General features: G+C 41.5%; 11 protein-coding genes and 5 non-coding genes across 21 annotated transcripts; 14 read left to right on the top strand and 2 right to left on the bottom strand.

Moving 5' to 3' along the window:
• Positions 1 to 1,573: 1,573 nt before the first annotated feature.
• On the top strand, positions 1,574 to 8,196 carry LOC125019074 (troponin C, skeletal muscle-like). 2 transcript variants are annotated; one of them, XM_047603591.1, is made up of 6 exons: positions 1,574 to 1,688; positions 2,643 to 2,697; positions 2,812 to 2,955; positions 4,173 to 4,287; positions 5,486 to 5,622; positions 8,114 to 8,196. In XM_047603591.1, the coding sequence occupies exons 1-6, from the start codon at positions 1,686 to 1,688 to the stop codon at positions 8,143 to 8,145; spliced, it is 486 nt and encodes a 161-aa protein (XP_047459547.1). In that variant the 5' UTR covers positions 1,574 to 1,685; the 3' UTR covers positions 8,146 to 8,196. The 2 variants fall into 2 exon arrangements, with proteins under 2 accessions (XP_047459547.1, XP_047459538.1); XM_047603582.1 differs by lacking the exon at positions 1,574 to 1,688 and adding an exon at positions 2,206 to 2,288.
• A 1,629-nt stretch (positions 8,197 to 9,825) lies between these two features.
• On the top strand, positions 9,826 to 12,891 carry tnnc2.2 (troponin C2, fast skeletal type, tandem duplicate 2). Its single transcript, XM_047603600.1, has 6 exons — positions 9,826 to 9,945; positions 10,770 to 10,821; positions 11,143 to 11,286; positions 11,554 to 11,668; positions 11,796 to 11,932; positions 12,275 to 12,891. The coding sequence occupies exons 1-6, from the start codon at positions 9,943 to 9,945 to the stop codon at positions 12,304 to 12,306; spliced, it is 483 nt and encodes a 160-aa protein (XP_047459556.1). The 5' UTR covers positions 9,826 to 9,942; the 3' UTR covers positions 12,307 to 12,891.
• An 831-nt stretch (positions 12,892 to 13,722) lies between these two features.
• On the bottom strand, positions 13,723 to 14,522 carry taf13 (TATA-box binding protein associated factor 13). Of its 2 annotated transcripts, none has more exons than XM_047603611.1 (2): positions 14,388 to 14,522; positions 13,723 to 14,292 (listed from the first exon to the last, which is right to left on the bottom strand). In XM_047603611.1, exon 2 carries the CDS (start codon positions 14,284 to 14,286, stop codon positions 13,912 to 13,914), a length of 375 nt encoding a protein of 124 aa, XP_047459567.1. In that variant the 5' UTR covers positions 14,287 to 14,292; positions 14,388 to 14,522; the 3' UTR covers positions 13,723 to 13,911. The 2 variants fall into 2 exon arrangements, with proteins under 2 accessions (XP_047459567.1, XP_047459573.1); XM_047603617.1 differs by having other exon boundaries at positions 13,723 to 14,287; positions 14,388 to 14,457.
• On the top strand, positions 14,472 to 23,279 carry slc35c2 (solute carrier family 35 member C2). Its single transcript, XM_047603511.1, has 10 exons — positions 14,472 to 14,599; positions 15,346 to 15,550; positions 15,913 to 16,063; positions 16,448 to 16,511; positions 16,733 to 16,805; positions 17,107 to 17,275; positions 19,262 to 19,345; positions 20,697 to 20,872; positions 20,982 to 21,108; positions 22,063 to 23,279. The coding sequence occupies exons 2-10, from the start codon at positions 15,440 to 15,442 to the stop codon at positions 22,194 to 22,196; spliced, it is 1,089 nt and encodes a 362-aa protein (XP_047459467.1). The 5' UTR covers positions 14,472 to 14,599; positions 15,346 to 15,439; the 3' UTR covers positions 22,197 to 23,279.
• A 1,676-nt stretch (positions 23,280 to 24,955) lies between these two features.
• Positions 24,956 to 72,075, top strand: LOC125018927 (collagen alpha-1(XIV) chain). 2 transcript variants are annotated; one of them, XM_047603389.1, is made up of 42 exons: positions 24,956 to 25,131; positions 29,603 to 29,726; positions 32,307 to 32,411; positions 39,108 to 39,251; positions 42,087 to 42,266; positions 43,038 to 43,235; positions 43,678 to 43,845; positions 44,429 to 44,548; positions 45,368 to 45,532; positions 46,699 to 46,857; positions 46,962 to 47,134; positions 47,227 to 47,356; positions 49,612 to 49,757; positions 49,834 to 49,963; positions 52,871 to 53,010; positions 54,544 to 54,670; positions 55,061 to 55,200; positions 55,355 to 55,487; positions 55,891 to 56,036; positions 56,116 to 56,245; positions 56,426 to 56,542; positions 59,134 to 59,280; positions 59,689 to 59,745; positions 59,989 to 60,027; positions 60,121 to 60,259; positions 61,398 to 61,540; positions 61,867 to 61,976; positions 63,096 to 63,254; positions 65,351 to 65,428; positions 65,574 to 65,660; positions 65,750 to 65,803; positions 66,859 to 66,954; positions 67,554 to 67,607; positions 67,695 to 67,748; positions 67,831 to 67,884; positions 68,036 to 68,107; positions 68,200 to 68,235; positions 68,317 to 68,383; positions 68,858 to 69,046; positions 69,134 to 69,211; positions 69,295 to 69,456; positions 71,347 to 72,075. In XM_047603389.1, the coding sequence occupies exons 2-42, from the start codon at positions 29,612 to 29,614 to the stop codon at positions 71,364 to 71,366; spliced, it is 4,761 nt and encodes a 1,586-aa protein (XP_047459345.1). In that variant the 5' UTR covers positions 24,956 to 25,131; positions 29,603 to 29,611; the 3' UTR covers positions 71,367 to 72,075. The 2 variants fall into 2 exon arrangements, with proteins under 2 accessions (XP_047459345.1, XP_047459337.1); XM_047603381.1 differs by having other exon boundaries at positions 71,344 to 72,075.
• trnap-agg lies at positions 64,278 to 64,349 on the top strand. Its single transcript has one exon. It is a non-coding gene; the product is annotated as a tRNA-Pro (tRNA).
• trnap-agg lies at positions 64,886 to 64,957 on the top strand. Its single transcript has one exon. It is a non-coding gene; the product is annotated as a tRNA-Pro (tRNA).
• Positions 70,247 to 70,318, top strand: trnap-agg. The gene has a single exon. It is a non-coding gene; the product is annotated as a tRNA-Pro (tRNA).
• On the top strand, positions 70,845 to 70,916 carry trnap-agg. Its single transcript has one exon. It is a non-coding gene; the product is annotated as a tRNA-Pro (tRNA).
• An 841-nt stretch (positions 72,076 to 72,916) lies between the features above and the next one.
• dpm1 (dolichyl-phosphate mannosyltransferase subunit 1, catalytic) lies at positions 72,917 to 77,400 on the top strand. Its single transcript, XM_047603538.1, has 9 exons — positions 72,917 to 73,088; positions 73,304 to 73,403; positions 74,079 to 74,112; positions 74,202 to 74,278; positions 74,993 to 75,018; positions 75,150 to 75,245; positions 75,371 to 75,439; positions 75,537 to 75,651; positions 76,932 to 77,400. Exons 1-9 carry the CDS (start codon positions 72,955 to 72,957, stop codon positions 77,034 to 77,036), a joined length of 756 nt encoding a protein of 251 aa, XP_047459494.1. The 5' UTR covers positions 72,917 to 72,954; the 3' UTR covers positions 77,037 to 77,400.
• A 2,261-nt stretch (positions 77,401 to 79,661) lies between these two features.
• Positions 79,662 to 88,962, top strand: adnpb (activity-dependent neuroprotector homeobox b). The gene is made up of 4 exons (XM_047603456.1): positions 79,662 to 80,158; positions 83,902 to 84,018; positions 84,658 to 84,750; positions 84,849 to 88,962. Exons 2-4 carry the CDS (start codon positions 83,911 to 83,913, stop codon positions 87,960 to 87,962), a joined length of 3,315 nt encoding a protein of 1,104 aa, XP_047459412.1. The 5' UTR covers positions 79,662 to 80,158; positions 83,902 to 83,910; the 3' UTR covers positions 87,963 to 88,962.
• Positions 88,963 to 97,348: 8,386 nt separating this feature from the next.
• pard6b (par-6 partitioning defective 6 homolog beta (C. elegans)) lies at positions 97,349 to 116,072 on the top strand. The gene is made up of 3 exons (XM_047603500.1): positions 97,349 to 97,720; positions 100,037 to 100,259; positions 112,169 to 116,072. The coding sequence occupies exons 1-3, from the start codon at positions 97,658 to 97,660 to the stop codon at positions 113,137 to 113,139; spliced, it is 1,257 nt and encodes a 418-aa protein (XP_047459456.1). The 5' UTR covers positions 97,349 to 97,657; the 3' UTR covers positions 113,140 to 116,072.
• A 927-nt stretch (positions 116,073 to 116,999) lies between these two features.
• arfgef2 (ADP-ribosylation factor guanine nucleotide-exchange factor 2 (brefeldin A-inhibited)) lies at positions 117,000 to 154,348 on the top strand. Its single transcript, XM_047603342.1, has 39 exons — positions 117,000 to 117,348; positions 123,520 to 123,550; positions 123,850 to 123,973; positions 125,245 to 125,391; positions 126,758 to 126,937; positions 128,142 to 128,451; positions 128,539 to 128,688; positions 129,613 to 129,743; positions 130,363 to 130,496; positions 132,336 to 132,570; positions 132,674 to 132,773; positions 133,554 to 133,693; positions 134,767 to 134,875; positions 134,964 to 135,153; positions 135,288 to 135,399; positions 135,501 to 135,706; positions 136,519 to 136,603; positions 138,173 to 138,344; positions 138,501 to 138,652; positions 139,676 to 139,804; positions 139,895 to 140,053; positions 140,161 to 140,308; positions 140,876 to 140,972; positions 141,055 to 141,095; positions 141,185 to 141,354; positions 142,553 to 142,704; positions 142,803 to 142,975; positions 144,478 to 144,638; positions 144,721 to 144,851; positions 146,019 to 146,148; positions 146,461 to 146,596; positions 147,374 to 147,512; positions 148,147 to 148,204; positions 148,536 to 148,644; positions 148,737 to 148,876; positions 148,965 to 149,142; positions 150,031 to 150,169; positions 151,115 to 151,232; positions 152,882 to 154,348. Exons 1-39 carry the CDS (start codon positions 117,150 to 117,152, stop codon positions 153,053 to 153,055), a joined length of 5,589 nt encoding a protein of 1,862 aa, XP_047459298.1. The 5' UTR covers positions 117,000 to 117,149; the 3' UTR covers positions 153,056 to 154,348.
• Positions 154,349 to 158,133: 3,785 nt separating this feature from the next.
• Positions 158,134 to 192,776, top strand: bcl2l1 (BCL2 like 1). Of its 3 annotated transcripts, XM_047603548.1 has the most exons (4): positions 158,152 to 158,246; positions 159,617 to 159,711; positions 161,884 to 162,703; positions 190,452 to 192,776. In XM_047603548.1, the coding sequence occupies exons 3-4, from the start codon at positions 162,140 to 162,142 to the stop codon at positions 190,593 to 190,595; spliced, it is 708 nt and encodes a 235-aa protein (XP_047459504.1). In that variant the 5' UTR covers positions 158,152 to 158,246; positions 159,617 to 159,711; positions 161,884 to 162,139; the 3' UTR covers positions 190,596 to 192,776. The 3 variants fall into 3 exon arrangements, with proteins under 3 accessions (XP_047459519.1, XP_047459504.1, XP_047459511.1); XM_047603563.1 differs by lacking the exon at positions 159,617 to 159,711 and having other exon boundaries at positions 158,134 to 158,246; XM_047603555.1 differs by lacking the exon at positions 158,152 to 158,246 and having other exon boundaries at positions 159,595 to 159,711.
• A 177-nt stretch (positions 192,777 to 192,953) lies between these two features.
• Positions 192,954 to 201,602, bottom strand: LOC125019066. The gene is made up of 5 exons (XM_047603573.1): positions 201,445 to 201,602; positions 197,702 to 197,786; positions 197,395 to 197,559; positions 196,242 to 196,373; positions 192,954 to 196,101 (listed from the first exon to the last, which is right to left on the bottom strand). The coding sequence occupies exons 2-5, from the start codon at positions 197,784 to 197,786 to the stop codon at positions 195,968 to 195,970; spliced, it is 516 nt and encodes a 171-aa protein (XP_047459529.1). The 5' UTR covers positions 201,445 to 201,602; the 3' UTR covers positions 192,954 to 195,967.
• trnap-agg lies at positions 199,643 to 199,714 on the top strand. The gene has a single exon. It is a non-coding gene; the product is annotated as a tRNA-Pro (tRNA).
• Positions 201,603 to 219,744: the final 18,142 nt, after the last annotated feature.

The following is a 219,744-nucleotide window of genomic DNA, read 5'->3' as shown; positions in this document are numbered from 1 at the left end:
GAGCAGGCACCATTTTTTTCCTGCCATTGGCTGCATCAACAAACCGTAACAATTACCCTTACAGTTAGCGGAAGCTAGCATTAGCTACATGGTAGTAACTGTAACAACACATACAAACGAACTAAGTGAAACATCCAGACACAATATTTTTAACTGATCACTTGGAAACATCTCTCCTTCTGGGTCAGATTATGGTTCAAACTAGAAAACATTAGGGTGGTAACACCATGGTAATGCCAGTAAAAGCCGCATCCTCTCCCTGAGAGGGGCGTGGAGTGGGCGTGGACAGACGCAGCTCATTAGCATTTAAAGGTACAGACACAGAAGCAGCCTGTTCTCTTTTTTTTGACTGGTTGAAATTCATTTGGGGTAATGAAACAATGATGTTGGACCTCTGACACCTATAATGAAATTGTTGAATTAAATGTATAATATGGGACCTTTAAGGGCCTTTAGTCGATTAGAAGTGAATCTGAATAAGCAAAAGAAACAGAAATGTTGTGTTTGTGTTTACTTTCAGTAGGGAAATCTGCAGATGTGATGTTCTTTCCACTTCTGGATTCTGGCCCCAGCAGTTCTCACCGGAACGTTCAGAAGTTTAGAAATCCTTCTCTAGCCAGAACGTTTTGCAACAATAAGCTTATGACGGTCTTGAGAGAGTTCTTTGCTTCCGTCCATCCTGAGATGTTCCTTGTGGGACACCTTGGTAGTGACACACCTTTTTATAGGCCGTCAGTTTGGACCGAACCAGCTGATATTCATTTGCACTGACAAGGAGCAGGATGGTTTTCTGATCACTGACAGATTTCAGCTGGTGTCTTGGCTTTCCGCGCCTTTTTGCACCTTGTCTTCAATACTTTTCCCCTCTACATGCTGTATATATATATAGTCTATTAAGAAAGACTCTATTTTAGTTATAGTGTAGTTTCATATTTCAGTGGGATTTGGAGTGAGGCCTTCCTGCTTCTGGAAGAGCAACTAGAAACTTCTCCACTGCTGCATGAGTTAAGGCCTGTTTGTGGCTATTTCAGATGCCTTTGTTTGTGTACTTGTTGATGGCATAAGACACCAATTGTCAAGCTGGTTAAAGACAAGAGGCACAAGAGCTGTGTGTGTGTGTGGTGGTGGGGGGTTACAGATGACATCTTATGTTACAGATGTCATAGGTGCAAGGGCAAGTCAGCGGCAGTGAGGACAGCGGAACAGGCAGATGGATGGGTCAGCGGACACTGTGGAGGGGAGGTGTTAATCTGTGTGTGTTTGTGTGTGTGTGTGTGTGTGTGTGTGCACTCTGGTTGTTGCTCAGTATGTGAAATCAAGTGTCCATCCACACTGAGGTGCCCAGTTGATCCCCGGCCAAAATAACTTCCAGCTGCCTGATGCCTGTGCAGTGTTTTCTTTTTTCTTTTTTTGATAAATGTCATTGAGCTTGTCTGTTATCTAAATATGGGGGATTGGACAGTGCCGCAACACAAGGGGATGTCCGTCAGGAGATTGTGAGTTTGATTTGATTGGACGGCTCTTGTTTGAGGAGTGGGTCTGTTGCCCAATCCTGATCAATTTTCGTAAAATGGTAGCCCGGGGAGAGGGTACTTATGGGGTAGAGTAGAGGCGCAGCTGCACCTGAGGAGTGTAGAAGGAAGACTTTTGTTTGTGTTGGTCGTCCAGCGTGACCCGTCGCCACCATGGTAAGAAACCGAAAACCAAAGAGGAGGTAAAGGGCGACAAAGAGGAGGCGGTTTAGTTTTATGGGACCTCCGAGGATTTGGTTTTCAGCTGATGAGGATGTAAGCCAGATGACAGAGGAGGACTTATAATTATCTGAAAACAGCCGAGCAGGCGGGATCTGATCTGCAGCACCACTGGATTCCCACGCAAGTTTGGATTCCCTCAAATTCACGGGAGATCATTTGCAAACGTTTCAGCTGTTTACGACGCCCGCCCGCAGACCAAGAGACGCGGCTTCTCTGACTGACGCCGCCGTCGACGCGTCCTCCTCGCCGCCGTCGCTTTTTCAGGCTGCTTTTACGTTCCACCTCTTTGTAACTAAACTCAACATGTTTGATATTTAGATTTGACACAGCGATACTAAAGATAGAAAGCAAACAGCTGAGTAAAGTGAGAGGACACGCAGCCTTTCCCCAATGTCCTAACTTGGAATACTCACCTTGAGAAAAAATCCCTCTCAAATCCTCTCCCGGGTCTCGCCTATAAAAATAGCCCTAAAGTGAACCGGTGGATTTGCGTGATACGATATTATGGAGGTTGCCGAGGGACCTAGGATGGAGGTGGGGGAAAAGTAGTGCTAAAAGCCGTAGTATTTTAGAGAAAACTGGGGAGCAGGTTTATGGACGCTTCAGATGGGATCACCAGATGAGATTACAACCAGTTCCTTTATAAAACTCCAGTCGGTTGAAAGATAGTCACCTGACAGAAAGAAAAAGACACAAGTGTAGCGCTGTAAAAGCTTTCAACGTAGCTCAGCTGTGATTGATGTTGCCTGCCGTGAGAAGCCTGTTATCATGCTGTCATAAACCTTTCTTCTGGACTGCCTCGGCGATAGAATGAAATGTCACAATGAAATCCGCATTTGACGATGTCTCATTTTAATTTTTCCTTTCGCCTTCTCCGCTCTCTTAAAGCCCACCGATGCCCAAAGCGATGCACGCTCCTTCCTGACGGAGGAGATGATTTCAGGTACGTCTTCTTCTGTCAGTTTCATTTCCTTTGTCCACGTGTGTTTAGCTCTGTTTTGCATCGCCTCCAAAGTGAATTTAAACTATGCTATGCCCCCCCCTCCCACCCTCTCAGAGTTCAAGGCCGCCTTCGACATGTTCGACACGGACGGCGGCGGTGACATCAGCACCAAGGAGCTGGGCACCGTGATGAGGATGCTGGGCCAGAACCCGTCGAGGGAGGAGTTGGACGCCATCATTGAGGAAGTCGATGAGGACGGTGAGACCGCAGTGGACGCTGGAATTAAATTCCGTTATGCTGACTCTCAACAGCAGCTGTACACAGAAGCAAATAAATAAATGAAATAATTATCTACAGATATCTGAAGGAAAACCTGTGGACATTTAAGGATTTTTATCATCAGTAATTGTATTTTGAAGATATGAAAGCTGTTTCTCTCACCTTAAAATAACCTGATAAGATATAAAATAAGCTCCCGGCGAGAAGGTCGGGGTTCGAGTCCAGTTCAGGTCTTTCTTGGTGGAGTTTGCATGTTCTCCCTGTGTCTGCGTGGGTTTTCTCCAGGTACTCCGGGTTCCTCCCACCTCCAGGGACATGCTCGTTAGGCTGATTGGTGACTCTAAATTGACCCTAGGTGTGAGTGTGAATGGTTGTATGTCTCAGCGTTAGCCCTGCGATAGGCCGGAGACCTGTCCAGGGTGGACCCCGCCTCTCGCCCAATGACAGCTGGGATAGGTTCCAGCAACCCCCCGGGACCCTAGTAAGGATTAAGTGGTAGTAGAAGATGAGATGAGATATAAAATAAGAAAATGAAATAGAAATACAGGGTGGTGATGGTTAGTGCCGATGCCTCTGGGTTCAAATCCGATAAAACACAGTATATGAAATCAACTGTGCAACCGAGTACATGAAGGACAGTGGTAGTAGTAGTGTGAGTATTTTATGTGCAAAAATAGGTATAAGAAACTGAGGTATAAGTCCTTGTAATGGTTGTGTTACACGTGGACAAACCAGCTTTCAGGCTCCAGTGTCAGAAACATATTTTTAGGGGGAGGTGCTCTCCTCATCCTGAGGGACCGGGTCAGACCGTCAGTCATCTGCACTTTCAGGAACTCGGTGCTTTTCACGGATTCGACGGCTGTGTCGGTTTAACCTGACGATGATCACCTTTGTCTTTTCGACATTCAGAAGTAAACCAGAAACAATCCTGGTGACATTTTCAGGCTTCAAAAAAAAGCTCCTGATGGGATTACGCAGCCGTGTTCACGATCGATTCTGATGAGTCGACTGACTTTAATGTGTAAAAACTATTTCTGGTCCCTTAGACCGATTGATGCACTGAGGAAAATCAGAAAGAAGACAGGATAGGAAAAGAAAAAGAAATACTCATCATCCCAAAAAGCTGTAGTTTAAATTAATTTTATTTATCTTTTTTATGGCACAGCTCTCATTTATCGACCTGTTTTTCTCCGCAGGCAGCGGGACCATTGACTTCGAGGAGTTCTTGGTCATGATGGTGCAACAGTTAAAGGAGGATCAGGCTGGAAAGAGCGAAGAAGAGCTTTCAGAATGCTTCCGTATTTTTGACAAGTACGACACTCAATACCACACACACAAACTTGAATATGAACACAACATGTCACTACATTAAATCCTTTGACTGTAAGAATGTGGTTCGAAAAAAAACCCTGAAGTGAAACTGACCTTTGTCTTCAAGAGGCAGGAAAAGCTGAATCCCACTTTTATTAAAAACTAAAAACAATAGTCTTTCTTAAAATTATATTGCAGTGCAGTTTGTAATTTTTGCCATTTCTCTATAAAAATGGCTCAAAATATCAACAGACTCATTTTACTATATTCACTCATCCATCCACATACTTGAATCCAGGCGTTGTAATCACGTCCACAGCCACAGGTGTAGAAAATAAAGAACTTCTACAAACATCTGTGCAAGAATGAGAATGTGAATTCCAGCGTGTGCACCTGTGCAACAAGTCCAGTTCTGAAGTTTTCTCACTACATAATATTCCACAGTCAACTGTCAATGGTTTTATAACGAAGTGTCAGGCCACGTGAAATGACAGAGTGAGGTCAGTGGATGCTGAGGCGCATAGTGGACAGAGGTCACCAACTTCCTGCAGAGTCAATGGCTACCGACCTCCAGACTTAATGTGGCCTTCACATTAGATCAAGAACAGAGCGTAGAGAGCTTCATGGACGAGCAGCTTCATCCAAGCCAGATATCAACAAATGTTGGATGCAGTGGTGTAAAGCAACAGCACTGGACTCTAGAGCAGCGGAGACCTGTTTTCTGGAGGGATGAATCACACTTCTCCATCTGAGAATCTGATGGACTGATCTGGGTTTGGAGGTTTCCAGGAGAACGGTACTGACGACATCTGCAGCAACTGTGTGATGCTATTATGTCAACATGGACCAAAACCTCTGAGGAATGTTTCCAACACTGTACTGAAATTAATTAAGGCAGTTCTGAATGTAAAAGAGGATCCAACCTTTTACTAACAAGGTGTACCTAATAAAGTGGCTGGTGAGTGTGTGTATAGTTAATAAAAAAGCTACCAATAACTACACATTTGTTTCCACTTTTGGAATCAAACTTGTAATCCTGTTAGATTGACAGCAGGTCACAGTCGGTACAAAGCAGTATTGATCAAAACTGCCCTGAACTTTAAAGTAAAGCAGACTTTATAATGAACAGCTAGAGCATGTGTGTGTGTGTGGTTCTGCATTTAATAAAGTTGTGTTGTTTTGCTTTTTATTTTGTCAGAAATGCAGATGGTTTCGTCGACCGGGAGGAATTTGGAGACATCCTCCATCAAACTGGAGAATCGGTGGCAGAGGAAGATATTGACGAGATGTTCGGAGAAGCCGACACAAACAAAGATGGAAAGATCGATTTTGATGGTAAGACTGAGCAACGTAAAGAAAGACGTTCTTCACTCCTACTAACGCCCGTATCTACCTCAGAGTTTTGTTTTATTGTTAGTGGAGTATAAAAGTAAGTAAACTTCCATATCCACCAAGAAAGTTCTTAGTGTTGAAGGCAGATGTGAAGGATGTAAATTTAGTTTGCACTTCATAAAGCAACAATGACGAGTCAAGAAATGAACCGACACAGTCAAAAGCTGCAAAAGCGAACATTTCATCCATGTGTCTGTGAAGGTTCTCAGTCATTCAGGTCATCATTGCTTCATCCAAGTAGCTCCTTCACTTCTAATGGACCGGCGGTCCATAAGTGGGTGTAGCCCATCGTGCATGAGTCTGTAACATCCAGATACTGTTAAGCTCCTGTTTTGCTTCTCTATAAATGTTACTCTAATGAGCCATTATCAGCCAGAGGCTTCTAGGTGTCGTCTGGAAAGACTTCACACCATGTGGATGAAGCAGGACACGAGATTAAATCAGAGACGCGTGCACGTTCTTTTGACTGTTGACATGTTACGGTGGAGTAGATGTGAATGTGAGTGTGTTCTGAATGTATTTTATATTGGTAAGTACCAGTACTTATTCTAGTATTAAATTAGTTTTGTTATATTATTTTATTTTGTTTTCTCGAGCTCTTGATTTCAAGAGAGTCATATGTCTTACATGACCTACCAAGCTGACTGACGGATGAGCTTAAGCCCAATAATACTACTAATAATACTAATAACAACAACAATAGTCTAATTCATAGGTCTTCAACGTTTTTCAGGCCAAGGACCAGGCTAAGTAGAGACCCCCTACCTACTATATATGTTCTATAATAAACTCTGCTTAGTGCTATTTATAAATATACATTATTATTATAATTTTGCATTCAGTAGCAGTTTATTATTTCAATCTAAGCCTTCTGTACACAGGAGGCCCTGCCCCTATCGCTACTGTGCCAATCACAACGCTGCATATTACACTCTGTCTGGTTCCTTTAATGACAAAACATTTAGCTACGTTTAAAGTTAAAACTGTCAGTTTGTCAATTTATACACACATATATATGAAATAATTTTCTTGACACTTTTAACTTTAAACACTAACATACTGAAATACGTTGGATTTTTGTTAATGTGTATTGAAAGAAATGTAAATTTGTGGGGCAAAAATTAAAAAATATAAAAAATGTCTAATCAACCAAAGATTTTGCGACCCCCCTGGCAATAGGCCTACTGCGAGGTGAGCTTTAAGGATGAACGTGTGGCTGCTTAGGACTTCCATAATATTTCTTGTGGTGGTTCTCTACAGACTAGGCTGGTTCTGGTCCTGTCTCAAAGAAACGGTTAACCTTTCCCCATAGTTTCTATCTAACACCTCGATGCTAAGCTAATCTCACCAGTTGTTAGCTCCAGCTCTTAGCCATCAGTCACGTCACCCATTTGTTGTTTGCACCAGAGCCTTGAGACCTTGGATTTATCAGTCAAGCTAGTGATGCCCTCAAACAAACCTCGAGAGAAGTCGATGCTTTTTCAGCCGGTGGTACTGTACTTATGGTCACATATACATGTGATATGCACCGATCAGCCTGGGTTCACAACATTTTCTGGGTGAGAGAGGAATTAATGCAGTAGATTGACTAAGGATGGAATATTTTACTGTAATGATGAGTAAATATTGTAGAATAATCCCACACTAGTGATAAAAACAGGTTTGCATGGCCCCTGGGGACATTGACAGCTCAGAAATATTAATAATTAAACGGTTCAATTTAATTTGACATATTTAAACATATTTAAAGTGCTATGTCTGTAATATCAATAGCAGAGCGACCGGCTACCGTAATAACATTTTGTTTTCTTGTCCATAAAAAGCTAAAATTGGGGACATTTTCAGGGACAGCTGTATCCGGGGGACAGCTCATCCAAAACGGGGACTGTCAACCAACACTGCACCTTTTTCTTGGCTAGGAAGGTGGTCATAATGTTGTGCCTGATCGGTGTAGACCTACTAACTAGTGGTGAATGCAGATGAGCATATTTCATATGCCTTCACCAAAGTCACTGCAAATGAAATATTTGTTAACTGACTTAGAAGTAGTGAGGGCCACGTGGAAGGGAGACAACTAACCTGTGGTTTTTGTCAAAATGTAGAACAATTATTTGTCTTTTTTTTTATTAACCTGATAATTTCCATATGAGGATCCATGTGACGCTCGTTACACTGAGCCACGAGGTCCTTATTTTAAGACACAAGTCTATTTTTCTCTTTCTGGTTATTACCGTAGAATCAAGGAGACGTGGAGTGACAGGATTAAAAGTCTGATCAGAATATCCAATCTCATATTCCCTGTAATTAGTTTCCTACTTTATCTGCACGCTGCGGCCGGAGCCTGAACTGACTAATGTGTTCATTAGTCCGTGGTCGGTGGAGCTGATCAACATAATTGACCTCTTTTCTTTTTCTTTTTTTCTTTTTGCTACAGAGTTTCTGAAGATGATGGAGAACGTCCAGTAACGACATGCGGCTCTACGTTCAGCGGGTGATCCTTCCCCCAGAGAGAGGAAATAAAAAAACTGAGCGCGCAAGCGAGCGAGCGACGGAAATCCGCTCGGAGCGCGCTTCTTCGAGACGTCAAAATGGATAGAAACGGAACACCTCGACTCTCACCCCGTCACCCCCGTTCCCCCTCCTCGCATTATAAAACCCGGGGGGGCTTGCAAGAGGCTGTCTATAAATATCCATTCAAACCTTTTAAGACGAAGGCTCTTTCTCCTGGCCACTCAGCTGTCCCCGTGGCAGCTGCTGTTTCTCCAGAAATGCTACACCTCCTAGCTTTGACCTCCCCCGCCCCTTCCTCCTGCTCAAAACTGAAACTCCAGCCTTATCTGTGCTTTCTAAATAAACCTTCTTCCTCCACTCATTATTTGATCTCCAGCAGTTATTCTGAAACGCGTGCCTGACGTGTTTTGTCTTCGTGTTTTTTTTTTGCATGTTTCGCTTGTTTCGCTGGTCTTTCAGAGACCTTTCTGTGACTTTTAGATCACCTGTCTCTGTTGCTTGCTACGTCGCTTTGCATGAACACTACACCCGTAGTAACAATGTCAACCCCAGCCTCCCCGGCCTCACATAGGTCAGACCGACTCCCCGTCTCATTCATGAAGAAACTATCAGGTTCAAATTCATCTCTTCCGATTCCTAAACCTGTATCTGTATCGGCCGCTTATTGATCTTCCCGAAGCAAGTCTCTCCCCCCAGCAAAGAAATCGCCCTCGAGAGCCGAAGCCACTGATCGGACGAGTCAACCGCTCCTTCCCTTTGGAAAGCGCAGGTCTCCCTCCGGGTATATAGCTCGCAGGCCCCCCGCCGCCCCTTAAAAAGCGACATCCCTCCCTCCTCTCCCCTCAGTGTCCACCCCTCATGCCCGGACCCCCTCCCTGCAGGAACCGCCTGCCTTATAAGGAGCAGCAGGTCGAGCTCACCGGGGCGACGGGGCACCAGGATGCGCTGGAATCGCGTCCCCCTCCGGTCTGAAATCTGCCTGCTATTCAGGGCATGGTTTAGGAGGGAGGAGGGAGGAGGGAGGAGGGAGGGTGGGGGGGGTGTAGGGTGGCATATTTCTCCTAGTTTTGAGTTTCACACCCAGATTGAAACACCATCATCACAAAACCCGCTTAGGAATATTTGGCTCCCCCCTTCTTGTTCACTGTCTTATGTTGACAAGGCCCAATAGAAATCGGTTGTGTGGACGGATCTGAGCTGGATTTTTTTATTTTTTATATTTGAGTTATTTTGGGACGTCACCACCTGAAAGCTGTTACGGGGTCACTTCTACAAAGCGTGTCACTGCATCAACTACATATTTAAATTGTGTTTTGCTTCCCTGACACGAGACTTTAAAGTCCCGATAATCTGAGATTTAACAAATCCTTTGGCAGACAGTGAAATATCTGCCTCCCGCTCTTCTGGCACCTCCTCACACTTCTTCTTCTTTTCCCCCTTAAATCGCAAAAGTGCTAAAAAACCTCTCGCTTTGCTTCTTTTACAGCTCTTAACCCTGTAACTTCCAGAAACTAGAGCATTGCTCTGCAAAGTGTGATTGGCTTGCCCTGGCCCCAGAACCCTAAAAGTTCAGGATACTAAATCTGGAGGCCTGTGAGAGGCGGGGGGCGGGACCTGGCTGTGCAGTTTAAAGTGTGTCTGAACCCTCACTTGACGTCTAGTCTCTCTGTTGAGGTGCACACGGATTGACCACTCCTTTTGGCTTGTCTTTTTTTCCTTGGATATTTGGGGGGGAAAGGCTAATCCACAAACATGGTAAGACCAGGCAGTTGTGCAAATGACCCAATTAAACTATTCCAAGTTAAACCAGTCGGTCGTTGCTAAACCCAGATTAAGAGCTTGTGTTAATGATCAATTAATAATAAAAAGAAATGTGTGAAGGGTAAAAATCTTTTTGTTGAGCTGCTCAGGAACGTGTTCTGTTTCTTCTGCTCGGGACGTTTAGATATTCATCCTTCACAAAAGCTATTTTTTATTATTATTTTCTAATGGCAGCATTTAAAACAAATTTCGGTTTTTAGAGTTTAATTGAATTCTTCCATTAATTGATATGTAGGTCATTCATCTATTGCAAATACTTCGGATCCTTATAAAAAAAGGTAGCACTGGGTGTCCGGGGGGGTGGGAGCAGGATGGGTGTCAGCTGGGAAGGTGCAGATTCTGCTTAGGCGACAGATTCCGGGGGATTGGATGTCTGCAGGCCATATACAGAGAGGATAATGTGTTGAGCCTGAAATAGCCGGACTCATTTTCACCATGCTTCAGAATCCTCTTGAGATGCGGCCATTGTTTCCTGGGGTTTATGAAAGCATGTTATTAGTTGTTATCCTATATATATATATTTTAAATAATATATATATTTCATTTATCCTCTGTACAGTGGGTAAAAGCATTTGCTCTCAGGGAGCTTTACAATTTGCATTTGAAGATGCTGATAATAATGAGGGCTGTCAGGAGGCCTAGGAAACAGACAGTTTGGTTTGGGTCTGGCTTTGATTTAGCGAGTTTAATTGTAATAAACTCTGGAGCCTCGATGATTAGTGCTGATTAGTAACACAGTGGCCCCTGTTTTCTTCCAGACTGACGCGCAACAAGAGGCCCGCTCCTATCTGAGCGAGGAAATGCTGGCTGGTGAGTAAGGTGACTCCTTGGTTAGGTATCACTGTCAGAAGTCATTTCTTTCACTAATGAACCACATTGCTGATGAAAAATGAAAAGGCCTAATTGGATACTATTTAAAGAAAAACCTATGATTTGCCATGAGGGCTGTTTCACACTTCTCTCACAGCGTGAGCTCACATTAAAAGTCCAAAGTGGTGGTCATAATTGCGAACCATTTCAGTCTATTGAGAAAGACTTACTTTCATACATAAGTGCAGTGATTAGACCCCACACTAGGCCTGTATAGTTCAGACCAGTAAGGGCAGTTCCTCTCCACCTTCGTCTCCGCAGAGTTCAAAGCCGCCTTCGACATGTTCGACACCGACGGTGGCGGTGATATCAGCACCAAGGAGTTGGGTACCGTGATGAGGATGCTGGGCCAGAACCCGACAAGAGAGGAGTTGGATGAGATCATCGAGGAGGTCGATGAGGACGGTGAGCTACGGGAAACAGCGTGTTTTACGCACTCACTTTACGCACACGCAGTTTCTAGACACAGGCACTTAATTGGAATGATGAGCGTGTCATCTGTTAGGAAACGAGTTTTGACAAATGACACGACACAAAGAAAGATGATTTAACTTTTAATTGTCAGGCCATTCTACCGTACACATGAGGTGGCGTGGGTAAGACGTGCGTAAATCTGTGCGCAAAGACACCATCCACCTACAATCAATTATGTGGATCCTCGTTAACCCTCAGGTAGCGGTACCATCGACTTCGAGGAGTTCTTGGTCATGATGGTGAGGCTGCTAAAGGAGGACCAGGCCGGCAAGAGCGAGGAAGAGTTGGCGGAATGCTTCCGTGTGTTCGACAAGTACGTTGACGCGACGTGGTTAATGTCGAGGCCCACGCTGACGGCGATATTCTGTTTACATATTTAACAATCGTAACGTGTTGTTTGTTTGTTTGTTTTTTTAAAAATACCTACGTCTTCTCTACAGGAACGGCGACGGCTACATCGACAGAGAGGAGTTCGCCCTCATCATCCGCAGCACCGGCGAGTCCATCTCAGAGGATGAGATTGATGAGCTGCTGAAGGACGGAGACAAGAACGCCGACGGCATGCTGGACTTTGACGGTACATGCACAATAATAAGGGGGATTGTTAAATGTTTTGGGTCAATTATTTATCTCAATTAACGATACCCAATAAAGAATTTGGAGCAATATGGTAAAATTCAGTAACTCAAAAGTTCTCAGAGTTTTAGTTCCCTAAACTTTGTTTTTTTTGCAAATTTCAATTTGACAGTTTCATCCTCTTTTTCACACATTAGAATCAAATGGACTTTTAACAAAGCCGATTATTTATAGAAAACAGTGCTTTTCGTTGATGCTGCACAGATTTTTGGGGTAATTTACTTTGCAGCTGATAAAACAACAATTTAACACCGCTCTCCGATGTCCTTCCTTTTTTTTCCAGAATTCCTCAAGATGATGGAGAATGTGCAGTAAAACATGAAAGACTCATGGACATTCCTCCACCATCCTGTGAACCCTCCTTCTCAGTACATCTCAACCACCCCCCCCTTTCTCATCCCCTCCACGCCACTGAAACTCCCCCTTCCTGTCCACTTGGCCTCATGCATCTCTTCTCCATCCTTAGACATCCTCAACAGACAGCTAGGGCACCCGGTGGGGGTCGCTGGCTGGGCTACGATCTTCGCCAGCTCGCTTGTGATTGCAGACAGCCCGCGGATGCCGCGCTGCAGCCCGTAACAGGGCGGCAAGGCTCCAATCGGGAAATTCAGTGCACGATGCCGTTTGCAGTTTGCATAGCCTAACATGTCATTGGTGACCCACCCGACCCTTCACCCCTGCTGGTAAAGCTCTTGTCTAGATATAGTCTAGATAGATTGGGCAGCCTGTCACCTGCTGCTTAGACCAATTCATTCAACCACTTCACTGTACAAAGAAGTAATTTGCTTGAACAGAATAAATGAAGTAACACATGCTCACTGGTAGTTGGTCTAATTATATTTATAGTCAGTGTAATTTTTTTTTGTTTTGAGGAATATCAATAAAAACTATTTGTTTCTTCTTTTTGTCCACTTTGTTTGAAGTGCAGCCAGTTTTGTTTTATCGCCAGACTGCGTGATGAACATTTAAGACTCGTGAATTAAGTTTAAGTGTTGGTCGAGAGCCAAAAAAATTCCCTTTACTCAATGTGTGGCCACTCCTGTCCAGTATTCCTGGCTGCGACTGCATTTTAATTAATGGCCTTGCTTTCAAAAATGATGATTTTGTGTATTTATTTCTTCTATGGTAGTTGGCAAACCAGCTTAGAATGGACTGGGTTGTGAAATGAAATTAAATGGAAAGCAAAGGGGGGAAAAAACAACCCCCTCTAATGATCATTTATCTAAATTAGATTATTTTTAAAATGTAACTTTATGTTCTGCCAGATAATGAAAAATCGCCGTTTAATCAAAGATGATTTCTCTTTTAACTGTATTTAATGCATCTTGTGTTTAAAATGAGAACAGTTAAAAACAAAAAAAAGCCTCCATAAACTAAGTCTAAGATATCGTCAAATGTCTTGTTCTGTCTGTTGCAACCATAAACAAATGAATCCACAGACTATTAACAGTGGATAAGCAAATAATCATGGAGCTGAACCTCTTTTCTTCTGGACTAAGGATCGTGCTAAATTTTCTCCAAGTTGCTGCAGACGACTGATCAGCAGTTACCAGAAATATTAGGTTGCAGATACTGCATCATATGGGGGTCACACCAAATACTGAAAACAATGGTTTACATGTAAAACTCCACTGATGTTTTGGGACATTTTTATGCAGAAGCTTCATCTCTGTACGTGACCGTCCACAGCAAACAAACTATGTCTCCTGCAGCTTAAATGAGCCCAGGTGATGTATTAAAACAACATGCATGTTACTTTATTTCAAACTGAACCAGACGTATCTGAACAACACTTTGACATTGTTTGGATTTATCTACAAAGTTTGGTTAAGTGTGAACCCACCTTGACACAACACATTAAAAGAAATAAACCGTAAAAGTAGATGTATGACAAAAAAAAAAAGGTGTCCCAGGCTGAGTTTAAGAGCCATAATTCGCTTCGTCGAAGGCTTTTCGGGCTCTCTTCAGCTCCTCGTTCATGGTCAGCAGGTCTTTGACTCTGGCAAACTTCCTCGGGTCTTTGCGAATGAGGAAAACGATGTCCTCCACCTGGACGCGGCCCTGGCGGCCGATGGACATCGCTTTGTGGGTCATTTCCGTGATGAACTCGATCACCAGGTCCTCCAGAATGTCCACGGACTCCGTGTACGGGTTCTGGTCGTCTCCGAAGCCGTACATCATGCACCGGAGCTCCTTGGAGAAGAGCCTCTTCCTCTTGCCGTGGCCCACGTCCACACCGCCGGAGCCGTCATCCAATTCCTCGTCGTAACCAGTCTCGTCCTCCTCGTCCGCCATTCTGCTCTAAGACACCCAAACACATTATTTTAATTTACAATGTCGTATATTAAAACGATAAAGTGTGCAGTTAGGCATAATATCGCGGTAAAAACCGTTACCTTTTACTTCTATGCGGGATCACAACAAAAGCCAATTTGTTTTAGTTCACTTCCGCATCTGTGACCGTTGAACCCGGAAGTTGTCTCGGAGATAAAACCATAGCAACTAAAAGCACTGCCCCCTAGCGACCATCTTCCTTTTAGACCTGGCCGACACTTAACACCAGAAAGTTTACCATCGCCACTCAGCCGTATAGTCAACAACACTGACGGTGAGTTTATTTTTACAGGACAATAAATCTGCCGTTTTCTCTTCCAAGCTCAATTTAAAAAGATGACAATTTAAGAAATGGTTGTGTATATGTGTGTGTGTTTAAATCACCACCTAGCTCGTTAGCACTGCAGATTAGCAACATCACCACGAGTTTGAACCTATTTAACACACGTTATATTAGTTTTTTTTTGCGTACTGTGTGAAATATCTTACAAGGAAACGGCAGCCTGATTCGAAATATATACAGTTTTTCAAGTCGTACTTTTCCTGGAATCGATACGTGGATACCGGCTGTTACAGAATTCAGCAAAGGACACTTGACAAATATTCAAAGAGGTTTAAATTACAGTGTAACTCGTGGGATTTAAATGAACATGTTGCCAAACGAAAGGGTCACTTTGTATTCGTGTCATCAGTTGCAAATTGCCAAATGTTGGCAGCTGTCCACGTCATTAGTCGTTGACTCTGGCTAACTCACTTAGCCTATGTAAACAGTGTAATGTAGGTCTACATTAGCAAGCTCACTTCCACTAAAGGCGTGGTAGCATAGCTGTCAAATTCAGCCGAATAACCACCCAGGTACTAATGGGTCCACAAGCCGAAGATGATCTGATTTACGGTTATTAAACTGTCTCAGTAATAATTTTAAGCTAAATGTGGTTAATATTAGTTGGACCTCTTAATAGTGGTTTAGCTGACCTGTGTACCTGTGTGCTAACCTTGTTTCTCCCCCTTCCCTGACAGATAAACTCTTTGAGTGCCAGCCATGGGCTTCAGTCTGGAGATGAGCGTCCTACAGTAGCTGTCTCCAGTGGACAGCTGCTCTGACGGGTCCTGCATGGCGGTCCCGGTCCAGTTCCTGTGCCGGGGACTTCGCACAGTTGGACTAGTTCTCCTCTACTATGTCTTCTCCATAGGCATCACGTTCTACAACAAATGGCTGATGAAGGTGAGTTGAAGATGTGGTAAAACAGGACACGTGTGGTGCCCTACTGCAGACGTCGTGTGTGTGGATTTGACAGTGCTGGGCTCCCACTATTTTTTTTGAAAGTCTGAAATTAAAGTCAAGAAAAACAAACTCTTAAAACATCTTAGAATATCCAGTAGTGACTTATGATGTGGTCACATGGGACGCTAGAGAGCACCAATCTAATAAACGGCATGGCATAAAAATTAAAGAAAATGTAATAAAACTGGAGTCTTTGAGACTAGATTAGATTAGATTAGATGCGATTAGATTAGATGAGATTAGGTCCAATAGCAATTTCACTTATAGGACAACCACCCTGTCTGTTTCCCTCTTTCTCCCAGGGCTTCCATTATCCCCTCTTCATGACATTAGTTCACCTCACCATCAACTTCTGCCTGTCCGCTGTGACGCGGCGGTCCATGCAGTGGTGGACAGGAAAACCCCGCATCGTTCTGAGCTGGAACGATTACATCAAGAAAGTGGCTCCCACAGGTGAGCTTTGGTTTAGTGTTCAGAAAATTAGAAACGAGACGAACGGTCAACTCTTATCACGGTCGCTGATTGTCTTAAACCAAAGTCCATAAGGACGGGAATGCCACATCACACTTGAGGAGATTGTGGAGGATTAAAAAAACGAAACAAAACAAATGCATTAGATTTTCTTTTACTGTGCAGAAACTTTGAGTTGCACCAGTTTTCTCTTTATGCTTTAAATCTGTACCGACAAACACAGGCCAGTCAGCTGTTTATGAATGAAAATACCACGTCAGCCTGGAGCAATCATATGCAGTTTGTGGCATCGTCACTCTTGGCGTGAATGTGGCTTTAAACAGTGATGGCTGCAGACGTCCTAAATTCTGTCTGTCTCACCCACAGCCATTGCAACAGCGCTGGACATTGGACTTTCCAACTGGAGCTTCCTCTTCATCACCATTAGCTTGTAAGTTTATGGTCAAGACGATGCTACTTAAACATCATCAGTGGTGATTGTAGCGAGTTGTTGATATGCTCCATGTTGTAGCTGCACTTTATGAACATTACATTATTTTTTTCTTCTAAGAATGTTCATATTTTTCATAAGCATTTTACTTCTGTCTTTAATCTTAAACACCCTTGATTCTTGATTCTGATATTGTGGCTTTTTTTTTTGTCTCATTCCAGGTACACCATGACCAAATCCTCGGCGGTGCTCTTCATCCTCTTCTTCTCCTTGATCTTTAAACTAGAGGAGCCAGTGAGTCACAGTTTCAGCTACACTTCCGTGAATAGTCGTGCTTTAGAATTGGAGAATTAAATGTAATTATTGTATCGATAATGTCTAGATGACACTAAATGCTTTTATTGGATTGTACTGCTGTGCAGAAAGAGGGAAGCAGAGTCAGGGAAGGTGCGTTCACCGTCACCCAACGAGTCACATTTCTCATCAGAGAAATCCAAGAATATATTCAGTAGCTATTTTAATCTGTTTGCACGTGACAATCTTGTGCCTTTTCCCACCCACCCACCGCCTCTTCTCTTCTCCCATTTCCACCCAGAACCCATTCCTGATCCTGGTGGTCCTGTTGATCTCCAGCGGCCTGTTCATGTTTACGTTCCAGTCGACCCAGTTCAACTTGGAGGGCTTCATCATGGTGCTGCTGGCGTCCTTCATAGGGGGGATCCGCTGGACCCTCACTCAGGTCCTCCTGCAGAAAGCAGAGCTGGGTAAGAACATGATATATATATATATATATATATATATATACAGTGGGGGAAATAAGTATTTGATCCCCTGCTGAATTTGTAAGTTTGCCCACTTCCATAGAAATGATCAGACTCTGGTTTTTATGGTTGTTTACTGGTTATGGGTATAGACAGAATATCAGTCGAAAATGCATAAAAAACACACAATCTAAAAGTTATAAATTGTTATGTATTTTATTAAGGGAAATAAGTATTTGATCCCCAAGCACAACACAAGTCAGTACTTTGTAGAGAAACCTTTGTTGGCAAGCACAGCGATGAGACGTTTCTTGTAGTTGGTCACCAGGTTTGCACACAGCGCAGGAGGGATTTTGGCCCATTCATCTTTACAGACAGTCTCTAAATCCTTCAAGTTTCTTGGCTGCCTCTTGGAAACTCGGAGCTTCAGCTCCCTCCACAGGTTTTCGATCGGGTTAAGGTCTGGAGACTGACTAGGCCACTCCATGACCTTAATATGCTTCTTCTTGAGCCACTCCTTTGTTGTCCTGGCAGTATGTTTTTGGGTCATTGTCATGTTGGAAAACCCACCCACGAGGCATCTTCAGTGTTCTTGCTGAGGAAAGAAGGTTTTTGTCCAAGATGTTACAGTACATGGCTGCATTCATTGGCCCCATAATGCGGTGAAGTTGCCCTGTACCCTTTGCTGAAAAACAGCCCCAAAACATGATGTTTCCACCTCCATGCTTAACTGTGGGTATGGTGTTCTTTGGGTCATACTCACGTTTTTTCGTCCTCCAAACACGGCGGGTCGAGTTAATGCCAAATAGCTCAACTTTGGTTTCGTCAGACCACAGCACTTTCTCCCAAGCCTTCTCTGAGTCATTTAGATGTTCACTGGCAAACTTAAGGCGGGCCTGTACATGTGCCTTCTTGAGCAGGGGACCTTGCGGGCACTGCAAGAGTTCAATCCACAACGGCGCAGTGTGTTGCCAACTGTTTTTCTTGGTGACGGAGGTCCCAACTGCTTCCAGATCATTAACAAGCTCCTGCCGTGTTGTTTTAGGCTGCTCCCTCACCTTTCTCATCATCATCCTCACTCCATGAGGCGAGATTTTGCTGGAGCTCCAGACCGAGGACAGTTGATGGTCCTTTTATGGGTCTTCCACTTGCGAATAATGGCACCAATAGTTGTCACCTTCTCACCAAGCCTTTTGCTGATGGTTTTGTAACCTATACCAGCCTTGTGCAGGTCTACAATCTTGTCCCTGACATCTTTTGACAGCTCTTTGGTCTTGCCCATGGTGCTGTAGAAGTTGGAATGTAAGAAACTGATTCTTAGAGCAGGTGTGCTTTATATACATGACGAGTTAAGATCAGGAGTATTGGTAATTAGTTGACTGAGCACAGCTGTGTGCCACATGCGCACCAGCCAATCTGTAGGAGCCTGAATTCTAAGTGAATTGTTGGGGATCAAATACTTATTTCCCTTAATAAAATACATAACAATTTATAACTTTTAGATTGTGTGTTTTTTTATGCATTTTCGACTGATATTCTGTCTATACCCATAACCAGTAAACAACCATAAAAACCAGAGTCTGATCATTTCTATGGAAGTGGGCAAACTTACAAATTCAGCAGGGGATCAAATACTTATTTCCCCCACTGTATATATATATATATATATACTGTATATAAAAGTTTATTTTTCTTCTTTGATAAAGCCTCTTTTTTAATCTTACGAGAGTTTCAGCTCTGATTGCAAATGAAAGACGACGAATATATGCGATTTAACCGGCACCTGAGTTCAGCTGTGAAACATAAGAGGCGCCGCAGGAACGTCAGCTCAATCAAAACCATGTATTCACTGTGCATCTCCTATAATTAGAAGAGGACCTCTAACACCAGCGCCATTCAGTAGCTTAAATGTATTCCTCACCAGCGGAGAGTAATTGACTTTAAAGTCGGAAATACGTGCACAGCTTTTTGTTGCTTTCTTTCCTTCAGGCCTTCAGAATCCAGTGGACACCATGTACCACCTACAGCCCCTCATGTTCCTCGGCCTCTTCCCCCTCTTCCTGTTCAACGAAGGTAAGCACAGTCTCAAGCTGTGAGCGTTTTCTCGCTCATCTCTCCTCTCAGCGGTAATGCCATCGCCTGCAGCCCCAAGATATTAATAGTCGGGTTTTTATTTTTTATAGCCTTTATAGCTCCCAATGATTCACATAGGCTTGAGCTGCTTGAGCTGCTTGAGCTGAGAATTGCTGAAAGCTGCAGCATGCGGAGAACCATCACAGCTCAGTAGCAAATAAGTGAACGACATTATACCTCTATTATATTTAATTTTTATTTTTTATTTTTTTTCTAGTTTAACTTCCTGAGACCTGGGCTTGGTCTGCATTTTTAATTTCTCCAGTGTATTTGTGATTAGTAGGGCTTAACTATAAAAACTACGCATCATCTTTGAACAGGAAGTAGCAGTTGTGGAGGCAGTTGTCCTCATATGTGGACACTGGGTTTATTATTTCATTATTTATATTATAATTAAGTCTCCCAATGTGTGACAGAATGTAAAACTGTGTATTTTAATACTTGAACATGGCAGTGCAAAGACAGAATTGTGAACAATTAAAATCCCAACGTCCTCAGGCGAGTACTTGCTAATTAGTGACGTTGTAGCTTAAAATTTTTAATGTTTCACATCAAACTGGAAACTTTTATAATCATAAATGAATAAGTTTTAACCTTTGCTACCACTATATAGCAGAGTAAAGTGTCCACTAACGAGGACAACGGGTTTAAATGAAGCAGAACAAGCTGCAATAAGACCTAGAGCTTAATGTCCCCATATGAGGACGCAGGGTCTCAGGAGGTTAATGTTTCATTCATACACATGTAGCTTAGCTCAGCTTAGCTACATGTCTGTCTACACTGATACATGTAATACAGAATCATCGTGAAGTTGACCTTTTTGGATCATTTATACATATCTTGTCATAGTTACAGAATGATTATTACCTAATTTAAACGTAATTTGTTAGTTATCTGTGAGCATTTGGGACAAATTTAAAGAAATCCCATCATGCCGTGCTTGAGATGTTTCTGCATTTATGAGAATGTGTCGGACTTTATATATATATATTGTGCAGAAAAATGCATAAAACATCCAGTTCCAGCCGCTCAAATGGGTTTGAAAAAGTGAAAAGGCTTGAGTCATTAAAAAACCAGCTACACGTTTCGGCTTCTGTCTTCTTCAGGCTGTGGGGAAGCGTGTGGACGGTGAAACAGAGTAACTGTAGTTGACTTTTTAGACTGTTCTTTCCAGCCTGATGAGCAGCAACAACTCTTTTCCTAAACGCTCCTTCGTCCGGGCCGTCATACACTTCCACAAACATGTGGTCCCCCCTGCATGTCGCCCTCATTATTTCCTCTCCACCTTCAGGGCTCAGCCTCAGTACCTCAGACAAATTATTCCGGGTGACGGAGCTCACTCCTCTCCTCTCCATGGTCTTCATGCTGAGTATCGGCGGCGTGCTGGCCTTTGGTTTGGGCTTCTCAGAGTTCCTGCTGGTCTCCCGAACCTCCAGCCTCACTTTGTCCATAGCAGGGATCTTTAAGGTACTTTTAAATGACCTCAGCGAAGCTAGAGACGTGGCTGTGTTTATTTTACTGGTATGTGATGTGTGTGTAATTGACTCCGTGTCTCGTCCTTGTCCTGGTCCTGTAGGAGGTTTGCACTCTGGTTTTAGCTGCGTCTACAGGAGATAAGATGAGCCTGCTGAACTGGCTCGGCTTCGCTATGTGTGTGTGCGGCATCTCGCTGCACGTAGGACTCAAGACATATTACTCCAAAAGTAAGTTGCTGTTGTTGTTGTTTGTTTGTTGTACTGCCTACATCATTGGTGACAGCTTTGAACGACGAAATATAAATGAAAATATAAATGTTCCCACTAAAGAACAAACGAGTCTTAACAGATACGAGTTTATATAGAGATTATAGGACGTGTTTAGTCTGAATCTGGATGTTTTAGATCCAACCAGAGTAATTTTCTTCATGTAAATAAATTAAACTCCACAGAGCTCAGATGTCAATCAGCAAATGAAGCCCCGCCCAAATGATTTGATTGGCCCAGAGCACAATGAGGGGAATCCAGACCCTTTCTTCTTCTTTCTTTTTGTCATTCTTCCTCATCTTCCTCTTCATCCCCATGTTCTTCTTCTTCTGTTTCCTCCTCCTCCTCTTCTTCTTCTTCTTTCTCTTCTTCTTTTTGTCATTCTTCCTCATCTTCCTCTTCATCCCCATGTTCTTCTTCTTCTGTTTCCTCCTCCTCTTCTTCTTCTTCTTCTTCTTCTTCTTTCTCTTCTTTTTGTCATTCTTCCTCATCTTCCTCTTCATCCCCATGTTCTTCTTCTTCTGTTTCCTCCTCCTCCTCCTCTTCTTCTTCTTCTTTCTCTTCTTCTTTTTGTCATTCTTCCTCATCTTCCTCTTCATCCCCTTGTTCTTCTTCTTCTGTTTTCTCCTCTTCTTCCTTCTCTTGTCGTCCTCTTCTTCTTCCTCTTGTTCATCATCATCACCGTTTTCCTCTTCTTCAAAATTTTCTTTTCTTGTCCTAATTCTTTGTCTTCCTCTTATTATTCATCGTCTTCTATCATAACCCCTGTGGTACATCCGTGTCTTAAGATATAAAATAAACATAGAGAAAAATGTCCTCTTTAAAATCCAGCTGAATTAATAAACCCCAGATCTGTTTTTTTTTTGTTTTAAGACCTTTAAGATGCTGATGATTTTTTTTTTTTCTTCCATCCAGATAAAGGTCCTTCTTTAAGGCAGCTTCCCGCTAAGAGCCCAGAGCTGGAGCTGCCTTTACTGTGGCAGAACGGAGATAAAGGCGAGGACTCGGCGGCCGACGAAGACGAGGAGGAGGAGGTCACTCTGCACTGACCAGGTCCCTCGCGGCGCTCGCTCCGCCACAACCCTCCCCCTGCAGAGGGTCCCACGACGAAGAAGCGTAAATGTGTGAATGTGTCGGGTTCCAGAGACGCTGCACTTCCACAGGCGTGGGGGGCCTCCTTATCGGCCCGTACGAGAGCTGTGGACTTTGAACGTGACACAAATTATGATGTTTCAGCCTCAGGGGAGGTTCAAGATGTAGCGAATACATGGTACATGATATATGGAGACGGGGAGAAAGAGACGGCTTTTAAAGGGACACTTTGACACCTCGGATTGCGGCGCGTCATATTTTTCTCTGGAAGGAACCGTGGGATCTCGCGGAAGATTTATGACGTGTGGGAAAAAATCCTCTCCTGGTATCCAGGCGGAGAATATTTCCTCTCTAAATAATGTTTGGAAGAGGAAATCCTTAATTTATTCTGCGTTCACTGATGCCTCAGATTCCTTCAGGTTGTGGACTGAGTCACCAAAGCTACAAGGAGACGTCTGTAGAGCTACAACAAAAGCTTCTTATCACAGTTAAATCTGCAAATGACTTTTCTGGATTCATTAATTAACAGTTTTCTTTTAAAATGTGAGTTTCCTAAAGCTTTAAAATGTCTTTTTAAAGTAAATTTCCTGATGGCCTGTGTTCGTTATTTCCGCTATAGAAGACGTTTTTAATGTTCTTCACGGCTTTTAAGAGTCAAGTTTAATGGAAAAAAAAACATTTCAGTGGGTTTTATCCTCCTACGTCCGAACACATTTTCAATAATAACAATTTTCAACAATAATCTTTAGCCGTGCCAGCGGGAAAAGAATCAAACATTCCTTTTGTGCGTTTAATGGGTTTCCCGGGTTGGACACTATCGACTGAATAAGTGTTTAATGTTTTGCAGCCTTTTGAGTCTTGGTTTGAAGAAATGTGAGTGGACATTAATGTGCCTTAAACAGCAGCGGCAGCAAACAAGGAATCAAAGGAGTCGTTTAAAAACTGATCAGCGCAGCCGAATTACTTGAGTTTAAAGCCATTTGTTAAAGGTTTTCTGTAAAATTAACTATTGTTGCAAATAAAAGGGATGAAGAAAGAAATTGAATGTCCTTTTTCATTTATTTTTCATTTACAAATCAAGAATTGAGTCAAACAGCCACAAAGGCACAAAGGACGAGTCAATCAATCCAGATTCCAGAAGAAGTAAGAACTAAAGCTTTCCTCAAAATACAGCCTAAATTAATTATACATTTGATTACGCTGTAAAGCCATGAGTGAATTATAGTTATTACATTATAGTTCATTCATAAAAACCTGGTGTCTGGTTCAGCTCGCTCTCTTTTTTTTATGTCCAGTCCTGTTTTTATCGTCTTAGGAACTAACAAAATCCATTATTTTAGTTTATTTATTTTAGATTATTAGAACAGATTTTTATTACCATGACGTAAAACGGTACAAAATTCAGCTTTTAAACCAGGAGAAACGATCATATCAAGTCAGGGAAAAGTCAACGTGAAGTCAGAAGTCTGGAGAAAAATTAAAAGTTAGAGATTAAAGTCAGAATAGACAGAAATCTGTGAAGAAGATCCAAATTCTTGACTATAACTTCAGAGCTTTTTTCTTTTATTCTAGTCAGAGTGGACGTAGATGTAGGAAATCTGAGACAAAAAAGTCAGTGTTTGGAGATTAAAGTGAGAATAGTGAGAACGAAATAAGAGGAAAAAGAATCAGAATCAGTCTGATGTTAATCTTATACTAACTTTTTTTCAGAATTCTTTCAGAAAATTTTACAATTTGGAAATTTCACAATAATTTCAGAAACATTAGAATAGTAATAAAGTCTCTGTTATGTTTTAGAGTAGATTTTAAGATTTGACTTATTGCTTTTAAACCTTTGACTTCCACACTAAGAAATACGATTAATCACGATTAAATATCTGAAGCTGTGTGATGTATATTTTCAAGTTGTGGTCATCTGTTCCAAAACGTTATATCTCAAAAGTCACAGCTTTGATATTTGAATATATAATGTGTTCACGCATGGGCCAATTTGTGCATCTTACAAATTGTGTGACTAGTAACAGTTAGAAAACGGGTACAAAATGAGAAATTAAGCATTTTATTGTCTATTACTACAAAAAAAGATCAACTGTGTGGTTACAATGCCAGTCAAAGGGTTAAAACTCTCCACGGTCTTTCTTGGCTTTAATTGAGTTTAAAAAAAGAAAAGAGCTGCAGAATAAAAATATAGAATTATTAATTGTTAATTAAATAATTAACATTATTATTCAAACTTGATTAACTGGGACTCCAATTTATGGCCGAGAGAGCAATGAAAGACGGTTAATCTTAGTTCTCCTGTAAAATGCTTACATCCTAAATGTGTTGTGTTGTGTTGTGTTGTGTGTTGTGTTGTGTTGTGTTGTGTTGTGTTGTGTTGCACATGACTGACTTCCTGAAATTTAGCCTCAGAGTCTGATCAGGTTCCAACACAGATGTTTGGAAATTACTTTCGCTGACTTGCCCCCTTCAAACCTTCTCTTTCCATCCACCAATGACTGAGGGTTATTAAACCCTAATTATTATTATTATTATTATTTATTTATTATTTATTTTAAATGCAAATATCTAAATATCTGTGAATAAACGCAGTGGAGCAGCTCCCAGGTGGAGGGCAGGTACTGCTCTCTGGCCTTCCTTGCGCCGTGTCGGAGGGCTTTTAAAGCATTCCTTGGAGCACCACGCCCATGCTGGAGAAGCAGGAGGTCCCTGAGTCTCACATTTCACCCAGAAGAGTTCGCATAAAGACCAGATGAGGAGAGCTGGTCTACGCAGTTTTAGCGGAACTTGGCGCTAGTTGTCGACATCCCACCTCTGGAATGCTGTGTGCGCTCTGCGGGAAGGGAAGGAATAAAACCTGGAAGGAATAACCCGGACTCGCCGAACCGCCAGGTAAGACCTCACCTGGATATGCTAAGCAGCTTCTCCCACAGCGGAGGTCCTGGACGACCTGACAAGGGCGCACAGGGGAAGTGTAGCGGACGCCCATTGTTTGAAACGTTAAAAGAAAGCGCACCTGAAGAAGAAGGAGGAACACCTGCGAGCCCAGCACACAGAAAAAAAAAAAAATACAGCTAAACTTTAAAATAATTCTCAGTGTTTTCTCTTCTATTTATTCATTTACACTGATTAAAATTTACTGGGTCATAAACAACGGGCCGATGGGACCTGCGCAGGTATTGGTGCAGCGATGCGTCAATCAAACCACCTCCAGCCTTTAAAGGAGTCATTATTTTTGTGCAACTCAAAATATGTCTGCGTTGTATGGCTGGCAGCTAAAGTTTTGAGCTTCGAAATATATATAGGAAAAAAAAAAGATTTAATTGTTAAGGTTTTTGTGTTTCTTCATTGGTGAAATGAAGGTAAAAATCTGTGACTTTTTCCCTCTAGAATTCTAAGAAAAGAAGATATATATATATATATATATATATATATATATATATTTGCCTATTTCATATTTCACATGAATTCTTAAAAGTCAGAATAGTTAAAGGTTGTAAATTTGAGAAGAATCCCAACTTTAATCTCAGAATAATACGAAAAAAAGTCAGAAACGTTGGAATTCTGTGACTTTAATCTCAGAAAGAAAGTCAGAAATTTGAGAAAAAACTGCAAATTCTCAAATTAAAGTGACTCTCTTTCTCAGATTTTGTCATAATACAAAAAAAAGTCAGAGTTCAGACACAGATTTTTCCAAAATTTCAACTTTTTTTTACTCAGAATTCTTGAAGTTCAAGTAAAAGTCAGAAATCAGACTGACTTTCAAATAACTTTCTTGCAATTCTGGTCTTAACAATTAGTTCTGTGTCTATTCAGTCACATTTTCTCAGTTTTCCTGAAGTCAGAATAGTAAAAGTCAGAAACCTGAATAAAAAGTCATAAAAAAATTCAAGGTGTGAATCATCTTCCGTAGTAAACCACCCGGCTACGTAACAGGTTAACTGGAGTTCAAGTTGTTACCGTGAGGTCGCTCCAAGGGCAGTGAAGGCATCATGAAATGAGAAATGTTGGTACTGACTCCAGACCAGCTGGATGGGATCGTACATTTAAAGATGTACAGAGGAGAGAATCACATCAGCTTTAGATAAAGACGGCAGATTCATTCACGTTACATATTATAGTAGGATCTCGAATCGTCGAGGAAAAGCTTTTATTGAGAAAATACTGTATGATTTTTACATTTTGTTAAAAAACGCCTTCATAGCACTGTGATGCTGAGGTGTTCAGTATGTTTGAATTTGAACCCTGTGTCCTCATATGGGGACGTTAGTTTTAGGTTTTGTGGCAACTTATTCACAACTGTTTTTGCACACTGTCATATTTTGTTACATACTGGCGACTTTATTATAACATACAGTGAAATAATCCCCGTGTCCACACACATAATGTTTTTCCAAAAACTTCCTCCTTTTCAAAGATAATGCGTAGTTTTTATACGTCTTAGGTCCGACTGATCCCAAACACCATGGAGACATTAAAAATACCTCCCAAACTAAAGCTCAGGAGTCAGGAGGTTAAATTTGAATTATATTCATGATTGTAAACCAAAAATAAAATGAAACGGTTTAATTTATTTTGACCTATTTATTCATATTTAAACATGTTTAAACTGCTATGTCTTTGATGTCAATAGCAGCATGACCGTCTACCGTAATGACTGTAGTCTGTGCACAACATTTTTTTCTCATTCATAAAAAAATAAAATTGTGGACATTTTCGGGGACAACTTTAGGACAGTTATGAGCCCTTTTCAACTATATTTATATATATAATCATGCAATTTTAAATGTACTACATACTTATCCATGTAAATATAGTGTGAAGTATCTATCTATCTCTCTACCTGTTACATTTTTAGACATTACATAGACGTTCCCATCCATTTGTCTCCTGTGTGACGTTAGACATTAGACTCGAGCATGAACTCACACATGGCAACGTTCAGGCAAGCAGCTACATGTGAAAGATGAGAAAACGCACAAAGAGAGGAGCACAGTCACGTCATGAGCTTCATGTGGTTCATGTGATGACGGTCGTGTTATCAGTTTGGTCGGAAAAGGCCTTCGGGCAAGAGGGAAACTTCTCCTCAACTCTGCGGTGGTGGCCTGACCTCCCTTTGACTGACAAGACACATGTCATGTTCATGTTTTTTAAACTGGACGGGTTTGCCAGTTCATTAAGTACACTAGTGGAGATAAACTGAGTTGATGGTGAAACAGCTTCAGGTAGGTGGTGATTCTGCTGGACGATCATTTCTGGAGGATGGAGTTTGTGTTTCTGTTATTTGGCCCGACACATGAGGTTGTCAAAATAATAGGAACTTGTGCAGTACCACCACGGCCTCCGAAATAAAAGTTGAATCAGCAGCTCTGTCAAGGCTGAGCACCATAACACTATAATATATTTCTATGAGAAATCAGATCTTTAAACGTCCTTTAGTCTTTGATGAGAAAAATGGAAAGTTTATCTGCATGTATGTGTGTTTACTTTAAAAAAAAAATTGTATTTGATTATAATTTATTGCTTCTTTTATCTCTTGTGGCTACTGTCCTGTCTTGTCTTGTCTTGTCTTGTCTTGTCTTATTCTGTCTTGTCTTGTCTTGTCTCATATATTATCTTATCTTTTCCTCTGTCATATCTTATCTCATCTCATCTCGTCTCGTCTCCTGTCAGTGTACCTAATAAACTGGCAAGTGCGCATACAAAGGACTCATTCAATCAATTCAATCTGGTTCGTCTCTGCTCCTCAATGAAGACGTCAAATCTGTCAAACTGTCCCTGACTTCTTCTTTTCTGTCTATCTGAGCCGTGGAGGACTGTGTTGTTGTTGTTGTTGTTGTTGTTGTTGTTGTAATTCTCTCATTGTCCAGCTCCAGCTGTGCCACCAGACAGTTAAGTGTAGCTTTGTTTGGCCTGGGTCTGTCCAACAATGTTCTCATTGAGGAAGACAAATGGGACGGAGTCTTTGCCCTGGTTTTCTAAAGATCAACCACCCACTCCACTCACAATTACTTTCATACAATTTGCTTTATTTTCTCAGCGCTGTCATATAAATAAATTCTACTTGTGTTCGGTAAACAGTTCAGTAAATGTTGGTCCCCTGTGTGCGTTAGCTTAACGGCCTCTTAAAGTGCAGTTAATATTACGGTCCTGTGTGTCTTCAGACTGTGAGAAGTTTTTAGAGTCTGTAATGGGGACAAGCACCATCTGTAGTCTGAGTCAGCCGTAAACGTGGGTTTCCCGTGGGAAAATGCGACAAGGAGGCCACTTTACTGGTGGCCCGAAAGATATTCTAAATCGACTCAACAGTTTTTTGAAAAAAATAAGATAAGATACGATACGATACGATACGATACGATATGATATGATACGATAACATATGATAACATATGATAACATACGATAAGATAAGATATGATACAATATGATACAATAAGATACAATACAATACGCTAAGATACAATATGATACGATATTATACGATGCGATGCGATGCGATGCGATACGATATGATATGATATGATATGATATGATATGATGGGATGCGATGCGATGCGACCATACATCATAGATATCATAGATATAACTCTAAGATAAGATCAGATAAGATGCGATGCGATACGATACGATACGATACGATACGATACGATACAATAACATATGATAAGATACGATAACATACGATATGATACAATATGATACAATACGATACGATACGATATGATATGATACGATAACATATGATAACATACGATAAGATAAGATATGATACAATATGATACAATAAGATACAATACAATACGCTAAGATATTATACGATGCGATGCGATACGATACGATACGATACGATACGATACGATACGATATGATATGATATGATATGATGGGATGCGATGCGATGTGACCATACATCATAGATATCATAGATATAACTCTAAGATAAGATCAGATAACATACGATAAGATACGATAAGATGCGATGCGATACAATACGATACGATGCGATACGATACGATACAATAACATATGATAAGATACGATAAGATGCGATGCAATACGATACGATACGATACGATACGATACGATAACATAACATATGAAAAGATACGATAAGATACGATATGATACAATATGATACAATACAATACGCTAAGATACAATATGATAAGATACAATACGCTAAGATACGATGCGATGCGACCATACATCATAGATTTCATAGCTATTTCTCTTTTTACTGTGTGTTAATTTTTCTTTAAACTTTGATTTAATGTAAATTCATACCTTCAAATCAGTGAAAAACCTTTATGTGAAATTAATGAGTTTAACAAAATATTAGTGTCATTGTGTTTCATGTTTCCAGGCTCCACTCATGTCGTCTTCCCTCCTTTCCTCTTCGTCATCGTCGTCGTCATCATCTCTCTGGCTGATGCTGTATTTGCCGCTGAGTGTCGTCCTGCTGCTGTCGTCAGGGGTCCATGGCCAAGGTAGTGGTTTTCCTTACAATATAATCTATAAATCTGATTACTACCGGTGGGGAGTGTGTCACAGAGTCGTCTCACTGTCAAGAAAACATTTTTTGAGTGCTGTCGTTAACTTTTAGCTTGATTAAATTACATAAGGCTGCACGTGCATATGTTTATCTCTGTGCTGCCTCATGCTAACCTGGTATAGCCACAGTCGTATAGCAGAGACTCAAACATCATGGCCACCATGTTTGCTACATCGGAGGGATGATTCTGCAGTGTGACTAAGAAGTAGTGACGCAGGACTGACCCATCCAGGCACAACTAGACAGATGTGCACTTGCTTCCCCAGCCAGCACTTGAGATCTGATCTCAGTGTCTGCATGCAAATAAACCTCAACATGCAGTAGCATATTTTAACAGCTGCTCCCTCTGCCCACCTACAGAACCATGAACAGCTTTTCTTTGTGCTTCATGGTTTCGGGAGATGATACGTATTTTGGAACGAGCCGTGAAAAAGCACCAAAAGCACACGCATTGATTAACTGATTACAAATGGAGCTACGAAAGCCGTCGTTTCACCGCTGAAGCCGTTTGAAGCAGTGTCAGAAACATTGCCTTTAATAAAGGTAAATAAAGAACATCTTTCACAGCAGATTTGGTCCTATTTATTAATATCATATCATATATTTGGGGTATTGTGCGTGCTGTCTGCTTTAATTTAATGGTTTCTTTAGTCTGTGTTTAATAAACGATATAATGAGCGAGACCCGGAGGGGCTTATTATTTCAATGCATGACTAAAAAAAATTTAAAAAATGACAATTTCAGGCAGCTGCTCCTCGCCCACGTTTCTCCGAGTACAATACAGACACTGTATTTATCTGCTTGTGTGCCAGCCTGGTAAAGTTGTTGTTGTTCGTGGGGCTGTTGGACCTTGACCCTGTCTCTCTAAATCCCCGTCGGACCCTCCAGAGGCCCAACACATATAGACACATACCGACCTACATGCATGCTAGCCAGTAAAGGATCTGTTGAGTGCTGAGGGTCATATACCCATAGAAGTGATTCATGCTGTTCTCTTCAACACTCCTCTGTCTTCTTTGCTTCCGTTTCCCCCCTCGACCCCCGTTTTCTTCTCCATCTATTACCCCCCTGCACAGCACATAAAAAAAAAGAAAAAAAAAACCCTGTCACACTGTAACTCAGCGATGTTCCTCTGACATGACCTCGGACCCCGCGCTCCCCGACCGGCGTCCTGTTCCTGTTTCTATACCAGTCAAGAGGACAGGGGACGCTTTGACGGGCAGCTGGAGAGATGGACGGATGGAGGGTGGAGGGTGGGGGCGGTGGGAACATGAAAGACGTCGCTTGTTGGGAATCTCCTGCTGGAAATTATGTAGATGAAGTCGAAACAAGAGACGGATTTGAGTTGCAGAGTAGGAAGTGCGAAGGGTCGGACCCGCCTCGGAGAGGAGAAGGAATGAAGCCTTTTCAATGTCTTTGATCTTTGAAAATCCTGCAGCTGTCATGTTCTGCCGTTGTCTCGCACCGAGTCGCACAACTGTATATCCTCTTGTCATTCCAGCCTTTTTGCAAAAAAGCCTATTTAGGACAATGAATTGAATGCGGTTCATGAACATTTTGGAGCTCATGCATCGTCTTGGTCTCACGTTTCTATGACAAAAGTCAGAATCACTCTTCAAAGTTGCTACACAGTTTAAAAAAAAAAAAAAAAAATTAAAAAATGTATTCATTTTTTTTTCAAAAAGTGCCAACAAATTCAAACGTAAAGCGCCCAGAATCAAATAATTACATATGACGACTTAAATATTATGATAAATTCGTCTGTTTCCCTTCACTTAAGCCCCTTCATGCGTCCTTATCCAATCCATTCCACTTGTTTATATAGAGTGTCCAAAAATCCAGTCCACATTTTCCCTGCAACCTTGCTTGCACTCTGTATTTAATTCAATTCACATAATTAATTTTTTTCAGGGCTTGAAATTGCAACTATTTTAATCACATATCTAAACTGCGCAATTTCAGAATATTTGGAAGCAAGACAATTATTGTGTTGTGAGTGAAAGTCGTGGCATTAGCCTCTACGTTGATCAGTTATTAATCGTTACTGTTGGAACCTGTGTTTATTGTTGCAGTGTGTTTAAAAACAGACTGAATAATATAATATTAATGAATAAATTCTCAGTCTTTGTTAGCTGTTTGTGAAAGTTCCTGTTTTCGTGCTACATTCACTTACATTCTGTGCATCTCCTGGGGGCTAAGCCTCCCCCGTCCTTAAAACCTAGTGACGCCCCTGGTTGGTTTTAGCAATGAAATTTCATGCAGCATTTACTCAAACACAACTCGTGTGCAGATTGGTTCAAAAAGCTACTGCTCTCTCATCTACGACCCAGCAGAATGTTAAAGGGTTGTGTTCACTGTACTGGATTGTAGAATAAGTCTAATTATTCTAGTGGGGTAGAGTTATTTTCCTTGTATGTACAGACAGATTTGGCCAACAAATCCGATTCTGATTCCGATCATTTGAACATTTTAAGAATGATGTATTATTTTTTTCTTCTTCTTTCTCCCCATTAAGGTCGTCTGAAGCTCACGGTCCTGTCTGAAGACAGACTGCAGATGAAATGGAAGGAGGCTGATGGGCCGGTTCAGGGCTACAAGGTCCGAGTGAGATCAAACTCAGGTGAGACCTTCAGGACTCAGGGTGGATGGAATTAAACCCATAAAACCAAAAAGGATAAAAGTAAAATCTGAAACGGGAACACATACATTTTTCCAGTTTTTAAATATTGTTACTATAGTATTTAATCAAAGCAGTGCATCACCAAGAGCAACCACATAAAAGTGGCAAATTCATTTTATTGCTGGTTAATATTAGATTTTCCCAAGCTTTAATTCCATTACACTCACTTGGCCAATCTTTCTATCATAAATTAGCTATTCTCAAATGTTTCCACTGCTAAAATTTCTGGTTTAAAGCATGCTGACGTCATACTTTATCTGACATGTAAACATCGTCATGTCGTCACTAACGCTTTGTTGCTGAATGAGAACTCATTAGCGTTGGTAGAATTAAAATAAAAAGCCAGCACACTTAATATTTCCTACGTGGCTGTTTTATTTTGCTCCGTGACGCTGGACACTGTTCTAGGCTGAGTTTATTGTTTGTGGGTTTGTTGCAGAATTACTGGTTTAGACAACAAAGACAAGTATGATCATTAAAATCCAGTTTGGTGAAAAGTGTGGTGCTTTTAATGTCTTATCAGTAGGACAACCTCAGAAATAGCTAAGAAAAGCCAACACAGCAGACTGCTCGTTGATGTTTGTGGCCACAAAAGCTGTGCATCATTGGAGTAGCAATAAAATGGAAAGTGCTTTTGCGATGTGAACTTTTAAATATTTAGAAGTACAACACTGCTTAAAAGTCTTTGCATTCCTCAGAATTTTCTACAGTTTTGCTCAAAAATAACTCAAAACATCACAGATTTTCACACAAGTCTTGAAAGCAGACAAGGAGAACTCAGACAAACCAATGGCATTACCAGTATTACATATCTGTTAATTGCAAAAATAAATGCACCACAAGGATAACAAGTTAATTTCAAGGTCAAATTAGAGTCCATCTGTTTTATAAATGTTTCCAGTCAGTGTGATGAGACTCAGGTGTCATTCAGTTCCTTGTTTTGTTTAAAATGCAGGGGGTTTTGTCACTGTCTGATCGTAAGAAACTTTCTGAGAAGCTCAGAAAAAGAGCAATTGTTGTTGCTCATCAGGCTGGAAAATGTTACAAAACCATTTCTAAAGGGTTTTAAGATGCATGTTTGCGTCCACAGGAGTGGTCCACCAACAAAGATCACTCCATAATAGTCTGAGAGGTGTCAAAGGAACCCAGGGGAACTTCTAAGCAGTTAAAGGCCTCTCTGATGTTCATGTTCGTGAATCCACTGAACAAACATGGTGTGATGGACAAAGACCCTGATCTCTTTCCAAAAAGAACATTTCTGCTCATCCGCAGTTTGATCAACATCATGTGGACGAGCCAGAAGATTTATGGGACAATCTTATTTCAGTAGAAATGTTGTGGAACGACCTGAAGCATCAGTTCTTTGGAGGAAACCCACCAACATCTGAGAACAGAAGTGGTTCTGTTGTGAGGCTAAAATTCCTCCAAGCTGCCGTAGACACTGAGCAGCTGTTACCAGAAACATGTAGTTGGTGTTATTGCTACTCAAGGAAGACAAATACCTTTGCATGTTGATGTTTTGAGTCATTTTTATGCATAAAAAAAACATTGGATGTTGTTCATTTAGCAGGTAAAGGTCTGTAGATGTTGTATTTCAATTCGGAAGTCATAGAAAGACCAGAAACTGGAAGAACTTCGAGAACCATCTTATGCGTGGCTCGTTGGTCTAGGGGTATGATTCTCACTTAGGGTGCGAGAGGTCCTGGGTTCACGTCCCGGACGGGCCCGCAGTTAGATAGTTAGTTCATCTGAAGTGATCAACAAGTGGTTCTACAAACGAAAAAAACAGTTTAAGAAAAACAAGATTTTGGAACCGCCACTGATCAGCACTTACCAGAAACATTTAGTTACAAGGTGCTCACAGCAGATACCAGAAACAAACAAAAAAGATATAAGCAAATTATCAATTTTCTGAAATAAACAAATACCAATGTATAATATTTCAGTTTATTTCATTGGATTGGTTTCTCTTGGTGCTCTTTTTAAGTTTTGAGTCATTTTTGGGCAGAAATGTAGAAAGATCTGAAGGAGGTAGAAACTTTTTAAGTGACACTGTATAGCTACTGTATATTTATAGACTCACTGTGAAGCAACGTCAGAGACCTTTGGTGCTTCGGATTTTTAGGGACGTGTGAAAAATAAAATGAGAAAGAGCAGCATGAAAGTCTTAATACAAACCACTGAAAGCAGTAAGTGAACAACAGTGAATGACTAATACGATGTCACTTCTCCCCGTGATTGTTTGAAAGTTAGAGGTGTTATTTCATTTCCTCAAAAAGGTGGAATCAAATATACAATGACTGCAAGTTTCCATCAAACGTAGGTTTCTAACTTATTAAAGTAAAACTGATGTCTTTGAAGTAGTATGTGCAGCAGATACATGTAAAAGTAAAATGACAAGGACTGTTTCGTTTGGAAATAATGGACGTACACCGATCAGCCACAACATTATGACCACCGATAGGAGAAGTGAATAACATTGAACCATCTAGTGACAATTACATTTTTTCATATCCATTTATGTACATCTACACAGATCAGCCACAACATTATGACTGGAGAAGTAAATAAACATCGACCACCTTGTGATAACACAATGTTCTGTTTGGAAACTTTTGGACCTGGAATTCATGTGGATGTTACTCAGGCATGTAGCACCCCTACACAATATTAGGAAGGTGGTCATAATCTTATGCCTGATCGGTGTAGATTGCCCATACACTTTACTTTGATTGCCCTGCTCTAGCTTGTGAAACTGTGTATACATACAGTGAGAATGTTCAGTATCTTTCACATCCCCACCCTCCGTCTCTCTCTTATCTCCCATTCCACACTGTGAAGCTAAGCCCAGACAGGTCTAATGGAGAGACAAGGGAGGGGGGCTTTTAGCAGAAAGAATCCAGTTGAATGCAAGAATAGCCGTGCCTTAAGGTGTAGTGTTTGGCAAGGGGTGGCAATAAGAGGATGAAACGGTGGCTTTGACGAGATCAAGGGAAGGTAAATGCGGGAGAAATAATTGCACACGGCTGCAACATACATCTGCAGTTTGAGGAGCGGATTAGGAGGCAGCGCAGCGATTGTAGCAAGGGAAAAGTTGTTGAGGTTTTTGATCAAGGGTTCATTTTGCTGTACTTGAACAGTGGGTGTAATCTAGTAGGTGTGATTTACACTGTCGCCCACACATCAAAGGATCAAACCCACCGGCTGTCTCGTTTGGTTGGGTTCATTTAATTAAAATTGTTGTGTCACAGGAGATAAGATGAGATAATTAAAATGTTGCAGCCATAAGTCAAAACTACAAGTAACATACATTAACCAGGCATAACATTATGACCACCTTCGTAATATTGTGTAGGTCTCCCTTGTGCCTCCAAAACAGCTGTGGTCCATCAGAGAATGGACATGGACCTTCTGAGGGTGTTGAATGTTATTAGTGGGGGGGTTGAGGGGAGGGTCCTCTGTAGATCATCCCACAGATACTTGATCAGTTTTGGATCTAGTAAGTTTGGAGGCCAGGTCAACACCTCCTGGTTTGGTTTGGTCTAGTTGAACTTTGGTTTGATTGAACTTTGCAGTTTGACCTTGTGTGGTTCTCCTTTCTAGCATTCACAAGATTCATGTGTGGTCCAAAAGGTTTTTTTTTAATAAAAAGCAACTGGATTGATGTGAAAGGGGTATCAGAAACTTGCTTGACTTGTTTCTCTAATAAGCAGAAACTGGTGCCACTAATTGCCCACCAGTCTCTTAGAACTGAAGAAGCTTCTTGGAAGAGTAGCGAAACGTCTTCTCAAAACTCTGCAAATCCATTTGGCTTTTTAAACCCTTTTGTATATAAACCTTGACCTGGATGACTGAGAACCTTTCCACAGACATTCCTTCCTTTGAGCCAGGATGTGACACATTCATGAATGTCATGAATAATAATAATCCAGTACAGTGCTTCTGTAATATTATTAGGAAGCGCGACAAAAACTTACACTGCTACGCAGATGACATCCAGTTATATTTATACCCATAAAACCCGATGTTAACTAATCAGCTAGTTTAAACTCCAAGCATGCCTGAGACACTCTTAAACTCAGACAAGACAGAAATCATTGTATTTGGCCCTAAACATGTCAGAGGTTCATCATCTAATCAACTGGTTTCTTTGAATGGTGAATTTGATTACCTTGGGCTCAAGTACTACTGTGGAAAACCTTGGTGTTATATTTGTTCTCACATAAACTAATTCATGCATTTGTGTCTTCCAGGCTGAATTATTGTAACTCACCACTGTCTGGCTCCAAATAGCTCTTTAAAAAGCCTCCAATTGATTCAAAATGTTGCAGCAAGAGCACTGACAGGAGTTAGCGCGAGAGATTTTTAGCTTTTCTTCATTAGCTCCCTATAAAATCTAGAATTAAATTTAAAATCCTGCTCATTGCATACAAGGCCCTTAAAGGCCTAGCTCCATCATATCTGAAAGACCTCATTGTTGGTACACTGTCATGCTCAGCTCCCAGTTTGGGTTCGAGAGGCAGACACCGTCTCTACCTTTAAGGTCAGGCTTAAGACTTTCCTTTTTGATAAAGCTTATAGTTAAGGCTGGACTCAACCATCCCGTAGTTATGCTGCTATAGGCCTAGCCATCTCTCGCACCAAGGTCGTTTTTGGGTCATGGTTCGGTCCCGTATCCTCATTGGCTACAGAAGTTTGTACTCTATGTGTTTCTACCTGGCTGTCCTTGGGCAGATGGAGTTTATGGAGAATAGTTCTTGAAGGAAATTGAGCAATGTGAAAGTACCTGGAATATGGGTATTGTACTTGAGAAACAGAATTACACAGAAGGAAGTATAAAAATGGTAAATAGGTATAAACATATAATGACTGTGTCCTTCGGTTGTGGAGGAACAATTGCTGATGTTGAAGAGTCTGACACATTCCTTCTTCCGCCTTGGGTACAGTAATCTCTGCCTGAAGGAGCTATCTGATTTCCCAACAGTCTTGTACGGGGGATGAGAGGAGTTGTTAAGGATGTTTGTCCAACAAGGTCGACAAGAAGATGTTTTATCCAAGTAGCTGCTTCAGGTCTATAATGCTGTTGGTGGAGTTTATTTATTTATTCATTGTTTATTTAACAGAGACAATATATATGACAATGCCGCAGACAACTGGGAAAATGTAATGTATGTAAGACTTCTGGCTTCTGATAATTTGCAATTTTCATCTGTGGCCAAGCTTTTGAATACAACAAGACAATTACAACAGTACAGAAAAGCTATTTACACACGTGACACAAAACAAAGATTAAAAACACTTTGATGAGATTTGCATTAAAACAGGTTAAAACATCTGTTGGTACAGAAGCGTACATTCACTTGAAAAAAAAAACAGTTTTTTTAAAAAAAAATTGTTATTATTTTACTTTTCTGGCTAATTATTTCTGTTTTGAGTAATATATTTCTTTGGTTTCTGTTTTTCAAAGAAATAACTTTTTTCTTTGGTTTGTTTTTCTGATATTTTTTTTCTAATACTTCCTCAATTTTTTTGTGGTCATTTTTTTTAATGCATTTCAAATGTGTCATCTTACCACATACCGTGTATGATGCATTTAAAATGCATTCCAGCTGGCTACGTGTTGAGTCATGAGACAATCAGGGGATCAGGAGGTTCTTGTGGGGAGTTTGAAGTATCTCGATAGTTCAGGGGAAAAAATCTGCCGAAAATTCACTCAAACAAACAAACCAGAAATAAATTAATTAATTACTAGAAATTATTCCTAAAAACAAACCAAAGAAATATATTGCTCAGAAAACAGAAATAACTAGCCCCCCCAAAAATAAAACAAAAAATTAATTACTTAGAAAAAATATTTGTATTTATTTATTTTTTTCAAGTGTATGCAATACGCTTCCTTCAACCAGCTAATGATGAAGTAAAAATATTAATGTTCACATCTCTGCTGCTGCTTAAACCAAAGTTTAACTCGCTCACTAAGTTTCTCCAGCTCTGTGTTGGATATAATTTCTGGTGGTAAAGGATGGTTGCTCAAATGTTGTTCTGCTTTTTGGTATTTTACAGTTCTGCTTAGTGACTATTTTCTGTCTTTTTGAGGAACAGAGACATCACTTCTTTAAAACGCCATTCAAAACAACATTGAAAAGGGGGAAGTTTATAAAACTGTAGAAACTCAACAGATAATACTTTTGAATAATTTTGCAGTCGTACCATGTTTGTGGTTTCTGATCTAAAATTTCCAGGGTTTGTCTGTGAAGTGAGGACAGAACCATAGAGACAGAATCAAGGCATGTAGATATAAATATAAATGGAGCTGAAACAGGAACATCTGTGGACGTTGCTCATCAAAAACTTAGGCTGTTATAGACCAGATTCTTACCAGATCCTTTTCAGGTGATGCTTTACAATAACGGTTGTGTATTTATTTGTTTATTTGATAAATAAATGACGATAAAACAGTGCTTACAGGTGAGTTAAGTGGTCTTTAATGTGTTCATGCTACTAAAGGAACAAGTTCAAATGTGTCTCCACCTCCAGATTATTATCGTTCAGATCAGTGTAAAATTTAACAGAGGAAACGCGATTATTTTCACGCCAACGCAGTCCATACTCACCGCGGACGCTTGTCTTTTGCAGACGTGCCGCAGCCAGAGCTGATGTTGACGACCACGCGGGGACGGGCCACTGTGGCGGGACTGGACTCCAGTCAGGAATATACCCTCCAGGTCCTTGTGCTCAATGGGACGACAGAGAAACTTCTGGCAAAGAGGAGATTCACCAGTAAGAAACACAAGAGTGGTGGATGGGAGAACACAACACGTCACAACTAAGTGTTACTAATTAAAATGTGAAAAGGACACAAATCAAGTTTTTGTCAAGCACTTTTCAGTGCATAGTTAAAACACAGCTTGCAAGATAAAATAAAAACAAGTATAAAACAATAATACTTTAAAATGTTTTTATGGAAAAGTAAGTTATCTTATTGAACTGTAGTCTATAGAATTGTACCTGAAAAATAACCCAGAGCTTGAAGGAAGAAACATGAAGCTCTGAAAAAAAAAGAAAATGGTATGTGGGTGTGGAACGATTAAGATTAATTTTATTGACATTGCTAGAAGCATGCAATAATAGTTCAGGTGCGCCACCTGAAGCGCTGCATGTAACACACATGTAGCTCTAGTGCAGCTTAAAGGTCTTTTTTTTTTTTTTTTATTTCTGCTTAAATTAAATCAAAACATCAGCAGATCCTGCAAGCAGGCGAAGAAGTTGCAAAAGGGTTGCAGGTCACAGCAGATACTGAAAACAATGGTTCATTTACTTGTGCAACTCGCAGATACGTATAAATGATTCATTCTCCTGAATAAACAAATGCACGAGGATAATATTTCTGTCTGTTGATGTTTTGAGTCATTTTTGTGCAGAAATGTAGAAAATCCTGAGGAGTGCAGTAGCCTTGGCAGCTGTGTGTTGGTGATATAATGTACTTATATATGAGCGAGGGTCAACAGCAGTGAGAACATAAAAATCCACGGGCATGTTGAGATGATCAGAAAAAGGAGGAGATGACACTCGCAGGAGGAAGTGGTGCATTTTTGACATTCTTAACACTTTGCGAGTGCAGAATCACCTCTGAAGCAGATGCACACACACCGCAAACAGATTACAGGCTGAAAGTGGGTTGTGTTACCTCGTGTACTTACGCGGAGTAGCAGTAAAATTACACCCACACTGTGCGACTGTGTTTAAGGGCGAGCAGCGTGCAGAGAGGAAAGGAGCTGCCTCAAATTGCGGGTCTTAAAAGGAGGATGAGGACATTTTTTTCCCCAACATTAGATGGTCTCTCCTTCCTGTGAGGCTCCACAACGAACATAATGTAATATGTGCGATATTGGAAGTAATGGGATATGTGACTACATTTCAGTCAACACTTGTGCCAAGATCCAAAGCAAAACACGTAATAATGACACATAATCTGGTGCTAAATGTTAACATGCTGTGCAGGATGAGGACATTTTAATGATGTGTGTTGGGAGGATTCGTGCATCCTCTGCATAATAAACACATTGTGCATCCTTTCAGTCTGTTTCCCTGCAGCACAGACGCTGTTGAACCCCCTCCCTCCTTTCACTTGTGACATCTTGTTGTTTGCACTGTGACTGATTCTCTCCTGGGGCTCAAAGTGGATTGTATAGAATTGTATAACGTGCGGACAGAACCTGTGGTTGCTTGCAAACGGCACTGGTGGTAGTAGGTTACTGTGTCGAGCCGAGCGTGTGCAGACAGGTCAGAGACAAAAAAAAAAGAAAAAAAGAAAAACACCTTGACACCGGCTGTCATGCTGGAATGATTGCAGTCTGGGAATTCCTTCCTGGTGTGTCTTCGTCTTTCCCATTTGTCTCAACCCCCCCAGGGCCCTGTACTTATCTCAAGCCATGACTGCTACGTCGGGGCAATTCTTACTCCTCAGGAAATGTCACGCTCAATTTGTTTGAATTGACCTTGTCTCTTAAGATATGGATTTGCTAACGGGATCCGGTGATGCACACGTATATGTCAAGTTATGCTGATATTTCTTAAGCATTCAAATAGAGCTGGGCGGTGTGATCAAAAATGTGTATCATGGTAATTTTTATTTGTGTTTCATGCATAATTACATATTCTCAACACGTTTTGAAATGAAATCTGGGGACATTTACAGCTCGGAGAAGAGAAGAAAGAATTAAGATGAAATGAAGAAACAGGGATAATTACAGCTTCATTTATTTTGACATTTTTATTCATATTTAAACATATTTAAACTGCTTTGTCAATAGCAGCACGACCAGCTACCGTAATAACTGTAGTCTGCGTGCAGACCAGAAATCGGGGACGTCTGGTCACCCCAAACAAAAAAAAACACACAACCGACACCACACATTTTTTAGAACGAGTTTGTGTCTTCATGGTCTTCACGTTCTGCTGCTTCATTTTTCAGACCTTTCCATCTTCACCCATCGTGACGTCACCCATTGGATTCTAAACCTTGAAAATGAAGCCTAAAGTGGGCGGAGCCTGTGGTTGCCATGTTGGATGGGATTAACTCCGCCCACACTCAGGCTACTGCCAGTGACTCACAGCGAGAACGGCCTTAATTAGCCAGAATTTTAAACCTCAATAAAAAAATAAACAAATGAGTTAGAAAGAAGTTCACTCTCGTACAGTTGTCATGAATAGTGGAATAAACTACTGGAACAAAAATCCCTTTTGGAGCCTCTAGTGGCCACTCGATAAACTGCAGTTTTTTGCACTTCATTGCTGATTAGTTGCGTGTTTAGAAGTGCTGCATTGAAAATATAAAGTTAAAATGCATATCATAACGTAAGAATGATATTCGGTATGAACCGGTGTAACACCCAGCCCTACGTTCAAGCAGAATTGCATTCATTTTAAAAACACATTCCAACACTTTTAACTAGAACAGCAGTTGTTTTTATGCAACTATCCTTACCTGTCATCAGTGCTCACTTAATATATTAGTGCAGTATTTATACAATAGACAGTAATGGAAATGTCATCGGTTCCTTTTACTGAGAAGATTATAATATTACTGACGCATAAATTAATCTCGCTTTTCAGTGGAGGCTCTGAGGGAGGAGGAGATGATCCGCAGCGGCAGTCGAGAGCAGAGGAAGAAGCTGTTGCCGGGCGGCTCGGGGTCAGGAGACCTGGACGATGCAGCGGAGACCCTGCTGGGCGCGCCCACGGTTCTGTATCCAGAGTCGACAACCACCACGGCCGCAGCTGCCACTCCCACAGGTAGTGCATGCCAGTAGATAATGACGCTACATCTGCAGTCCTCTACAAAAGTGTTTTTAGAGGATTCTGTGTCTTTATAGCTTGAGGGCATGTTGTAGATTTAGTAGTGAGACAACAGTGACTAGGATGATGCTTAAAATACAGTTTGGTGACAGTTTAACGGTTGTTAGGACACCCACCAAGATTTGTAATGTTGGACTAAAGTTTTGCTGTAGGACGAAGCCCTGACCAACTATACCAGAGGATACTGGTGCTGTTCTAAAAGTTTTTCTGAAATTTAGTGTGTGTGTGTTGCAAAAGTTAATGCGCTTTTAAAGATTGCAAGTAAATTTAAGGCCAAAATAGTCCATCTGTTCCAGATGTTGATCCTTTTTGAGCTCATACTCCTCCAAGCTGCTGTATGACGACTGATCAGCAGTTACCGGAAACATTTAGCATTTCTTTTTAGTTTGTTTTACAGGGTGCTGTTTGTCGACTTTCAGGACTTACTGTACGTGATGCTACGAGTCATTTCCACACAGCGATGTAGTCAGCACAAAGACTTTACTGTACCCAGAGATGCCTTTTCTTAGATTAACATGCTCATATTGTTATGATCAAAGAGCTTTGATGCAAACAATAAAGACATCACAGCAAGCTGGAAATAAAAGCGAGGACAAGAAGATAAGGATGAAGGAAACAAAGATAAACCATCTGTTTTCCCTCCCTTACCCTTTAAACAATCTTTCCATATCTTACCTAAATCCCTTGATGCTACCCTCTCCCCTCCAGAGCCCCCAGCTACAGAAATTCCCCCCCAGCCTCCTGGCGAAGCTCCAGAGAAAACCACCAAAGAGAAGAGGAAGAGAAAGAAAGAAAAAGAGCGCGATCGCTCTAAGGTGGAGGATAAAGAGGAGCAGGGAACGACGCAGGGTAAACCGGCCGAGGAGAAACCCCGGAAGACACCCTTCACTACGCAGCCGGTTACGGGTAACTGCTGCTCACCACTGTTACATATTCATGAAAACAAAACACTGATAAGCGGTGGAGCTTAAGCTTAAAGTACGTCTGGTCACCACCACCGTCCTCCGCTCTCTGCTTCTTGTGAGTTAATGAATATGAGGCTTCAGTGCAATAAGTGTTGGTTTGAAACGTGATCACAGTGTTTACACCAGGGAGGGACGGGTTGAGGATAATGACAGACCGTTCCGTTCGGCCTGCAGGGTACATGTGTCCTCTCTCTTCCTCATAATAACCCAGGGAAAAAGATATTCAAGTCCATGGAAACTTCACGTATGCACCGTGTCGGTACATGCATTTTACTACGTTTTAACGCTAATGCACCTGTTTCCTTTCGTTTGTAGCCTCTGCGCCCAGTTGATGAAGAACAGCTTGAGTGTTCTTTGATCACTTCTTCTGTCCTTCTATTAAGGTGCGTCTCCAAGGAAACCATTCCAGTGCGAGAGCAACGCAGCGGCCGATATCATGCTGCTGGTGGACGGCTCCTGGAGCATTGGACGCACCAACTTTAGACGGGTCAGAGATTTCTTGGAGGGGCTGGTGATGCCCTTCCACATTGGGCCAAACCACATTCAAATCGGTGAGGATCAGATTGTGTTTATGTTTATACTGAACATCACATAGATGCAGACTGTACCGGGGATATTACGTCTTCCTCATAAGGGACAAAATATATGAAAATGTTGTTTGAAACACTAAAAAAGGAATAAGTAAAATAATAAGACCATTAAAATAAATGATTCCGTTCCCACATTACCTCTAATGACTGTGGTATCGAAAGTATCGATATTTTGATTTGAGTATCAACTTTAGAGCATAAAGATCTGGTATCAGAAGTATCGATATTTCGGTATCAAACTGCACATCACTTCTGTCGATATGAACTTAGTTGTGAACTGAAGAGCTCAGATGTTAAAAAGAGCAACACTTTTAATAGCATAATTACCTCGTTACACAACAATAACCCAGTGTAAAAGTGTGCACCTAGTCTGAAATATTACCCCAAAACCTGCGACAAATGAGGATTTCAGAATTTCCAGGTACTGTCGTTTTAATTAGATCTGTCGTAGCAACAAAATTTATGAAGAGTTATTTTATCTTTCCTAACGTTTATTTACCCCAGATGACATAATCTCATTTAACGCGACCATTTTCTGACCCAGGTCTGACTCAGTACAGTGGAGACCCCCGCACAGAGTGGCACCTCAACAACTTCACGACCAAAGAGCAGCTGTTGGAGGCAGTGAGGAATTTCAGATACAAGGGAGGGAACACGTTTACAGGTAAACACATGCAAAAAAAGCAAAAAAAAAAAAAAGAGCAACTGGACCTGTAAAGTTTCTTGAAGACGTTTCATCCAAGCATCAAGATAATTACCTTTAGTTTGAGTGTCGTCATTAAAAGACTAATAACGAGAGAAAACCAACAGATGTTCAAACTTCCTGCTGGTCTCTTAGAATTAAAGAAGCAACTTGGATGAAACATCTTTAAAAAACTCTACAAGTCCAGTTGTTCTTGTTCCAGCTTGTTTTCTTTTAATACACCAGATAAACTTTTTGATACTGCACCTATATCGTATGTTCATCATAGTCAGTGGTGTGAAAATGCACGTTTATCACACCTAAATGTTTCAGATCATCAAACTAATTTAATTATAAGTCAAAGGTAACACATGTAAACACAAAATGCAGTTTTTTTTAAATGGAGGTTGTTATTATTAAGGGAAACAAACCTGCACCACGTGAGTTCGTGCATTTCCTTGGATGTTGTTGTGTGTTGTGTCTGTTGTGACTCCTCGGGGTAAGTTTGTTTGGAAGGTTTCACCACTGTTCCATGTTTTCACCATTTGTGGATAATGACTCTCGCTGTGATTAACTGGAGTCCCAAAGCTTTAGAAATGACTTTATAACCTTTTCCAGACTCATAGATGTCAAGTACTTTCTTCATCTTTCTCTGTATATTTGAATTTCTTTGATGACCTGAAACATTTAGGTGTGATAAACATGCAACAAAATAAGAAATCAGGAACAGGAACAAATATATATATAAACAAAAATATATATGTGTGTGTGTGTGTGTGTAATTGTGCGTCCGTCTCTCAGGTCAAGCACTGCTCCACGTCATGGAGGAGAACATGAGGGCCGAGGCAGGAGCCAGGTCTGAGGCGCCGTTTTTCTTGGTCTTGTTGACCGACGGGAAATCTCAGGACGACGCCATCGCTGCGGCAAACCGTCTGAAGAGCGCGGGCGTGGAAATCATCGCTGTGGGTGAGACTGGAAACTGTTGAGAAGTTTTTCAGTTTTCACGTCCATGCAGCTGTAGATCCCAAACTCTGGGACAGTTCATCTCTGACCATGAAGCTTGTCATTTAATGCAGATATATAGATTTTTTTACAATTATAGTCTATAAAAGCGATTTATATGTATTAATTGCATTCAGTTTAAACATATTTTTGAATTTAGAGACAGATGTACTTGAATTTACTCCTTTAACTGTGATACACCTACTTCAAAAACAAGTCCTTATAATTTTAAACATCTTAGTTCCCCCTAAGTTCATATCGGTTTACTCTGGTTGAGAACGTTGTCTGAATGCAGCAGGGAATATTATAAGAGTGGTTCGATATTGCAATATATCGCGATACTTGTTCTTCTGATACAATGTCGAAGTTGAAAGAGAAAGTCATGTTTACGATGTAAAAATATAAAGGTCGTTTTTCTGCTACTCTGAGCCAGAAATCTCCACTTCAGTAGCTCTTACACAAACCAAACTAACCACATTCTGCAGGTATTTACTGAGGGGGGGGGGGTCATGTATCATTCAGAGCCTGATTTATAGAACATTTTACTCCTAAAAATATGGCAAAAATAGATTTTTTTGGACTGTAGACAGTATTTTGTGATTTATGGAGTGATAAAAACAGATATATATAAATACCTGCAAATCTAATATGTTAACAAAAATGAAATAAGAATTTTGAACCTCACTTTAGCCATTATTCAGATTTCTGTTAATCGAAATTAGTGCATGTTTAAGAAGATAACTCTATATTTGCATATTTAAATATAAATTCACAGAAAACTTGTAATACAAAAAAATATTGTATTTATGTAACTAATCAGCTAGAGACGTTTCATGGTGATATCTGTTTACCCTATTCACCTGTAGTGTCTCGCCTTAATAAAAACTGGTTTGTTGAGTCACGGTATTTTGAATGATTTACAATTCTTATGGCCTTCTTTTATCAGATCGATGTTTGCAGAATAAATTAACAGTAAAGTAGATTTTTTCAGTTCTCTGGTTTTGAATATTTTAGATTTAATATTGTTCATTTGTTTCAACGTTATCAGTTTTGAGCTTCAGTCTATTTGTCGATGACCAAATAAAGTTTTAATCTAGCGCCGTTAACGCTGCATGGATTTTGTTCTCCAGGCGTGAAGAATGCAGATGAAGCTGAGCTGAGGCAGGTGGCGTCTGAACCGGTGGATCTGAACGTCTACAACGTCAACGACTTCCCGCTGCTCAGCAAACTGGTGGCGCGCCTGGTGCACATCCTGTGTGGGAGGATAGAGGACCGCGGCGTCACCAAGCGTAAATAAACTCCACATTAACCGTTTAACCGAGGTGGATTAAAGGGGTTTTAATTTATGCCTCTGGAGCTGTTGAGGTCTGACATGCTGCTGCTGTGTCTCCAGGTTTTGAGGCCGGGCCCACAGCCGACCCTGCCCTCTCATACCCGAGTCCCACCGACCTCCGGTTTTCTGATCTCGGGTCCAGAGACGTGAAGCTTCACTGGATCAATCCCACCAAGCCGGTCCAGCAGTACAGAGTGGTTTACCACAGCGCTGAGGGTCAGAGCCCACAGGAGGTCAGATATGCAGTTACTATATATAAAAGTGTTGTGGAAATAAATCTAAAATGTCCTGGAGGTTTTTTATCTGACTGATGCTGTGTTTCCAGGTGGTGCTGCCTGGCTCTGAGTCCACGGTGCTGCTGGAAGGCCTCTCCTCTCAGACGTTGTACCACGTGTCCATCTTCCCCGTGTACGAAGACAACGTCGGCCTGGCGCTAAGAGGGACGGTCACCACTCGTAAGGCCGACATTGCTGCTAAATACTGAGCTGCCCCTAGGCGACCCCTAGAGGCTCCATGGAAGTACTGCAGCACCTCGCAAAATCTTTGGTTGATTAGACATTTTTTTGCATATTTTTTTTTAAATTGTCCCCCACAAATTCAAATTTCTTTAAAAACACATTAACACGAATCCAACATATTTAAGTAAAGGGATAAATGGAGGCAGTTATCTTACATACATTGATACAGGAGCTGTCTCAGCGCCACATATATACATACAGTGGGGGAAATAAGTATTTGATCCCCTGCTGAATTTGTAAGTTTGCCCACTTTCATAGAAATGATCAGACTCTGGTTTTTATGGTTGTTTACTGGTTATGGGTATAGACAGAATATCAGTCGAAAATGCATAAAAAACACACAATCTAAAAGTTATAAATTGTTATGTATTTTATTAAGGGAAATAAGTATTTGATCCCCAAGCACAACACAAGTCAGTACTTTGTAGAGAAACCTTTGTTGGCAAGCACAGCGATGAGACGTTTCTTGTAGTTGGTCACCAGGTTTGCACACAGCGCAGGAGGGATTTTGGCCCATTCATCTTTACAGACAGTCTCTAAATCCTTCAAGTTTCTTGGCTGCCTCTTGGAAACTCGGAGCTTCAGCTCCCTCCACAGGTTTTCGATCGGGTTAAGGTCTGGAGACTGACTAGGCCACTCCATGACCTTAATATGCTTCTTCTTGAGCCACTCCTTTGTTGTCCTGGCAGTATGTTTTGGGTCATTGTCATGTTGGAAAACCCACCCACGAGGCATCTTCAGTGTTCTTGCTGAGGAAAGAAGGTTTTTGTCCAAGATGTTACAGTACATGGCTGCATTCATTGGCCCCATAATGCAGTGAAGTTGCCCTGTACCCTTTGCTGAAAAACAGCCCCAAAACATGATGTTTCCACCTCCATGCTTAACCGTGGGTATGGTGTTCTTTGGGTCATACTCACGTTTTTTCATCCTCCAAACACGGCGGGTCGAGTTAATGCCAAATAGCTCAACTTTGGTTTCGTCAGACCACAGCACTTTCTCCCAAGCCTTCTCTGAGTCATTTAGATGTTCACTGGCAAACTTAAGGCGGGCCTGTACATGTGCCTTCTTGAGCAGGGGGACCTTGCGGGCACTGCAAGAGTTCAATCCATAACGGCGCAGTGTGTTGCCAACTGTTTTCTTGGTGACGGAGGTCCCAACTGCTTCCAGATCATTAACGAGCTCCTGCCGTGTTGTTTTAGGCTGCTCCCTCACCTTTCTCATCATCATCCTCACTCCATGAGGCGAGATTTTGCGGGGAGCTCCAGACCGAGGACAGTTGATGGTCCTTTTATGGGTCTTCCACTTGCGAATAATGGCACCAATAGTTGTCACCTTCTCACCAAGCCTTTTGCTGATGGTTTTGTAACCTATACCAGCCTTGTGCAGGTCTACAATCTTGTCCCTGACATCTTTTGACAGCTCTTTGGTCTTGCCCATGGTGCTGTAGAAGTTGGAATGTAAGAAACTGATTCTTAGAGCAGGTGTGCTTTATATACATGACGAGTTAAGATCAGGAGTATTGGTAATTAGTTGACTGAGCACAGCTCCGTGCCACATGCGCACCAGCCAATCTATAGGAGCCTGAATTCTAAGTGAATTGTTGGGGATCAAATACTTATTTCCCTTAATAAAATACATAACAATTTATAACTTTTAGATTGTGTGTTTTTTATGCATTTTCGATTGATATTCTGTCTATACCCATAACCAGTAAACAACCATAAAAACCAGAGTCTGATCATTTCTATGGAAGTGGGCAAACTTACAAATTCAGCAGGGGATCAAATACTTATTTCCCCCACTGTATACCTGTCAATCTAAGCCTCCTGTGCACAGTAAGCCCCGCCCCTATCGCTGCTGAGCCAATCACGAGGCCCCATATTACACACTGACTCTGATGGCTTTGGATATATATACATATATATACACACACAGATATTTATATGAATATTTGAACCTGTGTATTATTTGAATATCTTAATATTAAATACAAAATGATAATAATGTATATTTATAAATTTATCTCCATCAGTTTGAGGTCTTTGGTCTATAAAAAAAATGCTATAACCTGCTGCTGTAAAGGGTTAAAGCGTCATGCCACAAACCGACAACTAGTCTGTGAACAGAAAATAACTCCTGAGTCACATTAAATAGAAAATTAGAGCTGCTGTCTCTGTGTCCCTGTCCCTCAGTGTCCCTGGCGATGCCTGACGACTTAAAGGTGACTCCTTCCTCGTTCAGCTCCCTGCGGGTGAGTTGGGGCGCAGCACCCGGTGCGACGCAGTACATGATCCTGTACTCGGCGCTGAGCCACGGAGAACCTGACGACGCCAAGGAGGTGAGTCTCTGAGTCTCTGCGTCAAGAATATGAGGATGAAATGAAGCTGCAACACTTTGTGTCTGCGTCTCTGCAGGAGAAGTTCGGTGCAGATCAGACGGTGGTGGAGCTGGCGGGGTTACTACCGGCGACGGACTACTCCATCACGCTGTACGCCCTCTATGACGAGGAGCCCAGTGACCCCGTTACTGCGGTCGCCACCACATGTAAGATGGTTTCCATGTTTTCATTCATTATCTGTAGCATTCTGTTATAATCAGGAAAAAACAGGTGTCAAACATACGGCCCGCGGGCTAAAAGCGGCCTGACCTGCTGGAGGGTCTAATCTGGTGAAAAAGTGACAAAATTACATGGAAGAAGGCAATTTATCAGTGAAAATAACAGTTTTAGAAAGAACTCAGACCAAACGAGATGAAATTACACTTATTTTCTCAGTTATATGAGTCAGAAAAGCAATTGAGTCACTCTGCATCAGATAATAAGGTGGTTTTCTCCTCCCGTGTTTCCATAAAAGACTTGATTTCAACCAGCAAGAAAAGAATGTGCTGCAGTTTCTTAGCCCGACTTAGCTTATGTGACGTCTACCTTCTTTTATCACACAAATTAACCCTCATACCTGATTTTAAAATTGTTACGTTGTTTCTATTAAGGGACAAAAGTGTTCTCTATTTTCAATAATCTAAACATACTGATCTAAAAGTTGATTTATTACAGCCTTGGACATGTCAATGATTAATAGCAACGCTGATTTAGGTTTTTGTTTTTATTATTATTTACAAAAATTATTATGTTGCTACCGTTGAGGGACAAAAGTGTCCTTTTCAAAAACACTCTAAATAAAGGTTATATTAATATTTTTCTACTTTTTTACATAAATCTTTTAATCCACTTCAGTACTGATCACAAATACTAAAAATATGATTAATTTCTGACTTTTAACCCTTTATATTCCAGTGTTTGTGATGGCATCGATTTAAAAAAATATATATATATAATAAATATATTTTCAATAATATGAATGCAAAGTGCTACTAATCATTGACATGTCCAAGGCTCTAATAATCCCCCCAAGAAAAATACACTTTGCATTTAGATTAATGAAAATATTTAAATTTTTGTGTGTTTTTTTTTAAACATCATGACATCACATTACAAACACTGGCACATAAAGGGTTAAAAGTCAGAAATTAATCAAATTTTTGGTATTTGTGATTAGTACTGAAGGGGATTAAAAGATTTATGTAAAAAAGTAGTAAAATGTATCAACGCATTCTATTTTTTAGGGCATTTTTGAAGACGACACTTTTGTCCTTTAATGGTAACAACGTAACAATTTAGTGTAAAAATGGAGCATTATGGGATTTGAGTCTGAAACATTAAAAAACGTGCTTAAAAATACACACCTTTGCCAAATATGACTATATGAAGGCGCATGTGTCATCTTGTCTTGTCAATCAGATCTTCTAACTGGGTTCTTCTCATTTAAATTGAGTTTTTTCTTTCCGTTCGTCTCTACTTCTAAGGTTACGTGTAAAACTGGCTCAGCTAACCTTGAACTATGGTTTTGCTTCTATGTTAAACGGTCTTGTTTTTATATAGTGATTTTCTACCTATTGTTACTCAAAGCACTTTACAGTCACAGATGCGTTCACACATCAGTGCCTCACACTGGGAGAAATTAGGGCTCTGAGCACATATACTCTAATTTCATTTGTCATACAAAGGAGATTATATAGAGGAAACAGAGGCGTGTGTGTGTCGTTTGCCACCCATCTTGTTGTTACCATATGAGTGGCTCAAGTTTCTTCCTCATTAAACGGAGCTTTACACCGACTCTACTTTTAAGCTGAAAACGTTCCTGATGAAGCTTTAGCCCCATAGTTTTGCTGCTCTAGGTCCAGTCTGCAGGGGGACTTCCCATGATGCACTGAGCATCTGTTTGCTCTAATTCTACTATATAATTAAACGTGTAGGACAGATGTTTGTATCATTTTGTTCCTCCTGCTGCTTCCTTCTTCTTTTTTTCTGTCTCTACCCAGGCTCTAGATTCAGTGTGAAGGAGGTGGAGATTAGGGCCGACCAAAAATCTATATCAGAGTATTTTTACAAAATTCTGACGGTATCACAGTATTTTTGTTTCATGCATAATCACGTGTTGACAACATTTTCTACTGGTTGCGAGAAGAATTACTGCAGTAGATTGACTAAGGATGAGTGAATATTGTAGAATGATCTCTCACTAGTAGTAAAACAGGTTTTCATGGCTCCGTGTTAGCACTGATGTGGAAATCTGGGGACATTTACATTTAAAAAGAATTAAATGTTATCAAGATGAAATGAAGAAACGTGGACAATTACGGTTTAATTTATTTGGACATATTTGTTCATATTTAAACTGATTTGTCTGTTACATTAATAGCAGTGTGACAAGCTACCGTAATAACTGTAGTCTGCATGCAACCTTTTTTTTTCTCATTCATAAAAAGATAAAATCGGGGACATTTTAAGGGGACAGCTGTAGCAGGGGGACAGGAACCTTTTTTTTGTTTTGGCACAATCGTCTCGTTCTGACGCTTAATTTTCTGGGACCTTTCCATCTTCACCACATCTCACAGTGACACAGTCGCACCATGTGTGTTTAGAAGCGCTACGTCGAAAATGGTCCGGACTGAAACTGTCTTGTGGTGCAGCGTTACGAACGCTGTGTAATCAAATACACGATATATTAAAAATTCATATCATAATGTAAAAAAAAAATTACTGGTATTTGGTATGAACTGGTACAGCACTCAGCCGCCAAAGGCAATGAGGTTGATCGGTGATACTAGTGTAGTGACCCTAGTAATGATCCTAGTAATGAGGGCGGAGCACACAAGGAGACAACAAGGGGAGTAACACAAAACAGGAAACCAAGGGACTTGCCAAAATAAAACAGGAAACCAAGGGACTTACCAAAATAAAACAGGAAACTCAAAACATCAAACGCCTCTCATCTTGAGACAATTTGTCCCGTCTTTAACACGATTTAAATAAAAATGAATTGAGTACTTCAGTACCTGTTCATGTTCTTCCTCCCCCTCTTCCTCCCCCTCCTCCCCCTCCTCCCCCTGCAGTCCCTCTCCCACCGCCACTGAGTATTCAGTTCCCGATGGTCACCCACAGCATGCTGAGGGTGAGCTGGGCGCCCGGCGCCGTGGACGTTCCCGGCCACAGGATCATCTACAGCACCAACCACGGCAGTGACGTCAAGAAGGTATCGGACCCAACACCCTGACTTCACATCAGAAAACCAAAGCCTCTCAGTTAAGAGCGACTGTATCAGACTCCATAACCATCTCAGGAACAAGTTTAAAATACATAAATGTGGGTTTTGCGGGTGTTTTATGATTAAGGAGCAATTTCAGTCAACATTGTGCAGTTTAGCGTTGTCAAATCACTGAGTGCATGGTTGCACATTCACCCCACGTTGTGTTGAGAGGCAGCGTTTGGTTTTGTTATTAATCAGAACAAGTGTTTGATTAGAGGGTAACTGTCTGTTGTAAACACTCTAAGCTGCAGGGGCTCATTGTTTTGAGTATGAACACAAGGTTTTTGCTCCAATCTTCTTTCTTCTGAGGGGTACTTTAACAAAATGAAAAGGACAAAATGTTGATGTGCACGCATTTCTCTCTAGTTGTAACCTTGTAGGTGCACCAGGATGCAGTCAGTGTCTCTGAGACAGAGGGGGGACGCTGAAGCCTTTTGTTGATGCACTGATTATATCAGACATGTTTTTATCTTTGTCTTGTGGCTGTTGTAGGTTTCAGGTGGTTAATTTTCTCAGTTAAATCAGTCAGAAAGCTAAAGTAGACACTCTGCATCCTTGATTTCACCCAGCGAGGAAAGGAAGCGCCGCAGTCTCTGCAGAGCATTCCTCCAGGAACAACTCTTTTTGTGCATATAGTTGATGAATAATGCAATGATAGTTCAGAGTAACACACACATAAATGGATGCCAGGTCCAAAAGTTTCCCAGCAGAACACTGTGTTGTGTCAAGACGGTTGATATTTATTTACTTCTTCTGTCAGTGGTCATAATGTTATGGCTGATCGGTGTACAAATCTCACTTTTTTATAGGTTTTTCAGGCCAACGACCCCAAACTGATGGAGAGATGAATATATACATATACATGTTCTGTATTAAACTCAGCCTGGTGCTATTTATAAATATACATTATTATTATTATCAGTGTGCATTCAATATTGAGCTATTCAAATGATGCACAGGTTCAAATATATATATTTTTTTTATTTCAAACACATGTAACAGTCAGTCATGCAGCATAAACATACCTGACTGACTGAGTGTGTAATATGCTGCCTTGTGATTGGCTCAGCAGCGATAGGGGCGGGGCCTACTGTGCACAGGAAGCTTAGACTGACAGGTCTCGCTAAATGAGTGAAGTGCTGACTGAAAGATGACGTCTTCTCCCTCCATTTATCCCTTCACTAAAATGTGTTAATGTGTATTTAAAGACATTTAAGTTTAGTTGGGGAAAATGAAAAAATATATATATAAAAAATGTCTAATCAACCAAAGATTTTGCAACCTGCAGACTCCCTGATGAAGACCTATGATTTAAACCCTCGTCGTTTTCATGTTCACATATTAAAATGCCTTAATGGGCCTATAAACAGAAAGCTTCCTTCCCGTACAATCATTTCAGACTCACTACACTCTAATCACAGTGTTGCCTTCTATGCTTCGAGGAACTCCAGCCACATTCCTGTCGGTCTGTCTTTCCAGGTGGAGGTAACCGGCCTGAACTCAGTGCTGGTGCAGAACCTGTCCTCTCTGTCCAGGTACCTGGTGTCTGTCCAGTCTCTCTACCCACAAGGCCTGTCTGCAGCACTCACCAGTAACGTCACCACACGTAAGACACACTCACATCCAGAGTGTTTTAAGCTCAAAGTCATCATACAGAGGTTGAAATTAACAGCTAACAGCTAAAAGTGTTTTTATTTTTACTAAAATTCCTCCAAGCTGCTGTAGACCACTGGTCAGCAGTTACCAGAAACATTTAGTTGACGTTAATGCTGCATAAGGAGGTCAAAGCAGATACTGGAAACAGGTTTTTCATACTTTTCAAACTCACAGATATGAACTAATGATTCGTTTTCTTCAGTTTCATTTGTTTGATTGGGTTTTATTTGTCTGCTTTCAGCTCTATTTTTTTTTTGCAGAAATGTTGAAAATTGAGCAGGACGCAAGAACTTTGCAGATGTATCGTTATTCCATATCATTTTTTTTTCCGTGTCTCCAGTGAAGGTTCCCTCCCCGTCAAACCTCAGGGTGACTAACTTCTCGGGCAGCGACATAACGGTGCGCTGGGAGGCTGCAGCTGACGACGTTGTGTCTTATCTCATCAAGTGGATCTCCCTGAGTGGAGGAGACCTGAGACAGGTGTGTGATAACTGATACAGTAAAATACTTAGCTACATCTGTTTTTATCTTGTTATTGTTTTCATTTGGGTTTATAATCTGAATATTATGTGACAGAGAAAAGTTTTCTGCATGCCTCGGATCTTGACTAAAACGCCGCTGTGTGTTTTTTTAGCTGAGGGTGAGCGGGGACAGCGAGGGGGCGATCCTGGAGGGCGTGGAGGACGATAAGGAGTACCAGGTGTCTCTGTCTGCTCTGTACGGAGACGGAGCTCAGAGCGAAGCCGTGGCCATACGCTACAGCACCCGTGAGTCTCATTCGTTTGCACCAATCCTGCCTTAAACACTGCAGCATGTCACATTTATGTGCACATGTTTGGTGAAGTTGGTGGAGTTGATTGATTATAATGCATTTTGCATATTAAATCCTTTCATTACATAGAGGGACATGCAACACTGTGATGAATCATAGGGTGATGAGGGGGTAGGAGTTAAAAAACTCAAACTCATCTTTGCATATTCTTTTTTTTTTTACTTTTTATTTTCATTTTTGTTTGAAATAAACATCTGTGGAAAGGCCACGAGGGGAGGTATTGTGAGGCGTTGCCATGGAAGCGGAGGTGGATGATGAGAGCAGTATTATATTTATCTGCAAAGATAACTTAAGATTTAACTTGAGCCTGCTTGTCTTTTGTGTTCTGGTGTTCGTAGTGTCCGGAGGAGGTCCATCCGGCGTGACTGTTTCCGAGGAGACTGCGGTCAGCTTGCTGGTCAGCTGGGTTCCCCCCAACGCTCACGTCCTCCAGTATCGTGTTTCCTACACGCCGCTGACCGGAGCTGAGACCCAGGACAGCACGGTGAGTGTCCCGTCATCAAAAGTGCGGCTTTGGGAGCGTTTCTAGCCTGAGTGCGTTGCCTGGTTTTTGCCGTCTGCAGGTGGTGGTCGCGGGCGGCGATAAGCGGGTGGTGCTGGAGTCCCTGCAGCCAGACACGCGTTACAGCATCTTAGTCACCGCCGAGTATCGCAACAGGGAGGGAGGCAGCGCGTCGGCTCAGGGCAAAACCAGTGAGTCAAGCACAACTCTGAGGACTAAAAGAGAATAAAAACACAGCACGTCCTATTAAAACTGACTAAAGGTTCATTACTGATGAGTTGGTGTCGGTGTATAAGGAGCATGTCTCAAGTCTCTCCAGCTTTCTGTCTTTAACGCCCTCCTCGTCCCCGTTTCGTCCCTCGTGTCTCCAGCCAGTCTGAGAGTCAGCAGCGTGAGCGTGGTCCGGTCAGACCACTCCAGCATCTGTGTGTCCTGGAGGCCCGTGTCCGCCGTGGACGGATATCGCATCGTCATCCAGTCTGTGAAAGGTAAACGTGACGTCTGAGGAGGTGAAGTTACTGGTGGATCAGTGTAAGGAAGGGTTGGTATTTTCTCCTCGTCATTGGGTTATTTTCAACCATAAAGATGGTGTTTCTGTTTGGGTTATTATTATCGCCTTCTTCTTGATTTACTGGACAGGAAAAGGAGACACTGCCTCAGTGTTTGGCGTCACAAAAGGAGGCCGGTTTGCATGTTTTGGTCATTGGGGTTTTTTCCGTTCAGAAAAGGTTTTATTTGATTTTTGTTTTAAAATTTTAAATTCAAGGTATTTTTCTTTATCAGGGTCGAGAATGGACACACAAGTTTTTAATGCACCTCACCTTAGGGGTCCACCCAGGATCGGTCAGGGTCAGGGCAGGCTGCAGGACAGTAGTGTGCTGCAGTCCTCTGACCCTCCTGTTTGCCTCCTGTTTGCCCCCTGTCTTAATGCACCACACCACATCCAGGGTCACGGGTCACGGTGTAGGGGCTTGCTTCCTCATCAGGGACTGAGGAAGCACAGTAATAGGGACACTGTCACTTTTCATTATCCCTTGGCATGGCTTGGGGGGCCTGGTCCTCCGCTAGCAGGAGCATCTTGGGCTGGCGGTCTGTGGCCCCACGGCGGTTGGTAGGGGTACCTACCTAGGTTCTCTGGTGTCCTCTTGGCCTGGCTTTGTCTCCCGTGCTGCGTGGCGACGGGTTCGTGGCGGCTCCCTTGGTGCCCGGTTGTTCCGGTAATCGATGGTTCGGGTTTTGTGCTTGGACTGACTCCCCTGTCCTTACGAGGGGGGGCATGGGGTCGCTCCCTGCGGATGGTGGAGCATCTCCAGGTGTCTCCTGCCTGGGGCGGAGCTCAGGGGCGAAGCGTGGCCACGCGCACCTGGCACCTCATCGATTGCACCATCCTGCCTTAACACTGCAGCTGTCCACTCTAGTGCCTTTGGTGGGTCTGGGGGTTTACTGGATAGAGTTTTGCATTCCACATCATAGGACATGCACCGTGGCTGGGATGGGGGGTGGAGTCTTTTGGCTATCGTTTTTTTTAGCGTTTCAGTTGGTTTTGAACTCTTGCAAGGCCACGGGGGAGGTATGTGGGGTATGGGAAGCTGGTGATGGGCAGTTCATAACCAAGATACTTGTTAACTTGCTTGCTGTGTCTTTGGTGTTTGGTTCGTAGTGTCTAGGAGGCCATCTCGCGGGTGTGTTCCCGAGGATACGTGGTCACTTGCTGTCACCCATGCGCCCCCAACTCAGTCTCGTAGGTTCCTCCGGCGCTGCATCCGGAGCTGGACCCATGGCGCCTGGTAGTGGCCCTCGTCATCAAATGGTTTGGGAGCCCACTAGTGCGTTGTGGTTTTGTCCGCTGCCAGGTGCTGGATCCTCCATAAGATTGTGAGTCCCGCTAGCCAAGGCTGGTTTACAGCTCTTACACTCGTCCATACCGCCAACAGGAGTGTGCAGCTCGTCGCTCCATGGGCAACAACCAGCTGATCACACATACTCTCCTAGAGATAAAAACACCTGTTAACCTAAGGTTCATACTGATGAGTGGTTCGGGAATAAGAGCCTGTTATCTCCCAGTTTCGTTTAAGCCCATCCTCTCCCCGTCGCCTCTGTCTCAATCTTTACCTTTGTGTCCGTCACCCTCTACATCTGAGTGTGCCTGGCCCGTGCCGCCGACATATCGATCGTCATCACTGTAAAGATAAACAGGACAGTCTCAGGGGGGTGGTTGATGGTGCATCAGTCAAGGAAGTATGAATTTCTCCTGTCATGATAAAACTCATTAACCATAAGATGGTTGGAGCACCCTGTCAGTGTTTGCATCATCAACAAAGCCGCCTGCATTTAGGATTAATAGTAATTTTGTTTAAAAATTTATATCAAAAATACTTACGGAGGAATGGAACACAAAACTTTAAAAACCAAAAGTCAGAAACAAAAAAAGTGCACATTTTTTCATATTGTGCAACCGTAAGTTGTGATTATTGTTTTTTCTGAATAGTTATGCTCATCTTCATGAAACTAGCCAGTCTCATGACAAACTCTGTTTTTGTGAACACTATAAGAGTCAGATGTTTTGTTGCTGTGCCTTTGAGATCCACCCGGCCACTTTGTGTGTTGGGTCTCCTACTGTAATTAAAACACAAATACATTAAACCAGTGGTTCTCAACCTTTTTTCAGTGAAATACCCTCTAACCCTGTAGCAACAGTGTCTTATTTATTAGACTAAACTGTAACTGAACTAAACATTGTTCATCTGTAGTAGTTTCTTTTGAACTGTTTCAGGGACAAGGAGGTTTTGAGGAAGATGAAATTTAATAACCTGAAAATAAATTATTTTCTATGAACTTACAACTGGAATATTTATTAAATAACCATTTTAAAGTCATTTTTGAATTGATATTATATTTTTATTTATTAATATTATTTTAAATCTCACGTACCCCCTGCAGTGCCTTCAAGTACCACCAGGGGGACCGCACCCCCCAGTTTGAGAACTACTGCTTTAAACCTTTTTAGTTGTGTTGTCTCGTTTGGTGTCTTCTCAGGAACTGTTAATGTTAACGTGTTTTTCTCTCTGCGTTTGCACAGACAAGCAAACGAAACAAGAAACCGTGGACGAGTCCAGCAGCAGCCACTGCTTCACGGACCTGGAGCCGGAGACGTTGTATCGCATCGGCGTGCACTCCCTCCTCGGCTCGGCGGAGGGCGCCGCCGTCTCCATTCTCCACCCGACAGGTGTGAACAGATCTCAGTGACTAACATCAGACCAGGGGAGTCAAAGCTGGTTTAATTCAGGCTTTTTAGTTCGATTTGATCTGAACGGGGGGCAGGACATAATAACCTGTAAATAACAAGTTTCCCTTTGGTTTAGAAGAAATGTTAAACTTTAATGAAATATCCTTTTACAAAACACTTTAGGAACAACTTGAAATTTCTTAAGAACAATAAGTTTCGTCTCATTATGTTTCCGTCTGTCTGTCAGTGGATAAATTAGAAGTAACTTTTATTTTATTATTATTCTAGTGAACCACATACGTTTCCTCATTAAATCAGGACAAAATGTGTCTTTCTGCAGATTAAATCACCTTTTTTTCTTGTTGTTGCTGCTTATTGCATCATACTTGTTGTTTTTTACTTTTCCAGCCACAGCTCCAGTCAGGATACCCATCCATCCCCGGATGTACCCGATCCACAACGAAGGTGACTTCTCTTCTGAAGGTTTCACACAGGAATTCGGTTTTTTGTTTTTTATTAGGGCGTCATTTGAGTTCACATCGATCAGAAAGTTCAACTGTGACATTTCTTTAGTTCCAGGAATGAAAGCTGCTTGTACGAGACTGTGTGTCATTTCCTAACAACTTTATTTCAGACTGAATTTTATGCAACATGTGTGTGTGTTCTGTGTTTTTATGCCTGTAACAACGCTGCCCTCTGGTGTTACAGTCTGTCCTGAAGTCAACATCAGAAACAACATCGTTAAAGGTGAGACTACAGTTAATGAGTCATATTAATGAGATTCAAGGTGAAAATAAAAACAAACCAGACCGAGTTCCTGTTGTGTTTGTGTTGCCTCAGGCTTCGACATGATGGAAGCGTTCGGTCTCACTCAGAGAGCTCACTCGTCCGTGGAGGGGGTGGCAGCCGAGCCCTTCGTCTTCAACACCCTCCCCACCTACACCCTGTACAGAGACGTCCAGCTGACTCAGAGCACCAGGTGAGACGCTCTCATCCTCCACCTCATCTCTTCTTCTTGCTCCGTAAACACCGCGACTAAACCACAGAACAAACGTCTGGAAGCAGCGCGAAGTTTCTGTTCACTTTCTTAAAACCACTTCTGTGTATTTTAATGTTGCTGAACCACTGTTGTCAGCAAAAAAAAGTGCAAACTAATCACAGTTTGCATTATTAACTTTAACTCTTTGGACACCGATCAGCCACAAGATTAAAACCACAGACAGGAGAAGTTAATAACAGTGAATTCATATCTTGTGACAGATTAATGTTCTGCTGGGAGACATTTGGACCTGGATGTTACTTAGACAGCAGAAATACAATGTCCCCCAAGGGATTAATGTAGTATGAAGTATTATTATTATTATTATTATTGTTATTATTATTATTATTATTATTATTATTATTATTATTATTATTATTATTAGTGAGGGAGACCTACTCGATATTAGGAAGGTGGTTGTGATGTTATGCCTGTGAAAGAATGAGAAGTTTATTTCAAATATGTAAATAAGGAAAATAAACGTTCAAGAAATAATAGAAAATGCAAATATATCAAAATTTAAGACTATAACACAAGCATACGTAGTGGTAGCAAATAATAAGAAAAATGCAAAATATAATATTTCAACAATTTATAATTTAATTTACAGACTTGAAAAAGACTGTAAATTAATAAACATATTAAATCCTACTCTTTTCCTTAAATCATTTATTGATGGTTAACACATACTCACATACATAGATATATAAACATACATGAACACATATTCAGGGCCAACAGGGATGAATAATAAATAAATATGTAAATACTGTATCATGAACTGGTGGATGTTTGGACGTTGCTTTAACTCTACTTTCATAATCTTACACCACAGATGGAAATGCAACATCTCTTCCTGTTTGTTGTGATAAATGATCTTTGTGTGTGTTGCACTTGAGAAAAGACCAAATATTTCTGCACAGAACGACATGAATCCGTCACAGTTTGACCAACATCTTCCTCCTTAGTCCAGGGTGGAAACTTCCTCGTCTTTTCTTGTTCCTGATGCAACCGCCGTGTCGTAACGCGTTCTCGGTGGTGCCCTGAACGCCTCAAAAGGCCTGTTCTCTCCTTCCAGGTTCATCCACCCTGCAGGCTTCTCCCCGGAGCACACCATCAGCATCGCTTTCCGCATGTTGCAGGACACGCCCAGGGAGCCCTTCGCTCTCTGGCAGCTCACGGACAATGACTTCCAGCCGAAGATGGGAGTGGTGATCGACCGTGAGTGACCCCGTCCAGACCTATTCTTTAAGACCAGGACATGCATGCAACAAATCCAGCAGATTTGACAGCAGATATTATAATATTCTACTTGTCATGCATTTTTCTCTTAAAGAGGAACACGAGTCACAGTTAATTTCAACTGTGTGTGTGTTTATGACAATGAACAAATCTATTATTGTCTTTTTTAAGTGTATTTGAAAATGCACGCTGCAAGAGCTCATTTATAAAAGGCAGCGATGGGAGGAAAAACACAGGAAAAAGTCACGAGAGTACAAGAAACGTCTTTGTCTTGTTGGAAAGACTTAAAATTGTGTTTCCAACAGCTGTTTCCAAGCATCTGCTGTACTTCAGCCTGGACTACAGGGGAGAGGTGCAGGAACTGACCTTCGACCAGCCTCAGGTCCACAAGCTGTTCTATGGCAGCTTCCACAAGGTGAGATTAAACGCTCAAAACACCTTCATTTTCATTTAGCCCCAAGATTAAATTAAAAAAAAAAAGATGTGTATTGATCTGCATAGAAACTATAAAGTGTAATCTTGAAGTTTGTGATTTCCTGAGAATATTCACATTACACAACATGTCACAACCTGGCTCTTGAGACAACACACTCTTGGAAGATATGAACGAATTTGTTGGATTGTGTTCTTCTTCTCTACTTTTAAAGACAAAGGAGACCTACACAGTATTAGGAAGGCGGTCATAATGTTATGCCTGATTGGTGTACATGAAGAAATTTAGATGTTATAGCTGCAGAGTAAGACCGTGCACAAAAAAAAAAAAAAATACAGAAAAAATAGGGTAGAGAAATAAAATCTGCTGAAGTACATTGAATCCTGAATATGAACTATGGCCGTAAATATGAATGAATATCATGAATATCATGAATATCATGAATACTGACTACTCCATTAGGAGGATTGTTCTGAAGACAAATATTCCACTGAAATGACGTGATGTAAAATACTAGAGATCATGTGAGACCGTATGAATGCCGTAAAACGTTTATGACATTTCTGTTTATATAACACAAAATCATCACAACATGAGAAGAAGAGGAGCAGATGGATGGGGAGGAAATTGATTCTGTGTTGTTTTGTGTGTGTCCTTCATTGAAAACCTTTTAACTAAGCGGTAACTCCCAGGTCTGAGGGATGAAGCCCATGTGAAAGTGCAAAAAAGATGCAGTTCATCGAGTGGCCACTAGAGGCTCCAAAAGGGAATAAATCCCCATAGACCTGCGTGTTAAAATTCTTTAAACTTTACAGCATCATTAAACATGTTTATAGTTTGGTTAAAAAAAAAAACTTTTTACAGTTTTTGAGTGTGGGCAGAGTAAAGCTCATCCAACATGCCGACCGCAGGCTTCATTTTCCAATTTCATTTTGCAAATGAAACTTAACGAACGATGGATGAGATTTGGAGAATTTGGCTTTATGGAATACTGCATAATTATCCCCCAAAACAAAGTAGACTATGTGGACCTGAGTCTGAAACCCCAGGCCTGATTATTCTGACGTCCTGGATAAAGACTATTGTTCTCCTGATTGCCAGGTTCACCTGTCCATCAGCCAGGTGAGTGTTTCTCTGTCCGTGGACTGTCAGCGTGTGGGTGAGAGACCGGCCCGTCCTCTAGGAAACCTGCCCACCGACGGATTCGAGATGCTGGGGAAGCTGGTGAAGACGCGAGGACCCAATAGTGGATCTGCCCCGGTAATTTATTTATTTAAATATATTATATATATATTTCCTCTGTGATATTAATCCAGACTCAGTTTTTAACAGACTGTGGTGCTGCTTCAAATGCATAAAAAGGACTCAAAAAATCAGAAAGAGAAACCAAAAGAATCTGAGCTTATATTACATGTCTGTGAGTTGCAAACGTATGTGCACCTCTAGGATCATAAGTTTAGGTTATTAAGGCCAAATTAGAGTCTATCTATTGAGGAGTGTTTCCAATCAGTGTTGTCCAGGCTGGAAAAATGTTACAAAACCATTTCTGAAAAGTTTGAAACCCACAATCAGACTGAACAAATGGAGGAGATTTGAGACGACTGTTCCCCTCCACAGCAGTGGTCCAAAAACAAAGATCTTTCCATAATAGTCCCAGGGGAACTTCTAAGAAACTAAAGGCCTCTCTCACATTGAATAAAGTTACTGTTGATGAATCCACCACCAGGAGAACAATGAACATCTACACTGGTCTCCGAAAGTAGAACATTTCTGCTAGTCTGCAGTTTGATCATCATTGTGTGGACAAGCCAGAAGACTATTAGTGGACAACGTTTAGTGGACAGACGAGACCAAAGTAGATCAGAACTTCATCCCTCCATGAAACATGAAGGTGGTAATAAAGTCCTGGTTTGAGCCTGTTTTGATGCATCTGGACCAGGACGACTTGTCCATCATTGATGGACCAATGAATTCTGGATTATACCAATGAACTCTTATAGAAGACGTCAGGACATGTGTCCCTGAGCTGGGTCACACAGGAAGACAATGAGCCCGAGAACACAAGTTGTTCTACAGAAGTTCATGAGAGGAAACTGAAGTGGTTCTGTTCTCAGGCACCAAGCTGCTGTAGACACTGATCAGCTGTTACCAGAAACATTTAGTTGATGTTATTACTGCACAAGGAGGGCAAATATTTTAGCATGTTGATATCATGACTCATCAATAAACCTCAAGAATAGAAAGCCCAGAACGTGGAACAGCATCGAGAAGTGGCTCAGACGTGGCTCGTTGGTCTAGGGGTATGATTCTCGCTTAGGGTGCGAGAGGTCCCGGGTTCAAATCCCGGACGAGCCCAGATTTAGTCATCTGAGGAGAAACTGGGTCATGCATTAAGAATACAAGCCCAAGAATACAAGTGGTTCTACAAAATAACGGTGAAACAAGCACAAGATGAAGCAAAAGAAATGTTCAGGAAGGACCTGAGAGGAAACTCACCAACATCTCAGAACTGAAGTGTCTCTGTTCTGAGGAATGGGATCAAATTCTTCTGACTGATCAGCAGTTACCAGAAATATTTAGTTGGAGGAGGATGAGTATTTTTGCATGTTGATGGTTTGACTAATTTTGGATGTGGTTCATGAGTTCAGCAGGTAAAAAGGTTCGTAGATGTTTTAAAGGGTTGTATTTCAATCTGGAAGTCGTGTTTGCACAGGAGACAACTGGTGAATGATCTCAGCCAAGTGAAGAACGCTCTATGGGAGGTAGAGACATCAGTGTCCAAGTCTACCATGAACAAAGGACGAGGGTTTATGACAAGCTGCAAACCATCGATAAACCTCAAGAATAGAAAGACCAGAAGATGGAACAGCATCGAGAACTTGCTCAGATGTGGCTCGTTGGTCTAGGGGTATGATTCTCGCTTAGGGTGCGAGAGGTCCCGGGTTCAAATCCCGGACGAGCCCAAGTTTAGTTGTTTAGTTCATCTGAGGAGAAACTGGGTCATGCATCAAGACAATGAGCCCAAGAACAAGCTGAATGCAATGGTATCCAACAGTAGAAAGACCTGAAACATCAGTTCATGGGAGGAAATGCACCAACATCTCACAACTGACTGAACCACTGATCAGCAGTTACCAGAAATGTTTAGTTGAAGTTATTGCAGCATGTGGAGGTCACAGCTGATGCTAAAAAGTTTCTCATGCTTTTGCAACTCTCAGATCCAAACAAATGAGTTGGGTTGTGTCTACTTCCAGGACTTGTGTGACAATGTTTTTGACTTATTTTTATGCATAAATGTAAAAAAAAAAAAAAAAAACTTGCACAACTGTTTCCTTCCTGTTCTTCGTTGCTTCCAGTTCCAGCTGCAGTCCTTTGAGATTGTCTGTAACATCACGTGGGCGTCAGAGGACACCTGCTGTGACCTGCCTGGAGTGGTCAGTGTGTTGCTTTTTATAAGCGCCTTTCGTTTTCATTGCTCATCATGTTGTTACATAAAATCCACCTTTTCCCAGTAGTTTTGCAATATCAACACCAAGGTCTGACTTAATGTGTTTATTGTGAATGTCCTGTGTGTCTCAGAGAGACGAAGAGAGCTGTCCTGCCCCTGTGTACTCCTGTACCTGTTCCTCTGACGTCCCTGGAGCTCCTGGTTCTCCAGGACCGACGGTAAGTCACCTAAAAAAAGACCCAGAGTACTGAATAAGTTCGTCATTTTTGTTTTTTATTATTAAATTATTAAATGTCTTGTTTTTCAGGGGAAGCCAGGTCCACGTGGTGAGAAAGGTGACAAGGGAGATCAAGGCCAAAAGGTGAAATAATACAAATATTTAACGACAGTGCAAATAAAGTTTCGCCAGTTAACACAAAAAACCTTTAGGTGTCAGTGTCAAAACTAAAATTAGACTCAAAAATCTGGAAAATGTAATATCTGGATCCAGAACAACTATGACTGAAGCTGAACATTAACTTCTTTGTATCAAAATCTGTTCTCACGTCTATGTACGGTATGATCTGACTTCAACTTCTGGTTAATTACATATAATATTTCCTCAGTCAACAGTGTCTTTACTTCATTATAGAAGATTCCCAAGGTTTGATTCAATCTGATCTTTATTGTTCTTGAACCATGAACACATAAAAGCAAGTACAAGTTGCATCAATTTCCAACAACATATTAAACAATTCTGTAAAGACAAAAAATAAATAAACAGTAATAATAACAATCTAGTTCGACAAGGGACAGAATGAAGCTTTTCTAGTTCTGTCCCCTCATCTATATCAGGTTATTATGAACAAAAACAAACAAACAAAACAAAAATCATTCATAATTCATATTTTTTTGTGTAAAAGAGTCTACAATTGTTTTAAAAATTATTTAGCTCCAAATACTTATTTAGGGGATGAAACCTATATTCATTTTTAAAATGTGTGATGTTATTGCACATTTTTATTTCTTCCCCCGTATCATTCCACATTTACAGTAGCTGTACATAAAAACAAACAAAAACAAAACATAAAGTCTTGAAAAGAGAGAAAGAAGAAAGGAAAAAATAGGTGTAAGACATTTTTAGAAGTAAAAATGCAATAAAAAAATTATAATAAAAAATAATATACAAGATTTGCTTATGCAACTATGCAAAAAAAGGTACGACGCACACACAACAAACCATGTTTGTGTTTTTTTATTTGTCATTTCTTAGTGTAGTGTACAAGAGAAACAAACTAGTGTTCTAGGTCAAAAGCAGTGCAAGAACAGGGCATACAATTAAATATAATATAATATAATATAATAAATCCCACACAGTAATAATACTACTACTAATAATAATAACACTAACCTCACATCTTTGTGTTGATGTATCAGGGCGAGGCTGGTCCTCCAGGGAAACCCGGGTTTGAGGGAGGACTTGGACCCGTGGGTGGAGCCGGGCCCCGAGGCATCGCTGTGCAGGGCAAAATGGTGAGTGACTTTCTGAGCCTGATTTATCATTTATCATTTATTTTGATCTCCACTTAAAAAGTGTCACTTGATCCATGTACTGTAGCATTTTTTGGGGGGGTTTGCTTTTAAAAATGCTAAAACAATCTCACAAACTTACCTTTCAACTTTTAATATTTGAAAAAAAATATAAAGCAGAAAGAAAACTGAAAAAACAGCTGTTATTTGATCGAGAACAGGACATTTTTGTGGCTAGTTTGCTGTTGGTCCAGTGGCTTTGGAGCTAGATTCAGATGTAATTTTAGACTTTATGACACGAGGAGTGTCGTCTGAATTTATCTCTGAGCGTTTTTCTTCTGGATCTGGAGAAGAGCCCAGAAACATCCAGTCGTAATGATCCGTGCCAGTCAGAAAACCATTCAGAGCCGTTTTGTTGTGAACAAATTAAATTCCACGGCGCTCAGATGAAGCCGTTACGCTTCTATAAAACCTCCCAAACGATGTGATTTTCTGCCTCAGACGTGTCGTGAGTGGGTGATGTCGTGGCTGATTTTCAGACCAGTGACAGTTCATGTGTTTCTAAGCCATCTCTAGATTGTTGTATTTTTCTTTCTTTTTAGGGTCCACCTGGAGCCACGGGAGAAAAGGGAGATCCTGGGCGACCTGGAGTTCAGGTGAGGTTAAAGTGAAACAGTGAAGTTACCGAATCCATCTGCCTCCAGCTGCTCTAAGCTCAACCTCCTCCTCCTCCTCCTCTCCAGGGTTTACCAGGGCCTCCGGGTCCAAAAGGAGAAGAAGGGATCCCAGGCCCCAAGGTGAGACCTCAGCTAAGACAGATAAGCGAACGTCAGCCGTTCTGTTTGTCCTCATCTCTCTGTCATACGTTCATTGTAACAGGGCATTAGAGGTGTCGAAGGTAACATGGGACCACCGGGCCTCACTGGACCGAGGGTAAGACATGATTTGATGAACTTAATCTACAAAATAATTGTGTTGATGGAGATTAAATGAAAAATGAGAATGAACCGTTTCAGACACCGTTTCCCCTCTAATTATGTGAATTATAATAATATCAAAAAAAAAAAACCTCTGTATTTCACAGGGTTTCCAGGGAATGCCAGGATATCCAGGTCCTGCAGGAGATCGTGGTCCCTCGGGACCTGTTGGACCTACGGTAAGCCCAGAGGGACACATGGCAACATATATATATATATATATCTGCCCTCACATTCGTGCACTTGTCTCTAATATGTTTTGACTTTATAGGGGCTGTCTGGAAATAAAGGGGAGCGAGGAGAAAAGGTGAGCTCATAAAACTCCCCTAACGTTATGATACTTTGGTTTTCATTACGCTGGACGGTGTAACTGTGGGTGTTTTCACAGGGCGAACCTCAGTCTATGGCCATGATCTATCAGCTGGTCACACAGGCCTGTGAGCAACTAATACACAGTAAGTAACATGTAAAATTAACTAAAAGTCTTTCGCAATGTCCTCAAATGGGGATTGTTAAGTTTTAGGTTTGTGGCAGCTTATTCTGCTTCATTTTGACCTGTTGTCCTCATAAGTGGACGCTTTTGTCTGCCATCTAGTGGTAGAGAAATGTCAGTACAGTGGTCGGCGGTGTAGTAAAATGACAGTAAACTTGTTGATTTATGCTTATTTGCTTTTCTAGTTTGATGTGATGTGCACATTAAACAAATTTTGTCAATAGTAACAAGCTACGATAATTAGCAAGTAAGTACTCGTTTGAGGACGTTGGGACTCCGTTGTTTGCAATCCTGTCTTAAAAATAAATAGTTTCATGATTTGTCACATCTTGGTGACTTTATTTTAATATACAGTGAAATAATCACGTATGAATATGACAATTTACAGTATTTTAAAGCAGGAGGTTAGTTTCGTTTTCCTGTTCTTTTATTGCAGAAGAGGTGATGAAGCTCGACAGTTTCATGAACGAGGTGAATCGTAAGCCAGCTCCTATTGAGGAGCCGGTGGGGCCTCCGGGGGAACCTGGCATACCAGGGCCCAGGGGCCCACCGGGCACCAGAGGCTCCCAGGGGAACATTGGTTCAAGAGGGAGACCTGGCAGGCCTGGATATCCAGGAGAACAGGGTGAGACCTCCTCTAGTGGTGGACGGCTTGTGCTTGTGCACAAACGTGTCACACACAAGTACTTATTTGTGTCATCTCTCTCTCCAGGAAGGAGGGGTGTGCAGGGCGCGAAAGGTGATTCAGGAGCCAATGTCCATGGACCCTCTGGGATTAAAGGATTCCCAGGTCTGCATCTGTTATGTAACTCATATATGAACCAAACAGCTCTGCACCGAGGTCAGGTTATGATGTTTGTGTGTCGTCTGCAGGTCCTGCAGGTGAGTCTGTGCTGGGACCCCCAGGTCCCACTGGAGATGGCGGTACATTAGGACCATCGGGTGTCCCCGGACCTCCGGGTCAGCCAGGAGAGATCGGACCACCGGGCGTGTGTGACAGTAGTGGAGGCTGCCACCAGGTTCCCCAGCAAACAGGTGAATTTCTGCAGTGAAGAAGACAAAGAGAAGTTTGTGCATTTGTTTATTCAGGAAAATGAGCCAATATTACATATCTGTTCGGGAGTGTTTCCAACCAATGAGACTCAAGTGTTGTTCAGTTCTCCGTTTCGTTTAAAAAAAAATCTTCAAAAAGATCTTCACAACATGTGTTGGTAGAAGTGTATGATGGCACAGACTGAGGAGCTCAGAAAAAGAGTCGCTGTTACGCTGGAAAAGTTTAGAAAACTGTCTATAAAGAGTTTGGAATCCACAAATAATCAGCAGTAAGTTAGATTGAGAACAAATGGAGGAGATTTAAAAGGAGCTGTCCACCAACAAAGATCACTCTGTAATGGTCTGAGAGGTCACAAAGGAAGCCAGGGTAACTTCTTAAAGCCTCTCTGTCATGGGCTGAGAAAGACACCGCTCAACAATAAGAACATTTATGCCCATCTGCAGTTTAAAAATGTGGACAAATGAAGAAGACTATTGGGAAAATGTTTAGTGGACAGATGAGACCAGAATAGAATAAGTTGCTTTAAACAAGAGGCATCATATTTGGGGACTAAACAACATCGCATTCCAGCATCAGAACCTCATCTCGTCTGTGAAACATGGGAGCTGTAATAATATCCTTGTTTGGGCCTGTTTTGATGCATCTGGTTCCAGGACGATTTGTCGTCACTGATGGAGCAATGAATTCTGAGTTCTACCAGTGAACTTTTAAAGACGAGGGTTTATGACAAGCTGCAAAACCTCAAACAGCATCGAGGACTAGCTCAGCCGTGGCTCGTTGGTCTAGGGGTATGATTCTCGCTTAGGGTGCGAGAGGTCCCGGGTTCAAATCCCGGACGAGCCCAAGTTTAGTCATTTAGTTCATCTGAAGAGAAACTGAGTCATGCATCAAGACAACGAGCCCAAGAACACAAGTGGTTCTACAAAAGAACAAGAAGAGAAACAAGATGCGTGTTTAGGAACAGCCAAGTCCAAGAAGGACCTGAGAAGAAACACACCAACATCTCAGAACTGAAGTGGTTCTCTTCTGACTGATCAGCAGATACCAGAAATATTTAGTTGGAGGAGGACGGATGTTTTTGCATGTTGATGGTTTGAGTAATTTTGGATGTGGTTCATGAGTTCAGCAAGTAAAAAGGTTCGTAGATGTTTTAAAGGGTCGTATTTCAATCTGAAAGTCGTGTTTGCACAGGAGACAACTGGTGAATGATCTCAGCCAAGTGAAGAACACTTTATGGGAGGTAGAGATATCAGTGTCCAAGTCTGCCATGAACAAAGGACGAGGGTTTATGACAAGCTGCAAACCACCGATAAACATCAAGAATAGAAAGACCAGAATCCAGAACAGCATCCAGAATACGCTCACATGTGGCTCGTTGGTCTAGGGGTATGATTCTCGCTTAGGGTGCGAGAGGTCCCGGGTTCAAATCCCGGACGAGCCCAAATTTAGTCAGTTAGTTCATCTGAGGAGAAACTGGGTCATGCATCAAGACAACGAGCCCAAGAAGAACACAAGTGGCTCTACAAAAGAACGGGTAAAGAGGAACAAGATGCATCTTTAGGAATGTCAAAGTCCTGACCTTAATCCAATAGAAATGTTGAGGAAGGACCTGAGGCATCAGTTCATGAGAGGAATCACACCAACATCTCAGAACTGCACCTCTGATTGGATCAGCAGTTACCAAAAATGTTTAGTTGATGTTATTGCTGCAACAATTAAGAAGTTATAGATCACAGTCGGTGGGGCAATTATTGGCAGCACCCTGTGTTTGCAAGAAAATACCAATTTCCTTTTATTTCTAAGAACAGTTTGCCAGTTCTACCAAATTCAGTGTTGACTCTGCGTGTGTTTTCTCTCTCTCCATCCAGAAGACTATGGCTATGAGCCCTGAGTGGAGATTAACAAGCAGCCGCGGTGGAAATGACTACTGTTGGAGCTGAACAACAGACGGAACAATAAGAGCTCCAACCAAGAGGATTCGCTTGTTGAACTCGCCACTCAGGGGTGTGGGAAAGGAAACAACGCAGGAAGGATTTCCCTCCTCTATGTCCGGAGAAACAAATTTTGGAGCTTCCTAACACATAATAGCGTCATAAAGGAGAATCTTTTCCCTCACAGCGGGATCAAAGTAAAGTTCTGTCTTATGCGCCGCATTCGCACTGAAACCTTTCGTTGCTATGTCTATGTATCCATGCACTGTATCGTTGCCAAATAGTTTATCCACCTGTGTTTACCATTCTCTGTCTTTCAATTGCCATTTTAACCTTAACTGCCTCAAGGACAATGAAAAAAAGATGCATAATCCATGGTCTACAAGCTTCTTTTTTTGTTCCATGGTACAAATGATACTGTGATATTGCCTGATGTCATCATATGTATGATACTCTGTATATTTTTTTATTGTATCTACTCTATTTGATTATTCATGTACATAAACTGTATGAGTTCTACATGATAATACGTGTTTACATTTTCTAATTTTCTAGGGTTTGGGTGCTCAGTATTAGCTTGAGTATGTGAGAAAGAGTGAATGTTTTTCTTTGGATCCCTATTTTTTTGTTTATTTTAAAAAATCTTTTTAATAAAACAAATTCTATAAATAAGTGTCTTATGAAATGTGTGTGTGTTTCGCCCCAAATTATTTAGTTTCAATTGAAACAAATCTTCCAAGTTTGCAACATTTTGAAAATAAAATATCTGAGGAAACAAACATGAGCTTATTAACAGATGAAGTTTAAAAATAAATAAATAAAATGAAAGGACTCAAGTACCTAACAAGGAACAAAAATAAATAATTGGCATAAAAGTCTAGGTTAACATAGTACTCCTAAACGGAACCTTGCAAGTGGAATTATTTCCAGTAGGACTTATTTTGAAGAGCACAAAGAAAGTTCCCACCAACAATCAAGGGACTTTTCATTTTTCAAAATCAAGGCTTATTAGCCTATAGTTTTATATTAAAATAAAATCATAGACTGTATATATTTTTAATGTAAATATTTTCATTTTAATATTGCCTTTTAAACGTGGAGACTGCCGCTAGGATTTCTTAGTTGCAAGTATAAGAGAGTATGTAATGGCATCATATTTAAGGTAATTCATACTGATATTGAACTACAAATAGAATTTTAAAATAATTTTAATCCACTGCAGATTTTAAAGTTATATTATATGAGATAAGATACCATGAATAGGCATGAATTAATACAGATATGAGTTTGAGGTGAAGACATATAATAAATAAACATGCATATATCACGCTTCTGACAAAGCTTAAAGTATGTATTTATGTTTCGCAGAGTATTTCTACGCTGTGATTTTACTGCTTTTTTTGTTTTTGTTTTTTAGCTTCGCAAAACATCTGACCGCTTTTGTGATACGTTATTTTGAAAACAACAAACAGGAAGTAGTGTGGAATAATTTCCCTAAGCCTCGTCCCCGACTTCCTGCTGCGTCATCGCGTCGCCAGTCACGTCGCCATGGCGAGCCGGAAAACTTCTCAACCAAAGCGAAGCAGCAACGGAGACAAATACTCCGTGCTGCTGCCGACCTACAACGAAAGAGAAAACCTGCCTTTGATAGTTTGGCTTTTGGTGAAATATTTCGGCGAGAGGTGAGTTTCCCGGGGACGGAGAAAACCTGCGTTACCTCTGCGTTAATACCACAGACAGTGATGAGCTGTCACTAAACCGGGCTCAACATGCAGCTCTGCTCGGTCCGCTTAGCTACAGATATATTTAAACCTGTCAGTGAGTGTTTATATGTGAGAGAGATGAGATCAAACCCGAAGCAAACCGCTGCCATGTGTTGAACTTATTGTGCTTACAGCGGATTCAACTACGAAATAATTGTCATTGATGACGGAAGCCCAGATGGGACACTGGAGGTGGCGGAGCAGTTGCAGAAAATCTATGGGAAGGACAAAATAGTAAGTTGAGAATCATCAATAATCAATAATATAATCAAATTTTTTTTTCTTTTTCATGCAATATTCCATTTCAAAGCTGAATTTTCTATATTTCTACATGCAAGACAATTCAAGCATCTGCGTTTTATCACACAAGTCCTGAAATCGGACAAAAAGAATCAAACAAACAAATGAAACAGGAATGTTTTATTAGGGTATTTGTAAATGCAGGACAATGAGCCAGTATGACCAGTCTCTGAGCTGGAAAAATAAGTGACATATCCATCTATCCACAGTCCATCTGTTCAGAAGTGTTTCCATTCAGCGTAATGAAACTGATGTGAGGAAACCCACCAAAATCTCAGAACTGAAACGATTCTGTTCTGAGAAATCGACTAAAATTCCTCCAAAATGCTGTACACGACTGATCAGTAGTTAAAGCAAACATTCAGCTGCTGTTATTCCTGCACAAGGAAGTCGCAACATATCACAAATGAACACAAACGATTAAATTTGTTGAATAAATAAATGCGCAAGTTTAATATTTCTGTTTTATTTGTCTGATTCTTTGTCTGCTTTCAGGACTTGTGGTGAAAATCCACTGATGTTTTGAGTTATTTTTGTGCGGAAATGTACATTATAAAGGGCATAAATAGAGGATTTTGTAAAACCATTAAACTCTTTTCTACGTTTCAGCTCCTACGGCCGAGGGAGAAAAAACTAGGCCTGGGTAAGTTGTGCGCTGCTTTAGAAAATGTCGTTTTAGAGGTAGAAACTTTCACTACCCGCCCACTGATGTCCTCCCGTTTCCCTTCGAAGGCACCGCCTACATCCACGGCATGAAGCACGCTACTGGGAACTTCATCATCATAATGGACGCAGATCTTTCTCATCATGTGAGTGGAGCTTAACTAAAATCTTAGATTCAGTCTCTTTTTTTTCCCTGATACGTTCGGACGATGTGGGAAGCGTAGGGGGAGATTAAATTTGCTGTGTGTGAGGAAGCAGGGTGTTTTTGATTGGGGAAAAAAAAAGTGGGTTTCATTTAATCAACAAATGCAGAAACAATCAAAGTGGGAGCTTGAGTAGGCCGATAAATAAACGAAGACTCGACATAATCTGCTTACTCCGAAACAAAGAAACGGACCAAGCAATTCAACTAATTTGCCAGTAATCTTGTAATATTTACAAGTGCACTCCATATAATTTAAGCTTGTTAAATGACTTGGTGGCTTGTTGGCTGGCCGCCATGAACTTAGAAGAAGACAAAGAAGAAGCCTGTGATTGAATCTGTCAGCTGTGTGGAAGAACTTTACTCTGGAAAATGAAATTTGTTGCTTATGCAACGTGGTTGTTTGGCCATTTGGCTGCAGGAGATGGTCATTCAATACGACCAGCTTGATTTATTCATTGAACTTGCAGGGTGCAAACCTGATCTTATACCAGGAAGATAAGAAAAACCTTGAGGAGGAAAATTTGTTCATTTGAGGATGGATCTGGATTTGGATCGACCAGTTTTAAATATTCAATGATTTGGGAGCAGGAAAAAAAAAAACGTATCAACCTTAAATAGGTTGTTGTGTGATATTTATTTATTTTTTTCATTTCAGCCCAAGTTTATCCCGGAATTCATCCAGTAAGTGTCTCAGAATATCTGTTTTATTGTGATTTAGTTTTTCCTCACGGCTAAAATAAACATACTTAAGCGACATGAAGCTACATCTTTTTTTTTTTTAGTTAAAATATTGTTTTGAACGATTTTGTCAGGAAGCAGAAGGAAGGTAACTACGACCTGGTGTCTGGAACTCGATACAGTGGAAACGGAGGCGTCTATGGCTGGGACCTGCGCAGGAAACTCATCAGGTAGCCGCTCAGTCACCGCTGCCTTCGTCTCCATTTTCTGCTCCTCGTTTTATTACGAGGAAGCTGAGGTTTAATTTTATTTTCTCTCTTCCATCTCCTGTCATTTCTTTATCTCTGCCTCTCAGCCGGGGTGCCAACTTTTTGACTCAGGTGCTGCTGAGACCCGGCGCCTCAGACCTCACAGGCAGCTTCAGGTGAGCGCGAGGAGCGTTGTTGTAAATTAAGTGCCGCTGACTTTTTAAACCGTGAAGTGTTTTCTTCCTAAAACTTCTTCTCTTTTACCGACGTCAGGTTGTACAAGAAAGAGGTGTTGGAGAGTCTGATGCAGCGCTGCGTGTCCAAAGGATACGTCTTTCAGATGGAGATGATTGTTCGGGCCAGGCAGCTCAATTTCACAATCGGAGAGGTGAGGTCACGACTCATGTTTTTTTCCCCTGTGGTGTTGGTTTTAATTCACTTTATGATTTAGTTTTTTTCATAACCAACTAAGGATGGAAATCCCTACTGATAAGTCAGTTGCAAAACTATTTTATTTACAGCTAGGGCTTTTCTGATTCATATCAACATCGGTCTTTGGATAGTTTCCTGGTCTGTTTAGGAAAGGATATTAAAAAACTAAAAATTAGTGGTTATTTGATTTTCATTTTAAAAGTCAAAAATTTAAATTGAAATTCAAGGCATTTTTCTTTATCTGGGTTGAGAATGGATGAACTTTAAAAACCGGTCTATTTTAATTTTCTGTTTCTAAAAACAAAAGTAAAATCGTTGAAAGACAGAAAAAAAGCAAGCTTTTCAGAATAAGAACACGTATGTAGTTATTTGTAGTTTTTACCTGAAATCTGTGGCTTAGTGTTTCTGCAGTCGATGTCGTCTTCACTGAGACTCTTTTATTGGTTCAAAAACAGCGTACTGATCCACGTTCGTCAACTTCTGTTACACAGGGCCGTACTCATACATGCTCTTACTTTGAAAACGACAACTTACGATCTCATAATATGAATAAAAAAATTGATTTTTATTGTTTCTGTCTTCTAATGATTAAATTTTTTGTTTTTAGAACCAGAAAATTAAAAGTTTAAAGCCAAAGAACAATGCCTTGAATTCCAGTTTTAATTTTTGAATTTATAATGAAGATAAACACTCATTTCTTTGTTTTTTATTATCCTTTTCTCAATGGAAAATTCAATGGCCAACACACACACGGACCTTTCCTGCATCCTCTTGTTGGAAATCTTCCTGTCCGCAAGGAGGAATTTTTCGTCTGGCACGTGTATGAACATGTAACATTTAAGCACATTCAGCACATATGACATATAACAACCAGCACAAATCACAATATCACAAATATCACCAATAGTATCTTGAGATATATGACGATAAAAAAACCCTCTACCTCCTGCTGAGGTTGCTGTGGGGATGAAGCTCTTGGCGAACTGTAGTTATTTGTCTGTATCTGATACCAGGAGGGAGGAATGTGAAACACGCAACAAGATTAGATCTTAAACGTGACAGAAGCTACAACTCTGAGAGCAACAATTTGGATATAAAAACTCAGAGAAGGAGCAGAAGACATGAGCAAAATGTGGATCTACACATCTCTGAAACCAGTGACGACATTAGATTATATTTTAAGTAAATAGTTTCTTTTTTTTTTATTATTTTATTCTCTCTTCTTCCCAACAACAGGTTCCCATTTCCTTCGTGGATCGAGTTTACGGAGAGTCCAAACTGGGAGGCAACGAGATCGTGTCATTCGCCAAAGGACTGATCACACTCTTCGCCACGACATGATCAGACGAAGCGCTGCGTTCGGACGTCCCACAGCCGTGTGGGTCTTTGTCCCGCTCTTAAATTCACTGTCTTTAATCCAGTAGTTAATGAGGCGGAGAAAGAAAAAAGCTCCATGTGATCAGACGGTGACGCGACTCTGTTAGCAGTAAATATAAAATACGTTCAGAATAACGAAAGGAACTCTGACTGCGCTTTACGCTCGTCCATCCGTCATCGTCGTGTTTAATCTTTTTGAAGCGAAGCGCAGCGTCTCATCGTTCCCGGCGCAGACAGCTGACTGAACTCTGCATTAACGAGATGGGTTTAAGTACTGAACTGCTACACCTGCACTTGTCTGTATAGAATTAAACTGATTTGTATTGTTGCTTGTGTTTTGTTTGTTTATTCATTTTATCTTTTTAGAATGAGACAAACCCTAAAATAGGTTACGGTGCCTTACTTAAACACATTACTCCAAATGAAAATAATTACATTACATTTACTTTCAAGGGTTTCATATCAAAGTTAGTGTATAAGGATGACATCAAGATCAGTCTGGAGGATTAGGGATTATGATGATGATAAAATAAGATAAAATGAGCCTTTATTTGTCCCACTGTGGGGAAATTCTCACTGTTAAAAGACATTCAGTGCTCATATGGGTGAACTGTATGAAAACAATAACAATAAGAACATAAAAAAATATATATAATAAAACAGGTAAGAAATATAGTATAATAGTTTGCATGTTCTCCCTGTGTCTGTGTGGGTTCTCTCCAGTTACTCCGGTTTCCTCACACCTCCAAAGACTTGCTCGTTAGGTTAATTGGTGATTCTTAATTGACCCTAATTGAGTGTGAGTGTGAATGGTTGTTTGTCTCTGTGTTAGCCCTGCGATAGACTGGAGACCTGTCCAGGTACTGTACCCTGCCTGGGATAGACTCCAGCAAACTCCCACCACCCTAGTGAGGATATGTGGAAGTAGAAGATGAGATGGAAAAACATATGGAAAATTCGTATGCATAAATATATTTATACACACTCAACAATTTAGGAGAAAGCTTCTTCCCTCGTGAAATTTCATTCTTGACTTTGGAAGCAGTGGTGATATTGGGAAATGCTTTGGATAAAGATTAATATTTCAGTTTAGATGATTGTATCCCAGCATCAGATTCTCATCCCTCCATGAATCATGGGGGTGGTGATAAGGTCCTAGTTCGGGGTCGGCTCTGCTGCATCTGGACCAGGGTGCTGGAACATCATTTCACCAGTGAACTCTAAAAGAAAATGTCAGGACATGTGTCATTGAGCTGAATGTGAAGAGAAACTGGGTCATGGGTCACGAGGAGGCCACAGCAGACACCAAGAACAAGGTTCACATATCTCTGCAGCTCCCATACATGAAGAAATGATTAATTTTCTTCAATAAATAAAGCCAGTAGTGCAATAGTTTAGTTTTATTTATTTGAATGGGTTCTCCTTGACTACTTTCAGGACTTATGTGAAAACCTGCTGATAATATAGAATTATCTTCAGATTAATACTGATAAAAATATGAAGAAACACGTATGGGACTGTGTAGCTAATAAAAGAAAAAGCAAACTAATAATAATTGCATAGTTGCATCAGTGTTAATCAGCAATGGATTAATAGTCATAAGTAATAATAGGTAGCCATGGCCAAAGCCATGAGGGAAAAGAAAGAGACACAAGCAAAGAAAAGACATAAATAAGCAAGATGTTGTTTATTAGTATTAGAAAATACTAATAAACTTCTGGGACCATTCGTTTTCTGAAAATTTCCATTATTACTAACTAAAACAGTTGAAAATGAAATATCTGTAAATGAATTAATATCAGGGCTGGGTAATGCTACAGATTTCCATTAATTTATTTGCACATTATATCCTCTCTAGTTTCACATCTTCCACAGAGGAGCTGCTTTGGTGCCTTTTAAATCAAATCAGCTTCCAGGCCTGATGGAGCTACTTCTCCTGTTTACGTTCATCTATTTAGACTTAGCTGCTCATAAATGAAACTCCAGCTTAAAATGTAGAGTTATTAATCGTGTGAATGATCTCACACTATGTGACTGCTCAGCCCAGGGTGAGAAACTGAGGATGAGAATGAGAAATAAAATAGAATAAAACCAAATCAAAACTAAATGAAATATAAGCAATATATCTAGTTTACCCCTGTTTTTCAGTGTTTTTAACTTTTTTTAGGGGGTATATTCCTGTCAAGTCTGCTCAATTAAATAGAAATGGTGAAATGTAAGTAGTCAGGGAAAGATTTAGGCCCATTAGAGCCCCCTACAGCGCCACCTATCGCCGGTTAGGCGCCTTATCCCATACTCTGCAGGTGGGGCAGGGGGTCGCCAGATGTAGCCTGCTGACCAGCGCATGCGCCTCAGCCAATCCGGAAGGACGCCCCACAGAGGCGGGACACAAACAAAAAAAAAAAAAAAAAAAACGACGTATGTATTTAAATATTTATTTTTAACGGAGATTTTTTTATTACTTAATTGGCCAGGTTGAACGACGAACCAATCACGCTTTTGTAATGACGATCTGACAATGAGATTATCTATGCTAATAACCGAGGCGACGTCACTTCCGCCCCCTTTTATTTGCGCCATTTTGGAGAGGGCAGTTTCTCAGGCTGGATGTGTATTGTCTGTCAGGGAGACAGGAGAATGGGAAAAGCGATATATATATATATATATTATATATATATATATACATATGTATCAGGTAAACAGTTAAAGTAATTCATCAGATCAGAGGAAGAGGCAACGAGGGGATGCGTCCAACCTCGCGTCGCTTCGGGGGAGTGGAAGTTTTAATTGTCTAATGAAGCTCGGAGGCTTTTCGTCGCCGTTTCCCGACCAGAGGGAAGAGGACAGCCGGGTTTGGAGGGTACACCAGCGGCCGGGTTAGGGTGGGTGTACCTCCCCTCTCCTCTCCTCTCTCCTCTCTCCTCCTCCTCCCCACTCTCTCCTCACCAAAGCGACTTGTTACCCGAACACGGACACATATACCCACCACCAAAATAATAAGCCGGACCCAGTGAAAGTAACACCGCCTCAGTCATCCTGGGGGTGACACATTTCACTAAGACGGGAGCCGCTGACGTGAAGGAAAGGTAAACTTGTTTTTTTTTTATACTGTTAATTTCATACATAATGTGTTATGATGAGTTTTTGCTGCTACCTGCCGGGTTGAGGATGGGTGGCAGTGGAAGAACAGCTAAGGTAACTTGGGTAACGTTTCTGTAAGTAGTGGGTGGTATAGTGAGGAGGAGGAGGAGGTGGGGGGAGGAGGAGGAGGTGGGGGAGTAACCTCAAGTTTAATCACTTCCCCGATAGTAGTAGTAGTAGTACAACAACACCTTTAAAATCCATGGAGGAATAATTAGGGTAATGTCACATCCAGGCAAGTTTGTTGTTGTTGTTGTTGTTGTTGTTGTTGTGTCCTCGGCTAAAGCTACTATGACAGATCTTCAATAGGCTGTAAGCTAAATATCATTATATATATATATATATATTTATTTAAAATAAAACGGTGTATATGAGTTGTGATTTGAATTCCCCACCGTGCAAAAGGTTGATCGCCACGTGAAAAGGAAAGGAAAGCACAGGCCCCAGGTGATGGAGTCGTACCTGGTGTTGGATCCAAGAGGAGGAGGAAGGAGGAGGAGGAGGAAGGAGGAGGAGGAGGAGGAGGAGGAAGGTTGTCACATGTTCTGGGACGAGTGCTCACATGCAGACTTTTTTTTTTATTTCACAAACAAACAACAAAAACAAAACACAGGTGTTTAAAGGAGTGACACAACCGAAAACCCATCATCTCAAACTTTCTGTGTAAATCTGTGGCCTCGCTTGTTTTCTTCTTCTTCTTCTTCTTCTTCTTCTTCTTCTTCTTCTTCTCCTTCTCTACACCACCATAGAAGGAGGAAACCTGTTTTCTGCCAGCAGAGCAGAGCAGAGCAGAGCAGCCTCCTATTGCCTTTCCTCCCTCTCCTCTTCCTTCTCTCCCTCCCTCCCTTTTTCTCTCTCCCCTCGCTCCTATCCACACCCCCCACCTCTGTCTCACCCTCTCTCCCATTTTCTCCCTCCTCCCCTCCCCTCCCCGAGCCTGTCTGTCTGTCCGACCTCCCTGCCTCCCCATCCCATCCCCCCCCTCATCTCTCCACTTCCGTAGCTCAGCCTCTGTCCTCTCCCCTTTCCTCTCATCTCTCCCCTCACACTCCTTCTTCCACCCTCACCCCTCCCTCCTCCCACTCCTCCTCCTCCTCATCCTCTCTCACCCTCCCCCTTCCCTTATCCCCCCCCCCCTTCTCTCTAGCTCCTTCTGTCCCTCCCCTTCCTCCCTTCCTCCCTCCCTCCCAACATCCCTCCCCTCCCCTCCCCTCCCCTCTCCTCCCTTCCTTCCCCCTCTCCCCCTCCGCCACTGCAGACATATTGTAGAGGCTGCTGCTGACTCAATAGGAGGCGCCATTCTGTGATGGTATTGCGAGGAGGCAGGGAGAGGAAAAAAAAAAAAAAAAGAAAAGGGGGCAGGCAGGAATATGGGGAGGCTTACATAATGGACGTCCTCTCTAGCGCCATCTACTAGTAATGGGAGCAGCAGGAGAAGGAGGAGGAGGAGGAGGAGGAGGAGGAGAAAAAAAAAAGCGAGGGAAAGTGAGGCCCTTTGCACATTACCCCCCCCAAACACAAAACAAGACAGGCAAGCAGGACAAGGAGATGGACAGAAATGTCTCTGAACTGGTCCGACCTCACACTGTTGTCCATGTGCCGCCTCCTCCTCCTCCTCCTCTTCTTCCTCCTCCTCCTCTTCTTCCTCCTCCTCCTCCTGTGTGTTTTCCAGAAGCTGAGGTGTTCACATTAATTTGTGAGGCCGTTCCGTGTTTGTCGTCGCTGCCTCTTTACGTCCTTGCGTGTCAGTGACCTTTGACCTCACTACACTAGAGCTTTGATTGGGACATAACATAACGCTGGGACCAGGCAGCGTGAACTGTGATTTCCTTGAATCAGTTTAATTAATTACGATTCAGATTTGCTTCATATATATATGTGTGTGTGTACACACACGTGTGTGCGCCAGTTCCCTCGTCCTGTTGTTAGAAATCCTGCCAACGAGTTTATTCTACCTGTGAGGGAGATCCAAAACCAGGAGAGTAGCTCCAACCATGACAGCACCATCAGGCCTGAGAACTGACTGGAGTTTAAAAAAAAAAAGATAAGAAAGAGAGAAAGTACGACAACAAAGAGGAGCTGCACAACAGCAAAGACGTGATGAGCCACTTCAGGAAATCTGTAGCAGCACTAAGCCCTGATATTAATTCATGTAGACATTGTTTTTAATTTAAAAACCTTTTATTATGAAGGAGGTTTTCACAAAACTGAGGCCGCGTACCAAAACAATCGTTTTTCTTTGGCGTCATTTTGCAGAATTAGCTCGTGTGTTGGTTCTTTAATTAAGACATGAGAATGTGTATGAATACAAACATATTATTTAAAATCTTACCTATTCCTCTTGTCCTAATAAACACTATTATTGTTTCGAGAATTTCTCTGTGAAGATGGATCCATTGCAAATCTGCATCTAGTTGTAGAAACTCTGTAGTACGTGTCCCAGACCAATGCATGACACTGTTTCTGGTACAGAACTCAAACAAAAAAAAAAAGCATAAAGTCCGGATTACAGTCCATAATCCTTTTTAGCTCATTGTAGTGGCTGTATATTAACCCAGTCACCCAACAAGGGTCCAAATCTGATGTAGCACCATCACCAGCCTGTGGTCCACCACTGATGTTGTTGTTGTTGTTGTTGTTGTTGTTGTTGTTGTTGTTGTTATGAGACGTCGGGAGTTAGAGGGGTGAGAGGCGCACGGTCTCCATATTGGTCTTTTTCGCCCTGGGATCTGGATTTAAAAAGGTGCGGGAATCCGGATCTGTCATGATGGTCAGTGTAAACGTGCATGACTTATGCGGTTTCACCCAAATATCGATTCATGTGGACGTGGCCTAACGCTGTTGTTCGTTCCACGGGTTTATTTGGTATTTCCCCTCTAGTTTCACATCATGTCCCCGTCCTCATACCTGCTTTCTGGCCGGATGGTTTTCTCAGGGTTGTAGCTTCACGAGAATCACGACTTCAAACCAGAAGATGCAGGAAATGTTGTGTTTTTATGAAGAAATATCGGATCTTTGTTTATGTAATACACATTCGGTGGTAGTCACATTGACATTTCTTTATCGATGTCAGTCTGTGAAATGGTGTGGACCATTGGTAGAGATGTGTATTATGTCCTTATGACAGGAAACTAATTTGTCGTGTTGTTACGTAAACATTTATAACCGAATATCTAAATGAATCCGTATTGAATCAGATTGTTGCTTTGGTTTCACGGCCCTTTTTTTGTTATTGTTCATTGTTCCTCACTGTTATGTCCTACTTCTTAGGATCGGAGAGGGGCTGCTAATGTTTTCCTAACACATTTACTTTCCCTTCTTAGACAAGTCATGATGTATTTAGCCGGCTGGCAGTTATTTCTTCTAAATGTTCTTTTCTAAATAAGCGGTTTTGAAAAACTATTGTGGAATAAACGTCTGACCCGGGGAGTCCTTGCTATGAGTTTGAAAATGTCTGTGATTGTGCCTCAATAAAACCATAACAAACATGTCTGAATGCCAGGAAGCCGGCGCTTTAACAGATAAATTAAAGTTTCGCTGTTTTTGAACTCGATTTGATGAGTCGAGCCAGGTAAAAGTTTTCAATAAACTGTTTAACCGGGCGACCTTTTCGTTCGGTTATAAAGCGGTTTTGTCCAGACTTTAACCCAACAACCTCTTGTTTGTGCCTTTTTCTTTTCTTCCTCAGGCCGGCAGAATGTTCCAGCTCCCCGTCAATAACCTGGGCAGTCTGCGGAAAGCGAGAAAAAATGTCAAGAAGGTCCTTGGAGACATCGGCCTGGAGTTCTGCAGAGATCATCTGGAGGTGAGCGCGTCCGAACTTCAGTATTTTTATAATTACGGCTCCAGATTTCTACGCTTCAATGTCACAATTTTAATCTTTCTATTTCTGAAAAGGGAACAATCCATCAAAGTTAACTCACACTTAATGGCAGAGTGAATAACATTTACTATGAAAACTTCTGTTCTACTTTGTTTATTTTCAAATATTCAATTTCCAATTAAATGTAATTAGAGAAATAGAAAACGTAGAGAAATAAGAAAAAGAAAACCAAGTAAAACTGACATAAAGAGCTAATTGTATGAATGCCCTCCATGGAAACACTATCCTGTGTACATTCTGTTGTATTTTAACCAAAAGGTTAATCGACTGCTCAGAACATCGTTGATACACTAATTGAAAAACAGTCGTTCAGCTTTGTTGCTGCTAGCAATTAGAATCGCAATTAACGTTGACTCTACAGTCGTCTTCTTGTGGTTAGTGTCATGGTCAAATTTAATTTACTTTTTACGAAATATTGTGACGGGTCAACATATTTGTCATCAGTGGTGTTGATGAGTCGTTACCCCCCTAGTAACTGGCCGATATTCTCCTGAGGGTTTTGCATTTTTGTTGCATCGTGATCATGTACTAAGCTTGAACCCCTTGACCTGTGTTTGTTAGGACTACAAAGACTTTACTCCACCAGATGTGTACATGAAGCACACGAGCTGGGAAGATGTGTGCATGTGGGAACCATCGCATACCAAAGTCCAGGTACGTTCCCTCACGCTGCGTTTTGCAGCTCATTATCGTACCAGTTTTTTAGTTTTGTAAACAAAAGAGTCATTCGTGTCCCTTTTGTGTGTGTGCAGGACTACAGATCAAAACCTTTCTGCTGCTCCGGCTGCCTCTTCTCATCCAAGTACTTCTCCGCGTACAAGAGCCACTTCCGTAACGTACACAGCGAGGACTTTGAGAACAACATCCTGCTCAACTGCCCCTACTGCACTTACAATGGCAACAAAAAGACTCTGGAGACGCACATCAAACTCTTCCACATGCCAAACAACGCCGTGCGGCCGGGCCCCGGTGGCATGGTGGCGGGCGCCGGCGGCGGCGGCGTGGTGATGAAAGACGGGGTGTTGAAGAGGACCGGCGACAGCGTGGAGCAGGCGGTGTACTACTGCAAGAAGTGCACCTACAGGGACCCTTTGTACAATGTGGTGCGAAAGCACATCTACCGGGAACATTTTCAGCAAGTGGCCCAGCCCTATATTGTGAAACCGGGGGAGAAGGCGAACGCTCAGAACGGCGGAACGGCACAGAGTAACAACAACACAAACGCCGTCAGCAACAACCAGATCCACTGCAAGAAGTGTTTGTTTGTCCCGCGCAACTACGAGGCGCTGGTGCAGCACGTCATCGAGGACCACGAGAGGATCGGCTACCAGGTGACCGCCATGATCGGGCACACCAGCGTCATAGTCCCCCGGCCCAAACCGATCATCATGATGCCCCCCAAAACCCAGGGGGACAAGACCATCATCGGAATGGGTCCCAAAGGCGCGGTGATGGCCACGACCAGGTCTCCCGGCTCGCAGCAGCTGAGTCGCGTCGTCGTCACGTCCAAGGCCGGCTACGCCGCCCACGGGCTCCTGTCCGGGATGAAACACGACACGATTGGACTAAAGGCCGGCTCCGCGCAGTCGTTCTCCATCGGCAGCCAGCAGGTTCGGGTTTCTCTGCCGGGGAACGCCCAGGTTTCCGTGCCCCAGCAGTCGCACGCGGCGAAGCAGCTCATTTCCGGAGCGAGCCTGCGGAGCCCGGTGGTGGTCAGCACCTCCTCCTCGCTGAAATCCAACCCCCTCGGCTCACGGGTTCAGGCCGCGGCTACGACTGTGGCCTCCGTCACATCCAAGAAAGGCGGCTCCTCTGTCCTCGGCACATCCTACACCCAGAAGTGGAAAATCTGCACTATTTGCAACGAGCTTTTCCCGGAGAACGTTTACAGTTCGCATTTCGAGAAGGAGCACAAGGCGGAGAAGGTGCCCGCCGTGGCCAACTACATCATGAAGATCCACAACTTCACCAGCAAGTGTCTCTACTGCAACCGCTATCTCCCCAGCGACACCCTGCTGAACCACATGCTGATCCACGGCCTGTCCTGCCCGCACTGCCGCGCGACCTTCAACGACGTCGAGAAGATGGTGGCGCACATGCGGCTGTCGCACCCGGACGAGAAGGTCGGCCCGCGCACGGACTCCCCCCTGACCTTTGACCTCACTCTGCAGCAGGGAAACCCCAAAAACGTTCAGCTGATCGTCACTACGTACAACATGCGAGACGCGCCCGAGGAGTCGGTGGCGTTTCACGCCCAGAACAACAACAACAACAACATGTCGTCGGCGCTGTCCGCGTCTCTAATATCAGGCAAGAGGTTAATGCCTCAGCACCCGCCCAAAACTCCCTCAGGGTCCTCTGACGGCGCACCGGTCAAGAGCGTCCCGCAGGCGTCCGTCCCCTACAAGAGGGACGTGGGAAAAACCCTGTGTCCCCTCTGCTTCTCGATCCTCAAGGGCCCGATATCGGACTCGTTGGCCCACCACCTGAGAGAGAGGCACCAGGTGATTCAGACAGTCCACCCCGTAGAAAAGAAACTGACCTATAAGTGCATTCACTGTTTGGGGGTTTACACAAGTAACATGACGGCCTCCACCATCACACTACACTTGGTGCACTGTCGAGGCGTGGGGAAGTCCCAGAACGGGCAGGACAGCCGGGCGACTTCTCACTCGTCTTCTCGGGTCGGCCAGGCCCAGAGCGGCGCCCTCAAGCGGCCCGGCTTCGACGGCTTGGACACCAGCGCGCCGAAACGGAGGAGGCCGGGGCCGCCCGGGGAAAGGGCCCACCCGCGGGATCGGAACGGCCCGTCCACGTTCGTGGAAAACCCCGACGAGCCCGTCGTCCTCGCCCTCGACCCCAAAGGGCACGAGAACCAGTCGTACGAGTCGAGGAAGGGTTTCCTGACGCAGTACTTCAACCGGGCGCCGTACCCGACGCAGCGGGAGGTGGAGAAGCTGGCGGCGAGCCTGTGGCTGTGGAAGTCGGACATCTCCAGCCACTTCGTCAACCGGCGGAGGAGGTGCGTGCAGGAGTGCGAGACGCAGGGCGCCAGCGTGCTGCTCGGCTTCAGCATGCACGAGCTCTGCAAGGTGAGCCACGAGCTGGCGTTCGCCGGGGACGGCGCGGCGTACGAGGGCCGGCGCGGCAAGCGGCGGACGTCCGGGACGCGCATGGGGGTGTCGGAGCGGGCTCTCCGGAGACACAGGGAGCTCGTGGCTGCTAACGGGAAAGGACGGGAGCGTAGGCCGACCAGGAACGAGGAAGGCGCTACGGCGGCGGTGGCGGTGGCGGTGGCGGCGACGGCGACGGCTCCTCCTCCCACCACCACCACCACCACCAGAGACCAAACCAAGACAATCAACCGCACCTTACCACAGAAAATGCCTCTGGATCTCTCGGAGCCCATCGCCATAGACTCTGACAGTGATGAGGAAGAGCAGCAGCAGCAGCAGCAGCAGCAGCAGCAGCGACGGCAGCAGCAGCAGAAGGATAACGAGGAAGAGGAGGGAGAGGTACGTCTCCATGGTAACCAGCAGCTTACTGGTACTAAGGAGAGAATGGAGCCAAGGACAGAGGCCAGGACTGTTTCAGATCTGGATGATATGTCGGACGACGACGACGAGGACGACGACGACGACGATGATGAGGAGGACGACGACGACGACGATGACGATGAGGACGACGACGATGAGGACGAGGACGACAGGGCGCACGTAGAGAACGGCTTCGGGCCCCCGGAGGGCTCGGACAGGAGACAGGCCGCTAAAGGAAGAGACGCTCTGCCCATCATTATTCCCAAGTTCGTACCGTCGTCGGCGCGGAGCGGCAGAGACGGGGCCCAGCTCGGCAAGCAGCAGGTCTGAACGTCAAAATAAAAAAAAAAAACTACAGCTAAAGAGATCTCAAAAAATAACAAAGCCATCCAAGGACATGTTACCGGGACGGGACTCATCGAGCAGCTAGAGACTGATTTGTAAAAAAAAAAACGAGGAGGGCGAGAGGCGCAAAAGACGAGTGAAGTTACACCAAACTACACAGGCCGAGAGATTTTTTTTTTTTTTTTTGTTGTTAACGCCGAGACGAGGACGAGTTATTAACTTTTAATTTAGCCACCGAGCTTGTGAAGAGTGGCTCAAACGGTCGAGTTGTTTTTTTTTCGAGGTGACCAGATAATCCATGGTTTCTTTTTTTTTTTTTTCCACGTAGTTCATACTGAGATAGTTAGTGTAAATTTGTACAGTCTTTTAGACATGTTTGGACAGACGTTTGCCGTACATGTTCCCTTAAATATTTGCTATTACCTGTGTGTAAAGGTTAGCTTCATATGTTCTACATCAGTATGCTTAACAATAGGTGTCGCTTTGGTGGCTGGTATTTTCTCGTATGTTTATTTTTTAACGGAAAAACTAGTTTCTTTGCAAAATAATATATCTATATATAAATGAATTTACTTTTTTTTGTTTGTTTGTTGCTTTTATCCCGATTTAGATTTATTTTTTTAAGTTTGACTTTTTTTTTTTTTTCCCGGTTCAGAAAGAATCTAAGCTGCTCTTTCTCTTTCGTAAAAGTACAAAGGAGCTTTTTATTGACGTTTTTCGCAGCCCTTTTGCTCTCTGACTTGTACTGTACCTGCTTTCTGTTTTTCACCATTTTAACCTCTTTTTTTGCACCACGAGACCGGACGGCGACGACCGCGCCGACGTACACAGAAGTGAAACCAATACTTTATTTTACGTTCCCCCGAAAAAAAGATAGTTGTGTTTTAATATGTGTTCTTTGAATTGTGTGTATTTGTTATGTTCTTCATTTTTCACTTTAAGCATTTATGAACAATAAAGTGCTGTAATTGTGCTTCTCACAGAACCAGTGGCCCAACGCCAGGTTTCTTTGTTCTGTGGTAAAGAACAGAGGGATTGTTCGTATTGAGGAGTCAGTTATAAAAGCTGTGAACGAGCTTTTTAAATCTGCTTTTTTTTTTTTTGTTGTCGTCTAAATCTTATTTCTAAAAAACTTTCTGTGAAGGTTCTCTGTCATGGGTTTTCTCGTATTTTTTTTTTTTTTTTTCAAGAAACCTTCCAAAAAAAAAAGTCCAGTTGCTTTTTGTTGTAGCGTTCTTAAAAACTTCAGTCTGTGTCATGACAAACATTTATTTTGTGGCGCAGAAGACGTTAAACTTTGAGTTGGTCCCGGTTGATTTGTAGTTTGTATAGTAAATGGTGCGTTCATGGTCTTGTCATGAATCTCTACCTACCGACTGGTGGTGTGTGCGATACCGCTAGATTTGGTATTGATCCGATATCAAGTCGATACAGGGCCAGAACCGCCGATATTGATACCTCGATACTTTTTAGTACTTAAATTAAATAATTAAAGTTGTTAAAGATTCTTAAATCAATCTGCTGGATCTGAATGAATTTTCTTTAAGTATTTTTTGGGGGGGTTGCCTTTTGGATTATTAATCAGTTAAAATCCAGTACAGACTTTAGGCAAAGTTTATAAGTAAATAGAAAATACTTCTTTATCACAATAAAAGTTTTTGTCTGGTTCAAAAACTATGATACACAAGCTGAAAATGTTACAAGAGCGATAGTCAAACTTAAGTATCGACCTCATTGCATTGGTATCGACTGCTACTACCTGCTGATATCATCCCCTGTTGTATATAAACAGAGGCTGCATTTCTAGTTGCGTAACTTGTTTCAACAGAGGTTTCATCTGTTGAGCATTGAGCGTTTGGTGGTTAAATGTCCCTAAAATGGAAAACAAGACGCGAAGATAACTTCTTTTCCTCCCGTCCTGAGTGACTCAAACAGCTCAACGAGGCGTCCTCGTTTTCAGCTGTAGTTTGTATAGTTAATGGTGCATTGATGATCTTTACCCCAAGATAAATGTAAGAGGCTACCAGGTCCCTAAATAGATACACAGCATAGTTTTTTTTTAAAGTCTTCTTTTAGCACACAAGTGTTTTAATGTCCTTAAAATTAAATCCAGATCCTCTTCTGATCAGTATAAAATAAACGGTGTATCGCACATTTACTTCCCTACCTACTGTTCTATACAAAAAGATTTCAGTGCACATTTCAGTACAGCCTTTAATGTCCTCAAAATGAAATTCAAGACAAAAAAACCTGTAACCTCCATAGTTGTTTGGTCCTAATTGACTCGAACAAGTCAATGAAGCGTCGTCGTTTTGAGCTGAAAAGTGGCGTCTAGTTTGTATAGTTAATGGTGCATTGATGATCTTTTCCCCAAGATAAATCTATAAGGTTATCAGATCTGTGAGTAGATACACAGACTTGTTTATTTTGTATTTTTTCTTGCAGTAAATCAGGTCCTTAAAAGCCCCTCTCCCTCCCTTTATTACTTACTATTTCATACAAAAGGAAAGCCACATTTATAGTTCTCTGTAGAAGGTTTAACTTCTCTTTTAAGTCGTAGATAATTTGCTATGTTGGCTCTGAGTGAGTGTGACACAGAAATCATTTATTTTTGGTGGTGGTGGGGGGTGAAATAGTTTCACTACTCATCTGAGTGTCGTCTTCTGTCCATCTCAGAGAAACCAAACGTGTCTACGTGGCTTCGTCCTGATCAATATATCTGATCGACCTCTCCCCCTGATATCACTGCCCGTCCTAAATTCAAAAAGAAAAGCAGCGTTTCAACAACAGACTGTTTTACAACACATTTAACGTTTTAGTGGAGGAGAATTTAACTCCAGCGGCGTTTAACTCTCGCCCACTTCAGGCCCTTAAATGTCCCTCAAAACGAAACTTCGGGACAGTAAAAAGAGTAGTTTGCTCCATTTTTTTTTTCTAAAAATCAAATGTTAAAGATGTTTTATTCTGCCTTTAAAATAGAGCACTGGACTGGAAAGGAGGCTGCTGTCTCTTTATATTGAATAGACCGTGATGTAGGTAGGAAGCGCAGGACAGTTATTGGATAATGACCTGAAATGCAGGAGCACAACAATTCAAATTGTTTTCCAAAGGATATTTAAAAAAGAAACAGTCATCCAGGTCATTGTGTATCTACCTGGATACCTGGAAACTATTTTTATAAGACATATTCTCAGTTTCCTTTTGTTGGAGTTTTCTTAAATCTCCACTTTCTGTGTCACGATCACTCGACGTCCATTTTTGAAGTTTTGCAAGAAAGAAAGTGCAGCCTCCAGGTTTGACAACATCCCTCCTTCCTCCCTTCGCTCCCTCTTCACCTAAATGAAGTGTTAATTAAAGAGTTATAATTAGGCAGATGAATATTTTATCCCCCCCCTCACCCCCCCCCCATCATGTCTGAAGCATCATGTCACACGTCTTCCGTCGAGAGGTTTTCACTTTTTGTTATTTTTCTTCTTTGTCGCGTCGTAAGTTTCAGATCAGAGCTGCTGCAGGAATATCCGGCATTGCTTGGTAACCGTGGGAAAAGAAAAAAATAAAATAAATAAATAAAATAAAAAAAACTGCTGCCCACCGATTTAGCCTCGCAGCATCTGAGAGTAATAGATTCACTGCGAGATAAAGAATTTAAAGAAAAGTAGATGGAGGAGCCTTCTTTAAATATGTGTGTGAAGGAAATAATGAAACAGAATATATCAATGTGTTTGGTTTTTTTTATTCATTATACGTCCCCCCAAACGTGGACTAGTCTTTGAGAGAGTCGCCCCTCTCGACCGGGCCCAGGTAAAGTGAAGATCAGATGCACGTTTGCAGTTTTTCATTAAGATCCCATCCCTCCCGACGCCCCTGGGACCAGGAAGCTAAAATGGAGGGAAATTACCCCAGTGCAAGAGGGAGACGGAGAGAGAGAGAGAGAGAGGGAAGAGTCTCCTTGGCTGGAGACTCAGTGTTGCTATGCTGTTGCAAGGAAGGAGGGAGGGAGGAAGGGAAGGGAGGGAGGGAGGGAGGTAGGGAAGGAGTGGTGGGGGAGTCTGAAGGAGAGAGCGAGAGAAAGGCCTGCCAGACTGTGGGGGAGGCGGAGGCCTCATCTGCAGTGCTGTGTGCAGAAGGAGCGCTTAACAGCCTTTCAAAGGGGGGGGGGGGGGTTGAGGGAGGCGAGGGTGAGAGGGTGGGAAGGGGGGAGGAGAGGGGAAAAGGGGGGAGTAAGAGGAGGGTGGGGCGCGAGGAGGAGGAGAAGGTAGAAAGAGGGTAGGGGGGCAGGGAAGAGGAGGAGGAGGAGGAGATAGAAAGAGGTGGGGGGTGGGGGTGGGGGGGTTGGAGGGGGGAGACGGCAGTGGTGTTGAGGACTAGCGCCCCCCTTAGGTGGAGGAGGGAGTGGGAGAAAAATAAAATGGGCCCTTATATGTGTGTGTGTGTGCCAGACACAAAGAGGGACAGAAACCACAAAAAAAAAAAAAAAAAAAAAAAGACAGCTAACAGGAAAAGGGTGAGAGATGGATTATTTATTAAGGATAAATAAATGGGGTGAGAGGGGGCGAGAGAGGTGGCGCCCCCCTGTGGCGGAGTGGCGTGAATTTAAGGAGGAGGGACAGTCGCAAGATTCGAAAAAAAAAAATTAAAAAATTGCACCAGTTCGTTTGTGAATATGGCTAGAGGTCTTCTTCTAGATCAGGGTGCTAACTGGGACAATAACGGCAGCAGAAAGACAGAGGGAGGGAGGGAGGGAGGGGAGACAGAGGGAGAGAGAGGGAGGGGGGGGTGGATACGAGGAGGTGGGGGTGAGTCTAAAGAAAGGCCTTGCAGACTGCAGGGGAGACAAGAGGCCTCTTCTGCAGTGCTGGGTGATGGAGGTTGGGGAGGGAGGGGAGGTTGGGTGGGTGGATGGGTGGATGGTGGGGGGGCACGCTGAGAGGGGAGGATAGGGGGTGTGGGTGGGGGGGGGAGGCAGACTGAGAGAGAGAGACAGAGAAACAGAGAGAGAGATGGTTGCAGGAGTATCCCACTACCAGCGCCTCCTGCAGTCAGAGCAGCCCTGGTGCACGAGTTGCCCAATGATTCATGGGCAGAATATGGTGGAATTGAATCATCCAGGAGGACTGACACAAAAAAAAAAACCAATATGATAAGACCAGAAGGGGGAGGGAGGCGAGAGAAGTCAGTCGTGATGATGGGGTGAGGCCGGGTGGGAGAAGAAGGTGGCCGAAGAATAAGGACAGGAAGTCACGAGAAGGTGGACGAGTATTTTAGGAAACGTCCTGGTTACGACCGATGCTGCGTTTCCGTTTTTAACTAGAAATGGGCAAAAACTTAAATATCGCAATAAAAAACTAGTAATTACGCTCTCATTAGGTGTTTTTTTTCCAGACGTGTTGATACAAAAGTGCAGTGGAAACACTTTTCTTCACATTTTCGGTGACGGTCATGTGACCAGTTCGTTTGATCTTCCTCATATTCCTCAATTTCCTCAAATTGCACTTTATTATTTTGTGAAAAAGTGTAATGGAAACGCAGCTAGTGTAGAGGTTGAATAGGCTTTTGGCCAATTGTGGGGAACCTGACAGAGTCAACGCGTAATACGTGGCATCATGATTGGCTCAGCAGCGATAGGGGCGTGGCCTACTGTGTACAGGAGCCTTTGATTGACAGGTCTGAGTGAATGAGTGAAGTTCCATTTATCCCTTTACTAAAATATGTTGGATTCTTGTTAATGTGTATTTAAAGAAATTTAAAATTGTGTGGAAAAATACAAATATATATATAAAAAAAATGTCTAATCAACCAAAGATTTTGTGACCCCCCCTCCCTCCTGCAGTACCTCCACAGACCACTAGGGGTCAGGGGAGGATAAATAATTTAAAAGTCCTGTATTCATTTGGTACAACGTCAATATTCTTGTCAAAGTTTAAAAGTAAACTCTCGGACTGAAGAAGAATTATTTTAATGTACACTTAAATGTTTTTTGCACCTTTCAGTATTTTCTACGTGTATAAACAGAAACATCATCAGGGCGGAAGAACGAACTGAAGTGGTTCTGTTCTGAACAATGGGCTAAAGTTTCCCCAGTAGACGACTGATCAGCGGTTACCAGAAATGTTTAGTTACTGTAAAGGAACTGAAAACATCTGAACTTAGCTCATTTGAGGCCTTTTGCTCTTTTCTAAAAGAACAGAGCGAATTTTATGAGTTTGCATGTCTATTTTAATGTTTAGTTTGTGATGTTATTGTTATTTGTGTGTTATCTGTGAGTGTATGCTGTTGCCTTTCTTGGCCAGGTCACCCTTGATCTCAATGGTAAAAAAAAAAAAAAAAAGGACCCCAAAAAGAGTCATACAAATATCTGTATCTCCAAACCTCCTCAATTAACATTTACGACTCTTAATTGATCCGAAAAACAATCAATTCCAAATTTCCGGAGATGGAGAAGCAGCTGGAAATACTAAAGCCAACCAAGAACCAAGCAAACCAACCACGTTCACCCATTATTGCTGCACAAAGTGTTCACAGCTGACACTGAAAACAAGCGCTCACCTACTTCCTCAGCTCACAGATATGTAATATTGGCTCATTTTCTTGCACAAATATAATATTTGTGTTTCACTTTTGTCTAGTCTCAGGACACCTGCTGATGTTTTGATGCATTTTTTATCCATCCTGGGAAATCCAAGCACCAGTGTCCAGCTTTAAGTACCTTTGTTCACACCTGACATTAAAACACCTCTCCATGCTGATCTCAGTTTCCGGCTCTGTATGCAAATGACATAATTTGGGTAGCAGTAGAATATTTTAACAGCTGTTGTCTCTAATAGATCATAACTCTTCTTCCACAGATCACCCCTGTTTAATAAGGTGGCGTTTAACGTGACCCTCACACTAATAAAGGAATTGGGTCCAATTCGTCCCAGACCACCGTATATAAATATGGACAACACGTCACCACTTCCTTGCTTTCGCCCAAGTGATGTTATTTTCCTGAAGATACGGGGCAGCGCCATATTGTTTAAGGGTGTTCAAGTTGAAAAAAAAACTTTTTAAAAATGTTTGTCTATGATAAAATAACAAAAAGAATCAGCACATTCATAGAAAGTATGAGGTTTTAACATCTTGCCTTGCACTGATATGATCTGCTGCATCTTTATTGACCTACATGTCCTTAAGTTTGAGGGGTGGGGGTCTGACCCTAGAATCGCCCCTGACATTTTAAATTTAATTAATTACTACACTCTGCTCTACCTCCACCAGATACAAGGAAATGTGGGATTATGCAGTGAATGTATTTTTAAGAAATGTTTTTTATTTTTTTACAACTCTCACGGCCGGCAACTGGCCGTGTCACATCCTGTTTCCATAGCGTGAAATAACTATAACTAAAACTGAAATATATACAGGAACATGCATCAACATTATATTAACTACCTAAAATGACAGAAATCATCCTTGAAAATATTTGACGTGTATTTTATTGTTTAAGTTTGGCCCAAGTCCCATCCACTTACATGGAGGAGGCGGAGCTTATGATCTATACTGCAGCCAGACACCAGGGGGAGCTCTACTTGCTTTGGCTTCACTTTTTTAGGAGCTATTCTGCCTTTATACAGTGTGTGGTTTATACTTATACTTTAAAATGGACACTTATGATCCGATTGTCCAGGATTGATGTTAATGAGACGCCTGAATGGGACATAACTCGTATTTTATCCATATAAGGGAAGGAGGAAGTGCTCTGCAGAGGACAGCTAACCAAATCATATCTCAGCCCTAACAAAGTCAACACATGCTGCAAACAGCCTCCAATTTGCCTGTCAAAACGCAACTCCAGGATGTTGCCTGAATGAGGAGGGATGACTGTCTACTTGTAGGTCAACCCCGTCTACACAACAGGAGGAGGAGAAAAAGGAAAATATTACAGAAAATTTCTGCTAATTATAAAAAATATATATATTTATTTCTAGGCTTTACCATTGGAATCATCAGAGGTTGTTGATACGTGTCCATGTGGAAGAAAGTCACTCTGAACTGACTCCTCCTTCTTATCTTAAGACACAGGAACCGTGATTAAGCCTTAGACTATTACTAAGTCTTAAAGGAACATCATTAAATATGCAGCACTTGGTTAGTGATGATAATATTTTAGTGCCTTAATAAAAAAAACATTTCAAATTAATAGCCACTCATTGTTTTCTTTATGTGAATTGGCTTCTAAGATGATTGATCTTTAACTGTGGTTCACATGTGTTTCCATCTATTTTTCTTTCCTCTCACCATCTCACCACTTTAATTATTCTGCATTTATTTTTTATTTATTTTTCTTCAGGTTGCTGTTGATTATTGGCAATTTTTCATGATTTTAGAAAATGCTGAAATACAAAAACTGAACTTGTCCTGAACTCACTTTGCATTTTTTCTTGAGAATAAATGAACAACAATTAACATTTCACTGCTTTAATTTAAGTTTTCCACTGCACAGCAGCAGCAGCAGCAGAAGGTCAATACGACTCATGACCAGAAGAGGTCACTACACAACAAGATACCAGACGCTGTCGGTGTTTGGGACGTTTCACATGCTGTGTTCATCTAATTGTTTGCGTTTTTTTTTGGATATTGATATTTAAAGAGCATAATGCAACACATTTCCATGCAACTTCCCAGATTATTAGCGTTTGAAGAAGAAGAAGAAGAAGAAGAAGAAGAAGAAGAAGAAGAAGAAGAAATAACACTGTCTTGTTCTTATGAATAAAAACTACGAAACTAAACTAGCAGCAACACAGAGAAATAGCACAGTATACGAAAAAGTAATATAATTAAAGCAATAAATAATAAATAAATATTTTTCAGGTATCTGTCCTGTGTTTTGTACCAAATATTTTGTCTCTGTCTCTGTGTAAGTGTTTTTTGTAGTTTGTCTTCAGTTAAAATAACAAAAACAAAAACTATAATCAGATGGGACAACAAATAATAACACAGCAGCGAAAAATATCAATAATAATAATAATAATAATAATAATAATAATAATAATATATTAAAATATAATATGATAATAAATTAAAATACAATATAATAATAAATATATTTACATGTCGTTTCCCATATTGACATTGTATCTAAACACGTAAATGCTCTTTAAATAATAAATAACACAGCAGAGGATATAAAAAATAAAACAAAAATAATTTAATAGAAAATCATTTACAAGTACCTGTCTGATTCACAGACGTCATGGTGTTAATATATATATATGTATATATATTTGGGAGCAAGTATACCTGGGGTCGGAAGACTGCTTTTATTTTGAAGTCCAGGGGAAAGACGAGGGATTGAGGCTTTATTTTGAAATATCCAGCTCTCTAGGCACAGAGAGATAGAGAGAGAGGAGAGAGAGAGAGAGAAGGTGAAGCGACGCTGGCAACGGTAACTATGAGAGGAGACAAGTTCACGAGCCGAGCCAGGCTGCTCTGACAGCCGTTTGCCGTTCTGGAGAGAGCGCGAGACGGGACGACGTAAATAACCGTTGGACATACGTTTTTTTTTTGTTTTTTTTTTTTCTCCTGGTTGGATCCAACTGCTTCGCCTGGAGGAGGAGGAGGAGGAAGAGGAAGAGGAGACTGAGACAGGGCGACCGGACGAGTGGCTCCTCCAGCGGCGACGGTCCCGCTGCTAGCGAAACATGAACAAATACAACCGAGCGCCGAGCAGCCGTTCTCTGAGTGCCGTGGAGGTTAAGAGCAAGGTGGATATATTGGACGCTTCTTTGTCTAGTTTTAAACCTAGTGAGTCCCCCTCTTAGCTGGTAGCCGCTGTTAACTTGCTAATTTAGCCTGCTAAGTGGCTTTGACGGCGGTTTGTACGGTGTCGCACGTATCAGAAATAGGTATAAGCTAAACGTTATTTATTTTTGTTAGCCGTCTTTTACTAGCTTGTTTTGTTTTTTTTAAAAAAAAAAATCTAGCTTAATTATTTAAAACTTTATATGGGGCCGTAATTTGTGGTTAAGTTTTAGCTGGTTTAAGTTTGAAGGTGGAGGGTGACTGCTGTCACCTGTCACAGCCTCCTCCGCCGATCCTCTCCTTCCCTCACACACCAAATATTTGCCTCTTTAAGGCGGAATAAAGATCTCATCTTAGCTTATTAACGTTACTCGGGGAAAGGGGGGGCGTTTACACGTGTTAAATAGTGTTTACCCTTTAATTTAGGTCGGAAGATATGTATATTTTTTGTTATTTATTTATTTATTTATTTTTTTGTACCTGTGTGTGGACAGGTGTGATACGGTCAGCGGCACGTCTCCCTCCGCAGCAGGTTATTAGTGACAAACATGTTGAGGAATGAGACCCTAGGAATGTTATTACTTTTTATAACCAGTTTTATAGGCTTATTTAAATGTTATGACTCAATCTGATCACGTTGCTCAATAGATACAAGAGCGACAACAGACACCTTTCTACCGCCAATTTACAGAGTCTTTGTTTCATGCCCTGTTATTAGACCCAAAGAACCTAATCAAACTATCAACAGAAACATACGTGTGCATTTATATATTCAGGAAAATGAATCATTCGTACATATCAGTTAGTGGAAAGAGTACCTCCGTAATGGCTGATCAGTTGTCGACAGTGGCTTTAAAATAATTTGTCTAGAACCGCTTCATTTCTGAGATGTTTGTGGGGTTTTCCCACATGAACTGTTGAACATTTCTATTGTGGTCTGAAGCATTGATTTTGTTTTTCTTTAACTACTCATTTGTATGACAACTTGCATGCTTTGTGTCATTGTCTTTGTAGTATTGTCTTTGCAGCGTTTCTTAAGATTCACGTCACAGACAGATGTGTGTTTCCTTTCTTTTAGGATTTTCTGGTGAGACAGTGGTATTAGTAGCGCTCCCCTCAGATTATCTGCATTAAAGTGACTGAAAGTAGACGAAGAGAAAGCAGTCACACAAGCGGAACAGAGAGACTATATGTGTACATTTATTTTTGAGTAGGGAAGTTAATCATTTGTTCATATCTGTGAGTTGTAAAAGGATCTGGTGTGACTGCCTTGTGCAGCAATAATTAAATGTTTTCGGTAACTGTTGATCAGTCATCTTCAGTGTTTTGGTAGAATTTTAGCTCATTCCTCAGCGAAGAACTACTGCGTGACCCAGTTTCTTCTCAGTTTCAGCTCGTGGACAGATGTCCTGATGTTTTCTTATGGAATTAACTGGTATAATTCAGAGTTCACTCGTTATTCAATTATGACAAGTTGTCCCAAACAAGGACGTTATCACCTCCCATGTTTCATGGAAGGGAAGAAAGTTCTGATGCTGGAATGTGGTGTTGTTTCATCTCCAAACACCATCTTCTACTTTGGTCTCATTTGTCCACAAAACATTTTACACAGTCGTCTTCTTGCTTGTCCACATGATGTCTTAACAAACTGCAGACAGGTAGCAACTTAGCTTGGTAGCGAGGCAGGCTAACAGGTGTCCAAGGTTGACAGAGAATCGTAGATCATCAGCACTCTGCAACAGTAACCACAACAACTGGTACTTCTCTTCAACATCGGCAACTGCGCAGTTGGCGCTTCCGCCACCGCCTGAAGATTAGGCATCTGCAGCCATTGATCCAGTCAAACCACACTCATTACTCATAAGCCATCGAGATGTTCTGTGGGAAGGCGGTGAAAACACACAATCCCCTTTTTTTTTTTTTTAATATAAGCTGCATACAAACCTGCTGTCAGGCAGCCTCAATGAAGCTGTGCTTGAATGTTCTGTATCCTCAAACGTAGAGATACACTCATCACAAAGAGTCCATTAATAATTCATCACATGTGGCGGTGTGTTTCTACACATTGGATGAAAGACTCTTGACATGCAGACTACAAAGCTTTAGACATTATCTGGGCTGCCAGAACATTGTATGTTTATCAGTGAAAGCTCCAAATCTCCAACCCGTTACTTAATTTTCTTTTAGCACATGTCCGTTATGTCACGGTTGCAATTTTCCTTATGTTTATGTGTGTTTTAGTTTGCGTGTTTGTGCTCATGTGTGATTGCCTGTCCCAGTTTGGTGCAGAGTTTCGTCGGTTCTCTCTGGATCGGTCGAAGCCGGGCCGCTTCGATGAGTTCTACGGCCTGTTACAGCACGTGCACCGCATCCCCAACGTGGAGTTGCTGGTGGGCTACGCCGACGTGCACGGCGACCTTCTGCCCATCAACAACGATGACAACTACCACAAGGCCATCTCCATGGCCAGCCCTCTGCTCAGGCTGTTCCTGCAAAGGAAAGGTAAGAGAAAAGACCTAGTTTCCATCTGTTTGTCAGACAAAGCATTGAGCTAAGAAACAATTGGGGCTTTATGTATTTTGTAGAGATGCTTAAAAAAAAAATCAAATAGAATTCTGAAATGCTACAGTGTTAGTTTTTTCATGTTTTGCCCACATTGTGCTGTGATTGTAAACAAACTACTAAACGTTTGTCCTCTAGCTTTGTCCTTTGGTGTCCCACTTCTCACCCACATGGCTGAACATCAGCAGTGGGCAGTCAACATTTCACTGTACAGCTGGACAAAAGAAAGTTGCAGAATATTTGCTGTTTTATTGTTTTTTAATCTGTGCCCACAGGGCATAACTCGTCTAGTTTGAATGTCATTGAAGCGCGGCAGTCTGCTGTGGAAATAAGGCTTTCAACTTCAGCAAAGACACTTTTCATTTGTTACTTCCTCACTGGCTCCAGTGAAATCTTCCCCACTGGTTCCAGTAATCATTGCGCTAATAGTGCTGCTGTTACAGAGAACATGGTATCATAGATTATTTCCTTATCTTTTCAGCAAATGGAGGACAATGTGTCTGACAACAAACAAACGTGTTTAGTTTGTTTCACTTGTCCAAGAAAATGCACAAACCCGTAAAATGTTAGCTACTTCTTTGATTTTGAGTTGCTAAACATCACCTGTTGAATACTAGGAGGACCCCAGGGTGAGCTTGCCCCTCGGGGGCAGACGGGGCTGTGCGCTCTGTTGTGTTTAAGCTGTCTCGATGTGCCATATGACCCTATAGAAGCTAAGCCACTTTGTCAGGAGGAGATTAGTGGGGTCACTGTGCAGCGCTGCATGGGACCATGTTTCAATTACACGCTCCAGACGCCCACCCCCCCACGCTGGGCTCACTTCTGCTCAAAATGCACCAAAACAAAATGTGGACATGCAGGCAAAGCAGGTGTCACGCGTCGGTCATCCACACTTGAAGATAAATTTGTACTCAGCCTTACACAGCCACAGCCCCCTGATTTGTCTACGCCTCCCGACTTCACCTTAATGCTGAGCAGTTTGCTGCCGGCTTAAAAGCCTCTGCAGCGTGCGGATGTAGCAAATTGGCAGCTTATATGGTTTGATATGGATCTGCAGACACCAGTTATTATCTGTAATGATGGCTCTAGTCTAGCAAAAGGTAATGGCTTCTCAGTGTTGGCGCCAAGTCAGAAACATTTTAACACTAAACTCTAAACGCAGGTTGTTTATCTGGAAAGTTTCGACCATAGATATCTAACATGATGTCGGATTGGCCCTTATTGTCTTGGCTTTCTGATTGGTTTGTTGACCACCAACCAGCGGCTTCCTGCCTCTTGTCATATCGCGACTTTAGATAAAATGTTATGGAAATTACATAAATCTCCAAAACCAATGACAGTTTTAGTTTTACGTAAGATTGTTTTGAAACTGAAATATGTATCCAACCTGCAGGTTACACAGGTGCAAGACAGCTGGTCACAGTTTTCAGCTCTTGGCTGTTGAGTTATTCCACTAAACCAGTTTGTGTTCAGTGCACCACATCAGTCCATAGTCTGTACTCTAATGTAGGCCTACTAGTTTGTCCGTTAAGATGGTGAGGTAATTATATAAAATGTCTCTCTGGTGGTCAATAGTCAGATGTGACCAGATTTCTCACTGTTGCATAAGAGCAGGACTTCAGACAAAGCGGTAGTGTGGGCCAAGGTTTATTCCTCCATGGCCTTCATGGAATAGCACAATGAAATCTTGGTACGCGGATCTCGGCACAGTTCAGTTTCATGAAGGTTATTTTTAGCTCTTCACTTTATTTGTCTGGAAGACTTAAAAATCCAGACTGAACACAGGCTGCGCTGCTCCGTGGTTTTTTTGTTCATTCATTGTTGTGCAGATGGGTCTGTGGAGGGATACGGGGTCGGATGTTGGGACTCCGAGTGTATGTTGTTGTATTGTTGCAGTCTGGTTCCAGAATAATGCCCACATTGTTGTTGTTGTTTCTGAATTGGCGCTTGCATCGGCAGCCATTAGTATCTTATTGTTCCCTGCTGAGAAACGGGGTGAGTGCTTGTGCCAGTCATTTTTTTTTTTTTTTTTTTAATTGCTTCAACACACACCAGCTCAACGGAGCAGCACCGGGCATCCCCTACACCCACACCCCCCATCTGTGGACAATGTGTTCACGACTGTGGGGCTGGCAGACGTGTCCAGTGTTTACTGGTTGCTATAGCACCACTGAAGAGGCCTGTTCATGGGTGGATTAACAGTGGTGGATCCTCCTTAAGGCTGATAGGAGCTACACAGCATCCTAGGAGTTCTGCTGTTAGCATCTGAACAGCATAAACCATCTAAATTAAATTTTACAAGATAATTTGTGACTTAGACATATCTGTCACTGATACTGTCATGAAGAGTACAACCTTAATAATTATCTACATTCTGCATAAAAATGACTCAATCGCAACTGGTTTCTTGAATTATGATTGATAGTTTCACGTCTTGCATATAGTTTTTCTTTTTTTGTTTTTACAGTGGATCTTTCCGATCTTCGTGGCTCTAGTTTGAGTTGACATTTTAAACGTAAATACTACACTATTTTATTGTTTTACTGAGGTTCAAAAACTTGCAACCTGCTCGTTTAAAATGACAAATTGACTGCTCGTGTTGTCAGCTCGGGGGAAACTGTGCGACACGCCCAGATTCTGTTTGATTGGCTGTAAATACAGTTGCATAAGAGGTGTTTTCCAGGGTTTGACACTGTTTGCCTTTATCAGTCATCCAGGACACATTTTGTGTCTTCGGGAACATTGCAGCTTGTCATCCATGTAGTGGTGGCAGCTTTTTAACGCAGTCCCTTCTGAGTGTATTTGTTTGTTTGGTCACGTTGTGCACTGATCACGCGGGTTGAACGGCTTATAACTTTTAACCTGTAAGGCACCGGGGGAAGAGAGGGACAGGAATTGCTTGGATTTGCGTATACCAGCAGGGACTGCCTCAGTAATGAGTAACCAGCACATGAGTCATCAGTCCATAGAAATGGAAATGTACACTGAGAAAGTACATGTTCCAATACAAAGTCTACCCACCCTATAACGAAGGAAACAGCTCCGAGTGTGATAAGCAATGTGCTTAATCTGTTAAGGAATGAAGGGGAGTGACCACGTAGGTGCAAAAGTGATAAAGATAGACATTATAATAATCACAGAGAACCACATGAAACAAAGAAGATGATCTGGAGTAGGGATGTCCCGATCAAGTTTTGTCACCCCGATCTTTTGACACTTTTTAATCATCAGTATCGGCTGATCCAAGTTTCGATTTGGACCTTAAATAAACATAATCTCCTCCCTTGGAAATTCATTAAGGCTTTTCTTATCTTATTTATTCTGCTAGATCACGTGTGCACTTTGCGGCTGGATTATATCCAATAAGTCTATATATAGAGTTGTCAAATTTCAAGATCAAGTTGGTTGTATAGAAAAATCTGAACATTTTATTTAAGAAAAAAAAGGAAAGATGAAACTAGAGGTAAAATACTGTTTTATAAATATCAAATTAAATCAGGAAAATAGTGGCGATAACTAGTTTAAAGCAAGAGCGATGTGCCAAACGGGCGTAAAGGACGTGAGGATAACAACCGAGTATGAATTATTCCTCAGGATGCCTCTGTGCGACGAGCGAAGGAATGATAGACTCTCCGCACTTAAGGTGGTTTGCCTGGAGGAGGAACGTAACTCGGGCCTGATAAGAGCGATGGAAGGATGAAAGGGAGAGAGAGTAAACAGTACCAAAGAGGGGAGTAATGTATAAGGCATTGTTAAGGCAGAGGCATGTAATTAGAGATGTAAGGGGGGGGGGGAGTAGTGTAAGTGTGATAGGAATGCAACTAGGAGGTAGAGAGCGAGGGAGGAGGATAGTGGGAATAGTATTAGCGAGGGAGGAATGCAGAGTGAGGCCCAAGCCGGGGAGGGTGAGAGAGAGAGAAAGAGAAAGAAAGAAAGACGTGAAGAGAGGGGGAGAGATGGAGAAAGAAAGAAGGGAGGAAGGGACAGAGGGGGGGCATTTTTGCGTGGAATGCAGCCAAGCTCTGATCACGTCTGCTGGCTAGATTAGACAGGACAGCGGGCCAGACTGGACGCTGGGCTCCAGAGCCAGACTCAGTCAACGCGGGGGTATAGATGGAGAACAAGGGAAAGAAAAGCAGGGAGAACATTTAAAGATGGGAGAGTGGAGAGAAACGGGCCAAAAACCCCCGACCGTATCCCTTTTTAAACCTGACTGAATGAGACTCTGTGCAGGCTGCTAAAGGATGGAGGGAGGGAGGGAGGAAAGGGGGGAGGGAGGATGGATGGCTTGGATGGAGGACGAGTAAAGTCGACGGGACTCCAGCCTCTGAACTCCAGAGTCCAGTCAGAATTTCTTCGCTCAAAGTTGGTTCACAAAGATGATTGAATAGAGGAGTAGGGAAGGAAACGGTCGGAGCTCCGAGGGGGGAAGGAAAAAAAAAATGTCTGGATGAGAAATGTGGAAGGAGGGGTGAAATATGCACCGGGAGGAGTGAGGTGAGGTGAGGGAAGGGTGAGGGTGAGTCAGTGGGCAAAGTGACCTGTTGACTACTGAACTAATATGGATAAACTGAGAAACAATGGAGGGACGGACTGAGGAATGCAGCTGAGGAACAAGAGTTAAAAAAGGAGACTGTATTTGTTTTGCTATATAAACGAGAAGTCTGTGTGATAAGTTATTACTACTTTATGAATGAACATTTTGAGCTGAGAGTTAGAGAGCTTCTGAGATTCTGGCCCGTGAGCACAGATGTGCTGTACTTCTTGCATTTTTTAATTAAAACACATTCCTTTCCCGTTCCCTGTGCTCGGCGCGGCTGCTGCAGCGGCGATATCGATATGAATCACGATAGCTGATACGCTTATCTGTTGGTTTTCTTTCAGCGCACCATTCCAACATTATTTACCCTGGCTGGCTGAGCACCAGTCAGTCCGCAGGCTCCGACACGCAGCTCCCCCAACACTGTTGCCTAACTACTGTCACTGTTTGCACTTCATTCGCTTTTAATCCCCTTACTCTCAAGAGTTGTTACACATTTACAAACTGATCATTTTTTTCCCCCGTGGCTGTAAAGAAAATATTTTTAGCGTCTCTCTGAATGTGCTCAGTCCTTACACCCTGCCATGAGTGAAAGGACCGAGCCAATTTTGCCTCTCTTGAGAGAATTTCTCCTTTGTGCCACCTTCCCGCTTTCGCAGCTCAGCGTGATGTGTTGTCATTAGAACCACAAAGAGGAAATTTCTCTGTAGCTTTTGTAAGTTGTTTACCTGCACAGCTGGATCCCCATGATCTACTGCATCTACTGGAACAGCATCCACCAGGGACCCTTTAAACACACCTACAGTCAAATGAGTGTTATTATAATAAATTATTAAGAAAGAGCCCTAAAATGAAACATGTATCATGCACATTTAAGCTAAGATTAGGATGTGTTGGTGAGTGTGCGCTGATAGGCCGTGTGTGCTTTCTGCTGTTTTCTTAGTAGAAAAAGAACAGGTGTTACTTCAGGAGTCATGAACGGTACCAGCCTCCTGAAACTGGATCCGCTAAATGGAATTCAGCCATTATTCAATTCATTATTTCATCATTCACACCTCTGCTTTCCCCGTTAGTGAAAGTTCAAAGTTCTGGTTAATGTGATTTACGTGTCTCATAGATGCTTTCAGGCTTGTTGCAGTCTGCTAAAAGCCCATCTTGCCCATTGAAAGTTTGTCTTATGTCCAGGACTTTAAACTGGATGCGTTCAATCAGATTGGATGTTAACGCAAGGTCTGAACGTGCTAATAACATTAGCAACCACATCTAACTGTTGACCGACTGTCTTCTCTTCCAGAGGCAGATGCCGTAGTCAGGAAAGAGTCAGAACCGCAGAGTCCTCGTCCCTGTCGCTCTCCAGTAAAGTCCTTACTCAGATGCATCAGCGGCAGGCTTGTAAAACTAGTCTCGGGTTCCCCCGTGGGTCCACGTGGCTGCTCCGTTCCCCCGTCTTCTAGTCCTCCGTGGAGGAAGGCAGGGTCAGACTTGGATCTTGCCACCTCACCGCAGACTCCCCCCCTTTCCTGTAACCTAGTCCTGAAACCAGCATTCCCAAGTAGCCTTCCCCTGTCCTGTCCCACCCTCCGTCCCCCCCCTGTCCCTGCTCTCTGCTACTCTGAGCCCCAGCTCTGCTCCAATTACCACCAGCTCAGTCCACACTGTGACTTATACTGGTCCGGAGAAGGAAGATGGAGGCAGAACTAGGGACAGAAAAAGGAGCATAGTGACTAAGGAACAAGTTGAGTGAAGTTGGAGGACAGGAGCTATTATAGGAAGCAGAAAATCCACCTGTGTCAGCACAAAATAGATTGATGGAATTGCTTCATGTTGCAGTTTTCCAGAGTGAAGCACACGGACACAGAGAAAAACCTGAGTGAAAACTGTCAAATAAAAATGCATTCAGTCTGGATTAAAGCGGATAATGACTTAATGCGTTATTTTACATCATGCCGTGCTATATTAAGTTGGTTTCCTCAAGTGTGTGGATTTGAGTCGGGTTCTTTTTTTGACAGATGGCTCCTGTCAGGACAAAGTAATAAAACGGGACTGATGAGATTATATGATGAGGCCCAGACGCAGGCTAATATTCTCTAGTCGGAGTCTTTTGAATAATGGATTTAATTAGTAATAATCCTTCAAGTTGTCAGTTCAGTTACACGTCGAGGCTTCCTTTGCTTGAGCTCGCCTCACACTTCTTTTAAATCTCTGCAGCGTGTTGCTTTCCCAAAAACACCTCGCTCCTATCAGGGGTTAAAAAAAAAAAAATCAATAAAATCCTTGCATCGATTTGCAAATTTACAACTTTCTTCCTCATTCTCTTAAAGCTGGATCTTTAAAGTTTGACAGCAGAGAGGAGCTGCACAAAAGCAAAGACACATATACAAGTTGCAATACTTAGAATATCGTGGAAATATCACCAATATCTGGAACCAATGACAAAACTACTTCCATCAACGTCTCTATGATGAATGATTGAAAGGAACTGAAACATGCTGAAATATCTCTAAATGAATTGTTAAAGAATTGAGTCAGTATATAAGCAGCGATAGCCGGCTCTAATCAGCTCTCGTTCTTGCCCCTGTTTGTCCTCTCCTCTCAGCGCTCTCTCTCTCTTCGACCTCCCTCCTTCCATTTCTTTCTCCCTCCCCTTATCAGCAGCATTAAGGAACTTTTATCTGGGCTGTGCCAGGGAGGTATGCTCACCACACCAGGAATAGCAACCCTCCGGGAATTTACTCCTTTTGAAAAGTATTTTCTTATCACCTTTCTCCGCTCTTTTTAGTTTCTGCTCTATCCCTCTTTCCCACCTTGCTGCACCTCTGCTGTATTTCTGCAAGGTTTCTGTGGAGGCTTAAAAAGTCTAAGATTTGATAATCCCAAATTTAAGGACTTAAAAAGTCTTAAATACGAGCATATTTTCCATTGTAAGTCTTAAATCCTTACATCCATTTATTACCTCTTCGTTTGCAGTTTCATTTTTCCTTATTTAACCCACAATGGTGGTAAAAAAAAAAATCTTAAATTTCACTTAGAAACCATGTCCTCGAATTCCTTTCCTTTAGTTTAATACCACTCCTGCTTTCTCTCATCCACACCAGTGCACACTGACGCCCCCCCCCCCCGTTTCCTCCCCCTCTCGTATCGTTCGGTGTCAGGAACAGCGCGGCACCAGCTGTGGTGAACATCCAGGCTCAGTCGTCAACAAACTTGACTGTTTCCAGATCGCTGCAACCTTCAGCCGATCCTCATCTTGTTTTTTTTTCTCCGTCTCGATCCTTGAGACGCGTTGTTATGAATTTTTTTGTCGCATTTTAGGAGTGCGAGCAGGAAGCTCGCCCCTGAAAATTTAGTAGGGAAAGAGAATTCAATCAAACAAATGAACAGAAATATTCAAAATTTTCATTTATTCATTTTAAAAGAAGTATTATTTGCAGACCTTTGAGCTGCAACGGTATGTGAACCCTTGATTTCAGCATCTGGTGTGAACCCCTTGTGTAGAAATAACATAAATAGCAACGAAACGTTTCTGGTACCTGCTGATGATGTTCCTGCAGAAGCTTTTACCTCCCAGCCCATTCAGAGTTGGATCGTGATACATTCAGACTCTTTAGAGATGGTTTTGTAGCCTTTTCAAGATGATTTTGGCTTTGAAATGAACTTGTTATCCTGGAGGAGAAGTGCACTTGTAATTGCAACTCATTTTAGCTCTTTTTTTCCTGACTAAACAAATGTTATTTGTGTTTTATTTGTTTGATTGGCTTCTCTTTACATTACAGCATAATTCACCATAGATTCAAATGTCTGTGAACTGTTCCCAAGGCCTCTATCTGTAACTGTGCTGGTCTGTTTGTAAGTAGCTGCTGTAAGATTCACGTTACATTCATTGCTTCAGTGTTTGGTGGAAGCAACAGTGATCGTGGTGATAATGTGCTTACGTAGCCGTCATGTACGTCCTTCCTCAAAATGATGTATCACCTGGACGCTGTCTCAGGTTTCCCTGATGCACGGTTACCAGGAAGTAATGGATTGTTGTGTGGTTGTGGAGGGTGTTGAATAAGGGTGCGTAATGCGAGTGCTGTTAGCAGGTGCACGCTCGAATGCTCTCGCTGCAAGGAAGTGTGTTGATGTCATTATTCTAGGTTTTGTTACGGTTTTTATAGCGCGTAGAATCTGTCTTCTCTAAAATTAGAAGTTGATAGGTGTGGCACGTTGTAAATGCCTGTGCTTTCCACTCACTCTGTGTCATTAAGTCTGGCGCTTTCTAAAGCCAGTGTTCAGAGTGTGTGGATAATAAAGCGTCGGGTGAAATGATGTGTCCAGCCATGAAGGGCTTTCCTCTCCTCGTCACAGGCCTTTTTTTTTCTCAGCGTCAGGGTGGAGGCGCATTAGTTCACCCCGTCTGTGTTTGTGTGTGTTACGCTACAGGGAGGAGTGACAAAGCGTCGCTGTGTGTGTCCTTTTCTTCCAACGTCGTGTCGCTGGCTTTTCATTTTCTCCTCCGCTGCTCTGCTTCCTTCGCTGCTCGCTAACTCCATTCAAAGTGTGGGAAATCAGAGCAGCCGGCGCATATTTGAAATACCTCGGAGACATGTGCAGGGATGCGGCGAGTGTGTGTGCGGCTAATGATTGTGATGCTGCGCAGGTGTATCTCAGGTTTAGTGTTACACTTCAACAAAGTTAATGGTGATTAAAGCGTAGAAGTAAAAAAAATCTTCTCGCTTTGTCTGTGCCCGTGAGATTAAAATAATCGGATCCACACGAACCAAATCCCTGTTGACAAGTTTCAAATTATACCATCATAGAGCTTTTCTGTCTCCTCCCCTCATAGTTCACATCTGACTGTTTCCACAGTGGAAACCTTCAAGTGTTTACATCACAACAACTTTTAAATGAAACTTTTAAATAAAGGACAAGATGTGCAGGTTGACATCTTGAAGCAGGTGTCGTCTTGGTTCAAGACTTAAAGTTAAAGTCTCCAGATGAAACTTACTGTAACAGGCTGAAATAAATCATTAATAAAGTTTATCACATTGGAGAATAATTCACTTGCATTAGTTACTCTTTAAGTATTTATTTATTATTGCATCATAGTGATAAAAATAGTAACAAAAAAACAAAGCGACCTTTATTGTTGCTGAGTCACGGTCCTTTTAAAGATGATTCGGTTAAACATCAGCCAGCGAGTTATTTGGAGTATGGGTGTAAAAATATTTTTTAACCGTGTGTGTATATAGAAACAAAGAAGAACGAGAAGGTCATTTGTGTAAGTGAGGTTCTGTGTGTACAGTGTGAGTGCGTATTGACTCGCCTGAAGGTTCTCGTAGCCAATTAGACCGAGAGCGTGCGCGCTCCGATAATAATGTAGTTATAGTTCGTCAGGGCGTCACGTTTCTCACCACAGCATCATCGCTAACTACAGATAAAACATCTAAATGTTGTTTACGCGTATTTGCAGGTCGTCGTAGGCTCATTAACCGCGTCTCTTTGCTGCTCTGTGCGTTTTTAGTGTGCGAGCACCTGAGTGTGCAGCTCTTCTTGAGTGGCCCTCGAGGGACCGTCCCTTTCTCCTTCCTCAGCTCCGACTCCGACTGTCGGGTCGGGTCTTTTGTATGTTGGGGGTGGAGGTTGGATGGTTTAGATGAGAAGAGAAGTTCAGACAAGAGCCAGATCTTTGTATGACGGCTGTGCTGCAAAGAAACAACGACAAAGGAGAAGCTATAGCTAAAAAAAAAAAAGCTGTGGGAAGTTTTGTTTCTGCATTTATTGTTGGTCCTTAATGCCGAGTCCTGCTGCAGATACGTTAAATGTGTGTACGCTAAACTCGTGGCAACTCATGGGAACCGAAACACGAGACCGTCGCTCTTTCCAGGGACAATCGATCCTTTTGTTTTGGTTGTAGGATGCAGAGGGGAGTGGTGGTGGTGGTGGTGGTGGTGGGGGGGGCATGTACCTGTCAGAACCTGAGAGCCTGAATGTTTATCAGCCACCGGGGGTGGTTTATTTTCCCAGATAGGAGTGTTCAGTGTAAGAGCGCCTGGGCTTTATTTATAGAGCTCTTTCATCTAAAAACAGACTTTAAGGAAAAAAAAAAAAACGGCAAACTGAGAGGGATTTGGAAAAAGGTGAACGAGCTGACGTAACTAAAAAGACAGATATAAAAATAGCTTAAAAACTGACACAAACACGGACTGTGGTCCTGCAAAAACAAAAAAGAATGATGTTAATGTTTAGCTGCTTGTATTATGTTGGTTAACTATTACAGAGCCAAGGTCCAGCTTTTCACTCTGTTACCTGGTCGGCCTCAGACGTATCAGCTGTGTTAGGTTAAAGTCTATAACGTCATGATAATGTTGTGTTTTCCTGCTTAAAATGCGCAAAAATATTCTTGCATCTAATGTGACTTTTAGAACCAATTATTCAAAGAGGAGTAAAATAAGAACAATGACACATTAAACACTTACAGGATGTGGCTCAGTAGGTAGAGGCAGTTGTTCACGACCCAGAGTTATAGATGTTATATAGTTAAAGAGGAAAGTGGCCTGACCCCCCCACTCCTTCTCAATGCTTTCCACTCTCAGTGGGGGCCCCACAGTGACCTGCATCCAAATACACAGTCATGGAAATAGTACAAAGTTCCACCGTTTGATTCGCTGTCGTCTTTCAGGACTGAAAATCTCTTGTTTTCAGTCATTTTTAAGCAGAAACGTAGAAGTTCCTGAATCGTGCAGCTGCTTTTAAACAGCACAGAGTCTCTCACTCAGATATTCGATGCTTTCATACGTTTTGTTTCAGCGTGTTGCCCCTGCCCTCCTATCAAATCATTTTCTTTAAAGCATATCCCAGACTTAGAGTAGAGGATTAGTTGGGGCAACGTCTCTAACACCAGGCGTATGCTCATTAGAACGATAACGCAGCTCACCACCATATGGACGTGCGAGGCTGTAAGCGGCAGATGTAGGATGATTCGGGTCCACAGAAGGAGTGGGAGAAGGAGCTGAGGACCCAGTTAGTTGGCTGGTGCGTTATTCTGTATCAGACCTGAGGGGTGAACAGCGGGGATGAACGTGTGCTCAGCACCGACGCCCTGCAGCGACGCCTCAAGCTGCCGAGAGCAAAGCGTTATTCATTCCCCTAAATGACATGATGCAAGAGGACGTCAGCCTCAGTAACAGTCTGATGTGTAACGAGCTCAGCACGGTATCAATGGAGAAATCAACCAGCTTTTGTTAACATCCCCCTTCTTCTCTTTTCCGCCTCCACCTTTGTCCTCCACTTCTGCTTCTCCACTTCCTCTGTCTCTTTTTTTTTGCAGAAGAGGCTGATTACTCGACGTTCGGTACAGATTCGCTGACCAGGAAGAAGAACAACGTCCTTTCAGCGGTTCTCCTGCGGCCGGACGCCAACAGGAAAAAGCCGCCGGTGATCATCAGCCTCCCCAGAGACTTCCGTCCCGTGTCGTCCATCATCGACGTGGACATCCTCCCGGAGACGCACCGGCGCGTGCGGCTCTACAAGCACGGCCAGGAGAAGCCGCTGGGTTTCTACATCCGCGACGGCTCCAGCGTCCGCGTCACCCCGCAGGGGCTGGAGAAGGTGCCCGGGATATTCATCTCCCGCATGGTCCCCGGGGGCCTGGCGGAGAGCACGGGCCTGCTCGCCGTCAACGACGAGGTCCTGGAGGTGAACGGCATCGAGGTGGCCGGGAAGTCCCTGGACCAGGTGACGGACATGATGATCGCCAACAGCCACAACCTCATCATCACCGTGAAGCCCGCCAACCAGCGGAACAACGTCGTCCGCAGCGGAGGGGGCGCGGCGTCCGGTAGCTCGGGCCGCTCGTCGGACAGCGGCGCCAGCTACTACGGCGGCGGCGGCGGCGGCTACTCCTCGCAAGGCGGCGGCACCACCGGCGCTGCGGCCTCCGTGCCGACGCACATCATCCAGAACTTCCCCGTCGACGAGATGGACAGCGACGAGGAAGACGACGAGGACCTGGTGATCGAGGCGGGCGGCGAGGCCGAGCCCATCAGGCGAGCCTCCTCCAACTACAGCATGCCGTCGCTGCTTCGCTACGAGCCGCACCTCAACCTCCGCTCCGCCGCCGCGTCCGCCTCCGCCTCCGCCTCCGCCTCCGACGTCTCCATCAACGCCAACGGGACCCTGCCCACCAGCGGCGGCAGCAGCAGCGGCTCTTTAGGCAACGCCGCCTCGACCACGCCCTCCCCGGACAGAGCGATGGAGAGACGGAATCTGGAGGAGGACGGCACGATTATAACGCTGTAGGGTCTGGAAACACTGGAAACACTGGAGGAGAGAGACGAACCACTCGAGATACTTCCACAGATGCTGTGTGTGGGTGGTGGGTGGTGGTGGTGGGGGCCTTTACGGACCAACAAAAAAATCAAACACGGGAACATCACACTTGTGTCAAAACGGTGATCGTACCTGTGAAGCACATATGAAACATGACACTAATGCCTACGCGTTTGTACATCCTGACATTTACACACTTTCTTCACCTACATGCCAATGACCACGCGTGTGTGCCATAGAGGTGGTGACCCCCCCTAACCCCAACCCCCCAACCCCCCGTCTCGGCTCTACAGGCACAAATCTGTCCAAATCAAAGTGTCATTCAAGGTCCTGCTGCCCTCAGTAAAAATGTCTGAACCACTTGAAGCGCTTCTTCTTAACCTCCTGACGGTTGTTTGTGCTGGAGGGCAGAAGATTAACCCCCCCTCCCCCTCCATCCTCCCTCTCTCCATTTCAACTCAAACTCACTGAAGCAGAATTTGAGCTCGAGCTTTCAATCGACAATCGACAAGACTTTGCACGAAAGGCAGCAGCACCGCGGCCGTCAACCCTGAGCGCTGAGATCTGCAATAATACTGTAGTTTTTATTCAAAAAGAGATAAAAAAAACAAGTCTGGGCTCTTTGTTCGGCCTCAGGCGCTTTTATTAGCCGCTCTTATTAGGTATTTCTCCTCCGTTTACCTACTGTGGTAACGACTGACTGCTAATGAAAAGCTTTTGATCATTCTTTGGGACAACTTCCTCTACAATTAAGCCTGTGTTTTATATTATTTCACCTTTCTTTTTGTTTCCTTTTCCTCATCTTTGTCATTGTTCTTCTTATTGCTAATAATACCGGGGGAACGAGACGCGTTATCGTTTCATTTCCCCTTCACGTTTTGCTCATATTGCACTCATCTCCTTTCCACGACTAAGGGCTATTTCCCCAGCTGCAGGTGTACAAATGACAAAATGTGAATGTGATATTAATTCTGTTTGTTTTCGTCCCCCTGGACCAATATGGCGTAAAAAGCTTAAAGGTTTTCGTGCTCTTTGGGATTTTCTATATTTCTGCGTAAAAAAATGAATTAAAACATCACTGGATTTTCACACATCTCATTAGTCCCTCACAGATCTATAATATTTACTCACTTTCTGGTATAAACAAATGCACAAGTGTAATATTTTCTCATTGTCTACCATCAGGACTTGTGTGAGAATCCGCCGATGCTTTGATTTACGTTCACGCAGAGCGGAAAAAACTTGTGTCTCATCTCTGTGCTGCTCAGTTCATTCATCTCTGTGTTTTCTCATATGAAAACTATTCCCTCCAGTATTTCTGCAATATTTTGTCGTTCACGTGTAACGCTATTCGCAAACAACACGTCAGAAATGAGTCGACTTGTACAGTCACTAGAGGGAAACTGCCCCGGTTTCAAAGTGACGTACGGATCCGACTGAGTCACACTGAAAACATCACGCTGGACACAAGCTGATTCACACTCTTTATTTGGGGAAGGTGAGGCAGGTCTGCCCAGTGTGCACAGTGAGCTGTACTTTAATTGCTTTCATTGTGTGTGACGAACTTTGCTCGCAGCACGGACCCGACAGACTAAGAATCATTTTAAAAACCTTTAAAACCTCTTTTTTTTCACATTTTAAAACCTGTTTGAGGCAAGTTTGTAACGAGACGGCTTAAAAAATCAAGTTGTTTTACAGAGTTTAGGATATTTTAAGATAAAAAACTCAAGAAATATGTGTTTCAGGTCACAAGATGAAGTCACAGTTTTTGTTTGTGATCATGAGCCGCTTCAGGCTGATTTGTAATGAGGCCATTAAAAACTCTTCATAAGATGAATCCTGATAGTTTCAGGATAAAAAACTATACAAACTGTTTGTTTCAGGCCACGAAAAAAGTAATTATCACAGCTCATGTTACAGATCATGAAGCCATTAGAGGCGAATTTTTAAGGAGGGCTTTAAAAATCCAAGAGAAATATGTGTTTCTGTTTTTTTTTAAAGTGATTCTTAGAGGTTTTGTTCCTGATGCTGTAGATCAGTAACACTTATTGGAAACATCCAGTACAATTAAATTCTGCCGCTTAGTTCTTCCCCAGAGTGAGAGCGGACATCGATTATTTCAGCATTTACTCTCCTGTTAGGATTTCACACTAATCACCATCACACACACTAATGTTCATCATTCAAAGCTCCGTCTTTATTCTTTGGTATTTAACGTCTGTTTAATAATCAAGCTTTTCTGTTTAAGGTACTTTAAGGTACAGAAAAAACACAGCGATGACTCTGAATGGAAGACTTTTAAAAACCTTTTTTTTTTTTTTATTTATTGTCTTTACCACAGGACTCCGGGATTGTAACCATGGAAACGTTTTTTTTTTTTTTTTTTTAATATATATTTATTCTCTCTAATCATGTATCTGCAAATTTCCTTTCTTTTTACACATTTTAAGACTTTATTTTTTATAACTATGATGTTTTTTGTTATTGCTTCGGTCATAAATCTCATGGTACAGTCCATTTTTTCATTATTATAATTGTCTGTGCAAGACGTGACACTATTGCTTTTTTTTTTCATACTGTGAATTATTGTTTTGAGGGAAAAGAAACGAATTTAGCACTTCAAAACAGGCTAAATGTTTTTTTTTTTTGTTTGTTTTTTAATGATTGAGCAATGATTCTTGTTTGCCAGATAAATCCCGTGGTATAGATTTGTAATGAAGATTGTCAGTATTTTCATATCGATGCTATATAAATATATATCTATATATATATATATAATGTACAATTTTATCACATTAATTGAAAATGTTTTAAGATTCAACTGGAGATGTACGAATAAATAGATGTACACCTGTAACTGCTGATTGGAGGAGCTGGATAAAATAAACTAATATGTAGCAATACTCAATGTTTTTGTGAGGTTATTGTCATTATATTAAATTATATTATATTATATTATATTATATTAAATTATATTATATTATATTATATTATATTATATTACATTATATTATATTATATAGGGTGGGATTATACAAGAATATATACATAAAAAAATGATAACACTGAAAAATATATAGAGGAAAACAGAAACACAGGAATGGTAGTTAACATTTCTAAAATTGGTTAATAAATAAGGATTAATTTATTTATTATTGGAATAAATAAAAGGACAATCTTATATATTCTCATGGAAATAGATGTACACCTGTAACTGCTGGTTGGAGGAGCTGGATAAAATAAACTAATATGTAGAAATTTGGTGTCTCTTAGCTTTAGATGTAGAAGTAATTGTTATATTATATGATATTATAATAGATAAGTAGATAAATAAGTATACTTTAATAACAATGAAAGAGAAATGGTTGTGTTACAGCTGCTGAATACAATAAATTTGTACAAATCATTATAAATAAATAAGCACTAAATAATTATTATTATTCATCCACTGTGAAATAAATAAAATGATGATCTTATTTTATCTTATATTGTCTTAATGGAAAAACCCGAATAGGAAATAATTGAAATACGTTGTGGTGTTTTAGCGCCATCTGTTGGACATTCCAGGAAGTGCTTCGTTTCCATGGGAGCACTTGATTTGCCAGAGCGGCGTAAAGCGGTTGCTCATCGTCGCAAAATGCCAGCGCTCCTTAACGACATTTAACCCGGCAACTCTACTATATGGGCGTAACGATCTTTCTTTCTATTCTAATAATTGATAATAAGATTTTTTATGATTTCCGTTTCGGAGGTTAGGGGCGACTGGCGCGAATCGGGAGAGGTGGAGCGGGTGGTCCGGGGGGGTCCCAGACAGCTGAGAATCACGTGACGTGACGTGTAACCAACATGGCGGCGCCGTGCTGAGGTAGCAGCAGCTCTAGCCTGGCTTTCGTTAGCTTCCATCCGTCATCCTGCTTAACATTTGCGGGGCCAGGCCGGAGATGACGGCCTGAGAGAGGATCGTTGACCAGACCCGAGAGATGCAGCAGCAACAACAACAACAACAGCAACAACCGCAGCAACATCAGCGGCTCCCGACGCCACAGCAGCAGTCCAAGGCAGAAAAGGGGAAAACTAAGAGCATGTTTCTGTCCAGGGCGCTGGAGAAAATCCTCTCGGATAAGGAGGTGAAGAGGAGCCAGCACAGCCAGCTGCGCATTGCCTGTCAGGTGGCACTCGGTGAGTGTGTGTGTGTTTTTTTGTTTCTCTTATTTTTCTTTTTGGCTTTACGTTCTCGTTTGCTTAATTGAGACGTGTCTGTTTTATGAGGGGAGGCGAGGCTAACTGGCTATTTGACGTTAGCATCTGAATGGCCTCCGTGATCTGTTGTAGATGTCGGTTTGCTTTACAGCAAAGGGGGGGTCCAGCTCATTTTTAGGATAGAATAGAATAAATATTTATTGTCATTGTGCAGGTACGATGAAATTAAGGAAAATCAAATGTGTCCCGACCGGTAAGACAACAGAATAATAACCTACAAGTAACGACAACTCCAGACTTTCTCCATTTGTTTTAGTGCAAAGAAGAACAAGTAAATCAAGAGAACGTGTACGTTTAATTAATTATTTAACGTTTAACGAGAATTAGTGCTATATATATGTATATATGTATGTATATATATATATATATATTAGCTCTGTTGTTTTTGACACCCTGTCTCTGTTATGGGTACCAACGTCTCCCGGCTAACAAGCTAACAGCTAGCTGTCAAAAAACTAGCCGCTGTGGCTAGGCTAGCTAGTTAGCTCTTCTAGAGTAGTAACCGCAAATGAGACACGTCCTCGTCCACATGTCCGTCCCTCTGCCCGTCCCCCTACCTGTCCCTGTCCCCCCTAACGTCAGGGACTGGATCTGTCTCCCTAACGTCCCACCTCCTGTCACCTACCTGTCACCTACCTGTCTCCCTACCTGTCTCCCTACCACCCCCACACCTGTCTACCTGACAGGTGTGGAGATGTCTGTCTCTGTCCCCCTAACATCCCTCTACCTGTCCCTCTACCTGTCCCCCTACCTGTCCTCTCACCTGTCCCCATCCAGCTCCAGGACACTCTACTCCTATACTCTATGTCCGTACTTTTCCATTCAACACAACCCGTGGATCTTGTTACAACGACGACAACAACAATAACAACTGAGTCCAGTCAAAGTTTATTTCTTCACCTCAGTTGAAACTAAGTGCTACTAAGTTCAGAGGGACAAAAATAATCACGATCAGTAATAAATTAAAACAGTGATGGATTAAAAATGAGCACAACCTCCACACGAAACCAGGCGTGTGTGTTCGTTGTGTTGCTGCTGCTGCTGTTTGTGTTTCAGCTCAAGCTGCCCTCACTTGTTTGTGTGAAACCCACCTCCCTCCTCTTTGTACATGCAGAGACTGATTGAACAACACCCAGAACGAGCAGGTTTGCTGTTGTGGTTTTAGAGTGTCAGCTTTTTTTTTTTTTTTTTATCTTTAATGACGTAAATTGAAGGTTTTTAGTCGTCCAGGTCATCGTAGACCTCGTGGAGTTTAGAGAAGACGTTTCCCCCCGAGAGACTGGTGGCAAGTTTGAGGTTTAAGCCGTGAACTCGCTTGACCAGAAAACCGGTGCAACTCATTTCCATTAACGTCTGGATACTTTGTCCCCAAAAAAAGCACAGGAATGAAACACTATATACCAGTTTATTTGAAACCTGGTAATACACAAAAAACTGATCCACCTTAAAGACAAAAAAAAAAAAACCCAGACAGAAGCTAAGATAAGATAAGCCTCCATTCATCCCACAATGGGGGAAATTCTCATTGTTAGCATCAGTTGGGAGGGATGCAGACAGTGCAAAACATCAGGTATAAAAAAAAAATATGTGTATATGTGTGTATAGTTAGGAGGAATATTGCGCATAATGTTGTTGTGGGTCCGCTGGGAGCAGAGCTGGTTGTAGAGTCTGACAGCAGAGATGAGGAAGGACTTGCGGTAGCGCTGCTTCACACAGCGTTGGGTGAAAGAAGCCTGACGCTGATGGAGGTTTCCGGGGCTCTGACCGTCTAGTGCATTCGCCAATATCCTCCCGCCCCCCCCCATCCCCGACCACCTCCACGGGCTCAAGGCTGCAGCCCAGGACAGAGCCGGGTTTCTACACCAGTCTTCTTGAGTCTCACACCATAAAAGATGGCCGACGCCACCACAGAGTCATACAAAGTCCTCAGGAGGATGCCCTGCGCTCCGAAGGACCTCAGCCTCCGCAGCAGATGGATTCTGCCCTTTTTTTTAAAAAATTGAACGGCGCTACGTTCGGCTAGTTTTGATTAGCCGTGTGCAAACATTAACCCTTGGGGCAGAAGTTTAATTCTTTTATGGCGACTCCCGTTGGCTTCTCAAGTAACATGTGGATAATAAATTTACTGGAGTCATTTCAAACAACAACAAGACGGATAATAGTCCAGCCTGACCACCTTCAGCGTTACTCTTTGAGATCTGTTGGGCCGGTCCAAATAGATCCTTGGGGAAAGTGGACTGACCATGTGCACTTTCCATTTGGTTTCCTGGACTAACTCATGGAAGACAGTGAGGTGTGTCTCCTTACAGGTTTTTGCAAAGACGCCTAAGAGTGCGTCCGTCCTCGGTGTGATTGATACGACCTCGTCGGTGTTCAGCTTCAGGAATTAAGGTCGTGGTTTGCGAATCTCGTACCTGTGGTCTCTGCTCAGGTCGTTCTTCTACCGGCTCTGGTTACCACCTTCTTCTGCGACCGGCCATCTTGGATGGCGCGGTCATTGTTGAGCATGCGTACACACATGTTGTCCAGTTTAACTCCAATTAAGGCGTATAGATGCCGTAAGAAATCAATTTCCAGTCACATTATCTGAGTGTCTTAGTTGGATGAGGAGAACTCTGATGTTAGTCAGTGTGATGTGTTTACGTTGTCCAGTTAAAGGCGGATTAAGGCAGTAATTCATTTTTTTCTCTTTTTAACGTCCATGTAAACGTATTTACTGACAAAATCTTAGCCAGAGAAGCCAGATGGTTTGAAAGAGAGAGTAAAGGAAGACATCTGTGGACTGAGATATATATTAGTCTTAACTTCTGTCCCCAATAAGTTGAGACTGGAGCCTATGACTGACAGTGGCTTCGTTAGGGCACCATTCATGATGTTCATAACCCTCAATGACAGATAAACATCTAGACCTTAATGGAAATTATCCAAACAGTGTTTTAAAAAAAAAAGCAAGCAAGCTTGTTGAGTTTAGAGAAGAAGTTTCATCCAAGTAGCTTCTTCAGTTCTAAAAGACTGGAAGGAATTTTTTTTACTGGAGGTTTAAATGCAAATTAGTTTGCACCAGTTTCTGGTCAAGCAAGTTTCTGATGGGTTTTCACCCCCAGAGTTTCCTATTTGAAACCTCAAATTCCCAATGAAACAGATGAAGCGTCTTCTCTGAACTCAACAGGTCAAGTTTCTTTATGAAAATCTTCTTGGATATGACTGAGAAACATATTTGCAGCAGGAAATGTTTTTTTTTTGAGGGTGAACAGGTGTGTGAGATTGTTTTGTGTCTGCCAGGGATCCTCGCTTATTATTCATGATACCGGTCGAACACAACACTCTCCAGCTTCACACACGACGACGACGCAGGCTGATTTTTATTTGCAGCTTGAAAGCTCCTTGTCTCTCTGTTTGGACGTCTTTAGTTGTTCCCTCTATGATTAATTAGCCACCCAGCAGAGAGCTAAGAGTGTTTCAGATAAACAATAGAGCTCAGCCAGGTGACTAACTAAAACACAAAGTGAATAATGTTAATCCCAGGTCAAGTCTCTGCCCAAACTAAAGAAATTTCACACTGAAAATGACACATTATACTTGTGCATAGAGAAGTGTTTCTGGTGAATGTAAATAGCTCAGAACAATAGTTGTTGTTGCTCATCAGGCTGGAAAAAAGGTGACAAACCCAACTCTAAAGAGTTTGATACACAGATTTATGAACAAATGGACGAGATTTAACCTCTTATCATTCCAGCCTTTTTTGCAAAAAAAAAATTTAGGGCATACTCAAAGTAAATTGAATTCTGTTCATGAACATTTTGGAGCTCATTCATTTTTCTTGGTCTCTTTTAAAAGCCAAGACTCTGAAGTTTCACACTAAGTGTTTTTGTTCTTGAGTAATTAAAGCACAGATCTCTGATTGGTTCAAAAAAAAACTACTACTGTCCCATATACGACCCAGTGGAATGTGAAAGATCCCGCTAAAATCAACATCGGTGTTCCAGTCCGATATTGATATCGACCTGATATCAGGCAAAAAAAATAAAACAAGTGTCGGACAATATCGGCCTGTATCTAAAACCTCCATTCCAGACTCCGCTCCAGTATTTATATCCAGCAGAGATCGGATTCAGCATTTACAACAGCGTGGGCTAAGGTGCTAACAAAGAAGCTAACAGCTAGCTAACAGTATTTTTTCCATTAAAGTCTGAAAAAGATGTTGCGGCTGAGTTCATTTTTGTTTTTTATTGGATTTATTGAGGTTATTTTTCAGGGTCTTTTAATTTATCTTTTTTTTTTATTTTGTTCAGTTGTAGAATATTCATGCGTCTAAGGTTAAAATTTAACTAATATAATAATAAATGAGTTTTTCTCATACCTTCTGTGACTGATTGAGGCTTTTCTAACACTCCACACTACAAAATAACTACAAAATATGTAATAAAAGTATGTACGATTCCTGCTGATATCGTATCGTATCGACATCAGTATCGGTATCGACCAATACTTATCGTATCGTATCGGTCAGTGAGGTCACAAAAAGAACATTTCTGCAGTTTTTCTGTTTAATCTGAACAGAAACTCACGTCTCACAGATATAAAAATATTGATTTTCTAGAATGAACAAATGCATTTTGTCTACTTTCAATACTATTTTTAAGCACAACTGTAACTAAACCTCATGCAAGAACAGCTCATTCATTCCTGTTACCAACTTAAAATGACTCATAGCTGTGACCGGGGTTGTGACATTTTTGGTGACTATTACACAATCCTCGTTTCCCCCCTGTGCAGTATAAATTTCTTTGCGTGTGATTCTAATCGATCTGTTTGGCCACGTCTGGCTGAAACGCACACTCACACCATTACCGACCATCACAGCGAAGCCGAGGCTGCAGCACCGAGCGGCTCAGGGGGGAATCGGGTCCAATCGATGTGGAATCAAAAAAATGATGAAGAAATTGATTTCGGCTCAGTTAACACAAACACGCGGAGGAGAAGAGGGGAAAAGGCCGAAGCTCTGCAGGAAGCTGTTTCGAGATAAAGATGTAGTTTGAAGTCAAACGCACTAGGGGTGGTTTAAGGTTGAATGTGGGGACGGTGATAACGATAAAAGTCTCTGGTTAACTTCGCTAAAGAACAGTTTTAAGTCTAAAACTGGTTTTAAGTGAAATGAGTGGCGAAAACAAACAAATTAATTGTCATTGTGAATATAATAAATTAGATCTCTTTGTGTACTCTGCGAATAAAAATCTAACTTCCTGACTATTAAGTTTGTACTCAGAAATCCAAAGTTTCTAATTGATATACCAAAATTCATTAAGCTGCTAAATCACTAATTAACAATCTAGTGAATTTAAATAGAATAAAATGGTTAGGCGAATAACATAAAACTATAACTGCATATCAAATTAGTACTTGAAAAAAAAAGAATTCAATCCTTTGTCTATTCGTCGCTGCTTCTTCTCGGGACTTTTAGACTGAGAAAAAGAATAAATATACAAGTGAATGAAGAAAGCCATTAGGTTTCTTATTTGATAATTAAAAATATAAAAAAATAAAAACGTTAACTCGTCTGTAACATACACGTGAGCATTACCGTATATGTAGTCTACGCACATTTTTTTTTTCCTCATTCATAAAAGCTATATGGACAGGTCATAGACACGGAAAGGCACCTAATTATCAGGGCAGCGCTTTCCTAACTTCTGCTCAGTCTACTCGCTGTGTTGATCGTAAACGTCGTACTTTCCTTCGACATGCTTTTTTGCACTTACATTGGACCAGTTCGTCACGTTACTAGATATCAAAAAGTTCATTATTGTAGACTTTATACGTATCCTTTCCATCATCGTAAATTCAGCTGGTATCGCGATACCGATCGATACTTGGTACACCGTTTCATTATTGTGACACCGTTTCTCTTCAAACTCAGTATTAGTACTTTCCGCAGTTCACGTACCTCCATGATGAAGTACAATATCGTTAGAGCTAAGCTGTTAGCAAATATCGTATTTCCGTATCGAGCCACCGCTGTGTAGAGTCTTGTCTGAAGCTGCAAAGGTCAAAGTTGAGTTACATTTAATCTTCTGTTTCTTCATTTAATAGATGAAATCAAAGAAGAGCTGGAGAAACAAAAGTAAGTTTTCTTCTATTTTATTTTTATTTTATTTTAATTTTATTTTTTAATGAATGGATGAACGATGGCGCCGTAGTATGTTTGTTCTTCTTGTTGTTGTTGTGACGCCGTGATTTTGTGGCTCAGGTCATTTCCAGTTTTTTATGAGTCTTCAGCTGAAATACGTGCTAGAGTAAAAAGCTTCCACGTTATTTATTAACACCGCCGCTCAGCGCCCACAGACTCTCGCTGCAGCTTTTCCCGGTTGTTCACCTTGTTCGGATGTTTGCTTCCTCTTCCTGTGTCTCTCTTCCCTCCAGGGACGGTACAGTCGTCCCGCCCAGAGCCAACTACATCGAGGCCGACAAATATGTGCTGCCGTTTGAGTTGGCCTGTCACTCCAAGTCCCCCCGGATAGTTAGCACCTCTCTGGATTGTCTGCAGGTTAATATTCAACATACACACACACACACACACACACACACACACACAGAGTCAAACACAGTTAATATAAATAAACTCAGGTTTCACCTGCTTCCACAGCAGGAAATACTTTACTTGTCTTGGCCTCCTGGATGTTTCAGGGTGGTGCATCTCGCTACACCTGTTCCACGTGTTTGACCTAGAACAAGTGACGCCACACGCACACACACATGCACACACGCACACACACACACACACACACGCACACACACACACACAAAGTCATTCATTCATCCAGCTTCATTTATATGGTTACGTTTGATGTGACTGTGGTTTTTTAATCGTAACTTTACCCAAATGTTGTTGTTAGTTTTCATGTTGTCAATGATCAGGATCCATTTATTCTTTTCCCAGCTGATGACATCATCACCGTTGTTGTTGATATCATTTAATGATTGTTCGACTGTTAAAATCTGATCTCTGCGCCCCTTGTTTTTTCGTTTTTTTTTGACGTAATTTAGTGTTTTAATCATAATTTTACCCAAATGTTGTTGTTAGTATTTTTTTTTCAATTGTTTTTCATCTATAATCACGTGTTCGCAACATTTTCTACCGGTTGAGAGAGGAATTAATGCAGTAGATTGACTAAGGAGGTTCTATTTTACTGGGATGGTGAGTAAATATTGTAGTAGTGGAACAGGTTTGCGTGGCCCCGTGTGTTAGCGCTGATGTGGAAATCTGGGGATATTTAGAGCTCAGAAATTAAAAAAAAATGTTATCAAGATGAGATGAAGAAACGGGGACAATAACGGTTTCATTTATTTTGACATATTTATTCATATTTAAACATATTGGCTACCGTAATAATTGTAGACTACGCGCAACATTTTTTTTCTCATTCATAAAAACCTAAAATCAGGCAAAGCCAAAAAAAAAAAAAAAACAAAACAAAAAAAACACGGTACCTTTTTGTTGTGTAATCAAATACACCGGTCTGCTGGTACTGTATATTAAAAATTTATATCATAACAGGAAAAAATACCAGTATTCAGTATAAATACTATGTTTTTAAATGAATGAATTAAAAAAAAAAGGTAAACAATGTGACTTAATCACACATTCATTGACTTACGTTCTCATTATCCAATTAATTATTAATTAATTTGAACCCAGTCTCAATAGTCTGAGCTTTAGAGTTTAGGCCTTTTCCTGTTTTTCTCTGTTATATTCTCCAAACAGTGTGTTTGTTGTGTTGTACATGACCTTGTGTCCAAACCTTTCCTCCCCCGTAGAAGCTGATCGCGTACGGCCACATCACAGGAAACGCCCCTGACGGCAGAACTCCGGGCAAGAGGCTGATCGACCGGCTGGTGGAAACCATCTGCGCCTGCTTCCAGGGCCCGCAGACCGACGAGGGAGTCCAGCTCCAGATCATCAAGGTCTGGCAGCCTTCACATCCTCCAGCCGTCTCTCTTCTTCTTCTTCTTCTTCTTCTTCTTGTTTATCTGAGATCCAGTTTGATCCGTTACCACTGAGACGCTCGTCACAGGAGCAGAGATCATCAGTTTCTACAAGTTTTATTTGTTTCTTAATGAAGATTGAAGACATTTTTAGACACTTATTCAAATTTTAATCTCGATTTCGACTGCCACGATTAAATTAATCTGATCGTCGGTGATATTTACATTTGAAACGCCGGCCCTGCTGCGTATCTAATCGAGCAGTTTCTGAGCCAGTAGTCGGGTTAAGGCTTCATTAAGCTGCCTGAATAACAGGCGGACACACCTTGGAGCTTCCGCCTCGAGTTTCCCCGGTGAACTGACGACAGCGAGTCATCGTGGACTTTTTGTTTTTTGGGGTTTAGGGCGAGTGACTCGGAACAAGAAGAAGTTACATGCAAAGAATGCAGCAGAGTTGTGTCTAATCTGAACTAATCTGTTGGTGCGTGAAGGCACGAAGGCCAAAGCTGCTTCGCTACATCCACGTCTGTGTCCAGCGTCAACATGTGTCAATTTTAAGCATTTATTCTAATTTAAAGTTTGATTTTGCAAATATAGTACAAATAAGTAGTGCAATAAAAATACAGAAGTTTTCCCTCGATGATTAATAATCGTGGTAGATTAAAATAATCTTAGTTATTATTTTGTGCAGCCCTGTTTCAGACCGAAGTTAACGTTTTATTAAAGCTACCTGCATTTTTTTGTTTGTCTTCATAACATTTTCATACTTTTAATATTAGATCCTCACGATGACAAAAAAATTCAAGTCAAGGCATTTTTTAGAGCCAGAAACACTGTTAAGATGAATTTAATACTTTCTCCTCTGTTATATTTAAAAGTGAAACCATTTCTGCACGTGTACAGTACTTCATTTGTGTTAGACGCTTGATTTCTGCACGTTCATTCACAAGGCATTAGTTATAATTACTATTATTTTTAGCTTTATCTGCTGCTTGTTCAGGTTCCTTAAAGCGACTGAAATGCACATCCTTGTTGGCTCTTAAGGTCAAAGTTTGTCCTGCAGGAAGCACACGGTTTTTATCATTGTTGACATAAGATTTATAGCTTATCAACATCTGTTTGGATTGTGTTTCGCCGCTGAAGGAGACCTGAATGTGAGCACAGGCTCTTTTACATGGATCGACACAAACCGGTTGCGAGTGAACTCTGCCCTCGTGTGAAAGCGTTCACGGCTGCAGAAGTAGGGAAGTAGGGCGGTGATTCAGCAGGTGCAGCGACCAGGCGTCCCGCCCGATAACTCTTGACTTCCTCTTCTGTCTGTCTTTCTGTCCGTCTTTTCGTCCAGGCCCTGCTGACGGCGGTGACCTCCCCGCACATAGAGATTCACGAGGGAACGGTTCTCCTCACCGTCAGGACCTGCTACAACATCTACCTGGCCAGTCGCAACCTCATCAACCAGACCACCGCCAAGGCCACGCTCACGCAGATGCTCAATGTGATCTTCACACGCATGGAAAACCAGGCTGTTAGTGAAACCACGTCATGTCTCCATGTTATATTGATATTTTCATTTTTGTTTTTCACACATTTCTGCATAAAAAAATGCTCAGAACATCAGCAGAAGTCCTGAAAGTAGAACACAGCCAAACAAATGACATAAATATAATATATGTGTGTTTGTTTATTCAAGAAAATCAGCCAATTTTATAATATATAACAGTGAGTTGATCTTCCAGGAGTTAGAGTCCAGAATCGAGTCCATCTGTTCAGAAGTGTTTTCAGTTAATGTAACGAGACCCGGGTGTTGTTCAGTCCCTGTTTTGTTTTGTTTTTTTTTTAAAAAAAAAATTGATTTAAGACAACAAAGATCGCTCCAAAATAGTCTGAGAGATCCTGAATTCTGAATTGAAGAATGGGTTTAAATTCCTCCGAGCTGCTGGAGACGACTGATCAGCAGTTACCAGAAACATTTAGTTGATCTTATTGAGGCGTCACAGCAGATACTGAAAACAAGATTTCACATAATCTCGCAGTTCACAGATGATAATTCCTCTTCAATTAATAAATGCACAAGTATAATATAATATAATATAATAATAAGTTTATTTCTGAAGTTCTTACCTTAAAGTGCTGTACACGTTGAATATCAAAGACATAAAAACGAAACAAAAAAAGTCGTAAAAAAATAAAAATAGGTTGACAAAATATTAGTGCAACACAACATGTCTTTAAGACAAGACATCAATTTAAATTGAGATATTTAAAGAAATTTAAAGGATTTAAATGAGCTTGAAAAGATTTAAAAGACATGTAGATAATTAAATATAGCTTTAAAAGATTCAAAAGAGATGTAAAAGATATAAAGAAGATTTTAAAGAGATGTGCAAGATTTAAATGAGATGTACAAGATATAAAAGAACTTTAAAACATATAAAAAACATATAAAAGAGCTTTAAAAAAAGATGTAAAAGATATAAAACAAATTTAAAAAAAGATGTACGAGATTTAAAAGAGATGCACATGGTTTAAAAGAGCTTCAAAAGATTTGTTGGCTTGGTTTCTCTTTAGCTACTTTCATGTTTTGAGTCATTTTAATGCTTTTAAGTAGCACAGAGGAATTATTTACCGTTTGAATTTTAATCTTAGTTATAATACAACATAGTTTCTGTTGATAATACATTAAAAACTTCATAAACAGAAGCAGTAACGATGCGAATCCTGCGTCACAGGCTCTGGAGGCTCAGGAGCAGGAGAAGGACCGACTCCGTCTGCCTCAACAGAACCCGTCCCCGGTCCCGAGCAGCCGGAGGTCCGGCGGCTCGCCCCGGTCCGACCGAACGCCTACTCCGGACCCCCAGAGCTCCCCGTCCCCGGCGGCCAGTACACCAGACCTCACCAACGCCACCAGCTCCACGCCCCCACCACCGGCTCCAGACCAGGACCAGGACCAGGACCAGGACCAGGACCAGGACCCGGACCAGGCACCGGACGCATCATCAATGAACGGAGAAGCCGAGGGCAGCAACACACCAACGAGAGGTGCGGGTCGTCCACTTTGTGTCTCTGTATTTTAAGTTTGAAGCAAATAAAGGGACACTTGTCAAGTCTTTTGGTTATTTTTATCAGATTCAGTTTTTGAAGACGAGGCTGCAGAGACGTGTCACACAGCAGCGCAGCAAACTGAAGAAGGCGACAAACCAGAGACCAGTTCAAACCCAGCACAGACTGAAGCAGAGGACACAGAACAACAGCCGGCGCAAACTCACAGTGGAACAGGTCAGACTTTGACTCGTTTTCTTATTTGCATCTCCTGCCTCTTTCTTTTGTTCGCCTGAAAGTCGTACAGTTGTGTGTATTAAATAAGAAATGACTCCAGAATTATCAGGTTTATATACATGAGCCTGGTCTCTGTGGGTAAGTAAGAGTTCAGACAGGCAACAGGAGCGAAAATAAACAAGCGTACGTCTGCTCCAAGCTGTGTAGAATAGGCTAACGCCATAGTGCTAGCTAGCTAGTTAACGTCGAGCTAGCAAGACGCTCATATATACAAAACTGTGCATCAGTTATGGTTACTATTGGCGAATATTAGCGATATTAGTGCCCAGCTAACATTAGCATTTGACTTAATGTCAGCTAGCTACTTAGGTCAAATACCATTAGCTAGCTAGCGAGTTCACGTTTGCTAGTAGTAGCAATGATATCGTACACGAAGATGGCAAAGAACTCATTCAGCAACCACTAGCTTGTAACTGTTCAAATGTTTATAGAAATGCGACAAAGCACATATATTTTACAAATTTATTCGTAAAAATAATACAAGGCTCAGAAGTATTGTGTTTATACGTCTTAAAATGGGCTTCAAAATACGACTGATTGCCACTACAGGAGGAAATGTGCAAACAATTCAACCTTTGGCCTCTTTATTTAGCCTGTAAATCATTAAATTCCACCAGTGTGCACATTGTAGAATCCATGAAAACACTATTATTTCTTTTATTTTACTATTATTCAGGCATGATATCAGTGCAAAGGCAACTTTCAATACAAGATGACTGTATTGTGATGTATTACCACCGCTAACCCACTAATTAAAGGCCCACGTATTAAAACTCAAATCACAAGGCTTTAGCTTTAGTCACTTAGTAGATAATGGATTTTTCCTCAACCTTAAACCTGAAAACGTTCACCGTGCCTCTTCAGGAGGCGAGCCCCCGGTCCACCCTGTTACCGAGCAGACAGAAGTAGCCCCCCCGCGAGCCAGGACGGAGGGGGGTCAGCAGTTGAACGGCATCATCGAGGACCGCTCTTCTGTTTCCTCCAGCGACATGCTGGTGAGTAAAGTTACTAGCATCAGTTATTTATGAGCAGCAGGGTGCCGAGCGGGAGATCGCAGCCTCCTTAAGCCTCATTAAAAAAGCTGAGCTCAAAGTAGCTTGTAGTTGCGTTTCCATTACAGTTTTTCACAAAATAAAAGCGATATTTCTTAAATTTTGATTAATTACAATTGCATTTTGTGCGCGTTTCTGTTGAAAGGTGTTTTCAATGGTGACGCCGGTGACAGGGGAAATGCAAAAAAACAGTTTCCATTGCACTTTTGTGATAAATTTTATATGGATACGTCTGAAAAATCACCTCATGAAAGCATAACAGTGTTTTTAGAGTTTTTTTTTACCAATATAGACATTTTCATTACCTCTCTTTATTGCGATATTTAGGTTTTACACATTTCTAGGTCAGTTTGATTGGTAAATGTGTGTGTAGCCTTTCTGGTTTAGTGTCTATCTTACCTTATTCCACCTGAAACAGGAACAACAGGAGCAGTGAGATCTTTTGTCTCTACACCTTAATCCGTTTGGACGTGTCAGGACAAGAAAACCGTCTACGGCGAGACAAATCTAAGGGCAGATGTGTTGTGTAGAGTTGTATTTAGTTTCTTTTTTTTTGTGGTAGGATGCCGAGGCCCTGCAGGGACCCCACAACGCTGCCCGGTTCTCTCACATCCTGCAGAAAGACGCCTTCTTGGTTTTCCGCTCTCTGTGCAAACTCTCCATGAAGCCACTCGCCGATGGACCTCCAGACCCGAAGTAAGGGTTTGTTTTTGGTCATCGCACCTTAGTTGCATCACATCACAAAGTTCATTCTGAAAAAAGTTTTCCATGACCTTCTGAATCATCGGCTCAAACCTGCCTTGATGAGTTTTCGTCTTTTTTTTTTTTTTGGTGTGTCCTTTTGTTGTCACGCTATTGTTGGCTATTTATAGCTGCTTTTTGGCTTACGCACAGTGCTTCATCTTGGTCTCCACAGGTTAACTTACCCTTTCCATCCTGGTGTGGCCCTGTCGTCTCTGCTTACCGTAATGTTAGACCATGAGCCCAGCCAATGTGAATAGACCGAAGTAAAATGAGCCTGGCAAGAGGCTCACATTGGAGGCTGTGATACCCTGTGAATCACTATTACATCCATTTATATTATACTCTGTTGCCTTCAGCTTAGATGGACTTGTGTGCCAAATTGCCAAATTGGGTTTTTAGCTCCTGAAATATAATCTGGCTTCAAAATATTACCAATTCCCAGTACTGTAGGCAAAGTACATCATCATATTCTACCATTGTGCACTAGAGATGTACAGTAACTTCCACTTTTACTTCACTACATATTTTCGATCAGTAAAATACTTTTACTCGGATACTTATTTTATGTGCTGCATGTTACACGTTGTAATTGACGTTTCGCAAAACCCCGCCCCCCAAACGGTCATTGTCCAATCATGCATCCTAGCAACCGTTACTATGTAAACAAGGTCCCTCAATCTGCCGTCACAAGTTAAATGGTGAAGCCGAAAACACAACAGGAGTGAAAATAAACAAGCATACGTCTGCTCCACGGTGGCTAGAAAAGGCTAAAGCTATAGTGCTAGCTAGCTAGTCGAGCTAGCAATACGTTCATAAATACAAAACTGTGTATCAGTTGTGGCTGCTATCGGCGAATATTAATGATATTAGTGCCCAGTTAACGATAAGCTAGTCAAGTCAAATAACATTAGCTAGCTAGCGAGTTCACGTTCCCTAGATAGCTAGCTAGCTAACGTTGAAGCCAACTAAAGTTAGCTAGCTAGCGAATTCACGTTCGCTGGATAGCTAGCTAGCTAACGTTAAGTCAACTATGAAGTCGACTAAAGTTAGCTAGCTAGCCAGTTCACGTTCGTTTGATAGCTAGCTAGCTAACGTTAAGTCAAATAACGTTAGCTAGCTGACGTTGAAGCAAACTAAAGTTAGCTAGCTAGCGAATTTACGTTCGCTGGATAGCTAGCTAGCTAACGTTAAGGCAACAAACGTTAGCTAGCTACCGATTTCACGTTTGATGGCTAACTGTAGCTGTTGCATTGAGTGTCAATGTTGGGAAGTCTCTCTAACGTCACGTTTCGTAATTGTACATCAAAGTTGAACATAACTTCATGTAGCATTTTGTGAATCGACAGCCTACTCCTGAGGCTAGTGACTACATGTACAGTCACTAGCCTTTAGCTGCTGCTACAGCCAAAGGAATTGTGAATGAATGAACAATGATATTAAAACTTGTGACCACTTTCTTTAATAACTATATAACACTTTCAGTACTTGAGTAGTAAATGTTGAACGCTTTATTACTTCCACTTAAGTGTGGTGCTTAAAGAACACTTGAACTTCTACTCAAGTCACATTTTTGATAGAGTACTTGTACTTTTACTCAAGTCTGCGTATGTAGTACTTTACACATGTCCATAAAAATACTATTTCCTCCTCATTGCTGTTGTGCACACATGTAACTCCCCAGAGAAGCAAGTCAGGACGTCAAGTTACATATTTTCTAGATATTAAATCAATGCCAATAAATGTACACTGAGATAATAAACCTCCTTTATTTCTTCCTCCTCACATGTGCAGATCTCACGAGTTGCGGTCAAAGATCGTCTCTCTGCAGCTGCTGCTCTCCGTGCTGCAGGGTGCAGGGCCGGTGTTTCGCACCCACGAGATGTTTGTGAACGCCATCAAGCAGTATCTGTGCGTGGCCTTGTCCAAAAACGGGGTCTCCTCTGTGCCTGAGGTCTTTGAGCTCTCGCTGGCCATTTTCCTCACGCTGCTCTCCCACTTCAAGGTCCACCTGAAGATGCAGATTGAGGTGAGTCACTTGGATTAAACGGGACACGTGTACTGATATCCGCACTGATGTGAGTCACACTGACCTTTTTATTTTTTCCTTTATCTTCCTCCCTCTACGTCAGGTGTTTTTCCGGGAGATCTTTTTGACCATCCTGGAGACGTCGACGAGCTCCTTTGAGCACAAATGGATGGTTATCCAGACACTGACACGCATTTGTGCAGGTACTGATTCACTGATTCCTTATAACACTCACCCGTAGAGCATCTGTAGTATTCTGCTGACATACACTGTGTTAGGCCCATTTTAAAACTCCCTGGATCCAGCTCCCGTCCCTTCATCAGTGTTTTTTTTTTATAAAGCTGTCACCACGGAGAGTACATTTCTACCTAAAGTGCTGCATTGCAGTGGCTCGGCTGCTGTTATTTCATTTGGCAGTGGTACATTTAACACAAACTTTTATTGCTTGGTCAGAATTTAAATTCCCTTTAAGCTCTTAGGTAAGAAAAACCTGAGCATGAGTCTGTATGAGGCCCTGTTCTGGCTGTGGTCACGCTTCACATGTCACAGTGCTTCCTGGTATTATCACCACACATTAACCCTCCTATTACGTTCGAATGTACTAACATTTTAATTCTTGGGGTCGATTTAAACCCCCCAATCAAAAAAAGATGACCAAGTTCATGTTTCAGGTGTTTTGTTTGTTTGTTGACTACCTGAATAGCTCGTTAAATAAACCACACCCCCTGAGTCTGGCCAACTCAAATCACGGGCGCCATGTTTGCTACATTGGAGGGAAGATAGGGAGAAATCAGTCGACATCCAGTTCTTCCTTTTAATCTTCTGCCCCATAACTTTCTCTGTTTTTATTCACTGGGGAAACGGTGGAGTTTCCACCGTGTTTTCCTGAATTAGGAAAAGTCAGCAAAAAAATAAAAAATAAAAATGATATTAATCTAAGAGGGTTAAACTTATTGACCTGTTGTTTTTCTACCTTTCCCCAGATGCCCAATGTGTGGTTGACATCTACGTAAACTACGACTGTGACCTAAATGCCGCCAACATTTTTGAGCGCCTCGTCAATGACCTGTCTAAGATCGCTCAGGGCCGGAGCGGCCAGGAGCTCGGGATGACTCCTCTGCAGGTACATGTGAATTCGGAGCATCGCCGTGTTGCACAAACGAAGGGAGTTGTTTCGTTTCTGGTACAAGTGCAAGCAGCAACTTGCATCTTCCGTCTTTAAGCTCTTCAGTCAACAGATTTCTGAAAGTAGAGAAAGAGAAGCCAATATTATACGTGTGCAATTTGTTTATTTAGGAAAATGAGCCAATATTACGTATTTATGAGATGCTCAAACAAGTGCATCTGTAGGATTAGAAGTTAATATCAGGGCCATCTGTTCACAAGTGTTTCCAATCAGTGTAATAAACTTTATTGATCTTAATGGAAATTACCAACAGCTGCCAACAAATACAAACAGAAAAACATTAAAACCAAGTATAAAATGAGCCGATGAATAAGTATAAAAGTGTAAGTGTCCTTGTTTGGGCCTGTTCTGCTGCATCTGGGCCAGGACGTCTTGTTCGACAATGAATCCAAAAAGGAAAATGTCAGGACATGTGTAGCATGAGCTGAATCTGAAGAGAAACTGAGTCACGCAGCAGCAACAATGAGCCCAAAAACAGAAGATGGAAACCCCCCAGCTTCTCAGAACTGAAGCGGTTCTGTTCAGAGGAATCGCCTAAAATTCCTCCGAAGCTGCCGTAGACCACTTATCAGCAGTTACTGGGAAAGTTTAGTTGTTATGTTATTACTGCACAAGGACGTCACAGCAGATATCGAAAAACAAGGGTTCACTTAACGTTTGCAACTCACAGATATGTTCAAATGATTACAACTTTCTGAATGTGGTATTTGTCCCAACGAAGAAATTGACGGGAACATGTGCTCCTCCTTCTCCTCCACACTAGGTGGCGATATGTGTCTTTTTAGCGGTTTTACCTAATGGGTCATATAATAAACGAGTGGTTGACTGGCAACAAAATCCAGATAGATAATAGTTCAGCCTTTTTTAATCTCGTACGTAAGAGAACTCCAATTTTAGTCGGAGTAAAATGTTTACATGCGCTTTAGTTGTCCAGTTAAAGTCGGATTAAGTCAATAATTCTACCACCGTTCTACTGGCTGTACATTCATTATTTTTCGGGATACAAACAGGAGCTGAGTCTGCGCAAAAAGGGTTTGGAGTGTCTGGTGTCCATCCTCAAATGTATGGTGGAGTGGAGCAAAGACATGTACGTCAATCCGAACCTTCAAGCGAACCTGGGTAAGTTTTCGGTGAATTCACGAGTAATGATGCGCTGAGAAACTGAGGCGTAAGCTGTTAGTTAGTTAGTTCGTTGTTTTGCGTGCAGGCCAGGAGCATCCTTCGGACAATGAGGGAGCGGAGCTGAAGCTCCCGGAGCCGATGTCCGGACGTCGAGACAGCGTCAGCTCCCTGGACTCCACCGTGTCCTCCAGCGTCCCACCGTCCCAGGCAGATCACCCGGAGCAGTACGAGGTCATCAAACAGCAGAAGGACATCATTGAGCACGGCATTGAACTGTGAGCTCCTTTATTTATTTATTTTTTTACGTTGGGATTAGTTAGGGTCCGTGTCTGGGTGTGGAATATTTGAGCTTCTCACATGTTTGTTCTTGCGTACAGATCACAGATTTGTCCCTCTGCTCTCTCCGTAGCTTCAACAAGAAGCCGAAGCGCGGCATCCAGTACCTGCAGGACCAGGGGATGCTGGGCGCCTCGGTGGAGGATATCGCTCAGTTCCTGCACCAGGAGGACAGACTTGACACAGTGAGGGGGTTTTACACAAAAAAAAATAAATAAATCAGAGCTACACTCTTTAAAAATATCATTTTTAAAGGTAGTAAACCCTACAAATGTTTCATCCACAGACGCAGGTCGGCGAGTACCTGGGCGAGAACCTCAAGTTCAACAAGGAGGTGATGTACAGCTACGTGGACCAGCTGGACTTTTGCGGGAGGGACTTTGTCTCGGCTCTGAGGGCGTTCCTGGAGGGCTTCAGGCTTCCTGGGGAGGCCCAGAAGATCGACAGGCTGATGGAGAAGTTTGCTGCTCGGTACCTGGAGTGCAACCAGGGGTAAGATGAAGGGGACGTCTTTTCATTTTTTTTTATTTTGGTTGTTATTTTCACTTCTTTGATTCAGTACACAGCATAACATCTCAATCATTAACCAAAAAAAAAGTGTTTAGGCCTGAAACTTATAGCATATGTCTATTATATATAATCAATCCAACTGTATAGTCTAATAAATTATACAAATATAGTAAAAATGATAAAACAAAATCAACAATTTCAGACGTTATGTCTCTCTGAACTCAATCTTTTTCTTATAATCTTTAATCATCTCACATTTAAGGACTTTTTTGGAACATAACTTCAGTTCAGGTCCATAGGTTTTCAACAGGGGGTCAGCCACCCCCCTAGAGGCTCCACAGAGGTACTGCAGGGGGTGGGGGGCGCAAAATCTTTGGTTGATTAGACATTTTTTATACATATCGTTTTAATTTTCCGCCACAATTTTCCCCCTCAAACAGCCAAAACATTCTATACTTTTACACCAAAAACTTAAACACATCTGTATTTTACCTTTGTTCTCGCTTTACATATTTCAAAAATAAAGAGGCCTCTTAAAGTATATTTTTACCTCTCTTAATTTGAAAAAAAAAAATAGTTTTATTCCTCAATCGAAAACTTATTTCTAATATTTTTAACTGGACTATTTCCAAAAATTTTAATGCACCACATTCAGTCAATTAGTTCTAAGGCTCTAAATAACCCACTTTATTTTTATTTTTTTTGTAGTTTAAGTATGGGATCATGCACAGCATTATCAGATACATGGAGTCCTGTTAATGTTCTGACTGTTGCCCTTAAAATGTGTTTTGCAGACAGACGTTGTTTGCTAGCGCAGACACTGCCTACGTGCTGGCGTACTCCATCATCATGCTCACCACAGACCTGCACAGTCCTCAGGTGAGAACCTCTCTGCTCTGTCGTCATGTGAGGGTTGGTGTCTCATTCCAGATACAGAGTAAAAGGAAGAAGAAGAAAAGTAAAAAAGAATGAGAGAAAAGCCTTAATGAATCACCAGGGGAGGAATGTTTGTTTATTTAAAGTCGGATCAGACGCTGCTCAGTAGTGAATGGGACTTTATCCCAAGGTTGTTGGTATAAATTAAAATACAAAATCATGCTTTTACACAGGTAACATGAGACAAAACTTAGAATAGAATAAGAATAAGAATAGAATAGAATAGAATAGAATAGAATAGAATAGAATAGAGGGTGTGCACTGAAGTCACTGCTGCCTGTGGCCACGCCCCCTGAGTGTCAAAAACGCAGTGAAATGTATCAGTAAATGCAGCGAGACCATGAAAAATGTGGATTATCAAATCAAAATAAGACTCGACAATGATCCACACAAACTATTGTGGATTTAGAAAAGTGGATTATCCTCAGTTTCAGGTAGTTTTAGATCATTTCAGTTCTGATAAATGTAGCTAAATAAAAGATGCTAACGCTAAAAGCTTTACTGAGAAGTAACGTTAGCCACATAATACTGTAGCGTCCGATTACGACGTTGAAAAGATGAAGAGGAGTGATCACAAATATCCCGAATATTTTTTTATTATTATTTAGTAGTTAGAACTGGAATAGTTACAGTCGACGCCAAAACAACAACAACATCCACAAACTTATCTGTAACTTAATGTCTGACCTCATCAAAAGAATACAGCATAAATTAATAATTTAGACGCTGTTAAAGCCTATGATTCAAACTAATGCTGCTAATCTCCGTGATCAGCTGTCACTTTCTACCACTTAGCGGCCGTAACCATGGAGACTTAATCTCGCTGTGACATCACTTACATATACCCTCTATACAGTGTATTATCCTTGCAGACACAAAGTATATACAAAACACTACAAAAAGATACTATTTACAGAGAATTGGAAATAAAAAATGTAATAAAAAAGAAGAGAGAGTGTAAAAATACCAGTATAGCACAATAAAAATGTGTTTCATCTCAGTCCTGGGAGTGGTTTTTAAGATCCTGGAGGTTCACTTTTAATGACTTAATCAGAAAGCCTTTTACGCGGCGGTGCAGGGCAGAGCCCTCTGCGTTGGCTGCATCGGTGCAGTGGCTTCATTCAAAATAACTGTGGGAGCTGCACAAGCCAGAATCTGTCCTTCTGTAAATAGCGGTTACCTCTGATTTATCTCTGCTGACAAAGGTAGTTGAGTCTCGAATTTTAAAGCCTGGAAAAAGCAGGTGTGAAATATGGTGACACACACACACACACAGGGATGGATGGTAAAACAATGTCAGACAGTGCAAACATTTTGAGAGCAGTAAAGGTCGTGTGGTAAATTAAACGACCGTGCTCACTATATAGCAACGCAAGAAAGACATAGGAACTCTGTCCACTGTCTGTCCACTACATCAGCCTCAGTGAAAGCAGAATACTCACGAAGAAGAAGAAGCTAATACCTGATTAAATCCCTCGACTGTTTCCTCTTGACCCTCTTTCGTTGACGTAGGTGAAGAACAAAATGACGAAGGAGCAGTACATCAAGATGAACCGCGGCATCAACGACAGCAAGGACCTGCCCGAGGAGTATCTGTCCTCGATATACGACGAGATCGCGGGCAAGAAGATCGCCATGAAGGAGAGCAAAGAGTTTTCTATCACCCCGAAGTCCTCCAAGCAGAGTGAGTGCTCACAGCTACGATTTAACCTTTTTTAATGCTGTTCAACACACACACACAGTAGCACGTAACCCTTCACTACTACTCATACTAGTAGATGTTGGTGAGTTTCCCGTCTCTAAATGCTCAGGAGCGTTTTTGGTCCTTTTCTTCCTGCAGATGTAGCCAGCGAGAAGCAGCGTCGCCTCTTGTACAACGTGGAAATGGAGCAGATGGCGAAGACGGCCAAAGCTCTGATGGAGGCGGTGAGCCACGCTCAGGCGCCCTTCTTCAGCGCCACGCACCTGGAGCACGTCAGGCCCATGTTCAAGGTATCGCTCTTTTTTTCACTTCTCACATCGTTTCATATGAAGACACTGATAAGTCAACACGTAGATGAACTATGTGGAAATGAAGTTGCTCTGTGGCAACTTTACCAAGTGTGAAAGGACAGAAAACCTCTTCAGTTTCATTAATGTCTTAATAAAAGTGACGGCTACTGTCTGTCTCATTTTTAAAGCGTTTTTAAATGCTGCTGAATGAACTCAACCAGAGAAAAAACACATTGAAGGACGAAGAAGGAAAACTCTAACTAGAGGTGACCTGTAATCCACCGAGGCGAAACTGCAACAGCTACGTTCTTTATAAAAACATCACAAACGTTGGTTAAAAATAAACCAGACGTACACTCACGTAACCTGAATAGTTTTCTTATTCTAATGCATCTTTTTGGGTCTTTTTTGGTTTGTTTCAACGTTGTTTATCTGGTTCTTTTATTGTCTATTGTGTGATTGTTCTTTTAAAGTCGCCTGTGTTCTGTAACTACGGCTGCAGTTTCAATATTTATTAGTGTGCATTGTCCCAATTAAATAAACTAATAATGGAAATAAATTAGCGTGGATTGTTAACGTATTTGTTCCTGAATGTACAGTCGTGGTTTGGACCAAGATACAAGTTTATCAGGGATTTCATTTCAAGATCATTTCTGAGTAGAACAAATCCAACAACAACTGAAAACATGACGTAGTTTTTGAAATCTTCTGTAGCTACTGATGGTGCTACATATTATAAACTCATTACATCTTACACTGATGTCCAACATGCACAGTGGTACAGAGGTTCATCGTTTATACTCTGCTCACAACATGAATCTATTTGCAATTGTATGATGTCACACTAAGCACTTTTTTCTTTATTTAGATGATATTACACATCACATTTTATGACCAGTTAATGCACGGTTCACTCGCTGTACTTATCTTTCCCTGATTAGCCTGAAATGCATATTTGAACAGTGGTAGGAGGACGTATTGGAAATGTCCACAGGCTGATAGTTTGTCTCTGTACGTTAACAGCTGGCGTGGACTCCACTGCTGGCAGCGTTCAGCGTGGGGCTGCAGGACTGCGACGACCCGGAGGTGGCCTCGCTGTGTCTGGAGGGCATTCGATGCGCCATCAGGATCGCCTGCATCTTCAGCATGCAGGTCTCTGCTGCCCATGTTTTTTTACTCTGCTTTCATTGAATTTTAGCATGTGTCTGTGACTGGGTAGTGACTCTGGTTTTCTGCCTGTAGCTGGAGCGAGATGCGTATGTTCAAGCTCTGGCGCGGTTCACCCTCCTGACGGCCAGTTCCAGCATCACGGAGATGAAGCAGAAGAACATCGACACCATTAAGACCCTCATCACTGTGGCCCACACTGATGGAAACTACCTGGGCAACTCCTGGCACGAGGTGAACATAATGAATTACATCAAAACTCTGAATCCCTGAAGTAAAACATTGCTTCCAGTGTACATCACCTCTGAGTCATTCATGCTTTATGCTTGTGTGTGTTGTAGATCCTGAGGTGCATCAGTCAGCTGGAGCTCGCCCAGTTGATCGGCACCGGTGTGAAGACACGCTACATCTCAGGGGTGGTCCGGGACAGGGACACGGGCATCAGAGGTTTACCCTCCGGCACAGAGGAGTTCATGCCCCTGGGACTCGGTAGGATCTAAATACTTTAAACTTTAAAGCAGTGTCTTTGTGTGTGACGTCTCTGAAAGGTCAAGCATCACGTCGTTGGAGCTAACCAGCTAGCCTGAGCTAAACTAACGTCAAACACCCACGTCAAACACGTGTCAGTATTTCGTCAAATCCTTTAACAGTTCACAGCAAAAGCAGTTGTTTTTATTGTCTTTTTTTAACCCTATCCACACATTTCTCCATTAAATATCCTTGTGCCTCAGTCTAGTCGACTAATGATGAGACTACAGGTAACAAACACTATATATAGCCACCTTGTACAGAGGGTTAACTTTGCAGAGATGTCTAACATGCCTCAGTGACTCCTACGTAGTTACAAATATTGTTGTAAAATAATATTTTTACGGATTCTATAATGTGCACAACGGTAGAATTTGTGTGGTGGGAACCTGCTGATAACATTTATTACAGTTGTTTACATTCTGCATTAATAACGTGTCTGTAGTGCTTTTATAACTCATGCTTATTAGTTTTACGTGTCTGATTTTGTAGCTGATGCTTAAAGTTGTGTTTTTTTTTTTATTGCAGGTAACCTGGTGGGAAGTCAGGACAAGAGGCAGATGGCTCATATCCAGGAGTCGGTGGGAGAAACCAGCTCTCAGAGTGTGGTGGTAGCTGTGGACAGGTGAGCGTGATTTCTTTTTAAATGCTTAGTGATGAATAAATGGTTAATTTCCCCTTCAAATCCTACTTTTGTGCATTTGCAGGATCTTCACCGGTTCCACCAGACTAGACGGAAACGCAATCGGTGAGTGCGTCGTCCTTCGCGGTCGCTATTTTTTGTGCACGTTACAAAGTGAGATGCGTCGCTCACGTTGTGTGTTTCGTCGTCTTCAGTGGACTTTGTGCGCTTGCTGTGCGCGGTGTCCATGGACGAGCTGGCCTCGACGCACCAGCCGAGGATGTTCAGCCTGCAGAAGATCGTGGAAATATCCTATTACAACATGAACCGCATCAGGCTGCAGTGGTCTCGCATCTGGCAGGTCATAGGAGACCACTTCAACAAGGTCAGTGGAGCAAATGACCCACAAAAGGTTTTGTTTTTAGGTCTTCAACCCCATTAGGGAGTCCGTGGATCAAATTTAAATGTCTTTAAATACACATTTTAGTAAAAGGAAAGCTTAATATTGAATGCAAAATGATGATAATAATATATATTTATAAATAACACTAGGTTGACTTTAATATAGAACACATATAGTAGGTAGAGGGTTCCTACTTAATCTCTCTTTTAGTCTGTCTGCACCATACTATGCACCAAATATTGCACTAGTTAACTACGTCTTACCGGCTGCTGTTGGCTAAGGCTAGTTAGCTTTGGGTGTTTTACTTCCGTTCTTAGGCAGAGGGGGGGAAGTGTTGGTTTGAAGTGTAGTTGCATGTCCTGCTGCTGCTGGCTAGGCTAGTTAGCTGGTGTCTTCTTGTTGGTTGCTAGCTGGTAGCTGACTGTTAGCGTTTTTGCCTCTGACCATGGCACAAGGGATTATAACATCTCATCCTTTGTATTAATTAATTATTTCTGCACTGTTTGATGCTCGCGTTATCTGTAGTTGTCATCTGCTCACTTCCTCTTAGTATAAATGATATAGTTCCTCAATCAATCATCGTGTTTAATTTGCTCACCTCACCTGAACATAGTTTTCCATCTGTAAATATTGTCCATATACTATAAAAACAACATGTATCATACCACTCATGTACTAAACTTTTTATGCTACATGCACTTGCTGCTCATTCTGGTCAGATGCTAAACTGCGTTTCGTTGCTCTGTTCCGGGACACATGTGTAAATGGCCATAAAGTTGAATCTAATATAATCTATTTCCCCCCCTCGAAGAGTGTGTTACCGCTTAAGTACCTTTAAATGGTTATTTAATTACAAGTCTACAGCATCCGAGTGTGTCTAAAATTATTTATTGATTCTCAAACTCCATAGAAGTAAGATACTGGTGATATTCTACATAGTTCACTGACAGATTTTAAATGCAGCTTAAAATACACATTGTATATATGTGCATCAGATGACAGTGATAATATTGGAGTCAATTAAACAATATTAATCCAAATGGTCCATTTCCAATTTATTGCACTTGTGCAGAAAACGTGGTTCGAGGTGTAGAAGTTGCCCAAAACATGTGTTTTTCTTTTAAAATCGATATTGTATTGTATCGTATTGACTCTCTGCTCCCCCATCACCTGCATGCAGGTGGGCTGTAACCCCAACGAGGACGTCGCCATCTTCGCCGTGGATTCGCTGAGGCAGCTCTCCATGAAGTTCCTGGAGAAAGGGGAGCTGGCCAACTTCCGCTTCCAGAAAGACTTCCTGCGGCCCTTTGAACACATCATGAAGAAGAACAGGTAGAGACCGAGATGTTCAGCAGATCTGCTGGAGGAGGAGGAGTCGTCGTCGAGTAGCTAACTTCCTGTAACGTCTCGCCCCCCCCCACCCTCTCCAGGTCGCCCACTATCAGAGACATGGTGATCAGGTGCGTGGCTCAGATGGTGAACTCCCAGGCGGCCAACATCCGCTCGGGCTGGAAGAACATCTTCTCGGTGTTTCACCAGGCCGCCTCCGACCACGATGAGACCATAGTGGAGCTGGCCTTCCAGACCACGGGGCACATAGTCAGTGAGTACGACTTCAGACTTTTACCCCCAACAACGGAGTCACTGAACCTCCTGAGGCCTGAGCTTTGGTTTAGTTTCTCCACGATATTTGGGATAAAAACCAAGCATCATCTTGGTACAGGAAGTAGTTTTTGGAAATAAAAGCAATGTCACTAATATGTAATTAAATATAAAACTATATATTTCAATGCTGGCTGCAGGATTGCAAACAATAAAGTCCCAATGTCCTCAAATGAGTACATGGTAATAAGTTATGTTATAGCTACTGATAGAATTTGTTCTTAGTTTTGTCTCGTTATCAGCTGTAGAACAAATAACATTCTTACACGACTACTAGTGCATTAACCCTTGGCTGCCACTAGATGGCAGACTAAAGCGTCCACTTATAAGGACAACAGGTCTAAATGAAGCAGAAGAGTTTACCACAAAACCAAAACCTAATGTCCCCACATGAGGACACAGGGTGTCAGGAGGATTTTTTTTTTCTTAGCCTTTTTAGTAATATTTTTGTCCTCGTATCTTTTCTTCACATAAGTTACATAGATACCAGATTGCGAATCATTTTCCAAAGTAGTTTGTTTTTGTTTGTTTTTGTTGTTTTTTGCGACTTTTCCAAAAAAACATGTGAGAGGTCTGCATCCATTACTCCACATCCTCTCCAACAAGACATATTTTCATTTAATTGTTTACTCTTGACCTTTACAAGAGAACTCCCTCCAGACCCGCGAGTTAGTGGACGTGACGTTTAGCCAATATTCATCTTGATTTCTGATTCCCATTTTTCTTTATTTATTTAGTTGAGTGTCTATTTGATTTCAGTTTTTATTTATATGTGGCATGAATATAATTCTAACTATGGTTTCTTTGCATTCATTGATTATGACAAGTTTGATTTTATGGGTTTATTTCAGTCAAGTACACACATCAGTAAACATTAATTATGTATGAATGTAAATAAACACACAAAAAAACAGTAATTCTTTCTTTTTTCTGTTAAATTATAATTTACAAAAACTGCCCAAATTAAGATTTAGACAGAACAAAGCGTTTAAATCCTACATCCAGTAAACAGGTTATGAGCACACTAGTGTTTATAATTCAGTTTTATATTTATTAATGATATTGTTTTTGAATTTTAGATCTTTTAAATGTGTCTAATTCTGAATGATTCCACAGATTGACGCCTTTCATTAATTTAGATCTTTGTTTTACATCCAGTTAGTTCATATCCACTGGATCAAGTCTGAAATATCATCTGGAAGCAGATTTTTATTTACTTTATACATAATTTGGGTAGTTTTATAGTTCAATTTTAATTTTAAGGTCTTTGAGTTTATAAGTAATTTGTTCTTAATATGATTCATATATGATTTCCAGCTTAGTTTAATCCTAACATGTATTTGCATTAACTCTTTTTAAATATTATCTACCACAGTTTGTTCCTTTAATATCTACCAGAGAGAAAGAGTTAAAATGAATGTTGTATCCCCTTCTTTCCACCAGTGAACACCTTCAAGGAGCACTTTGCGGCCGCTATCGATTCCTTCCAGGACGCCGTCAAGTGTCTGTCGGAGTTCGTGTGCAACGCAGCTTTTCCCGACACCAGCATGGAGGCGATCAGGCTCATCCGACACTGCGCGAAATACGTCTCTGAAAGGCCCCAGGTGACAGTGACGCCTTTGTTAGACACATTTAGTTTCTTGCCAAAGGATTTTTTATAATATTGGACTTTGTGTCTGTGTCCAGGCTCTGAGGGAATACACCAGCGACGACATGAATGTTGCCCCCGGCGATCGGGTTTGGGTCCGCGGCTGGTTTCCCATCCTGTTCGAGCTTTCCTGTATCATCAACCGCTGCAAACTGGACGTCCGCACCAGGTAGAGAAACCCGTCAGCCTGGAGTTTGACTCAAGAGAATCATACACACTACGTTTTAGAACACGCCAGGATTTATTTCTTCCTGTTTTTATTGAAATGTATGAAGTTTAGTGTCTCATTTTAATCTGAAATCTGAAAATCAGTATTTAAACCAAAACATATTCTTAACTTTGAACTCATCAAAGTGACCATTTTAACAGGTGAACACACTTCTGACATGATTTCTTTATAAAATGGAAATTAAATATTTTTATTCCCAATTTTGTTGCAGAAGTTTCCAGAAATGTGTGTCACTTACAGGGAGCTTTGCTTCCACTCTTTTGTCCAGTTCATCACAAACCAGTCTTAGAGACTGGACCATGTTTCCATCCTGTTTTTATCCTGAGGTAGTTCTGGTTTAGCTTGGACTAAAGTTTTGGGTCATTTTCTTGCTGTAGGATGAAGCTCTGACCAACTATACCAGAGGAAACTGATGCTGGTTTATTAGTAGTGTTTATATATAAGCTTAAAAGCTTGATGGCAGCAGTCATCTACACACAAAAACTCTTCAACGTGGTTCAGACCAAGGACCTGAAACTGATGGAGAGATTAAGTAGGAACCCCCTACCTACTATATGTGTCCTATATTAAACTAGTGCTATTTATAAATAATAAGAAATATATTAAGAAATAATAAGAAATTAATTAAAGAAATTAAACAGGACAACAGGCAACAAAATATGTTGGATTCACTTGTATTTAAAGAAATTTAAATAAAAAAAAGCCTAATCGAGCAAAGATTATGCGACCCCCCCCCCCCACAGTGTGATGTTAATGTCGTGGCTGATCGGTGTCTGTAGTAGTTGCTACGGTAACGTGACTTTTCCTGCTTCGAACGTGTGAGACTGTAAACACACACGGAGGCTAAAAATAAAGGTTCGTGGCAGCATCGTGTCCTCCCACCGACTATTCCACAAAGCTCAGAGCACAAGCTCCTCTATGAATATTTGTTCTTTTTACACCCGAGGCTCGAAATAACCAAAATAATATCGCTCATTACTCCTCCTTTTATCTTTTAACTTTTGAAATATCAAACCACGACGTCGTTGTCTCAACTTCCCACTTTACAAACGTCCACCGTCTCCAGGTCTGATGTCTTTAACCGTCTCTGTCTCTGTCCCCACACAGAGGTCTCACCGTCATGTTCGAGATCATGAAGAGTTACGGCCACACCTTCGAGAAGCACTGGTGGCACGACCTCTTCAGGATCGTCTTCCGCATCTTCGACAACATGAAGCTCCCTGAGCAGCAGACGGAGGTCAGAGTTCACCGGCCGCTTCAGAAACACTTTAAACATTTACTGATCGTGCTTTAAAACCGTGGAGGCCGCATCTGGACCGTCTGTTTATTCCAGGGATCCTAGTTATAGTCTAAATAATTCAGTTTTTGCATATTTTTGCTCAAGAATTACATCTAATTTTAAATAAACTGGATAAAAAGGATGTTGCAGAATATGTTGATGAGCTTAAATGAACTCAGCTAAAACGACGTGGCACAGATTTGGGACTCAAAGGTCGGGAAAAGGTTGTTGACATCCGCCCGTGTTTGTTTTGTGTTTGTTTGCCTCCAGAAAACCGAGTGGATGACGACGACGTGCAACCACGCGCTTTACGCCATCTGTGACGTGTTCACCCAGTTTTATGAGCCCCTCAGTGAGATACTGCTGGCCGACATCTTCACACAGCTACAGTGGTGTGTCAGGCAAGGTGGGTGCACGAGTCCCTCCGCTCATAAACACTACGACACCCTGTGATACATTATTAGACGATTTCCAACATTTTCTACTGGTAGAGAGAGGAATTAATGCAGTAGATTGACTAAGGATGGACAATCATTCTGTAGAATAATCTCACACTAGTAGTAAAACTGGTTTTATTGTCCTGTGTTAGAACGGACTAAGTAAACTTTATTTATGTAGCATCTTTCTCAGGTAAAAAGTTCTTCACAATAACAAATTGAAATAAGACAATGAAACAAAGTATATTCAATAAAGTTGAATGACTTCGTCAGTATTTTTCCTCAGAATTATGCAGGAAAATGTTCCCAAGTAAATATCTTGTCACAAGACAAAAGCAAAAATATAAAATGGAAACTACACAGTAATTTAGATAAGTAACTTTAATCTGATAACTGGTTTGGAAATGGAAACGCGTTAGATTACTCATTACAGGGGAAAGAAATGTTCAGATTACAGTAACTGGTATCAGTGATAGTATTAGTTGTGAACTTACTGTGAGTTTTCTGCTGTTATTTTGAGTGTAAATCATCTCCCGAAAGAGAAAAAAACAACATAAATACAAATAAATTTCCTGGATTTTGCCGTTTCTGTTGATATCGTGATAATATTATGAAGAGATAATCTGATGCCAGTATTCAGTATGAACCAGTACAGCCCTGGCATATCGTCAGCATCTCCTTTATTCGTTCATTCTTTCTTGTAAGTGGTTCAGTTTTGCACTGGTCTGATCTCGTTCTCCCTGCAGATAACGAACAGCTGGCTCGGTCGGGGACCAACTGCCTGGAGAACCTGGTGATTCTGAACAGGGAGAAGTTCAGCCCCGACGTCTGGAACATCACCTGCTCCTGCATGCTGGAGATCTTCCAAAACACCAGCCCTCACGCGTGAGTTACCGAGCCCCAACCCCACCGCGTAGCTGCATTCAGACCTCACGTTAACGTATTGGGGGAGGGGAGTCCAGCTTTAAGGACGGGGCTGTAAACAAACTGACCACATGTGAAGACGGTCTGGGACCAATTTGACCTCATTCCTTTGTCGTGGTCCTTGGACACATAACTATTTCCTTCATGAATAAAAAAAATATATATAATCACTGTTATTCTATCATTCTACTCTGTTCTATGCATTATTATTATTATTGTTCCCTAAGTTTACCAAAGTATTTCTATAGATCGATACATATGTCGTCTGGAAGGCCAACTAACAGAGCACAGATCGATGTATATGGATCATAGGAATATGAATCGATGTAGTTTATGGTTCTGCTACAGAATCAGTCGAGCTGTTATAAAATCGTCCCACGCTCCAGATGATGTGATGATTTAATCCGGATATTAACGTGAGGTCTGAACGGATTATTTTATTTCATTGTTTTTTGAAGGCAAACACTCAGGAGGTTACGCCTTTTTTTTTTTTTTTTTGTGTGTGTTGGTGCAGCTCGGTGCTGTGACAGGATGTGAGTTTTTTTTTTACGACACCTGATTATCAATCTACCGTTGTGTTTGCTTTTCACATCAGTTTGTTGACTTGGCGACCGGCTGGACAGGATGAGGAAGCTGCTGATGGCAAGCATTTTGTAAGAAAATAAATTTTACTGCTTTTCTTTTCTTTTTTACCACTTTCTCTTGAATTTGCTTTTGTTGCGCTGCACAGTCAGCTTTTCTGTTGTGGCTTTGCCTTTGTGATTATTATCCAGCTTTCTGTCCTTTAAGCTCCAAGTACTTTTTTTTATTTCCTGCAGCTCCTGCAGATATTTTCTACCTGCTCTGGTGCATGATAAGCTGCTTTTTAAGCGCCGATAAAGAGCGTGTGATTTCCCACTAATCTCTCCGCTGTGTCACATTAATTAACCTGTGAATGCTCACGGTGTGTGTTTGGTTTTTATTTATTTTTATTTTTTCTTCCAGGATGCTGATTTCGACAGCCAGTCCCAGAGCAGCTACGACAGAGCTTTATCCGAGAGAGGACACAGTCAGATGTCCAGCGATGACACCTGGAAGGGAAAGTCTAATGCTAGTGAGTGCACAAGCAGATAATATGAATAATATTTGCTGTTTTTCACTGTAAAACCAGACTAAATCTTTCCATATTTTTTCCGTGTGCTGCAGGAGTTTCAGATCAGAAGCTGTTTGCGGGTCTGCTCATTAAATGCGTGGTGCAGCTGGAGCTGATCCAGACCGTAGACAACATCGTCTTCTTTCCATCGACCAGCAAGAAGGAGGACGCCGAGAACATGGCGGCAGCACAGGTGCACTCGGGTTTTTAATTTCAACACTTGTATTTATTTATTTTGAGGCCCTATATGGAACTAAATGCTTTCGAAACTGCCCCACCAGCGAGACGCTCTGGAGGAGTCGGAGGCGGACGGGGGCGACTCCGGTCCGGACCAGGGGATGTACAGGAACATGACGTCGGCGCATCTCTTCAAGCTGCTCGACTGTCTCCTGGAGTCCCACACCTTCGCCAAGGACTTCAACTCCAACAACGAGCAGAGGACGGCGCTCTGGAGGGCAGGTCAGTAGGGAAGAGGAAATCCTTTTTTATTTCATTTAAAAAAAAAATGGTTACGGCCACTGAGTGACAGAAAGTCACAGTTGATCATGGAGCATTAGCAGCATTAGCTTGAATTATAGGCTTTAATAGAGTCTAAACTGTAAAATGAATTTATTTTTAAAATGGAGAAGAGCTTTTTTGCGTTTGACTGAACCAACAGGTTCGAAAAGCAGTCGAGATATATTTTTACAGATGTGAATGTATCACTGCATTAGAAGAAACAGCTGGAATCCAGACACAGAATCCTGGTGTTGTGGTTCGTATTTAGTGTCAGATAATATTAATTTATGCTGTATTTTTTGATGAAGTCGAACCTTTTTAACGTCCGGTCAGATGCTACAATATTGTATGGTTCTCAGTAAAGCTCTTAGCGTTAGCATCTTTTATTTAGCTACATTTATTATGACTGAAATGACCTAAAACTGAATGAAACTAACTGAAAATGAGGCTAATCCACTTTCCCAATTAATACTAGTTCTTATGGATCATTGTTGAGTCCAATTGTCCTTAATTTCATCTGATAATCCACATTTTTCCTGGTCTCACTGTATTTACTGATACATACCCTCCATAAATAGAACATGTACAGGTTCAAATAACCTACTATTTCTAAGATTAGTTGTATTCACGAGGTAATTTAAAGATGAATTTATCAGAAAAGTTGAGTTGTTCGAGAAGACGTCTCTATTGTTGATTTTATTCCATTACTTGCTGTACTTTATCTTATGTTGGAGCACATAACTGGTAGAGAGAGAAATAAAAGGAAGTGCCAAAAGAAAAGGAAACGTGTTGAAGCCACCAAAACCCTCTGTTGTCATTGTTATTGTAACCGTTTCCTTTTGCACTCAGGATTTAAAGGGAAGTCCAAGCCCAACCTGCTGAAGCAGGAGACCAGCAGCCTGGCCTGCAGCCTGAGGATCCTGTTCAGGATGTACTCGGACCCGAAGCTGCAGGACTCGTGGCCTGACATCCAGACACGCCTGCTGCTGTGAGTCCTCACAACATTTCTGCATTAAAAAAACGTCACACAAAAAGGGCCTGGAAGTGGACAAAGAGAACCCAGTCAAGCAGAAGAAACAGAAATATTACACTTGTGTTCTTGTTTATTCAGGGAAAATTAGTCAGTATTACATATCTGTGAGGTGCACATCTAGGATTACAAGTTAATTATAGTTATATGTGTTCAGAAGTGTCTCCTGTCAATGTGAAGAGGCTCAGGTGTCACCAGGTGCCTTGTTTCGTTTTGAATAATCGGGGATTTGTCTCGGTCTGATCTTTACAACTCGTGTTTGTGGAAGTGTCGCAGACAAAAGAGGTGTTGTTGCTCATCAGGCTGGAAAAGAAAAAAGGTGTTTCCCACAGTTTGTAAACAGCGTGATGTATTTCGAGGGGCGGGGCTTAGCTGGAGGCAAAACATCTCAAACAACTATAGCCTCTAAACGCCGGTTAGCACATTACAATGGGCTGGTTTGTCAAGAATGGACGAGGAAAACACATATTTTAAAGAATATACTAATAGTTAATACACTAATAGGAACAATACATGTTAAATTTATGTACTTTTATTTTAAACTTTTAAATAAAACAAAATCTCATATAAAAAGTCTCTAAAATTTGCGAAAAAATTGAGAATGAACCACTAAGTGATATTTATTCATAAGCATTACACTAGATAAAACCCCGTTACTTGCTAATTATATGAGATGAGTTGTTTAAACTACCTTTACTTTTATTATGTTTTATTCACCAGATTAAACACGTTTTCTGACGTCCTACAAAAACACTCTAGGGTTGAAATGGAGAATTTCCAAGTATTTAAACGAGGGTTATGGGGTTTGTTTTTTTATTAAATACCTGCCGGGATGTGTAACATTCATCTGCTTTTTCTTTAATAAGTCGTGGCTAATGCTGCGCGTCTGTCTCTTTTTTTCAGGGTTTGCAGTGAAGCTCTGGGCTACTTCATCGGTCTGACCTCAGAAAGTCACCGAGAGGCTTGGAACAGCCTCCTGATGCTGCTGCTCACCAGGACACTACGGCTGCCCGACGACAAGGCACGAACACACAAACACACAAACACACACACATGAACTCTTTACCTTTAGCAACACATGAGCAGCAATAAACTGTAGAAAATCACGCAAAGGGCACGAGTTTGCGTCAGACCTTGTAAATCACCTGGAGTTTAATCATAGGAATACGAAGAGGCTAAATAAGATTTGCCTTTATTCATGCCACAATGGGGAAACATTGGGGAAATCTGCTAATGCTAATGCTAATGCTAATGCTATCGAGCGACCAGCAGCCAACAGGAAGGCGTCTGGGGCTGGTCTTGGTGTTGTTGTACCAACTTTAGTAATGTCAGGTAAATTATTTGTTTAGGTCAAAGGGCAGAGTCATCATCGCGTTTCATACGTTTATCGTTAATGGTATCAGGATCGGTGATAGATATCGGTATCGGTTTGGAGAAGCAGGAAGTTATCGGATATCAGTTATCGATATTGGTATCGGTTTGGAGAAGCGGGAAGGCATCAGATATCGGTTATAGATATCGGTATCGGTTTGGAGAAACAGGAAGTTATCGGATATTGGTTATAGATATCGGTAACGGTTTGGAGAAGCAGGAAGTTATCGATATCAGTTTTGGTTTGGAGAAGCAGGAAGTTATCAGTTATCGATATTGGTATCGGTTTGGAGAAGCAGGAAGTTATCGGATATTGGTTATAGATATCGGTATAGGTTTGGAGAAGCAGGTAGTTATCAGTTATCAATATTGGTATCGGTTTGGAGAAGCAGGAAGTCATCGGATATTGGTTATAGATATCGGTATCGGTTTGGAGAAGGAGGAAGTTATCGGATATCGGTTATAGATGTCGGTATCGGTTTGGAGAAGCAGGAAGTTATCACTTATCGATATTGGTATCGGTTTGGAGAAGCAGGAAGTCATCGGACATCGGTTATAGATATCGATATCGGTTTAGAGAAGCAGGAAGTTATCGATATCAGTTTTGGTTTGGAGAAGCAGGAAGTTATCAGTTATCGATATTGGTATCGGTTTGGAGAAGCAGGAAGTTATCGGATATTGGTTATAGATATCGGTATAGGTTTGGAGAAGCAGGAAGTTATCAGTTATCGGTATTGGTATCGGTTTGGAGAAGCAAGAAGTCATCGGATATCGGTTATAGATATCGATTTCGGTTTTGAGAAGCAGGAAGTTATCGGATATTGGTTATAGATATCAGTATCGGTTTGGGGAAGCAGGAAGTTATCAGTTATCGATATTGGTATCAGTTTGGAGAAGCATGAAGTTATCAGTTATTGATATTGGTTAAAAAAAAAAACAGTTATCATGCTTCCCTACAATATATGTTATTTCAGGTTAACTTTCGATTAAAAAACACTTTTATCTGGAAGCTATCACCTATGAGTAACCATGCACTTTGTGTGACTGTGTGACTCATGGATGATTCACTACAACCCGTGACTCTCCAGGACTTTTAAGGCCAAGAATATTAACACATTTTTTATCAGAAAATAATAATTATAATAATAATAATGATAATCATCGGAGCTGTAGCAAATGTAGGCGCGGTGCAGCTCGTTCCCACACAAACCACCGCTTCAACAGAAATGATAACAGTATTGTTACAGCAGTTCACTGGTTTCTTGCTAAATTTCCTCTTTTTTTGCCCCCTGTCTCCAGTTCCAGCCCCACGCTTCCTGCTACTACCCCCACCTGTGTGAAATGATGCAGTTCGACCTGATCCCGGAGCTGAGGGCCGTCCTGCGACGCTTCTTCCTTCGCATCGGCTCCGTCTTCCGCATCGCCGTCCTGGAAGGAGGCGCCCCCTCCTCCCGGACTCCCTCCTCGTCCTAGAACGAACGGGCGTACGGTGGAAAAGGCATATGAAAGTAGACGTACACCAGATCTTTCTTTCTTCTCCTCCTCCTCCTCCTCCTCCTCCTCGTATGGACTAGATCGAGACGAGAAAGTGACTGTAGCTTTTTCAGGACTCTGCGTTTAAGTGTTCGGCTTTTTCTACTGCGCTCAGCTCGTAGAGAAACTTCTCCTCTCCCTCTGTTTGTTTTGGGGATGAACAGCACTGTGACATCACCCCGACCCCCCCACCCCATCCCCACCCCACCCCCAACCTACCGCCTCTAAATGATCAGAAAAAATCTGTAAACTAATAATTTATTGAAATGGTTGCAAACCCCCGTTACCTGATTTGGACGGTTTGTTTCTCTGTTTTTTTCTTTTCCATCATCTTCGCCCTCGTGGAAATCTTCTTTTTTTTTATTATTTTTTTGTTTATTCCTCCTTCTCGGGGGCCACCTGTGCCTGTTAAAAAGAAAATGGCCACCTATTCAAAACGTGCTCCCGGCCCCGAAGCATTACTCGTGATGATTCACGGTTTATAATACAGCTGCAGGTTGAAAACCAGTTCCTGAGAACACTATCGGAAAAAAAAACCTGACGTCGTCCTGTCGTGTTCATCGTCTCCTGCCTGTCCGTGAGATTTTACCTATTTATTTTTTTTTTTGCTCTCATCTGTTTTATGGCTCGTGTTCCTGCATAAAATAATTGCTGGTTTACAATGAAAGGCTGGTTGAAAAGCATTCCTGTGCAACTCAGAAATACAAAAAAAAAAACAAAAAACAAAAACAGAGCCGTCTGGATGGGGTTCTTCTGTATTAACACCACTCAGTGTTGACTCGGTTCCACCGTCTCGTTTCGGGGGGAAACTGCGAAACCAAAACATCCCACAGAGAGACTGGATCCTTCCTCGGTTATTCCATCCCTTTTTTTTTTCGTTTGTTTGTTTGTTTGTTTGTTTTCTGTTTTAAAAGAAGGATGTATGTAATTATTTAAAGTGCATTTAAATATTTTTTGAAGAGCATTCTCTTTTTTTTTTTTCTTTTCTTTCCTTGCAACTATGGATGTCTACTCTTCTTCCCTAAATCTAGGGAATATATAAATATATATAAATATAAATATATATATATATGAATATATATATATAGTAAATGAACGAAAAAAAAAATGCAGAATGTAAAGTTTTCAATGTAAGATAAATAGAAATGAAAGTGCGGTTCTATACATAATATGTGATGTAATCTTCCGAGCATTTGGTGAAGTAATCAATAAATCTGAATTCTGATCCACTGAGGCGAGTAACGATGCAGGTTTCAAAGGCCGAGGGAGGATTTGATGGAGTCACCGTTTATTTTTTCTCCAGATGTGACGACGCGGATGAATTTTAGATTTGTGTCGAGGACGGAGGAAACAAAAAAATTCTTCTGTCCTCGTTTCAGGATGACGTCCACATTATAGAAGACGGAGAGAAGGACGACAGACATCTGTGGGTCTTTACATGTTTTCTCTGGTTAATAAACAAAAAAAACAGCTGAAACCAGAGCAGCTGGACTTGTCGAGTTTCTTGGAGATTAAAGACTGGTGCTGGTTCAGCTTCTGATTTATTGGCACCGATACTGAACTGAACTCGTCTACGCAGGTAAGTGTCCAGATGTTCCTAATGTTCCCATTTAAACACTTTAAACATTTAAACACTGAACACTTGGACGATACGTCTTTGATGAACTCCACAAATCCAGTTTCCTTTTGTTCCAAATATACAGATAAACACGGAGCATTAAAGATTTCCCGTTAATGTCCACATGCTCTGAAGTGCTTGTTTGATGTGGTTTTCTTCTGATGCCGTTTTTCTGCAAATTCATCTTTACTGGGGAAAAACCCCAAAGTATTAATGATGACTCCAGTTAAAAATCAACACTAGATAAAAAGCATTTAAGCCTTTTTTTTTGTCTACTTTATAAAGCAAATGTCAACATGTTGGCACATGTGCTTTATCCAAAAACTCCAAACTCAACTGGACTTGTAGAGTTTCTTGAAGATGTTTCACGCGAGGAGTCTCTTCAGGTTTTGATCCTGTTTTATTTCCAGTTACAGGTAAATTTAATCTGGTCATGTGACCTTCAGGTGGGAAACAGCCACAGATGTTTCTTCATGTTTTATTCTTTACTGAGTCTTCTTGAGGTCCACGCAACAAATTCAGCAATGAAAACAGAAAAAGGTTAGAATTAAAACACACAACAGATAAAATATAATAAATAAGTGAAGTCACTGCAGAATAAATCAGACAATAAACCAAAGTATAAAAGATAAATATCTATACAGGACTAAAGAATTTGTGTTTAATTACATTTTTAAAAGTAAATCAACTACTGATGATGTTACATGAGAGTTTATTTCAAGTCAAAGAAGCTCTTTAATGTACAGTCATGATCATGTCATTCATTATTGTTTGTTTTAGCTCCATCACATGACCTGTACTCACGTGTGTGGTGTGACAATAGAGACGATATTGTAATTTATCCTCTGCATTTACACACGATGATTGCTAACAGCTGACCCACGTTTCAGCTTGTTTTTGTGGTGGATTTAATGGTTTTATGGGGGTGTATATGAGATATTTCCTGTACGGGCCTCCGCGTAAAGATGCCCACATGGCGGCGCTGCAGTCAAGCTGCAGGATTGGCCTGAATCTCGGGTGGTGGTGGTGGTGGTAGTAACAAAGGTTACTATGGAGACCTCTCATGTCTTTTGTTACCAACAGCTGCTAAATGAGACATTTGCGACACTAATAAAATAATAAACCTTTATAAGATATTAAACTAACTAATATTTATTTATTTATTTAGAGTCGCCACGTTTGGATGGAGCTGTCATTCGTGTGTTTGACTGACTGGACCCAGGAAGCCTGGTATAAGGTGACCAGATTTCTGAAATTCAGAAATTATGATCAACAACAACAACAACAACATCAACAATAATAATTAAATTCTATTAAGATGAAATTAGAAAACAGGGACATCAGGGACTGTTCCATTTATTTTGACATAATCGTTTATTTAAACGTACATTTAAACATACAACATCATTTTCACACATGGATTTGCCACCACACAGTCCACAACTTAACCCCATTGAGAATCTTTGGGATGATGCTGGAGAAGATCATTAATACAAGAGCTTGGTGGGAAGAAAAAAAAAATAATTAAAAACTGGATGGAAATAAATCTTGTGACATTGCAGAAGGTTCTTATGGAAACAAAAGCCACTGAGAAAGCTGCTGTAATTAAAGCTAAAGGCGGTGCGACCAAATATTACAGTGTGTGACCTTTTTTTTTTTTTTTTGGTCGGGTAGTGATTTACGACTGGTTACCGTAATACTCCTAGTCTGCGCGAAACAGCAATACCGTTGTTCTAGTCTACGCGCAACATTTTTTTTTTCTCATTCATAAAAAGCTAAAATTGGGGACATTTTTAGGGGACAGCTTCAGCCGGGGACAGGTCCCCATAAACCGGGGGCGTCTGGTCACCCTAGTCTGGTTACGGCTACGCAGAGGACGTAAAGCCGTGTGGGCGGATCTCCTCTAGCCCCTTTAGCAGGTGCGATACCGCTAGGTTTGGTATCGATCCGATACCAAGTAAATACAGCGGCCAGTGTCGCCGATACCGATTTTGATACTTGTTTCTCAAACTGAATCGGAATAAATTTTCACGACATTTAATTGTTTTTGTGATTTGCCTTTTGGGTTATGAATCAGTTTAAATCCAGTACAGAATTTGGGCAACGTTTCTAAGTTAACATGAAATACTTTAATAGTTTTTGTCCAGAAACAACACAAAACAAACATGTGAGAACAAATGAAAATAAATTATTTAGCTAGCTATAAGAGAAGGTGTTTAGTGCACCAACACAAAAAAACAGCAAAATTGTCCAAACATTTCCCTATGTTGATTTATTTAAGATACAATACTTCAACACATTACGCTCCTTGGCATGGAAACAACCATTCTTCTCCAGCCTTCACTGTGTTTACATGCACATGAAAAAACAAAAACAAACAAACAAAAAACAAACAAAAAGAATGATTCCCTTAATCGGACTTTAACTGGACAACTTTAGTGCATGTAAACATGTTACTCCAACTAAAATCGGAGTTGTTCTTATCTGATTAAGACACTCAGATAATGCGATTGGAATTCGGTTTTCTCCGACATGTATACGCTTAGTCGGACCAAGTGGTCCACAACCACGGACCCAGGAACAAAAACCTTCAAGAAAGCCAGTCGCTAAGTGACAAAATTACATAGAAGACGAGGCATTTTTTCAATGAAAATAACTTCTACCCAGAACACAACATTGAGACCCAAGACTAGCAGAGCAGACAGCATTGTAACCAAACTGCACTAATTTTCCTTAAGAATTTTTATTTATTGAAGGATACATTATTAAATGTTATTAAATCTAAAACAAACAAACAAACAAACAAAAAATCTGTAGTTGTTATTACTTATATCTTAACAGGTTATTGTTTCTTACTGGTCCAGCCCATTGAGATCAAATTGGGCTGAATGTGAACCCCGAACTAAAATGAGTTTGACACCCCTGGTCCAAGGTTTAACGCGCAACTTATCTGCGCCAGAAGTAGCACGAATATTACGTACGAGATTAAAAAATGTACTATTAACGTTGTTGTTTGAAATGCCGGTCTGCCGCATGAACAACTCTTGTTTATTACAAGACGTAACAGGTCAACCTGAAAGCGGGCCGCATTAACATGGTATCAACCTGATGAAAAGCCACACATCGCCACCTAGTGTGGAGGAGGAGGAGGAGGAGGACATGTTCCCGTCAGTTATTACATTTCCTCCGCTACATATGACCGCATTCAGAAAGTCGAATTTCGAACATAGCTCCATTAAACCGGAGCATGTGAACGCACCGGCTGTCGCTTACTGGCCTACCAGCCTAAATCTCAGTCGTACGCGAGATAAACTGAAACATAAGTATCGATCTCGGTATGTTTGTATCGATCATGACAAATACCGATGTTGGTGTCGATATTGCCGATATTCGGGGTCGATCCGCCCACTTCTCGTCGCTGGGCTAAAGCTAGCAATGAAGGACGGGGATTGTTCCTACCGGGGCTTTGGATTGTGAGCCAGCAGACATGGTTTTACGGAGACCACCCTACAAGTAAGAGTCCCCGGTGCACCTTCGAGTGTGATTCTCATACTTTAAACGTTTTTGGGTAACAAAACACGCGAGAATAAAACCGCTAGAGATGATTATTTTTTCCCCTCCTTCCTCCAGCTTGAAGGAAGGAGCTTCGGGAGATTTGGAATAACGCCACTAAAATAACGGTTTTCTTCTTTTTTTGTGATATTTTTCGCCTGAATGTCGTTGTGTTAGATGTTAGATGTGTTTATGTATGTATATATTATTTCCCTACCCCCCTCCCCACTACATAAAATACGCATTTGTTCGCTCGTAGCCCACGAATGAGCCGCTGTGAGGCAGCCTGTGTTTGACAGTGACAGCCATCTTCACTGGATGGTGGGGAGCTGCACACAGTCACGTCCGTAAAAGGAGGTTTCAGTCGCTTTATTTTTAATGTTTTGCCTTTGGTTTAATTGTGTAACACGGCTGTGGTGAAGTCTGGGCAGAAGAGGGGAGGCGTCGCCATTTTTTTGTGCGATTAAAGGTCCCTCAGTCCGGTAGTGTTTATAACAGTAGACTGGGAGGACTCTCGTGTTGCGTTCACTGCAATGTCGTAAAACTCACTCACTTTTTAATATTTCATTTAGCTCTGATTACAGCAGCATAATCACATTTTTTTTTTCCCCATAATAAGCCTCTGTAATGTCACAAGATTTATTTTCATCCACCGTTTTTTAATGCTTTTTTTTTCGCCAAGATCTTGCATTGATCATTTGCATCTGCCTTCCTCCATGACGATGGTTCCCCACTATCCTTCCAGTTTTTAATAATGCAGCCTCGGACAGTTCTTAACCAAGTTTTTAGTAGTTTCTGCTTAGGTTTATTTCCACATGGTTGTTTAAAAAAATGTGAACCTGCTCATTGCTTCAATTGGGGTTAAATAACTTGCTGCCGGCAGAAAGATAACCACCCAAACAGTATTTATTATTATTATTATTATTAATATTATTATTAGAGGCTCCTACCTATTTCCTGTAGTTAAATCCAGGTGGAAACTGTTTTTTTAGTTTGTTTGTTTTTTGGCCCGGTAGTGTATTATCTATCTTATTTAAATAAAAAAGAAAAAATGAAGCAGTTAGTTAATAATTTATATATATTTATGTAAGTCACGGGGTCTATAGCTGACTTTATGTAAAGTCATGAAAGAGGTAAAACAATAAAATGTGAGCGATTGTCGCTCTAACGTTCATCCTGCGATTAGACGGTATCGTTTCCGACGAACCGTGAATGTGTCGTTACGTAATACGAGGCTGGACGTAGAGAAGGGGAGACGTGGGAAGATACGTGATGACGTAGACGCATATGTACACACAATGTGACTATCCCACATTCTTGGGTTTTGACAGTGTTAGTGCGAAAAGACAGGCGAACAGACTGGACACGTTTTGACCGAGGACGAGCGGACTCCTTTCGGATTTTACTATTCACCTCCGCGTTATTGGTGAGGTTTTTTTTGTTTTCAGTCTTTATTCTTTTTCTTCTTCTTGTTGTTGTTATTATTATATCGTGTAGTCGTTTACAACAGGGATCAATTTTACGAGCAGCGTTGATGATGTTGTTATCGTGGCAGTCCAGATTCCATCGTAATAAACAACACACACTGACTCTAAGTTAGAGTTCATGCCAGTGTTTAGCTTTAAACAAAAAAAAAAAAAAAAAAAAAAATCGAAAAAGAAGGACGATTAGAAATGTTGCGTTCAGGTGCTATATTCCAGCTCCCCGACATTGGCTTGTGTGATGTTTACGTCTAGCCACGTGTTGGTAGCTGGGGACCATGTGGCTTTGTAAACACTGCTGCTTCTCGGGTCTTTATCTGCACTAACGAGCCCGCTTCTGTTTTAATAATACTAATTATGAACTAAATCATGTGCTTGATGTCTGTTTATATACATACATTTAAATATATATATTTATGATTGGAAGCCGCTGAATCGTGCTTCTATTGTGCTGTGACGATGACTAGTTGTGTATTATGTAATGTCGCCTGCGGTATTTGCATGGAGCTCCCCTCTCTCTCTATCTATCTATCTGTCTGCATTGAACCCTAATTATTAGCTCCCAGCACTTATCAGCTTAAATGTCAATTTTGTTTGAGGAAAAGGTCAGATTCCCACATGATCACAGAGATTGTTCCTCCCACGTCTTCTTTTTTTTTTTTTTTTTTGTTCTTTCACCAGTGAAATGGATGAGAGGGGCTGTGGCAGTGTCAAATTGTCTTTTTGTTTTCGGGGACATGGACCCACTTCAACTTAAATTTACTGAGAAACCTCCGTTGCAGCAGGATGATAGGACAGGATGGCAGGAGAAAATGAAAGAAAATGTGTGTGTTTATCCTGCTGTGGGGAAAGTTTCCAGCGTTGCGGCGGCGGCGGCAGCAGGTAGAAGCAGGCAGGAGATGAAAAGAAGATGCAAATATTAAATAGGTGCAATTTAACTGGCAGAAAACAGGCACATTTGATTTTTTTTTTTTGCTTTTAATGTTTGTTTTTATGTAAGCAAAAAACAAACAAAAAGGAATATTTCAGTTTGATTCGTTACCTGGAGGGATGTCAAAGTGATTGAGTTGTTTTTTTTGCCGCCCTTGATCCGATACCAGTCTTGTAATATTAACCCACTGCCAACCACCTTCGCCAAAACATCCAGGTTGCGTAATTTCTAACTGACTTGGTGAGTGAAGTGCTTCCATGCAGTCGCCTGATTTAATCTTTGAAGTCTTCCTTCATGATTTATTTTCCCCACACAGTAACGGTGGCTCGAAAAACTCGCTGGACGCTGGAAATGTCGGCAGAAAACCAGTTTTTCTTGTGGACATTCAGGGGCGTGTGCGACGCCCGCGTTAACTCGGTGCAGTATGCATATGCAAATGAGCGAGAACCCTGCAGCAGGTGATGCTATGGACGGTGTAAACGCGATGGCACACGCTGTGGTGGGCGCCTTTCTCGCGACTCTGGAGCCACGTGGGGCAGAGTCATCCGGCTGGTCCTGACCACACTTCCTCCAGACTCACTCGCAATTTTTTTTTGTTAAATTAATACCACGCTCTGCTCCACCTCCACCAGCTGCAGGGTGGTTTATACACTGTGCTGTCACCATTATGTCACTTTAGTATCTCTATAGTGTCCAAAACAAACTAAAATGACACATTTTATTATTATTATTAACACGGAGGAGGTGACTTGTACTGCAGCCGACCACTGGGGGCGCTGTTCTTGGTATTCTTTGGGTCGTCCATCTTCACACGGTCAATGGACGAGATAAACAAGGCGCCTATCTGCTCAGACTGGAGGTCAGGAGGTCACTGATGAGGACATGGTGACTGTCTGCGACGAGCTTCAAGCCAGACTGTCTCTGATCTCTCTTCACCTTCCTCACACCACTTCCCCCTTTGTCTCTAAACACACACACACACACACACACACACACACACACACACACACACCAGCTCCACCGTCGTCGTCTCATTAATATCGTCGCCATCTGCTCCATATGTAAAAGCCCAATTAGAGAGATGCACTTTGACCCCACCTGTCCGAATTTAATTTGAAAGTCCACACGCACACACACACAGAGACGTTGACCTTTCATTGTTGTCTCTCTTTCTTTGTTTCCACAGGGCCTGAGCTGATTTGTCAGCCTTGTGTAGGTTTGGTTTTCACCCCCCCCACCCCCCCACCCACCCCCCCGAGCGTCCTGTGGACGTCAGCTGACCATGGTGGTCTGAGCGGAGGGGAACGCGCGGGAAGAAATCCTGGCACGGGAGTGTGTGCGTGCGTCCACTCAAACGCAGCGAGGTTTTGACCCGAGCCGAGAGAGGAACAGAAAAGACGGACCCGGAGCTAAGAGACAAACACACATTTTACACCCACATCATGTCCCAAAACAGAGAACTGGTGGTTTTCTACATTAGATATAAACTCTCCCAGAGAAACTTTCCCCTCAACCACATGGTGCTCAACGAGCCTCCGAACAGGACTGACGGGGGGGGCGAGCAGCAGCGGACAGAGACGCACGCCAACGGGACTTTTAACGGCACGAGTCCCGGGACTCCGCCGGCGTCCCCGATGCGGCGGCAGCAGCAGCAGCAGCATCAGCGGTTGCCGTCGACGACGGCGGACCTGGACGCGGTGAAGGAGGCCCTCCGGGACACGGCCAACGAGTTCGAGCTGCGCTACGCCCGCGCCTTCAGCGACCTCCACAGCCAGCTGCACATCACGCCGGCCACGGCCTACCAGAGCTTCGAGAACGTGATGGACGAGGTGTTCCGGGACGGCGTCAACTGGGGGCGCGTCGTGGGACTCTTCGCCTTCGGCGGGGCGCTGTGCGTCGAGTGCGTCGAGAAGGAGATGAGCCCCCTGGTGGGCCGGATCGTGGAGTGGATGACGGTCTACCTGGACAACCAGATCCAGCCCTGGATCCAGAGCCAGGGAGGATGGGTGAGTCCACACCCGCTCACGCACACACACACGGTTAACACAAAGAAATGTGCTGTTTTTTTTTTTGCTTCTGTAGCTTCTTTCATACCAGAAGGTTTTTAATTAAACGGGTTCGTAGACTCAGGTCGTCCGAAGTGGTAAATTTCCATGTTGACACTTTTTTCCTCCGCGCTCCAGCTGGCAGCAGTCACGTAAATCCTTAAGTTTCCAGCTACTTCTAGAAGTGTGTATCCATTTGTTGATCACAGTGGCCTGATTGTGTGTGTGTGTGTGTGTGTGTGTGTGTGTGTGTGGTGCATTGTTAAGTGTTTATCTGATATCCGTCCAAAACCGGTGCTTGAAGAATGGAAAACATGCAAACTTTGTCCAAAAAAACGGTGCTTTTGTGTTTGTGACGTGCAAGTTGAAAAGAATATTAGTTTAAATGATATAAATACAAGTAAGACTAAGAGATAAATTAACCGATATAAATCATTTCTGGGTTTTTATCAAATTCCAGGTGTTGCTTCCTTTGCACAGTGTCTCCTTTGAGCATCTTTTGAGGTGATGTCCATGCAAACTTTTGACCGATTCGAAACGTGCTTTGCTTTTTGGTCTGATTTCTACCTTTACCAGAACCCGTCCCTATATATAAAATATGTTTTTGTTTACTAAAACCTTACCCTAACATCTGGATAAATTCATTAACCAGAAACCCAGACACTTGTAAATAAATGTGACCCTTCACAGATTCACCGAAGCCCTAAGTGTTAGCGTCACATTCGCACCTGTTTCGATACCTGCTGACTTCTTCTCACTGCATCACGCCACCCTGCACAGACACACGTCGTATCTATTATACACCATGAGGCTGTTGCATGACACAATGGGTGTGGTTGGACGTGCGCCAAAAAAAAAAAGCCTTCAGATCATATCTATCTACGGTTTTTAAATCAGCACACATATATAAGACGGGTGTAAAACATTCGAACCGAACGTTTGTGTGGTCAGCAGCTGGTTCAGCTGTTCCCCGTTGAGCCGAAATCGAAGTGGGAGCTTTAACGGGCTGCGACGACGTCGGGAGGCTTTGTAGCTTTGTAGCTTTGTAGCGTCTCCGCGGCCCCGCCTGGGGATCGAAGTTCCCTCATCAGAGGCAGGATGAAGTCCAGGGCTTTTACAGATAGCCCTTTGTTTTACCCCGGCGGTCACTTGATTGGCTGCTTCTCTTTCTTTCTTTCTTTTTCTTTTTTTTTTTTTCACCATCTGACCATTTTATCTGTAGGTTTTTTTTTATGTGTGTGTGTGTTCTGCACAGAGCCAGCTGCATCAGATGATAGCTCAGTTGTTGTTGTTTTTTTTCTGGGGTTAGTTTCAAAGTGGGCCATCCTGGTTCTGACAATCCCACTGTTGTGTTTTGTTTTTTTCGTGCACACGTGCACGTTTCCAGGACAGTTGAGGTCAGCTCTTTTCCTTTGTCCCGGTCGTTTGATGGTATGGAGGAGAGCGGGAGGGGAGGGGCTGTTTATTATTATCGTCCCCCCCCCCCCCCCCCCCTCGTGCTTTGTAACACCAGGTCAAAGGTCGGTCCTATGGAAACTGACATCCCTCGGGGCTGAAGGCGAATCTCTAGAGGAAAAAAAAAGCAATTGTGCAGATTCTGCTATTTGTTCTGCAAAACAAATTTATGTCAATGTTTGGACTAAAACTTGGAGCCGACACAGTTCAGCTATGAAAAACCAGGTTTTTTGGAAAAACAGGGATGAGGGATGAATTTGCAAAAAAAATGCAAAAATTCCACTGAAGACATTAACTGCAATTTTTTTTCCAATAAAAACAAACTGCTATTCCAACAATTCACACAGTTTTACTGACTGCACTTTTGCAACAACAGCACTTAAGAAATGTCCGGTTGTTCGTCGCTGTTTGCTTCGTAATCGTGCAGTTTGTTAAAATGTGCTTCTTTGTGCTGTAAAAAAAAAAAAGGGAAACGTCTGAAGTTATTTATTGGTTAATAAACGTCAGCAGACGTTGTGGACATTCAGGGGCGTGTGACGGTAACACAGTGCGCAGTACGTATATGCAAATGACAACCTGCAGATGATACTATGGACTATGTAAACATGGACAACGCGTCCCCACTTCCTTGAATCGGGCGAAGCGGACGACATTTTCCCAGGGAAACGGTGCGCCGCCATTTTACAAATTTAGACGAGCCTCAGTAACATGGAGGCTGCTATTCTGCAGCCGGCCACCGGGGGAGCTCTATCTTTATACACTGTATGGTTGAAATAAAGTACCTAGCTGCTCAGTTGTCGTCATTTATTGGGTTAAAATTATATTGTGTTATTGGTCCGGCCCTCTTTAAATCAAACTGGGCTGTATGTGGTCCGCTGAGCTAAAATTAGCCACCGCTGCTATAGACCGTAAAAAAATAATGGGCGCCATGACAGCTCCCAGCATGTGGAGCTCCCCCTGGTGGCTAAAAAGATATTAGCTCCTCTTTGTCCAACGGGAGGAAGTGGAGATGCGTCGTCTCTACGTTTAAGCATTTATTGTTGATGGATGGTTTCATGGATTTTGCTCGATATTAAATGTGCAGTCGCTTGCGGAGACACAGCAACACAAGCCGATACCGTATTTCCTCTAATAGTGGCACGGGTCTTTATTTTGTTTATTTATTTCTGGCCGTTATTGGAGGCAGACTTTTATTTCCAAATTTCCATTTATTGGGCAAATTAACAAAAAAACTGCACCGTACACACATGAAAAATTTAGCGTAACCGTCCCAACAATGGATTTTTCCAACATATTATTCTTCACGAGTCAATATTAAAGCATTTTGCAGCCCCCTCTCCTGTATTTTGCTCTACTGCATATTTAAAAACCTTCCCCTTAAAATTTTCCCTCTTTGCACCATGATGCTAAAGCGCTCCGTTGTTTTGACTCATGTGGCACTTCAAATATAGCTACTGCCTCCTGTGGTACGTGGGTGTTACTGCATCTATAATTAGCTGACTACCACATCAACGATGACTTAAAATATACGGTTATTTGTTCATTGTTAGAGACCCAGCCGTCAGTTGGACACTGTTAACTATTAGAGGAACTTCTGTACTTTTACTGTTGCTGAAGTGTGACCCACACACACAAGTTGTTGTGCGTCCATGATCTCATGTTGTCAAAAATAAGGTTCAGACACGAGTTAACATGTTGGCCTACCATCGGTTGACGTGCATTAGATAGACGCTTGTGGCCGGATGCTTGCATGATTTTAACTTGGAGAACCCGGTGACTTCATGAGAAATGGTGAATGGGTCGTTGTATTTCGGCGGCGGTTTCACTTCTCCCGCCGCCGCCGTCTTGAGCGCATGATGCCACTTCCTTTCTGCCGTGAGCCGTGCGTGATTCACTTTTTGTTGTGTTTATTTATCGGTGTCCTAGTTGATCATAAAGTTGACGCTTCTTCGGCGCTCGTGGTCAAGGGGGGAAATTTACCAGCTAGTAGGTGCTTTCCTGTCGTCGGTGCCATCGCTTCGCTGCTCTTCCCCTTCTTAGTCACACTTTTCTTTTTTCTTTTTTTTTAATGCGGTTTTGTGTTCAAAGTGCAGTTTTCCCTGAAATGTACCTCTCTGAAGCCCACACGAGGCTCTGTTGTTCTTTTCGCTTTTTTTTATTTCCCCTTTTCTTTCTTCCTCCCTTCCTTTCGTCCCCTGACGCTGCCCCCTCACAGGGATGAAGCTCAAAGGCGTTGGCAGATGTGGGTATAGCTGTGAGGCAGGTGTGCCCTTAGCGTTAGCTGATGAAATATTAGTCTGCAAGGTCACTCTCTGTTCCACCCCAGCGCTTCAGTCTGTCATGATCTCATTATGTGCCTCTGGAGTTTTTTTTTTTTTGAATAGTTGCTGTTTGGAGTAATTTTGGTCCTTGCTATAATTGAAAAATTATGACGTACGGTAAATCAAGCTCAGTCGAAAGCTTAATCTCCGGATAAACTAATCGGTGTTGGCGTAATTACTTTACGTTACCTCGGGTGTTTCCCGAAAAGGTTGGAAGTTTCCAGTATTTGTGGGCGTGAAAAAACTCGAGATAAGAGCTCATTGCTGGCACATTAGGGCTGGGTTTCTTTTTACAAATCTTTATTTGAAAGGATTGATGTCGATTTAATAAAATATAATATAAAATCCTCTCATCAGGAAGCGTTCGCAGTCTAAATCCTGTGCGCATGAACGCACAGTTTGGTTTAGGAATTAGATTATTCCGTTGTCAGTTAGTAAATCGCTTCCTCGATTTGTTCGTTTGTAAAGTTCCTTTTCTGTTTTAAAACAGTTCTTTTTTTTTTTTTTTTTATTTAAATCCTGACATTTGACATGTTCTTTGTTCGAGCCGGGGCTTCCTGATTGGATTTGATCCAATACCAGTTCATTAATTCATTAATCACGTGTCTTTTGTGCAGCTCATGTCTCTCTCTGTCCTCGTACTTTGTGAATCCAACTCAGCTTTCAAGCCCTGACGTTGTCGAATCAATCTTTATTCGAAAGAACCGATATCGATTAATAAAATGCTCGGATCTGAATCCTCTCATCAGAAAACGTTCACAGGCTAAATCCTGTGCACATGAACGCACAATTTGGTCCAGAAATTAGACTGTTTCATTGTCAGAAAGTCGATTTCTTCCACCATTTGTTCAGCTCCATGCGTGGTTCATATATGTTGCATTTATCTGAGTTATACACTTTATTCGTCTCTAGATTTCCTTTTCTATTTAAAGCAGTTCTTTCTTTATTTCAGTCCTGACATTTGACGTGTTCTTTGTTCGAGCCGGGTCGTTCCTGATTGGATTCGATTCAGCACCAATTCATTATTAATTTATTAAATCACGCGTCCTTTTGTGCAGCTCGTGTCTCTCTGTCGTCGTACTTTGTGAATCCAGGCAGCTTTAAGGGCCTGACGTTGCTCTCAGACAGACGAGTCCTCGCGATCTTCCTCTTCCTCGCGTAATCTCGTTTAATGACGAATCTGTTCTCGCGAGGTTTCCAACGAGACGATGCAGGAAACGGAGCGTGTCAGTGGTCGTCCCAAGTCGCGGAAAATCCACTCGAACGGACGGTCAGACTTCAGGTAAAGCTCGATTCTTACCAAAAGACAAGAGGTTTGATCTTTTGAGATGTTCTGATATCGAGAAGTGCTTGTTGATCTTATTCCAGTGGAGGAGACGCATCTTGACAGCAAACATTAATCCGAACAGACCAGAAAATCAGATAAAGCCCTAATTCTTGTATATTTTTTTTTTTATAATGTCTGTTGCGTGTGTGTTGGGGCGTACGTGGCAATAAATAAAATACAGTAGCATAGTCTGGATTTAGTTTATTTTAGCACGGCTTGAACTGTGTTTCCGTATCGGTTTGCAAAGAGAAAGTGTGAAAGTATTTGAGCTGGGGAAATGGTTGCGGTGACAGACAAGTATTAAAAAGTGAAAGTTGTTTTGCACAACACGGAAGCAACCTCAAGCAATTTAAAAAAAAAAAAAAAAAAACAGAAAAGAAAGCATAAAGCTTCAGCCCAAATGATCCCACTGGAGCTCATTTCGGAGCCTCCTCTGTCCGGGATGCTGAGATATTTGATAGTAGTTTGGGACGTGGGGGATAAATTCGCTCCCTCTGCACCTTGTGGTTTTAAGAGGAGCACGAGAGTAAGACCATATATTGTCGGATAATAAACCTCCTTGGCAGACGGCGGAGGTAGAGACAGTGCCATCGACCTAATAATGCTGTTTCTGGCAGAGCAGGCGATGGCAGTGATTACTCAGTTGAGATTGAGCCGCCTCGGGGAGGGGGGGGGGTACAGGGTTATTACCAATTATAGATGAATAATATCTCGACCTGCTACCGGGGGGAAGAATGTTTTTCTTCCCTCTTTCTCTCTCTCTGACAGACTAATAAAGGCTAAACTCGTTTAGAGGAACCAACGCTGCCGTGGTCTGGGGGATGCTCGGCGGTTGCTGGATGGAAAGCAGAGGGGAAGGGAAGGGTATGAAAAACGAGGAAGAAGAGACCATTAGTCCAGTTGTTCTGCTTTGTGCTGTTGATGGTTTCAGTGAGGTCAAGGAAAAGTTAACTACAAGAAAAATGTGGCTTTCCCTTTTCCCCTGGTTTCCTTTTTTTTCATGTCCTTACACCACCACAGAACATATTATTATTATTATTATTATTATGCTGCGTTGCATAATAACAACAAAGGAGGTTTGGCCCCTTCAGACTTTTATCTATAGTTGTGCATAAAAATGAGAGCGGCAAGGATTAAAAAGTCGGCAATTTAAGAAACATCATGTGGACAAGACAGAAGACTATTAGGACAATGATGAGTGGATGAATGAGATCAAAGTAGAATAGTTTGGTTTAAATCTGGAGATGAAACGACGCCATATTCCAGCATCAGAACCTTCACGATACGATACGTATCACGATACTTGAGTCACGATACGATACGTATCGCGATACTCGAGTCACGATACATTATTGCGATGTTATGATATTGCGATATTCTACATAGTTCACTGAGAAATTTTAAATGCAGCTTAAAATGCACGTTGTATGTATGTACATGCATTGAGTAAAAAAAAAAACAATATTAACACAAATGATCCATTTCCAATTTGTTGCACTTGTACAGAAAAAGTGTTGGTGGAAACATGACGTTTACTTTTAAAAATCGATATTTTATCGGAAGAAAAAATATCGCGATATATTGCCATATATCGATATATTGGTAAAAAAGTCCCGGTTTGGGCCTGTTTTGCTGCTTCTGAACCAGGACGTCTTGTCGTCTCTGAGTTACACCAGTGAACTATAAGAGAAAACGTCCGGACATGTGAGGAGAAACTGGGTCATGCATCAAGACGACGACGAGCCCAAGAACAAATGTCTTCCCGTAAAAGAACGGTTAAAGGAGAAGAACAAGATGAATGTGTAGGAACGTCCACGTCAAAGTCCTGATCTTAATCCAGTAGAAATGTTGAGGAAGGACCTGAAGCATCAGTTGAAGTATTAACATTTCTGTTTAATTAGTTTGATTTCGATCTTTTTTGTCTACACTCAGGACTTGTGTGAAAATCCACTGAAGTTTTCAGTCATTTTTATGCAGAAATGTAGAAAATTCAGAAAACCTTCACAAATATACAGAGTCTGACCTAAGGACATGAAGTTTTAATACACCAACATATTTGATTCAGAATGAGAAGATCGTGAATACACAGATGAAGTCGTGTTAGTTTAAAAAATATTCCAACGTTGACCAAAACAAAACAAAAAACTAAACTTGCAGCGCTAACACAAGGCCATGCAAACCTGTTTTACTACTAGTGTGGAGTTATTCTACAATATTTACTCATCATCACAGTAAAATAGACCCTAAGTCAAATCTACTGCAGCCTAGAAAATGTTGTGTGCATGAAAAAAACAACAAAAATACTATGATACTGTTATTTTTTGGTCCAGCCCTAGTTTGACCACACAATGTTGGAAAATAGAAAAAAAGTTTTTTAGAATGACTTTAATTTGCACCAATCCAAACCTTCTTTTTTTTTTTTTTTTTTTTTGTTATTGGACAAAAATCCATTGAGGAACAAAAGCCCTTTCGTAAGCAGCTTTGTGCCCGAGAGCCAGAGGCAGGAAAATCCCCAGAGAAACCGTCTCTCGTTGTTTGTCTGCTCTTCCTGGGAAATTGTTATCAGCGACGATATAAACTATATCGTCAAACACGACCGCGACGCTCGTGTGTTTAGCCGCGGCCGTATCTTAAAGCGTGTTTTGTAATTAAAGGGCCATCGCGGACGATGAATCCATTGACTTGTTTTGACAAGGCGGGCGTTTAGGGGGGGGGGCGTTTAGGGGGGGTGGGTGGAGGGTGGAGGGGGGGAAAACACCTGAGCTTCCTTTGTGCCCTTCTTCTCCTTGTCAGACCTATTTACTCTGTCTGTAATTAACATGCACATAGGATCGGCGCTTAGATCCACCGAGTCGTCGTCTGACTGTCAGACGGCCCTAATGTAGAGGAGAGGAAATCTCACCCCTGGGACCTAACCAGCCCCTCCCCCTTAAACCCCCCCTCACCTTCATCTTCTATACATCTCCTCCTCCTCCTCCTCCTCCTGCTGCCACCAATCGATTTCTGTCCCTTATTTTTCTCTCCACCTCCACCTCCGCTCGCCATTTTTTTTTAATTTTAGCTCCTTTAGCTCGCATCCCCCCCCCCCACCTACACCCGTCAGTCTCTCGTCTAAACATGTTTCAGGTCGGACGGGGGGGGGGACGCCACGAGCCTCGCCAACAACAACAACAATCTGGTCTCTTTCCGCCATGTTTGTTTGTTATCGGCGTAAAAAAACAATATCGATTCCCTCCGACCTCATCCCACCTCCCACCACAAACCCCCCTCCGCCTCACTCCCCCTCCCACCCACCTCCCTCTCTCCTCTCCCTCCCTGCGCTCCACCTCCCTCTCTTCCTTCATCTTCTCCTTCTCTCTTCTTTCTTCTTTCCATCATCACTAATGGCTCACGCCTGGCTTAATCAATCAATTAATTAATTAATTAATTGATAATAATAATAAAGATGGCGTTTTGCTCGTGAAGCAAAGTTTCTATTAAGTGTTTATTCGCTTGAATTCACACACGTGGCGTCGCTGCTTCTTCTTCTTCTTCTTCTTCTTCTTCTTCTTGTTATTGTTGCGTTTTATTGTATGGTGGCGCAGTGCAGAGGGGAGGGGACGCCGCCAAGTCAGACGAGTCACGTGACCACCTCGAACAAAGGGCCTGTGACCACACACACACACACACACACACACACACACACACACAGAAACTGTGCTATACTTTATTATTTTTTTATTTTTTATTTTTTTTGTAGTCGAGCCCACAGGTGTGTCTTCACTTCGCAGACACAAAAGACGACACGGTCGTGCTCATCAAAGGGCGACTTTGTCATCGTCTCGTTGTTTGACTGGTGACACACTCACACACACACACACACAAACAGAAAGAGAGATTTCACACATATATACACCGACAATGCTCCTACTACAACAAGCCGGATCAATGGCTTTTTCCTTTTTTGTTTTTTTTTTTTCGTGTCTGCGTTGGGCGGCTCTTTGGGGATTGATCTCTGAATGTAGCCGCTCAACCGTGAACGTGTCGCCATTGTTTTTGGATGCATATGTTTAAAGTCGTGCGATCTGTGACATAAGATGTGTGCGTTTTTTGAGTGGGCGGGGGGGGCGGTTGCGGTTTGTGTGGATTCAATGGTGGGTGTCAGAGTCACAGCTTGAGAATGGCAGCAAACAGATCGGATGATTCACTTTGCCTCCAGCTCCACGACGACATCGTCAGGGATTCGTTGTGTTGATGATTTCAGATTTTATTCCGATTCGTAGTTTCCCAATTGGAGATATTTCAGTTTCAAAACCGCTTTGAAACCGCTTTGAAATTTTATTTTATTCGGATCATATTTTTATAATTTTGTATATATTTTAAATTTTGTTTTATTTTTTTTTATGTCTTTTACTCGTCTTTAGATTTTTCTGAACCAATATTTGGAGCCGATACTGCTCATTCTCCCTTTGTTTACGTGATTAAAAACACAATCGTAGCAAATATTACAAGTCTCAATTTTACCAAAAACATGAACATTCATTGAACCCGAAAGATTTTAGGGTCAGAAAGTAAAAGTTGCTAATTTCCAGTAGCTTCCAATGGGACAATGTATGGGCTGCCCGGGTCCGATGTATATCAGTCGATCTCTACTTTGATAGTCTGTGGTTGTTTTAAAGTGCTTTATAAATAAAGTTGGATTGAATTGTATCTCACTTCACTCTAAAACTAATGGTTCCAGAGATTTGTAGCATCTAGTTTCACATTTTTGAATATGTTTTTTGCTTTTGTGCAGCTCTTCTTTGTCATCATACTTTTTTTTTAAATTCCACCTTCATTCAGTCCTGATGGCGCCTTTTCAATTTTAGCTTCTATCTTATGATTTTCTTGCTTGCGAAACCAGATTTCTGCCGGGAAAAATCGATTTAAATCGAAAAATCGAGAAATAAATTTGTGTCTTTTAACCCTCCTGAGACCCAGCGTCCTCATATGGGGACATTACGTTTTAGGTTTGTGGCAGATTATTCTGCTTCATTTAGACGCCTTTGTCTTGTTAGTTATTTATGCTTATTAACTTTTCTAGTTTGATATGACAAACTAACAAGTATTCATGACTTAAATTGTAATATAGACTGAAATAATTCCTGTTTTCACATCATTTCTTTCAAAAAACTACTTCCAGATCAAAAATGATGCTTATTTTTCATACTACTAACCCCAAATACTTAAAGATCTTAATCATATCGTAAAGAAATGAAGATGCTTGGGTCTCAGGAGGTTAAGGGGACGGTTTACAGGAAAAGCATCTTTGTGTTGTTGCACAGAGCAACGATTGTGTAACGCTGGGATTTTAGAAAGTCTGACGAATGTACAAACGCACGTTGCCAGATGTGAACTAGAGGTAAAAGATCAGGGAAAATGTCACAAATCTCTGGGACTGACGACAGCATTAGACGACAGTAATAAATTGGAAAATAAAATATTTCTGAATCAAATTGGGACCTTGTGAATCAGGATTGAACGCATCCGGAAAGTCTACTCTTGCGTTTGGGGTAAAAATTAAACCAAATAAATGAATGAAAGCATCGTTTTGTTCAGCTTTTTCCATCGTGTCTTAGCCCAGTCGATTCCTCAGATCAGGTTAATTTGCCCTAATAACCGGCCAATAAACGACAACTCGCCGTGTTTACAGCTTCTGTCGGTCGATCATGTGAAGCACGAGACCTTTCGCCCTCCGTCCATCATCACACAAACACACAAACACACAGAAAAGAAAACACCGCGGAGGATTTAATGACTAGCGGGTTCGGCTGCTATCTTTCTTCTCTCATTAGAAAACCTGCAGCAGCCAGACGTCTGTAATGTCCCACATCCAGACGCTGTTTTCTGTACGCGGGGACGGATTTCCAGCTGCGTAATGGATGTGTGTTTGTGGCTGTGGCTGCCAGCGCACTGCAGAGTGTAGGGCTGCTACAGAGGCTCTGCCAGACTGGAGGGGGGGGGGCGAGCATCACACTTCCACTTCCTCTGTACTGCACCATTATGCACCTCAGCCAAGAACGCTGGAGAAAAAGAAGTAGAAGAAGAAGAAGAAAAAGTAGACAAGGTTATAAAGACACAGATGGTGAGGAGGGTCCAGATGGAGAGGAAGAGGATGAGGTGGTGATGAGGATGCAGCGTTTAGGAGGAGGAGGAGGGATGTCCCCGTCGGTATCGGGACAGATTCAGGGGGTTTTTATGTTTTGTTTAGGGATTTTTTTTCTTTAAAAAAAGGCTCAGTGTGAAGTTATGTGCGTATGTCGAACCTTTGTTATAGGAAGCGTATTTGTTTTTATCGGTAGCGTCAAAACGTCTTCGTATTCGTCTTCTTCGTCTGCTTCATCATCTCCTTTTCTGTTTTCTTCTTCTCTTTCGTCATTTTCGTCTTCTTTGTCTTCCTCTTCTTCGTCTTTTTCTTTGACTTGATCGTCTTTGTGTTTGTCTTCTTCTTTGTCTTCCTCTTCGTTTTTTTCTTTGACTTTTTCGTCTTTGTGTTCGTCTTCTTCTTGTGTTTGTTTGGTTGATTTTATTGTTTTCACTTATATATAATTTATGTATAAATGGGGGAATTAAGTCTCATTTGTCTTCTTTGTTGTTTCCTTCTCCTTCTTTGTCTTTTTCTCCGTCTTCTTCTTCTTCTTCTGTGGTGGTTGACTTGTGTCAGAGGTGCCAAAAAACTAAATCTCTGTCGAGACAAAACGTCATTTTCTTCCTCGTCCTCTGTTTTAGTGGTGATTTGAATACTACTGTTACTAAAAAGAAGATTCTCATTCAATATGACCAACTTGATTAAACACCTACAACAAAGTAAAAGACAAAACGACAAAAAGAAGATAAACGTTTCCTTGCAACGGCATCAAGACGGAGGAAAACATCCCAGAGAGAATAACCCAGAGTTTGTGGCGTTGAATGACCAGAACGTTTTAGGAGCCGAGCCGCCCTCTGAGCTTCTAGAGCCGGATTTATTGGATTTATTACAGCGGCTTGGTGCACGGGAACAGAGAGACGATGAGAAACGTGTTCACGGATCAGTCGGGGAGGAACAGGACCTCCCCCGTGTGGGTGAACAGGTCACACTGCAGGTATCTGCTCACATGTGTGAACCGAAACAGCTGGATGTTTGCAGACACTACATTCAGTCGCTGCTGCTCCACTTCTCTGTGGCTTTGTGGTGAAATCAGGTCACAACCAAACCTCCCTCCCTCCCTTCCTCCCTTCCTCCCCATCCCTCCCTCTCCAACAACCCACCTTCCTCCCCTCCTTCTTCTTCCTCTCTGCTCCAGCCCACACCCCGACTCTTCCTTCTCTTCCTCCTGCAACACATTTCTCTTGCATCCCTCTCCTCCTCCTCCTCCTCCTCTCTGATTGCATTTCATCCTCCGCCGCCGCCGCCGCTTCTTCCTCTCCTCCTCCTTCCCTCCTTCCCTCCTTCCTCTCCCCGCGCTCATATCGGTGATCAGATTACGAGGCATATCATGGGATTAGTGGGTCTCGTGGCATGTATTAAAGCGGGAGAGCTGAGGGACGGACGGATGGATGGATGGATGGATGGATGGAGAAGAAGGGCTTGATGAGTGTTTCACTAAACGACGATAAAGAGCGTCGGAGGCCGTCGACGTTAAATTGAACGTCTGAGTGGCCTGTAGGGACGCGAGGAGCGATAAAGACAAGATAATAGAACAACAAAAAAAAAAAAAGAAACGAGACTCGTTTGCTGAAATCGAACTCGGGGAAATTCGACGGGAATCCTCCCCTCTTTTCTTATTCCGTCTCTCTTTGTACATTTCCTCCAGACAGATGGCAGGATCTCGGGGTCATGCCGAGGTGTCTGGGAGGTTTTTTTTTAAAGGCCGACATCCAGTCCCAGTCCCGGAGAGGAGAGTCCTCTCTGGTCTTCCCTGCTTTCCACAAACATGTGCTCTCTCCGTCGGCCGTCCTGCTGCGTCACAGCGGCGCATACATACGCTGTACGGCCCCGGTGTGTATGGAGGTTTGCTGACAGAATGGGGTTTTGTGGAGAGATGCAAACCCAGACCCCCCCCGTTCATTCCCACAGTGGAGCCGGGAACAGATTGAGAGTCTGAGCCTCCGTGTCCTGACTCATTAATCTCCTCTTTAATTCATGGCCTCACCTCCGGCACCACAGTGTCAGCTCCAGCTCCAGTGTCCAAAACAGAGAGGGAGGAGGGCACAATCACCGGGTTTAAGGTTTAATGATTCACTTTCCCGCTTTGGGTTTTTTTTTGTTTTTGTTTTTTTTCCTCCTCCTGTCTGCTTGGAAATTACTCAGACTATTTCTGCCAACACCCATGCATCCCCCCCGCTACTGATCTGTGGCTTTAGGTGGCGACGATGCAGCCAAACACATTAAAATTAACCGAGAACCAAATGACTGCCAGAACTCAAGTCCTTAGTTTTTAGTTTTTTTTATTACATTCATTGATCAAAACAAAACAATTTAATAGAGGATATGAATTCACTGCTGCCTGAGTGACAAAAAAACATGATGAAATGTATCAGTAAATACAGTGAGAGCCCTCCAGAAACTTAAGAAGTAACTTAAAGTATGAATAAATCAAAAGAAATACAGCATAAATTAATATTATCTGACACTAAATGTGAACCACAACACCAGGTTTCTGTGTCTGGATCCATTTACTTCTCTTTTCTTGGGCAGATATCTGTAAAAATATAAAATATATCTCTGACTGCTTTTAAAATCTGTTGGTTCAGTCAATCACACAACAGCTCTTCTTCACCTTTTTGTTTTTAATTAGTTTGACAGTTTAGACGCTATTAAAGCCTGTGATTCAAACTAAAGCTGCTAATCTCCATCATCAAATCTGAATGAAAAGGAGCAGAAAGAAGAATAATCTGATATAATCTGAACCTTTACCCCAAGAATCCATTTACAATGAACTTAAATTAAAAAACAACACAGCAAAATAATGATGATAGTAATAGAATAAAATGAAATAATATAGGTATCGTGTTCAGATTGATCAATAAACTGATTCCTTTCACAGAAACACGATGTTTCATAAGTTTAGTCCTGAATCTCTTTTCCTTTTAAGTTACATTTCAACCATTTTAACTGAAGGAACAATGGATTTGTTGGATCGTTTTCTATTGATCATTATTTCCAATTCAAATCCTCGTCCAGCACGACACCCAAAAATTTAGCTTCCCTTTCTGTATTAATTTAAATACCATCTATAATAATCGATCCCTTCATTTCGGTGCTTTTGTCTCTGTTACTAAATATCATGATCTTAGTTTTTTTAAGATTGAATGCTGCAGGTCACCGTTCAACACAGAATAACAATGAATAAAACTCCTCTTCTCATCAGCGAATCTGTATAAAATGTCCCGTTCTCTTACTCTCAGACATGTGTCAAAAAAAAAAAAAAGCGGAGCCACATCTGTCTCTCTCTCCCGACGTATTTTTAAGAAACACTCAACATTTTTAAAAGAGTCGCGATTCGACCGGCTGCGCCATTCGTCGTGGATGGACGAGTGTCGCATGCATTTTTCATATCTTTTTGGGAACGTCGAGTTGGAGTCTGTCGGATTGCGCTTCCCTAGTTCATCCTTTCAGTAGCCCCTCGACGCCGCGGTAATTCTTAGTTATCCTGTCGGGATCTTTGGCAGCAGACCTGAGCGTTCCTGCTGTTCCTTTCTGAAAATTGCCTTTGAGGAGGGACAGGAAGAGCTCGCGATGAAGACGCTGATAAGGAGGCAGGAGCAAACACCTCGAGGATGATGGAAGTGTTGGTGGTGAGAGTGGTTGACAGGGTGGGTGGGCGGTGATGTAGATCAGGAGGAAAGTTACGTGAAGTCATTGCACTCGTTCTGACCTCCACCCTCTCATGCGTTCGTGTCGTGTTATCACTCAGGAGATTGTGGAAGTTGAATCACCCCTCGAGTGGCGACACTTCCTGGCGTTCGTACAAAGCACGAAAGTGACTGTGGACGTCCCAAATATTCTGGGAATGTTACAGAACGTCAGCTTCCTGTTTGACCCGTTTTTTTTTTGTTTAGTTAAATAGTTTAACTTTTGAACTATGTGAATGTGTCACATCCGTTTGCAGTCACACTGGTGCTGGCATGAAGGAAGGAAAAGGCTTAATTATTCAGTTTCCTCATTTTTATTGCCACCGTATCATCCTGTGCATCACATGTGCTGGTCATACTCCGTCTTCAGGAAACTTTACCTGGTTTTTCATGGCGTATTTTACTTTATTTGTTTAGTTTTTTTGGTGGTGAATCAAGCTGGAAGTATAAAACGACCAGGTTTTGGGTCTTTCTTCTACATTTGGTTCCATTTCTAGCTCCGATTGTAGAAAGTAAAGTTCACTTTAGTGAAAAAACTTGCGGGCGTGACCAACGTTTGGACCCAGGGAGGGGGCTTTTTCATTTTGTTTGTTCATTTTGGGGACGTCCAGAAAGGAAATTGCAAAATGTTTCTTTTTTAAATACGCGCCATTTCCTGCACCGTCAGACCTGAAATAAGATTGTATTTTTAAAAGTATGACGACAGAGAAAGAGCCGCAGATAAAAAAAACTCTGAAGATGCCTGAAAAGATACTCGGCTCAAGCCTGGAATTACGTCTTTAAAGGCTCCGGCCGCTTAAGTGCAGCACTTTAAATCCCCGTTCGTTCTATTCTACGCCGTGATTGGATTTATTATCTCAAGAGCTGCTCATCGAGTGTGTGTTGACACCGTTTGCCATTTACTCAGGAGGAGGTTTTTTATCTGGATCCTGGTTAATCTGCTCCCGTTCCTTTTGATCACTGCGAGTCACTGTGACGCTTTTAGTAGCGATGTCACAACACAAACAATGCGTTGGCAAACCACGCATGGAACTTTACACGCTCTCTCTCTCTGTGCTCGTATGACATCAGATAGTTTCACGAGCCGAGAACATCGTGTCACCTCCTCGTGTCTGACTGTAAACAAGCAATTTTTACCCGTCACTTGGATGCAGCCGTCGCTTTGCTCAATAAACAAAAACACATCGAGTGTGTGTGTGAGTGTGTGTGTGTGTGTGTGTGTGTGTGTGTGTGTGTGTGCGCTGCACAAGGCCACGCGTTGCTGGCGTGTGCACTTTTAAAGTGGTGCAACTAACAGGAAGTGTTGCTCAGATACCACCAGCATAGATTACATTTTAAAGTGTAATAAAAGGCAGCTCCATCTTCTGGTGACTCCTCCTCTGAGGGGAGGGGGGGGCGGGGGGGGGGACATCAGCCTCTTTTTAGAGAATTTAGAAGAAGTGCTCACCGCTGTGGGTGAGAAGTTAATCTTCAAACAGAAACTCTCCCTCTTTCCTTAGCTTTCGTTCTGGCGTGTTTCGTTTGACATTTGACATTCCAGCAGCGGCAGACGAGTGATTCGGCACAAACGGCACGAACGTTTCTTGTGGCATTTTTCGAGGCCGGTTGCTGACATAATGCATTCCTCGCGCGCCCTTCAACACAAAGATAACCGGAGAAGTGCGCAGCTCAGACATCCTGCCAAGTGAATTCCAAGCATAATCGAGCTACTTCAGGGTTGTTCGAATGTACATCAGGGGCTTTTTTATTTTTTATTACAAAGGGTTCGGCATCGAGAACAGAAATCACATCTAATCACAGTAACGTTGCCGTGATAGATTTGTTTATTTGTCTCTTTTAAACAGTTCTCGTCTCCACCACAGAGTTCCAGTAACTTTATCTCGTGTTCTCGTTCACCCCCCCCCCTTCTCTCTCTATCTTCCTTTGAAAGTGACTGGTTGATCTAGATTGTTTTTGTCAAGTCATTGCTATTCAGAGGCCGCGTTGCACACACTGCATGAGGGTGCACACGTCCGTCCGAGGCTTTTTTTTTTTTCGTCAGTCAGCTTTTTTTCTGACTGTTTAGAGAACTTTCCAGGTTTCTGCTTAATGCAGTAGCTGCATGGTTGTTTCTTAGCGTCTAGCGCGCTTCGACCGCAGAGCGTTCGTGAGCCGTTGCTTGTGGTCAACGTGACATGGATGTCACGTGATCTCTGCTGGTTCCTAGAAAGTTGACTTCCCGTGGGGGGGGGGGGGGGTGCTGTCTCGATCAGATGCTGCACACGAGCAAGACGCAGAGAGATGAGCACATATCTGGTGGCTGCGCTCAGTAAATTCAGTGGGTTAACCTCTTATCGTCCTCATCAAAACGCCTGTTTTTACTATCTGATGCCGGCTGAATCCTGTGATGGCTTTTTATCAATGAAATCAGAAGAAAATAAGGTTTCCCAACAGCGTGTTGCATCATGTGGCGTTTACTCAAACACGACTCGTGTGCAAACCTCTGACTGGTTCAGAAAGCTGCTGAATTAATTTACTGTTTGTGCAGTAAAAGTCACTAATCTACACAATAAATACATAATCACAATGAACAATGGAGAACGTTGTAAATCCTCCTGTTGTAGTTCCTAGAAAAACTGGTTTGTTTTTGTTTTGTTTTTGAGGTTTCCCCTGTTTTACAGGTACAGTAGTGTGTGTTTAAAAGAAATGTTTGAGTCCAAGGTTCCTTAATTCGCTAACAGACCGGAGAAAAGAGTCAAAAATAATAATAATACAAAAATATACTCATTTCTTTAGCTTCAAATAGTTTGTTGTACCAGTATCGGCCATGGATTTAAACTGAATGTACCTGTTCTGTGTTTTCTGTTTGGTACTTTGTTCCTTTTCTTGAATTCGAATAGAAATAATGCAGATTTTTTTGCATCTCTGCTTGATGTCGTGACGTATCTCAAAGAAAAGCAACAAATTCTCACATTTGAGAAACTGAAACCATTTTTTTTTACCTCAGATAATATCAGTTAATTAGCTTTAAGTATTAATAAATGCCATTAATTGCTGTAAATAAGTTTAGAAAAAAAATGAATTTCCATTCAAATCATAAACCCACTACACGTCATTTCCTGCATCCTCTTGTTAAGCGGTAAATCGATAAATCTCGTGAAGCCAAATGACGACGTGAAGTAGATGCAAAACACGAAAGAGACGACGCAACTACGTCAAAACCGATTCAATTCAGAAGACGTGAAGAGCTGCACGAAACCCGAAGGCAAAGTGTGCAAAATATCGTGTAAATCTCTGGAACCAATGGGGGGAAAAAAAAAACAGTTTTAAGCAGAAATTATTTCTAAAACTGAAATATCTGTGATGAATCTGAGCCTGGTCCATCCAGGAAAAGCGGCAGCGAGACACTGAGCCCGACGATAAATCTTCATTTTAACTTCGAGAGTGTCGAGATTTTTTCCCCCCCAAGTTATTGAATTTCCATCCGTCGTCGCCCGTTTATATTGGCAAAAAAATAAAAGGGGATGTGAGGTGTTAATCAGCGTCTGCTGCTTTGTGTGTCACGGTCAGGGAGGAGGTGGAGGAGGAGGAGGTGGAGGAGGTGGGGGGGGGTTTCACCATCGAGGGATTTGAGCGTTGCAGCTTGTTATGGTGCAACACCAGAGTAACCGTCAAGTCTGAGCTGATGAATGGGAAGCTGCTGCTAATGATCGTGAAAAAACGCTCCTTTTTTTTTTTCTCCGGCACCGAGCGCGGCGGCCGTTTATCAGGCCGCGCAAGACACGGACCTACCTACAGGCCCGGACGCACACACTCTGCAGCACATCACACACACAATAATCAGCTTCCTCCCCGTAGCCGTGGTAACCGGCTGCAGGATCTCTCGCCAACCATGTGCCTTCTTCACTTTTCCACTGCTCCCCAACCTTTAGCTTTCATGATATAAGCCTTTCCCTCCCTCTTCCCGTGTAACGAAGAAAGAGAAAGTTAGAAGACATAATAAAAGAGACACACAAAGCTAGCAGCTGCCGAGTAGCACCTGATTTCCTCCGGGGAGCGCGGCAAAAAGATAAAGAAATAAAGGCGTGACCGTGTGAAAAGGGGAAAGAAAGAAAGAAAGAGCGCAGATAAAGACGGGGGTTTTACCTGCCAGGTGGGACTAGGGGAGATTGAGCGTGTCAAAGCAAAAGGCCTTTTAAAATTATGTGCATAGTGAGTTTTCAGAGTCTGGTAAGAGTTAAAAAAAAAAAAAAAAACGATGATATTTATAGAGAGATGATATTATGTGTGTCAAACAGACGACGCCAACGCCCTCCGAGGGAAATGTTGATTTACTGTTGCCGTCTGCACCGGTTAGCGTATGAGCAATAACGGCCAGAAGGCTGGAAGGTGTGATGCAGGCAGGTTTGGGCACATTTTCATGATTTATTACACGTGCCGTGAGCATCACACGGACCAGAAAAAGAATACAGCAACCTTTTAAATTTAAAATCAGCTTGTTTGCGCGTCTCTTTGTGCTTGTGGGCGACGTCTTACCTGTCACCTACACTCGGAGGCTGCAAAGGGTTTAAGCTAAAGATAATCTATACGACTTGATTGGCATGTTTTTTTTTTTTTTTTCCAAGCCTCTAAGCACATCAGCAGCTTGGTATAAACAGGGGAGATTCAATTAGGAGGTGAATTAGAACAAGGGTCTGGGTAATCTCTGCTCATTTACTAACTGGATTCAGTATCTGTGTTTTTTAAACGTTTTAAACTAATGTTGTCATTGTTTCCAGAGGTTCGTGGCATTTCCGCAATAATTTTCCCCTCTACTTTTCTTGCATCTGTCTTTGCTTTTGTCCTGCTCGTCTCTGACGTCGTGCCATTTAAATCCTCTCTTTTATAAGTGCTCTCAGTGTCGGAGCTCCTGTCATGTTATGAATCTCCCTCACACACCTTTGTTTATTTATTTATTTATTTTTGTAACCCAGCCCTAATTGGAACGAACCCAGCTCTTCTTATCCGCCCCTTTTTATATTCTGCAATTGTGTTTATGTGTTTCCCTGTTGTCTACAAATCTCACAAAAAAACAATCCCACCGAACCAAGAACGAACTCGTCCCAGAATCCTTTGCAGCTGAGGTTGATGAAAAGTGGACGGAGAAGGTGTGGAAGGCTTTGAAGGAACTGGTGCAGAGACGTTGGTGATGTTGGGATGAGGACTGAATGACAGAGCACTGTTGAGGTTAAGACAGAGTCTTTTAATCTGAGTTACGATTTATTTGTCTGTCTTTTAATGAATAGGAATAATATAGAGGGGAGTTTGGTGCGACATAGTCTTTGAGCGAATACATCCTCCCTTTTGAAATCTTAATTAGACGACGCGACAAGATCGTCAATCACCGTAAAACCTGAAAGCTGATTGGATTTTAAAAGTGTGACGACTGAGAAGAGCTGCACAGATCAATGCAACCAATGCCTGGGTTTACATATAAACACCTCAATGGGAATAAACAGGCCCAAACCCAATGAAGTTTCATTCAGAATTTTCCTTTTCCCGAATCGAAAGAAACTCATGTAAACGGGTGATTCAGACTGAAGTCAGGCCCTGTTCTGTCTGAGCGTGCTCAGTCTCGACGTAAATGCACAATGAGACGTTCGAGTGACGTATCCTTAACTGGAAACCTTCTTTTCAATATCACCTCTGAAATAACTAGACATTATCGCACACAAATACTGTTTAAAAAAGGTCCGTCAAAAATGAGTTAAACCCAGGTTTGACCGGAGCGTGGAACAAATTCAGAACCGTTGGAAAACCTTGAAGACCGGCTACTGAACTGCTGCTTCTTTCACAAAAATGAAACTGTGAAAACAATAGCAGCCACTGTGGATTAGATGAGAGATCAGCCATGTGATATTTTCCTCGATCTCCGTATGTCACAAGTCTGTAAAACGGTCGTTACATGTAAAAGTAGAGACACGTGTTGTAAACACTAGATCAGAATAGATCATATCACATGTAAAAAAAAGTCGACCTGAATCCTTCAGGCGGGATGAGGAAAAACTTCTCTGACTAATGACGACAGTAGTTTTGGTTTTAAGTAAAGTTGTATTGAAAATTAGAAAATACAATACACAGACGTAATAGGTAGTTTATGCTTTAGAGATACTTCCTTCTCCATCTCCGCAATTTTCGGTAACCAAGGACGTTTGGAGTAGGCTCCGTACGTAGGTTACAAGTACATAAGTCTTAATAATAAACAAACAGTGGTCCTGACACTAATCCCTGAGGAATGCCGTGAGCTAACTGAGTCTTCCTGTTTTAATAGATTTAACATTAAACCCCGGTCTCTTATGTTGTTTGAAGATTCTTGGTCGTTTGTGTCACTTCGTAAATCTACAACTTTTATTCTAAGCGAAACATCTGTTAATTTATCAACGATTAAAGCGGCTGAACAACCTTTTTTTTTTGTACAACTTTCACCCCAGAATGTGAGAGAAGATCTTTGTCAGTCGGTCATGAAGTGAGGACATGACTATACACTGTAACACAAATATATAAACACTAACTCACGTGTTTCCTGGGGACGTGTCTGCACATGTCCGTTTTACAGGTGTTGGTCATCGATGTAAATCTCGGCAGTATTATCTACGCCCTCATTCCTCGCATAGTTCTGGAGGAGTTCACACGGGGCTGTGGTCGGACAATCCCTCTTTTTACGACGAAACAATAAAGTGGCCTCATCAAAAACACTGATTCATGTTGCTGTATGTGTAGCACTATGTAATCACGCGACGTCATTATTCACTTAAGCGCCATTTATCTGTCTCTTGTGGCCACTGAACCCGATTTACTTTACAGTGAATGCAGCTCCAGTGCATATTCCAACCAGTTTTTCTCTGTGTCTGTGTTTTGTAGCTGAGGAAACATCTCAGACCTTCCTGGATTATCAGTTTGCTCGAGCATAATTTGTATTCGTGTGATTACGTCACAGTTTGCGTCAACAGTTTAACAGCCGTTACAGCAATTTCACTTCCTCTCCCAGGAAGGTTGTTACACTTATTACACATAACACGGCGGTAAATCGAGAATAACGGCCAAACATTGAGAAGTTCCACGTATTCGACTCGATTGCAGGACAAAGCTTCTTATTATATTATGACAATTGATGTTAACCTTGTGCCTCTTCATAACCTTTGCTGAAATACTTTTTAAAATGGGCTCTTATCAGTAATGAACAGACGTCACTGAATAAATGTCATGTCCTAAATTTATTTCTGAAGCACATTTAAACTATGCACAACAATATAAATAAACGAATGAATGTGAGATAAAATAAGCAGTAAAACATCAAATTAAACAAGTCAGTCAATTAAAAAAAACTGCTCAACTTGGACTGAAGAAGAGAAGAAGTGGGTTTTAAATAAGGATTTTAAAGTCAAGTCTGTCGATGGCAGAAATGTAAAGAAATGTAAAGAAATGTAAACGTCCGTCAGGAGTTGGTAGCGACCAAAAATGGAGCAAAAACAAAGCACATGTTGGAGTCACTGGTATAAATGTTCACCATGTGGATCACTGTGACGTTTTCATTCATTAATACACAGGATAAGATGTTCCAAGCAAAACAGAGTCCAAAACTGACTAGCAGACTAGCATTTAGCTCCAAAACACCAGCTAACTAGCCTAGCCAACGGCAGTAGGAGATTAGCTCAACCCTTTTTTTTTCTGCTATTCAACAAAACGCACAGTTGTGTCGGTCGGGTGTCCGAGCCACCCGGGATTGAGGATACAGACCCAGGTTCAGGTCGGGGATTAGGGATGGTTGAGGATACAGGACTGAACCGCGACCCGCACAACAAAAACACAACATCAAACCACGTCAAACTAGCCTCGTACCCGTCGCTCGGACCGAACCACGCAGCTACTACTGCAGCTAGCCTCTCCGTTAGCATGCTAATGTTAGCAGCTAGCGTGTTTAGAGTGAAGAAAGAAACAATATAAGTGTATTCATGTGTACACCGATCTGCCACAACATTAAAACCACTCACAGGAGAAGTTGAATCGTCTTGTGATGATTCAGTGTTTTGCTGGGAAACTTTTGCAGCTTGATATTCATTCATGTAGATGTTATTTAGACATGAAGGACTCACCTAAACCAGACCACACACCCACCCCCACCCCATAGCAATGACATAGCACAGCAGATAGTATGAGAAGTAAATAAAAGTGTGAATTATCCTCCTCAGAATCATGTGAGAATGAGGCAAACTGCTGAGTAGGAGCTCGTTAATGTGACCCTGGGACTCGTTGTGTGTTCACACCAGCAAAAAAAAGGAAATGAGGTCAAAAGCGTCTTGATTGGCCACTTGTGACCGTATTCCCCCCGGACGGATGTTAACGCGGCGTCTGAACGGTGCGTCCTCCCGTTCCCTGTGACACGTGGACTGTAGACCTGTAGGAAGTTTGGCCCGAGGTCGGAGATAAACATTTACTTTAGTTTAGCAGCTTCCTCACAAACGCCGGACGCTAAAGAGAAGGTCTTTGAGTCGTCACAGCCACGGGGACGACGACGGTGCGTCGGCAGCAACAAGTCAGAGCGTTCGAGGCCAGTGAGAAACAGATTAGATTGTAGCTTGAAGGTGAAATTCTCTCCTTGTTCTGACCTCGTATCAGTGAAACGCTCTCCGGGCTCATTCAGTTGGATATTTTTCAAATTTCACAGACACGCGTGACCGCAACGGCTCGTCTACGACGTCTGTCCGCTCAGTTTAACAAGTCTTTGACAATGTGTGCGTCCCTGTATGTTTCCTCAGAGCCACAACCATGAATGAAAGGAGCCACTGTGAGACTTTTCTAAGATACGACCCTCAGATCTAAAGAGCACCGGCTGCTTCAGGCGGTGATCTCAAAAAAAAAAAAAAAAAAGCTTTGCACTAAACAAATCTGGTTAGTGTTATTAAACTAAATGGAAAAGTCGAATTTTTGACCCGTTTTGAGCTTTTTTTTTTTTTTTTTTTTTTAATTCATAGTGACGTAGATTCAGAAATGAGTTGGAAACTTTTTGTGCAGTTTCAAAATAAAAGCCCTCTTATCCAAACATTAAGTCTGGCAAAATAAAATACGCGGTAAATCTGATTCTCCGGGCGAATCTGTCGAATGAAGATCTGAGAATTTATTTTTCTTCCCACTAAGTGACAAAAGAGACGTATACACAGATCGAGCGTAACATTATGACCACCTTCTTAATATTGTGTCAGGTGTTACCACACGTCTAAAGAGTGATCTCATCACCGCAACTCATTTTCATCAGCACATTCACACCTCGTGTTTTCCTCAGAATATTATTTCATCCTCCAACTCATCGTGAGCTTATTTCCTAAGAACCCCAGGCTACATTCAGTTTTATTATTTGTTCAGGTCTGTTTTAATGCCAACGAGTTTCACGTGAAATACTCCCGGTACTTTTTTTTTTTTTAAGCTGATTAATTTGATCCGAATCTCCTGTTATCGAATCCGGTTTCTTGTTATCAGTGTTTGTGCAGTTCGCCGGTCGTCGGAGCAGTTGACTGGTGCTTAAATGTTCACTGCTTTTTTTTTTACAGTGTCCGTCTTCGAATGAAATGATAAATTATTCAGCGCGAAGCTCTGTAAACACAACCACGGTTAATCGGTTCGCGGTGATCTCATCTGTTTGTGTCTGGCTGCGCTGATGGTGAATATATTCCTGTCATAGACGCTGCTGCTCATCACCAGCTGAACGTCCCTCACACTTAAATATTTCCCCCTTTGATTGCAAATGACTGCAGCGAGAATAAAGCGAGCGAGCGGCGCGTCGCTCCCTGGCCTTCACTCGGCGGTGAAGACGTGAGGTTAGGGTTTCGGTGTGAAAATGACACAACCAGCGGCTTTGATCCATATTGATGTGACGGTATGATTCAGTTCCTCCATATATACTTTCGACACTTTCGCGATGACGATCTCCACTTTCCACCACAACACAGAGGTGCTCAGACGGGGCGGCCTGTGCACTGCAACACTTTTTCATCACATTTTTTTTTTTTTTTTCTTCTGCTGCTGCTGCTGAAATTCAGTCTGTGCGAAGAGAGTTCGACCGGCACACGTGGGAAGGAGTTGAGCTGGTGTCGTGTCTAAAAAAAAAAAGTAGGGAAAAGTCGCAGCGTGACCTTTTTCGAGCACTATTGAGTTTCTGTTTTTAACTGGCATGTAAATATATGCACGCACACGTATGATGTTCAGGTTAGAAACATAAGGAGCTAATGGATGCAGACAGTGACCGGTGCTGTTCAATTAGCCCTTTTTTCCAAATGTCGTCATAATAAAAGTAAAAAATTCAGGTTTAAAAGAAATTGTCCTTTTATTAGACTGATATCCGTTGGAGTTGGAGCTAAATGCTAACATGCTAACCTGCTAGTCAATGTTGAACTTTCCACTTCTAAAGCCTAGAATCTTGGTACAAGGGATGAAATCTCATGATCATTGTGTAACTTTGTTATTTTGCCTGATTATGATGAAACACAGGACAAATATTTTAGGCGAAATAAACCTTTGCTCCTTAGTGCAAAATAAGAAAAACAATGTAACAAAATATAAATGGAACAATGTAAAATAAAGTCAGTAACAAAGTCAGTGGAGAAAAATAAGTAAACGAAAGCAACAATGTAAAAAAAAATCATGATACTGGCATTGAGCCGATACCAGCCTTGGTATCGATACTACCGATATTTAGATCGATACATCCTAGCGTGGGATACAAATGTTTTCTTTTAGCTTGCTAGCACCAGCGCTAACACCTAAAAAAAGAACAATCCTTGTTGAGCTCTGTTGTTAAAAGTCGTCACTTTCTATTCTTTGCTGTATAAATAAAGTTTGATTGATTGAATTCTCATTTAAGTGACACACTTGTGTGGTAAATAACGACCATAATAAACCCAGAGCTGCACCTGTAGTAACACCTGAGGACACGTGTTATTATCCTAAGTATAATAGACCTGGAGCTGTTTTCTTTGCTCCATTAACGACGCTTTGACGTCTGGTAAATGATGGATGAACGTCTTCACGCCCACGGAGGCTCTTTGATCATCATTTCATCTTCAGAGTTTGTTAAACTTGAGTCAACGCGACCTTCTGCCCCTGTCACCTTTCTTTTTTTTTTTTTTTTTAGCCATTTCACTCTCAGTTTCCAGTAAAAAAGCGTCTCCCACTCATCTCATAAAAGGTGTTTTGTCCTCTCCTGTCAAATCGTCCTCTTGACTAAGAATCGGTGAATTAGTCACATTTGTTCTGCCTCTTGTGAAGCTCTGAATGAGTCAGTGTCCTGCTCAGCTGATGTGATGTTTGTGTTAGTGTGTGTGTGTGTGTGTGTGGTTAGAGCCTGACGGGCGCCTCCTTGTGGGGGGAAGGACGAACTGCGTCCTCCAGCGGCTCATTTCCAGGAAATGATTTTGGGCGTAAGCGTAGGTTTGGCAGCGCTGAGGACGGAGGGATGGGAAAGAATGTCGGCAACAACAGCAGCAGCAGCAGAAATCCAGCAGGGACCGAGGTTTTACTACTGAAAACACCACCAGAACAGAACCCACTTACCTGCAGGACTGTTGTGTGTCTGTGTGTGTGTGTGTGTGTGTGTGTGTGAGAGGGGGGGTGGGGGCTGGAAATTTCCACATGTGATGATGTGGGTGTCGAACTGATACCCAGCAGCAGCAGCAGCAGCCTGGCTTGTTTGAACTTTACCAACGGGAATCCACCTCTACTCTCACAACCTGTGGCCTTTTTTTTTTTTTTTTTTTTTAAATAACTTGGGGTTTTTTCCATTATAGCTTTTTTTTTGTTTGGTTTTTTTTTTTTTTTTTTTTTTTTTAGTTTAATTTATTTTTGGTCATATTCAGAATATGAGCGTTTTTTTTTTTTTTTTTTTTTTTTTTTTTTTTATAAAGCTGAGACACTTAACAGCCTGCTACTGTTTTTATTATGATAATTATTATTGTGAATTTTATTTTATATTGGTTATATTTAAGTGTTTAGCTGTATTTATATTATTTAAATTAATATTCTCTTCAACTTGCACGTCCCAAAGTTTTTTCCATTCTTTAAGCCATTAAGACCTAAACATCTGCCCGGGCATAAAAAAAGCTTGTGGTATGTGAATTACCGCAATTCACAGATGGACAAAATTCAAATTGTGGCTGAACACGGGGAAGTTGCACTTACTGGAAAAAAAAAAAAGCTGCCATTGCGGGAATGATGGTGGCGCAACAGCGGCGCAAGAAAGTGAGTTATTTGGAGGGATTTGCTGGTAAAAGTAAAATTAGCTGCAGCCTACCTTCAGACCTTCAGACCACTTTCAGTTTCATCGGTAGCGCAAACCACAGTGAGTTACGCTAATTTAAATACCGCGTGCGTTAATTGGTTTGCCGCCGATTCGGCTTGGCACCGGTATCGGATAAAACCCTCCCCTAGTTATAAGTGGTCACACTCTACTCTGCTCTGCTTTTGTATTACATTAAAATAAATATTATTTATATGTAGTAAAATAAAAAAAATTCCCAAATTAGCATCATGAACGAACGTCCAAAAGGAATTAGCAAAACAACTTCCAAATGTCTCATTTAAATCAATTAAAGACACATTTATGTGGTAAATAATACCATAAAAATCCACAGACGTCCTTTTCTAGGACACTCAGCCTCCTTTAACGAGTCTAAAACTAATATCACATCCGAACAAACCTCACGTCATCGGGTTTTTTTTTAACTCCATCCTCTTTCTTCGTTTCCAGGAGCGCTTCGCTGAAATCTTCGGCCAGGACGCGGCGGCCGAGAGCAGGAAGTCTCAGGAGAGTTTCAAGAAGTGGCTGCTGGTGGGGATGACGGTGGTGACCGGCGTGGTGGTGGGTTCGCTCTTCGCTCAGAAGCGCCTGTGAGAGAAGAAGAAGACCCTCGTACGACCGCCGCCGCCTCCTCAACCACAAACACACACCGACACACAAACACACACGTACCGAGCTAAAAAATGAAGGTCCTCCCCAGAACTGATGATGATGTTTACTTCTTTATTTTTACCTTTCATGAGTCCCTGAAAGAATCCTGAAACGTCAATGAACCTCTTCAGAAAAACGACAAGAGAAAAGGAAGTTGTGGTTAATAAGTACAAAAACACAAAAAAAAAAAAAAAAAAATGTTCCTGTATTCCTTCACTGAGCTAGTTGTTGTCGAGCTACTTCTATTCCATTCACCCACGTGTTCCTATTTTTAGTTTTAACAAATTGTTTTTCGGTGTCTCTGAAGCAGCCTGAAGCCTAGAACGAATGAACCCGTGGAAAAACGAGCGTGTGCCATTACTTTTTTTTTCACTTCCTTCTTCTACCCGTCGCCATCGCGCACAGTCGCAGACCATAACTCTACACGCCGCCGGCTTCGTCTCAGCCCGTCCTCCCAACTCGGTTTTTCGTGTGACATTTAGAAAAGATTTTATAGTTTAACGGGAAACTACATTTTCTTGCTCGCTTTGTGTTTTTGTTGCTTTCTGTATTTCTGGACCATTAAAATCCCTCTGCTGCTGCCGCTCTTCTGGACTTTTATGGGCATATGTGGCCTAAGACTGTGTGTGTGTGTGTGTGTGTGTGTGTGTGTGTGTGTGTGTTTATCTCCATGTTTAATACACAGTAGCTGAAGAATGCAGAAAAACCCTGTAGCAGTGCAGATAGTTCGATGGATAAGACGACGAGGAAGAAGAAGAAGAAGTCACAGAATCCTGGATTGAAAGTTATTATGACGTCACCTCCTCACGTGTTCAAGTATAAACAACTGTAATGTAGCTACACACTGATGGAGGGACGTCCCCCTGTGAAGCATCGATGATGTGACAGGTTCATTTTTTCTTCTGCGACCTTAAGATGTTAACTCAGTTTTCTGGGAACAACAAACAATTGTTGCTAGACTTTATCAGACCAGCTGATTTTCTCTTTATTCGTCGGTGCTTCACAGGAGAAGTTAAACTTTCAATTTAAACCCTGGTTCTGTAGCCGACGGCTTCATACTACGAGAAAAACCGTGGACGTACAGTTTCGGTTTGGGGATTAAAGTAAAAATCTTCTCTCCAGATGTGATATTTGTCCACCAGAGTGAGCGTCACACACGTCTTTCTTTTTTCGTGTAGTAAACGTGGTGAAGCATCTGTCGCGTTAGCATCCAGTTATGCATCAGATGGTTTTTGACTCTTAATTCTTTCCCTCCGTCTCGAGCCAATCAGCATCTGTCGGTGGCCGCGTTCTCCGTGAAACTGTCAAACATTCAAATCGCTCGCTTCGGTTTATCCGTGCGTTGCCTCCACAGTCCACAACCCTCCTCCTCCTCCTCCGTCTCCTCCGTCCTCCCCAGATGCCTCGAATCTGTCAAACCTCCTCCTCCACCCAGCTCCTCCTCCTCTTCCTCGCCGTCCCACGGCTGTCGCTGCACTTAACCACGTGTGTCAGTCACAGCTGGACCACCTGCTGCCTCACGTAGACACACCTCCGCAGCTAACACACAAAGACAAACACACACCTGCCAGTCAGTTATGTAGCCCACAGGAGATGGAGATGGAGAGGATGGGTGGATGGGGATGGGGGCAGGAGGAGACCTCGTCTTTGTTTCTAAACGTCTTTGATTTGATTTGAAGCTGCGGGGAGTTTTTGTCACCTGGTGTTTCACGCACAAGCTTCATTCCTTCACTGGGAAGGAAAGGAAAGGAAGGAAGGGAGGAAGAAAGGAAGGAAGGAAGTGGTGCTGGTGGTGGTGGGTGTATACGATCATCCCTGCCCCCCAGAATATTCACACTGATCCAGATACTTTATCCAGCTAAGAACAATATGCCCCTGCAAAGGAAAATTAAAAAAAAATATATAAAAATTTTAAAAAAGAAAAGAAAAAAAATAGCACAGCTCACAGGCAGATTGTAGTTTCTCGTCAAAGCAGAAAATTCTAGTTCACACTTCGTTTTATTATTTTCATTATTAATCCATCACTACAGCTACAGCCTCCTCTCGTCCTCAAAGATGAACCGTCTCGTCTCTTACTTGTGCATTCATTCACCAAATCACGTCCTTTAACCATTTCCATCTTTACATCAAATATTGCAGCCGGCAAAAAAATAAAAAAAATGAAAAAAAAATTGAAAAACAAAGAAAATCTCCTGTCAGTCACACATTCCAGTAAATCATGTAACTATTTTTCTATATCGACTGTGTCGTCTCTCATCGCGTATTCACTGCTGCGCCCTTCCTTATTTTTTTTTTTTTTCCATTCACAAAATCATGCGCATTTACCGATCGTGGATTTCTCAGTTTTTGTCTTCGGAACAAATATTTCAGCGGGGAAAAAAAACACAAAAAAAATACAAAAAAAAAAAAGGAAAAACACAAAGAAACACACGAAAGAAAACATAAAGGAAAAAAAAAACAAAAAAACTCTGCATTGATTATTGTTGAGTTCAACCCTGAGCGTCTCCTTAGCCGCGTTCTGCTGTCGTACATTCCAGTAAATTATATATCTATTTTTCTAGTGTACGCCCAGTCGAGAAAACTGTTTTTTTCCTCCCGTCTGGGTTCTCACTCAAAACATTTTCTCCTCTTACACATTATATATGTATGTGTGTGTGTGTGTATGTGAGTGTGTGTGGGCATGCGTGTGAATTTCTAGTTAAATGTTTTTGAAGGAGGCAAAAAATGAAGTATGACCGCATTGGCACGACCCTATACACACACACATATATATATATATATCCATATATATATGTGTGTGTATATATATATATATGTATAAATATATATATATATGCTAGTTATTTAACTGATTAGACTAGAACTAGGCTTAGTAGCATATTTAAGGAAAAACAATTCCGGCTTTTAAACTTTATTTATATATGGTGTTCAAAAAAAGGAAAAAAAAAAAAATAAAGCTGTGTCCCTTCAAATGGCCTTAAATTCCACTTCTGCATCATTGTTCCATCGTCACTCATGTTTTCTTAGGATTACTGAACAGCTACTTCTAGACAGGAAAATGCAAGCAAAGCGACATATTTTCCAAAACTAAAAAAAAAAAAAAAAAAAGAAAGAAAAAAAAACAACAAAATTTAAAAATAAAAAAATAATAAAAAAAAAAAAAAAAGCTGGTCTCCGAAGTATTCCCGTTGAATACAACATTTTAAAGATTGCAAACATGAACGTGTCCTACGGTGTCTTTGTTTGTCTTTAGACTGCCATTGTAAAGTTGTACCTAATAAATCCCAATACTGAAAGATGTACCCAGGCCTCCGTGTCCTTTCTGAATTATTTTATGAATTTGTGGAGCGAGTATTACGAGATGTAGAAATAAGAAGAAAAAAAAAATGTCCCAAATGTCTGGTAAACTGATGGGAGGGAATGTGAGTCGCTCGGGTAAAGAAAGGTCAACAATAATATAATATAACAAGAACTGTGGTCGGCGGAGTCTAGACACTGACGGTACTTTTCCTTGGAGTAAAATTTAAAGAATATCAAAATAAAAAAAGGACCTGTTGTTTTCCATAATTTCAAGCTTTTGCATTTGAATATATTATTTATTGTTATTATTATTCTATTATATTTATTACTTCTCTTAGTTAAATGCCTTTTTGAAGCCAGAGGACAATTTAATTGGTTCTTAATAGTTTTTCATAAATGCATTCGTCTTGATAAGCAAATGTATTTAAAGCAGTTCAGTTTTTATAGCTGCAGGTTTGCATGCAGTTATTTTATTAGCAAAATGTACTGAGAGTATTAATGCAAAAAAATATAGACTGTACCCAGTGTAACCCTTTTTAAAACTGCTTCTGTGGACGGTTTACGGGTCACTGCCGAACCTCAACTATGAATATGAAGCTAATTTAAACAGCTAATGAATGAATGACAGTGTCATGATTTATCTGTGAAGAGTGTAGAAGATCTATAATATAAAGTTATATAATAAGCAGGTGTATAAATGAAAGTGATGAATTAGAATTAGATTCGGGAAAACTTTTATTTGTCCTGCAATGGGGAAATTTCAATTTGCAACAGCAGAAAAATAACAAGAATAAAGAGTGGACTGTATAAAACATAAATAATAAGACAAAGTACGATAAAAAAAAAAAATACAAGTAGTGACATATATACAGAAAGTATTGAAATGCACAGATAATGCAGAGTTAAACACATTATATCTTGTTTATATGGCATCATAACAACATACAATCATTAATTTCAATCTTTTTGCATTTAAATATTATTCTGTTATATTTATTGCTTCTCTTAGTTAAATGTCTTTTGAAGCCAGGAGGCGATTTCTCTGGTTCTTATTAGTTTTCGTAAATGCATTCGCCTTGATAAGTTCATGTATTTAAAGCAGTAATTACACTCCCTCAGTCTTTGTTGCTAGAGGTTTGCATGCATTGAAAGTATTCAGGTAAAAGTTCTCATTAGTGAATTTACCCTCAGGTGTTAAATAGTATTGGTGCTTATTTGGGGACAGCTCAGTTAACACACACAGGTTTTCTGTATAAATATTCTGTGAAGATGGTGTATAAATGTTTTCAAACTCTTTTTACGATGTCTTTGGAAAGCTGCGTTGTCTGTGCCATGATATTATGGGTTATAACTATAGTATTTATAGTAAGAATAAGCTGCCACACACCTAAAACTTTGCATCCCCATATGAGGACGCAGGGTTTCAGGAGGTTAAGGTACAACCTTTGTGTTAGACTGGGGCAAATCCCTCATTTTAAACTAAACACTGACTAATTTGGCCCTAAAATTAGCTTGTAATCCTGGAGGCGCTCGCTCAGATATGTAATATTGGCTCATTTTCTTATATAATATCTAATTTTCATTTGTCTACTTTCAGGACTTGTGTGAAAACCTGATATTTTGAATCATTTCTGTGCAGAAATATTATTTTATTTCATGTAAAAAACAAATGCAGGAGTAAAGTAATAAGTGCAGGATTTCTCTCTGGTTTGTCCTGGTTTGGCTGTAATGTTCCTCTAGATCTTGGTACTTCTCCTCATAATAAAGAAGCAGGACACGGACGTGAGCAAATCTTTATTTTTTATATGGTTACACAGGACGGGACGGGGACAGATATCCCTGATGAGAGAAGGCCACTTGAATCTGGACGTAGCCGGAGGGTGAACACAGAGAGAGGCAGTGGATTCGGCTTCATCTTTCTAGTGGGTTTAACAACGATAACTTGAGAATTCAGATTCAGGCCGACGTCAGCGCCGACTCTGCGCCTCCTCGGCCACCGTCCAGATCTCCCCTCTTCACTTCCACTGGCCCTTCTCGTAGTCCCACTGGGAGGCGAGGCCGTGGACGGGGTTCATCTTCATGTCCAGCATCCTCTTCAGCTGCTTCGCCTGCCATTCGTCCTCGAAGGTGTGGGGGTGTGCAGGGTAGACTGCAACGAGTAAAAAAGCAAAAAGATTAGAGGCAGTTTCACCTGCATGTGACACATCAAACACCACCAGACCTCTCAAGGAGACTCAGAAGAGCCAGATCCACCCGAACGTCATTAGTCTCAGCTCATTCTCTCATTACCGTAGATGCTCTGCCACCAGACCACCAGGCCGGTCAAGCCCAGGAAGATGAAGATGCCCCCGACGACGGTCTTCCACTCGTCGCTCCCCTGATTCATCTCCGGGTACGTCTCGTTGAACGACATCCGATACACTGGAGAGGAGAGGAGAGGAGAGGAGAGGAGAGGAGAGGAGAGGAGAGGAGAGGAGAGGAGAGGAGAGGAGCCTTGAATAAAATATGTGTGATCAAATATGCAAAATCGCTTCCCTTCCTATTTCCTTGAACGTAGGTGAGCGAGCGATGGAGCGGGGACGTTATTTGCATGTGACATCCCTCTGAATGAATGATGCTGTGAGAATAAAAGCCCGAGGACACACACACAGAGAAGAATCTGTTTCATGAGTTCATTAATCCTTCTTCTTCTTCTTCTTCTCTGGTTTATTTCAGTCTCACCCACTGGTTGAGGTAAGAATGTGTTTAAAGCATAAACGTGTCTCTAGCACATTTTTAGGAGTCAAGCACCGATAAACTTTGTCCCAGCACCTCTGGCTATTTTTATTAACCTTCATATGTTCGGTTTGCACTTATTGCCCCGACCTCACGTTCTCATTTACATGCAATTTATTTATTTATTTTAATTTTTATGGAACATTCAGGTTAAATAACTAAAAGATATGTTTTACTTCCTCCCACTCATTTTTGAATATATTGCATGTTTCTCCACATCTCAACATCCCAATATGTATATATATATACGTGCATTATATTATATTATATTATATTATATTATATTATATTATATTATATTATATTATATTATATTATATTATATTATATTATCCTAGCAAATCAAACAAGAACAAAGAATTAAAGGAATATGAAGCCATAGAAAGTCCTTTTGTCCACTACAAAGGACATTCTAGAAAAATCTGATTTATTTATGGACAAAAACATGTTGTGATATGTTCTTTTTTTATTTATTTGTTTGTCCAAAAGACTTTTAGTTTAATCTAAATTATAGAAATTAATGAAAAACCAACTATGGTCTATGACTGGAGCTCAGTAGATTAACCAGGTTTGATCTGTTTTGACTATATATTCGGTGCTTTAATGTAATTTGACTGATTCTAAATTAGAGGTTAGAAGTGATTCTCTCTCCGAGACTGAAACCTACAGGCGATCTTCTCCTCTTTGCTCAGCTGGCCCCAGGGCCCTTTCTCCTTCTGTTTCAGGCTCTTCTCTGCAGCGGTCAGCGCCTCCTTGTAGGGTCTGTCGGGCAGCGGGGAATCCCTACGATCCCAGTACATCGGCTGAGACATGTCCGTCATCTCGGAGACCTCTGCAGAGGACGGAGGCAGCAGAAGGTAAAGGAAGATCTGTCTTAATAACAGGTGTGTGTGATGTGATGACAGAACTGTAGCGCCATCTGCTGATTCAGTGCAGATTTAAACGATAAAAACACAACTATCCTACCTACCTACCGTGACTTTGGCTCGCCATTCTCACGCTACCGGTGGTCAGAGCCGCCGTGGAGCGTCTGGCCAAGAGGCCTCCCAGACGCAGCATCTGGAAACAAGGAAGAGATTTTTATTTTACTACAGACTGGAGCTCTTGATTGTCAGAGAAAAAGAAAAAGACAGAATCTAAGTTAACAAATCCCTGTTTACAGACAACACTCAGAGTTCATGATCTCTAGACAAATAGAAGCCTCTCAACAAAGCCAGTGTTAAAGGGATGTGTTTTCAAATCTTTTCTTGTTGAGATTAGAGTGGTTATTGATCCACAAAAAGTTCTGTTTTTGGACCTACAAGATTTAAATAAAGAGGAGTGTACCAAGTACTGGACCTTGGGGGACGCCACAGAAGACGGACGCTCAGAATAAAGCAGCAGTTTTGATCTCAGGAAGAATTAATTCCACTGAGAAATGGTGTTTATTTTTATTTTATCTTATATTTTTTTAACAGCTGATCACAAAGCTTGTGTATAATATCGTATTGGATCAGAACCATGAGCATCTGTTTGTTGATTGTGTGGATGTTACATATTTTGGAACAAGCTGTAAAGTCTCTTTCTCAGAGGTGATCATTTATTCATGGATTCAAGCTTTTTTTATTTGTCATTTGCAACCGTACAGAAGCATGAGATGGAGTGAAATTATGCACTCAAGTCCCAAACTATTTCCCATGGTAACTATAGTATATTGACACTAAATAAAAACACTAAATAGAAAATAATAAAGATAAATAGAGTTGAAATCTAAATAAAAACAGCAACAGAGCAGCATGAATTTGTGAAAAAAAAAGCATGAGTTTGTGCAATTCACTCAGCCCCACCAGAGTTTAACAGTCCTACAGCTTTTGGGAAGAAGAATAATTATAATAATAGTTATTGTGTAATTTTTTTTTCTTAATTAATGTAGCAAGATGCAGCTTTAGGATTAGTTTAGGAGTTAATTTGAAGTTAAGAAAACTAGCTAAACATTAAGCTAACAATAACACAATTATTGCTGGTTTCCCTTTAAGTTTAACTTTGTGCTTATGCTCAAATAATACAGCGACATATTTATTCATAAAACAAGAGCGACCTGCTTTGTGTCGTGCATGACTGCACCAGGTGGAAGAAATAAATGTTGTAGAAACATTTTCACACTGATGAGATCCTGTGATATGTGCAGCTGCTTTCTGCAACGCTGCCTTCAGGTGTTGTTGAAACACTTTGGAAAAAGTAATAATACAGGTTGTGCTTTCTCTAGTATCATGAATCCTGCTGTAGAAATCATTGTTTCTGGACATTTATTTTATAGTTTTGTATTTAATTAATTTGCTAAATAACCAAATATATATTTAATTCATTTCCACGTACAACAACTAACTCTGGAGAGTAAATGCCGAGCCCATGTGCAATCAGATTTTATTACCAGGCATTGTTAAGCAGGACGAACGCATTTCAGATACACAACAGGTTGCGTTTATGACTCTCAGAAGAGCCACAACCAACGTCGTTAAGGCGCGAAAGTAAAAAGGCCATCAGGATGTTTCTGGACATCTCCAAATGTGTTTTATTTCACAGTAGCCTGAACATTTAATCCGACATTGATCCTATTTTAAAAGCCAACGGTGGCTGCACTCGTATGTTGTTATTCACCGCAGTGAATGAGACAATCTTGTTAAGTGCTTTATGAAGGTGGCCTGGACAAAGGCCAAATCCCTTCTTTTTCCAGTCCGGCCACCTTGTTGTCTTGCACCTTTAACCACACACACACACACACACACACACACACACACACACACAAGTTGGAAATGTTGAGAAATATTTTGTTTGATTTTATTGATGCACAAGGAGGACAAGTATTTTGGTTTGGAAGTCGTGTTTCCAAAGGAAAGACCAGAACCTGGAACAGCATCGAGAACTAGCTCATACGTGGCTCGTTGGTCTAGGGGTATGATTCTCGCTTAGGGTGCGAGAGGTCCCGGGTTCAAATCCCGGACGAGCCCAAGTTTAGTCATTTAGTTCATCTGAGGAGAAACTGGGTCATGCATCAATACAACAAGCCAAAGAACACAAGAACCGCCACGGAAAAACAAGATGAGTGTTTAGGAACGAGCCAAGTCGAAGTCCTGAACTTTATCCAATAGAAATAAGAAACGCACCAACATCTCAGAACTGAAGTTTTTCTGTTCGGAGGAATGGGCTGTAAAACAACGATGAAAGTTGAAACACATCTTGCAATAGATAAATTTAACATACCCCTTTATTGCCGACATCTACGTGACGTCACGGTGTTAGCTGGAGGCAAAACAGACCATGAAAATGCCGTCTTGCTGTATGTTTTGGTGCCAAAACCGAAAAAGCAAAAACACTAACTTAGAATAAATTGTGACTGAAATTACGTTAAGTTAATCACTATTTGGGGGGATTCTTGTTACAGGTTAATGCTAACCGCTAGGCTAGCTAATGCAACGTTATTTGTGTTTCAGAGATGCCCAAGTAGAAGTTGTATTTTCTACGTTACCCTCCACAGTGGTTCCACTTACTTCTTGTAATTTATTTTATTTGAGAGGCTTCAATTGAGACAGAGAGACCAGACTTTGTCCCCTCTGTGTCCTCCTTTGGTCAAATCGTCCATCCAGGGGTCGCTGAATATAGTCCCATTGTCAGAGTCAACTTTTTTAAAACAACACTTACGGCCTCGAGGAGTGAGTGTATAAGTATATTCTCTAAAATACACGTTTTCCATTCCAGCAAAAACAATCTGTTGAAATACACTAACCAGCGTTTACAAGCTACATTGTTTGAGATGTTTTGCCTCCAGTTAAGCCCCGCCCCTCAAACAATGTCACATTGTTTACAAACTGTGAAGGGGTCTATAGTTGTTCACGTTCAAATAAATCACAATTGTGTTCAAATAAAAGTTAAGTTATGCAAATTATTTTGTGCTTATTCAAACAGGATTATTTGACTCCTTCTAGAAAAGTACTTTCTCGAGCCCTTCACCTGAACCATAACCCTTAACTAACCTCCGTTTCACTCCCACAGTCTAAAAAAAACCACATTCATCCTGATCCCCACAGCCGCACACAGACACCGAGAGTGAAAATGGCTGGAATTCGCTGGATTCCGAGCTGCACAACCAGAGGAAAATGTGGAAATTGGCGATTCGAGCTGGGTTCCGAGCTGACCTTCCTGGAGGAGCGGAGCTAAACAAGGAAAGGCTTCTGCTTTTAGGCGTGACCCGTTTTCAACACCTGTTCACTTTGATATGCACACGGAATATACAATAAAATTAAGTGCATTTATTTGTTGCAGCCGAGGAAAAAAGGGCATTTTTCTACCAAGTAGGGAAAGAAAGTGAAGGGAGAAAAGTTTGCTGCTATCCAGGAATTTAAAGATTTATTTTTGCACAATTGCACAGAAGCTGCATGAGTTATTTATTATTTATTATTATTATTATTAGAGTATTTTTTGCTTTGCATGTTTGATAGCTGCTTCACATTTATGAACTTCTAGAGATCTGCGTCCTCTCTGCACGTCCGCTACTCTCCCCCCCCCCCCCCCTTTGGCTGTGTGGGGTTTGGTTTAGGGGTGAGGGTTTGGGGGTGAGGGTGATGGTGGGAGAGAGGGGGGGGGAGGTCTGTCCTTAAATCTACCCCCTTTAAGTGACTCCTCGCCAGGTTAAACTAAAACTAATCCGTGCACTTCGTTGAGCAAATAGACGAATACTCACGGTGGTCGCTCTAGATTTGGGAGGAGGCAACGACGAAGAGGAAGATCGGACTGTTTAGGCCTTTCTCCTTCTTCTTCTTCTTCTTCTTCTTTCCTGTTGCGTCTCTGCTCCTATCGCACACTGGGCAGAAAGCAAGTGGTGGGCGGGTGAGGGAGGCCGGACAGGAGAAACAAGGGAGAGGGAGAGGGAGGGAGCTTGGACGCCAAAACTAGTGCAAGTAAACAGTGGAGGGAAGCATGTGACGGGATTGGCAGGCTAACCAGAAAGAGAGGGCAGGGTTTGGTTGGACCAGAGGACACGTCCTGTCTTATTTACCATTCATTCAGACACGATATAGAGCAGACGCAGCAGAGGCATTTAGTCAGGGGTGGGGGGGGGGGGTTACCTCAGGACACGGAGCAGATATATTACACAGAACAGGAGGAAGCGGGAGAGTGTGGATTTCCTTGAAATAAAAATTAACCACCGGGGCCGTGACTTTCCCAGCCTCCTGGATGGGTGGTGGTACGTGGTGCAGGGGGGGTGACGGGGGTGGAGGGGGGAGGTGGAGGTCAGATAAGGACGGAGTTGTGTTGTTTGGAGCGACACCACAACCACAACACAGCACGACCTAAAATAAAAGCTCAGGCAGAATTAGTCTGTTAATCAGCCAATCAATTCATTAATCAGACTTTACTTGTGAAGCACTTTTCATGCAAAAAGTAGCACAATGATCCCATCTGAGACACACACTCACACATGCACAGACAGACGCACAACTTAAAAAATGCCTCGTGCAAAACAGATAAAACAGTATAGATTAGAACAGGACAACAACGAACTGTCGTAGCTGAGGAAACACTAGAGGCTGGAGAAGAACAACGTCCTAAAAACCCTTAAAAAAATAGACTTAAGAACATAAAATAACATAAAACATGAAAATAAATAAATTTTAAAAAATCTAACTTGAAGTTTTAAAACACTATAAAATGCTAAATACTAAGAGAATAAAAGAGAAAATTTAAATAGTAAATGAGTAAATAAATAGAGTAAATTAGAAGCCAAACTAAAAAGGTTAGTTAATATCATATTCCAGTGTGGACTGTGATCAAACTAGATCTCTAAACATTTATGGTTTTATTGTTTGTATATGTCCCGTCTCAGAGAGTCTCAGATAATAATAATATCCTGCAATGAGACCAAACCAGAGCTCAGTCCTTCAAATATTCCCTTCAGAGCTGCAGGACTGAAACAGACTTTGATGGATGCCAGGTGCTTTTTGCAGCCCTTGTTGTCTTATTGCATTAACCACCTTTATTCCTTTTGTTACCCCCCAGACCTCTACGTGCACCACACAGAGACGGGGCTGGATGAGGACAGAGCTCAGGTACAATGAATCTATTAATATCACACATCAACGTCAGAGACCGAATCAGATCTTTAAACGTTTATTCTTGAGGTCTTGACGTTTGCGAGCCCCCGGTCAGAGGTTTACTGGCTGTTCACCAGGCGGCAAACACGGGTCAAAGTACACGTCACCCAGAGTGAAACAATCATGAATTATTATCCTGCTCGTACTCTGATCCACTGCTGCCACACTGGACTGATCACCTGCTGCGTAAATGGATCATAGGGAAACTTTTTTTCCTCCATATTCTGTTGTTTCTAGTTTTAAACAACACAGAGATGCTTTTATTCCCATTTGACGTCACATTTCTACCTTAAACAATCCAAAGAAACCTTTATCAGTATAGTTTGGTATATTCTTTGTTACATTAAATGCATTGTGGTTCTTTTGTTAATTTGCTAAAGAGTTGGTCATGGCTGATCATCTGCTTTTAAACCAAAGGGTTAAACCGTTTCCACAAGAATATTGAAAAGTAACGGAGTCTGTCATCATTGACACTGACCTGGAGAAAAACAATGAGAAATGATTTAGAAGGTAAAAAATATCTAAAATGCTCTAAACTGAATTAATTTGGTTTTATTATTACACAGTAATATTATAACATTAGTAGTAATAATTTAACATACTATATATAGTGTACTGGTTTGTCCTACTGACCTAATTAAATAATAATAATAATTATCACTATTATTGTACTATAATGTAGAAAAATAAATAAAAAGGGTAATAAAAAATCATAAAAACAGAAATACACAAATAAAATAAATACAAACATTAAGCTGGATGTGAAAAGCCTAAATTAAGAACTCTTAGAAACTATAAACAAGCTTTACCGTGGGTATTTTTTCGCCCCCATCAATTACCAAATTACCGGCTTTTAACCCACATCCGGACGGGATGAAAATGATCATCGTGCTTGTTCAGGAACACCCACCTCAGGGGACAGAGGGTCTGTACAGGACACGTGTATCATCATCTGCTCGTTTTAATGGCGTCACAGTAATGTCCTCAAAGCTTTGTTATTCTCCTTCACATCCTGTTGAACGCGCACATGTACTGACATCTCTGAGAAAGAGTTTCTCACTGGGCCTGATAAAGGAAAACAAACTGATCTTTATCTCATCACTGCCGCTGCTGCTGCTGCTGCTGCTGCCACCTGCTGGTTCAAAGGAGAAGTTAAATAAATTGAGCTTTATTTATTTCGTAAATTTATTAAAAAAAAGAGAAAAAAAAGATAAATTAAACAAAATAGAAACATTTCATATATTCTAAAAGAAGTAGAAGGAAGTAAAACTTATCTAGTCCCACCTCTTCTTAATCAGTTATTTAACTTATTTTACAAAAAGGAAAACAGTTTCTATGCTGTACCTTAGAGATCTAATGAATTTTATAGTTTTTGTAGGCTATTTTTATCTGTGACCTATTCCATAGTTGAACACCACACTGAGAAACACAAAAGCTTTTAATTCTTGTGCGTGACCTGTGAATTTTAAAATTAAAAGCTCCTCTGAAATTATAATCTCCATTTCTAAAAAGTTTTGGATCGTAGGTGGTAAAGTCAACATTTCATCTCTACAAGAAGAAATAATAACAACACGACTGTGGTTTATGTTTATCTCAAGTGAAACTCCAGCTTCAGTAATAATAGTGTTGTGTTGTCTGTTTTTTCTTTTACCTCTGTGGTAGTTTTCTTTGTGACCAGCAGGCGTCATCATTTGCTCACTTTTACTAGAAGTTTACCGGCCTCAGACCAAATAATGGAAATAAAAGCTTCACATACGTCACAGATATGTAAAAATGACTTAAATAAATCAATGCACAAGTTAAATATTTGCGTGTCACTTGTTTGATTGGATTTTCTTTGTCTACTTTCTGAAGTTTTGAGCCTTTTTTATGTAGAAATGTAGTAAATTCTGATCAAATAATCAAATAATCTCTCGTTAGTTTTCATAAATTTCCTTCCTGAGCTGGGAATGTGTGTCTTTTAAACTGCGTGTTTACTTTTAAGCTAAATGTGTATGTAGGCTTTAGTTGAACGTTGTCTCATTTCTGCAGCATGTTTCATGTGTTGCATGTGTTTCCTGCCTCGTAAATTGGGTTTATTGTAAGATACCGTTACTCTTTTCCCTGGATATCTGCATTCGTGCTTATTTAAACTTTCAATCTGATACACAGAATCAAATCTCTGTTTCTGTTCCATTTGCTCTGTGAAGCAGGTGGATTTTAAAAGTGTATGAATGACAGATACAGTTTTTTCCACTTGGGACCATCTCTCGCCAATAAAACTAAAGATAAGTTTAAAACGTTTATAAAAACTATATTAAATTAGAATAAATGCCCCTCTATGATTGTGAAATCGTGCTTTTTTTCCTGGGATGTTGAGGCCGTGGACAGCTTTACTGGCCGAGGCGTTTTCCTAACGTGGAACAGATGGATCCAGTGACACTATTCAGGCTGATGCTGCAAAATCCAAACCAGCCATTTCAAGCTGAGAGGATCTCAAGAGCCAATTGTTATGCATTGCACCAGTTTGATTTAATTTAGCTGTCGAGCTGCGTTTGGATTCTTTCTGCTGCTCTTGGCCTTTGAAAACAGAGAAACTCGCAGGCTGCTGATCAGTGGGAGGAGGCGGATGGAAGCGTGGATCGATCCCTGATCTGACGGCTCCTTTAAATGTGCGTCTGGAGTTGATGTTCTGGACTGTGCAGTTATCTAACTTCAGCTCCTTCTCTTCGCAGACGTTTGTTTTGGAACCAACTAGTGATGTGCAGATTGATACGGAAACATCGATATTTCCGATACCGGGTCTTTATGCTCTAAAATCGATTCTCAAATAAAAATATCGATACTTTCGATACTTCAGTGGAAAGTACCTAAACTATTCAGTTTAGGTACTTTACTACTCAGGTTAGATCACAACACAGAACACTACGCATTTATGATGAGGTGGACAGAAGAGGAGAGAACAGGGTCAGAAAATAAGATGTAAGTTTTCTTAACAGCTAAACTTATTTTAATGGTCTTGAGGCCACGACCTCAATATACTTCTGAGTTTAAAATAAATAAATATATTAGTCTGATGTCTTGTATTTTATAAATATACATTACTTTTTTTTAGGTTTATCAGACACATTACAGTGTATTTACACCAAGTATCAGTATCGGATCGGTATCGCCGATATCAGCCTGAGTTTTACTCAGTATCGGATCGGATCGGACCGATACCACCAACATCACTAGAGGATACTAACTGCCTTTCATACCCTCCTCCTGCTCCAGGCGCTTAACAGCACTGGTCTGTTTACAGGGGACATCATCTAATTAAACACTCAGTATTTAAAACAATTATCACTAAAACAAAACATCAACAATAATTACATACATAAGTATACACACGCATCAACATAGCAATAGCATAATTATCCAAACTAAATACTTAAATCTCTTGCCCCCTTTCTTGTGGAAATGGTTTAACCCTTTGGTTTAAAAGCAGATGAACAGCAATGACCAACTCTTTAGCAAATTAACATAAGAACCACAATGTATTTAATGTAACAAAGAAAATACTAAACTATGCTGATAAAGGTTTCTTTGAGCTTACATAGTCCCCGTCTGTTTTCTCAATCTCCTTTGTGCGTGAACTATAACTATGCCACAAAAAATGGAAATTTGTAATTTAACCCAATAAAACAAATGAGTATGTGTCTAAATATTCATTTAATTTACCCACTATGTATCTGCATCTGAAAAGATATCCGCTAACGCTAACAGGAGCGGTCCAAATCCTCTGGACATCAGTCAATTAATAACTTCACCAAACGTCCTGAGGTAACAGAGAGAAGGAGGCTGCACATCAACTATTTGATAAAGTTATATGAGCTTTACCTGCTAGAAAATACCTGCTGCACTATCCCACCTTAAAACTTCACTGTAGAATACTATTAAATGCTTCTGATGGTGCTGAGTTGCTGCCTGTTTTTATACAGTCTATACATATCTGCAGCTCACAGTATGTAGCTCATGAGCTGTCTGTTCTCAGCATATGTATTCAGGTCATGATTATAGATTTCATAGACGGTTGACTTCTAAAACCTGAACTCATGCAACCCCTACGGTCGGGCGTGAACCTTCTGTGTAGAAATGTGTTGGGAAGCGACCAGCTACACTGCGAGAAAATTAACTATGAGGCGCATTTGATTAATGAGAGGCTACATCTTTGCGGGATGGGCGATTAGGTGTGTACAGATGGAAACTCTTAAGCTGGCACGTAACTGGCAGACACCTCCGATACTCTGCGGGAAATATAATAGAAGAAGTCTGTCTGCAGATTCACTTTGGGAAAAAAAAATCCTTCTCTGGGTCTTTCTGTCACTTTATCTGCCTCCACTGAACCTCATAGAAGTGCTTCCTCCTGTGCGACTAGTGTGATAAGCATGTGTCTGCAGGATGAACAGTGCTGCCACCTGGTGGTGCTGTGGGACTGTCCCGCAGTATTTCAACTTTTTCACATTTCTAGTTTCTCAGCCAGATCTAAAAACAAGTTTTTGTTGAAGTTTGAGGTAAAAATTAAATCAGAAGTAAATCAGCACATACAAAACTCTGCTTTCAAGTCAGATTGTTACGATTGAGAGCTGGTATTCGTCCTCCGACTACACAATAATTCATGCAAAAAGCAAAAAGACACTTATTTTTTGTAACAGCATGAATATGGACATGAAAAATACACATTTTCTATGTTAGATTCACAAAAAGACTCTTAAAAACACTCCAATATGCATGTTTTAATTAACATTTATTGTATTTTATCCTGTATTTTGTCTAAATATTTCTATTTACGACAAGTTGCTTCTATGAACGTGCACCAGTCCGGGGTCACAGCTGGTCAGAGTCATCCGACGTTCACGGGTTCAACTCAGGGCCATTCTTTTATTCATTTTAATTAATTTAATTTCACCCGCTGCCTGAACCATTAGCACAAAGTTTGGAATCGTGTCAGATTATGTCCGTTTACAAACTTCGCCTCTTTGATTGAGAAGGACGTTTCAAACCTGATGCACCGTCCGTCTCTATGCACAGAGGATTAATCGAGAATAATATATCTGAGAAATCATGCAAACTAGTGCAAAAGTTGAACAAACTGGTTCCGGTGTTGAGTGAGTGGTCATCTTCCCTCTCTGTTCTGCTGCTCTGTCTTCAGGGTGTAATTGTGCTTTTTAAGGCAAACACACACGGACCAACTTTTGGACGGAGTCAGCAACTTTGTCCAACAAAAACTGGCCACACTGAAATTTATAGAAGCAGTTAGAACAATACACTGTAAAAAATCGTCTGCCCTCATATTAAAAGATGTGATATTTGCACTTTCTCTGATTTCTCTGGTAATTTATTCTGCCCTTTTAGTTCTTCCTAGACGGTTTTTCTCTCATGCGCTAGATGTTTACAGACCAGACATAGGGAAAAGCAGTTCTTTAAATCATTATCACATTAATGCTCTTTCACGCCAAGAGTTCTCACCAGTTTAATTCACAACGATCACTTCAACTTAATTGCCTGATCTTTCTCAATTCACATACACACAAATCTAAATTCAGTAACAATAAACCTTTATTTTAAGACATTAAAACCAAATTCATTAACACACAGGACAAGAGTCCCAGCCCAGTCCACCTGAGAACCCGACCAGCAGGCTAACAGTCAGCTACCAGCTAGCAACTAGCATGAAGACACCAGCTAACTAGCCTAGCCAACAGCAGCAGGTAAGAAGTCATGAGACATGCAACTAAACTCTAAACCCATGAATACGATTGAGAAGCGCACCTCTTTTAATCCTTGTGTCAAACCTCAGTACTGATCAAAACTACTAAATATTCAAAAATATATTCCATTTTTTAACCCTTTAAATGCTTTTTTAAAAAAAGAACTCACCAACACAAAATGATTTATTTTCAATACAAAAAATGATCGGAAACAGGAGATTTGTTTACCTTTTATTACAATCTTGGACATGTCAAAGATTAATAACGTCATTGACTTTCATGCATATTTAGTTTGTCATTTAAACTCCCTCTCATACTGTTTTTGCCCCATTTACTCCCATTTTAATTAGATTTTTAAATGCACAGACATTAAATACACTAAATAACAATACATTTTACAATCCTGATGATATTCCCTGTTCAAGAGAGCTCAAATCTGGCAAATTTACTGTTGATTACAACAAAAACTGCACTATTTACCCATTACATAGGCCTGTATGACTTTATCATCATCTCCAGGAACACGTTTCTTTTCTTCACAGAGGCCGATGAGAGACGTGTTGAGTCAGAGATTACGCTCAGTTTCCAACATTAGGACGGGCGTCCCAGACGTGACATCATGAGTGCAGCTCTCTATACGTCCTGAACTCATGATGAGAGTTTGGCACGAACCCCAGCGCAGTAACAACTCTGAGTGAGTCACGTTTTCATTCACGTTTTGTAAAAAAAACAAAACACTGTGATTCACTAAAGATGTTACTGGTGTTCATTTATTATTGTTATTCATTTACTCCTTACATGAAAGTGGCCAACAGAACTTATACATAACTGCACATTACATTTTCAAACCTCAGTAGCAAGAAGATTATCCAAACAAAAATAAAATAAAATAAAATAAAAAATAACCCATACAAGTACAAATTTACAAGCTTTATTCACAATTTCTTTTTTGCATTTGTACATTTCTTCATATCGATGAATATTTGAGCCTTTTAACCCCAGTAGTTTTACCTCAGCACCAGAAATAGACATTTGTTTTAAAGTAGTCAGAGAAACTTGGTGCTTAAAATCAAATCTCCTTCTATGATTTTCATTTTCTGAAGTAAACAGAAATCAATTTTGCAGGTTTTCTGGTTAAACTCTGATTTTGGCTTTGGACATAATTAGTAATGTCTGGAGTTCTGTTATGTCTGTAAGATTCAACAACCCAGCTTTAATAAATAAAATAAATGTTCTTTTCTGCAATAAGAACAAAGGCGTTATATTGCTCGTGTATGTTTAACTCAACTAACCTATAATAAGTGAACAGTACGACATTTTCATTGTTTTTCAGTCTAAAATGTACTTCAAATAAAAACATTATTTTTTAACAAAAGTAAGTTCTATTCCTATTTTTTTATTTTTTTGTCAAAGTTATGACATAACAACAACATTAAGACCCGGAACTAATGAGCAGCTGGCAGCAACGTGCCGAAATGAAATTGCACTTTTTTTTTTTTTCTTAAGAAACTTCAATTTGATTTGAGATGTTTTGCAAAAGCTCATCTCAGCACGTCCTTGGACGTCTCTTCACTAAACAGAAGAGAAACATTTGGAGTTAGTGGTTATTATGCTTTGATTATCAAACTGATCTGAAATGAGTTTGACAGCCCCGTGCTCTGAGATCGCTTGGACCCCGAATGCCACATCATGACTGAAGCTGTATGTTTTGGGACCTGCTCAAGTTGTGGTTAGACGACCCATTTGCTGTAGATTCAATACGTTCTTTTTTTTATTTATTTTTTTTTACCCTCCAGCTGGACCGAAGCATAAGAAGCCGAAGGGGAGGAAATGTAGCGTCATTCCAGTGTCATGAGTTCCTCCAAATATTTGGAAAGGTACAAGTTCTACAATAATCTGCTGTGTCAGTGAAGATAATGGACCAGGCAGAGGACGCGCCAGCTTCTGATTCACTCTGCGTTTGGAAATCACAGACCCACTCTCTGCGTGTTACAACATCTTCAAACTTGATTAGATCCGTTTGATAAACTGCCATGTGTTTTGTCATTGATGTGGCAGAATTCACCCATGATGTGATTTCCAGGAATCTCGTTTTAAAGCCAAACCATCAACCATCACTCCCCCTTCTGAAGACCAACGAAACCTTTCTAAAGAAGTTTAATACGGCTTTACAGGTTCGTACAAAACGTATAGATTTCTTAAATTCTACGCAGCAACAGGTGGACAGGTCGTCAAGATTGGTTTTGCCTTGTTTGTGTTACTTTACGTCCCTATGTGGCACTAAAAGGTAATTTAGTGACGAACAGATGAGAGTCATCGTTGAATAAAAACTTAAACAGATTCATTTTAACACCAAAACGTAACTGAGAAGGATTTACACGTAAACAGCAGTGAAGGATCATGTGGTTGCACCTAATAAATGAAAGCAAGATAACAAATATTCTCTGAGTTGAAAACAACAAACAAAAGGTCAAACTGGTCATGTTGTGGTTTAACCTGAGTTTTTGTTTCACAAGGTTTGTTGTGTTGCCACAACCTCAGTAGTTTAGTCACTTTCCACTGTGTTCCCACATTACCTCCAATGACTAAAGTATCTGAAGTATTGATATAATGATTTGAAAATTGATTTTAGAGCCTGGTATCGATATAAGTATCGATATTTCAGTATTGATCTGCACATCACTAGCTTTTCTAACAAACAGTTGAGTAGAGAAAACACGAATATCACCTATGGTCTGCACCTTCCAACACATTTATCAATATTTATCGATATCGATATATTTATCGATAGTGCACAGAGCAGCAGAGACTAGATCCTTATTCCTTAGATCCAGATTTCTTATCTCTGCTGCTTCTTTCTCAGACAAAAAGACATATTACATCTGTCTATACCAACTCATCCCTGTATTACATCAAGCCATTTTGGTTCAATACTCGTGTGCAACTCCTATTGGAGTCATGATATTCATGGTTAGTTACTTATCAACCAATTAGGAGGCACTACCAGACTTCACAGGTGGAAATATCAAACTGCAACTGGTACATCACTGATGCCTCACAGCCAGAAGGTTCTGGGTTCGAATCCATCTCTTTCTGTGTGTGGAGTTTGCATGTTCTCCCTGTGTCTGCGTGGGTTCTTTCTAGGTTGAAAAAGGTAAAAGGTTGAATTGTGATTCTAAATTGGACTTAGGTGTGAGTGTCTCTCTGTGTTAGTCCTGAGACTGGAGACATGTCCATGGTGAACTCGCCTCTTACCCGATGACAACTGAGATAAACTCCAGCCAAGAAAATTATGAATGAATGAGCTGAAAATACTATATTCACAGTTTACCTGTTTGAGTCACATTCAGGGGGAAAAAAAGGAGAATGCTAATAATCAAGCATCTAAAGAACTGTTTTATTGTTGTATTTAGAAAGGTTTTACAAAATCCTTTTGAAGGCAAGTGCTAAGAAGGAAGATTGAAAGTTGTGTAAAAGAATCGTGATCCTTATCACATCACTGAACAAAGACGGCCTCCATCAGTCCTGGCTAAAAGCAGGGATATAGTATGTGAGTATATGGACAATTTTACACATTTTATGTTGTACCATGTAGTTCAGGTTGTTTCCTTCCATTGTCTTTATGACAACCTGTAACACATTGTAATTCTTCAAGGTTTTGCTCTCATCTGTGTCATATCGATGCCAAATATCTGCTGTATATAGGATTTGTTGCCACTATTTCTGCATTTATTTATCATCATGGTTATGAAAGCATTTTTTTTTTGTAAATCTAGCATCATGCCGGCCTTCCTCTCCTCCTCCTCCTCCACCTCCTCCTTCTGCAGGCTTATAAAACGTTGAGATCATATTTGGCTGATATACGTCTACTGTTGTTAAACACCAAATGTTTGACCAGCTTGTGAAATTATTATAATATGAGGCAGGTAGCACAAACGACATCAGCTAAATGATAAATGTTGTTGGTTTGTTTTAATATTTAGTATGAGCATGATCTAACTTTTACTTGCAGCACATATAAGAACAAGCAACAGAAACAAAGACTTCACAAGCCACCGCTGTTCACAGCTTTAATAGCTCTAAGTGGAGAGCGTTTAATATTTGTTTCTTTTTATAAGGCGCCATCAACAATTGAGTTAAATTTTCCTCCTTCTAAAGACACGTCATGAAGGCAACATGTATTGAAAGGCTCACATTATACAAACCTCCTTCCGCAAACTGAATGTGGTTTGTTTTAGAGTGCCGGCGGGCTACGGTAAAAGATGCCAGTAGATACACCGCTGCTTTTTTTCCCCAACACTATTAGTAGAAGAAATAAAAAAGAAGCCAAACCTCAGCACTGGCTGAAGATTTAGCCAAGGCCCGCTGAGAGATCAAACCGTGGTACAGAGAAATCATGCTGTAGAGTGACAGTCAGGAAATAAGGGTTAGATGAGAACATTAAATAATAAGAATACGGTTTCATTTATTGATGCCTGAAAGTCCTTCTCTGCAAACCTTACAAACCTACTTCTACTTAACAGTGGAAGATCAATCATACTCTTAATTTCTACCTGTTACTCATAAAATTAAAGCATGGTTAGCTTTTCTTATTTTAGCATCAAAACTAAGAAAATCTGATTTTCCTCCGAGAAATACAAGATATAACTTTTTAAATACTGATTACTTTAGATCCTGGCTGCCTAATTTTGATTATTTATTGGTGCACTTCCACTCCTGACCAGAGAATAACATTGTGATACATTGAAGGTAGGGGGGCGCTGTTGAGCTCCTGGCAGCTCAAATCCTATGAGGTGAAGAAGACCAGCAGAAGGCCCAGCAAACACACCGTGTAAGTCAGTGGCAAACACACAAACGAAAATACAAAATAAGTTGGGAAAACGGTTTTCTTTTTACCAAGGTCGATTCCACCGCAGTATATGGTGTATGATTAAAGTCTGTAGGAATTACAGTCAGCAACAGGGTCAAAAATAACATAAAAATGAGGTACAACGTACAAAATATATAGAATGCTAATGCTAAGCTACGCTCAGCTCCATATTTAAGAGGAATACATGGATGGAAAGTTTCTTAAAAAAATAATAATAATAAAAAAAATAAAACTGGCTTTTGATATCCATGTCTGTTTGCTTTTTAGTTTGTTGTAAAAGGCAACAAATCATCTCGCTGTCTTCCCAAGGAGCCAATGCCAAAATCTAATAGAAAGCTCTGTGAAGAAATCATTTGTGGAGGCCTGCAAGCCAAGAGAGGTTTTAATGTTATATTTACAGCTCCTAGTTGTCCCAAGATAGTAATTCTTTACATTGTGGTTGACGCTTAGTCTTGGCCGCCAAGATGTCTTGCTTGACGTTGCGCAAACTTTAATAGTCCCATTAAAAAACATTCATCACATTCATAGACTGTTTGATTTACAGTATGTCTGAGTGTACATTTGTTACACTTTTTCTTATCAGTTTACTTTTCACTTCATTTCAGTAATTTGTAAATAAATAAAGACATATTTATGAAGTCATCTTTTGAGAACAGAGGATGGAACTAATTCGCTGAGACCATAACAAGAAGCTGCCGAAGGAGTCAAGTAACGTTGTGATGCTAGGAGCGTTGTTTGGTTTTAATGCATAGATTTATTGTTAATGTAGCCTCAGTCGTGATAAAAGTAGTATCGACCCCTTCATGGGTTTGTAAACAGTGTGACTTTTTTGAGGGGCGGGGCTTAACCGGATGCAAAACATCTCAAACGCTACAGCCTGTAAATGGCGGTTAGCATATTTCAATGGACTGTTTTGTCAAGAATGGACAAGGAAAATACATATTTTAGAGAATATACTAATGCACTCACTCCGTGAAACTGTCAGTGCGTTTACATGCACGTGAAAAAAAACGAATTATTGCCTTAATCGGACTATAACAGGAGAACTTAAGTGCATGTAAACACGTTACTCCGATTAAAATTGGAGTTCTCATTATCCGATTGAGACACCCAGATAATGCGAATGAATCGGAGTTTTCAATCGGATAATGCTTGTACGCATGCTCCACAACCACTGCGCTGGCGTGTGACCCCGGGACAAAAATGTCCAAGAAAGCCGGTCGCAGAAGAAGAAGAGAAACGGAGCCGTCTGAGGGATAATGCGTATCTTACCTGCATCAGAAGTAGCGCGAACATTACGTACAAGATTAAAAAATGTACTATTATCCCTCTGGTTGTTTGAAATGCCGGTCAAAAGGGAGTTTTTCTGCATCTTTATGCATGTAAAGTGCTATATTGATTGGTTGATTGATAGGTGGATGGTACATGTCCAAGTAACATCCACATGAGTGAATGCCAGATCCCAAAAGTTTCCCAGCAGAACACTGAATTACAAGATGGTCAACGTTACTCACTTCTCCTGTCAGTGGTCATAATGTTGTGGCTGGTCATGCACATTCAGCAAAAACCCCAGTGTGTCTGCTGGATGTGAGAATATGTTGCATTTAGTTTATATTGTGCTGCCTTCAATGGCCTTTGCAGATGTATCTATTCTAGGAAAATGTGCACCATCGCTTCAGTGGATGTAGATTAATTACCTACCGTCCCAAAAAAATGTCAAGGACTCCGGTTTGTTTGGTTGAGACCGAAAGATTAAAATAAATAGTGGAAATTTCTTCCAGCTCCACGTTTTGTACAGTAAAAATGTCTTGACTCACTCCGCTACCCCTGACACAGATCTTAGTCAGACATGTGCTTATATTAAATACTTAACCGAGGCTTTCGCCTGCCCAACAGATTTCACATTTGTGTCTGTGTCCTCACTGACCACCGTCACCAGTGGGAGCTAAAGTTTCCCCCTAATCTGCAGGAGGGTTAAGCTGCCACAAAATGGTTTGATGACCATGAAACAAAATCCTCAGATCTCAGTCCAGCTTCATAGTCTGGTGAGCCATGACAGCAAGAAAAAATAAAAAGTTTACCACCTCCACCAGGAAAATATCCCATGATGTCATGACTTGTGGAAGGACGGTTTTGCATCTCTCCAGCTGAGTTTCAGACGCACATTCAAGGTGTTTGGGCACGTTATGCAAGTCAAGTTTTGGCAGATATGTGTAAGATTCAAACACGCGAGTTAATGAAACCTCCTGCAGAGTGTGGATAAGGGTATTTAGCTACAGCATCCACAGAGTTTTATTTATTACACACGTAATGGCTGAAAGGAAATTACTAGTGCACACACACACACAAACACGCACACACACACAGTGATTCATGCTTTCCACGGTGCATGTAATGCTTCAATAAAAAGGGTTTTCACAGTCTAATAATCTCTTATATGGTGGCTAAACAGCCTCGTCAGATGGAAAAGGGATTTCACTGTCGCAGCAGTATTACCCAGAATTTAAAAGGGCTTGATTTCTAAATTATAAACATCTTGTACCAATTTGCAGAGAGTTTCCCACCATCCTATCTTGACGTTTTAATATCCCAAATCAGGCTCCACCTTTCAAACCTTGGAGAAACCAAATCTGTGCATAAACTGGTTGCTAGGCAAAACCTGTGCTGACGCTAAAAAAAAGTGCAAAAACCTTTAATTTTACAGGCTTTAAAGTTTTAAGTTGTTGGTATTATAACGATACGTGCAGTATAAAATTATGTATTGACAATAAAACTGATGTTTATTATATTTATACAAGGGTCCATGTTTCATATTGGATCCCTTGTTTTCAGATTTAAACGCAGCTTAAAACGAGTGTGAAATATCCACAGATGCAGGTTGAGACACGCTAAAGCTAATTTCAGTCTAAATTACTCGGGATTCACATTTCTGCTGACTGTGCCTCTTCCCACAAACATTCCTTGTTAGGTTAATTGACAAGGGCAGGAGAAAAGCTCCTCGGTTTGAAACCTGCTGTGCAGCATTTTCTAATCTCTGAGTGTTTTCTCCAGCGACTTCGGTTTCCTCACGTTCCAGAGACATGCACTGACGTTGAAGTGGTGATTCTTTGTTAGATAATGTTAGATCAGCCACTTGGATGTGGACGTTGGACCTAATGAATACACAATAATGACATTTTACAGTTGGCAGCTGAAAGTTAGCAAGCTAGCTAAATAATGTTATCACATTAGGCCAATGTTGATTAGCCAGAAACTAGAGAAACTGTGCACCTCTTTTTATTTTTTCTCACTGGCCGACACGGGGCCGAATCAGACCGTTTACATGCATGTGAAAAAAAAACTAATTATTGCCTTAATCCGACTTTAACTGGACAACTTAAGTGCATGTAGACACAAATCAGAGTCTCTTTATCTAGCTCGATTTAGCTGTTCTTTTAAATGCACTCACTGACACACTAGGAAAAGTTCCAGTTCCCCCGATGTCCAACCTGCCCTTAGTGGGAACCGTTTGCTGGTCTCTCTATACGTTAGTCCCATTCAGGGTGGATCACGCCTCTTTTTCCACTGACAGCTGGGATCGGCTCCAGCCGACCATCTAAGGCCGGGGTGTCAAACTCGTTTTAGTTCAGGGGTCACATTCAGTGCAATTCGATCTTAAGCGAACCAGTAACATAATGACACGTCCTATAAATATCCTGTGACTAATGACAACGTGTTTTAGATCAAATACGTTTTGAACGATCCTTATAAAAAATATTTTATGAAAATAAATGAAATGTATTCAGGAAAATAAGTGCTAAGTCAGTGCATGTGCTGATTAGTTCTGGGTGTCTTACAAAAAGTGACCCAATGGGGAACAAATTAGGATCAGTAGTTTATTTTAGAGCTAAATCTGAAAGAGACGCCTCCCACTCAATGACAGCAGCAAGATTTGTCTTGTTTTTTTGAAGGTTTACAGCCGCACTTTATTCTATTTTGCAGAGATAAATCCGAATTGGCACTTATTTTTTCAGCGCAAACTTTTCTTATTTACACATACATGAAAACAAGATATGAATAAGTAAATAAGTAAACACACAAACAAAAAACAAATGAAACACAACAAAAAATAGAGGATATGTTTATGGCACCATATTTCAGAGAAGCTTCTTAAATCTTTCATCAGCGAGTAAAAATTAAATAGAAGAAGAAGAAGAAGAAGAAGAAGAGCATGGGGGAGATAACAACAAGACTTTTCTGGTCTCCAGGGTCACATGTGCATCCAGGCACCGCCCCTCATGTAACATATGTACATATACATAATGTTTTGGTTGTATTGATGTGGCCCAGATTAGTGGGTTAGTGGGAGGGTATGTATTTAAAAGACGCGTACTGACCGCAGAGTGAACATCTTTATATAGGCTAGAGAAGCACGTTCTGTGGTTTATGGCGGTTTATGGTTTTTCTTGTTCTCACTTTAAGTTAAAAGCATCAGGATTTGGCCGAGGGATCATCCTGATGTTTGCTTATCACTTGTTAACAGACAAACTCTTCCGTGCGTCGCCTCGCACGCTCGTGCGAAGCCCAAATTACACCGTGGATGTGCTGATGATGAAAGCTTTTCCTGAGACACAAGCCCGTGTCCGGGAAGGAAGAAAATAAAAAAAGTCTCTTCATGTGCAGTGTCCTTTTAAAAAAAAACCCTGTTATTGTCTTTCAGTTTTACAGGAGACGACTCCACACACTGGGGCCCATCCCAGCACCGCAAACACAAAACCATGCGACGGGATCAAAGGACGGTGACGACGCTAAAACCGCTAACTGCAGCTCTCGCAACACATCTTAGGAGGTCAACTGCAAACGTTTACTTTCCCCAACTCCCGTCACTCATTAATTAAACGCATTTTAGATTCACTCATAATCAATGCTCAACAGCTACACTATAAGAATTCTGTATAATCCATAGAGAGTGATGCAGAGTTGATTTGAGCATATGCACCTTTTGGTTTGGGTACATGCAGCTCAGGTGAACTGAAAACATTTCAATCTCCTCTTTCTACAAGAAAACTCATTAATTACAAGGAAACGAGCAGATCAGGCCCACGTGGGTGGTTGGTGAACCATCTGCTGCTGGTGAGAGTTGTGCGGTAAAAGCTAACATTGGCCCTAAACAACCACATCATTTGCCGAGCCACCGTTAACCATTGCCTCTCTCTCTCTCTCTCATTCTCAAGTCTGAGATCCCCCCGTAAAGTGCGTCCAAACAAACCCCGGGCAGGAGCTGCTGCGTGTTGTAATTACAGCATTCTCAGATATGGCAGCATGAGCGGTTTGCGCTGCTCACACGCTGACCTGGCACTTAACGCTTTCACGCTGCCTCGGCTCCTGCCACGTCTTGTGACTTTAATCAGGTCCGACCCTTCCTGAGACGCATGCAGGTCAGGCTGTAGCTTGAAGGATGAATGTAGTGCTGATAATGACATTACAGCGCGGCAGTGGAGCGAAGATTTTGATGGAATTCAACCTCGTTTAGCTCAGAAATCTATCTTTGCTTTTTGTATTTGTCGTCAAAAAACGTGTCACAATAATATAATTGAGTGCTCGCCGAATCTTGCCAGTCGTGGGTGTGTACTCCCATTTATAAATTACACAAAAGAGTTGGTTGTTTGTGTTTGTTTAAATTAAAAAAATAAATAAAAAAGCTTCACCTATACTGCTGTAGGCGTTGATGCAAGAAGAAGAAGAAGAAACTGGGTCAGCGCTGAAGCCAGTGTCACAACAGAGGCACACGCACACCTTCCGCCTGCAGCATCTAGGTGTGCAATCTGCACAAACGTCACTGCCACTGACTGGATTTAAAACGTGCACACATTTATTACAAGATAAAGAAACGTACCGTTTATTCTACGTAGTTTAATACTCTCTTTGGGCTATGTTAACTGTTGGTTTCCATAGTTTCCAGGTCCTTTCATGTGCATTATTGGTGCAGTATTTTGCATTTTAACAGCAGGCCTCCTACTGATGTTTGTTATTACTCATATATTACAAATATAACTTGTTGCCTTTTATTTTACTTCAGCTGTTTTTTTTTTTTTTTTACCACACTGTAGTTTTATTATTATTATTATTAATATTATTATTATAGTTAGGTAGCTACTTATCAATAACTGAACAATACTTATCTTGTACTGCTATCTTATCTTATCTTATCTTATCTTATCTTATCTTATCTTATCTTATCGTCTCATGTATGCTGCCTTTGAGTGCTCCTCGTAAACCCAAGTTCAACAGACCATAACGTGAAATAA

The sequence above is a fragment of the Mugil cephalus genome, chromosome 1, assembly GCF_022458985.1.
Source record: "Mugil cephalus isolate CIBA_MC_2020 chromosome 1, CIBA_Mcephalus_1.1, whole genome shotgun sequence".
NCBI lineage: Eukaryota > Metazoa > Chordata > Actinopteri > Mugiliformes > Mugilidae > Mugil > Mugil cephalus.
This window is presented reverse-complemented; position numbering and strand designations above follow the sequence as displayed.

Coding starts and splice junctions, on each gene's coding strand:
- LOC125018927 (XM_047603381.1), top strand. CDS start 29,612: ATGTCGTCTTCCCTCCTTTCCTCTTCGTCATCGTCGTCGTCATCATCT. Junction 39,252..42,086: donor GGCAAAGAGGAGATTCACCA/GTAAGAAACACA, acceptor CTCGCTTTTCAG/TGGAGGCTCTGAGGGAGGAG. Junction 60,028..60,120: donor CAGAAACAACATCGTTAAAG/GTGAGACTACAG, acceptor GTGTTGCCTCAG/GCTTCGACATGATGGAAGCG.
- adnpb (XM_047603456.1), top strand. CDS start 83,911: ATGTTCCAGCTCCCCGTCAATAACCTGGGCAGTCTGCGGAAAGCGAGA. Junction 84,019..84,657: donor TCTGCAGAGATCATCTGGAG/GTGAGCGCGTCC, acceptor TGTGTTTGTTAG/GACTACAAAGACTTTACTCC. Junction 84,751..84,848: donor CATCGCATACCAAAGTCCAG/GTACGTTCCCTC, acceptor GTGTGTGTGCAG/GACTACAGATCAAAACCTTT.
- LOC125019066 (XM_047603573.1), bottom strand. CDS start 197,786: ATGCTGCGTCTGGGAGGCCTCTTGGCCAGACGCTCCACGGCGGCTCTG. Junction 197,560..197,701: donor AATGGCGAGCCAAAGTCACG/GTAGGTAGGTAG, acceptor CGTCCTCTGCAG/AGGTCTCCGAGATGACGGAC. Junction 196,102..196,241: donor CTGGTGGCAGAGCATCTACG/GTAATGAGAGAA, acceptor TACTCGTTGCAG/TCTACCCTGCACACCCCCAC.
- bcl2l1 (XM_047603563.1), top strand. CDS start 162,140: ATGTCCCAAAACAGAGAACTGGTGGTTTTCTACATTAGATATAAACTC. Junction 162,704..190,451: donor TCCAGAGCCAGGGAGGATGG/GTGAGTCCACAC, acceptor CTTCGTTTCCAG/GAGCGCTTCGCTGAAATCTT.
- pard6b (XM_047603500.1), top strand. CDS start 97,658: ATGAACAAATACAACCGAGCGCCGAGCAGCCGTTCTCTGAGTGCCGTG. Junction 97,721..100,036: donor CCGTGGAGGTTAAGAGCAAG/GTGGATATATTG, acceptor TGCCTGTCCCAG/TTTGGTGCAGAGTTTCGTCG. Junction 100,260..112,168: donor GCTGTTCCTGCAAAGGAAAG/GTAAGAGAAAAG, acceptor TTTTTTTTGCAG/AAGAGGCTGATTACTCGACG.
- taf13 (XM_047603611.1), bottom strand. CDS start 14,286: ATGGCGGACGAGGAGGACGAGACTGGTTACGACGAGGAATTGGATGAC.
- dpm1 (XM_047603538.1), top strand. CDS start 72,955: ATGGCGAGCCGGAAAACTTCTCAACCAAAGCGAAGCAGCAACGGAGAC. Junction 73,089..73,303: donor GTGAAATATTTCGGCGAGAG/GTGAGTTTCCCG, acceptor TTGTGCTTACAG/CGGATTCAACTACGAAATAA. Junction 74,113..74,201: donor GGAGAAAAAACTAGGCCTGG/GTAAGTTGTGCG, acceptor TTCCCTTCGAAG/GCACCGCCTACATCCACGGC.
- slc35c2 (XM_047603511.1), top strand. CDS start 15,440: ATGGCGGTCCCGGTCCAGTTCCTGTGCCGGGGACTTCGCACAGTTGGA. Junction 16,512..16,732: donor CTCTTCATCACCATTAGCTT/GTAAGTTTATGG, acceptor GTCTCATTCCAG/GTACACCATGACCAAATCCT. Junction 17,276..19,261: donor CCTGCAGAAAGCAGAGCTGG/GTAAGAACATGA, acceptor TCTTTCCTTCAG/GCCTTCAGAATCCAGTGGAC.
- arfgef2 (XM_047603342.1), top strand. CDS start 117,150: ATGCAGCAGCAACAACAACAACAACAGCAACAACCGCAGCAACATCAG. Junction 133,694..134,766: donor TCGGGATGACTCCTCTGCAG/GTACATGTGAAT, acceptor GGATACAAACAG/GAGCTGAGTCTGCGCAAAAA. Junction 134,876..134,963: donor GAACCTTCAAGCGAACCTGG/GTAAGTTTTCGG, acceptor TTTTGCGTGCAG/GCCAGGAGCATCCTTCGGAC.
- LOC125019074 (XM_047603582.1), top strand. CDS start 2,259: ATGGAGGTTGCCGAGGGACCTAGGATGGAG. Junction 2,289..2,642: donor CCGAGGGACCTAGGATGGAG/GTGGGGGAAAAG, acceptor GCTCTCTTAAAG/CCCACCGATGCCCAAAGCGA. Junction 5,623..8,113: donor TGGAAAGATCGATTTTGATG/GTAAGACTGAGC, acceptor TTTTTGCTACAG/AGTTTCTGAAGATGATGGAG.
- tnnc2.2 (XM_047603600.1), top strand. Junction 10,822..11,142: donor GAGCGAGGAAATGCTGGCTG/GTGAGTAAGGTG, acceptor TCGTCTCCGCAG/AGTTCAAAGCCGCCTTCGAC. Junction 11,669..11,795: donor TGCTTCCGTGTGTTCGACAA/GTACGTTGACGC, acceptor TCTTCTCTACAG/GAACGGCGACGGCTACATCG.